Raw genomic sequence first — 288,358 nt, forward strand, 5'->3', positions numbered from 1 at the left:
CTATCCATGCATTACTGCTGCTTTTCCAAGTTGGACGGGTAGAGCAGGAAACGGAATGAGGGCTGGGAAAGGGCTTTGCTAAGTGTTGTGTCCTGCAAATGCCAGGTCCTCGTTCTCCCTCCCACACACATCACTGCTCTAGAACTTGTACAACCTGGGTGTAAAAGGTTCCTTCTTCCTGCTCCCCTCCAGGATTACGGCAGGTTGCTCAGAAAAATGGCCAACTGCCAAGGATAATGAAGACCTGGGGTGAAAGAGGAATATCTTTCCCTGAAGAGGATTCTGTATCCATCCCCACACCCACCTACCCCTAAGCAGAGACCCAGCTGGCTTTCATTAGCAGAGGAGCAGGTGAAGTGCTGTGCAGCAGTGCGAGAATCAGACAAGTTCAGCAGAGTGGCTCACATGCAGCAAGTGAGAGACCACGAAGCCATCTAAGGAGGGCTGGCCAAGCCACGGCCCAACCTTGAGGGAAGCCTACTACCTCCAGGCTAGCAACACTCCCTGAAGCCTCGTCTGGGGGAAACTCCTGGTAATCAGAACAGGCCACTGCAATCTGCCACTGCCCCCATCTCTGCTTAGCACCTGCACAGGGATACCTCCCTACACTTACACCCCAAACCTTGGCTGCCACCCTCCATGCCTCTCTTCCTTTTACCCAGTGAGCCAAAGCCTCACCAGACTTCCTTCAGAGTCTGGCTCAAATCTTTTAAGACATCCCCATCACCAACCTCAGGCCAGACAGAGAAAACTCAGAAAGCATTAGCTAAATGAAAACATATACCTCAATTTGTCATTGATATTCAAACAGAAAAACAAGCTTCAAATACAAAAGCTTCCTGTTAATACAGCCACACCTTAGCCTTCCAGTCTATCTTTCCAGTTTATTAAATAATCTTTTCCAATCGGTTTAAAAGAAAATAGCCCTATTTTAGGCCAGGATATCTGGTCTAAAACGACCTCAAGTCAGGTTGCAGCACAGGAATCTAGGCTCGACGTTTAAGCTCGTGGGCTCAGAAGATCCTGCGGCAGTGCGCCCTGGCTGGTGTGCCCTGGCTGGTGTGCAGGCCCCTCCCTCCGGCTCCATTCAGCCTTGCCCCGCTGCCTGCATACCTCCTTCCTGTCGCTCGACATGCTCCTCACCTTCATTCCCCGACTTCCCATCCACAGCGTGGTGTAGTGGAAAAAGGCTCTGGCACTGAACAGAACTGAGTTTCATTCTTGATTCTAGCACTTAACTCTGAGCCTCAGTTTTTTCATCTTTACAATAGGGATAATACCACCTCTGAGAAGGTTGTTTGAAAATTCAGAATGTCCAAGGGTCTGGCACACAGAAATACCAATTTAAGCATCCTTCTTCACTCTCTTTCCTTTCTTCCATTTCTGCTTCTTCCATCTACTGCTGCCCACAGCCCAAAAAGACCTAAACAGAAGGCTACTGTTAACTTAATTACCTGGGACATTCAGTTGACATATGAATGCAGAGACCATCCACCCAAACCACAAAAAAGGATCCAGGCAGGAGAAACTGAGACAAAGCAGAGAGAGCCTGGGCTCCCAGGCAGTGCTAAGAGAATGTCTTCACAGCACCCAGGCTAATCCCATTACCTCCTGCGGGCCATAAGCAGCAAAAAAAGATGACTCAGGACCATATATCTCCAGCTAGGATATGCTAATCAGACTCCTTGAAGCTGCCTAGGCAGATGGTGGCAAATACCACGTGACCCACCCACAGAGGCAGCAGTTTGTTTCGCGAAATGGCAAAGTTCTGTCAAGAAAAACCAATACCCTCCTTAGAAGGACAAAGTAATTAAGATGTTGACAACTGATTGGTCAAGGCAAAAAAAATAGGCCCTCCCTCAACCTTGGCTCAATGAGGCAGATTCCACCAAACAGCCACAGCTGAGGAATGAAGTAACTTCTGCCAGGACGTTATTCAAATATCTCTTGGATTTAAGAAAAGCCTCTTGACTATAATGCCTATCTATCTTATTTGCCTTTAAAGGTAATGCTCAGCCCTTGACAGTTTTTATAACCTTGGAGGATCACAGTACTCAATCTGTACCCCCACTTAGCTCATCTCCCAACAGACAAGGATGTATCTGCCGGCCGATCTTTCTTCAGAGGCTGCTGAAGTCACGAGACACACGCGAGCCAGAAATGGACAGTAAGGTGGAGACCCTCTATTCAATCCAACAGGGTCAATTTCACCATCTACCCATTTTTTCTTTTGCTGAAAAGCAACTTCCCAACTGTGTCTAGACAGACAGATAAATGGATAGATGGACAGAGACAGGCAGATGGATGGACAGACAGATATGTTTTTTCTAAGATTAACAGGCAGAAGGGAGGCCTCATGTGGTGATGAGTAGAGACTTTTTTCCCCAAAAGGTTGAAGCAAACTGGAAGAGAGAAGCTGCAGGAATGCTATTCAGAGAAACATCTGAGTCAACAGCCTTCTAAGCATGCACCCAGTCTCCCCTTTCTTTTCTGTGGTTTATAATCACTTGCTTTCTACCTGCCAAACGCTAGTGAGCTCTGAATGTTGGATTCCCAGGCTAGCTGTAATCAAACACCCTTTTTTCTTATTAATGCACTGGTAGGAAGCTTGCAATCAGCAGGTTGATGTTCTAAGCATGCTTAAATCTCAAAGCAAGTACTGACGAACCCCTGGCAGCAGACTGGCCAATGATTTAGCCACTACAGCAGACACGTGAGCATTTTCACTTAGCATGGACCTGCAGCGGCCTCCCCACACCAGTTCTCACCAAGTGTTTGCTTTGTGCTTCCTGTCTAACCCCCAGACCCCCAGATGCTGGGAGTCCTCTCCCAAAGCCTGGGAGCACTCCAAACCTGTCAGCACTAAGGAACCAATGCGGCCCCTGCTGAGCAGGCCACACACCTGCTTCTCACCTACCTGCCAGCACAGCCTTGCCTCCTTCACATACTTTCTGTTGCTTCAGCCAACCACGGCAAGAACAGCCAACATGTACTGGGTACTTACTATACACCAGGTACTATTCAAAGCAATTTAAGTGTATTAACTCATCTAATTCCTAAGCTCCACAGGAGTCTGCTGGAGGGAAAGAAATACCAAATTCCCACATGGTTTCTATTCCCTACTTCTAGCTGTGCTGTAAAGCTTACATAACCTAATTTGCATTATGGTGCTATTTTTAAAAATCTCCGAAGATCACTGCTTCAAGCATCAATGGAAGCTGTTAGCTCCTACCTAAAATGATAATGTGGGAAAGGATATCTATTCTTACAACTAACTCTACCTGAATTCTTGACTTAAAACAGTTTTTCTGGAAGATGCTATTAGGAAAGGAAGGAACTCATCCTTATGTAAGTACTAGCTCTGTGCTCTGTAAATAACTGCTAGAGAGAAACACGTCAATATTGAAACTCACCTCAGCAGTAGGTAGTTTCCTGGCTCTGCGGTTGTTATTCATTTACCACCCATCTCCCTTCCAGGTCTCCTGGTAACACTGAGAAGTCTATGGTCACTGGATGGCACGGTAACAGATGGTTACAGCATACGAGTGTGAATACAACAGAACCTTTCTTGTTCTGGATAACTTCACAGAGACCTCCAGCCCCAGCCCACCACCACCAAGGAGGCACTGGCTTGTGCTGAATGGGAGATATAGGAAGACCATTCACAGAGCAGGTGGTTTTCAGCTTTAACTGCTCTTAATGCCCCTGGTTTTTAGTGCTCTAGATTGCTAGAAATCTAATTGCTGGGGTGGGAGGGTCTCCTTAGATCATTCCCCTAACTCACTACTGAAGATTTACCTCCACTGCTGTTACTAATGAAATCTAAGAAACAGCGAAGTTATAATGAATGATTGTTATAAGGCTACAGTTCCCCTCATTTCTCATCAAAAAAACGTGGTCAGTGTTTAAATAAATTAACCACTTTGCTCTTTGCTATCCTATAAAAACTGCTTAAAAAGGACCGGGGTATTTGTTACTCATTTCATTCCGTTCACTTACTTGGATAGAGCTCCACGAACAAACCAGAGTTGGTTTCAGGCTGTCAAAACTGCCAGGGAAATATTTAAAATGAGTGAATTTCTAAATGATGCCCATTTCAGTGATGTCAGAGGGCCCATATTATTAAATAATTTATAAATAAACTATTAACTAATTATTTTTTCACATTGCTAATGCATTATTTGTCTCCCAACCTAGGATATTTATAATAGGCCCAATTCCAACAACTAGGAGACTCTCAAACTTAAAATGCTTCCACTAGGCAGAGCCTCTGTTTCGCTAGTACCCAGAGAAGGACCTGACACATCACAGGCACTCGGCTGTTTGATCAGCACTGAAATGTACTTGGTACGAGTCAGCTAGACCTCATACAACCTTTTACAGATGCCAAAGCCACATTCAACATACATACAGATTCTGTATGGGAAAAAAATTGTTCCAGCAACCTTCACAGTTAGTAATAAAAAGAAAACTGCTACTTAGAGACAAATATAAAACATAAAAATTCATTTTAATCTATATATATATAAAATACAGCCTTAGCATAGAACATCTAACACATATGAAATGCATTTATGGGATACACTAAACAAAGCAAATCCTTACTAAAATATTTGGCCTAACCCTCACATCTTCTAAATGAACTCCATGATGGTTGAATAAGGTGGGAAATAAATCATCTAGATACCTAACCTAGAAAAGACAGATGAATTGCCTTAAGTCTATTTGGTCTCTGCAGACTGGGTATTTACCATTCTGAGTCTTGCCAAAGCTGATTCTGCAAATAGTTACCTCAACTCAGTCAACTGTATATTTTTCCATAGTTACCTTAATATTTTTTTTCATTTTCTATTGCTTTTTTTTTTTATGGCTTCTTGCTGCTGTTGTATTAGGGCATACAACACAGATCAGAGATTTTCATTTCTCAGAGAAGTTTCTCTTCTTGAGAAATTAGCACTTTGATCCTCAGCTTGCGTAACAGCTATGTATAAATGGATCCTGCCAGTACCGTTACCAATCTTGCAGCTTATGAAATTCCAGTACTTTGGCCAAAAGAGTGCCCTGACATTAAAATCTTCTTAGGTGAACTCTTCCCACCACTGAATTCTTTTATTTAAACAAGTACGTGTGTGTAATTCACATATTTGTTATAAGTTTCTACACACATACACACACAACTCAGCAAAAGTGAAATGTCTCTCTTGAATGGAAAGTAATTACAAGGGTATTAAAACAAATGCTGAAAATAATTATTTTACATTTAGATCATAAAAATTTTGAAGGTAATCTGATGACATAAGACCTAAGAGATCAAATACATCATATATGATTGTCATATATGCATGTTATGTTCATTGATTTTTAATTATTTTTCTCTTTAATCAGAAAATAAAAGAGCTTACCTTTGTATACTGAGACCACAGCTTACAGTCACTATATCTCAGCCTATTTTATACAAGTGATATGGCTACGAAGGTCCGAGGAGAACGAGAATAAAGTGAGATAAACGTGCTGAAAACTGCTTAAAAGTATTAACCTGAAATACACAGAGGGTCCAACACCAGTTTTAAAAATACATTAACGAGGTATTCCCAGCTCTTCAATTAATAATGGTGACTGGCTGATTCATGATCTTCAAACATTCACCCAAATTTTAAAAAAAGAAAAAGCTAATACCAGCAAAATCTATCAGTGCTTTGTTCCCCAGGTTAACAATTTGAGAGAAACTGCAAAGGACTGGAGGACTCCTCGCTTCACCGCACCATGCACTGCCTCTAGTCAGCATGAGGTATGTTGGGAATCGAGTGGACCAATTACCTTGCACAAGAGATGGGGTGCTCCCGCAGCCTGGAGAAACGCGGGCTGCAGGCCACATCCCTGGCTGGATGCCAGCCCCCATACAAAGAATATGGCTTCAAGGAGGACCCCTATCTCTGAGAAATGATAATAGCACTAACTGACGCAGTCAGGAATGCAACTATTCAATTTATGTGCTAAAAAACTTTAAAAACTGTCAGAAGATAGCACAGCTCACACACGAATTCTAAGTTCTACGTTGGTCTGTAAACTCCCTGACAAGAGACTACACTAGGAGGGGTTAAGTACAGATATTGCTAGGTTTCCAAAGGAAAAGTTTTAAAACAGACACCGTGGCTTTGAATAAAGTATTGCTCTTCTTTAAAATGTTCAGTCATTGCTTTCCAAAAGAAGGTGTCAGTGGTGTATCTGAAAGCTGGAAAGCCTCAGGGGGTCACATTGCTCTTAAGACCAAGACATAGAAATTGCCATTTCAAGCCAGACAACCTGATGGTTCTAGAAGTCAGAGAAGAAATCTTGAGGGCCCAAGTGAATAATAAATGGTGCGACGCTCAGAGGCTGGCAATAGGGGCTGTCAATGAAAAAACCACCTACAGTGGAGAAAAGAGCAGAGAAGCAAAACTTTATGTTAATTTCACAGAATTTGGTGAAGCCAAAAGCTTCATTTATATTTCTCTGCTCTTTCAGCTGTAAGTGGAATTTTCATTACAAAATGGAAGGGTGGAAAGGGCAAAAGGGTGGGAGGGGGACACTTAATTCATTACAAAATTTAAACAGTTGAACTTGCATGGTTACCACTTCTAACAAAGGACTGACAGCTCAATTATTTTAAGTAAAGCAGAGAAATGTAAAAGTTTGCAGCAACTGGGCAGGTTTACAACATGGTTAGTAACTTTCAACAAACAACAAAATTAAAAAAAAAAAAAAACTTGGTAGAAACCATTTGAAATGACTGCCATCATGTTGGAAAACAGCACAGCTCCCTTTTCGCCATTATAGAGGGGTTGAGTTATGAAGCTGAGTCAGCTACATCAAAAGAATTTTCTAAAGAGAAATCTCCAGAGAGATTCCAACTTGGAATGCAAATTTGACGATCAATTTCAAATAACAATACAGCTGCAGCTGCCAATTAACAGTATTCCAAAACAAAGAGGACTATTGTAAATATTTAATTAATAAAAACTGGACACTATCAGCCATGCTTTTTCTTCTCAGTGATGGCTCTGTTTCATCCATAGGTCAGCAAAACGAATCAATGAAACATGAAAACTCCCAGCTGAAATGAGCCCTCTGGTTTATGTCTAACCACTAATGCACAGGATGAGAATGGTAAGTTCACAGCTATTGCTAGCAAGTGATAAGGTTTTATTAAAGTATCACCCACCACTAATAGAGACAAAAGGTCAAGGAGCAGATGAAACAAACCAACCACTGGGTAATAAATATACATCTGAGAAGTGACACTACCATTTGTTTTAAATTGCCCATTTCTCTCTCATTTAGTGGTCCCAAAGAAATCTGGTACATAGGTTTGCTGTATTTTGTGAAGCCCATTCTCACTGACAGGCATTGTGCAGCTCCGAAAAACAGAATTTAAGAGGAAAGAGGAAAGCTAATTCATACTAAAAATGGACATTTTTAAGACACAGCAACTTATAAATATCGACATGGGACCAGACTGTTGCTTTCATAGGGGTGAGTACCTTAATGAAACCATTACCTTCTAGTAACATCATAGGCTTTCCAAATAAGGTGAGAATGCAGGTGGAAGACTTAGGTCTGCACCCTTTACAGAACAGCACAATGTTACCAACTGATCATTTTCACCAGCTTAATCAGGTGTCTTAAAAATAAATGCTGACCCATGGCTGAAACCTGTCACTTTTCACAGCAGCACTCAACAAGAACTGGGACAATTGAAGAGCAAGTTTTTATGGGGACCCTGTTGCTGCTTTAGATTCTGATGTAATTGAAGAGGAAAAGAGACCCTTCAATAAATCCCAGAAAAACTGCTAATCTTCTAACTGCATGAAAAAAGCCAGAGAGTGAACACAGTATCTTACAGAGTGAAGAAGGCCACAAGAACAAGAGAGGGTGATTGATTGATTAATTTATTTTTTAAAACTTAGAAATTCGTAAACTAAAATAATCACATTCCTCCTTTCCCATCTCTGGGTAGTGCCGTCATTTTAATAAGCAGTGCTCGGAGAACAGAATATACCTTTATCATGGGGATGCCCTGTACAGCGGAGTACAAAGGGCTTACAAAGTAGACTGGCTCCAACTAACAATCGCTTTCGCTTTGTTTTAGCAGTTTGCTTACAAATGAATGGGTTTCTAGGGCTAAGTTATTATTAGTTTTCAATTCCTTGTAATTTGATACCAAAACATATCAAAAATAATAAGCTAAAACAATATTCAAACCCATATTTTATTGGCTTTAATTACACATTTCAATATTTACAAAGTTAAAGTTTAAATGAAAAGTCTCTATTGTATTAAAAAAAATAACTACAGCCCAAATTAAAGTGCCCTGGGGCAAATACATATGAATCAACTAAGAATCAGTGACTGCATCAGGAACCAGGCAGCACTCTGTGTTAACAACAAAGCAGTTTATTTGTGATCAGTGTTTGAGACTCTATACATCCTTCACAAATTTAATTTTACATAATCTGATATTCTTCTTAAAACTTAAACTTTGAACTGCTAGAACTGCTAGACTTATTTCCCTAGAACAGAAGGGCTGGTATAAGTTATTTTCCGGAAATGAGGTACCGTTTCACAGAACTAGTTTCTCTTTTTGTTTGTTTTCAAGTTTTAGAGAACTAAATTTGCATTTGTTAAAATCAAAAAGTAGGAAAGATGTTCTTTACAAATAATTTTGATCAAGTATGTGTCCAAAGAAAGCAGGATAAAAAGGCTTTTTCTCTAACATTCTGTATTGTACTGTATTGTTGTTCAATAGGAATTAGCTTCTGTCATTTGCTAAAAGAATGAGTAGTGGGGAACAGGATATGTTGGGAATTTCATAACGGGTAACAGAACCATTCTCTTGGGTAAACCTACAGAGAAAAGAAACGGAAAGGACTCCAAATAAGTTTAGTAATCCAATAAAAATTTCAGGTAAAAAAAAATCTTACCATAATTATCATTAACCTTTTCCAGATTAGTCAGTCAACATGTACCATTTTGGAAGAGGCCCACAAATCTCTCACAGATCTTCTAATTTGAAATTGCTCTTAATATTCTGACAATTAATATTTTCCACTCAAAACTAAGAGGGATAAGAAGCATAATATTCAGAAAGCTATTTTATTTGAGTGAGCTGCCATGAATTCTAAAGACCAAAAGCAATGCTATTAATATTCTAAAGTGACTCTAGAAATCCATATTGGTTCTCAATTTGGCACATCGCATATTACAGCAGAAACAGAGATTGTCCTGATTCAAAGCACAGCTTTCTGTGCAGGCCTCAGCTCCCCAGGGAGACAGATCCAACTGGAATTGTGATCAGGTATTTATCACCTTAATGGCTATTGCCAATATTGGCATGGCAAATCTGGAAAGATTAATTACTTTCTTAATTTTGTAATTAATGAGTTCTTGTGGCCTCACAAACTTCTGCATACTCAAGCATGATTTGAAATCAGCTCCTATTTCTATTCTAATGTTTAACCTATGAAGAAATCACAAAGCAGCAACAGCAGGTATTCAAGAGCACCAGATGATCAGAGGGAAATTACCTCACATGCAACAGCTTTACAAAGGCCAAAAGACATATTTACCTTACAGCCAAAATAAAGCATCGTTTTAGTAGGTTGGCATCACAATAACATTTAAAAACCAAATCTTTTATGTGAAAAATGGGGGCATCAAATTTCACCAGCTTTGGAAGTCAGTTATATGGCACATGGAAGTTTGGAGCCTTCTGAAGTGGGGGCTCAGAGGCCGCAGGGTGAAAGTACAATGTTAGAGGAAAGGGAGGAACAAGAGAAAAATTAAAAAGATTGAGGAAAAACATGAATGTAGCTTAGAGCCTATATATAAAAGTGTTTTAAAGGGAAAAATTAAGCTCTGGCAAAACTGTACTAAAGAATATGAGACTTACTATGTCTAAAAGAAAGATACAGACTTCAGAACCCGCCCTAGGAGGCAGATGCTGTGCTGCTCACACATTACAAGACATATTACAGTGAGCCTAATGAGTCAAAATGTATTTGGATAAACTGACCAGACCTAATTCACAGAAAGGATGAGGTGGTCAGGAAATGCAGAAGTTGGCTGAATGGTAAAAAGCAAATGGCCAAATCAAAGGGAGCTAGGGAGTTTGAATTTAGAAGAAATTCTGGGTGAAAGCATATTCTTGAATGAGTCCCCAGTTCCTAACCAACCCGTATCTAGAATATGGAGAATATGGGGAAGCCTCTAGCAAACCAGTGTGTCAGAGGAGACAGTAAGGTAAAGGATGAAACCCCAGACCCTGCCACTTTGCCTTAGAGAAAACTCACCCCAAATGTTTGACCCCTGCAGCTTCTCCACATCTTTCCAAGATAAAAATTGTCTATCTTAACAGGGAAAGTGGTCAAATTGTTACTTTCTACTTATCTCTACGGTTATGAAATCAGATGAAGCTTTGATTTAGCAGTGTCTTAAGGACCCATAATTTTTATCCAAACAAAAATGGAAAAGCTGATGCATGAAGAGAAAAAGCATAATGAAAGGTCTTCAGGCTCATGTAGAGGACTGATGCCACAAGTAGCAATACATTCAAGGTCTTTTCCTTCTGTGTACGTGCATGCCCAGCCTGGGGTCGCACCCACACATACACTCAGGTGTGCACACACACGCTCTCACACTTACACACACTCCGTCACACATGCACACACACTTGCTCTCTTCTTCTCTCCTTGACAAACGTCCTGCAGATGGCTGATTCTATACCATGTAGCACCTGAGTTAAGAAAAATGTCTAAGAGAGCATATCACTGACTCCAAACCTACTGCCTCCATTGCCACATAAACCTCATTCAAAAGTTATCCAAAGGGCCACTGAGGTTCATTTCTGCATTTGCTCTATTTTTTATTTTTGGAGGGAGAACAGACACTCTTATGATATTCCAACATGTACTACAGACTTTCTGCAGTAAGCACTTAAGTAACACTGCTGGTGATACCCCCTATCACCTCTCTAAGACCTGTTTACTCCACCTCTAAAGCAAAATTTATGGAAAAGGATGATGGCTACAAATTTGAAGTGAGCATTTCCTATCCCTAACTCAAATCACCCACAGTTCACACAGTTTCAAACCAGAAACTTAAATGTAGCTATACAACTGTCAGGCAGCCAAGCTAGAAACTGGGTATGGCCCTTCAGTAGCCTTTGAATGGAGTGTAAGTTGGCTGTAAGAAGAACTACTTAAAATATTTAATTTCAATATGGTCATAAACAGGCAATTAGAACAAGCAGTCCTTCAATCAGGCAAAGCAGAGAGAAGTGCAACTCCAACCAAACCAAGAACCACAAGGTTGTAGCATTTTCAGAGGGAATTTAAGTTGGGTCACTAGAATGAATAGGTCTGAGATCCTCCAATTCATTTAAAGAAACCCTAGATACAAATTGTGCTTTGGATTGCTGTGACAGAGTCACTAATAGGAGAATCAGTAAGATGGTGTACATACCATAGGCAGGGGCAGCTGTGCTGTAACCATATGGTGTTCCATAGCCTAGTGCAAAGAAGAAGAAAGCAGATCAGTCCAGGACAAAGGGCAACCGGCACTGGTTCCATTCACAGGTACCACCTGGCCTAGTGCCTTGGGCCCTAAGGACTTCCTCCAAATGTTGGAAGAATGAGAACCATTACCAGAATGGCCCTAGTCTACTGATCCCTCTATGCCTGCTTAGAGCGGGAGCTTTTACCATGGCCTCCAAGACTCTCCTGACCTACCAGAATATCCTCTACCTCTTTCTCACTACACTTCCCACAATGTATTATAATTAGCGACTTCTTGTCTGTGTTCCCTGCTAGAGTGGCAGAGACCAAGTCTTCTACATCTTTGCATCACCTGAACCTGGCAGAACGTCTGGCATATAGTAACCATTCACTAAATACGATTAGTTGAACAAAAGAATACTTAAAACCACTCAAATTACCAATTTCTCAAAGTTGGAATACAGAACTTTCCAAGTCTCTTTTCAGAAAGCAGTGACAGACAAGCTGAAGCCTCAACTGCCACTAAACTGCACATGGATCAGGTGTGAGCTTGAGGGCAAGGTCCATGTCTTGCTGATATCTGAATTCCTGGCCCCAGCACAGGGTCTCTCAGTAAATGTTGATGAAATTGACATTAACATCTGGTGCCTAAGAAAAAAGGCTCATATTGTCAATAAAAACAAGTACAAAGAATAGAAAAGTTTCTAGACCAATTAGTTCTGGCACTAGTTTCTTATATGTCCTTAGATATATAACTTCTGAGTTGCCATTTTCTCATCTGTAAAATGGGAAACCTTCCAAGCTACTTTATAGTAAGGGATTAGAAATAACATGTCAAGAGAAGCTACAATCTTTAATCTTTCAGTAAAACAACTTTAAAAAATATAAATACTAAATCACTTGGATAAGTCTCTAGAAAAATTTGTTTCTAAAACAGAACAAGGGCAAAAATCTACATGGGCCCTTCACACTGTACCCAGAACAAATCAAGCTTTTTTACATTACAACCTCTTCTTCCATAATCATTTCTGTTGTGCAGAATGATTTTTTTTCTCCTTCTCTATCTGACCAACTGCAACTCATCCTTTAGAACATAAACAAATATCACCTCCTCTGTGAAGTCTCCCAGGCTTGCTATTCACCCCTTTGCCCACTCCCATGTTACAGCTTGCATCAGATTGCATGGTGTTTACTCAAGTGTCTGTTCCTACCCCATCTGACCCCAAACATTCACAGGGGCAGAGCTAGGTCTTAGTCATCTTTGAATGCCCAGTTCCAAATCTCTTGTTTGAGACAAAACACTCAAATGTATGCTGAATAAGTGAACTGCTTTTAGGGACTTATTGAAACATTCCCTGAGAGATGAAAAATTTTCACTGTTTAGTCTATACTTAAGTCATATAGAACTGGGGGTAGTACAACTTTAGTCTTAGTCTTTAGTCTTAGTCTGAATCGTACTCTTTAGTGCTCACTAAATCGTATATTTCAAGAGGACAGAATGCAGATGAACTAAGCAGTAGGAACAGGAGATGGTATTAGAGGCCAAAGAGAAATTAATGCTTAAAAAATGAGGCTGTACATCAAATCTCTTCCAGGAAAAGGGAGCTGGCTGGCTAAGGCTACAGTTTCAAGGGCTTTTACCAAAACCTCCTTAAAGAGAAGTGAAACTACAAGCACTAAGCTGGCCACTGATCAGGCTACTGGGATTCTAATCCTGACTTCACCTATCACCAGCAAGGTGACTTTAAATTGTACCTGTTATTTAAACTCTCTGAGCCTCTCAATCTTCTGCACTAATTGAGTTGGCAGGAGTATGTAATTAAATAATATATGTAAAAATACTTATTACAGTCCCTGCTGCACAAAACATACTCCACAAATGGCATATAACCTCTTCATAATCTAAATTGACCTAATTTGAATCTTCTCTAGGCTATAAAAGAACTTCATTTTTAAAAGCTTCAGGAGACAGGCCTTTCACAGAGGTCAATATGATGACATAAGAGAGAAGCTACTATAGAGCAAAAGAGCCTGGCAATAAGCAGACATAAATGATTCTTTCACAATTACTGCCACTAGACAGTGACTGCTTACCACTCCAGCAGGAGGTAAATGTTCCAAGAGCAAGCAACCATAGACACAACCAGATGAAGCCCCAATAGAACACGTAATCAAAGGCAAGAAAGTTCATCTCAATAACTTCCTTATTATTGCTTAATGAAAGCTACTACCTTTAAATAACGCATTAAATGAGGCAAAAAATATTAAATTTTAGTAGAAATAGTGAGATGCACAAAGAACGTCTTCATTTTGGACACACAAACTGTATCAAACTATAACCTTTTTCCTCTCCCTCCAACACACTCATCTTTCAGTGTTCTCTGTCTCCTTAAATGGCACAACCATCTAATCCAGTTCCTCTAGCTAAAAATACTGGGAGATATCCTTGAAATCTCACTCTTTTTCATTCTCCATAGTAAATCCATCAATTTTGCTTCCAAAGTACTCATTCAATCCACTCACTTCCTGCCACCCATCTACTTCCCTACACCCACTGGAGACCCTCCACTGTCTCTTGCCTGGGCTACTAATTTACAAAAACCTTCTAACTTGTCTTTTCATGCCCACTTCTGTCCTTACAATCTACTCTTCACACTACAGAGAGTGATCTTTACAAAAAAAGTCTCATCTTGTCACTTCTCTCCTTAGAATCCTTCACAACTTCCCACTGCACTTAGGATTCTAAGCCCAAAATCCAAACCACAGCCTCCAGGACTGGGACTGAGCATCCAGCTTTAGCTCAAATCACTGCCCCTCTAGCCCCACCATCCCCCTCGCCCCCACAATGCTCTCCATACTACAGACATTTTGGCCTTCTTTTTTTTTTTTTTTTAATAATTTTTATTTATTTATTTATTTTTCCCCAAAACCCCAGTAGATAGCTGTATGTCATAGTTGCACATCTTTCTAGTTGCTGTATGTGGGACACAGTCTCAGCATGGCCGGAGAAGCAGTGCGTCGGTGCGCGCCCGGGATCCGAACCCAGGCCGCCAGCAGCGGAGCGCGCGCACTTAACCGCTAAGCCACGGGGCTGGCCCTTGGCCTTCTTCTAATTCTTCAAATGAGCCACGTTCCCTACTGCCAGCACCGCAGGGTCTCTGCACATGCTGTTCCCTCTGTGTGTGACACTCTTTCATCCAAGTCTTCTCTGAATTAACTCCTACTCATTCTTCAAAGCTCAGTTCAAGTGTTACTTCTTCAGGGACCCAACAGACTAGATCAGGTTTCTCTGTTACATCCTCTCATAGCATCATGTCCTTCTCCTTCATCGTAATCATCTCAGTTTATAATTGTAATTATTTGATTAGTAAGTCTCACCTTTAGACCACAAGCTGCATGAGAGCAAAATCCATGTCTGGTGTGTGCCAAAGCTTATCTGTGTGTGCCACTTGCTTATTTGAATAAGCAAGTATATTCTTTACATGACACATCTTTGAGCTATGCCCCTACTGGGATCAACTTGTAGAAGTATAATTCCAAAGCCACACCATCCACAGAACTTCCTGAATAGCCTATTCTAATTCTGTCTTAGGGGGAAAAAAAAAACAATCGAAGTGAACTTCTTAGGAGTGTTACATAAAAAATAATGACCGGATAGGACCCAATCCTTATGACAATTTCATCTTTTTTTTTTTTTTTTGTGAGGAAGATCAGCCCTGAGCTAACATCCGTGCTAATCCTCCTCTTTTTGCTGAGGAAGACCAGCTCTGAGCTAACATCTATTGCCAATCCTCCTCCTTTTTTTTCCCCCCCAAAGCCCCAGTAGATAGTTGTATGTCATAGCTGCACATCCTTCTAGTTGCTGTATGTGGGACGCGGCCTCAGCATGGCTGGACAAGCGGTGCTTCGGTGCATGCCCGGGATCCAAACTTGGGCCGCCAGTGGCAGAGCGCATGCACTTAACCGCTAAGCCACGGGGCCAGCCCATGACAATTTCATCTTGATCAAAAACTAAAAGCAGCTGGTTTACTTGTCAAGTTAAAAGTTCCATACTTTTGATATTGCGGAGAACTTAATTTGCAATGAGATAGCTGTCCAAAACAGAAAGCAGAGAGAGGGCATCTTTTCCCCTCTTCATCAAGCCATGTGGTGAAATGGAAAGAATACAAACTTTGGAACTGCAAGCACCTACATTCACATCTTTGCTCCACTGTTTACTAGGTGTCTCACACTGGGCTAGTTGCCTCATCTCCCTAAGCCTTAGTTTCCTCACCTGGAAAATGGAAATAATTTCTACTTGAGAAAACACTGTGAAAATTAGAAACAATTAAGTGAAATCACTTATACGAAAATATCTGGTGTATACTAAGTTCTGGATAAATACGTTCCTCTTTTTCTCTTTTTGTACTTCTCTAGCCTTTGTTGGCTTCCAAACATTGAGTTAGGAAATACTAATAATGCCAGGCTTCACCCCAATTAAGTAGCCTCTTATCAGCAGTTTTCCTCTCCTGTTATACCCAACGTGTCTTCCATGTCCCCACTGAATATACCCTGCTCAGATGTCCAAACTCCTGAATCTGTGGAATATCTTTTAGCTTCTTCATTGTCAAAATACATCCCCTCAAACAGGTGCAATATTCTCATCTGTCACCTCCCTCCAGGAAGCCGCTAGTCCCTCAGCAAATTCCAGGAGAAAACCTATGACATTCTGTCGATTCTCTTCAATTTCTGTGCATACCCATCTTATACCTGTGTTATGTTCCCAAAGACTGTGTATAACCCTGGAAAATAAAGGAGATGCTGTTCTTCAAACTCTGGCCCAGAGAAGGAGCAGACCTTGTATGAGTTGTACTATTACCTGGAGCTATGTAGCCAGGAGCAGCTGTGGCCCCAACAAAAGCTCCCCTTGTTAGAGTCCCTCTTCCTCTGCCTCGAACAGCTTGGACTGCTGCAGACACGGCTGTATTCACAACACCCTTTGCCTGTTAAAAGTAATACATTTTCATTACTGCAAGAAATAAGAATTATCATCCTATCATTTCTGAAATGTACAACCTCTGTGAGAAAGCTGAGCCTGTAGATGAGACAGTGAGTCGTCTATGACCTTGAACCTTCAATTTGTAAAATGAAAATGACACCTACATTACAGACTTGTTCTGGAGAATATGCTGGGCACATAAAAGTATGTAAATAATTTCACTTGAGGGTTACTCAGAAAGAGTTCATTTTCTACACACAAATTTCAGTAGTGAAATTACATCTAAAGTCATTTTAGGGCTAACTAAAGTAATTATAGACACTTGAGACCTAGGTGTAAAATCCTTTGAATTCTCTGCCCACAGACAAAAAATACTGCAACAACAAACTACTTGAAATCAACTGAGAACTTGAGTAGGGTTTAAAAAAAAAGGGACTAAGACAGGAAGACCAAACATTTGGATGCCAGTTCCTCCTTTAAGTAAGTGAGACCTCAGGAAGGTCATGTGATTTCTTTGAGCCTGTTTCTTCTGCTGTATGTGTAGGTATGTGTATGTACATATGTATCAATCATTAAATAAATTAATTCCAACTCTAAAGTCTCTTCTTGCTCTAAAATGCCACGGACTCTGGTAAAGTCACATAATCTCTCTCTAATGGGAGTCTCCTCACTAACTGTGAAATGAGGATAATGACACCCACTTTGTTTTCCTTATGTCAGAGTAGAAAGAGCAACTGAGAAAACAGACATAAAACTCTGAAAAGTAGAATAGATAAGTCAAGGACTAACAGCACACAGTGCTGCTAAAACATCCCTTTCCAAAACTGAAATTTTAAGAAAATCAAAAGAAATCTAGTTTTAAATTAAATGTTATACTTATTTTTTAATATAAAGGTGTAACAAAAACTCAATCTAGAAACTACCAAAATTCCCTACTTTAACCAAGTTGCAGGGAAGGAGTTGCAGAGCCTCAAAGCTCACTGTCTAACAGAGTCAAGAGTACCCCAAACAGCTTGATAGCCAAAGCATACACACACTTATCTCACAGTGAAAAGTCATCATCTTTTACTTCTCCTAGGTTAGCCTCTACCACTAGTATGACTGGGCAGAAGATAGTTTCAAGGCTGAATGTATCATGCAAAGGGAACAGCCATTTGTCTTTTTGGCTGAAAAAAATCCAACTTACACATCCAAAATAGACTGCTTCTTGGCTGTCAAGCACATTGAACACATGAGTTTTATAGCTTCTGGTATAGAAAATTTCTAAAAATGAGTGAACTTCAAGAAGATATCCTTTTTTTTTTTTTAACACAGCTCAGTCAAAAGTAGTCAGGAAGCAACAATCTGGCAGCAGCAGAGTGACTCCACACAAATTAAGCTCATGTCTACAAGAACCAAACTTCACTACCTAATAAGCATCCGTCCACAGGCTTTGTAAACACTAAAATTAACTGACCAAATATAAGATGTAACCCATGGGAAAAACACACCCAAAAAAACAAGGTAACAATTATCTTTCTACTAATTTAGAACATATTCTAGAAGATTTTACAAGAAGAAAATCCACTTATTCTCTCTCTACATGTCTTCCATTGTAATTTAAACACTTTATTTTTATTTAATCTCAGTAAAAGTTAATTTTCCTTGTTTATATTCTGAATCCTAAAATTTAAGCAATGTTGTTTATTATTTAAGAAGTTTAAATGAACACAAAACAAATTTCTAAGATGGATATAATATGCAATAGTAGAATGCCCATGGTCTTTGGAAGGAGAAGAACTTGGTTTTAAAGGGAACCTCTACCATCAATTAGCTGTGTCACTACACGCAGTATCTTAATTTCTTTGGGCCTCATTTCCTCATGTATAAAATGAGATCAATTCCACCCTCCTGTAATGGACTTAGCATATGTAAAAGAAACTCAACAAACTGTTTTAACACAGAATCTTAAATAATCTAAGATTCTTTCTATTAGTCTAAACATTTTTAATTGATTTGTTTCTATCATATAATATATTCAGACATTATTACACCACTACTCTCCATGAGGCAGAGAATGTGTCATATTTACTTATGTATCTCTTTTCCTTACAAACCATGCATATAGTATATGTCTAGAAAATATTTTTGAACGAATAAATGAATGGAAGGAAGAATCTCTTATCCAAAAGCATGTAATGAGGAAGCCATCTTTTTAAAATACTTTGCTACAATCCTGGGCCTTTAGCAGCACTCACATTCCCAATGTCAATAATGAACAGATGCAACAGAGGGTCAAGTTCTACTGTGCCACCTCCCAAAGAAAAACCCAAATGAATAATGCAAAAGTTCCAAACTGGAAAGGAAATGGAACAGCATCTGCAAACCCCTGATGAACGTAAGCCCCAAGTACGCTCCGCAGCTTCCCTAAAGTAAACACAAACGCTAACATCTCATTAAAGTCCAAATCCCTCAACATCTACCTCATCAAGAGTGACCTAAAGCCCCCAAATAATGCTAATGGTCTCTTTTTAATATATAAATGCTAACAGTCTCTTTTTAATATATAATTTGCCTAGAAAGACCACAGAACAGAGAACCACTGATCACATTCATATTATTCATTGACTAACCCAAAGAAAAGGTTGCCAAATCCAAGAAAAAAAAGTAATTTCAGAAAAAGTAACATGGCAGGAAAGGAAATTTAAAGACAGGAAAGGAAATTTAATTCTGGTAATATTTTTCAAAGGCATTGCAAAGGTTTAATACTTAACTCATACCTGAGGGATAATCTTCTTTTTCTTATTATTTGCTGCATTGGGTCCAGAAAACAGCTTCTCCAGGGCAGCTAAAGCTGCACTTGCCTTTGCCACTTTCTTATTTGGACCTGCACCTCTGAACTTCTGTCCATCTACTTCTACCTAAAATCAAGAACAACACTCTGCAATTATCCCATGCAGTTCCTCTATGTGGTTTTAACTTAAGTCAGTCATAACGGAGAAAATAGTGCCACAAGAAAAACTCAGTCTACAACTTTTTTTACAGGTAAGCTCAGGATATCCTATGTGTTTGAGGGGAAAAACAAGGCTGGCTTGTATCTAGGTACACACCTCCATTACAAAGCGCTTGTCATGGCTTCCACCAGTCTCGGAGATGAGTTCATACTTAAGACCTCTTCTTTTTTCATTGAGCTCCATTACAGGATTTTTGCCACTTGCTGTGAGGATAGGGCCCTGAGTTCTTACCTAAAAGGAGGTTCAATTAAGTAAGATTTTAGAGTATTAAATTTCTTATTAATACAATTATACTACATCTCTGTTGAAAAATAGGCTCAAAAATTGTACTTTAAAGCATTTAAGGGCCAGGATGCGTGATCATCTCTATATACAAATGACAAAATCTCTTTAAAGGTATGGAAACTCTACAAGCAGTAAAGTCATCTGGCCAGCCTACCTTTGAAGCAGAGCTGTCTCAACAGATCCATATTCAAGAACAATGTAGCCTTGCCATTACATGGCACTCTACGGTCTGATCTGTGGTGCTCATGTTCTAAGAATAATACTCTAAATAACTAACAAAGTGGATAGAACTAGAACAGCTGAAATTCACATGACACCTGAGCATTCACTGCTTTTCATCTTTAGGGTTAGGAAGAAATAACTCTCAATTTGGGAGATGGGAAGAAAACGTCCCTATACACCTCTCAGTCTCTCTAAAGAGATTTAAGGGCACCTAAGGTAAAAACAGCAGGCTACAGACTACAGATTCTGAAATTTTAAAATAACAATAAAAGCAGTCATTCTCTGCCCTCAAGGAGCTAGAATGTAGTGCAGGACACACACACACACACACACACACAATCACTGTAAAACAATGTATATTATAGAACAGATGTATGTTATGGAAACATAGCAGAGGGAATCGTTTTCTAGGGCAATCAGGATAGTTTTCCTGAAAGTGACATGGGAACCTGACCTTAAAAAGCAAGCAGTAGACCATCATAAGGAGGAAACAAAGGAGAAGGGCATTCTGGACAGAAGAAACAGTGATGCAAAGGCCCAAGAGAAGGAAAGAACATTTGTTTGGGAAATGGCAAGAAGTTCAGTCTGCCTGTATAAGGGAGTGAGGAGAAGAAGGTAGGACTTGATTAGAAACACCCTTGATGGAGATGAATCCGAATCATAGAGGACGAGGACTTTGTATGCCATGCAAATGAACTTTGACTTTATCATGGACAGTGAGGAGCCACTGAAAGACATTAATTTAGAAAAGTTCATGATTAGATTTGTGTTGTAGAACAATCACTCTAGGAGTGGTAAACAGAACTAACTTGAGGAAGGATAAGACTAGACATATGGAAGAGAAGCAATCCACGTGAAGAGTGTGCAGGCGCCAACGAAGAGAGGCTAGCACCAGAATGAAACAAAACACAAAACACTACAACAATAATTATGAGAAAAGACCCACAGATTGAGCACTTTTTGAGGTTAGAGATCATGTCTGTTATTCCACCACAGTAAGTGCTCAAGAAGTGCTGAAGAAATGAATGCCCAAAAGAATTATTATGTATATAAACCTAATGGACAAGAAGATTCTCTTAATAAAGTACTCTATGCTGATTTGATAAGTGGGTGATGCTGTAGAAGTCAAACATTGGACAATTTTTAAAGACAAGTTTAACAAACATTCCTGGGTCTTTTGCAATAAACATCACTTCTTGAAGAGTTTTATAATCTACAATTTAAAAATTTCAAGGCAAATTTCCAGTCTCTATCTTTGAAAGCTAATGAGTAATTTTTTTTTTTTTTTTTTTTTGGTGAGGAGATCAGCCCTGTGCTAACATCCGCCAATCCTCCTCTTTTTTTGCTGAGGAAGACGGCCCTGGGCTAACATCTGTGCCCATCTTCCTCCACTTTTATATGGGACGCCGCCACAGCATGGCTTGCCAAGCAGTGCGTTGGTGCGCGCCCGGGATCCGAACCAGCGAACCCCGGGCCGCCGCAGCGGAGCGCGCGCACTTAACCGCTTGCGCCACCGGGCCGGCCCCAACTAATGAGTAATTTTTGAAACTAGGTCTATGTTAACCACTCTCTGCTTTCCAAATCTGACATCTCTTTTATAAAAATGAGCCAAGACATAAAAATATTTGCATTTCTAATAAGTTACTAATATTTTAAATAAAGAATAGGGCTTTCTCCCCTCATCCTATTACTACATTATACAGATACAAAGCATAGATGTATTCACTACCAAAACCTCCCCATACTCATGTGGCTGCTATAAGCGCAGCCCACACTGCTCTCTCCTTTCATAATGCCCTTTGAACTTAACAGTCAGAGCCTCATAATTAATGAGCTGTTTCTTCTCTTAGTATTTATAACACTGCCAGCAGAACATGTTGCCCTGCCTGTGACTATCACTTGTGAATGACTGCTCCTCTTAAAAGCCAGATGCCATGTCTTCTGTCCTCCACAATATCACATGAAGAATCAGTCATGGCTTTCAAAGGCTTCAGTTCCCATCAATCCCCTCCACACTGGCCCACCTGGCACTTTTCTTTCTTTCTTTTTTTTTTTTTTATGGTGAGGAAGATTGGCCCCTGAGCTAACATCTGTGCCCATCTTCCACTATTTTGTATATGGGATGCCACCACAGCATGGCTTGATGAACCATGCATAGGTCTGTGCCTGGGATCTGAACCTGCAAACCCCAGGCTGCCAAAGCGGAGCGTGCAAAATTGACTACTATGCCACTGGGCAGCCCCTCACCTGGCATGTCTTAAACATGTACTTTCACAACTCCAGGTCATTATACCTCCTATTCCTTTAGCCCAGAATGCCTTCTTTCCACCTCTTCCCCACATAGCAAAATCCTACCCTCATCTAAAACCTAGCTCACATTTTATTCCCTTTGGTTTTACACGTGTGTAAGTTTCGTAATGACTTCCTCCCTGGAGCTTTTACACTATTATATTCATTTTGCAATCACGGTGCTTATCACATTACATTATAATTAGTTATAAACATGTCTTTTGCCCTTCTGGCTGAGGACATTCTGAGGCTCTGGACACAATTTCTGCAGCATTTAGCAGTAAGCAGGTAAAAAAAAGGGGTTTATAGACTGAAAAAATTATAGTCCACTAAGTCCTTAATAAATACTCATTCTCAAAAATGACAAAATTAGAAAAAAAAATGTTAATGTAAGCTGTTGCAGTTAAAGCTAATTTTCCCTATGTAGAGTGCAATAGACAAGGGCTCCACGAATTCCCAAATAGGCCGTGTATACTTAGTCCTTAGATTTTGTCCCATTCTACTGTCTGTGGCAATAAGATCATAGGCCAGGACTTACTCAGAGTCTGAGGAACATACTAGGTCAGGCTATGCCTTCCTCAGGGCTGGACCAACTCAATGACGACCCACTGTCCCCAAAAGCTTAGCACAACCTGCAAATAATCCTAAATTTCCTCCACTAGATCCTTCGGTTTTTCCCTCTTCAGTTATTAATACTCTTTGATACATTACAATTGTGAAATATTCGAAGCAACTTCCATGGCCAGTGAAAGGTAAATGCTAGTTAAATTAGGGTACATTCACATGGTTGTGCAGCATATAGTTATGTTTACAGATATTTTTAGAGTTAAGTGAAAAAAACAAGATGTAAAACTGCATGAAAGTATTATTGCCTTCATAAAAATACTCGTACAAAAAGGGCTAGATGGAAATAAACCAAAATAGTAATAATGCCTGCCTCTGGAATATACACATTTGTATATGCTTTTGATTTTCTTATTTATACTTTTCCATATCTCTCAAATTTTCTACAATGAACATACATTACTTTTTTCTAATGAAAAAAATACATAAGTATACCTCTAAGGTACTGGAGGTTTCAGTTGTAGAATTTCCAGTATTATTGCTTGAGTTTGAAGACACTGGTTCATTTTTGCCTTCATTATCTGATTTTTCATCAGAACTCATACATTCAATATCTGCATCAAAGCCTGTTGGATATCCCATTGCCTGCAATACCTGTACAAATGACATTAAGATTCAGTTTTACTCAAACACCAGAGACCACAGAGAACAGACGAAATATTGAGAACGACAGTTTCAAATCCACAATATGTGAATCCATGAAACAGCTTGGAGAAAGAGCAAGACGGTGCTAAATCTACAAATCCTTGGTGAAACAAGTTTTACCTACCAGGGTATCACCATGGAAAATGGGAAGAACTTCCTCAGAGTAACTAGGTTTAAATAAAGGATGACAGAAATGCAAACCTGACGTTGCTCCTGGTTCATTTAATTTGGAGGTGAGAAGTAAAGAAAATAAACAGCATAGCCAAGTTCAACCAGTGAGGTGAGGGGAGAAGTAAAACAGCACACTGTAAAAGTACACTGGACTGGGAAGGAAAAGACCTGGGGTCTCATCCTAGATTTCTCTTCTGGTCCTCAATCTGTAAAACAGGAAGACTGATTAGTTGACCTCTAAATTCCATGACTCATTCCGTTAGGTGAAATTAGCACAGAAAGGGAATCAAGAAGTTTTCTTTACCTTGGAATCAATCTGCCTGTTAACTATATCTGAAGCTTTCTACTATTGACCTCTTTGCTTTCAAGTTAAACTATAATTGAGACTTGAAAGAAGATATCCAGTCTCTAGGTTGACTCTCTATACTAAGTGAACCAGGAACAATTTCAGGTTTGTATTTCCATCCCTGCCTCTACAGGCCTGGTCACTTTACGGCATCCTCCAATGTTCGTTCTTTCCTCTTATATTTCTTTTTTTTTTTTGTGAGGAAGATTGGCCCTGAGCTAACATGTGTTGCCAATCTTCCTCTTCTTACTTGAGGAAGATTGGCCCTGAGCTAACATCTGTGCCAGTCTTCCTCTATTTTGTATGTGGGACGCTGCCACAGCATGGCTTGATGAGCAATGTACAGGTCTGCGCCCAGGATCCGAACCCGTGAACCCTGGGCCGCCCAAGTGGAGCACACGAACTTAACCACTACGCCATCAAGCCGGCCCCTCTTTTTTCTTATATTTCTATTCAATGCCTGGCATTTCTCATCTGTTTTAAAATAAAGTTTTCAGAACAGTGTGTGTGTGTTTGTGCACACACACATGCATGCATGCTTGCCTTTTAATACCTCCTTCCAGATTATACCAATATTTATAAGCGAGTATGTTCACTAGCATTTTTTTTGTGTGTGTGAGGAAGATCAGCCCTGCGCTAACATCTGCCAATCCTCCTCTTTTTTTGCTGAGGAAGACTGGCCCTGGGCTAATATCCGTGCCCATTTTCCTCCACTTTATATGGGACGCCGCCACAGCATGGCTTGCCAAGCGGTGCATTGGTGCGCGCCCAGGATCCGAACCGGCGAATCCCAGGCCGCCGCAGCGGAACGCATGCACTTAACCGCTTGCGCCACCAGGCCGGCCCCTCACTAGCATTTTTATAAGCCTCTTTCAAACGGTTGATACTGCACTGTCAGTTACTAATTTAAAAGTATATATCAGAAGATAAAGAGATAGGTTCCTAAAGATCCTTGTATTTGTTTCATCTTTTGACTAATGTTTTAAGTTGCTGGAATGTAAAAGCAACATCATGTTTCTTTACAATCCCAACTATACCTAATGGGTTTCTCAAAAAAACTGTTACGGTAGCCACACAAATGAGAAGCCAGACAGCCCAGCCCTTATAAACAAAGGCATCTTGTATAAAAGATTCTGACAATATAAATAAAACAGTATTACTCTAAACACAAAACGGGCATAAGTAGAACTCTTGTACCAAGAGAACTTGAAATCAATTCACCCAATTCATATGGAGAATCTGGCATTCTGTTGAACATTTCAAATCATAAATAAATTCCTTGTATTCGTTGGGAGTAAAGCCAAGAACCTTTTCTAACATCTTAAGTTCTAAGAGTACTCAGGTAGTAAAATTAACACTAAGTACACTAACATCATTTGGTTATATCCTTGTCAGTATTTTATAAAGAAAACACCTTCTCCATTGAGCCCTGCAAATATGCTCTCCCTGAGAAATCTCATCTCTGAGAGAATAGTTACCAGTGTGAAATTAACACCAGCTAACACAGGGTGCAAGTCAAAAGCCAACAGTCACAAATAAATTTGATTTGTTTATTCCAATAAAAACTGAAGACATGCAGCTTTTCCCAATTTAACACAGTTAAAATTGTCTAATGCAAATTATTTAACATTACTTCTCTCTGCCCTTCCTTTTCTCACATATAGGATTCATTTATTTACTTGTTATTGTAGCAACACATTTCAATACATTTATGAATAGTTTATATAACTGATGGATAATCTCAAGGGATACGGTATACTTGCAATACAGTACAACAAAAAATTTCAAATTAACTCATTTTCCTATGAACACGTAGTCTAAGATTATTAACTAGTATATGCTACAGAAGTTAAAAAAAAAAAAAAAAGTAAAGAGTTCTCAGACATCTGGAACCGAAGTTTGTTTGGAATCAATATGAAGGCCAAAAAACTGGTATACCAAAGACCACTGCATTTCAAGTGTCTGACAAATAAATAACTGAGCTGAAAAAAATCACAAGATGATTCCTGGAAACAAGGTGACTGGGAAATATCCAGTGTAACCAGGCCTTTTTTCTCCTAGAAGCAGGTGGAGGCTGAGAAAGATGTAATACCTTCAAAGACTAGGGGCCAAGAGTGAAAAGAAAACACACTCTACCCCATGGCTCTCCACTCAGAAGAAAGTCATATTCATGGCTTCTTATGATAGAGATGGCACCAAAAACCTTTGCAGAGAGCCTTCACTTCTTGTCCCCTTCTAGCTGATCTTTTCCCCACAGTGACTTAAGATTCTTTTCATGGAATACAGCTGATTATGTCCCTAAAGGTGTCCTTTGTGAGGGACTCTTAAGGATTGGAAGAGGAAAGGGAAGATTGGCCACTAATCTCTACTATTTTAGGGTGCCTGCTGTTGGGCAGCCAGGCTCCTGTGGCAGGAAATGATTTTTTGTTTTGTTTTGATTTGATTCTCTGCTGTGATTAGTCTTAACAGGTACAGACCCCTACCAAGCAACTGAGTAAGGAATGCAAGGATTCTTATCTAGTGGGACCTACTTTCATAAACACATGCTGGATATAAAACTCTCTTTCAAACTCATACAGAATCTGTAACATGAGTATAACCTTTACAGATGGCAATTTGGCAACATATGCCTGACATATAATAAGAACCCCAATATGTATTTAATGAATCAAAGGATCATTCCAATGTGCTTTCTTCTTGACCCAGTAATTCCATCTCTAGAATTCCATATCTTAAGGGATAATCAGACTGGCTCAAAAAGATGTAAAGCAATAAACTGGAAGCATCTAAATCTAAAAGGATTAGTTGCATTATGGTAGATTGATAATAATGAAATATTAAGCCATCACTAAAAATGAGAGCAATCTTTGTGACAACTATTTAAAAAACTCACATTTTTAGATGAACAAAGAAAACATGATCCTATTTAAGTATATATTTTGTATACACATTATGTAGGACCCACCATTCCTTATCTGAAACCCTTGGGGCCAAACTATTTTGAGAATTCATAATTTTTCAGAGTTTAGAAAGCTAATACAATATATTTACCATGTATTTTCCAAATTCCTAGTGGGTTCTCAGGTGCTATTCCATTTTGTGCAAAGAAACATATAAAATATTCACACTAAATGGAATAATAAAGACTAAAAAATAGCCCCACATCAACTCGGGTCAGATTTTCCCATCAAGTGAGTTTCTATCAAACCAAGGGAAATATTTTTCATTTTCAGTGCTTTTTGGATTTTGCAACTGCAGGTTAAAAAGAAAAAAAAAAGGCTTGAAAAAATACACACCAAAATGTCAATGTTTATTATGAGAACTAACAGCATCTAAATTTTGTCATATGCAAAATCTGCCACCCGACTAACTCCCTCAAGCTGTACTAAACTGACACTCGCTATGAGGCCACTAGCTTATATTAAAGGCCATTAAATGAAACAACCCACAAACTGTGTCACTGCATCCTAGATGCCTTTACAGGATATCACTGTTACTCCTTTTCATGAAGACTGGCCAAGGAGAATGCCCACCCGATCTTATACCACAACACCATGACTCTCATCATCGTCTGTCTGTTCTTATGACATAGACAGTGAATTGATAACTTCACAAGCTTTTTGTGTCAGATGCTAGAGAACTTAGATCTACCTTTGTGACTCATTTTCAGAATACATTACAGCTAAGTTACTGAACTGTATTTTTAGCCTTATTCCTGAATTCACTTGTTCCCTCATTCTTGGTTTTCTTTTTTTGCCTCATTTTAAACTCATACTACTACAACATACTTGAAGTACCTCTTTTGTAAACAAGACAGAACACAAATAATATATTATTTTATATTTTTACAGTTTAGTTATTATTTTTCTGCATTGTTCTTATTACTACCTGACATATAATTTATTCATTTGTCTATTTGTTGTCTGTCTCCCCATCCTATCCACGCTAGAACGCAAGCTCCAGGAGGAGACTTTGTTGTCTGTTCACTGCTGTATCCTTAGTATTTAGGATAATGTTTGCATCTATATTAATAATACTTGCAAAATGGAATGATCCTGAAGACAGACCAATTATGTCTTATGCCATACTGTTACATAACAGAACTTTTCTTAATGAAAACTGATCTTCAGTCTACATGATCTTTGATATTTTCGCATTTGTCTGCAAGAAGTCAAATGTACTCTTAGAGATTCCAATATTCAGGAATTTTCTGCAAACCTACATGCATTTGGTTGGTTCCATTCTGGACTTTATTCCCTACAGAAATATTCTGAAATACAGAAAAGGCACCATGCACAAAGATAATGATCACATTTATTTATAACAGAAAAAATCTGCAAACAGCAAAATATCCAATGATAGGGAAATGTTAAACAAACAGTAGTACAACCATATCATGTTAATCATACAGCCATTAAAATTATTTATGAAGATTTTAATAACATGCAAAAACACTGATGACAAGTTAAATGAAAAAAAATCAGAAGATAAAATTACATATACAATGTTAGCCCAATGTAAAAAAGTTAAACAAAAAAGATTCAAAGTAAATAAACCAACATACTATATATAAAGACCTGCCTCAGAGATACGCAATTGACATATTTTTTATTTCTTTACTTTTTTCTGTGTTTTCCAAATTCTGTATAATCAACACATATTATTTTACAACCAAAAAATAAAGAATTCTGTGATCAAGGGGTGACAAAAGTCTATATGCTATTGTCATGAAAATCTTGAAAAATTATATTAATTTACTATAGGAAAATAAGCATTATTTTATAAAAATAAAAATAATATTATATTATTTTTAATATTATAATATTATAAAATATTATATTTAATATTATAAAAAAATAAAAATAACACAGCACTGGTAAGTAAAATAAATACTGTACCTTCACTGCTACATGAAGTTTTGCTGTTTTCTTGGATGGTCCTGAGGCTTCATATGTTGTACCATCCACATCTACAGACATTGTGAAGACTGGGGCGTGGACAGGGCCAGACTGAGATAAGAGCTTATACTGAAGCCCAGGCCTGATCTGATTTAGCCTCATTAGCGCATTCATAAGGTCTATTGCTTTACTATCCAGAACTGTTAAAGAAAGAGGAATGAGATCAGAAATTAAGTGATTTTGCTTTAATTTATGCATTTGTAGGTTCCTAGTAACCACTATAAATTTACCACGTTTCAAAACACATATACAAATTAACTTCACTTCACAAGTAATTCTAAAATTACTTCTTAAATTATTATGCTAACATCATTGTAAAGGTAATATGCATTACTATATCTATACATTAATTTTATCAATATTAACATATCTTAAGCAATGAAGCTTGGAAACAAAAGAAAGTTATTCAATCACCAGTTTTTTCTCAGTTAAGATCTATTCTTTAAAATCTAATTCAAATCAATCAAATTCTTCCCTTTTAATTTTTATTTTCCTGTCTGAGACTATAAAGTCCTTTAAAGTCCTCAGTCCTTTCTAGCTCACATCTAAGAATAAAGATTTTACACACTTTTCCTTAAGTTTCGCTTCATCTTCTTATTGGGATCTTTATCATCCCCTAATCCATCTTCAAATGGCCTCTTCAGAGCTGAAGACCCAGCACCTAAAAAAATCACGAGAGATTCATTATCAGTTAAAACAATGATTCTACTTAGTTTAGCAAATGTATCCAATATGTTCAGGAAGGAAAAATCCTAGGAATCACAAGGAACATAGGATTGTTTCATTGATCATTTAAATTACCATATTTACAATCTTGTAATAGCAAAAATTTTAAAACTGAATCTTTATGAAACAATATTCCCCTTTTTATAAATATTTATTTTCCCATTTATTCATATATACATATACAAATATCTATGCATATATTCACATCTGTGTATGCACACACAGAAAAAAGTCTGGAAAGATATATATCAAAATGTTAAAGACAGTTATCTCTGGTAGTAGGATTTATTTTCACTTATGTCTTTTCAAATATTTCTATAATTTAACATTTATTACTTGTATAAATTTTTAAAGTCCACATGTTAAATCTTACGCTTTTGGAAATCTGAGTATCTCTCACACTACAAAATATTCTGTCTGCCTATTCAAATCGTATTTAAGATTTTATTTACAGTTCATCTTCTCGATGAAGTTGTCTTCAGCATTTCTCTCATCTCCACTTTCTAAAAGGATTTCCATGGTATTACAATTATAAAGTGTCACATGTGGTCTTGTGTCATTGCCTATTTCATATACAGAGATCTTGTATTTCCTTAGTGCTCTATGAAGTTCAAAGATAATTTCTCCTTGTCTTGTATCTTATAAACTATCTAACACAAGACTTAGAAACAATATATGGAACAAAACTATGCTATGGAACAAAAACTAACTGAACTGATACTATTCTTGGATAAAGCAGCTAGTTAATAACGCTGTCAGGCATAAGGCAGGAGCTTTGCTGTCCAAATAAAAAACAATCAGAGAGAAGCTCATCAACATGTCCAAGTACTTTAAAGAACTCTGTGTCTTCAACTTAAAGAAGGTGGTTGTTGGGTTTTTCCTAAAGGAAAGTTATACTCGAGAGATTCATGACGCAAGGTTTCGAGATACTTCCAGTGAAACCTTGTAATAATACTGACATTAACTACATATTCTCTGATTATCAAGACTTACTGTCCCTTAAGGTAAACATTCATTTCAGCATTTGCTTGAGTCAATACTTACCATTCAGGTCAATCAATCTTGATGTTCTCTTCAGAAGGCAATATCTACTTATATTTACTTAGTATTGCTTAGTATTATATTTCATTTGCATTACATAAAACTGTAAGTGTGCCACTCTCCCAGAATGTAGTCTTTAAGAGAGAAAAGTTAAAAAGCAACGATGTCTATTCCATCTCTCTCCCACTCATTAAGTTACATTAAAAGCTGCTCCCTGATTGCCTGGAAATCACAAGTGGGCTTAAACGCACAAATCTATTCTCTAAATCCTCCAGCTACATGAATAGAGTTCCAAGGATTAAGCTTCATTCTACCACCCCAGCCACTGGAAAAGACCTATAAAATCTGGGGCTAATCATAATAGTAACCTGGGGGGAAAAAATGGGCTTGCTTTATAAAAAGCAAGTCGCCTTCAACCTCAACAATATTCTAGAAATGAGAAGTGATCATCTGAGAGGCAACAATTTTAAAAAATAATATGTGAGTGTTTATCACATGCCTGGCACCGTTCTTAATACCTTACATGTATTAACTTAATCATCACAAGCACCCGATGAAGCCTGTACTTTTATCATCCTCATTATAATTTCATTCATGTATTCATTCAGCTACAAATATTAATTAAGCATTTTCTATGTGCAGGACAATTTTAGATGCTGGACATATATCAGAGAACAAAACAATGTCTCAAAGAGCTTACACATGGTGGTAGAAACTAATTATAACATGTCATATGGTCCTGGGCACAATGGAAAAAATAAGAGGCTTCAGGGGGAGGAGGTGTTGCTATTTTACATGTCATGCTCATCAGAAAGGTATCACTGATAAGTGACCTTTTGATGAAGACCTGAAGAAAGTAAAAGAGTGAGCTATTCAGCTATTTGAAGAAAGGACCCCAGACAGAAAACAGCAAGCACAAAGGTCTTAAGGCAGAAACATGCTAAGAAACAGCATAAAGGCCTGCGTGGCTCTAGTGGCATGAACCTCAACCCTAGCTGCTACTAATTCCCCAGAGGAACTTTTACAAAATATCAAAGTTCCACTTCCAATATGAGAAAGTAAGTAAATCAAAAAAGCCTTCCCGATGAGAGCAATGAGAAAAGCTGGACAAAATGTAGAATAAATATCTATTCCTGGAAAGTAAAGAATTATAGAATCAATATCTGGAAGATAAAGAAAACCCTGCACTGGGGGCCACATTTCCCTAGGGGCATCTTCCAAATCCAGAAGAAGCCACCCAGAAAACTGAACATAGTACTTTAACAGGCAACCCAGGTATCTGGGGTCAAAAACTGAAATTCAAGGACCACCAAGAAGGGAAGGCCTGATGAATCCCCCACATGGTGCGTTGGGCCTCTGAAATGCCTTACACGATAAGTAAGATGAAGCAGAAACAGTCTGGATCTCGCAAGGACTGGAGCCCAGCTTCAAATCATCTTAATCCCTGACTGTATTAAAATGATCCAGGATTGCCAATTCCACTAGCTATCTCCCAGAAACAAATATAAATCCTCCCTGGAGGAATATATCATTACTCAAGGCTTTAAATTCTCAACAATTTTTCATTTTAAGTCTCCAGCATTCATAATCACCAGGTACATGAGAAGACAATATACTGTGATCAAAAACCAAGAGAAGGAGCAGACAACAGAAACAGACCCAAAAGGGACCCAGATGATGGAGCTTTCAAAAACAAACTTTACTGGGCCAGCCCGGTGGCACAGTGATTGGGTTTGTGCACTCCACTTCAGCAGCCTGGGGTTCGCAGGTTTGGATGCCGGGTGCAGACCTACGTACCACTTATCAAGCCATGCTGTGGCAGGTATCCCACATATAAAAAGTAGAGGAAGATTGGCACAGATGTCAGCCCACGGCCAACCTTCCTCAGCAAAAAGAGGAGGAATGGCAACAGAGGTTAGCTCACGGCTGATCTTCCTCACCAAAAAAAACCACGTTATTAAAAAGAATGATTAGAATGCTCAAAAAAAAAAAAAAAAAAAAAGACAAGAAGAAGAATTTTTGGCAGAAAATCTGAAACAATAAAAGAGCCAAAATTCCAGAAATGAAAAATATAAATTAAAAACTAATAGACCTGCACAACAATCCACAATAGAGGGGAACTGACATACCTCTCTCAGTAATTAAGAGAACAAGTAAACAAAAAATATAGTACAGGTATATAAGATTTGAACAACACAATGAACAAATGTGACCTGACATGTAAACAACATTCTGACCACCAACTGCAGAATATACATACTTTTTCAGAGCACAAATCATTTACAAAAACTGACCATGTGCTGGGCCATACGTAACTCTCAAGAAAAATCAAAGGATGGAAATCATACAAGCATATTCACAGATCTCAGATCACAGAATAAATGAGAACTCAAAAATAAAGAGATAACTAGAAAATCCTCCTTTGTCTGGAAATTAAGCAATGATATCTAAATGGCTCATGTGTCAAAGAACTGATAACAAAGGAAACTAAAAAATAGTTTTAACTAAGTGATAATTAAAATACTAATGTCAAAAGAGTGTGTAATGCACATAAATCTGGGCTTAACGGAAAACTTATAATCTTCATAGTATATATGATAAAATAAGAGGCTAAAAAATATCAATAGGCTAAAAAAAAAATCAATAACGTATTCATCTATATCAAAAAGTTAAAAAAAGAACAGCAAATTAAACCCAAAGGTAGTAAGGAAGAAAAAGAAGGATAAAAGCAGAAATCAATGAAACAGAATATGAGCATACACCAGAAGATGATCAACAAAACCAAAAGTTGATTTTTTTGAAAATTCTAATAAAACTGATAAAGCTCTAGTGAGAGTGATCAGAAAAAAAAGGAGGTATGAAATGCATAAAAGAGGACATCACTACAGACACTGCAGACAATAAAAAGAGGATCTTATACACTACTTTATTTTTAAATTTAGATGAAGTGGACAAATTTCTATAAAAACACAATTTACCAGGGGCCGGCCCCGTGGCTTAGCGGTTAAGTGTCCGCGCTCCGCTACTGGCGGCCCGGGTTTGGATCCTGGGCATGCACCAACACACCGCTTGTCCAGCCATGCTGAGGTGGCGTCCCACATACAGCAACTAGAAGGACATACAACTATGACATACAACTATCTACTGGGGCTTTGGGGAGGAAAAGGGAAAAAAAGGAGGAGGATTGGCAATAGATGTTAGCTCAGGGCTGGTATTCCTCAGCAAAAAGAGGAGGATTGGCATGGATGTTAGCTCAGGGCTGATCTTCCTCACACACAAAAAAATTAATTAAAAAAAAAAAAAAACAAAACACAATTACCAAAATTCTTATAAGAAGATGATAGTCTTACGCCTATTAAGAAAATTAAATCCATAATTTAAAACCTTTCCACAAAGAAAACCGCATGCCCAAATGGCTTCCCGGATAAATTCTTACAAACATACAATGAAGAAATAACGTCAATTTTATACACGCTCTTCCAAGGAACAGAAAAAGAAGGGACATGTCCCAACTCACTTTATGAGGTCAGCATAACTTGACAAAACATTACAGCAAAGGAAAATTCCTGGTCGATCTAACATACAAAAATCTGTGTTTTTGTGACGTGCTCACAAAAATCTAAGCAAGATTGTTCATAGCAGCTTTATTTGTAAAAGCCTGGAAACAAACAAAATGATCTACAATAGGTACATGGTTAAACAAACTCTGGCTAATCCATGCCATGGAATACTACTCAGCAATAAAAACAAACTACTGACACATGCAACAACTTGGATGGGCCACAAGGGTATTTACACTAAGTGAGGGGGAAAAAAATCTCAGAAGCTCACATACTGTATAGCTCCATTTATATAAAATCCTTGAAGTGACAAAATTATAGAGATAGAGAAAAATTAGTGGTTTCCAGGGCTTAGGAATGGTTGAGGGGAGAATAATAGGTGTGACTGTAAAGAGGCAGCATGAGGGAGATCTTTGTGGTGATGGAATAATTCTCTATCATGATTTGAAGGGTGGTTACACAAATCTACACATGTGATAAAATGGCATAAAACATATACACACGTTGTATCAATGTCAGTTTCTTGGTTTTGATATTGTATTATAGTTACATAAGACGTAACCATTACGAGAAACTGGGTGAAGGGTACATGGAACCTCTCTGTACTATCTTTGCAAGTTCCTGGTAATCTATAATTATTTTAAAATAAAAAGTTAAGGAAAAAAAAAAAAGAACTGCTGCTTTGTTGAGAACAGACAACAGGGGAAAGGACAGAAGTAGGAAGACCAAATAGGGAAGTTATTGTAATAATCCAAGTGAGAGATGATGGCAGCTTAGGCCAGGATGGTAGAAGTGAAAGAAATAGCTAATTTCTGGACATATTTTGAAAGTAAAACAGACAGTATTTGCTGAAGGTTTGGATATGGGTGAAAGAAAGAAAGGATTCAAGGGTGAGGGTTTTTGGCCTGAGCACATAGACGGACAGAGTTTACGATGACTAGGATGGGATAACTACGGAAAGAGCAGATTAGAGGTAGAGTAAGGACAGGAACTTGGATTTTAGACGTTTTAAGTCTGAGATATCTGTTAGACATCGATGTGGAGACACTGAGGAGGCATCTGGACATCTAGGTCTATGGAATGGAGATATGAATTTGGGAATCTTCTGTAAACAGAAGGTATTTCAAGACAAGAAACTAGGTAAGATTTCCTAAAGAGTCAGTATAAATAAAGAGAAATGGTCTGAGGACTGCGCCCTGAGATACTTTAATATTCAGAAGTCAGGAGGATAGGGAAGAACAAACAAAGACAGGTGAAGAGAGGGCAGTGGGGGTAGAAGAACCAAGAAAAAGTAATGACCTAGAAGTCAAATGAAAAGTAGTATTCCATGTCAGAAAAAGTATGTGACAATACCCAAAGTCGTTGAGGATACAGTGCAATAGGAACTTTCATACACTGCTGGTGTGAGTGAAAACTGGAATGCAGAACCATTTACTAGATCATATACTAGCTTACAGTAACTTCTGGACATATACCCCAGGAGCCATGTATAAGAATGCTCATAGCGGGTCCTGCCCAGTGGCATAGCGGTTGGGTTTGCCCGCTCCACTTTAGCGGCCCGGGGTTCACAGGTTCACGTGCCGGGCGCAGACTTACGCACTGCTCATCAAGCCATGCTGTGGCGGCATCCCATATGCAAAATAGAGGAAGATGGGGACAGATGTTAGCTCAGGGCGAATCTTCCTCACAAAAAAAAAAAAAAAAAAAAAGAACGCTCATAGCAACATACTGGCTGGTTGCCAAAAAAAATGAACTCAAATGTCCTTCAAAAGTAGAATGAATAAGTTGTAGTAAATTCACAATGGATACCATATAACTATTAAAATGAACAAACTACAGCTATACACAGCAACATGAATGTATCCCAAACAATCCTGGACAGAAAGAAGCCAGTCACAAAAGACTGAACTCAGCACAATTCCCTTTCTATAAAGTTCTAGGCAATATCAAATTAAATTGTTTAGGAAAGCATACACAGGTGGGAAAGCTATAAAGAAAATCAAGTTGACGATTATCAAAAAGTCAGGAATGGCAGCTCACAGGGCAGGGAGGTGATATGGAGGGATAAATAGATGGCTTCTAAGAAGCTGGCAATGTTCTGTTTCTTAACCAGGGTGGTGTTTATATGGAATTTTTTAAATAGTACATTTTTTATACTATATATGTGTTATATCTCATAACAAAATAAACATGAAAGAAAAAGTGTTCATCTGTGTCAAATGTTGCTGAAAAGTTGGCTAAGATGAGGACTGAAGACTAACTGTTGAATGTAGTAACGTGGAGGTCATAAGAGAGACTGGTAGAGAGGTGAGGAAGAAAGCCTGATGGAATAAGTTTAAAAGAAAGTGAAGAAAAGGAGAAAGAAAGAATAGGTCACTCTTTCCAAAAGTACTGCTATAAAGGGGAGCAGAGAAATGGGACTGTGTTGGGAGAGATGTAGAATCAAGGGGGAGTTTGGTTTTGTCTTTCAAATGGGAGATATTACAGCAGGTTCCCCCTGCCCCCAAAGCCCCAGTAGATAGTTGTATGTCATAGCTGCACATCCTTCTAGTTGCTGCATGTGGGACGCGGCCCCAGCGCAGCAGAGAAGCGGTGCGTCGGTGCGCGCCCGGGGTCCGAACCCAGGCCGCCAGCAGCAGAGCGTGCGCACCTAACCGCTAAGCCAAGGGGCCGGCCCACAGCAGGTTTTTATGCTGATGAGAATGACTCAATAGAAAGGGAGTAATGATGCTGGTGAGAAAAGAGAGAATTGCTAGAATAATGTCCATTCGTAGGCAAAAAGGGATGTCAAAATAGAAAGGTTGGTCTTAGGAGGCCAGACAGTTTATCCATAGGCAAGGGAGGGAAAGCAAAGTGCATGAGTACTTTGAGCAAATATGTCATCAGGTGAGAGAGAGAGGGGTTGGAAGAGGAAATATGAAATGAGAGAAGATGTGAAACAGTTATCTAGGAAAATTAGAGAACTCTAGAACTTATAGGAGGATCGCCAGATAACACAAACAGTCTACTTAAGGTTAATGTCTGAGACTTACAGGGAAAACAGTCAAGATGACTGTGTATTTTTTCTCCAACGATGTTCAACAACCTGGCATAGGCACAGAGCTGGATTTCAACCAGAGTTAGAATTTTGCCAGAAAGAGAGGATCAGAGAAGTGACGGTATATGCTAGGGAGTGATCATAAGATGGACCAGGGAATATAAGCAGAGAAGGGACAAAGTGAGAACACGAGGAAGGTGAGCGACCATGAAAAGTTAATAAAATCAATGGTGAGGTTCAAGAATTGGAGTAGGGGTACGAGACAGAATGATAACAAGAAGCAATTAGAAAGTGGGATTCTTGAAAATGAGATTACAGAGAAGGTACGTAGGTACAGTTATTGAAGACAAGATGTAGGGTATGTCCACAGAATGGGTAACTGCGGTAAGGGAAAAGACAAAATATTTGTGGGAGAAGGAGTCATGGGATTAAGATGTCAGAGTTTCGAAGGAAAAAAATCATCTGAATGCATATTGAAATCACCAAGAATTACAATAATAAAGTCTAAATGCCAATGTCATGAAGCTAGGTGCTAAAAAAATGAAAGTATGAGAGAGAATGTAGTAAGGGCCTGGAGGCAATGGCCTTGGTTCCCTCGTCTTATAACCAAGGCAAAGAATGGCTAAGTGACTTGCCCAGGTCACGCAGCTAGTAACTGATAGGGCTCGAATGGAAACACCGACAGTCTGGTTCTATTTTAAGCTATAAACTGACAGACCAGCAGTTCCCATGAGATAAACCTTTAAAACTAAGAAAAAGAAATCTAAGTCACATAACAGTAGACATACTTTTACCATTTAGTAAAAGAAAAATTACAAAACCAAGAGCTAATATGAATTCAGTGATCAAAATAAAATTTTCCATTACTAATCATAAGAACTCCTATGTATATTTCAAATTTTTATTCAATCATTCAATTTACAGACAGTGCTTAATGTCACACAGCTATGTGAATCCCTTTCAACAATTCTTAGCTGCCACGTGAGCACCCTCTTGAAGAAAATGGCTTTCATTCCACAACTATTCATTGAGCATCGGTTTGTAATAGTGATATGGTAGGATCTGGAGGATTCCTTACCCCTGAAGAGTTTACAGTATAAGGCAGTGATTCTCAAACTTTAGTCTCAGGACCACTTTACCCTCTTAAAAAATTACTGAGCACCCAAAGAGCTTAGTTTTGTGGCTAATACCTATCAATATTTAGCATATTAGAAATTAAAACAAAAAATTTCCATATGAAAATATAAAAAACCATTCCATTAGCCATCAGAGTGATGATGTCATCATATGTCATATGTAGCCTCTGGAAAACTGTATACTCGTGAAAGAAAGAGTGGAAAAGGCGAAAAAAAAAAATGCCTTAGTATTATTATGAAACAGTTTTGATCTTGTGGACTCCCTGAAAAGTCTTTACACCCACTGGAATTCTGTTGTCTGAATAAACAGATTAGGCCATTGCATTATTTTTGTCATATAAAAATTATTAGCATAATATCAATTGTTGAGAGGTAGGTTGGGTCCCAGGTGAAGAACAACTGGTGTTAAACATCCACCTTCTAGCATAACAGGAGATGAAGGGGGAAAAAGAAATGGTTTTTTTGTGGCATAATAAGCAGAGTAAGTGGAGTCACGTTTAAGTATCTGCTGTATTCCAGACACTGAGTCAGGCATTTTAATCTGACAACAGCCAATGAAGTGGGGGTGATATCCCTACAGAGGAAGATGAACTAATTGCTCAAGGCCTAAAGCTAGTAAGGAGTGGGACTCTGACTGGAACCCAGGCCATACTGACCCCAAAGCCTGTACTCTTTCTGGGGAAACTCAAACCTGAGTTCAGAGAGACAAGCACAAATGGAAGATACTCCTGAATTTTCCAACATACTTTTCTCCTTCTCTAGATTTTTGTTTTCTCTTTTTTGATTACGTGAACACTTCCAAGCATGACAGACATCAAACTGATCAGTGACAGTGATAACGTCTCCTCCTAGCTTATGGCTTATCTCGTCTCCTTAGACCCGGGATTCTCAAAGTGTGGTCCCTAAGTCTACGCAGTAATAGAATGTGGGTCAACATAGCCAAATGAGTTCATCACTAATAAGAATAAATGATAGCAAGCTGATGTCATTGATGGGATATAAGAGAAGAAAGTCAGGAAGAAAAGCAATAAACTTTCTTATACATGGCTTAAATAAAACTAATTTTTTTAATTGAAGTATAACTGACATACAACATTATACTAATTTCAGATGTACAACACAATGATTCAATATTTGTATATATTGTGAAATGATCACCACAATAACTCTAGTTAACATTCAGATTTAAAAACAATTATTAAGTTCCCTCAGCTCTAACAAGAGATGCATCCCATGACCATGTCCACCACTGACCACGTCCAACCCCAATAAAAAAACTTTTACACTCACCTTCTTTATCAGTAACTGACCACGAATATTTCTGAAAAGGCTTACTAGATGGAAGGGGGTCCATCTCTAGCACTTTATAAATCTGGCCAAAGGCTGACAGTCTGAGTGCATGCTAAAGAACAAAAGATTACCTTTATTTAAATTTCAACAGCCATTCATAAAGCCCTTAGAACATTTAGCTAAAAAGACATCCATTAAATGCTAAATTTTCATGGCAAAAGTCCCTAAGAACAGGCAAGAGAAAAGTGTTTAAATAGAACAATTCAGAAAATAAAGCTATGATATTCCTCTACAAGATCACAGTGATAAGCCCATCTTCTACCTGTGCACTGTGGGTAATATCTTCCTTTTGCTGGATGGTCATATAGCTCAGAGCATCTGTAGGGTCTCGCTCACAAGGATCATGAAGACCAGGACCCCCTTTGGCAAAGGCAAACGAAAAACACAAGTACCATTTAGAACTGAGTTTAGAATACAGTAAACGAACACAAAAGAGAGAGAGAGAAAAGAACGGAGAGAAAAAGAAAAAAAAAACTGAGGAACTACATTAAAACTCTGCTCAATTAAATGGCGTAAAAAGGACACTCTCATTTTCTATATGTTAGCATTTAACGTCCTCATTTTACTGGAAGTCACTTGTATATCTAAGGTCAAAATTGGGTCTTACTCTGAGAATTTCAAAACAGCAAGATAAATTATCCCAAATCTTTAAATTACATATGAATTACATATGGAAAATAAGATCCAATTTAATTTTTCCAAATTAAACAACCGACTACAAACAGAATGAACTTTATACATTTTGACCAAACATTTGCATTTTCAAATTCAGAGCTGTAGGCAAAGCAAATCCACAGCAGACACAATATCTTATTAGTACCTTTTATGTTAGTATATATAAAACATAATTTACAATTATTGAAAGAGTTCTATAGCACTTTTCCAACATCCAAAACATTCTAGTTGCTAAAATTCCAAGCAAAACAACTCCTATGCATCATTTTCCCATGCAGAGGACAAATGTAATGCATATTTAGAAAAATAAACTCAAATGAGATATTTCTGATTCTTCTGCCTGCAGAGTTTGAAACCCTTACCAGGAAGTAGTATTCCAGATGCCAAACACTCCATTACTCGTCTCAAGGCCTCCCCAGCGCCCAAAGGTCTATTACAAGTACCTATAGACTTTTCACATATAAGCTCTAGTGGCTAGAAGATATTAAATTACAAATTAGTACATGCACCAAGTGTTAAAAGGATTCCAGTTAAATGTGACTTGACATTTCTATCTACAATGGAGGCCAAAAAGGTAAAAGTCAATTTAACATTTAAGGCCAATTAACTTTTCCCTCTTGATTATCAACTTTTATCCCAGCCAAAGTTTTTAAATCAACCATTTTTGAGAAAATATATTTAGGAAACATTTTGTTACAAAAATTTTATTTTCGGTTACCCTGAAAGGATCAGTTAAGAAACTGTGGTCATCTAATTGGTTTAACAAAGATTTAACAAGCCTTCATATAAGTTAGTAATAGCTAATAATGAATAAACGTTCAAACCCAGCCCACCTATCACCCACTTAAGCTAGGAAGTACTCAAACCACAATAAGACTTCATTTCAGACAGCCTGCCCCAAGCACTACAATTAAAATAAACGAAGGACTAAATCTCCACATTTAATAAACTAAAAACTCATGATTCTATATCAAAGTAATAATTGCTAGATTAATTTAAAATGACCCTCTACGGCTTTGTTTTATAATGTTCTTAATCGTGGTCTTGATTAGGTCAGGCATAATAATTTCCAAATTAAGTTCTGCCATATATATTATAAATTATGCCCATAATCAGACATAATTGTTCACCTAACTTTAATTACTAATATGAACTAATTTTTAACTGTCTACACTCAAAGAGAAAGAAAAAGAGGCTATGCCTTATATTGGCATATCAGGTAATTTTTATTTTAAATGGAAGTAGCACTGAAAGAGAATGTGCCAGTCAAGGAGGCTTTCATAGGCAGGAGGTGAACAGTGCTCAACCATAAGTGCAGAGGAAAGTGCAGGAAGACATTCACTTCTAACAGGTATAGAACCTTTTTGTCAGAAAAAATATCTCAGGCTCTGTAACATGAATATGATGAGGTAGGGGAGACAAGTTATATGCACAAAAAAGAATTCATAGAAAAAGATGCTTTTTTTTTCCCAGAACAAAAATATATAATACATACCCTAGCTGACTCAGAATATAGCCATTTTACAGTAACATGTAATTTCTATAGGATTTCCTCTGACTATAGCTTCAGAATTTGCTTTTAACCATATTTAAGTACTTACCCATCCTTTTAATGGTGCCCATGTGGGGACTCTGTTGCACAAATCACGCAGGATGCGGAGGACAATTACACAGGATTTTAATCCATTTGCCCTTGCCTAAAACGAACAAAATGATTCCCATATCCCTGTTGAAATCCATTCTTCATCTTAAGCACACTGATCATGGATAGTTCTTTCAAGTGAATACTAATTAGCCAGTCATTTGTCAGTTGTCAGGCAAACCAAAAAATCAAGTTATTAAAAGTAGTAAAACTGTGGTTTAGAAAGACAGATTTTAAATTAAAGGAACCCTATTAGTAAAATTGTTTTTATAGTCTCATGGCAACTCCATTTTGGCAACTATCTTAACTTTTAGCTTTTCTCACCCATGTTTGTATTTTATAAGTCATTGTTTGAAATTCAGAGTACTAAGCCAAAAAGGATTATATGATAATTAAACATCATTAACTATAGTAGAAGCTATACTAAATTTACCTAAATTAACTCATTTACTCCTATAATTCCCCTATAAGGTAGAGAGTACCCCCATTTTATACATTACACAGAAACCATTAAGTGGCAGGTATTCCAAATGAAACCTGCACAAGGCTACAGTAACAGTAAGATAATAATGAAGAGCCAACCTGAAACCACTTGGCATGTCGAAGAGACGCCAAGGCGTTCAGGCATTTCTGCCTGTCCAGTAAGTCCGGAGGATCTTTCATCGCAACCTTTTCTAATGGGAAAATGGGATAAAGAGAGACAGATACAATTTGACCAAGGGGTTTCTGTCAAATTAACCAAACAATAAAAATAAAAAGAGCTGCATCTGAGTGAACTAATAAGACTCCCAGAAGATGGCATAATTTGGCTTTGCTGCTTTTTTTTTTAATTACGTGCACTTTGATTACTTAAGTAGTCATCAGAACTGTTCTGTGCCCAAGTACAACAGGAGCACAAAGGCATTCATTCAGTAAACAGATCAATAACCACTGCTACACATAATCTGGGATCTTATTAAACATGTATATAACATCACAGGGCACAAAATAGGTACGTAGCACTTCTCCGTTAGGTGGGGTGCAAAGAGTGGAAATCTAAGACCAAGAGCAATAACAACTTTTCTTTACAGAAGGAATTTTAGTCACTAATCAATTCTTAAGGAAAATTGGAGCTCTTTTATGTAATCAATTTGAGATATACTAAGAATATAGTGAGTATGGCAATTTTATTTTTTTTACAACAAAATAGACTCATTAACAGAAACTACCTGACTGATGTGAACTCCTCAAGTATCACCTTGGAGATCTCTCATTATTTCTTTTCTAAACCAAAATTATTAAAACTACAAATTTGAAATACATTTCAAGTTTTATATACCTTTTTTTAAAAGGGCAGCAAAGAATACTATCTAATTACAGCTATTTAACTTGCTTTAACATTTTAAAGTTAGATTAGATGGTCCAAATCAGCAAAATTAAGAATTCAAATATGTGATTAATGACAAATATTCATATTTAATATGTCACATGATACTAAATCCAAGTTTAGACAGCCAACTGTATTTCCTCTAGGCTACTAGGAAGTGGGTTTTTAAACTTTTTGAAGACTTGGTGCATTATTTAAATACATATAACATACAAATGTTTCTTGGGGAATAACAAATGTTTCTTGGGGAATAATTCTTTGTTTGATTTAATTAAGTCAGATTCACCATTCTCTTTTAAGAACTCTCTTAGATGTAGGCGAGTCCACCAACACTTTTTCCTAGTATAATCATGACAGTCACAGACTTAGGTGTATGTTTGTGTGGGCGAATTGATACAGTGTAAACACTTTTTTTGTGTGTGTGTGAGGAAGATCAGCCCTGAGCTAACATCCATGCTAATCCTCCTCTTTTTGCTGAGGAAGACCGGCTCTGAGCTAACATCTATTGCCAATCCTCCTACTTTTTTTTCCCCAAAGCCCCAGTAGACAGTTGTATGTCATAGTTGCACATCCTTCTAGTTGCTGTATGTGGGACGCGGCCTCAGCATGGCCGGAGAAGCAGTGCGTAGGTACGTGCCCGGAATCTGAACCCGGGCCGCCAGTAGCGGAGCGCGAGCACTTAACTGCTAAGCCATGGGGCCAGCCCCTGTAAATACTTTTAAATGGGAAACAAGATCACTGATACTTTTTGGTTTCCTCAGTTATTACAAGATTCTATTATGGCAAATTTACTGTATATTCTAATTGATAGATTGCCATTAACTAAAACTGAAGGCATAATGCCCAACAGAAAACAAATCTATTAGAGAAAGAACTGTGGTTCTTTTTATTGGCTGCAACACTCTAAAGGCTGAAGTGCTACACACTTATTTTCTGACCAGGTGAGCTCCACAGCAGATATTTGCATCATTACACATTAACCTCTGCCAACAAATTCACAACACAGGGTCTCAGTTCATTATCCTCTTTTACTCATAAAACAGGAAGCCTTAAAAAGAATTACTGATGTGAATTTATTTATAAACATGAACAAATATACTATGGGTATTCACTTCATAGGTGATCTAGCTCCTGGACTTGCTTAATTCTGTCTTTGTAATGACATAAAACGTACAACTAACTCATTTGAATAGTTTACACCAAAATGTTTAACTGTGGTCAATACAAGCATCTGTGTAAAGCTCATGTATCAGATAAAACAAACTGCTGTAAATGAATGCTTAGAATCTCTTAAAAGTTAGACATGACAAAGGTTGACTGACTGCTAAGTAATGTAATCCTGAGAAAAGGTATGGACAGTACTTATTTTTTAAGACTCAATCTTTAAGAGTAAAGGCGAGCTAAGTTTTATTCTATCGTCTTACCACGTAGAAGTGTCAGGAAGACGGGGGCAATGGAAGAGAGGAGTGAAGCAGAGGAAATGTGGATAGGAAAAGACAAGGCAAACCAAAACTCTTTTTGAACTTTCTGGTACTCTCGTCCAGTGGTCAAAGCTTGTAAATAATATCTTACGCTCACTGTGACACAGTTATTTTTAAACGGGAACAATGGCAAAAATATTTAGATAAATTCTTTCATCCCCAAAGTCAGATTATAACAACAAACTCTTAGTAAAAAAACAATAGAGACATCAGCTTGCTACAGACAGTCAACATTTGGAGGCAGTAGTTTCTACTAGAAGGGGATGAAAGGGACAGGCAGTGAACAGAAGACTTGCACCGGGTTCCCTTTTACATCACCATCAGAATGGCCAGTTTCTTCATGCTCTGATAGTCAAAAAGTCAAAAGATCCAAAATGTTTTCAATATTCGTGAGGTGGGAAACAGCAAAGGAGATGTAATAATTCATCTCATTTTATCTACTCCAAAGTTTCTTATTTTAAAGCAATGTAAATTCATATGGCACTACAGTGCTACTTGTAAGCCCTGCTTGCCTGTTTCCTTTATATATTAATAATATACAGTTTTATATATTTCTATTCTTTAAGAAAAATAAATTACATAATGTGGCAATCACAGAACTGCTGCTGATAAAACACTGCTACTTCTCATAGCAGAACCTCAAGTTTAACATTTCTGTATGAACTTGAATGTAGGTGTTTCAATTTTGTGGGAAGCAAAGCTTTTCTGACAAAAAGGTATCTTGGAGTCTTTAAATAAAAAACAATGGAACTGTGAGCCATTTCATTTTTTCCTACAGTGAGCAGTAACACGGATAAGAAATAGCATGGGGCATGGGCTTGGGGAGTGACAAAAATGTCAAAAGCAAAGAAAAGCAGCTTTTAAAAATTTATTGCTCAGTAAAGTGGCATCAGGGCATGAAGGTACATAAAACATTCTGAACAATGGAAGCACTGGAAAAGAAATCTCTTATGCCTAACTTTGTTTATTTGGTTAGAGGTTAGATCAGTGACCAGAAACACACCGCAGTGCAGGAAATGTTGGTCAGTTTCTCTCAATCCCTTACATGCAAGCTAACTCTCTGCTGGTTAACAAAAACACCTGTCTGCAGGTGGGGCAAGGAAAAGCCAGAACATGACTGTGTTAAATAGGAGTTATATGGCTTGAACCCAGGCTCTTCAAAGGTAAAATAATTGAGCTGGGTTATCACGAAGGCCTTGACAGTCTGTATAGCTGAGCTACTGAGTTCATGCTGACAGACTTTTCTAGCTAGCCTGAAGATATCCTGGCAGCCCCTTCTCTCAATTCCTTGAGGCTTTGTGGAGAGCAGACATTATGCTTCAAGCCACTGTCCACGCAAAACATCAGGCCACAATAATGTTAACAGGTAAATGCAGCACTCAGGTAGAACAGAGAGAGCACTAGTTTCCTCATTTACAGTAGAAATGTCACTCAGTATGACTCCTTTTCAATGCTTCAGTAGGCAGTCAGCCCCTGAAAAGATAATGGCTAAAGGTTTGCACCAAATAGTGCAGGTCTAGCCAGTGGGAAAGGCAGGAAAATAAAGCCTGCAGCATCATTATAATCCCAGCTGTGATCTCTGGACTGTGAGAATCTAATGCCTTCCACCTAGCAGGACTCACATTAGTGAACTTCTGCCAAGATGCATTAGAAATTCACACTGGCACCAATACGTGTAGAGGGACTCTTGGGCAACTTCTCTGTGAACCCCTGAAAATCTACCCCAATACTGAGGACAGAGGTTTGTCTTAGCCTCAAGAGTCTCTGTAGTTTCCCTATCCACCTGGTTTTAAATTGCATTGTAAATATAATAATTAGCTGATTTATTACCCTCATAGCAAATATACTTCTGGTTTAAAATAATAAGCACCAAAAGAAGCTGAGAGGATGTGCTGCTCAGAACAACTAAATCAGCTAAAATGCTCCTACACTCATCCTAGACAATAATGGGAGAGTGGACAGCACAGTGGACTTAGAGGAGCTGGGTAAAATGTGGGACTTCCCTCATTTATAAAACAGAAATTATCTACCTCATAGGGCTGCTGTGAGGATTAAAATAAATCATATATGAGAAAGTACTTAAACATGGTAAGTTACAAAATACCCTAACAGAGCTCAATCTTCAATATATATTGCTTGAATTCTGAGATGCCCATGGTTAATGCCTGTTCTATTTAATCAGACAATATGCTGGCTATGAAAATTTATCTAACAGACTTTTTTTTTTTGACTGCCTATTATGTATTAGGTACCATTCCAGGTGTTAAGGATAAAGGAAAAGGGTAAAGAAAAAGAGACAACTGCCCTCAATGAATCATAAGCTATTTAATAAACCAGCTCATTAGTAGCACTGCAGCAAATACAGTATACTGATTCCAATAGTACACTTCAATGGGTGTTGAAGAGTTTAACTGTGTTTAGGTTCAGTTCTTTGGACCTATCATGACCTCACTGTGAACTTAAGGCAGTTTGAATAGATGAGTTTGCGCTGTGACTCTTTTTAGTAAGCCGAGTAACTACCATTACTTACTGAGCAACTACTTTGTGCTGGGTATTGTACAGGTCATATTATACAAATTCTCTCATTTAACCTCAAACAAACTTCTAAGGTATTTATTATTCATATTTTAAATATGAAGAAACCTGTCCAAGGTCACACAGCAATAGTAACTAATGGAGTGAAGAATCAAGCACTTGGCTGCCAGGCACCAAGGTCTCTGGTTTTTCTCCTATGTCTTCTTTAGCAGGAAGCAGGCAGTAATGGGGAATGGTTATTCTACAGGGCCTTCAAGTGAAGGGTTAGAATATGCAAAGAAGACTGACAGCACAGGAGGAATCTCACCTGTGAAATGGTAAACAATGCTAGAGAGATTTAGCATGTACTCTGGCCACTGAAAATGTAAACAGTGACTTGAAACAACTAGTTGGACAGATCCACTTATGCAGAGACAGCCGCGAGAGAGAAGTCTGAGGCTCTCACCTGCCCCAGTTCTCTGGTTCTGCCTGCTCTCAATCACACTTTTTCCCTTTTTCAGATTCTACCCAAACATATGGCAAGTGAAGAGTGGGAAGAGAAAGATGTGAGGTGTATATGCATTGTGAACAGTCTGTTTTGTGGGGAGAGAAGAAGCTGAGATTCTACAGGAAAATGTTTCCTCGAAAAAAGTTACGATGCATATTCTTTTAAACTTTGAGAAACAAAATAAGTGGAGGTTTCTAAAAAGGGATGTCTCAGTTTTAGAAATTTCTGGAACCCAAATGATCTTGTGCTTTCATCCCATGCAGCTGAAAAGAACTGCTTTAAGGGGGGAAGAGCTGTCTAGAGTGAGGAAACAAGTCCTGGAGAATTGTACAGCCCAGGTCTCAAATGCTCAGTTACGCTGGATGCTCAGATTTGCCCAGGAATACGCAAAACTGCTGGCGCAGATCAAAAAGCTGTCTTGGAGGGGCCGGCCGGGTGGCACAAGCAGTTAAGTGCGCGCGCTCCGCTGTGGCACCCCGGGGTTCGCCGGTTTGGATCCTGGGCACGCACCAACACACTGCTTGGCAAGCCATGCTGTGGCGGCGTCCCATATAAAGTAGAGGAAGATGGGCACGGATGTTAGCCCAGGGCCAGTCTTCCTTGGCAAAAAAAAAAAAAAAAAAAAAAAAGGAGGATTGGCAGATGTTAGCTCAGGGCTGATCTCCTCACAAAAAAAAAAAAAACTGTCTTTGACAAAGCCCAGTTTAGACAAAAGGAGCAAATTATAAAAGATAACAAGTGAGTCAACAGGGCTGGGAGGTTAAGGACAATAGCAAAGCAACTCTTTCTGCCACTCAAAAGGAGAGGAAGTACCATGTAAAATATTAGATCCAAGTTGATTCTTTCCCTTACTTGATCCCACACTATCATGTTAACATCAGCTGATGAGATTCAGCTCATAAAGAGGTCTTCGGATCCTTAAGTAACCCAAACACCTTGAACAGAGACTATGACTCTCCTACTTGACTACAAATTCCATTCTATAAAAACAAGTCTTCTAGAAAGGGTGCAATACACTAAGAATCAGTTTTCAGCTTCTCTGAACAGAAATTAAAATTATAAAGGCAACACACTAAGCTTAAGGGTATCACCGAAAACTATGACAAAATCCCACCTAAGTACACAAAGCCACAGGAAAAAAAGACGCCTGATATTCTGTTAATACTTGCAAAGAAGTAATGGAAGAGATGCCTACAGCTACAAGCAAACATATAATTAACCTAGTCTTTGGCAACTTCAGTCTTTTTCTCATCTCTCTATATTCAAATAATTTTTTAATAATATCTATGATTATAACTATACTTAGAAATGGTTGATTTTACACTAGAGGGTCAAGTAGAACACAGCTTACCAGAATTAACAGAATTATCTTGATACTTCAGAAATCATTTTATAGTTCTACAGTTAATGGTGAACTGTAAAGCTGTTAAAAAAATTAAGCCATTTAACATTGGTTCTGCAGAGGTGTTAGAGATTACTAAATACAGAAAAAGAAAAGTATAGGCATAAACCCAATTATGGATTGAATGCACTTTAATTTTAAAATATGACTCATAAATTTGTCTACTTTATATCTGCTGGATATGGTATAGCTGATTTTAGTTACCCCAAAAAACTTTTTTTAAAAGGAGTCTATCACTTTTACTTAAAGAGATCCTATGAGTCATGTCTGCCAAAACTCGAAGTTCTAACGTCAGTGGTAAATGTGTATTTTTCTACCTTTATCATCAACTTGAAATAAATTAAGAAACTGACCAATATTTCTTACTGCACTGGTATTTCAGGTAAGGGAGTAAGCAATGGGACTTGTTGAACATCTAGTGATGAAAAAAACAGCAACAGGGAGTCCTCGAGTCCCCACTGGACCAGATAGGCTGCACTGCCGCTAAACTGTCATGACAGAGAGGTGCCAGTTGGTCAAAGGTCTGACACAGGAGAAATATCACATGACAAGTTTGTAGGGACAGAACTGAGAGGCAGAAACAAGCTAACTTGACAGGATAAAAACAACAGGAAAAGAAGCCCAGCTCCACCATTACTTCTCAAAACTGAATAGATTTCTCACTCTACTTTTATAAGGATGACATTGCCATACAGGAATTCTTTTTAACTTCAGAAGAAAGTTAGTTTAAAGCACGATTCCCACATATATCATATTCAGAATGTTAACAGGATCACAAACCTAGAAAAAAATTTACTAAAGATTATTTACTAAAAAAAAAAAATCAATCCTTCAATTTATCTCTCTTATAATATAAAATACATTTACACATGGGCAATTAGGTAAAACATAAATCTTAGAAGGTTATATAGTTATTAGAAGTCAAGAGCAATGTGCAAATGAGTAATTTGAAACAAGTGAGTATATTTGAAAACAATACTGTTTTGGACCACATTTAATCCTAGAACCAGACCTAACAGCCAAACTACACAGAATAGATTGCCTGATACCAATAACAATGCAACACTAGAAAAAGTAAAACAGAACACCAAAATAGTATAAAAATGAAAGCAGAGTTAAGACTAAATGATAAGCATAGGTTTTTGAATTAATATATTTTATATCTTGAATGTATGTATTTTTGCAAAATAAAGTGATTATGTAGAAACAAAGCTGTTTAAAATACTATGAGTAGCATAAAACACATAAAGACGGTTACTTCTTAAGTCTATAAAGCATACTTAACATAGTATTCAAGAGAGATCTTACATGAACAAAACAAAAACATATATATACACGTGTACCTCCATCCTTCTTCTCCAATTCGTCCCTAATTAGAGGGGAAGTAAGTATCACCTTCAAAGTTAGCGTGGGTTCTTTTGTATTCCGAATTATAATAGATGCCTCATCTACACACTGTTCCACTTGATATTTCTCTTCTGTGAGTTTCTGAAAGTCACCAAGATTTCAAAAACACCCAATTAATTGGAGTATAATTTCAAAAAAAAAAAAAAGGAATGATTGCCCCTTAGTTTTCATATGTTATTAACTATTAGTATTACTGTGCCAAAAGAGTAAATAAAGTCTTTAACTAGTTCTTTAGTTTAGGGATAACATTCCTCTCTCCTCCCAACTTACCAGTAAACCCTTTTTCTCCATCCCTCAAAAGGCAACCCACAATGTCAACCATCTATATAATTATTAAGCAATATTTAAAACTATTCTTTCTATTATTTGAAAGTAAAATACCAACAGCATTATTATGTGATAAAGGGTTAATTACTGTTCTTGAAATTACTACAGAGAACTATTATAGAATAATAAATCGCTGAGAATAGCTCTCTAGACCAATACCTTTTTTGATAAGACATCCTAAACAGGAACTCCTACTTGCTGAGGATTTAAAAATATAAAATTATGTAGATTTTTATGTAAGATTATATAGATTTTTAAAGAGAAACAAGTAAGAAATAATGAAAAAGGATCTCTGCACAGTCACTCACCAACGAAAAAATTAGTGTAACAGGTAACTTCCCTTTTCTAACAACAGGTCTCAGAGATCATTCCAGAGAGGCCTATCATTATGGGACATCACAGGGAAACAAACGTTGCCTCTTTTAACATACAATTATATACACATAATTTAAGGGCCTTCCACAAAACAATCACCAATTAGAATCATATATTAAGTTATATTTAATATATTATTATACCTTAAATATATAGTTTAATAAGTTACACAGGGCCTTTCTTGGTGATGCAATTTTGTGTCTATTACCTAACATAAATAGCTGAATGGAAATACTACTGGGTCTCTACTCAACAATGTGCATTAAAAGAGCTCAAAGCCATTTACATAAAAATAGCATTTTATCATTAAACATTCCAAAAAAGATAGAAAACAGAAAACTCATTATCCTAATTTTGAATAGAAGAATCCAAGGAAGGGAAAGGTCACACAGTGACTGGAAAAACCAGAACCAGAATATAGAGAAAAAGCAGAAAACTGCTCACATTCATTTTGCCACTATAAGAACACTAAAGATGTCCATCACACAATGAGTCAAAGTAAATTTTTCAATTACGCATGCAGATCACCATAAAACACATCCAAAGTAATAAACATATGGCATGAGTTTGGGGCTAGACTAATTATAAGTGATTTCTCATTTTAGTCATCCTTCTCCTTCCTTGCTCAAGGAAGTTCTAAAATCACCCTAGAAAAGAGTACATAGAGAACAGGTATGGTACAACCTCAACTAATTAAGGTACTTAGATAATTGAAAGATTTGCTGTGGTAAGTGGTCAGGAAAAAGATTTTTAATTCATAAGAAAATAAGATCATATCATATTAGAGATTGGTCTTCCACACAAACACCAAGTAAACAAGCGGGAGGCAGAAAGTAAAGGTAGAAATCACACTTAAAATGATTTTCTGAAATATTATTAGTAATAATAATAATAATGTTTGTGTGCTTGTCTGTATATATGCTCATATATGTGTGTGTACATGTATACAATTTAATTTGAGATGGGTGTACAATTACATCCCCATTTTATTTGAGTACCTTTACCCAAATACCTATAGTAATGGATCTAACCACCACACAAAGCAGTTGGTCTCACTGCTGGATAACTCTATTGGCTATACTAAATTGAAATATGTTTCTCATAATGTCCACCATTGGTCTTAGAGTTCAGGCCTCTTTTATCTTCTCCAAGAAGCCCTACAAAGACCTAAAGATACTTGTGTCTTTTTTAGTCTTCTCTAGCCTAAAAAGCCACAGTCTATTCAAATTTGAAATGGTTTACACAGCCTGAACTCTCCCCTGGGTCCCTCCCTTGAATACTTCCTAGCTCGACAAGAACATTTTAAAACTGTGATGCCCAGAAATAAAGACCCTCACTCAGGAGAGAAAAAAATGCAGTTCACACAGTTGTGATCCACACAGAAGCAGCTCTATTAACGCAGACTGAAGCTTGGCCCAATCTCCTGTATCTTTAATACTGGAGAAATGTGATCGATTCTCAGAATAAGAACTTCGATTTATTATAGCACTGGTTCTCAACCCTTTTTCCACCCTGACACACCTGAGGAATATGACCACTCTCATAAGAAACAGGACTCACTAAAAGGAACAGAAAGGGGTATAAGATGGTTGAAAAAGCCTCTAATATGTCCAACCCTTTGATTATTATTTTATTATAGATTTAAGAGTGAAAATGTTCAACTATAATAAAAGCAGAAATACACATCAGATTTTAAAACAATATAAAAAATAATGGAAACAAGAGGAATTTTATTAACATTCTAATAACAAAAAGTATAGTTAGCCAGAAACCCGTTACTGAGCTTTCCGTTTCTTAAAAATTTACTGTACTCCATGTAGCTTACCACTTTCCCTCCCCAAATCACAAAAAGATTTAAAATAAATTTTTTAAAAGAAATAAATTTAACCCTATGAAAGACTAAAAACATTTCTTCATCAAAATTGAAAATGGAAAAGCCAAATATGTTTGTTCAGTCACTTAGAAAACCGTATGTTAAGATTTAAGGCAGAGGATAAAATAAAATAGTGCTCCAAAAATTAATATAGGGGAATGTGTCAACAAGTAACACAAATTTGAGCGTCAAGAATAGTAAATGAAAAAATCAGGAAGATGGTTTGGAAGATCAGCTGATGAATAGGAAAGAAAATGATCCAGTAACAAAGCTAATAAAAACAAATTTACAATTCATATTACTACTTGGCAGGGGGAGCCTTTTTAGAGGAAATACAAATAAAAGAAACCAATAAAAGAAAAGAGAGCATTCAACAACTCAAAGTTTGGACCTTGTCGGTTGATAACTATGTGATGTGGATATAAGGACTAACTAATTTGAAATCATCAAAAAGCTATAAACTAATTATACCACAGATAACACATTTGAAACTGAAAGAGGATCATAGCTTCCCCATTAGTGATGCAACTGGCCCTCGGAGCAGGCTGGCAGAGCAGGTCCTAGGGAGACCACAACCCCAGACTAACCAGTTGCCTTCAGCCCGGAGGATCTTTCAGCAGCATCCTCCAGGAAGCATGCTAACATTAAAATTTTCTAAAGGCATCCCAATGTGAAAAAGGTTTGGAAATAAGGAATTAATAGTGACTTTCCATTAACAGAATGAATGGGTGACTATTAAATTAACTGAGTCTTCAATTTTAAAAGTTATCATCTATGAAAGTCTCCAGTTGTCTAGGCTCTTTGATCTTTCAGTTGTTTTCTGCATTACACCATCCCTTCCAAGAGTTTTATAATGCTGAAAGACCTAGTCTAGAAAACATGAAGACTCGCAGCAAGACACACCTGAAAAACTTAAGACTGTACCTTAATAGCCATCTTAATTTGGTAAATATATCCTGAGTATTAATCACCAGAAGTTTACATGTAATGGATGAGTCACTGATGCAGAGAAGTGGTATTCCTTCTGTCTGTACCTACCCTTTACTATTACCAATTTCTTGCTATTGAATTCATCGAGATCACTATCTATTTTCACAAATTCTCCTAGAGGTGTAATTAAACTGTACTCACCTGAATCTGAATAGGAAGATTATCTTTGACTGTATTTAACAGGGTCTCTGTGGGTTTGTCTTTGCACATTAAAACCAGCTCCAAGTCCATATCATCTTTAATCAGCAAGCCTTTTGCAACCAGGCCAATCCTCATTACACCACACAATGTCCGACCACCTTGATCCCTAAAAATAAAAGTCTGAATGATTACTTTTACAACCTATTTCCCAAACTATAACTTGATCATCACTTGGCTTCCTGGATATCCATATGAATTGATAAGGGAGTATGCAAATCCAGATATCCAAAATTAAGTCTCAAATTTAAGGCTCATAAAGTATCTATCTTCCCCAAGGAATCAATAGAGAGCATATTTCAGACTATAGATCTTTTAATTCTTTATTATACGTCTTTATTGCTTAGGAAAATCCAAAAATATTGTATCCTCAAACATTTTTTCAAATTTTTTACAACTTCCTCCTATTACCTTCTTCTTAGTCATTAAAGAATTTGTGAGAAACATATACCACGTATACTGAGAAAGAGCACCAGGGGAGAAATATAAAAGACCTGGACTCCACACCTAGTGGTGCCTGCTGGCTCAGTATCCATAACTGTAAAACAGCTATCGGCTAGATGAGCCTTAGCTCATCCCTTCTAGCTGTACCATTCTAGGAATCCACAAAAGTTTATGGAGAAAGCAGAATAATGTGATAAAAGTAAAGAGCTAAGGAAAGAAGGAAGTGACCAAGATAATCTGCTAGTATATGCATTCCAAACCCAGTAGCAGCTGAAAGAACAAACAAAGAACATCAAATCATGAATGGTGCATAACAACAGTGTTAACGTCTATCCTTGTTTTTAACACTGTAAGTTTCTTATTGGTTCATTTCCCTTAACCACAAGTGAAAAATGTAACTAAGCTTAGCAGTCATTAAACAAGTAAGCAAGTGTTTGAGTACGAAAAACATACTAAAGGAAACCTAATCCCTCCTGCTCCTGAGACTCACACTGCAGTAAAGCAGTAACCTGCTTAAAAGGGGAAGAGAAAGGAACATCTGAGAACAAACTGCAAACCACAAATTCTCATTTAAACCTCACAACAAGCCTACATTTGAAAGACAAAGAATGTAAATCTCACAAAAGCTAATTAATTGTTCGAGTTCACAGAGAGAGTAAAATGGCAAAGCCTGGATTCAGACTCAAGTTGGTTTGACCGTTAACACTCAGGTTCTTTACATCATTATGGTTGTAAAGAACATCTTCCCAAGTTCAGAAGAAGGAGAGGTCAAAATCAGAGAGGTCAGGGCCGGCCCCGTGGCTTAGCGGTTAAGTGCACGTGCTCCGCCACTGGTGGCCCGGGTCCGGATCCTGGGCGCGCACCGAGGCACCGCTTCTCCGGCCATGCTGAGGCCACATCCCACATACAGCAACTAGAGGGATGTGCAACTATGACATACAACTGTCTACTGGGGCTTTGAGGAAAACAAAAAAAGTAGGAGGATTGGCAATAGATGTTAGCTCAGAGCCGGTCTTCCTCAGCAAAAAGAGGAGGATTAGCATGGATGTCAGCTCAGGGCTGATCTTCCTCACCAAAAAAAAAAAAAAAAAAAAAAGTCAGAGAGGTCAAGCAAGGCAACCTGAAAGTCTGACTTCAGCAGTCTTGATTTGGTTAGACAGAAAAGAGGTCATTCTAGGCAGAGGCAAAGAATCAGCAAAGTTGGGCAAAAGTCAGCAGAGTGGAGAATGAACAACTAGAGAAAAGAGAAAGGAAAGAAACAAATGGTGGCAGGGAAAACAAGACAAAAAGTTATAAATAATCCAGCCACTGGTTCAGTGCTTGGCACACCTTGGAGATTCAATAAACATTAAATCAATGAAAAACTATAAGGGTGGTACAAATATAGAAAGAAATAAAAAGGATTTTAAAGCAAATGACCCAAGTGTAGGGAATTATTTAATATTAAGAACCGAGTCAGTTCATCTTTGATTCTTTCTTCTTCTGTATCTCTGTCCTCTCATCTTCTCATTCGCCCAAATCTAACAGTAGTTTATGAATTCCTTCTCCATAATCACTCTCAAACCACTGCCTTCAAACTAGTTTCTTTTCAGGCTCTTATTACCTCTCATCTATTCTTCATTCAATAATCTCCTCTTCATTGGCATTACTGACTAACCTCTGCCATCTCCCATCTACTGTATACAATATACTGCAACCAGAATAATCTTACAAAAGCACCACATGGATGGCACTCTGTGTATTACTTTCCTGGTGTCCCACTGAACACTTAGACACTTAGCATAGTGGGAGGCAATTTAGGAGACAGCATGACTTCCTGGTTCGAATCCTCACTCTGCCACTTGCTGTGTGACTCTGGACAAATTACAAAGTACTTTACTCGTTCGAGCCTACTTTCTCACTTGTAAAAAAGGAATAATACCTTCCTCACAGAATGGTACTGAGAATATCATTTAATTTAATGTAAGTTATGAACTGAGCCCAGAGTCTGGGATATATTAACAGCTCAATAAATGACAGCTATTATTCCTTAAGCAGTCCCTATATGTTCTCACACCTAGATCTTTGCTGTGATTTTTTTTTTCCACTTTCACTGCCTGCCAAAACCCTACCCATCCTCTGAGCCTAGTGCAAATGCTACCTCCTTCATGAAGTTTTTTCTGATCCCCAGAACCAGCATATAATCTCTCCCTGCTCTATACTTTCACATTTTAGTCATGGAAAATTGAAGCAAAGACACTAAGAAAATTGGATCTGGAGTCCAACAGACTTGAATATGAATCCTGGCTCCACCACACACGCTCATTCAGTGACCTTCAGCGAATTAAAGTTTGTTAATGATTCTGAGTCACTCTATTTTCATAGGCAAATCTGAAGCAACAGAAATTTCATAAGTAAAATGGAGGTGGAGTTGGGCTAGGAGGACAGTAGGAGAGACTAGTAGGTTTGTTGTAAGGTAATCTGAAAAATAATCTGGTACAGTAATGGGCACTCAATATACGGTAGCTATTATTAACTAGCTCATATTATTAGCTCATTTACTAAATTCTATATCATAATTAAGATATGGTTTTATCCTGTAGAACTTAGTTTTATCATGTAGAAGACAGCACGACTAAGTAGAGAAACTAAGTCCTAATTCAGTCCTGAATTGGAATAATGAATTTGAATATAGGAGGTATTACAAAGCAAGCGACCCAAATACAGGGAATTACTTAAAATTAAGAACAGAGTCCTAATACTCCTAATAATACAACCAGTGGAACCTTGTGCAATTTATTTGACTTTTGAGCCAGTTGGTAAAAAGATAAATAAACGCACAGGTAAAAGCTGCCTGACAGTGCCTGGCATTAGAAGGTACTTAATAAATATAAGCTAGCCCTCACCTGTCTTTGTGCCCTTTGTAGGACTTAGCACATACATCAAGAGCACAATATGTGTCTCTTACCAGAACACAGCTCTGTTCTTGGAAGCTGTGTCTGCCTCGGGTTTATAAAATAAAGACACAATCATTCTGTACTCCTTGAGTTCCACTACAGGGGAAGAATCAGACAAGTGCTTAAGCTGGGACTGTACCACAAAATGGAAAGACTATGGAGACAACGAAGAGCATCCACACATAGAGCTATATTTAAAAATCCAAATGAAAGTGTGGAGCACATTATCTTCTAAAAACCTTTAAAGCACAGTGACCTGAGCCAGTTAAGCAAAAGTCTGCAGGAGTACTTTCCACAAGTCTGCCAGCCTTGAGAACAAACAACAGAAGATGTATTAAAAAGGTCTGAACCCCACTTAAAAATGGTTAAAATGGCAAATTTCATGTTAAATATATTTTACCACAATAAAAAAAAGTTTTAAAAGGGGTATGAACACAAATAAAATAAAAACAAACACGGAGTGCATGACTATTTAACTTGCACTGGGAGTGGGATATATAGAGCTAGATTACTGGATAATATTACTAATTAACATGAACCCCCAAATTTGACAGTATCTTTTCCAAGCTATCTTATGTGAGAAAAACTCAATTACCGCCAAGAACCTTCAAGCTGACAAATCTACAATACAATGTATATATTACCTGTAAATAGTTAACAAAGTCAAGGAATTATGTCCTTCAGCTGAAAACTAATACTGATTATCTTTCATCTGCAGATGAAAATGTTATGCTATCTTTCGGTGAAGAAAATCAATTTAGCAATACTTTCCTACTATTCTTTATCTACTTATCACATTGATTTAGAATTGACAGCTGCAGAAAAAATTCTGTAACCCCTATTCCCAATTTACAAGTTGTAGCCAAAGTAACGTCCTAATTCTACTAATACAGTACAGTCAAATGAGCTTCGTCTTTCAAAGTAAATCATATACTTATTCCAATCATAGTGACATTGCTCAAAACAGTAACTCTAAGCTTAGCATGGCATAAAAAGTTTCATGATCTGACTCCGGTTATCATTCAGCTTCATCTCACTAATCTCTTACTACTGTTGCAGCACTGAGAATACTCTGCTCTAACTGTTGAAGACTCTGGCTCCCATTAGGCCTTCATTCACTCCACAAATATCCAATGAGCATTTATTACATGCAAGACACTGCTGGATCCTGGGAATCAATAAAGTAGATACAGTAAAAAATACCTTTAGAATACATTTTCCTGCACTCTTTCTTCTACATCAGGATTTTAAAATACCTGACAAAAATGACATTTTATGATTTCCCCAGAGACCAAAAACACTACTATTTATTTCCAAATTTAGGAGGTTAAACCAACAAATAAAAAAGATGACGTATCATAACCTCCAAAAGAGAATATTTTAAAGGACTTGGTGCACTCTCAAAAGATATCCTGAACAGGTCCATCTTCTTTTTCTAGTCTAATCATTATTCCCTTTTGCTTTCCTTTCAAAATTAACTCAGAAAAATTCCACAAACATTTACTTCCCTGTTTACAGTCATATAAATGAGAAAACCCACAGAACATCATACTCCAAACAAAATCCAGTGGGATGGGACCCTGGGCTTTTCTGAGGACTATAGTAAAGTGCCACAAAGGTCAGGCCATACTCACTTGGAATAAGTGTCTACGGCCTCATCCTTCACTTCTGTCTCGCCCTCTGTTTTTGTGCCTTTATTTGTTTCATCCAGCCAATCTGAGACATGTTTAAGAGCACATTCAACAGTAGACACCATATTCTGAACAGCTTCAAGTTCCTCCGGAGATGGATAGATTGTTGAATGTTTCACCATAACATGGCGATCATCATTGGCAAAAGATCTAATAGATCTCTGTCAGAAGGAGAAAGAAAATAATTACTTCAATAAAAGAAATGTTACCTGAAAAGGATGACATACAAATATATTTATGTCAGGTCACAGCATTAATTGTTAAACCATTGTGAAATAGTTAAGGTTGAGAAAATAAAAAACTGCTCAGGAATAGGAAGTAAAACTCCATTCTATTGAACTCTACACCAGAAAATTAGAGATTTTTCATTCATGTTTTGGTAAGGGTCACCCAGTCACACTCCATATTACGTATATGCTACCTTTTAGCTGAATCTGTGTGTTTTGAACACCACTTCAAAAAAGGTCACCCATATCACCCATCATCTGTGAAAAACAGATACTTCCCAGCTTTGAGGCAGTATCTAGAAATGCATGATGGTGACTCATGATACCCAGTCACTACTTTCCAAACTGCTAGAGACTTTTACACATTGAAAAATTGAGATTTCATAATACAGTAATAATACAAAATACAAAGTTATGTGTGAACACTATAGAAAAACTATGGATCACATTAGAATGTTGTTTACTATTTGGCATCAAACTTTTGGTGTAAGGCTTTAGTTTTTAAAATAGATTAGTAGGAGACATTCCAGATTCCAGAATGCGGAAAATACACATTGCAAAAGAATCAACTTCCCAAACTAATTTACAAATGTATTACGTTCTCAATCAAAATCTCCTCAGGATAGATTTACTTAATACTCAACAAAAAACTAAACAAAAATAATTTTAAAGCTCACTTGGGGAAAAAAAAAATCAGTGAGTATCAAGAAATATTCTACTAAGAGGGATGGGTGGTACCATTATACTAAAACAAAATATCAAAAATTTAAAAAGCAATAATTAAAATGACATGCTGGCCCAGAAATCAGTAGAGCAGATTAGAGCCTAGAAATAGAATGAATTTCATGAAAATTTAATAGAGTAGATCCTTCACACTTATGAGTCACACATCCAAAAACCTTTGAATATTTCCAAATGTACAAATACCATGAAGACACTTGTACCAGTACACAACAAAATGAACAAGGACAACTTGGTGAGTTTCCATAAAGTACAAATAAAGTATTCCATTTAAAGGGTGGCTACAGTCTCTTTACTTACATGAAATTATGTACTAGTAGATGGTATTTTGTTTTAAAGTCTTTATCACAAAATAAAATATGTGCAATTCTTTTACCAGTCTTGTCTCTTTTGTTCAAAAATGAATGTTTAAAAATCATATTAATTTGGATTTTAGTAAATTAATACTACAGTATCATTGTCCCCTATAAAAGGAAGCAGAAAAAAGGTTAAATAGGGATTTTCTTTGTCATTTAGTTTTATGGTGAGTGACTAAGTGTCATGCGCCGAATAATGATGTTTCAGTTAACGAGGGACCACATAACAGTGGTCCCATAAGCCTAGGCGTGTAGTAGGCTATATCATCTAGGTGTGTAGTAGGCTATATCACCTAGGTTTATATAAGTACACTCTATGATGCAGACACAACAACAAAATCACCTAACGATGCACATCTCAGAAAGTATCCTTGTCGTTAAGAAACACATGACTGTACTCAGTTAGTCATGTGCCACATAACAAATGACATTTCAGTCAATGACTGGACCACATATACGACTGTGGTCCCATATGATTAGTACCATATAGCCTAGGTGTATAGTAGGCTATACCATCTAGGTTTGTTTAAGTACACTCTATGATGTCTGCACAACAAAATAGCCTTATAACACATTTCTCAGAACATATCCCTGTTAAGTAACATATAACTGTATTAAAAAATTAAATTAGAAGAACTATGCAGAAACAGAAAGTTCTCATTCAAATTTGAGATCTAAGGGAGAGCAAAAGGGGGTAGAGTGGCACATGCGTATGGTGATGGATGGCAACTAGACTTTTGGTGTTGAACACAACAGTCTACACAGAAATCAAAATATGATGTACACCTGAAATTTCTATAATATTATAAACCAATGTGACCTCGATCAAAATAAATAAATAAATAAATAAATAAATAAATAAATAAATAAATAAATAAATAAGCAAAGTCAAAAAAATCCCTGAGATCTAAGAAGCAAAGCAATAGAAGAAATTGGAAAACACCTACCAACCAATTAAACTACATAAAAAAATTTCTACACTAGAAAATCGAAGCTAAATTTAAAATGAATAAAATAGGAAAGGAATTTTCATCAAGTATGACAAATTAATATATATGAAGCATTTCTTTAAGTTGTAAGAACATCAAGACTATAATACATAAAGGAGTTGAAGAGGCAAATAATTCATATGGGAGGAAACACAAGTCACATTGTCGTTTTTTTACATCTCACCATAAAACTAAATAACAGAGAAAATCCCAAGTTAACATTTTTTCCCCGCCATCCAGAACTAAAATATTAGAATTTCTTCTCTAAAGAGCAAGTCAACTAAGTTATAATCCCCAGAACAAATTTTTTAGAAATCGAACACTTAAAGAAACATCATCAAACTTGCTAAACAACATATTTCAAACATACTGATGATTAATATTTTTGTGCTTTTTCTCCCACTTATAACATCTTTTTTAAGCTTTTTCTCACTTATACTTAGGAAAAAAATTCACACAACATCCTCCAGAACCAATAGGGGGAAAAAGTTCAGCACATTTTACCAATTAAAAAACTAAGCACCAGAGGTTATGACCTCATCTAATATTTCAAATTCAATTTAAGTATGAACTTTCCACAAAAAGCAAGGTTTCCTTGATATTCAGTTCCATGACCCCAATATACCCAACACTTGACCCTATTATTTTAAAAGCATGTGGAAAAAAGCTGGCCTTTTGAGTTAAATACGCACACATTTTATAAACTTCTACACCATTCATATCACTAATTAACAGATTGGTTCAGGATTTTTAATTTCCATAGGAAAAAACTGAAATTCGGGTAGTACAGAAAAATTACATAATTCCAAGCTCAAGTTCACCTTAGCCATCTGTATCAGTTTGCTAACGCCAGTTTTATTAGAAAATATTATTTATGAGTATTCTCTCCTTTGTATTTAATAATTTATGGCCTGCAGGCTCATGGGGCTCCATCTTGTGGTTTAAAGGGCTCGTAATAAATCTGAACTCATTTGCTTTGCTTCAATAGCAGAGTGCCATCTTCATCTGATACACTAGAACCAAAAATCAACACCATTGTTTTTCACCTGCCCTCATTGTTAACACTTCCAATTTTAAACTATTGGAATCTTTTTAACTAAATTAAGGAAACGTAAATAATAACCTACCATGGTTTTCTATGGTGTTTTAGTTTCTTTTTCCGATCCTTTCCCCTCTTTCTTGTTGTCTTCACTAGACACTGTTTTGTGTGGCAGTACCTCCTCATAAGCCTGAGTCCCCTGACAGCTCAGAGTAAATACCGTAAGGATGTTTGAAGACCTGTTCTCCAGAATACACCTGGCAAGAGAAAAAGAAAAATAACTTTTCAAAAATTCTTACTTATGATTAGCTTCATATCTGACTGTGGAACCCCTAAATATGTTATTGAATAAAAAGAAACAATCTCTATAGAGGAAAATTACCTCATTTCAAACAAAAAACTACTGTAACCTTTGAAGGCCTGGGCCCGAGAGCCTATGTGATATGGCGAGAAAAGTAACCCTCCTGGTAGACACAATGCAGCAGCCGACTGACTTGCACTCAGTGAGATAAATATATTAACAGACACAGATTCAATAGAAAATACCACCTGAAAAAATAATACTACCATTGTGGCAACAATGTTGCAATTAACCGTGAAATATTCCTTTGGAAATTGACATTAGTCAGACCTATTCGAAAAGTAGATAAGACACATGAAAATATAGCACCACAGCTGACTGTAACCATGAGGCTTTTCCATTTGATACTGCCATCAGACAACGTTTCTTCTTTAATCATTTTTAGGCCTAAAATTCAGAATGCTTTTTTGGCTCTGTTCTCCTAACTCCCAAGAGACCCTACATCCCCCTCAACCTATAGGTACTGTTGTTATGTCAGACTCCTGAATATTTACTAGATCCTGACTTCATTACCCATGGATGACTCTGGCCAGAATCCCACTGTATATTTCTGCCCAGAGGCCTAATCACTATTTTATTATACCTTTGTTCCACCTTTATGAGATTTTATTCCAGATAGGTAAAAGTAAACTCTTCTGAGCATTGATGAAATCCTTATATATTCTAAGTCCAGCTGTCAAAAAACAAAACAAAACAAAAAAACCAACTAGAGAGTGACCATCAAAATAGAGCATATGCAGGCCCAGCCTGGTGGCATGGCGGTTAAGATCCTACACTCCGCTTTGGCGGCCCGGGATTTGTGGGTTCGGATCCCGAGCATAGACAGAAGTACTGACTGTCAAGCCACGCTGCAGCGGCGTCCCATATAAAGCAGAGCAAGATGGGCACAGATGTTAGCCCAGGACCAATCCTCCTCAGCAAGAGAGAGGAGGATTGACAACAGATGTTAGCTCAGGGCTAATCTTCCTCAAAAAAAATAAATAAAATAGAACACATGCTTTAACTATGTGGATCAGGAATAATTTACATACCACCGAGTATATAAACTCACAAACAGCTTCCTTTAAATTAAATTTCCTTTAAATAAGGAAATCTCCTTATAAGACTACTGTCTATAACAGTTTCCTAATACTATCAGTTGCTATCCTAAAGAAAGAAAATCTTTTTTTGAACTTTTGGGACGAGGAAAGTTACAGGTGTGATATTTAACTCTCCCCAATACTGCAAATGAAAAAGCAGACCTATGATTCCAGTCAAATGATACTCAGCTGTGACCTACATGCAAAACTATTCATATCCTGTAACCAACTTCCCTGACTCTGATTTACAAAATCCACCTGAAATAAGCCAATGAAGCTCAATTTTAATCAATCATAAAAATGATTATGTAACTGAACTAATAAATGGAACTTATTTTGATTATTACAAATATCACATCAAGGTAAGGAAAGAACACACACATGCTGCAATTCATGGAGTCCTTTTATACAATAAAGTTAAGAAACAAACTAACACATGATCCCATGGTAAGAGACATCTCAAAGATCCTCTTGTCACTAAAATCATACCTCCCGTATAAAGATAGCACTACACAACTTTAGAGTCTAGGGAATTTTCCATTCCCAACCTTACTCCATTCTAGGGGATTCAATCATACAGTACTTAGCTGTGAATCCAGCAGCCAAGACAGATTGCTATGTGTTCAGTTAAGAACTGAAAACAAAATCCACAAACTTCTCTGTCAAAAGATAAAACCAATAAAACAACCATATTAAAAAAGTAGACTGAAAGCAGAGAAGTGGGAAGAACGTTAAGAAAAAGCTGATGTAGTGGGGAGATTGTGGATCACCAATATAAAAGTATAGCACTCGAGTCATTTGGCATAGAGAGTAACCAACCTACGCATACATCAAGAAGCTCTGGGAACTTCAAGGTATTATAGCATAATGCAATAATTCATGATAAAAGCAGTGTATCTCAGAATCATATTCTGTTGGTGCTGTAAAAGGAACTTAGAAATTATCTGGCCCAACTCCATTCACCCTTCAGTTTATAAATGAACTACAATCAGAGATATTAAGATCACACAACTAATCAGAGACAAGGCCAGGTCCAGAACCTAAATTGCAGTCCAATGCTTATTCCCTGCTGTATCCATCTGACTGAAAAAAAAAAAAAGATAAATTGTATTTGGCATACTTAAGCAGATAGGGAGAAACTACAACACATTCTTAAAGAATTTCTCTTTTTAAAAAATGGTTAACGTAGTGGATAAAATTCAGGCCTTGAAATAAAAACAACTCAACTTTGCCATTTAACAGCTATGTGACCTTAAAAAGCTAGATGACTGAGAAAATTCTTTGGGTCTCAGTTTCCTATATCTATAAAATGAGAAAATATTCCACTCCTAATTAATATTTAACATACATGGGGACCAGCCCAGTGGCTAGTGGTTAAGTACACGCACTCCGCTGCTGGTGGCCCGGGTTTGGATCCCGGGCGTGCACTGAAGCACCGTTTTGTCAGACCACGCTGTGGTGGTGTCCCATATAAAGTGGAGGAAGATAGGCACAGATGTTAGCCCAGGGCCAGTCTGCCTCAGCAAAAAGAGGAGGATTGGCATGGATGTTAGCTCAGGGCTGATCTTCCTCACATAAAAAAAAATAATAATAACATATATGGAACTCAGATTCTGTACCAGGCATTCTGTTCTAGGAGCTTTTCATACATTAATTCATTTAATCCTCACAACAATCTCAATTACTGTCTCCATTTAACACATAAGGAAACTAGAGCACAAAGAGGCAATATAACCTAACTAAAATCACAAAGCAAAAGTACACAGTAGAGCCAAGATTCAAACACAGACAATCTCTTTCAATAATATTTTCACTCTAAAGGCACTCACACTTACATTAGGGGATAAACTTTAACTGTTTCAAAAAATATGTCTATGTGAATCACGAAGGCTGTACAGCACACAGGCTTTGGAGTCAGACAGGCCTAGATTCAAGTACCAGCTTTCCCACTTCACTTCTCTGAGCCAGAGCTTTCTCATCTGTGCAATCCGGTGAACAGTAGCTACTTCAAACTAAATGAGACAGGTTAAAAAAATACCTAAAACCTATAAAAATCAGTTGCATTTCTGTACGCTAATAACGAACTAACAGAAAGAGAGCTCAAAATGATAATACTGTTTATAATTGCATCAAAAAGAATAAAATATCTAGGAATAAATCTCACCAAGGAAGTGAAAGACCTACACAATGAAAACTATCAGACATTATTGAAAGAAATCAATGACATAAAGAAATGGAAAGATATCCCATGCACATAGATTGGAAGAATAAACATAGTTAAAATGTCCATATTACCTAAAGCAATCTACAGATTCAACGCAATTCCAATCAGAATCCCAATGACATTCTTCACGGAAATAGAAAAAAGAATACTAAAATTCATTTGGGGCAACAAAAGACCCCGAATCGCTAAAGCAATCCTAAGAAAAAAAGAACAAAGCTGGAGGCATCACAATCCTTGACTTCAAAACATACTACAAAGCAATAGTAATCAAAACAGCATGGTACTGGTACAAAAACAGACACACAGATCAACGGAACAGAACTGAAAAGCCTAGAAATAAAACCACACATCTACGGACAGCTAATTTTTGACAAAAGAGCTAAGAACATACAATGGAGAAAAGCAAGTCTCTTCAATAAATGGTGTTGGGAAAACTGGACAGCCACATGCAAAAGAATGAAAAGTGCACCATCTGCTATCGCCATTCACAAAAATTAACTCAAAATGGATCAAAGACCTGAGGGTGAGACCTGAAACTATAAAACTCATAGAAGAAAATATAGGCAGCACACTATTTGACATTGGTCATAAAGGAATCTTTTCAGACGCCATGCATAGTCAGACTAGGGAAACTAAAGAAAAAATAAACAAGTGTGACTTCATCAGATTAAAGAGCTTCTGCAAGACAAATGAAACCAGGATCAACATGAATAGACAACCCACCAGCTGGGAGAGAATATTTGCAAAACAAACACCTGACAAGAGGTTAATCTCCATAACATATAAAGAACTCACACAACTGAACAACAAAAAAACAAACAACCCGATCAAAGAATGGGCAGAGGGAATGAACAGACGCTTCTCCAAAGAAGATATACAGATGTCCAACAGGCATATGAAAAGGTGTTCAACATCACTAATCATCAGGGAAATGCACATCAAAACAACACTAAGATATCACCTCACGCCTGTTAGAATGGAACCCAAGTGTCCCTCGACTGATGACTGGATCAAGAAAATGTGGTGTATATATATACACAATGGAATACTACCCAGCCATAAAAAAAGACAAAATTGTCCCATTTGCAACAACATGGATGGACCTGGAAGGTAATATTTTAAGTGAAATAAGCCAGAAAGAGAAAGACAAACACCGCATGATTTTACTCATATGTGGAATATAAACCAACACATGGTCAGAAAGAACTGTATTGTGGTTACCAGAGGGCAAAGTGGGGGGGAGGGTGGGCACAAAGGGTGAAGAGAGACATGTATATGGTGACTGACAAACGAAAATGTACAACCAAAATTTCACAATGTTATAAACTATTAAGACATCAATAAAAAAAAAAAATACCTGAAAGTTATCTGCCAAATAGTATACACTCAACAAATGGCCTGGGGGGAAAAAATACCCTCAAATATCAAATAAAACATTCTGTTTCTACATATGTGTACATTACTCTGAAAAACAAAGCTTAGAAAAATCTATCAGCTGTGCTCCTCTTATTAAGTAAGAGTAGCTTTATGCAGCAGGTGGAATGTATATGTACAGGTATGTGTGTATGTGTATCACTTTTTTTTATCTACCTCTGTTTTTTCAATTAATAGACACTATTTTTTTAGAGTAGTTTACATTTACAGAAAAACTGAATGGAAAGTAGAGAAAAACCCATATGCCCCTTCTCCCCACACACACACACACACACACACACACACACACACACAGTTTCCCCTATTATTAACATCTTGCATTAGTGTGGTAGGTTTGTTACAATTGATGGACCAATGTTAATAAAATATTAACTCAAGTCTACAGTTTACATTAGGGTTCATTCTTTGTGTTGTACATTCTGTGAGTTTTGACAAACGTATAATGATATGCATCCACCATTATAAAATGATACACAACAGTTTCACTGCCCTAAAAATCCCACACTCCACCTATTCAACTCTCCCTCTTCCAAATGTCAAATAGTTGAAATCATACACTACGTAGTCTTTTCAGATTGGCTTTTTTCACTTAGCAATATGCATTTAAGATTCCTCCACATCATTTCTTTTTATCACTGAATAATATTCCACTGTCTGGATGTACCACAGTTTATCCATTCACCTACTGAAGGACACCTTGGTTACTTCCAAGTTTTGGCAATTATAAATAAAGCTGCTATAAACATTTGTGTGCAGGTTTTTGTGTGGACATAAGTTTTCAATCCATCAGAGTAAATACCAAGGAGTACGATCATGGGATCAGAGGGTAAGATTATGTTTTGCTTTGTAAGAAACTTCCAGGCTGTCTTTCACCTAAAGTGGCTGTACCATTTTGCATTCCCACTAGCAACAAATGAGAGTTCTTGTTGCTCCACATCCTCACTAACATTTGGTGTTGTCTAAGTTTTGGACTTTAGCCATTCTAATAGGTGTGTAGTGGTATCTCACCACTGTTTGAATTTGAAATTCCCTGATGACATATGATGCCGAGTATCTTTTCATATGCTTCTTTGCCCTCCGTATATCTTCACTGGTGAGGTGTCTATTCAGTTCTTCTACCTATTTTTTAATTGGGTTGTCTGTTTTCTTGTTGCTTAGTTTTAAGCATTCTTTGCATATTTTGGATACCAGTCCTTTATCAGATATGTGTTTTGCAAAGATTTTCTCCCCATCTGTGGTTTGTCTTTTCATCCTCTTAACAGTGTCTTTCGTAGAGCATAAGTTTTAATTTTAATGAATTCCAACTTTTCCTTTCATGGACTGTACTTTTGGTGGTGGTGTATCTCTTTTTTAACTGAAGCTTTAAAGGTGAAAGGCTTTAAATGTCAGGCTACCCAGCCTGCAAAGCTAGGATTTTTGTGTGTGTGTGAGAGGAAGATAAGCCCTGAGCTAACATCTGATGCCAATGCTCCTCTTTTTGCCGAGGAAGATTGGCCCTGGGCTAACATCCGTGCCCATCTTCCTCTACTTTATGTGAGAAGCCGCCACAGCATTGCTTGACAAGCGGTGCATCGGTGCGCGCCTGGGATCCAAACCTGGGAACCCTCGGGCCGCCAAAGCAGAGCACGTGCACTTAACCGCTATGCCACCGGGCAGGCCCCAAAGCTAGGTTTTTGTATGTATGAATATTAGACCCTTTTCCTAGGAGCAACTTTCAAAACTGAAGAACAATTATGCTCTCTATATTCAACTGTAAAACTTAGTCAAATATTCAGGAATTTTTCTGAAATCCAAATAGGAGAAAATATTAAAAATTAAGGTAAAAAATTATTTAAATATACTTATTTTCTTGAAAAATTCCAAGTAATGTCTTGCAAACATTGTGACATAGAATCTAGGAAATTATTTACCCTCAAAATAGTAACTGAATAGAAAACTTTAAATTTTGTTAATACTAATGTATGCAACCTCTCGAAAAGAAGCTATGTAAAAATAAAACATCCAGGCTCTACTTCCCCATTATACATGAACAATCACATGGGTAAGATGGGTAAGATAAAATTAGAAAATGACACCTCACTGATACACCAAAAGGATCATTTTAAGATAAATTATGCGAGATTTATGAGTAAATACATACTAATTAACTGCTTATTCTATATCTGGTACTATGCTTGATAGTATAGGGGATACAAAGATGAATCAACTCAGAACACACTAAGAGAAGAGCAAATACACATAAATTCAGTACTTCCCCAAATCCCTTCAAATAAATTAAATTTTCTCTGTATGATGGCATTAAGTTTCTGTACAATACTAATATGAAAAGAATACTGAATTTCAGCATTTTCCTCTGGAAATTTCCTTTTTTATATATATAAAAAAGGCACAGAGGGGAAAGCTAAACTGAAAAACCTATAAATTACAAAAATCCAGCTATTCATCCCCACCCAAAAACACCTATAATGACAGAAAACCTCAATCCCACCATATCATTTGAAGCCTTGCAACACCGGGCTCAGGCCAGAAGGTCTCTTCTCAGTTAACAGTTTCAACAAGGGTGGCACGATGGCTGCAATCCTAACATAAAATGCACTTTTCGAGCCAGCTAAGTGGAACCAGACTGCTTTCTGAATACTTACAATCAGTGAGCAAAACGGAAAAGATGTTATCGAGTAACCAATCAAAAGAAGTGGTGAACAGGAAAACACATCTCCTCACTGAAATAAATGGACACTAGCCCTTCCCAATCCCTGACAGAACACTTGGGTGACAGAATTGTATCAGCCTGTTAGATGACTCATTTGGTGAAAGAACCAATAATTCACCTATAACATGCCAGACACTGTTCTAGGCACTTAGGATACATCAGTGAACAAAAGAGACAAAAATCCCTGCCCTTATGGTTTAAGTCCAGAGGGGGGAATACAACCGAAAAACAATAAAAGTAAAAATAAGCAAATTAAACAGTATGTTAGAAGGTGTGAAGTGCTATGGAAAAAAGAGAAAGCAGGTAAAAGTGCAAGTGCACGCAGGTACCATAGAGAGAGAGTGCAATTTTAAACAGGTGGTCAGTCTTCATTGAGAAAGTGACACCTGAGCAAAGACTTGATGGGGTGAGGGGGTTAGCCATGCAGATATCTATGGAATGAGCGTTCCTGGCAGGTGAAGGAAGAGTGTGCCTGGTTAGGCGGAGGAACAACAAGGAGACCAATGTGGTTGGATGGCAGGAGTAGGGTGAGTGGGGGAGAGAAGGGCAGCGAGGACAGAGGGGTGAGAGTGAGGGATCACATCATATAGGGCAAAGGTTGGCAAACTTGAAAGGACCAGATGATAAATACTTAAGGCTTTTAGAACCATAAGGTCTCTACTATTCAATTCTACCTTCGCAGAGCAAATATAGCCATAGACAATATGTGAACAAATGAGTGTGGCTGTGTTCCAATAAAACTTTATTTATGGGCACTGAAATTTCAATTTCATATAATGTTCATGTCATAAAATATCAATTTTTGATTTTGTTTTTTTGTTTTTTTTTTTTTTTTGGTGAGGAAGATTAGCCCTGAGCTAACATCTGTTGCCAATCCTCCTCTTTTTGCTGAGGAAGATTGGCCCTGGGCTAACATCTGTGCCCATTTTCCTCTACTTTATATGTGGGACACCTGCCACAGCATGGCTTGATAAGCCATGGGTGGGTCCAGACCCAGGATCTGAACTTGGGAACCCCGGGACGCCGAAGCAGAGTGTCTGAACCCAACCACTATGCCACTGGGCCGGCCCCAATTTTTTATTTTTTTAACCATTTAAAAATATAAAAACCATTCTTAGCCCACAGGTCATATAAAAACAAGTGGTGGGCTAAATTTGGTCCATAGCCCATAGTGTGTCAACTCCTAATACAGAGGTTCCTTCTAGTTACCTTAAGGACTGTGGCTTTTACTCTGAGTGAGAGGAGAAGTCCTTAGAGGGTTTTGGGCAGAGAAGTGACAATATCTGATCCATATTTTTAAAAGGTCACTATGATTGATATGTTGAGATACATAGTAGAGAGGGCAAGGGTAAAGGGAAGAAGACCACTTAGGAAATTTAGTGATCAAATTATGGATATATTCTGAAGGTAAAGATGACAGGACTTCCTAGCAGAATGGATGTGCAGTGTGAGCGAACTGGAGGCATCAGGATTGACTTCAAGGTTTCTGGCCTGAGCAATGGAGTTTAGGGAAGGTACAGGTAGAGCAGGTTTGGGGATTAAGATCAGGAATTCAGTTTTGGACATGTTGAATTTGAGATATTTATTAGATATCCAAATAGGCAACTGGATAAGAACCTATAGTTTAGAAGAGAGGTCTAGATTAGGACATAAATTTGGTACTTTTAAGCATATAGGTAGTATGTAAAGCCCCAAGATCACCAAGGGAGTAGTAGGTGTACTAGTGAACGGGAAAAGTAGAAGGAAAGAAGAGGCACAACTACAGTCAGAGACGGAGTGGCCTGAGAGGTAGCAGGAAAATTAAGACTGTGCTGTTCTGAAGCCAAGTAAAGAAAACTTATAAATGAGACAAGCTCTTTGAATTAAAAACAGGGATACGGGGACTGACTGGCCCAGTGGCGTAGCAGTTAAGTGTGCATGCTCCACTTTGGCAGCCCAAGGTTCGCAGGTTCGGATCCCAGGCACACACCGATGCACCACTTGTCAAGCCATGTTGTGGCGGCGTCCCATATAAAGTAGAGGAAGACAGGCAAATGTTAGCTCAGGGCCAATCTTCCTCAGCAAAAAGAGGAGGATTGGCATCGGATGTTAGCTCAGGGCTGATCTTCCTCACAAAAAAGAAAAAAACAAAACCAAAACAGGGATACCACATGAGAATGGAAATCCTGAGTTTTGGCCCTTGTTTTACTACTAAGGATAATTCAAAGATACCTATATTTGGAAGTCTTGTATACTACCGTGTAGAGTTTTGCCGTGTTTTACCATTTACAGGAATTTATTCTCTCTATCTATACACACTATTCTATCCCCACTTCAGCCCATCTTCGGGGAAAAAAACTTCACCTTAAGAACATCAGGCTCCCCCTTCAAAACCTTCAATGACTATTCATTACTTAAGCAACTGGCATTCCATTAAGATATTCTGTGTGGCACCAAGGTCTGCATAGTGCAACACTAATGTAATTCTTTCCCTGTCATTTCTCTCACCACTGCAGTTCCAGCCAAAACGGGAATGTCTCTTCCCTGGAACACCTTGCAATGTGCTACTGCTAAGTTAAACCTTTCCCTTACCTGCACTGCAGTCGCCAGTCCACCATGATTTGTCATTGTTCTATTTACCAAATGTCCATCTCAAATCTACCTCCCCGTGAAGCTTTACCTAATACTTGAGTTTAATATTATTTCTTCCTTCTTTGAGCCATCCAGCACTTTTTCAACTTCCTTTATGACATTTCTATTGCTCCGTTTTAGTTATTTTTATCATAAGCTCCTTAACGAAATGACTTCCCTTTACCTCCACAGCACCAAGGACAATGCCCTGCACTCAGGAGAGGCTCAATAAAAATCTGAATTTAACCCTAGATGTATCTTTCCTTAGAGAGTGCCATAACTGCAAAATTCAAGAAGGTTCCATCTCTTCCTACACATTTCCATGGCAGTCATCATCACAGTGACTTACAAGGAATTTCTGACTCTTCCTCTATAAGTACAAATTCCATTACTTATTTGACTTATTTCACCCATCTTGGATTAATCTCCCAAACCCCCTCCCACTCCTTCAGGACTTGACTACGTAGCTCACTGACACACTGACCCCACCTCCCCCCCGGCATAATTAGTAGTAATTTCAGTGACCACTTAGATGACTCTCCTAAAATTCTGGACTCTCCATTCCTTGTATTCCTTTCCTCCAATGTTCTCATCTTCGTTCCTACCTTAGACCCATCAGGGCCCATAATCCACTAATCTACCACCTTTCACAGTCTCTTACTCTTCTCAAGCCTTCCCTTCCACTCTTACCCAACTGAAATTACACAATCCATCATTTATCACTCACTCACACCAGCAATTCCCTTTGTTATCCTCTCCTGGCAAAACCACAACCCTGGTTAAATCCAACCCTCCTAGCCAAACCATACCAGTAATCCTGGAAAGTTGAATGTGGCTTGGGCGGGGGGGGGGGGGGGGGGGGGGGAGAATCACACAATTGTGCAAATTGATCTTTCTTCTAAATTCATGATCTAACCTCAAAAGGCCCAATAATCAATAGTTCTCAAACAGTGGTGATTCTGCAGCCCTGGGAGATTTGAAAATGTGAGATAGAGCTTTCTTGTTGTGACAATGACTAGGTGGGTAATCCTGGCATTTGGTACCCTGGGATGCTAAACATCCTGCAATGTCCAAGGAGCTCCACTGAAAAAACAAATATTCATTCACTTTCCCACTTTGCTAACGATTATTTCACATCTTCTCTTGTCTCTTCAAACATCTGTATCTGCTTCTCATATCCCACATTTGACTAGTCATCCTGCTTTCTATTTCAGGCAAAATACCAATTTTTCTACATCTTTTCCCATATATTTTTTCTTCCTTCCTTCCTGTTATTATGAACGAATTGTCCCTATTCCTACCTAATGGAAATCTCCCAACTCAAATCCTACTAGATCCCAGACCCTTCTGCCTACTTGGGGATATTACTCCAGCAATAACCCCCTCTCCTCTCTCTTGAATAACTTTCCTTGACCTCTTGCCTCCCCACGGCCCAATTCTCTGCCCCTTTTAGGGCATAATTCTTTGAGTTTACACTTTTGGTTTCCATTTCCTCTCCTCCCATTCTCTCTTAAACTCACACCAATCAGCCTCTCACCCCAATGCTCCACTGAACCAGCTCTTGTCAAGGTCCCCTAAGACTTTCGTGTTGGTAAATGCTGTGAAGAATTCTCAGTCCTCATCTTAGTCAATCTATCAGCAACAGGTGACACAGATGACCGCTCCCTACTTGAAACATTTTCGTTCCCTTGGCTTCCATCCAGTACACCATTTTCTTAGTTCTACTTCATAAATTACTCCACCATTTCTTTTCTTTCTTATCTCCACAACCTCTAAATGCTGGAGTGCCTCAGGACTAAGCCCTCACACTTAATCTCTTCACTATTTTACAGGCACTCCCTTGGCAATCTCATCCAGGCTTGAGGCTTTAAACACGATCAACACAGGACTCCCAAATTCATACTGCCCTGAGTTCCAGACTCACATTCAAATACATAATCAACATATCCACTTGGATGTCCAACAGACATCTTAATGTGTCCCAAATCAAATCTTGACCTCCTCCCCCCAAAAGACACAAAAACAAATTTTGCTCCTCCCAATCTTCCCTCTCTCAAGAGAAGGCAACTACCCCATTCCTCCAACAGTGCACGCCAAAAACGTGGGAGTCATCCTTGATACCTCTCTTCCTCTCACATCCCACATTTAATCCATCACCAAATCCTTCACCTTTACCTTGTTCTCTTGCTTCCCCACCTAGAGTTTATTCTCAGCAATAGCATCCAGAGCGTTCCCTTTAAAATTTAAATTAGGTCATGTCATTCCTCTGCTCAAAACCTTCCAGGGGCTTCTGGTCTCTGAGTAAACACCTTATAACGGCTTATAAATCCCTAATAATCTGATTCTCGTTAACTTATTGGCCTCATCCCCTATTGCTCCCCTCCTCACTCACTGTGTTCCATCCACACTGATATCCTTGCTATTTCTCAAACAAACAACTCACATCTCCCCCACCCCCAACCCCGCTGCCTTTACACTTGCTAGTTTACCCCAGACATCCACATGACTCCTCTTACTTCAGGTGTCTGCTCAAATGTCACCTGACATGAGCTCATCCCTCATCACCCTATGTAAAGCAGAAACTCCTCCTCTGGCACACCTCTAATCCTGTTCTATTTCTCTCCATAGTATTTACCATTGGCATATGATACCTTTACTTTGCTTACCCTTTGTTTTGTGCACCTAGAACAAGGCCTGGCACAAAGGAGAAACTCAAATGAATTTCTCAAAGTATTTTCTCATACAGCATCACATTCAATGCTCAAAACAGCTCTGAAAAGTAGAGAAAAATAGAATGGTATAAACTTCTTTTATAATCTTTTAAAACATGAAAGCACAGGGCCGAGTGAGTGGCGCAAGCAGTTAAGTGCGTGCACTCCGCTGTGGCGGCCCAGGGTCCGCCGGTTCGGATCCCGGGCACGTAACCAGACACAGCGTGGCAAGCCATGCTGTGGCGACATCCCATATAAAGTGGAGGAAGATGGGCATGGATGTTAGCCCAGGGCCAGTCTTCCTCAGCAAAAAGAGGAGGATTGGCAGATGTTAGCTCAGGGCTGATCTTCCTCACAAAAAAATAAAATAAAAATAAAACATGAAAGCACAAATATACAAAGAGGTTAAATGATTTGTCTATGATCACACACCAGCCAAGCTATCCCTAGAACTGGGGTCAGGTCTCTAGCATCTTTTCAATTCACATCACTGACTTCACGAGCAAATCAAAGAGCAGGAGTCTATTTAATTTTGCACAGTGATCTTTAAAAGCTCAACTTGAGATCTAGTCCTTTAAATCATGATCAAACATGAAGTAGCACCTGAACTGTACATGCCTCAGTAGCTATTTATTTTCTTCTCACTAAAAGGCTGTGATAGAGGTCATCAGACTATCTTTAGAATTTACAGATCTTGTGACAATTCTGATCAAAAGGAAAAAGGGGTAATGAATGTGCCAAGAAACAGTTAACAATTGTTTTCTGTCCTCCTGTGCCCACTGCAGCACACTTACCACTGAAGCTTAAACCAGCACCTTGGTAAACAAGCTGCAGTGTCTTTGGTTCTCAAAAGACTTTTGTTGCCATACTACAGAACAGAGCATGGCAAAGAAAACATATCTGGAAACAGAATGGACACAATCATTTCTCTTAATTAGGTTTGCAAAACGACCTCAGAACCTGCAACCTAGTTATAAACAGACAATAATGTTAAAAATCACCAATTTCAAAACAAATAGAAGTCATCTTGTTTTCACCTCGGCAAATAAACAACAGGTTTTTGACTACAAAAAATGCATAAATTCACCAAGTACTACATCAATACAGAAAATTATTCATATACAACAGTGCTAAAAATTAAGAAATATATTAGATCCTTCAGTAATATAACAATTTAATTTCTAAACCCTTGCCAACACTCATTCTCCTCTTTCTGGCATCCTCTGCCACAGTTGGAAACTGTGTATCTAGGTCAGAAAAGACAAGCAGCTTTTCAGAACAGCTCAATATCTTTGGCACAAGTGTTGATATCATAATTCAATCCTTTCACAAACTCCTTTTAAAATACACCCTGATGTAAATCGTAAGATTAGTACTGTACAGACAGTACAGTAGTCTGATATTTATGAAAAGCCATTGGAAAAAAATACTTAAATGCTAGATTTAGAAAACCAATAGAGGTAATGGACTAAAGAAAAATATGGGATAGGTAATACAATGTAATTAGTGTAAGAGCAACGGATTTAGGGTCAGAAGATTAGACTCCTAATTCCAGCTCTGCCAATAATGAGCTGGCCAATTTTGAACAAATCTTAACCTCTCTGAGCCTCAATTCCTTCATTTATAGAGTAAATGGTTTGGACTACACTTATATTACTTTTTAGGTACTGTATGTTTAAACATGATTCTATGATGAACCAGAAATCTACAAATACAATTTTATATGACACAGATTAAATTTATTCCTTAAAAGTATACATTTTTACAATGCAATCATATTTTAAATATTGTAGATAAAACTAAAAACCAGATAACTGGGGAAATCTGAACAATGAATATTTGATAACATTATGGAATTATTTCTAAGGTGATAATGGTATTGTGTGGGTTTCTTTTTGAGGGGAGGTGTTCATATATTTTAGGGATACCTACTAAAGTATTTACAGATAAAATTATACGAAAATCTGGGATTTTCTTTAAAATAATCTAGTTGAGGGGATGAGTAAGAGTGAAATAAGACTGGCTGTATGTTGATGATTATTGAAAATTGATGATGGGGGTTCTCTCTACTTGTCTATGTTTGAACATTTCCATAAGGTTTTTAAAGAAGAATAAATTTATCAAGAATCTAAACGACCAACTTTCAATTCATCTGTAGTAAAATGAGATTTTCATACGTCATATTTTCTTCAGGCACAACATGTCTGCTTTAGAGAATCAATTATTTAACTGTGCAAAACCAAAGCAGGTGAAATTAAAAAAGGATAAAACCATCTTGGGGAGCAATTTAGTAATAACTAATAGTCAAAGATGTGGATATCCTACAAGCAACCTATTTCTGGTTACATTATCTAGAAAAACTCCAACACATAAAGACAGATAACACCAATGTTCACTGCAGTACTCTTTATGATCACAAAATACCAGAAACCTATATGTCCATCAACAAAAGAACGAACACATAAATTGTGCGGTTAATGAACTACAGTGTTACATTTCATCATGTCTATATTTTGTGTGTGTGTGTGTGTGTATGTGTGCGTGAGGAAGACCAGCCCTGAGCTAACATCCATGCCAATCTTCCTCTTTTTGCTGAGGAAGACCAGCCCTCAGCTAACATCTATTGCCAATCCTCCTCCTTCTTTTTCCCCTTTTTCTCCCCAAAGCCCCAGTAGATAGTTGTATGTCATAGCTGCACATCCTTCTAGTTGCTGTATGTGGGACGCGGCCTCAGCATGGCCGGACAAACCGTGCGTCGGCGCGCGCCCGGGATCTGAACCCGGGGCGCCAGTAGTGGAGCGCGCGCACTTAACCGCTAAGCCACGGGGCCAGCCCCCTCATCATGTCTAAACTCAAAGCAATGTTAAATGAAAAAGCTAGTTATATTATTGTTATTATTATTCTCTGTGGCAGAATAATATGTACAAAGTGATGCCTTTTATATAAGCTTGAAAATGCATAAAATAATGTTATATAATCTATGGATACATACACACACTTTTTTTCAGTATAAAAACATTCAAGTTAATGCCAAACAAAAAATTCAGGAGTGGTTATTACTGGGAAAAGAAGGAAGAGAACAGGATCAGGAAGGGATACACACACAGTGCATATCTGAGCTACTATTTCGTAGGAAAATAATTTGAAGTAAATTTGGCAAAACGTTAGCATGTGAAAAAGCTGTGTGTGGTATATAGTTATTTATTATGTTCTATTTTATCCAAATGCCTGAAACAATTTATAAATTCAAAATATTTTTTAAATTATGTCCACATGTGTAAAATATTCAAAAACAAAAGGAACCTTAGCCCTCTTAAGCAGGAAACGACTTTAGCTCTGGTCTTAGCCTTTGGGGATTAGCAAATTTTTCAATTTAAACTAAATAGTGATATTGGATAGAAGATACAAGAAAGTTCCCTCACCAAAGAAGATTATAAAGTTGGTTTTTTTTAAGTGAAATGAAACATATTCCTACATAAAATCATCCAGGGGAATAACCAAAGACTTTCAAAGTATTAGAGTGTAGGCTAAAGTCACTGTCACTGTTAGGAAGGTCCCAAAGCACTACAGGAAGTAATACGGCTCAGAAACATTCTATTTTGTGGGGCTGGCCCTGTGGCGTAGCGGTTAAGTGCGCGCGCTCCGCTGCTGGCGGCCCAGGTTCGGATCCCGGGCACACATGGGCACACACCAACACACCACTTGTCAGGCCAGGCCATGCTGTGGTGGCCTCCCATATAAAGTGGAGGAAGATCAGCACGGATGTTAGCTCAGGGCTAGTCTTCCCTCAGCAAAAAGAGGAGGATTGGCATGGATGTTAGCTCAGGGCTGATCTTCCGCGTGCGCGCACACACACATTAAATTAAAAAAAAGAAACATTCTATTTTGGAATAAAAAGTCAAGTAATACTTTCATTAGGACAGATCTATGGAAAGCCCAAGATGTTTCTCCTAAGTCACTCTAACCTGGCAGATCTCAACTTCCAAGTTCTGTCTCCCCTGCACATTTTGCCAGGATTTGATTATAGGATTTGTTATGGGAAGGTCTAAAGTAGACTTTACTCTAGGGCAGAAGTCAGAAAACTTTTTCTCAAAGGGCCAAACAGTAAATATTGTAGGCTTGCCAGCCATACAGTCTCTGTGGCAACTACTGAACTTTGCCATTATTGGGTGAAAGCAGCCAAACAATACGTAAATGAATGGGCATGAATTTGTTTTAATAAAACTTGGATGTAGTTTGCCAATCCCTGCTTTACTTCATGTTCTTTCTAGTGTTTCACTCAGAAGCCTGGGGTGTCAATTAGGTCTCTCAAGTCTCCTGAGCCAGAGGTCCAATATCCCCCCAGCTGTACAACCTCTAGTATCTCTGTTCCATTCCCAACCCTGGGGCAGCCACTCTGACAAACCTTCCAGTCTTTCTCCCTCATGGGCAGCCCAACTCTTTGTCAAGAATTCACAAGGGACCCACAAACAAACATTTGGGAACCCCCCCTATATAGCTTCCTCTTCTCCAGCATCCTACCCTGAAGATTCTAGCCATTTTAGCTGTCCCAAGTTCTGAGCTCAGCACGGTTAGGCCACCATGCTCTGCTTGGACTCCAGCTCAGGAAATTGTTCTCAGGCAGGAAGCAGGAGCCAATCATGGGGCTCATTTCATGAATTTCAAGATCACAGCCCTCTTGCCCAAAGCCTAAAAGAGTTCCCTCATATATTTTGTCTAGTTTCATGGTTTTCTATGGCAAGACAGTTAGTCCAGAACCAGTTACTCCATCATAGCCGGAAGCAAAAGTCAAAGTCAATACACATTCTAGTTTCTACAATATATTAAGACCTCTGTTGGGGCAGAGCTAAATCTGAAGCTATGGTACAATCTAAAGGGCGTTAGGGTGAGAACAACTAGCCATTCATTCATTCATCCATTCATCTATCCATCCATCCAAAAAATACTTAATGTACCAGGAAAGTGCTGACTTTACGTCTCTGAGCCTCAGTATTAGCACAGCCTAAAGTAGGATTATAACCTGTCCTGCCAATCACACAGGTTTTAGGTAAGAATTAAAGTTAAAAAAATGCATATAAAAGCACTTGATAAAGCACTACACAAACACAAGTTATTTTTGTGATGGCAGCAATCATACCCTTATTAATAAAGCACAAGAAGTTCTCCATGTACACTTTCCAACAACACAAACAACATAGAAAAGGATGGTTGTGAAAGAGTACGGTGAGTGGGTGGATGGGTGTGTGTGCGCGCACACCGGCATGCATGTGTGCTCTGGAGGGGAGGGGATTCCAGAATTCAAATCTGCTAGAGAACAGAGTGCATATATAGAAAGTGACAGGAGATATGGGTATCTGCCATACAAATGCTGTTGATAAGCTGAATGAATATCAGAATTGCATTTAAGTGAAGTATTTTTGAAATTTAAAATCAGGGTACAGGAAAAAGTTTTGAAAATGTGTTATTACAGAATGCTTTAATACAAATTTCTTTAGGTTAAACTTTATTCCAACTATTTTAAAGTTCAACAATAAAAATACTTTCCAATATATAACATATACAAGTAACATCCTTTTAATATTTGTCTAAATGGACCACAAAGGTCATAATCATTTTCTCATCAAGAGTCACTATACAAGAGAAATTGAAATATATAAAAAGTCCAGAGAAAGGGTAAATCATTCAAGAAACATATAGGCTGGTGAGAGTTTAGGGAAAAACCATGCTAGTAGACCAGTGATTCCCTACTCAGGTACCTAAGCTTAAAGCACAAATGTGAATGTGGCTTTTACCAAAAGGCTTATTTTCTACTGGGGTTTGGGGATGAGCGATGAGTAGCTATATGCAGTGGTGTATTCCAAAATGCTTCCCATTCTGCTTTCATTTTCTTAAACTATCTTCTTCCTTCTCTGTTGTTCTACCACTGCAATCTCAGGCCTTTAAATAAATGTCAACTGTAATGTTAACAGATACTGGCATACAAAATGAGAAAAAGAAAAGCAAACGATTCCTTAAAGACACAAAAGTGTTGACTATAAAATAAAATATATTTGAGTATGTTAAAATCAAGAAGCTTCAGTCATCAAAAAACACCTTAAAGAAAGTAAAAAGAAATTACAAACTGAAAAGATCTTTGGAACACATACATCCAACAAAAGTATCAAAAATACATAAAGACAACTTAAAATCCAAAAGAAAAGCACAAACTCACGAGGTAAAAAAACAGAAAAAAGTCATGAAGAAGCATTTCACAGAAGAAAAAAAAAACACAAGGCCAATAAAAATGTAATACCATTTTATACCCATTCGTGTTGCAAAAATTAAAAAGTCTAACAACACCAAGTGTTGGAAAGGATATGGATTCATAAGGTCTTTTATAAATTGATGGTGGGAAAAAACGTTTGGCATAATTTTCATGAACTCAATAATCCCATACGTTATTACCCAAGAATTTTACTCCTAGGTATACATGAAGAGAAACTTACACATGTACAAGAGCCATGTTTCAGAATGTTCACAGCAAAACTGTTCACAATAGCAAAAACCTGGAAAACATGCAAAATGCCCATTCCAGGAGAACAAATAAACTATGGTACATTAATATAATGGATTATTATTCTGCAAAGTGAAAGATCTACAGTGACATGCAACAATATGGATAAATCTCAGCAATACAATATTAAGTAAAAATACTAAGTCCCAAATGATTACAAACCGAATATCTTTGTTGTAAAATTAAAACGAAATCAAAAAGATATACTTTCTTGAAGGGATGGAAAAAGATACTCCATGCAAATGGCAATGAAAAGAAAGCTGGGGTAGCAGTACTCGTATCAGACAAAATAGACTTTAAAACAAAAACTGTAAAAAGAGACAAAGAAGGGCATTACATAATGATCAAGGAAACAATCCAACAAGAGGATATAACACTTGTAAATATCTACACACCCAATGTAGGTGCACCTAAATATATAAAGCAATTATTAACAGACATAAAAACAGAAATAGACAGTAACACAATAATAGTAGGGGACTTTAACACTCCACTTACACCAACGGATAGATCATCCAAACAGAATATTAATAAGGAAACATTGGTCTTAAATGATACACTAGAACAGATGGACCTAGTAGATATACACAGAGCATTCCATCCAAAAACCAAAGAATACACGTTCTTTTCAAATGCACATGGAACATTCTCCAGGATTGATCACATATTAGGCCACAAAACAAGTCTCCATAAATTTAAGAAGATTGAAATTATACCAACCATCTTTTCTGACCACAACGGTATGAAACTAGAAATCAACTATAGGAAGAAAATCAGAAAAGCCACAAATACGTGGAAATTAAACAAAATGCTACTGAACAACGACTGGGTCAACGAAGAAATCAAAGAAGAAATCAAAAAATACCTGGAGACACATGAAAATGAAAATACGACATGCCAGAATTTATGGGATACAGCAAAAGCGGTTCTAAGAGGGAAGTTTATAGCAATACAGGCCTATCTCAACAAACAAGAAAAATCTCAAATAAACAATCTAACAATGCACCTAAAGGAACTGGAAAAAGAAGAACAAACCAAGCCCAAAATCAGTAGAAGAAGGGAAACAATAAAAATCAGAGCAGAAATAAATGAAATAGAGACCAAAAAAACAATAGAAAAAATTAATAAAACCAAGAGCTGGTTCTTTCAAAAGATCAACAAAACTGACAAACCTTTCGCTAGACTCACCAAGAAAAAAAGAGAGAAGGCACAAATAAGTAAAATCAGAAATGAAAGAGGAGAAATTACAACAGACACCTCAGAAATACAAAAGATTATAAGAGAATACTATGAAAAGCTATATGCCAACCAATTCGACAATCTGGAAGAAATGGATAAATTCTTAGAATCATACAACCTTCCAAAACTGGATCAAGAAGAAGTAGAGAATTTGAATAGACCAATCACCAGTAAGGAGATCGAAACAGTAATCACAAACCTCCCCAAAAATAAAAGTCCAGGACCAGATGGCTTCCCTGGTAAATTCTATCAAACATTCAAAGAAGACTTAATACCTATCCTTCTCAAACTCTTCCAAAAAATTGAGGAGGGGGGGAAGCTCCCTAACTCATTCTATGAAGACGACATTACCCTGATACCAAAACCAGACAAGGACAACACAAAAAAAAAGAAAACTACAGGCCAATATCACTGATGAACATCGATGCAAAAATCCTCAACAAAATACTAGCAAATCGCATACAACAATACATTAAAAAGATTATACACCGTGATCAAGTGGGATTTATTCCAGGTATGCAGGGATAGTTTAACATTCGCAAATCAATCAACGTGATACACCACATTAATAAAATGAAGAATAAAAATCACATGATCATCTCAATAGATGCAGAGAAAGCATTTGACAAGATACAGCATCCATTTATGATAAAAACTCTGAATAAAATGGGGATAGAAGGAAAGTACCTCAACATAATAAAGACCATATATGAGAAACCCACAGCTAATATCATCCTCAATGGTGAAAAACTGAAAGCTATCCCTCTAAGAACAGGAACCAGACAAGGATGCCCACTGTCACCACTCCTATTTAACATAGTACTGGAAGTCCTAGCCAGAGCAATCAGGCAAGAGAAAGAAATAAAAGGGATCCAAATTGGAAAGGAAGAAGTGAAACTGTCACTATTTGCAGATGACATGATTTTATATATAGAAAACTCTAAAGAATCCACCAGAAAACTTTTAGAAGTAATAAACGAATACGGTAAAGTTGCAGGATACAAAAACAACATACAAAAATCAGTTGCATTTCTATACACTAACAATGAAGTAGCAGAAAGAGAAATTAAGAATACCATCCCGTTTACAATTGCAACAAAAAGAATAAAACACCTAGGAATAAACTTAACCAAAGAGGTGAAAGAGCTGTACACGGAAAACTATAAAACACTGCTGAAAGAAATTGAAGAAGAGACAAAGAAATGGAAAGATATTCCGTGCTCTTGGATTGGAAGAATTAACATAGTTAAGATGTCCATACTTCCTAAAGCAATCTATAGATTCAATGCAATCCCTATCAAAGTTCCAACAACATTTTTCACAGAAATAGAACAAAGAATCCTAAAATTTATATGGAACAACAAAAGACCCCGAATAAGTAAAGGAATCCTGAGAAAAAAGAACAAAGCTGGAGGTATCACACTCCCTGATTTTAAAACATACTACAAAGCTATAGTAACCAAAACAGCATGGTATTGGCACAAAAGCAGACACACAGATCAATGGAATAGAATCAAAAGCCCAGAAATAAACCCACACATCTATGGACAGCTAATCTTTGACAAAGGAGCCAAGAACATACAATGAAGAAAAGAAAGTCTCTTCAACAAATGGTGTTGGGAAAACTGGACGGCCACATGCAAAAACATGAAAGTAGACCCTTACATTACACCATACACAAAAATTAACTCCAAATGGATTAAAGGCTTGAATGTAAGACCTGAAACTATGAAACTTCTAGAAGAAAACATAGGCAGTACGCTCTTCGACATCGGTCTTAGCAACATCTTTTCAAGCACCATGTCTGACCGGGCAAGAGAAACAATAGAAAAAATAAACAAATGGGACTACATCAAACTAAAAAGCTTCTGCACAACAAAGGAAACCATCAACAAAACGAAAAGACAACCTAACAATTGGGAGAAGATATTCGCAAACCATACATCTGATAAGGGCTTAATCTCCAAAATATACAAAGAACTCATGCATCTCAACAACAAAAAAACAACCCAATCAAAAAATGGGCAAAAGACCTGAACAGACATTTCTCCAAAGAAGATATACAGATGGCCAACAGACACATGAAAAGATGTTCAAAATCATTAATTATCAGGGAAATGCAAATCAAAACTACAATGAGATATCACCTCACGCCCATCAGAATGACTATAATTAACAAGACAGGAAACAACGTGTGTTGGAGAGGATGTGGAGAGAAGGGAACTCTCATACACTGCTGGTGGGAGTGCAAACTGATGCAGCCACTACGGAAAACAGCATGGAGGGCCGGCCCCGTGGCTTGGTGGTTAAGTGCACGCGCTCCGATGCTGGTGGCCCGGGTTCGGATCCCGGGCGCGCACCGAGGCACCACTTCTCCGTCCATCCTGAGGCCGAGTCCCACATACAGCAACTAGAAGGATGTGCAGCTATGACATACAACTATCTACTGGGGCTTTGGGGGGAAAAAATAAATAAATAAAATCTTTAAAAAAAAAACAGCATGGAGATTCCTCAAAAAATCAAGGATAGAACTACCATATGATCCACCTATTCCACTGCTGGGTATTTATCCAAAGAACTTGAAAACATCAATGCATAAAGATACATGCACCCCTGTGTTCATTGCAGCGTTATTCACAATAGCCAAGACTTGGAAGCAACCTAAGTGCCCATCAAGGGAGGAATGGATAAAGAAGATGTGGTATATATACACAATGGAATACTACTCAGCCATAAGAAACGATGAAATCCAGCCATTTGTGACAACATGGATGGACATTGAGGGTATTATGCAAAGTGAAATGAGTCAGAGGGAGAAGCTCAAATACCGTATGATTTCCTTCATTAAGTAGTAGATAATAACAACAATAAACAAACACATAGAGACAGAGATTGGATTGGTGGTTACCAGAGGGGAAGCGGGGAGGGAGGAAGACGAAAGGGATAATTCGGCACATGCTTGTGGTGATGGGTTGTAATTAGTATTTGGGTGGTGAACATGATGTAATCTATGCAGAAATAGAAGTATAATGATGTACACCTGAAATTTATATAATGTTATAAACCAATGTTACTGCAATAAACAAAAAATTTAAAAAAAAAAAGATACACTTTCTAAGAATCCATCAAGATGTGATAAAGCTATACAAAAACAGAAAGCAAGGGAATGATGAAGACAGAATTCAGGCTGTGAATTCTGTGGGAGGAAGGCATGGGGATAGGATGATGGGGGGAACCTATAAAGTCAGATGTAGGTTATCAAGGACCTATCTTTTGTTCTGGTGGTGGGTTCACAGGGCTTATTAAATTTTTAAAAATAAAATAAAAACAGGCTATACATGGGCCAATGACAGCATGTCATAAACAAGGATTATAGCTAATCCATTATCCAATTCTGTGCATATTATATCCAATTTTTTTAAAAGCTTCTTAGCCTACGTTAAATTTTTAACTAAACTGAGTTTTGGTCTTCCTGATTGGGGTATAATTTTTTTATGTAAGTCAAATTTACTCAACTGTAAACAGCTGTTATACTATTTTTCCAATGTGGATAACTTAAAAAATATGAATTGCTGATATAGTATCCTAAGTTATTACGTCTGAGTATAAGTCACATACTATGATTTGACTCATAGTATATTCAATACAACAATGTTCATAAAACTGCAATTTAAAAAGTATTCTTAGCTTGCTACATACTAGAAAGGGAACAAAAACTTCCATGATCCATAGAAAATATCCTTGCTTTTTACAAGATGACTTGTTTCTCGCCTAACCCTTAAAATATAGACACCAACTCAAAAGAGTCTAATGACACTTTCAAGTCAACCTCAGTATTTTTTCCAAACCTTCTGTTCAGAAAAAGGACAAGTAAAATGGAAAAATTCTTCCTTAATGCAGATTTTCTCAGTTATTATAAAATTTCAAATTAGGGTTTTCATAACAACTAACAACCACTTAATAAATAAATGCATATATATATATATATTTAACTCTTCAGGAAAAAAAATAAGACTATAAAAACAATTTGTTCTACTCTATTTCTGCTTTTGTAATTTCCAATTAACATGGTATTTATAGAACTATATATTCACCTACCTCTGACAGAAGCTCATGAGAAAAACAGTATATAAATAACTGGCAATACGCATGAAGAATGATCTTCATATGTAACAAGGGTCCCCTTGTTTGAATTTCCAGTGGGAAACAAACTTCAAACTTCTAAAAATGACGTTATTTATTTGCTAGAAAGCTTTAAATTGTCCAACCATCCAGGTAATACCAAGCCAAATGAAAAAAAAAGAGAGAGAGACAGACAGACAAAGGAGAAAGACCAAGCAACACAAGTAACGATGTGAAAAATGGACTCAGTTATTTCGTAAACTATTATTCGCCTGTCAAACACTCCCAGATCTCCTAGGTTTCCCAAGATAGAAACCCTCACATCACTATCAAGGATATTAGCCTCAAAGAAGCAGGATAAGAACATTAAACGCAATATAGAAATAGGAATATATCCTACCTGCATTATCATTAGGCAGATCAGACACCAATTAGTGAATAAACTTGCATCTTAATACACACTCCCCTACAACATTATACAAAGCAGTTCTTACAAAGCATTACACAAAGTAAATTCAGCATCACAGACAATCCTGTGGGGTTCAAAGTCTCACCACTTGATAAACGGAAAAACAGACAAATTAAATGACTCTTACAAGATCACACAACTAGTAAATCGAGCAACTAAATGCAAACTCAGGTCTGCTGATAGACTTCTATTCGCAGAAAACTACAGAAAAAAATAGAATGTAAGTCAGGAGACCAGGGCTAGAATGTTGGAATGGCTACTAACAGCCATAAAGGCCTTTCCCCTGGCCCTGTGGATTCTGCTTCCTGAAAAATAATACCTCCCACTCTCCGTGCCTCACAAGGCTACTGTTAGGATCAACTGACTAACAGTTGTGGAAGCATTTTGAAAAGTACAGTGTTACATAAACAGGAGAGATTAACCTTCCAACCTAATCAATGACAGTGAGTTCTGAACTCAAGGGACAGCAATAAAACACCATGAGCTTGTGATCAGTGTTTTTTCAGTCTGCAACAAATTCTGCAATTCAAGAAGAATCCTGACTAAATCCCAGTTATTCAGTGTGTGATTCATAAGTTCATTTATCAAAATTGATAATCTATCAAGAGAGGAGAACAGAATAAATTCTCTCTGCCTGAAAAGGCCTCCCCACCAATCTCTATCGGTAATGATGATGATGCCACAGTAATAATGGCAAGTCCTTGCTGTATGCCAAGCACTTGGCTAACCAATTTACACGTATTACTTCATTTAATCCTCAAAAACCCTCTGCGGGAGATGTGATTATATCAATTTCACAGAGGAAACAATAGTCTAGAGGAGTGAAGTAACTTTTCTGTGATCAAGCAGCTAGTCAGCAGCAAAGCCAGGATTCGAACCAGACCACCCGTCTACCAAGCTGGAGCTCTTCATGACTCGCTCTGCTATCAAGCATCTGCCAAAAAAGCCCACCCACCTCAAATGTTACCTCTCCAGGAAGCCTTCCTTCACCCCAAACCAAGTGTAAAACTAATTCTCCCTTCAAAGCACCATTTATTTCCTCTCTGGTGACACCTCTACCTACCTATCTTATTCGGTTATGAATGAACAAATATGAAAATCTATTATTATGAATCTTGACATACATATACATATATACGTATATATACATACACACACACACACAAGTACATATGTATAAAAGAGCAAGCATGTAACTTATCTGAGTCTTTGCTTCCTTCTCCCTGAGGAATCATCTACCTCAACAAGACTTGCTCTGAAACTAAACAAGAATGTCTTTAAAGTGCTTAACAGAGACATTAAGTCATTTGCCCAAAACCATAGGGTGAGTGACAGAGCCAAGACATGAATTCATGTTTATTTATGTTTAATAACCTATGTTAGTAAGTCAGCTGCCTGATTCCAAAGCCCAATGTTCCTGGTACTGTCTATGTAGCTCATCCAATCACTTAGCCTCTCAGATCTTAATTCTTAAGGGTGGAAGTAGGGTAGGGACCACAACCATGCCAATCCCATTTGGTATACACTCAACAATTATTTATTGTAAAAAAATTATAAAAACTCAATAAAACGGCCAGCCTAGTGGCATGGTGGTTAAGTCTGTGCACTCTGCTTCAGCGGCCCAGGGTTCGCGGGTTCGGATCCTGGGCACGGACCTACACACTACTTATCAAGCCATGCTCTGGCAGGCGTCCCACATATAAAATAGAGGAAGATGGGTACAGATGTTAGCTCAGGGCCAAACCTTCCTCAGCAAAAAAGAGGAAGGTTGGCAACGGATGTTAGCTCAGGGCTAATCTTCCTCACAAAAAGAAAAGAAAAAAAAAAACCTTAATAAACACATTGTTGATAATGTTCTAAACTTCTGTGAGACAGAAGGCCCTCAGCTTCCAAGTGAGATTCTGGACTTTTGTCTTCCCAGAGCACAAAGTTAGGTCTACTCCCATACCCAATAACAATGAGAGAAAGAAAGGATTTCTGAAATCTGATTTCCTACTTTTCTGCTGGAAATTAGATTCAAGCATGCTTACTTAGTAACCTAGTCTCAGAAATAAGAATAAGCAACTTGTCCAAGATTTGACCTTGTGGCGTAAATCTACAAGGTCCAATCTACAATTTGAACCCAAACCTGTTAGGTGCCAAAACCCATGGATCCCTACACTAGAGTGCCCTCAAGTAAAAGATATCTGCCTTATCTGCTTCATAATGTATTGTCAGTCAACTGAAAATTGAGCTAAGAGGTGAGGAACAAACAATCATCCAGTAACTTAGGCTTTCCATTCAGAATTATATATAGATACAAACAACCCAAAAGATGAAAGGAGCTTCAAGAATCAAAATTGTCATAATGAATAAGAGTTATACACAATCCTAAATGATGCTGTCAGGAGAAAATTTAAGTCACTGTTAGAAGTTAGCCTTTTTCAAAACAGTTATTCAAAATGATGGAGTAGAAGGATAAACTGACCATCTCTTAACAGGGTGGTTCAAGGTTAGGAAAGCAGACCAGGAAGAGAGAAAAAGTCTCTTATTCCAAGAATAACAGACTACATGCAAAGTTACTCCCTTGCCAATTTATAAGAAACACAAAGAATATGGAAAATAGGAAAAATGTGACAGTATTTACAGGAATTCTCTTTTTTAAAAAAAGTTGTCAATTAAAACAAAAAAGGTTCAAATCATTAGTAGTCAGACCACAGAATATCTGAAATACAATCTAAGAAACAGCATCATGTTTACTTCCTCTAAACTAACAGCATGTGCACTGAAAGGCAATTTCTCTAGTGAAATCATTCCATCTAATGCCTATCTACACGATTTTTAACACTCACTAGATAAAGTAAAACCTGATTTAAAATTACAATTAGCTACTTGTTAGGTTTTTGTCACTAAAGGCATCTGATTTAATGCTGAACTATTCTAACCTTAAAAGAAATATATAACTGGTGTCCATTCTTAAATTATTTCCTATTCTCCTTTATGACAATATCTGAAGACACTGGCATTTTAATATTGCAAATCCACACTGCATGTCCGACACGTTTGCTTTTCTATTTCTTAAAGATTAATGAGCCTTCACTTAAAGGTATTTCTAGTCTGTCAGTCCTGATGCTTCAATGGCTTTATACAATTTCCCTCGGAATAAAACTTTAAAAGTGAAGGCAGTTTTTAACTCTTTATACCTATGGCGGAAGCTTAGTTAGCATCCTCAGGTTGCACACAATTTCCTGAAGAGACCAAATTAAGCAGAGCCCAGAGATAATGTTTGTAAATTCAGCCACCAGCAATCCTCACAACAACACTAGGAGGTAAGTACTATTATTATTTTGAATTCACAAATGAGGAAACTGCGAGTTTGAAAAGTTAACTAACGTTACTCACACTTTAAGTGAGGAAGTGATAGAGCCCTAATTGAAATTTAGGTTAGAATATGGAGTCAAGCCAAGCTCTTAACCTCTAAGTAAACTTTCTGCTTTGATTGTATCACCCCACCCCCAAACAACTCTTCAAGGACTCCCTGCAACCTAAAGGATGGAGAATAAGAATTTATGGTTCTTCACAATGAGGCACCACCTCGCATACAATCTTATCTCCAACAACATTTATAAACTTCAGCTAGAGCCAAATCCACCTTGCTGCCATCTCCCAAATTCATCATTTAGCCCTCCATGCCTTTTTTCAAGTGATTCACCTTTGCCTGAAACAGCCTCTACAATCCCCACCCTCAAAAATTCTGTCTAGGGTTCAGACAAAGTTCTGCCTCCTTCACAGAACACTCTCTGACACCTCCAGCCAACTGTGAAATTCCCTTTGCATAAACTCAGGAATTACTGCAAGCTATCACCATTTTAGCAATTAATCATATATTGCCTCATACTGCAACCTGAATGTTTTTGGTATGCTTTTCTCCAAACTATAAACTGAGGGTCAGAATTATGTCTCAAAATCTGGTATCCACCTCAGTTCACAACACAGTGTTATACATGTAACAGGAGCTTGACACATACTGTTGAGTAGATGAATATGTGCTTTTATTTAGTGAGAGGCAGTAAGGCAAAGTGGGGAAAGTACAGGCACTGATGTCTGACAGACCTGGATTTTAACCTACCACTTGCTAGCTGTTTGACATTGGCGAGTTGTCCTGAGTTTCTATGCTCATCAGTACAAACAAATAAAACCTACATCTCACAGGGTTGTCATAAAATTTAAATGAGAGAAAAAAGACAGATTACCTTCGAAGGAGAGACAGATTGACAACTCTCAATATTTACAATGGAAGCTAGAAAACAGAGGAATGGTATCTTCAATGTGCTTAAAGAAAATAACTGCCAATACAGAATTCTATATCCAGGGAATTGATCCTTCAGGAACGAATGCAAATAAAGGCACTTTCAGAAAAACAAAAAGCAAGAGTTTGCCATCAGCAGATCTGTACTAAAAGAAATTGTAAAGGCTGTTCTTCAAGCAGAAAGAAAATTATCATAGATAAAAGAGCAGAGATCCAGATGGGAAAAGAGCAAACAAACTGATAAATGTATGGGTAAAGCCAAACGAATATTAACAGTTACAACACTATAAAAAATAACAATATTGACTTGTGGGGTTTAAATATATAGAATAAAGTATACAACTATAATTGCACATAAGTTGAGGTGAGGGTAACGGAAGGTAAAGTGTTCTAAGATGCATACGTTATCAAGACAAAGAGTAAGGTATCAACTAACAATAGACCAATAAGTCAAAGATGTATGACTGAATTTTCTCAGAAAACCACCAAAAGAACGGAAAAAGACTGTATAACTTCCAAAGTAACTGAGGGTAAAAAATGATTTATAAAAAATACCCCAGTCTCCTCACCTTTGTTTTTGTTTTGTATGTCAGTATCCCTTTTAGGAGTCCAGGTCAACTGCCTTATGGTATGCCCCACCTTATGATTTCTCTGATTATTTCCTCATTTTTGGCAATTATACAACCAGAGGTGATGTTATGGAGTTCTTAGTGAATCAAGTCAGGGAGTACCTGACGTCAGCTCCGCGCTCCTAATCACTTGGTTAAGGTGGTGAATGCCAGATCCCCACATTGTAAAATTATTTTCCCTTTTATTAGCAGTAAGTAATCTGTAATGTGATACTTGAAGACTGGGTAAATATCCTTCTCCCCAACAACTTAAAAATTTTAGCATCCACTAATGATCCCTGCCTGAACCAAATTATTATATTGGGGTATGCAAAAAGGTGATTTTTCTAATTAAATCATTCCTTTTACATTTATTTTCTCGCAATCTTATGCAAAAAAGAGCTCTATTTTTCTCTCTCTCCCCTTCTCCCTCTCCCTCTCCTTTTCTCTCCCTCCTTCCCCCTCTTTTAAATTACTTTAAAATTCACTGTCTATTACCATCATTCTTTGTCATGCTCAAGTTGTCTCAAATTCAGCCCATAGTAGCCTTTACAAGTGAGCTCTTGTGTCCTTTGGACATGAGCTGCTAGTCTTTGATAGCTCCCTTGCTTTCTGACACAAAGATGTCCCTGGCTCAGACAGCATTTTCCCTGCCCCACACCTGGTACCAGCCATTTCTCCCAGGTTCCTTTCAGTGGGAAATGGTATTGAAAACCCAATTATCTGGGCACTAGGTATGCTCAGCTGCTTCCAGGCCCTTTCACTGGATAGAGCAAGGAAATATATTTTTAAAATCATGAGTTCGGGGGGAGGGAGGAGGGTGAAAGGGATAATTCGGCATATGTGTGTGGTGATGGGTTGTAATTGGTATTTGAGTGGTGAACATGATGTAATCTATGCAGAAATAGAAGTATAATGATGTACACCTGAAATTTATACAATGTTATAAACCAATGTTACTGTAATAAAAAAAATTTTTTTTTAATTTAAAAAAAATCCTGAGTTCATATGGATATTTCCAACTCAGATTTAACACACAAGGTTTTCTCTTCTTGGTTTTATTTCTCTTCCATTAAAAATCTTTATTCATAACAACATTAATGTATATTTATTTATGTGCTATATTATAATTAACAAAAATTATCAAGAGAAGTTTAACATCTCTTTGTGGTATAAGCCTTCAGAGGAAAGAAGGTTCATGCCACTTTATAAATGGTTTCTTTTTGATTTCTGACACAAACAGAACAAAGGTTCTAGAGTAGAACAACAACAACAAAGCAGAAAAGAAGGTGGGTAAGCCACTCTGGAGACACTACAGTCAGTCAAAATTCCACATGCATTTACACTGGCAGAAGGTGAATATCTTTTCTTTCATAAATTATACTCTACAACATACATTTTAAAGTTCTGAAATCTGGGATTGCCACAGAATAAAATATGCAGACAATAAGAAAAAAATATATACTCACAGTTTTATATTGGTTCTAATCTTTACAAGATAGATGTGAGCTCCATTCATGAAGAAACTAAGAGATAAAACAGACCAAATAAACACCAACCCATGCCTTGTCTAATCTGTGCCCAATCATGGGCCCAAATCTTTTTTTGTAACTGTATCCTAAGAACTGGGCACACCTTTAAAGAAAAACAATTCTTTATTCACAGAACAAAATAGCTTTCATTAACTCTCTCCCAGTTCAGGAACTAAAAAGGGCTATCTACTACCTACAACAGAATCCAATCAGATTCCATCTGACTTGATTCAACCCTATCACCATTGTTTCCAATACACTATTCACTTCTAATTCCAGTCGGATCACTGAGTTCTCTCTCTCCCAAAAAAAAAGCCAAGATTATTCTGGCCTACAGACACATTCTTTATTCATTTTTTTCATGCAACTTTCACTGGCCATTTGCTATCTCTATCCTATATTCTGTACTTAATAGTAAGAGGATAGAGATAAATAAAACATGGAATCTCACATCAAACAGTTAATAATACAAAAGAGAGATACATGCAACTGATTAGGTAGAATCGAACAAGTATTATACTGGGGTACAAAGTCCTACTCAAAGAGCAAAGATAACAAAAAGATAGACGTAACCAACTAGAACTCACATGTACTGTTGATAGGGAGTATACAGTGGGAAAACTACTTTAGAAAACTTTTTGGCATTCTCTCCTAAAGCTGCACGTACAAGGAAGCCATTACCAATAATTCCACTCCATGTTACATACCCACAGAAATGTGTATATATGTAAACAAAAGACCTGTGCAAGAATGTTCACTTAGTTGCATTAGTCAAAAACTGGAAATAACCCATATGTCCACCAATAGTAGAATGAACAGTGTTATATTCATACAATGGAACAACATGAAATCAACTCATGCCATGCAAAAGAACATAGATGAAACTCACACATGTTGAAAGAAATCCTACACACAAAACATAACATATAGCTTTGATTATATAAAGTTTGAAAATAGGCAAAACTAGTCAAGATCAGGATAGTGGTTACCTAAGTGGGTAGTTTCTAGGAGTGGTGCATGAGAGGTTTCTGGGTTGCTGGTACTGTTTTATTTCTTCTTATGAGCACTGGTTAAAAGGATGAAGTCACCTCATGAAAATTCATCAAGCTGTATACACTTAACAATTTATGTACTTTATTTTATTATACTTCAATAAAAATTTACTTAAAAAAGACAGAGAAAGAGGTCAAGAGAGAAGTAAACTAGCATTTACATCCTACCAAGTAGGAAGCACCTAGTATGTTCTAGACACTGTATGGAAATTATTTTATCTAATCACAACCACCTTTGGAGGTAGATATTTGTGGTATACATGTGTCATTTCTTTTAACAGCCCCACATCTGAACCCCCTTTGCTACGTTTGGGGAATCCCCCACCTTATGAGGCAGAGCCCACCTCAAGAAGGTGATTCAAAAATGATGACTCAAAGAAGCTGGGTCCTCAGAGAATCCATTCTGGCAAGTGCTAGCAACACAGCAGCTTCATCCAGTTTCCACAGACAGAAGTTCTATTTACAGCGTCTAGCACTCCCTGACGGTGTCAGCAGTTCAAACTCTAGTGTCTGGGCCTAGGATAATGTTCCTGGGTAAAAAACTTCTAAGCCTGTCTCTCCAGCCCTCCAAGAGATTCTGTGAGCCACCTAATAACATCCTATTCATAAGTTTCCTTGCCAGAGTCAATTTCTTTTGCTTGGAACTAAGGGTCCTCCTGACTAATAACCCATTTGATAAATGTGAAAAAGACTCACTACTTTGAAAGACAGGCTGGCAGTTTTTTAAAAAGTTAACTTCACTTACCATACAGCCCAGCTATCCCATTCATAGGTATTTACCCAAGAGAAATGAAGACATATTTCCACCCTCAAAAAAAAGATTTTTATATATATATTATATTATATATCATATGTATGTGATACGATACATGAAAATGTTTATAGCAGCTTTACTCATAATAGCTAAAAACTAGACACAACCCAAAAAGCCATCAACTGGAGAATGAATAAACAAATTGTAGTCTATCCATACACTGGAATACTATTCAGCAATAAAAAGATATCAATTCCTGATACATGCATTAACATGTATGAATCTGAAAAGCACTGGACTACATAAAAGGCTTGACTCAACAGGAGTCATACTTAATGACTCCATGTATATGATATTCTGGAAAAAGCAAAACTATAGAGATAGAAATATCAGTGGTTGCCAGGAGTGGGAGGTGAAAGGAGGGAAATGTCTAACAAAGGAACCCAAGAGAACTTCTTCCAGTGATGGAAACATTTTATATCTTAATTGCGGTGGTGGTTACATGATTGAAAAAGTCTGTTAAAATTCATTTGTATATCTCAAAAGGGTGAATTTTACTATATGTAAATAAATTATACCTCAATAAAAATGACTAAAATAAAGACAAGAGTGGCCACAAATCTTGCTCAAGGCTATATACACAGTAAGAAAAAGATTCAAACTCAGGTCCTAATTCAAATGCCCACGCCTTAAATGATAAGGAGATTTTGCTCAAGGCACAGAGAGGGAAAGAAAATAGATTCCAAGCTGTTCTTTCCCCCCCAAAACTTAGCTTATTAAAATTTTTCAAGGCCTGCCTCAGACACCACCTCCCTCATATAGTCATCCATTTATTTGCTCATTCCACAAATATTTCTTCAATGGCTACTATGTGCCATCCACTGTTCTAAACTCTTAAGACACATGAGTGAACAAAACAAAAATCCCTGCCCTCATGCAGCTTCAGCCTAGCAGAGGGATTGGAAGGGACAACAATATATCATAAACATCATAAATAAGTCAATAATGCAGTCAATCAATGTTAAAGTCAAGTGCTATGCAAAAATAAAAAAGAACAGTGAGAAGAACCTACAGTATGGGAAATGCAAGATGCAGAATTAAAAATCAGAGAAGCTTAATTAACAAGATAAGTTTTGAGCAGATTTGAAAGAGGTGAAGAACATTTCAAGCAGCAAGAACAGCAAATGCAAAGGCCCTGAGTGTAAAGCACGCCTGGTCTGTTTGAAAAATAGCAAGGAGGCAAATGGAGCAAACCAGGGGGAATAACAGTAGATGAGGTCAGAGAAGTAATGGGGTCAGATGAAACAGGCCATTGTTTAGCTATTACTAAGTGAAATGGGGAGCCAATGCAGGGTTTGGGCAGAAAATTAATATGATCTAACCTATTCCTAAAGGATTATTCCAGCTATCATGTTGAGCTAGACTGCTGGAGGCAAAGGTACATACAGCAGGGGATCTGATTAGTAATCTTTTACAAAGACCAGGGTGAGAGATGATGATCAGACCAAGATGACAGCAACAGTGGAGGTGGTGAGAAGTGTTCCCACTCTGTGTATACTTTGAAGGTAAAGCCACAGGACTTCCTAGCAGATTGGATGTGAGAGGTGAAAAAGGAGGAGTGAAAGTTAACACCAAGGTTTTTGGCCTGAACAACTGGAGGATGGAATTGTCTTTATCAGAGATGGGGAGACCTGTGGGTGGAGCATATTATGATGAGAAGGAAAGGGGTCTGGTTCTAGACATGCTCCATTTATGATGTCTATTAGACATCCTGGTGACACTGTTGAGTAGGCAGTTGAATATATGGCTCTGAAGTACAAAAAAAGAGATCTCGGGTAGAGGTATCAACTTGGAAGCCAGTGTACAGACAATATTAAAAGATGTATAAGTACAGATAAGATCCTCAATGGGAACTCCAATTTTAAAAAGTAGAAAAGAGGAAACAACAAAGGAAACTGATAAGGATTGATCAGTAAAATGGGGTGGGGGATGGGGGAAAGGGACAAGCATGCGTGGTGTCCTGGAAGCCCAAAGTAAAAAAATGTGTACCAAGGAGGCATGAGTAATCAACTGTGTCAAATGCTGTTTATAGGTCAAACACAATGAGGCCTGAGAACTGACTTTGAATTTAGGTACTCTGATGTTACTGATAACCTTTGTCAAGGGCAGTTTCAGTTAAGAAGTCAGAAAAAAGCCTGACGAAAGTTGGCTTAAGAGAGAGAAATGGAGAAACTGGAACTCATACATTGTTGGTGGGGATGTAAAATGCAGTCCTTTTGGAAAACACTTTGCTAGTCCCTCAAATGTTAAAGAGAACATTATCATATGATCCAGCAACTCTACTCCTAGGTATGCACCCAAGAGAACAGAAAACATACATTCACACAAAAACCTGAATATGAAAGTTCACAGCAGTGTATTTCACAATAACCAAAAAGTGGAAACAACTCAAATGTCCATCAACTGATAGATGAACAAAATGTGGTACATATTCATACAATGGATATTATTCGGCCATAAAAAGGAATGAATGATATATGTTACAACATGGATGAACGTTGAAAACATTATGCTGGCATAATTAAGGACCTGCACATATTATATGATACCATTTACATGAAATGTCCAGAATAGGCATATCCATAGAGACAGAAAGTAAACTAGTGGTTGCCAGGGACGGGGGGACAGAGGGAACAGTGAGCCACTGCTAAAGGGTATGAGGTTTCTTATGGGAAGATGGAAACGTTCTGGAAGTAGAGTGGCAATGGATGCACAACTTTGTGAATATATTAAAAACCAGTGAATTGTACACTTAAAATAGTAAATTTTATGGTATATGAAGTATATCTCAATAAAAAAATAACAGAAGAAAGAGAATGGGAGGAAAGAAACTAGAAACAGTTAAACAGAGACAACTCTTTCTAGAAGTTTTGCTACAAAGCAAGGCAAATAACTGGGACAGAACCTGACAGTGAAAGTAGGGTCAAGAGAAAATATTTTGAAAGTGGGGAAAATAACATGTTTACATGCTGATGGACGATCCAATAGAAAGCAAAATAGTGATGCAGGAAAATTGGAGGGGGGATTCTTGGAGCAATATCCTTGAGCAGCTGAGAGCAAATGGTTTCTAGTATACAAGTGAAGGGGCTGTCTTTGATAGATGCACAGATAGTTTACCTATGGTAACGGGAGTGAGGGCAGAATGCATAAGTACAGAGTGCTTCAGTTTTCTTAGTGAAATAGAAAGCAAGGGTCATTGGTTGAATGAGAGAGGTGTTATGGGTTTAAAGAGAAAGGGGATGGTGTAAAAGAACTGTCTAGAAGAGTGATAGAGTAAATGGACTAGGTACATATGATTGCCTGGCAGCATTACAGACCCACTTGAGGTTCAAGGTCATGAATTTAAAAATAAGATCAGTCAGCATGGGTGTGGGAGTGTGTGTGTGCGCACATACGTGCAATGTGTTTTCCAACTTTGTTAAGATGCAAGGGTGCAAGTACAGAGTAGGAGAGTCAGATTTAATTGGGTCTGTAAACATTGCCAAGGGAATATGATCAAGCAAGAAGGGCATGGAGTTGAGAGTATATGCAGAGGAGTTTGTTTAATGACTGACTATGGAATTCAAGCTGGCTGAGAAAGGGAGTGAGAACATTAAGATGATAAAAGACAAGAAAAAGTGGTAGGATCAATGGGTCTGAGGTAGATGGCCTGACTGAGGTTCACGGAAAACAAGAGTACCAGAGGAGAAGAGTTCAAGGAACCTGAGGCCAGTCAAGTTGGAAGAATCATCTATGTGTAAGTCATCCCTAAATGCTCAAGCCTAAGAAATCATTCCAATTTCTGAACTAGCAAATGGATTCTTATAATTATCAAAAAATCTTGCATTCAACTGTCATTTATTATGCCCTCCCCAACTCCAACACTGGCATGCCGAGTGCAAGTCCCATCATTTTTATCTATTTATTTAGTAACTTACATAAATTTCCTAATATACTCCTGGGCATATTCCAGGTGCTAATAATACTTATTGATGGATACAGGACGCTGATGATTTATAAAGCCAAGCAGGGAGGGAATGGAAAGACAGACGAGTGAGCAATTACCCTTTCCATACCACATATATCAGAGACAATTCCTCCCCATTTACAGCTATCTGCCTTTAAGACTACATCACACACACAATTCATTTACCAATCATTGTCCTTCATATTTACATTCAAGACACTGCGGCTGATGAGCCAATTTTCTACGTTTGGCTGTAAAGACTATACACTATTAGTAACTGAAATTAGAGAGGACATAGCCATTTTATCAAAGGAAAACTTCTGTTTCAAAACGGTTTTAACTAAAACAGTTTATGTCTTCCACATACTTTTCTCCAAGAACACATGTGCATCATTACTTTTTTTTTTTTGGTGAGGAAGATCAGCCCTGAGCTAACATCCATGCTAATCCTCTTCTTTTTTTTGCTGAGGAAGACCGGCTCTGAGCTAACATCTACTGCCAATCCTCCTCCTTTTTTTCCCCAAAGCCCCAGTAGACAGTTATATGTCATAGTTGCACATCCTTCTAGTTGCTGTATGTGGGACGCCGCCTCAGCATGGCCAGAGAAGCGGTGCGTCGGTGCGCGCCCAGGATCCGAACCCAGGCCACCAGTAGCAGGGCGTGCACACTTAACCGCTAAGCCACAGGGCCGGCCCCCATCATTACTTTTTAACAAAAAGCATATTTTTTAAATTTCAGGTATTGATGGGGGGAAACCAGAAGGCATAAGAATTATGTCCAAAAATAAATAAATAAACCTATACTGACTTCTAAAGCAATTACAAAAGCCTTTTTGCACAACTCTACCTGTCAATCACAGAACGTAGGGGATAAGTGATCTTCCTATAACCTAGTGGGTTTCATCCTTGTGCATCAGAATAAGCACAGGGAGCTTTTTAAGCTAGATGTTGTGCCCTCACACCCCCAGAGACTGATTTAATTGGTCTGGGGTGGGATCTAGGTTATCAGTATTTTTTTAAACTCTCCAGAAGATTTGAATATATAGCGAAGTTTGAGAACTACAGACCTAATATAATCTTTTCATCTGTATCAGCAACCCATACTTCTCTCCTATACTTCAGAGTTCATATCCAACTGCCTTCTTTTTTTTTTTTTTTTTAAAGATTTTATTTATTTATTTTTTCCCCCCAAAGCCCCAGTAGATAGTTGTACGTCACAGCTGCACATCCTTCCAGTTGCTGTATGTGGGACGCGGCCTCAGCATGGCCGGAGAAGCGGTGCGTCGGTGGGCGCCCAGGATCTGAACCCCGGGCCGCCAGCAGCGGAGCGCGCGCACTTAACCGCCAAGCCACGGGGCCGGCCCATCCAACTGCCTTCTACAGATCTCCATCTGGAGGGTCACAGGGATACCCCAAATGCAAATGTCCAATCCTAAAGTCAGCATTTTTTTCCCCAAACGTATTTTCTCCCTGTGTTTCTTTTTGTTAACATTTTAGATTGTGAAATATAACTCACATACAGAAAAATGCATAAAACATATAAGCACAATTTAACAGTCCTAAAAAAAAAGTGCCCTTGTAATTATCAGCCAGATCAAGAAATATATCACTAACAGCACCTCAGTCTCCTATATTTCTTATCTTGGCTGGTATCCCAATTCATCTAGTCACCAAGGTCAGAAGATCAAAGGGCAGCATCTTACGATTTCTCCTTCTCCCCCTACATCCAATAAATCCCAGGTACTGAAGATTTTACTGCCTAAGTATCTTCTCTCTTCTTTTTCATTGCCATTTTCTTAGTCCAGGCTCTCAAGAGGATGAACTTGCCTCCAGCTCATGTAATCAAATGATTTCTTAAGGAAACAAATTTGATTGTCACCTACTCTTCCTGGCTTCACATATCTTAGCAAGATAAGATTCTCCATGAACCGGCCCTGAGCTCCCTGTCTCTGGCCTCTAACAAACCCGCCCCACTTTAAAAACTACACTACAGGGCCAGCCCCATGGCTTAGCGGTTAAGCGCGCAGGCTCCACTACTGGTGGCCGGGGTTCAGATCCTGGGCGCGCACCGAAGCACTGCTTCTCCAGCCATGCTGAGGCTGCGTCCCACATACAGCAACCAGAAGGATGTGCAACTATGACATACAACTATCTACTGGGGCTTTGGGGGCAAAAAAAAAAGGAGGAGGATTGGCAATAGACGTTAGCTCAGAACTGGTCTTCCTCAGCAAAAAAGAGGAGGATTAGCACGGATGTTAGCTCAGGGCTGATCTTCTTCACAAAAAAAAAAAAAAACCCTACACTACGAATGTACTAATGCTTACAATTACCTAAACACACTATGCCATTGCCTATCTTTCTACTGCTGCTCTTCTGTAGGGCGTATCCTTCCTTCCCACTACTGTACTTGAATTTATCTTTTAAAACCCAACTTAGCCACCAATTTCTCCAGGAAGCTGTTCCTGAGCCCTACTCCTTCCCTAAATAGTCATTCATTCCCCCTCTATGCTATTTCTGTACCCTGTTCTTGTCTATAGAATTATTTATCACACTTGTAGTTAGAAATCTTTTTCAGTGTCAGCGTCACTTACAAAAGCCCCATACTTGCTCTGGGAACCCCATACTTGCTCTGTCTCGTTTATCCCCACTACTTGACTCTATCCACAAAGGTAGGCTTCCAAAAGGAGTTATGTACTTCAAAACCCTGCCCTCAGCATAGCTGAACCAGGGCTAGGCCAATCAGATTCTACCTCCCAGGAATTTGGAATTGAAATTAAAATAGAAAATGGGTATCTCTGTGTGGCTGAGAACTATTAGGTTTAAAAGAAAGGCTGTGGAAACAGCCATATTCTACCATATATACTAAAAAGAGGAGAAAGCAGATCTTCAAAGAGAAAAGAATGAAGAGATGGGCGACTAAAACAGAGGTAAGAGGAGACAGCCCTTAGGCCTTCCAGTTCTTGGTTCCAGTCCTTCCTAAAGCTCCTCTGAATTCTTGCCCTTTAGTTCTGAAAGCAAGACCTGTATCTTTAGATACTGGTTTCTATTATTTGCGACTAAAAAGTCCAAATACAATAATGAATTTACTTTCTTACACATATCTCTCCTATTTATCCTATTAGCATCATGAAGGCAGAGGCTGTGTCTTCATCTCTCTGCCTGCGGACTAGCACAGATCCTGGAAAATCTCAGGTGTTCAATTAGTTCAATCCATGGCACACTTAAGAGTTGTGCATTTTTACATATGTAAATTTTAACTTAAAAGAAGCATAAACAAGCATTGAACTCCAGCTAATTATTTGCACACCAAAGTATTTAAAGGTAAACTGTAAGGATGTCTGCAACTTATTTTGAAATACATCAAAAATAAGACGGATTGACAGACAGTAGGATAGATATGTGACAAAAGAAATCAAAGAAAATGTTAATTGTTGAGCTAACTGTAGAATATACAGGTGTTCACTGCACAATTCTTTCAACTTTTTTGCATGCTTAAACTTTTTAAATAATAAAATGTTTAAAGAAAAATGTACAGGGGCCAGCCCAGTAGCTCAGTGGTTAAGTTCGCGAGCTCCACTTCCAAGGCCGAGGGTTCACAGGTTCAGATCCCGGGTGTAGACCTACACACCGCTTGTCAAGCCCTGCTGTGGCAGCGTTCCATACACAAAATAGAGGAAGACTGGCACAGATTTAGCTCAGGGCCAATCTTCCTCACCCAAACAAACAAACAAAAAAGTACAGCAATACATTTGCATTGACTTATACAGAAAAGGTCCATACACATACTCATATTAACTGTATTGCCCTCCGCCTTAAAATGAAAATTCAAAGGACTTCAATAGGTACCTAGGTGATTTCCTTTCACTGATTAGAAGTTTTTCAAAGTGTTTTGTCTGTCTTCCCAGGTCACATACTGTTTTATAGTGGCAGCAATGAGGTACAACTAAAATGTAAAACCAAATACTTCCAATTTCATGCCTCCTTTAAAACCGGTTTTAGAAAACATATTAAAGTTAGATAGGATAATTCAAATCATGTTTTCTATTATCAAGACCATTCATCAAGACAATTTTAACTTTCTCTTGACAAGACAGAAAAACACATTAGGAGAATTAGGAGATAAGAATCAAAGAATCAGAGACTGCTAAAAGTGGTCAAAAAGACTAATATAATATGATCCTTATTTCTCAAAGGGAAAACTAAGACCGAAAGAGGTGAAGCATCTTGCCCAAGGTCACCAAACAACTTTTTAGCAAGGCTCAGACTCAAACCCTGGACTCATGACTAAAAGTTCAGCACTCTCTCTATCTTTTGTAGTCGTAGATCCTTGTTTCTTTTTTTGAGGAATAATATTACAAGAAGTGCCTCATCTCAGCTTAAATATTTTATATATGCCCAACTGGTTTAATTTTTTTTGGACGAGGCATTCAGGTTATACATATAAGTGAATACAAGAATTACATTATGACCAAAATGACATACCTTCATTAAAACGCCCTGAAAGTGCTGTCCCATCATTTTTAGGCAAATAAAGAGGCACTGACAGAATTTTAGCAGTACACTTCCCTGCATTCCTTGTCTGTGGTAGAAGGCCAAAATTTTATATGTACTTTTCCAAAAAGTGAATAACTTAAAGCTACAGAAGTTGAAGGATAAACCTTTTTTTGTGTGTGTGGGAGGAGGACCAGCCCTGAGCTAACATCCAATGCCAATCCTCCTTTTTTTTTTTTCTGCTGAGGAAGACTGGCCCTGGGCTAACATCTGTGCCCATCTTCCTCTACTTTATATGGGACGCTGCCACAGCATGGCTCAACAAGCGTTGCGTCAGTGCGCGCCCGGGATCCGAACCAGCGAACCCCAGACCGCCATGGAGGAGTGCGCGCACTTAACCGCTTGCGCCACTGGGCCAGCCACTCATTTTCTTTTAATTCAGTCTATTTTTAAGTCTATTTTTTCATTCAGAGTGTATCTGCTAAAATAATGGATTACAGAAGATATGGATAACTGTATTTATTCTTGCAACAGCATTCAAAGAATGCTCGTCCATGTTGTATAAAGACTTCAATTAGGCTTCAGTGAATTTACGATGCAACACTTTATTTCTATTGATATCTTGCCAGAAAACTGAAAATCTAAGAAAAGATTGGATCACTTCAGCAAAATACAGTTATCTCAGAGAGCTATAGGTCACCGACCAGATGAAAAAAGAATGGTGTTTCTTCATCTGATCTTTGTCCCTTTCATAGCAAAACTAAAGCTGTAAGGAATGTCGAAAAGTATATGGTAAATAAATTTAAATCATGCTACTTCTATCTACTAAAATTCAGTTGTACTAAAGTCACCTCTTCTGAAATAATTTGGGAATAGAGAGCCAAACAAGATAGGGCGCCAAGAAAAATAATCAAAAATAAGTCAACCAGAATGAGCTTGCTGCCTTTGCTATATTAAAATGGGAATGTCTCCACCTTACTTCCTGATTAATAACCCATCTGTACAAATACTTAACATTCTGCCATAGTCCACAGCTTCCAATCCCTAAATCAGATTACCACAAATTCTGCCACTGAAAATGCACTTCACCAAGAACATTTCAACACTGATGAAATATTCAAAATACTAAAGAATGGCACCTTACCTCCCAGTGTGTCAGCAAGGTGAGGACTCTTGCAGCTGCTGTAAAGCAGAAAATGTTCTCAATTTCTTGAGTAGCATGTACTAAAATGGTTTTTACCACATAGTAAGTATGGCAAAATTATCTGTGAAATTACATAGATAAGCACTGTATTTCACAAGAAATACATTTTATTTACTAAGAGAAAATGTAACTGTGGCTATTATGTTATTTCTATTTTTTATTTCCTTTGCTCATTTTACACATCATTTTATCTAACAGAAGGCAAGGCTATAAAACGTAACTTCTAAAGAAAGTCAAATCTCTGTTGTCTGGTATTCCATTAACTGGCATATCTAAAGTATGATGTCATTTATGAACGTAACAATGACTATGAAGCAATGTAAGTTCTTGAAGTACTTTCTGAATCTTCAAAATAAGACCAAATCATGCCAGTAATTTGTCAGTATATTATACTGGACATCAGTAACATTATATTGGACACACTGTTAAAGATAGATGTAAGGGGGGCCGGCCCCGTGGCGTAGCGGTTAAGTGCGTGAGCTCTGCTGCTGGCGGCCCGGGTTAGGATCCTGGGCACGCACTGACACACCGCTTGTCAAGCCATGCTGTGGCGGCGTCCCATATAAAGTGGAGGAAGATGGGCACAGATGTTAGCCCAGGGCCAGTCTTCCTCAGCAAAAAGAGGAGGATTGGCATGGATGTTAGCTCAGGGCTGATCTTCCTCACACAAAAAAAAAGAAAGATGTAAGAGTAGTGATGACAGTAAGCATAAAAATTATTGGATAGAATTTTCTGGCCAAAAAAATAGTGTGTTATACAAACTGCACTGACCCTGAAGCCATGAGATCTGGACTTAAGTCCTAGTTCTGCAACTTCCTAGCTGGTTTCCTTCAATGTTTAGTCACCCAAGTCTCAGTTCTCTCACTTACAATGGGAATACCACTACTTGCTTTATCAACTTACCTCACAGGACTGTTATAAGAATGAAGAGTTGAATGTCTACAATCATACTTTGTAAACACAGCATTAGGCTGTTCTAGCATTCCTACTGAAATCTACAGCATTACAACTGTGGCAGAGACTGCTAACCATCCACCAAAATCCACCATCTGTTTCTTCCAAAGTAAGAGTTGTAGTTGGGATGAGGCCCTCCATCTTCACATTCTGTAGAACATTTCAACTCCGATGAAACACTCAAAATACTACAGAATGACACCTAACCTCCTAGTGTCAGCAAGGAAAAAGGACATTACATTTCCCAAATCCTCTGCAGCTAGATGAAGCAATGAGACTAAGCCCTCAGCAATGAAGTGAGCAGAAATTTTGTTGCAACTTTCACCTCACTTGCTTAAAAGAAAATCTCTTGCCCTTCCAATAAGAACAATCTTGGAAGCCACGTACTGAAGATGGTAGAATCCCCACCAGCCCTAATGTCTGAGGTTCTTAAATGCATAAATAAAGGAGAGCAACATGCTGATGTGGACATCTGCTCTGGACTATTATGCACCGTATGTTGGGGTTTTAGCCACTGTATTTCAGGGCTCTAATTCAGCAGCTAGGGTTACTGACTAACACAATAGACAAGCCCTAATATAAGGTGATGGGTGCAAATACAAAATCCTTAACAGGAACTTAACAAGCTTCCAATGTCCTCACACAAGGTTAACACGTAAGAGATAAAATAAAATTCCCAATATGACAGTTTCACAGAAAGACATTACCTGAGAAGACTGTAAAGCACAGTAGATAAAGAGAATAAGCCCTAAAATCAGACTGCTTGGGTTCGAATCCCTGCTCCACCACTTGCTAAGTGTGTAAGTTTGGGATAGGAAATTAACCTCTCTATCTCATGTAAAGTGGGAATAAATGCAGTACTCAACTCATTGAGTTGTGATGTTTAAATGAAAAAAAAAACCCCACTTAATAGAGTGCATGGCACAAGAGCACTCACTAAATGTTAGCTTTTATTAAAATTATAAAATTCATCATGATACTGCAAAATTTCATTGAGCTGATCAAGTCTCAATAAGGAAGGCTACTGGAATGCTATCAAAGATTCTCTATTGCCCAGTTGGAGGTACAAAATATTCTAGTAGATACGCAATTAAACCTCGATTCCCTTAAAGGCAAATTAAGAGCATCTAACTTTCAGTAACCAAGAAAGACAGCTGAATAAAAGAAGCATGACCTAGGGTCTGGCTATTTACAAACCACCACAGTCACCAAGAGAGAACAGTGCATTGTATTAAAACAACCCAATTTCAGCACAGGCTGTACAGGGACTCTGATGGCACTGTTTTCCAAAACAAAGAGAGTCATCCTAGCATCCCACACATGCAGATGAATTTATAAATAGTTGAGATCCAAATAATCTAAAAATGTAAAGAGAGACTACCCAAGGAAATTTCAGAAATTCAGCCTGCCTTTGTAACAATAAATCTTACAGCATAAGATAGAGAGAGCTTTGTTATTTATATACAAAAGAGAAAACTCATAACAGACATTAGACCTAGGTATATCATAAAAGCAATTCCATATTTTAAAAAAGGACACTCCAAAAATAAATTCTACATGATAATCCCACTTGGAGAGCAGGCACAAGTTCAATAAACTGTACAAGGAGAAAGGTAAATTCAACTATAACATTACAAAATTTCAGAATTAGAATCTTTAAATGTTACTAATGATTTCCTCAGCAGTGGCAGTAACATTTATGCTTTGCTACCCCTAAAAATAAACAATACATAACATAAAATATACAAAACAAAATAAAATAAAAGCCCTCTTACTATGGAATGCCTATTCTGCCCTCCCTGCCTATCCAAATCTTACTTTTTTCCTGGGCCACATTTAGTCTCACTGCCACAATGAGGCGCAATGAAGACGCCCACCCTCAACTCTTTATTTGTACCTGTACCACAGATTTAGGCTCCAGGGCACAGAATGCCTTGCATTCATATGAGTGTGACTTATCACAGAGAGCAAAACTCCTGAAGGGCAGGGACTGTCATCTCCCTTTATGCTCTTCTTACAGCAGGAGCAAAGTAATAATGATTATCACCTACAATGTACTGAATGCCTCTCGCACTGAGCTATGCACTATACATAAACAATTTTTAATGGAAAGTTATAAAATATTTGATAAATACAAATTACTAAATTGAACATTTGAATTTATGAAGGATGTTAATAAAATGAGTATCTGTGAACCAGCCAACCAACATGAGAACTAGTATATTACCAGTATAGCTAAAGCAATCCAGTCTTCATCTTCACAGCAGCCCTATGATGCAAGCAGGTATGCCCCAGGGGAATACAGCCTCAAAGTGACTCAACCAAGGTCACAAAGCTATGTGATAGAGCCCACATTCAAACCAGGTCTTCTTTTAGCCCATTTTCTTTCCACCATACCTTATTCTATTACCTGGACTTGCTCTTCTCCTCTGCCTACTTAAGTCCTACTTATTCTTCAAGCCCCAACTCCTCCAAGAAATCCTCTCCAACTACCATAACTTACACTTTATTATGCTTTTTTACTTCTCTTTTCATCAAAGTTCAATGAAAGCAAGGTCTACATTTTACACTTCTTTTGTTGTATCCCCAAATTGTAGTACTATGCTAGACCCAGAGTAGTTACTCAATTGTTTACTATATATATATATATATTTCTTGATGAAACCATTTCATTTTTACATATAAAAAATTCTAAATATTGTCTGCCCACCACACTCAAATCTAGGGATACTGCATTTTTTTAATGTTATCAAGTCTATGAATTCAAGGGGGCAAACTAAAAAGAGCCAGGCACCAATGGCTAAACCTTTTTACTTCTTCCAGATGTCATAATGTTCTAGTGCTCCAAGGCTCTGTCCTAGGCCTCCTTATCTTTCACATTTTCTTCTAAGTGGCCTATTCCAGTTTCGTGACTCTAAATAATGTCTATATACAGATCACCATACTATACATTTAATACTTGCCTCTACCTGGACTCGAGACTTCATTTATCCAATTGATGACTGACATCACTGAAAACAAACTAGCTAAAACAAGCCTACGAATTTTTTCCCCCAAAACCTTCTCCTCTCCCAAGTCTTACCCATCTCACCAAGATGGATGGTTAAACACCAATAACCATCCGCCAAGCTCTGAAAGGAAAAAATTCAGCCCTGACATACAGACTGGCAACATATTCTAGCAACTCTACCTCTAAAATATATCCTGAATCCTTTCCTAGCATCATCTTTCACCTGAACTGCAATAGCTTCTTTATTCATCTTCCTGCCTTTATTCTGGCCCTTAGGTACAATCTTTTCCCCATACAACAACTGAGTCATCGTTTGAAACGTCAAACCTCTTCACTCCCCTATTCATAATCTTGCAATGGCTTTTCATCAACCTCAGAATAAAAACCATTCTCCTCACCCTGGCTTACAAAGTCCCAGCTGATCTGGCCCCTGCCTCCCTCACAGAACTCATCTGTATCTACCTATATCTACATCCTCTTCCTCTCTCTCCCTCTTGCTTATTACACTCCAATCACTCTCTCCTCCTTTATAGTCCCTCCCACATACCAATTGTGTCCCTGCACTGCACTAGCTGTTCCCTCTGACTGTAACAGTCTTCTCCCTTTCTTCCTAAGGCTGACTCTTTCTTAACATTCAGATCTAACCATAAATGAGTTCTCTGATCATAAATGAGGCCTTCCCTGATCATCCAATCAAGTAGCCACCCCATCACTCTCCTATTTTAATATCAACCTATTTTAATTCTCTGCATAGCACTTAACTGGTATATTTCTTGATTATTTGTTTACCATTTCCCCACAGGAACCTAAGGTCAATGAGAGTAGGGACCTTGCCTGTCTTATCTACCACTGTGTTCTAGTGCCTAGAACAGTGCCTGGCCCACAACAGACACTTATAAGGCTGTTGAGTGAATTCATTTATGATTTCCATTTCAAAAATTGCTCTATTAATGGTGTTTTTTTAAGCATCAAAAGGTGGGGGGAGGGGACTTAAAAAGTTAACATTTTGCTAGTCATAAATAAATCCCTCTGTCCAATTTAAGTAGTTTGAATACTTTCTCTACAGAACTATGTCTCTCTAATCTCATTCCAATGTATTAAAATCCAACGGTAGAGGTGCACCATAGTAAAGCTGTCAATTCTCCCCAAATTTATTTACAGACTTAACAAAATTCCTATGAAGGTTTTTTTCTAGACACAAACTTATTCTAAAATTTATATGGAAAGGTACAAGACCTAGAATTGCTAAAAAAATTTTGAAAAAGAAGAATAAAAGGGGAGGAGTCACTCCACCCAATTCAAAGACTTATCATATATCTACAGTAATCAAGACTGCATGGTATTGGTAGAAGAATAGACACATAGATCAGTGGAACAGAATAGAGAACCTAGAAAGAGATCCATACAAACATGCCCAACTGAGTTTTGACAAATGTGCAAAAGCAATTCAATGGAGGAAGGACAGCCTTTTCAATAAATGATGCAGGAGGAATTAGACATCCATAGGCCAAAAAAAAGCAAAAGGAAGAACTTTGATCACACCATATACAAAAAACTAATTCAAAATGGATCACAAACTTAAATGTAAAACTATAAAAACTTTTAGGAAAAAGTCATATGCGAAAATCTTCAGGATACAGAGCTAGGTAGAGTTCTTAGACTTGACACCACAGCAAGATCCATAAAAGGAAAACCTGATAAATTTTTTTCCCCCCAAAGCCCCAGTAGGTAGTTACATGTCACAGCTGCACATCCTTCCAGCTGCTGTATGTGGGACGCGGCCTCAAAATGGCTGGAGAAGTGGTGCATTGGTGAGCGCCCAGGTTCCGAACCCGGGCCGCCAGCAGCAGAGTGCGCACACTTAACCGCTAAGCCACGGGGCCGGCCCAAACCTGATAAATTGAACCTCTTCAAAATTAAAAACTTTTGTTCTATGAAAGACCCAGTTAAGAAGATAAAAAAACAAGCTAAAGACTGGAATATGTGCAAACTACATATCCACTAAGAGACTTCTATCTAGAATATATAAAGAACTCTCAAAACTCAACAGTAAAAAAATAAGCAATCCAATTAGAAAATGGGCAAAAGACACGAACAAACATTTCATTGAAAAGGACACAGAGATGGCAAGCACAGGAAAAGATGTTCAATATCACTAGCCATCAGAGAAATACAAATTAAAACCACAGTGAGATATCACTACACATTGATCTGAATGGCTAAAATAAAAAATAAGTCATTACTGGTGGGAATGCAAAATAGTACAGCCACTTTGGAAAACCATTTGACAGTTTCTTACGAAGTTAAGCATAGTCTTAACCATACAACCCAGGAATCACGCTCCTAGGTATTTACCCAAATGAACTAAAAACCTATGTCCCCACAAATACCTGTACACAAATGTTTACAGCAGTTTTATTCATAATTTCCAAAAACTGGTAACTAACATGTCTTTCAACAGGTGCATAAATAAACAAACTGTGATACAGCCATACAGTGGAATATTATTCAGCAATTTAAAAAATGAGCTATCAAACCACCAAAAGACATGGAGGAACCTTAAACACATATTGCTAAGTGAAAGAAGATAATCTGAGAAGGCTACATATGTATGACTCCAATTATATGACATTCTGGAAAAGGCAAAACTATAGGGACAGGAAAAAGATTAGTGTTTGTCAGGGGTTGGGGGTAGGGGAGGGATGAATAGGTAAAGACAAAAAATTTTTTAGGGCAGTGAAACTATTATGTATGATACCATAATGGTGGATACATACACACTTGTCAAAACCCACAGAATGTACAATACAAAGAGTGAACCCTAATGTAAACTACGGACTTTAGTTAATAATAATGTAGCAATACCGGTCCATCAAGTTTTTTTTTTGGACTTGAGTAGTAATATTAGCACTATCATTTTTTTTTAATTGATGTCATAATAGTTTATAACATTGTGAGATTCCAGTTGTACATTATTATTTATCAGTCACCATATAAATGTGCCCCTTCACCCCTTCAGCCCATCAACTTTAACAAATTTACTGTACTAATACAAGATGTCAACAAAAGGGGAAAGCAATGAAGGAGGAGGGTATATATGGGAAATGTCTCTATTGTCTGCTCAATTTTCTTTCTTTCTTTCTTTATTTTTTTGGGAGGAGGACTAGCCCTGAGCTAACATCTGATGCCAATCCTCCCCTTTTTTCTTGAGGAAGATTGGCCCTGAGCTAACATCCGTGCCCATCTTCCTCTACTTTATATGGGACGCCGCCACAGCATAGCTTAACAAGCAGTGCATCAGTGCGTGCCTGGGATCCGAACCTGTGAGGCCCAGGCTGCCGAAGCGGAGCACATGCACTTAACCCCTGCGCCACCAGGCCGGCCCCTGATCAATTTTCTGTAAACCTATAACTGCTCTAAATAATAAAGTCTATTAATTTTTCTTAAAAAATAGTAATAACATCAAATGCTGGTGAAGATGTGGAGAAATTGAACCACTTGTACATTGCTGGTGGGGAATGTAAAATGCTACAGCCTCTCTGAAAAAGTATGGCAGTGTCTTACAAAACTAAAACTACATTTACCATACAACCCAACAATTGCACTCTTGGGCATTAATCCCAGAGAAATGAAAATTTATGACCACACAAAAAAGTCTGTATACAAATGTTCACATCAGCTTTGTTGGTAATAGCCAAAAATTGGAAACAATCCAAATGTCCTTCAACAGGTGATGATTAAACAAACTGTGACATACCTATCTACCATGGACTACTACTCAGCTATAAAAGGAACAAACTATTGATACATACAACAACTTGGATCAATCTCAATGAAATACGCTAAGTGGAAAAAGCCAATCTTAAAAGTTTATATACTGTATGATTCCATTTATATAACATTCTTGAAATGACAAAATTACACAGATGGATTATTGCTGAATATATCATTTCTTACAACAGCAAATGAACCTACAATATTTCAAAATAAGAACTTTTTTTAAGCTCTAAAGGTAAAGATATGTTTTCCAAAATCAAATATTTCCCCTTGGATGGGCTGACAAATGTCCCAGAGCAGTGGGTCTCGGCCTCAGATGCACATTAAGAATCACCTCTAAAAATCCTGATGCTTAGGCAGCATCCTAGACCAATTCAATGAGAATCCCTCAAGGCGAAACCCAGCCATCTGTATTTTTTACGGTCTCAGGTAATTCTAATGTGTAATCAAGATTGAGAAATGAGTATCCTCCAGAAATGAGTATCCTCCACAGCAAAAGAATCTTTTTAAAAGCAATCCGTATTAGCATGCCAAGATTATTAAGAGGTGTTAAGGATCTGACCATTAACAATTTGCTAAAATCTTAGCTACAAAAATCATTCCAGTGATAAATGGAAACTTCAACCCAAATCTCACCCACCTTCCAGAAACAAAAGACTCAAAGAATTAGCCCAAGAAAGACAACAGTTCATTATGGTATATTTTTAAATAACATCCCTACTTGGCAATGGAGTTAAAGTCAAAAGTTGAAGGCTAGGTTCATTTTTATCTGTGAAACTTCTATAAATATAAAAATGGAATTATTAATCTGGCTTTCCAAAATCTTTCTTTCTTTTTCTTTTTTTTTTTTTGTGAGGAGGACTAGCCCTGAGCTAACATCCGATGCCAATCCTCTCCCTTTTTTTTTTTTTTTTTACCTTGAAGGAGATTGGCTCTGAGCTAACATCCGTGCCCATCTTCCTCTACTTTACATGGGACGCTGCCACAGCATGGCTTACCAAACGGGTGCATCAGTGCACACCCGGGATCCGAACCTGAGAACCCCAGGCTGCCGAAGTGCAGCGCACGCACTTAACCACTTGCGCCATCGGCAGGCCCCCAAAAATCTTTCAACAAAAATGTTACCATATTCCATTTAGGATTTAACCTAAAATCAAAACGAAGGACTTAATCTCATGAGTTTCACAAATTTAGCTACCTACACGCAAACCATGAGAACAAGATACAGAACACGAAACATTTCAAATGAAGTGCTCTTTTCCACCTGCATGTGAAAAAGCTGCAGTGGCAGCATCACAAGAAACTGATTTAAAGCTAAATGTCACGCAGGAACACTAAACACACCCAAACAAACCCACATACCACATAATTCAACACATCCAGGCAACAGTGGCTAAGGAATGGAATAGTGTGGATACTGCAAGGATTTGGCAGACTGATGTAGAGAGATTCACATTTCCTTTGCCTTTAAGTGTGCCTGTTACATTACCAAAGTAGTTTTTGGTTTTAGGTTTGTTTGGAGGTTTACTAGGGGGGCCAAGGAGGGATTACAGTGCATAAATTATTAATTTAAAACAGATTCTCTGCTCAGGAAAATTAGGTAAAAAAATAAGAACAGTATAACATAACAGAATCCAACAGTTGTATATTGCTTAAAACAGTAAAGTGATCAGGTCATTTTTAAATATGTGTAATCTTTTTACAAGTTCAGAAGAACCACAAATTATGGAGCTACAAACCAAGAGCTATTCAAAGAAAATTGTAGCTTATAAAATATTGGCAGACTGCCAGCACAAATGAATTTTTTTTCCTCAAGCAAGCTTTCTAAGCCATGATACTCTTTCAAAAGTGACTATAACCATATTATTCAATCAAAGAGTAATGTATTGGACATTAAAAGTAAGTCAATTCTTGACCTAAAACAAGCTGTAAAAGCCCACAAACAAACTGTTCCTCATCGATATAGTAAAATGTCACCTTGGAAAAAGAGATCTGGAAAATTTTAATTCATTACTATTTTATCCTAACCTCATCAAGCAATTAAGTAATTAAATGCCTCAATAATAGTAATAAAAAAAAATAAGCTTTAGAATCCAAACACCAATTAACACATTTAAAGAGGGAGATAACCAACTCCTCTACCCCCAAAAAGCTGTCCTTTGAAAAACAGCAAAATCCCCACTACAATCCAAAAATATTTCCTTCGACTTCCTGCCCCTATAGAAAGGTAAAAAGACAACACTCTGGAGACAGACAAGGGTTCAAACTCCAGCTATACAATTTCTTAGCCACTAAGTACCTTGAGCAACTAATCATTCCACTTTTCTCACTTTCAAAATGAAAACATCATCACTCACCTCACAGTGAAACTGCTGTAAAGAGCTAAAGAGGCAATGCATATAAAGTACTTAGCACAGTGCCTGAAAGACAGTAATAAGCACTCCATAAATGGAGACCAAAATAGTTGAATTACTACATTCAACAAATGGAAAAGTCAGAATATTCAAGATATTGGGAAGTTGGATGTCTTACCTAACTGGTACATTAGAGATACCTCTGAGTTGAAAAACCTATAACAACAACAACAATAATAATATCTGCCGTGAGTGCCTTGTAGTGCCAGGCACTTTATAAATTTTTTTAAAATCTTTATAACAATCCAACCAGTGAAAAGCCAAGCATAAGGTGTACACAAGGTACTTCAGGAAGCATTAAAATATTTCTATGAAGTCTTGAGTGGAGATGTTTACTCTGTATATGCATATGTATATATTTTTCCCCAAAGAAAGGGATCTGAATATTATTCTATTTTGAGAGAATATATATATTCTAATATGAGCAAGTAACATATTACTCACATCTATGTGCTCTTGGCAGATTTTCTTAATCTTGTTTTCTCATGTATCAAAGAGTGATAACATTTTGATAGATGTTTGATAGATAACTAGCCCTACACACATCACGGTGAATTAGTTTTAAAAAGCCAAGTAAGAACCTGTATAAATACTGGAAACTGTATAATCCCACAAAAATAGGGTAATAATGTGAGAATAAAAATGTAAACTGCAACTTAATTTCACAAGCCTAGCTTAATTATTCTATATGAATTCTCCAGTCTAGCCTAATTGACGTAAGGACTATCTGAACAAGCACTACACTTTTCCCCGTAAGGACAATGGCCTCCTCTCTCCTTCACCTATTTAAAACTCATTCTACCCAGCACTATATGTCACAGTTGTTACAGGGAACACTGCATTAGCTATCTTCCCGCAAAATTATATTTCTTACCTCTCCAGCTAGAATATAAACCACTGAAGAGAAGGAATGCTTTTTCATAATGCATATCTTTAGTAGTACCTTAATACAATGTCTTGCCTATAAAAAGCACTCAAGTATTCAATGACCAATTTCGCTGCATTTCAAAATTAAGCCACTTTTTATTTTAAGGAAGACTAAGGCTTATACTACAATCCATTCCATTATAATTTCTAGATTATCCATTATTAAAGCTGCAGTCTGCAAACCTGGTCACTACCTTCGGTTTACCAATTTGTCTAACTCCACGGTTCTCTAACTGTGGTCCAGGGACCCCTGGAGGTCTTCAAGACCCTTTCAGGGGTCTACAAGGCCAAAAGTATTTTCACAGTAGTACTAACACATTGTGTGCTTTTTTAACTCTCATTCTCTTACCAGTGTAGTTTTCCAGAGGGTACATAATGTATGGAGACATTATATAATGAAATGTGTCACATGTGGAAGCTCAACATAATTCAGTGAACCAACATTTTCCAAACGACCAATGCATGATGTTATAAAATCATGTATGGATAAAACACCCACTCAAAATACAACAGACCAATGAATTTTAATGTAACAATATGAAAAGTTCACTGATCTGGTTTCAGATTCCATTAAGAAACTACCATTAGTCAAGTTTTGGTATAGTATCAAAGAAGAATATCCACAATTATCTGAAAAGGCTATTAAAACACTCCTCCCCTTTTCCAACTTCAAATCTGTGCGACGCCAAATCATCTTCTTTATACACTTCAACCAGAACAACACACAACAGACTAAATGCAGAAGCAGCTATCAGCACCCAGCTGTCTTCTATTAAGCTACACATAAATGAGATTGCAAAAATGTAGAGCAATGCCACTCTTCTCACTAAATTTTTTTGTTTGGAAAATAGTTATTTTTTCATTAAAAATATATCATTTGTGGGAAGTGGGGGAAATGGGTAGATGTTGTGTCAAAGGGTACAAAGTTGTAGTTATGTAGAATGAATAAGTCCAGAAATCTAATCTAAAGCATAATGACTATAGTTAATAATATTGTATTGCATATTGGAAATTTGCTGGGAGTAGATTTCAGGTGCTCTAACCCCCCCTCCAAAAAAAGTAACTATATGAAAGATGAATATGTTAATTAGCTTGACTGTAGTAATCATTTCACTAGGTACATGTATATATTTAAGGTGCACATCATGTTGTGCACCTTAAATATATCAATTTTTACTTAGAAAAAAGACACCAAACACTTTTAGAGTGAGTGAAAGAGAAAGAGAGAGAAAGCGTGTATTTAGAATTGCACAGAAATAGTTCTAGAAGGATATACTAAACTCTTGACCACAGGGGTTAGAGTGTTTATACGACAGGAATGAAATAATTTCATTTTTTACTTTGATTCTATATTATTTTAATTTGCATGTATTACTTTTGTAATGTGAAACAAAAATTTTAAGACGTAAAGTCTTAAAATATATGTTTATGCATATATATGTATATAATTTGTGTTAAAATACAATGGTTATTTTTTAATGAATTAATAAATATATAAATTTTTATCAGATATAATTTCTAATAATATAAATATCAACAGATATAACTCACATAAGCAAGAGATCTTTGGGGTCCTCAATAATTTTTAAGAGTGTAAAGGAGCCCTGAGTTTAAAAGTTTGAGAACTGCTGGCCTATCTAAATGTAGGTTGATTTTGGTGTTCCCCATACTAGGCCCATTTCACTTGGGAAATGCAGAAATTTCCCAGGAAGACACCAAGTCAACACTGTACAACTTGGAACAGTATTCACTAAGCTCTTGACGAACATCTTGCACTCATTTGCAGTAAGCAGTCCTCCTACAGTGAACAACTACTTAGATTTTCAGTGGAAGGATCTGGCAAAAACATCAACCATTCTCATTGATTCCCATTTCATAAAGAATAATCATTTAGCCATATGACCTGTTTTAAGTAATCAAGAAAAACTATACAACATGACAGACAGCACTTATTGAGCCTACAGCATATGCCAGGCTCTGTGCTTTACTTACATTACATCATAATCCTCACAACCCTGCAAACAAAGTATAACAGAGCTGGAAAGAGATTCGGATACAGCTGCTAAAGGTCACAGTTAATAAATGGTGGAATCAGGACTGTGTGACTCCAAAGTCCAGTGTTCTCTCCACTCTACAGGTTTACCTTCATGACACCAGACTAGAAATCAGACCTGTTGCTTACTCTGTGTCCTTGAGCAAGTCATAACTTCCCTCGGACAGTTTTCTCATCTACAAGATAAGAGGGTTAGTCTAGCTGATCTCCAAAGTCCCCTCTGGAGCTAATATTCTTGGATTATGATTCATCACAACTTCAACCCTACAGTTTTAGAGTAAAAGGCCTTGTGAACGCTTTTCTGAACAGAACAAGAGAAACGATCAAGTCATGGGGAAGTAATGAGTAAAATTAGTAGACTAGGATATAGCTTTTCATGCTTCAATAGCAACAATCATCATAAAATATACTATAAACACTAAGCAGGCATTGTGTACTTCTTGCATTCCAGGCAACCAGAGCTTCCTTCTTTGACATAAGCTTGGGCATTCGGCCAGCAGACATCTCTGAAGGTGGTAAGAACCTGTTAGCATGCAACACAGGAACACCTAACTGAAGGACTGCCATGGGGAGCAAATGCCTCATCATTAGCTTGTATAGGAAGCGCCATCTATTCTTTGAGGTAAATTATACAATAATCAATGGAGATATCTGCCAAGCATTTCTGAGAAAAGGAGGGCAAGCTGCAGGAAACAGTCAAAACTGACACATGACACTTCCACACAAAAAAAACCCACAAAAAATCCACGAAGAAATGTGTCGACTGCAGGACAGTATACACTGTTATAAGATGAGGTTTCACTGTATTTGCATTACGTTGATATTTGTCTAGGCTAACAAAATTTAGACTTCTTCCTACAATAGCTACAATCTGAACACAATTTAGTATGTGCCAGACACTGTGCTGAGCCCTTTAGAGACATCACCCTCTAATCCTACTCTGCAGAGATGTAAGGTATTATATTCATTTTAAATGGTGAAAGGTCTTACAGCTCATACGAGGCAGAGAAAGGATTTGAAAACCAATCTGACCAACTCCAAAGCCTGTACTCTTTACGACACATTTTTGCTGGTTCCAGAGAGAATGAAACCTCATCCCTAGGTCAAAACAGAAAAATAATGTGTCATACTTATGCCAAGTTACAAAGGTATTTTAAAAATTTTAAATAAAAGTTTTTAAAAGCTTTTTAAAATCCATTTATGGAAATACCTGTTTAGATATTAGCAAAAATCACTGTCAAAAATCTATACTTCTTTGGATAACTATCAATACACTTAAACTCAGGACATTTGAGATGGCTGCTGTTGCTATAGCTTATATTCTTTTTGTTTTTTTAAACATTCCCTTTATTATTTCTTTTTTTCGAGGAAGACTGGCCCTGCGCTAACATCTGTTGCCAATCTTCCTCTTTTTATTTTTTCTCCCCAAAGCCTCAGACATAGTTGTATATCACAGCTGTAGAGTTGTAGCTCTTCTATGTGGGACACTTGATGAGCAATGAGTAGGTCTGCATCCAGGATGCAAACTGGCAAACCCCAGGCCACCGAAGAGGAATGTGGGAACTCAACTGCTATGCCACTGGGCCAGCCCCCTAGCTTATATTCTTGTTATGCTCACAAAACCTAAAAAAATCTCTTTTGTCCAAAGTAGCCAGGAAGCTATCTTTTACACGATACCATCCTTTTTACCCAAAACCCACTATATTGATGCAAATTATTCCAGTGCCTATTACTCAGGAGAAGTCATGTCATTCAAAAGAGTAGAAAAGTGACAGCTTTACAAGGTGACTTACTAGCCACTTTCAGTGAAACAGCTGAAAATTGGCCTGCTAAAAGTTCTTTCAAACTTTAAAAAAGCTAAAATGAGTTTTTTTAAATAGAGGCAAAAGTGTAATTACAAAATCCTTCAACACACAATTTGAGTTACTCTTCATTGGAAGTGAACCACTACTTTTTAAAAATATCTTAAAATGGGGACTCAATCAAGTTCCAATACTATTAACACTAATCATTAACTACTCAAGCAAATCAACGTGTGATTTTAAAATCAAATCAAACAATGATTTCCTACAAGTAAATGGGAAGAAAATTTCTAAAAACAAATCTCAGAAGCTACAGTGCAATTTCTTCTAATTGTTTATAATAATGTCCATTAAAGAGTTCTAAAGATTCCAAAGGTTACTTCCTATTTTGCTTTTCCCCTACGGAATATGGATCACAACTGGTCAGGAGAAAAGTGCCTACTATTGCAGATACTACCAGGACCAGCAACCTCAAGTCCCTGTCCCTTACACACTGTCCTGCTAAAACAGTACTGAGTCTTCCATACAAGATGATCCCTTCCATTTGTTGCTTTTTGCCTGTCTATTCCCAGATTTAGTGAAGAGAATACCCAACTTTTGGAACCAAATAGACCAAGATTTGAATCCCAGGTCTACAACTTACCAGTTAAGTGATTCTGGACTTACTGAACAAGCCTTAGTTTTCTTATCTGACATATATAACAACCATTCTGAAAGGCTAGTGTGAAGATTAGAGATAATATGCATAATGCATGTCTGCTGTTAGTATTGCTAATCATTATGTGCCTGATACTTTCTTTTTTAATGTTGCCATTGTTTCTAAGTGTAATAGAGGCACTATTAAATAACATAAAGAGGATTCTCTTTATTTCTCACTGGCAAATCAGAAATGAGCGGCAAAGCACTAGGAGTGACCTCTAATACAAACCTGCTATTGTTGACCTTGTCATAGTAAAGATTTCTATTTTAATTGTTTAAAGATTTTTATTTTAATTGCTTAAGAAATATTCAAACTGCTTAATGGGTCAGGGGTTTTACTTTGGAGTGATGGAAATGTTTTGGAACTAAGTAGGATGGTGGTTGCTCAACATCGGGAACGTACTAAATGCCACGGAATTGTTTAGTTTAAAATAGTTAATCTAAAAAAAATAATTTTCAGAGGGAACATGGGAAAAAATACCCTAATTGTTCCTATAGAACATCATTGTGTGCCAGGAATGTGACCAGTTAAATTAAGTTTATTCAAGGTTTTCTGGTCCACGTTTCTAAAGAAACAGCTTGACTTGGCGGAAGGAGCCCAAGGCTGGAGGTCAAGAAATCCACCTCTCGCCCCAACTCCACCACTAGTTAGGTGTGTGACTTTGGACAAGTCCCTTAACCACTCTGGATATATCTTGAGTTCTACATCTGTCAAAGAACAAAGCAGGGCTAAAAGAATCTCACAGGTTGCTCACAAGATTAAGACATACTTTATGTTCCTGGCAAACCAATTACGTGAAATAAAATTACCTGGATAAAGAAATTTTTTCTAACTACTACATATGCTAAATCTGACCAACTAAAAGCCACCATACCTCCAGCGAGCTGAAAAATATAAGTTATCCTAAACAGGAAAATTTTCTCATTTCAGGGTAATTGGGTCCTATTGACTCCTATTTACTGGAAAACAAAAACAGACCCTATAATGACAGTGCCAAAATCATATTCACTGACATTATGATCCAATCACAAAGGAAAGGACTTAAATCAGAGATGACTAATGTGATAAGCTCAAAGTCACCATTCTAAACCAAGCTGGTGAACTGCAAGTTTTTTAACTAATAAAGCCAATAATGTCTTTTTATTCAACCATTAAAAAAATGCATTAAGTATAAAAATATAAATATCATGCATCATTGGATAGCCTATAAATAAAAATTATATACATTAACCAACAGTATTTTGCAAATAATTCTATTTCCCTATAAATAACCTTTGGGATAAAAACTGCTACAAGGCTCTGAAAAGGATATAAATCTAAAAGAACCTTATTCTGTTCTTGAATTTGCCTGGGATAGAAGCTAAATCCTCTGATAGCTTCTGGTATTTTGTTAAGTGTAGGTTGTTAAAGAAATGTTTTGGCAACTAACACCTTAACTACCATTAATTAGGGTAGAAGGCTTGTCTTCCTCCAATGTGCCTCTAAGTCCTAAGGGGAAAAAGAGGCATATGGCATGATCATGCAAAACCCTTTAACTCAAAATGATCTCAACAAAGTGATCAAGGTGACCGGTTGGGAACTCGCATCTGTTGTTTTCAAAGGAGTAAGACAGATACTGCTTAGACATCCAGAGCCAATGAAGCAGCAGTAAAGGAAAGCTCCAAGGATAACATTTAAGTTGTATCAAGCTGCTGAGAATACATGAAGTGCTTCACAACTTAGAACAACTTACCTAACAAACTTAGTGAAACAAATGGAGCCACTTACAAACCAAAAGAAAAGTTTGGATGCCTTATCAGAAGTTTCCCAAATCAACTATCCAGATTCAGACCTCAGTAATAGACACAGCAATTACTTACTGAATTACTTACTTCTCTTTCTGGCAGTTAGTCGTACCAAAACGAAGACATAAAGCCACAGATGCACATCCTTTCTAAAGAGATTCCTGATTTTCTTTTTCATCACCTGGATGTCACCACTACACTTGCAAACTCAACGTCAAAACTGAACTTGCCTCCTGATCCCACTTCTCCTGGGTTCTCCATTTCTCTTCGGGACACCCCAGCCTGCCATACACCAGGCTTGAGACCTTGTAGACTTGTCATTCAGCTCTCACATCCAGTTTCCAAGTTTCATTCATTCCAAGGCATCCTTTCTATACCTATTTCTATGACCTGAATCACTTTTTTCCTCAAACTATTACAACAGCATCTTAATCCGTGTATGCGTTTCAGCTTCTCTTTTCACATAAAGTTGTCAAATTCATAAAGATAGCCCTAATAATGTCATCCCTCCACTCCTGCTCAAAAACTTTTCACTGAAGTCTCACTGTCGACAGAATAAAGTTTGAATTCCTCATTCTTGCATTCAAGGCCTTCTATCAGTGGCTCCAACATTCCCCTCCAAACTCACACTTTACCAATTCCTTTCATATTCCCTTATCTTTTTAAGTGAACCACTTGTTCTTTCCCATAGAAATCTTGAGCATTCTTATTATGCTAATGCAATTCCTTCCATATAGAATTCTCTTCTCCATTTTCTCATAATCTAATCCTACTTGTTTTCTGTGGCTCATCACAGATATCACATACCACATGCTCTCTGAAGTCTCTGCCTTATTCTCCTTAGCTAGAAATAATTTCTTGCTCTTCTGAATTCCCAGGCCATTTTACCTCTTAAGTACTTACCTTTTTTAAAAATATATGTATATCATACCATCACCTCCCCTAACAGACTGTAAGCTCTTAAACGTCAAGGTCTATGTATACTTTATCTTTGTATCCCCCAATGCAACTAGCACAGTGTATAATAAGGACTCAAAATTATGATGAATAAACTAATAATAAAACCTATTAGCAGTCTTAAGAAAGGATACTCATTTAAAAAAAACACACAAATACATCATAAAGACCTCAAAGATGCATAGTATTCCACAGGTAAAACCAAAATTCCAACTAAAACACTACAACTATAGCATCCTTTACCAAGTAACACACTACAACTAATATAAGAATAATTCATTCAATAAATACTCAAGTGCCTGCTTAGTGCCAGGCAGTCTTCTAGGTGCTTAGAATCTACAGAATACAAAACCAACATTAATCCTTGCCTTCAAGGAGCTTACACCCTAGTGAAGGGAAAAAGGCAATAAGCAAAATATATTATGTTAAATGTTTAAGTGGTATGGAGAAAAAGAGGGTGGGAAACAGAGGCTAGGGAGGGTCAGATACAGAGAAGCTGCCATTTTAATAGGGTGGTAAGGGAACTGCCCGCTGGAAAAGGGAGATGTGCACAAAGACCTCAAGAAGATGGAGCATATATCTCCGACCACACATCTGAGAAACAGCATTCTAGGCAGAGCAAACAGGACCTGAGACAGAAATATGCCTGGTATGTTAAAGGAACAGCAAGAAAGCCTTTGTGGCCAGAATGGAGTAAGCAAAAAGAAAAGTAGGAGGAGAGACAGCCCCAGTGGCCTAGCAGTTAAAGTCCGGCATGCTCTGCCTCAGTGGCCCAGGTTTGGTTCCCAGGCACAGAACCACACCACTCATCTGTCAGGAGCCATGCTGTGACGACAGCTCACATAAAAGAACTAGAAGGACCTACAACTAGAATACACAACTATGTACTGGGGCTTTGGGGAGGGGAAAAAAAAAAGTAAGAGGAGATGAGGTCAGAGAAGGAAGAAGAACGGCTCCGAGCAAATAAGGCCTTGACAGGACTTGGCCTTTTACTCTGAGCAAGATGGGGAATCACCAGAGGGTTCTGACCAGAAGGAGACAAAATCTGACTTACCTTTTTAAAAGGATCATTCTTGCTACAGTATTGAGAACAGACTATAAGGGAGCAAGAACAAAAAAGGGCTACTGCAATAATTCAGAAGAGCTGATGTACATTTAAACCAGTAGAGGTGATGAAAAGTCATCAGAGTCTGGATACATTCTGAAGACAGAACTGGCAAGACTTCCTGATGGGTCAGATGTGGTATGTGAGAGAGACAGAGTCAAGGATGACTCCAAGTTTTGGCCTGAGCAACTGGAAAGATGGAAGAAGTTGCTATTTACTATAAGATGTGGAAGACTAAACAGGGGCAGAAGGAAGAGGAGGCAGGGTAAACATCAGGAATTTGGTTTGAGACAAGTTCAGCTTGAGATGCCGATAAATTATGTAAGGGGAGGCGTCAAAGTAGGCAGTAGGATATACAAGCCTGGAGTTTCAGAGAGAAAAATTTGGGAGTCATAGCACATACGTGGTATTTAAAGCCATGAGACTGGATGAAATCACCAAGGGAATGAATAAAGACCAGAGACCCCATGAGGCGGTCCAATATTAAGAAGTAGGAGTAATGAGGAATAACCAACAAAGGAGACTGAAAAGAAGCCAAGGAGATAGGAGGAAAATCAGCAGAGTGTGGTATCCTAGAAACCAGAGGAGAAAGTATTTCAAGGAAGAAGGCATCCACTGTACCAAATGCTGCTAGAAGATCAAGTAAGAATTAAACTTGATGGTTTCGACAAGAGCAGTTTCAGTAGAGTAATAGAGTTGAAAGTCTCATTAGAGTAGGTTCAGGAGAACTGAAGAAACAACGTTTTCAAGAAGTTGAGAAATTGGGTTGTAGCTAGAAAAGACAGTGTGGTCAAGAAAGGGTTGTTTAAAAAAAACAGATGAAATAACAGCATGTGTATGCTGACTGGAATGAGCCAGTAGACAGGAGAATAATAATGCTGCAGAAGAGGGGCATATGATTTCAACTGTAATAGAATTTCACTAGAAGAGTTAAATAGCCCAATAAAGAGAAATTCCACTAAGTTAGTGGGTAATAATTCCAAAGTACTATTACCCTTTGTGATACTCAACAAAGGAGAAGGGCAACCCATAATTCTAATTCACATGCCATAGGAGGCTCAGAAGAGCGGCTGCACCATTTACTGAGAACCTTCATGTTAGGCATTTTATATACTTCATTTAAGCTCAAAATAACTTCATGAGTATTATCTTCATGTTACAGATAAGGAACCAGAAGCTCAGAGAGAGCTAGTAATTTGATTAACGCACAAAGCTGGTGAGTGGTAGAGCTATGTTTCAAATCCAGCTCCTTCTGAGTAATAGATAAGGAATTATTGTTTAATTAGGGGGTTAAAATAGTTTTGTGGTTATGTTTTTTTTACATTATTATCTGTTAGTAATACATACTGAAGTATTTATGGATGAAAGTATATGATGTCTAAGATTTGCTGTAAATACTCCAGCAAAAACAACAACAAAAAGTAATAGTGAGTGAGGGATAGATGAAACAAGAGCACCAAAATGCTGGTAACTGTTGAAGCTACTTGATGGGTTCATGAAAGTTCACTGCACTGTTCTCTTTTATGTACATCTGAAAGTGCCATGATAAAAAATAAAAATCCAGGTCCTTCTGAGTCAAATTTTCTCATTACTTCAAAGCCTGCCCTTAATTTCTGCTCAGTCTTCCCTTCAAAAGAATGTTATGTGCTTCACAGCTTACAATTTTCTTATCTTCTTTAATCCTCACTATAACTCTGTAAATTAAGGGTTTTATTCCAATTTTATACATGAAGAGAGAGATCTACAACTATCAAATAGCAAGATCAGCCCTCCAAGCCAAGTCTCCTAGTGTCAAAAACATTCTTCTACTACCCAATAAAGCAATCAAGGCTGCACACGGGATCATCTCTGGGCATACCTATAAGGAGAGTCCACCCAAGTGCTAGCCCTTTTACTCAGAATCATAACTATTGCATAATCCTAGGACCCCGAGTTTCCGAGGAAGGACAAGCATTATTCCAGGCAGTCCTTGAAAAGACTTGTACTCAAGGGCTTAACTAAAAGAGGTAGGTTTCAAATTTGCCCAGCCATCAACCTTCCTTGCCAAATTCAGGAACTAACAGGAATTTGATATACAGCTTCTGAAAGGGTATTCTGAAAGCCTGCCAATCTCTGCTCTAGAGGCAACTCTTTGTGCCTCCATTTCTCCAAATGTAATACTCTGCTGTTCACCTACATTACGTAGCTATCATAGGGACTGAAGTCCAGCTATGTGAACCCTGAGCTCTAGAAATAAAGGACACTACTGAACAATAATACTGACCAATTTCAAAAGCCAATTTTGTATAATTCCACAACATTTACCATAAAGCTGGCAAATGAGAAAGCATCACAGTTAATACTTATTTTTAAGATATCATCTTTTTAAAAGCCTCATCAATAATATGGTTCATATCTGTTCTTCCATGCTAAACCTTGACATTATAAGCTTATGTACAGCTTGAAAAACAACTGAAAATATGCATACCAAGGGCTCCAGATGTTTATTCTCTCCAGCTGCTAACCTACATTATCAAAACTGCAACACCTTTCCTCTCTAGTTCACTAGCTTTGCTGACTAAAACTGAGTTGTCCAGAGTTACTTAAGTCAAGAACTACTCAGTATCCAACACTTCATTGGGTTAAAATGTTGGTTGCCCAAGCTGTACAAAAGCCTAATCACTGCATGATTAGATGCAATGTTTGAGGAGTTTCAGATTTACTTGCAATTATAAACATCATAAGAATGAACTTCCATCTTAACTTCTAGAAACAAACCACTTCTTTATCAGGTCACTACCTAGCTGTCTTAAAATGTACTGATTTTCAGTTAGGCTGACTGAACATAGGTAACCAAAGCTATAGACTCCATTTTCACATTAAGGGCCAATCTATCTAGGGAAGGATCTATTCTTTACTGAAAACAATATTATTGAGCCCTATTAAGAAATCTTAGGACTGGCACAAAACACCCCTTTGAGCCTAAAGTCAATGCATGTTTGCTGAATTAAATTGGCAAAACAGCTGAGCATATTAAAATAAATAAATAAATCTAGATTAGAGTCTTTCAGGACAATTACTATTTGCTTTATGTCAACAGTATTAATATGGTTAAATTCAAGTCATAAACAAAATGCTGATCTGCCCAATAGGATGTTGTGAAAAGCCCTGGCACCTGGAAAACTGCAAAGAACAGGAAATTCTGCAGGTGCAATGAAAAACTACATCTTATCCATGACCCAGAAACACCTCAGAATTTATTACACAACCTGCTGCAGAATTCTCACTTTTCAAATGGAAATGAACCAGGAAGTCACCCAATGCAAGGCTGTGATTTTATTATTGATATAATCAACTGTACCCTTTCGAGTTGTACTAAAGTTAAAAAGCAGATGTTCTACGCAGTGTTAGTTATATGAGAAGTTAAGAGAATTTGAATACCAAATACTAAAACTCAGCACTGCTTCATTCACTCAGCAACACACATATACGGACTGTCTTTTGTGAGACAGACACCATACTTCTCAAAAATGATGCACTTAAAGAACCCTTAGGACAAGAAATAACTCAAGTTGGGCATGAAAGTGACAAATCAGGCCATTTGGTCACCTCACTAATCAAAGCAATGCCTAAAAGTTAAAGCTCTGCATATCTTTCAAGGCTCAAACCATTTAAATATTTATATCACCATTAATCTGGCGTCATTACTTTATTCCTTTCTGTTTTAATTGACATATAAATTTAACTTACATCTCTCAATAAACACTTTTCTAAAATTAGACTGGATTATGAAGCCTCTCATAATTACCTGTCAGAAACAGTTTTTCTACAGCTGAACAAATTTTTTAAAAACAACCAATTTTCCAATAAAAGGATCTATGCAAAACAAACGAAAACAGAAGACGAGTAAGATGGGTAATAGTGTCCAAACACATTATATAAGCGAGTAAACTATTAAGGGTAGATCAGCTAGCACAGAAAGACTACTATCTGGGCTCAGTATTACCAAGATCAAGCAAATTAATGTCTAATAACGCAACACACTATTTACATTTTTGCAATGTCAATCATGACCAGCATCTAGAGGCTTTTTACAACCAAGAAACCAAACACAACATTAAAAAAGCATTTAAAAACCATTCCCCTCAAATAGAGTAAAACCTGTCAATGGGCTTGGAAATGTCAAATGGATGGCTAATTATTTGATAACTAAAACTTAAAAAACAAAAAAGTACTCAATAAATCTGAAAAAAAGAGGCTTAATGCCACAAGAAAGGACAGTTCTATTTTTCTGTTGAAGTCACTCAATCAATTTTCTACAAATACATAGGAAAATGTATTATATTTATTATTCCTGAGTTAAGAATTGAATTCACTGAGTGAGAGAAGTACCGTGTCTCTGGAAATGGATGCTTAGAAACAATCTTGGGCTATAGCTAGAACTCACAATGTTTCACACAAGCTTCTGCTCAGACTCAAGAATTCAAATCAGCACCAACACAGCTGCAGAAATGAGCTAGGAAAGATAAGTAGACAGTAGGGCAAAGAATGAACAAACTTCAATTTGAAAATATCTCTGATATTCACAGAAGTTTCATCTCTATCCAAGTTTCTCACTACAAATTAACCCAACTAATGTCAAATTCTTAAGTATTAATTATTATTTGACCAGGCTAAAAGGAAAAAAAAGAACTAAAGAAGTAACACCTATTCCCCATATTTACATAGTTCTAATCTTTCTGAAAGACTTAAACTTGTTTTATATAAACTATCTCAATTCTCATGGGAGGTAGATAAAGAGTCAGGTTTCTGGAGGAGAAACAAGCACAAAGGGATTAAGTATCTTGTCCAGCAAGTCACCAGTGAAAATAAAACCAGACCTAATTATTTAGCCTACAAAGTCTAAATAACCTGCTTTCCTTGGTTCATAAACTTAGGATAATATTTTCAAGTGCCTACAAATTATCCCAAACCATAGAACTTCATGGAACAATACATATAATCAGAACACTATGCCAGAATTGAGTATTCTGAACAAGAAAGTACTGCTTGCCCCAAATCAATAAAATGAACTAACACAACAGACTTAAAAAATACAAGCAGGGAACAATAGCCATATTGGAGAGAATTTTCAAAGGTCACTCTATTCATCTTATATCCTACTGCTCAAATTCTCTGCCAGGAGCCAAAGGGGTCACACACGCTCCCTATAATTATATTTGATACACATATCAAATCTCAAAATACTGCTAAGAGTTTCAATCAAAGGTAAATTATACTTCAAAAACCTTTCCCTCCAAAAAATAAAATGTTATAGCAATAACTTCAGAGCATTATTTTGCTGCCTTCATGATACACTTCAAATTTGGATTTTAAAAATGATTAGCTTCCAGTTTATTTTTTAAATATTTATATTTACAGATTCCGATTACTTAAAACGTAGTGTCCTGCTCAGTCCTCATTACGTTTAGGCAAGATTCCCACTTTCACTCAAACTTATTATTTGAACTTACAATGGCTGCATTAAGATACTTCCTAAATTGACAAAAGAAGAAAACTTTTCAGTGTAATCAACCCAGAAAGCTTCTCAATGTACCAAAGAGGACCTTTTATTTGAAATCATACTAGGTACCACATTACACACTACATGAAGCCCACAAAGTGATAACTGAAGTTATTTCTGCAACATGATGAAATAATTTATTTTTTTGCAAAATCTGACAAGACTGAATTTTCAACTGTCAAAAGGGAAATCGTTTTCCAAGATTCTAGAAAACCGTGCTTACTGAGGCAGTCTCAAAGCAGTTTCCTTAATCCTTCCAAATTCCAAAGAATCTAATGCAAGCCACAGAACACTGAATGAGACCTGCACTGAAATGTCTGTGCTCAAACCCCTAAAGGTTATTTCCTATGTGTTTGGCAAGCTGATGGCCATACGTCCACAGAACCCCAGAAGTCTTTCCTCAATAAAGCTAACACTACACTCCCCAACTCAAATCAAAATACCAGAAAATCCAAAAGCCTCCAACTAAATTTTATTTGAACTATTTGGGAGAAAAAGCCAATAACCCCGGATCAGTTATTTGCACCTTGAAAGAGAGTCAAAGAGCTCCATTCCTGCCACTTTTAGAAGCTGCATGTACATTACCTCTCTCTGCCTCCAGCATGGGCCTCAGATATTACATCACTCGATGCCTGAAAACTTCCCCATTACCCAGAAAGCACCAGGGTATCTGAGACACTGCACCAAGGTATCCCTTCCTCCCTCTCCGATACACAGCCCTCGAATGCTGCTGACGCTGGGCCCTGCTCTCTTGCAATATCTTCACAAAGACATCTGCCCTGCACCAGCTGCAATCCTATTTCGATTCACTCTTGGTGCACTCCTTATAACCCTGTGTGGTTCTCCTACCTCTCTGCCTGTCAGGCTAATGTGCCAGGACGATACCCCCACCACACACCTCCTCCAAACTTGGGAGTGTGTACTTAGCTCTCCCTAATCCCGTCCTCATTCCCTGGGTTCTGGACTAAAATCAGGCCTCATGATCTCTCTGATCCTAGAAGTATGAATTTTCAGATACGGTACAGGGCTTAATGTCCTCCATTTTCCACTAACATCATTCCAAGATCCACACATACCCCCACACACTCTCTCGTTCCTCTAAATCCCGAATTTAATCCCCTCCTTTAGCTTTTTTCCCAACTTCTGCACTCTGCCTTTTCTTATACCTTCAGTGACCTAAAAATTCTGGCCCCTTTAATCCCTCACGACTCAAAGTTTTCCAATCTCTCCCCACACTTCAGCACCCTGCTCCTTCCATACTCTTTTAAGCAACCTGTTTTCCTAACTCTCTCCAACCTGGATAGCCATTTCCTGCCCTAAATCTGGGCATCTTACTTCCCCCACCACCACCACCCCAATCCAGTATACAACCTATCCCTTTCTAGACAAAGATATGCCCACACACATCCCTACCTTGCCCTTCTCTTACCCCATTATAGGTACTATGCATTCTTCTATATCCTCTACCCAAAAAATATCCTGTTTTCCCTCCTTCCTTCCCTCTGTTCCCTGTCAACCCCATTCTCTCTACCAAACAAAATCTAGCGCCCCCAACCCATGCTTTCCTCCCTTCACATATTGTACTCCAGGCCTGGATACCTTCCCTTCCAACCTATCCTCTACTGCCTCCCTCTACTGATTTCCCTTCACTCAAGCATCACCCCCCTCTCTACTTCTCCCCAACTTTCCTCCACACTTCCTGTCCCAGAAACATTTCCTTCTGTCTGTCCCCACACCTCACCTGCCACTCCAAGAGCATTTCCTTCACCCCCTACGTTTGGCCCTCCACCTCACGCACACCACTCCACTTGTCCCCTCCAATGTCCCCCCAACCCCAAAGTTCCCTCTCTTGCTGCTCCCTCACTTTCCTATATACTTCCCCCAAGCACACCCTCCACTTCACTCACTTTTCTTGCTATCAGCTAAATGTCCTGCACACCTCCTGCCCAGACATTTTCTCCAACATCCTACCCCACTGTCCCCACTTCTCTCTCAAACCCCTCCTCAAACTCAAGCCCTGCTCCAGTCACCTTCCCCCTTCCGCCCTGTACTCATCTCCCCTGAGCACCAGAGACACCTGCCTCCTCCCCTCACATGCCCCGTCCCCTACGCTCCTGCTGGCCAGACACTGTCCTCACACTCCTCACAGGTCTCCTGAAGCCTCTGGGCCTACCCTCACACACACCTCCTGCCTGAGCACCCTCCATTTCCTTCTCCATCACTCGACAGACCCCTAGACACCCTCCTTCTCTCTCTCCATTTTCACGCTCACCCTGCCACGTTTCCCTCTACGCGGACACCTTCGTCCCCATTTCCCTTCACACTGGGCCGGTGGCCTTCCTCATATCTTCCCCTACTCCCTGCCCCTCTCACGCAGCCCCGACCGGGACATCCGCTTCTTCCATTTCTCCCTCGAGTCCCCAATCTTCTCCTTCCATTCCCATCACACTCGCCCCTGCCCTCCCCAAAGCCTCCCTCCCCCCCACAGACTGCCCCTCCCACATGCCTGAATGTCCTCCATCCCTCTCGCACTCGCCCTGGCCCTCGTGGGCCCCCCGAACCTGCCTGAAGGCCCTCACCCTCCATTGGGTCGGATCCCTCCACCCTTCATTCTCCCTCAAATCTGCCCATCTCCTCTGCCTGACCCCCCCGCCCCTGCCCCCACTGTCCTCCAACACCTGCCCCGAGCCCCGAGCCCTCCATGCTACCAGACCCCGGGCGCCCGGTCCCCCCACACTGCCCACGACCTCCCCTCGCCTGGGGCCGCGATCCGTCCCCCACGAAGGTGAGGAAGGCTGCCCGCTGCCCTTGCCCGAAGCGGCCGGGGCACCGCAGCGGCGGCGGCGGCCACGATGCCGGAGCCACGGGGGCCGGGATGGCTCCTGCTCTCCGCCCCGGCCCCCGCGGCCGCCGCCGCCGCCGCTGCTAAGGACGCACAACAAACAATGCGGGGCCCGGGCCGGCTCCGCCAACCGCCTCAACCGCCGCCCGCCCGGGACGGCCCGCCGCGCAGGCGCCTGCCCCGCCGCCGCAGCCTACCCGCGCCGCCGCGCTCTCCCCGCGCCCGGGCCCCGCTCCCGCTCCGCCGCCGCCGCCACCTCGTCCACCCGCGTCTCCGGCTCCTCAGCCCAGCGGCGGCGGCTGCGGCGGCTGCTGCCCTGGTGGCGCTCGCGGCTCCGATCTCCGCTTCGGCGGCGGCGGCGGCGGGCACGTGACGCCGCCGAGGGCGCCCATTGGCCGGGCCGGGGGGCGGGGCCCGCGGCTGCTGGGGAACGGAAAGCCCGCCCCCTCGCTCGCCGCGCGCCCCCTCCACGCGCGCTCTGCCGCACCTGAGAGCGCCGGCCAGCGCCCGCCGCCGCCGTGCCGCGGCGCCGCCTGCGCCAACTGCGCACCTGGGGGCGCGCAGGGAGCACACGCCGGCGGCGGCCGCATGCACCTGCGAGCGGACGCTTACGTAAACTGCGTCCCCGCCCTCCTCCCTGCGCCAGGCCCCCGCCCGCTGCAGCACCTGAGCCCCGCTGCGCTAGCGGCGTAACTGCTGCAGAAAGGGGACGAGCTGCGCAGGGAAGTGAGCGAAATGCACGGAAACTTCGTAGTTTACGAATCTGGGAGCGGCTCCGGGCCGCCGCGACGAGTTGACCTCCCCGGCCCCACGTGTGCGGGGTGCCCCGTAACCCCAGCGGCTACGCAAACGGAGTAGGCGCCGCAATGCCTCCCCAGGTGGCACTTGTTAAAAGGTTCGATCCCAGCCTTCGCCCCGCCTACATTTACCAGCTGTGTGACCTTGACCAAATTACAGAACCACTCTGATCCTCAGTTTCCTGATAGGGGAAACTGGGACAATAATTCCGATTTAGGAGCTGTTGGAGAGGTGGAAAAAGACAATAGGTGGTGAATTCTCCTAGCATATAGCAGGCACTGAACAAAAGTTGCGGTTTATTCAGCAACCACCTCTTCTTCTTCCACCCTAATGGACTTCCCTGCGGTTGAGTTGGGGCAAGGACCTCTCTGACCTCCTTACAGTTAGGTCAGACTTTGGCTAAACACCTACTCACCCAGCCGGTGCATGGGGAGGAAATGAAGGTTTGGTTTTTATTTTAGAGTCACTAGCCAGTACCTTCTTGGTACCCAGCATTCTGCCAGCCAGTTTGGCCCCTACTTAGTACCTACTGCATGCCAGGTGCTGTGCTGGGTGCTAGGATGCACAGGTGAATGAGACAGGTCCTTGCCCTAAAGCAATTCCCAGCCTTGGGCGGGAATGACCTGACCACCCAGTGCCAGGGCCTGGAGAGCTGGGAGTCCAGGAGGGATGTCTCACAACAGCCCCTTCTGGGCCCCTTCCCATCTTTCTAACATACCAGGCTCAAATATTTCAACAGCTCTGCTCCATTCACGGGATAAAGTGTAAACACTCTAACTCAATTTAAAAAGCTTTGGTGATCTGGTCTTAAGTTTCAAGACACACGCCTTTCCCTTTGTCCCTCCTTCAGGCCAACGTGACCCTCCAACCACGCTGAACTTCAGTGCTACTTATGAGCCTCCTGAGCCAGGGTGCTAGGCCCCAAATCCTTTTCTACACACCGTCCCCACCTCCGATCACCCACACATTTCTTTATCCTCACGAAAAACTCCCTGGTGTTCTTATCAGTCAGCTCAGAACATGTTCTCTCTGGAACTCCTTGGCTGCCTCAGACACATTGTCTAAACCATCTGCTTTGCACATAGACCGTTAAACCATGTATTCTTATGACACTAGATTGTAATTGTTTAGCTGTCTGCCACCTCCCTGGACTGTAAGCACCTTGAGGACAGGATCATGTCTCTACCTGAGTGGGTTGGGGAGGACCACACATGGATATGAGATGAAATCACTCAAGTTGGGTTTTGCAGGAAGAACATGAGTCTGCCAGGGGGAGAAGAGATGCTGCAGTGTGAAGGTCTGGGTTCAGCACACACTAGCTGTGTGACCTCGGAAAATCAGTCTCCCAAGTCTTAGTTTACTCAACTGTCAAGTGAGACTATAATATTGCACGCCTCCTAGGGTTGTTATAAGGATTCAATGAGCTCAGGTGCTCAGTATGGTGCCTGGCACTTGGTAAAATTTTTAATTTTTTTTTAAATAGAAGGACTGCATGGCATTAAACATTCAATAGTATCTCTTATTCCAATATCTTTATTGTGTTTATAACTCCAATCCTTCCTGACAAAAGCATGCAGATGATACAAAAGTAAAGAAAATAAAAATTTCAAGTGTGCCTCTCCCTTCCTGCCTCCCATTCCACTTCCTCTATCCCTAATCCCACCTCCCAAGGCAGATACTAAGTTTTTCATGACCTACAATGTATGTCCAGAGAAAGAAGAAAGTTGCAGAAAATTATATATCTATAATGCATATGTAATACTTGGATTCTGCACAGGAAAAGGTCAGAAAGGATTAAACACCAGTTACTACTGTTACGCCTGGAAAGTAGAATTGAATGTGGGGATGGGGGACTTTAAATACTTCCGCATCGTTTTAATTTTTTTAAGAATACATATACATATATGTAATACATTTTTTAAAATTTTATTGAGATATATTTACATATCATAAAATTCATGTATTTCAAGTGTACAAGTCAAGGATTTTTATTAACTTTACTGAGTTAATAAAGTGCAACATCAATATAAATCAGTTTTAGAACATTTTACATATTCCACATAAAATTCCTCGTACCCATTTACTGTTAATCCCTGTTTCCACCCCCAGCCACAGGCAGCCACTAATCTACTCTCTGTCTCTATATTTTTGCTTTTTCTGGGTATATTAGATATATTTTTTAAAAAAATCAAATAGATGTTTTAGGAAAAAAAATTAAAATATCACTCCTAATCCCACACAGTGATAGTAATCCCTAACATTTGTAACTATTGTTCCAACCTTTTTCTATGTACATAAATATATAAATTTTACAAAGTGAGATTATAGTATACCTTCAGTTTTGATCTTTTTACTTAACAATATAAAGTAAATACACCTCTTTTTGTGACACTGAATGCTCTTTTGCATAATGTTGTATCTTAAGAATCATTTAGTGAAACCAAGCCCTATGTTGAGTATTTGGGTCTTTTCCAGTATTTCCACTGTTATAAACAGGGGAAGGTAATAGATGTTGTAAAGTTCTAGAGCTCAGTGAGCTTTGAAATCACACCTAAATTCGAATACTAGCATTTTCCTGTTTCATCCATTCATTGCACAAATATTTATTGAGAACCTGCTATGTGCTAGTCCCTAGGGATACACAAGCAAGCAAACAGCTACAGGGTCTACCTTACTGGGGCTCGAGGCCAGTGGGAGAGAGACATACATTAATCAAATAATAACACTGAATGGCCCACAGAGAAGGGAGCAGCCAATGGGCGGTAGAGGGGAATGTCCTCAAAGGCTCTGAGAGGCAACCTTGAAGCATATCCTTGGCACAGGGCTGTGCCATACTTGTAAAAAGTGCCTAGTAAAGGGAGGTGGATTGGCTCCCCTGCATGAGCAGTGTGCAGCCCTTCACAGTTTCTGGTGCCTTCACACTCTTAGCTCAAAGACACCCAGCCAGGAAAGGGCACAGCTGAAATTGGACTCTGGTCTGACTCCTAGTCCAATGCTTTTGGTCCAAATGACACTGGGTCCCAAATGACACTGCCCTCTATAGCTGGTGCTCACCTTTGAGGAACCACATTGAGACAGAGGCGGAAAACACATACAGCAGCGCTATCCAATACAACAGACATTAGTCACATGTGGCTATTTAAATTTAAATTAACTAAAATTTAAAATTCACTTCCTCAGTTGCACTATGCACGTTTAAAGTGCTCCGTAGCTATGTGTGGCTAGTGACTACCATAGTGAATGGCACTGATATAAAACTGTTCCATTGTTGTGGAAAGTCCTATTGATCAGCGCTGACCTGGAAGAACAACAATAATATAGTAGTAGTAACAATAATATCTTACTTGTATATTATTTTCCAAAGCCTGCCCTGGGAGGTAGAGAGGTCAGTCTCATCTCCCTAGTCTTTATTTCCCTGCCCCTCCCCCCACCATAGGCCAGCTCTATAGAAAGAAGCTGAAGACAGAAAGGTGGCTAGTCAGGTGCTGTGGGTGAGAGATAGGACATAGGGGATGTGACATCCCTCAACTTCCTGCCATCATGTTTCTAAATCTACTTGCATCTCTAGCCATTCTATCCTCCTTCCCTCTTTCACAAAAACTAGCTCCTCTCAACAAAGGCCAGGTCCTTCCCCTGTGCCTGAACACCCTCCTTTCCTACCTTCTAAGGAACTTCACTCCTGAATTTGCCCCTCTCTGCTATGGTTAGCCTCTCCTTCTCTACTGGATTCTTTCCATTATTATCCAGTCTCTTCCATTCTTAAAAAAAAAGAAAGAAAGAAACAAGATGCCCAGGTGATCACATGCACCTTACAGTTTGAGAAGCATTGACCCCAAATCAACAGCTACAGATGCCAACTGGAGACTCAAATACTGTAGCAGAATTGCTAACATGATTTTCTAAAATGGTGAACTTGGTAGAGTGTGAACACAACAAGGTATAATCTTCATTCACTTTGCATAGTATTTGCCTCCTTGGAATATTAAAATCATGCTAGAATGTACTTTGCCTTTGTTTGAAAAATAGTTGTTAGGCTCAGATAATTATATACAGGACGTTCACCTACATAAATGTCCAGTGTGACATTCAAAAGTCATGTGATACTGTCCATGCATTGCAGGACATCTAGCATTCCTGGCTTCCCCCCGATAAATGCCATTATGGCTACCCAAACTCCACTGCAAATGTCTGAAGCCCCAAGTGAGAACGAGACTATGGCACTGGACTCGCATTCAACAGCCTGCTCAGGATCTCTGTCTAGATCTCTCACATGCTACTCAACTGTCCATAACTGCGCGATCTTTTCCCTAAATCCCAAACCCATTCCCCTTACCGTTCCCCATTTCACTTCCCATATTGAGGCTGTGGCAGCTACTGATATTGAATGATCAGTAGACTGAAGGTTTCACGTAGGCAGAATGTGTGTTTGATTCGTTCTCCTTGTATCTCTTAGAATGGGATCAGATACATATAGTGGGCACTTTTCCCCATTCCCAGCAAATTTTCCCACTCCCCTTCTTGGGTAACAAATCCCAAAGCAACTTGGAAGGTGAGGAATGGACAAGATGAGAGCAGGGATTCCTGATCAGGAAGCCCCCACTTCTTACAGAAATTCAGCTAATATCCCTGACACTCCTATCAGTCTAAGGTGCGTAACAGCCCAGAGCTACTGCTGGAACATTCCCACCACAGTTCTCTCACAGCAGAGGAGACTCAGACAGCTTCCCTTGAGGTCTGGGGATGAGGCCCAAAGTCATCAGCCTCGAGCATAAAATTTCTTTGAAGTTTCACATTTCATCTTTAAAATCCATGCAAATTGCACCTTTTATTCCCATGTTTATTTTAACGTGAAAATAATGTTTTTAATTACTTCCCTGTAGGAGAAAAGTTCAAAGCCTATTTTTCCAACTCTTCAAGTAGAAATTCACACTCCAGGGAGATGTTCCTTACGTATCCTGTGGCTCTGAGTATTTCCTGGCACACCACCACCTAGCCCTGGTGGTAATTATACTAACAGCCAACATTTATTAAGCACTTATTATATGCCAGGCAGTATATTAAGTACTTAACATGCATTATGTCTTTAATCCTCACAACAATCCTAAGGAGTAGGTACAATGTTCATATTAATTTATAGTTAAGGAGACTACGGCTCCGAGAACGTAAGTAACTTGCGCTACGTCACAGAGCTGATCAATTGAAGCTCTGGATTCAATTCGGTGCTCTCAATCACTGTGCTGTCCGCCCCAGTTTGAAAAGCAAGCTTCTAGACTTTTAGAACAAGAAAGCTTTCAGACAGCAGGAAGGCCCTGAGAAATCGCCCAGCCCCAGTATTTTGCAAACCAGGGAAAGTGCTGAGATGTCTGGATCTCTCTGGGTGCACACATTTGCAGGGTCCGCAAGTGCTAAGAGAAGTTTCTAAATGTGTGTCTTGGTTTCAATTACAATCTACAAATAATAATAATGTAAGCGTATTCTGGATCACTGGGACAGTCACCTTGTAAATGATTCCTGGCGCCCAAAATTTAGTGCTCATGTTGGTGCAAACTGATTGCCTAAAGTGACAAGTTTAACATTAAATGCAGATATCTTAGACTGGAGGTCAAATTTTCAAGCCAGCAAGAAACTGTTTCCTTAAAGAACAGTGATTCTCAGCTAGATATAATTTTGCCATCCCCCGGCTCCGCCACCCCAGGATATTTAGCAATGTCTGGAGACATTTTTAGTTGTAACAATTGGCCTCTAGTGGGTAGGGACCAGGGATGCTGCTAAACATCCTACAATACACAGGATAGCCCCTCATAACAAAGGATCATCCAGCCCGAAATGTCAGTAGTGCCAGAGTTGAAAAACCAAGCTTTAAAAGGGTTTCTATGGGAGAGAAAGGGAACAGAGCAGAGGGAAAGGATTAGAAGTGAGGCTTCTCTGAATGAGCCTTGTTAGATAGCTTTGACTTTGAAATCTTGTAAATGATTCATGTAAATATTTAAATCATTAAATCATATAAATTTTTAAATAATCACTAAAATGAAAAACAAACCTAACATGAACATAACTTTATATGAGGTTGATAACATGATGATACAGAAAAAAAGAATTACTCCAATTGACCTGAAAACAAAGTATTTTTGAGCATACATCTTCAATGAGATATAGTCTAAGGATAATGGGGAAAAAACAACAAAGAAATCTAAAATTTCTTTCAATAGTTTTATTGTTAGCAATGATATTAGTATCGCTATTTTAAAATATGTCTATTGGGGGATAAAACATATTAGTAATTACATCAATGTTGTTAGGATCCAAGATTTTCAGGACAAAAGAGATACAAATGTAATGTCAAAGAAGTTAAGTAAAAAAACTTATAATCTTAAATCTGAGTTGGGAATATCAGCATTACTGTTCAATTCTCTCTTGGAAATTTCATAAAAACTGGAGGCCTTTCTTTAAAAAAAAAAGAGTTAAGGATTTATTCTGGGCCGGCCCCGTGGCTTAGTGGTTAAGTGCTCGCGCTCCGCTGCTGGTGGTCCTAGTTCGGATCCCGGGCGCGTACCGATGCACTGCTTCTCCGGCCATGCTGAGGCCACGTCCCACATAACAGCAACTAGAAGGATGTGCAGCTATGACATACAACTATCTACTGGGGCTTTGGGGGGGAAAAATACATAAATAAAAAATTAAATTAAAAAAAAAGATTTATTCTGTCTTCCATTATGAACTATGTTTCAGGATAACCAACTATCCCTGGAAGATAAAGAAAAGTTCTCCTATACAGAAGAATTTCAGCTAATAAATCAGAAGCAATGCTAAAATTAGATCATCACCATTTTGCAAACCCTAATATTATACCTGATTTAGGCAACAGTCATCAATAAATGGTAAAACCTTTGAATGAAGGGTTGATAGGGAACTTTACAATGAAGAAATAAGGGTGTCACCACCTAAACCCACTGATAAATGTTAGCATCACTAAAAGGGAGATGAACACACATTCTGTGCCTCCTGATGAGATGTGTTCTAAAGTACACAGCACCTCTATTCTGGCCAAATAGTTTAACCTGAATCCAATGAAGCCTTTAAATAAAACTTATCATCTACAGAAAGTACAGGGGCTAGAGGTACAAGTAAATGACACCATAAGGAAGCAATCAGCCAAATTCAGAATGTGGAATCTTCTACAGGACAACCGACCCAATTATTTCAACAAGTAAATAGCACAAAAAGAAAGGGGGGTGGGGAGGAGGGACTGTTCTAGATTAAAAGTGACCTTAAGAGCTTTAAGAGCCAATTACAATGGTGGACCTCCTTTATGTCTCCATTTGACCAAACTACTAATAAAAAGATGTTTTTTAGACAATCATGGAAATTTGGATATGTACATATTAGATGCTATTAAGGAATTATTACTGATGTCGTTACGTGTCATAATGGCCTTGTAGTTATATAATAAAATCTTCCTTTTTAAAACTGCAAACTGAAGTATTTAGGGTAAGGTTGTGACATAAAATACATGTTGCATGGGACATACTTATCCTAAAAAATTCTTTATTTGTTACCACATTTAACTGAGTGTCCTGTATTTTCATTTGCTAAGTCTGGCAACCTTAATTTAGAGGTGAGATGAGATGATGTCATGTTCCAGTAAGAAAAAAAAAGAGGTGGGGCCATAAATTAAATAAAGCTTGGCAAAATGGAAATGATTGTTGAAACTAGATGAAGGGCACATGAAGGTTCACTGTACTCTCTACATCTGAGTATGTCTGGAAATTTTTATAATAAAAGTTTTTTAAATGGAAAAATTAATATATTACTCAGGTCTGAAAAACAATGATGTAGCCCAATTCCCTCATTTTCAGAGAAGAAAACTAAAGCCCAGAGAGGGGAAGTGACTTGCCTAAAGTTAGACAGCAACTGAGCAGCAGAGCTGGGACTCAACTCCAGGTCTCTTGACTCTCAAGATCCAGGCTGTTTCCATTTCCACAAAGTAGACAGACAGACAAATGCAGTGCCAGGTGTTTCAGACTGCAACCATGGGTGGTATAGCACAACTTTCCGAGACAGAGTGCTCAAGAGGAGGGGCAGGATGGGGAGAAATGAAATGATGTAAATAATAAGAATGGGTCCAGCTGTAACACCTATGGGAAACTTGCTGGAGTGGTATGTGGTCAGTCCTGGAACATTTCTGAGTATTGCTTCATCTTCCAAAAGGATAATAATATTTATCTCCAAGTTGTCATGAGCATTAAAATGAAAAATGCCTAGCGCAGTGCCTGGTGTTAGCAAAGATGGATGAAAAGAGATGATATTCTGATTAGCTATTGCTGTGTAACAAACTACCCTAAAACTTACTGGCTTAAAACAACAATTTACTATTACCTCTCATGGTCTTGTAGGTTGAGTGGGCTAAACTGGGCAGTTCTCACTTGGGGTCACTCATGCAGTTACACTCAGATGTCAGCTGGGGCTGGATTCATCCAAAGGCTCAACGAGGCTGAACATCCAAGATGGCGCACTCATGTACTTGGCAACTGTTGCTGGCTCTTGGCTGGGGAGCTCAGGTGAAATGTCCACTGGCCCACCTCTTCGTGTCTTGGGTTTCTCACAGCAATGGCTCTTAAAGACTAGTCTTAGGACAGGCCCAGCATCACTTACCCTATGTTCAGTTGTTCAAAGTACTCACAGGCTAGATCAGATTCAAGAGGGTGGATGAATAGACCCAATGAGGGGAGTGCCATGCATGTTCAGGAAGGGAAGGAATAGAGGGCCCATACAGGCAGGAGACAAGCTACACACATGGGTACAATGACACTTCTGAAGCATTTTCTCCTTGTTCATTGCACCGTTTAAATCCCTCTCAAAACCATCCCCTTCCCTCCATTCTTTCTGCCATTATCTTAGCCCACCTCTGAGAAAGTGGTGACCTCCTTTCCCCTTGTTCTGTATTGGATAATTGTTGCATACTCCTTGAGAGTTTTCCAGAAGACCAGATACCCAAGATAAAATAAGCGACTTAGTAAGGTGAAACTACTCACTGGCTCACTGAAACATTTAAAGGAAAGAATTGCCAGGTCCTCTGATTCTGCCACTGCTGGTCACTATGTTCCTTTCCAAAGCTCACTTCTTAAAAACAGGTCACAGAAATCGTCCTTGCTGAGTCCCAGCGAGTTTGGATTTCTTTAAAAATAGCTTGTTCTTCAAGTGCAAAAAATAACATCTGAGACGTTTGTTTAAGTGTGAAACACACCTTTGTCATGACTCAGTACAGGCTGAACGGAAGTTTATTAAACTTTCCAAAAAGAAAAATTTCCTCTTGAACTAAGAAAGCCTGACAGACGACAGCTTGAGAATGGGGAGGGGGGAGCGGTAAGAAGAAAAGAGACAGGCGGAGCGGTGAGAAAAAGTAAAAGGATCTTTCTCATCTCTGTGGCTTTCACATGCCGTTTTTTCCACCTTGAACGACCTTCCTCCTCTAGCCCGCCTGATAATGTTCTCCCCCTCCTTGAAGCCTGATTTAAATTTCACCTCTGTGAAGTCTTCTCTGACCCCTCCAGGCAGAGTTACTCACTCCCTCTTTGTTCTCAAAACACTTTGTACACGTCTTTATTATTAGCACCTTGTATTGAAGTTGTCAGTTTACAGGTCTGTCTCCCTTCTTCGACCATGAACTTCTCATCAGCAGGGACACAGGGTGAGTCATCTTCAAGCCCCTCTGCCTGGCGCCGGGGCCTGGCACAGACAGGGTGTTGGGAGAGGTTGTTGATAAGAGACGGTCTCGCTGGGAGGTGCTTTAAATCCTAAAGTGACTGCTTTCCTTCCTCGTTCTACTTTCCAAATGCCTCCTGACTCTCTCCTCACCCTGCTAATGCCAGATCTTTCAATCTACCTGCGTCTCAGCCCATATGCGCTGCCTTCACTCCGGATACAATGGAAGAACTGTCCTCGCTGTGCCCAAGGCCAGCTGCTCCCCATGTCCACCGGATCCCATGCCTTGTGTTCCTGCAATTGTCCCCATTTCTCCCACATCATTGATAATTGTCCCTTGCTAGTAAATTATTTCCACCAACATAACAAATACTCTGTACTTTTTCTCAACTAAAGACACACACACATACACACACAGCCTCATCTCTCTGCAATTATCCTATTCTCTCCTCAACCCACTCCACTCTGCTCCATTTAATCTTAAGATCACCAGTGGCTTCCCTGTTGCCAAATCTAAATGGTCAGTTCTTTCTCTGCCTCAGCTTACCTGCCTCCTCAGCAGCATTCAACAATATTGATCCTGCTATCTTCTGGAAACACTTGCTTCTTTTTTTGTTTTTGTGGTAAGGAAGATTAGCCCTGAGCTAACATCTGTTGCCAATCCTCCTCTTTTTGCTGAGGAAGATTGGCCCTGGGCTAACATCTGTGCCCATCTTCCTTTATGTTATATGTGGGATGCCTGCCACAGCATGGCTTGATGAGCGGTGCGTAGGTCTGTGTCCGGGATCTGAACCTTCGAACCCTGGGCTGCCGAAGTGGAGTGCGCGAACTTAACCACTACGCCACCGGGCCGGCCCCCTGGAAAACCCTTTCTTCCTGGGCTTCCTGGAGTCCAACCTCCTCCCCATCTTTCCACCTCACTGGCCACTCCTTCTCAGTCTCCTTGGCTGGATCCTCTCCCTCAACCCAACCTCTAAATGTTGGAGTGCCCCAGGGCCCAGTCTTCAGATCTCCCCACACTCAAACCCACTCCCTAAGTGTCCATCCAGCCTCAAAATTTGATAACACTCAGATTTCTATCTGAAGCCCCAACCTGGACTCCAGATGCAGTGGTTACTCAGCATCTTCACTTGGAGTCTAAAAGGCATCTCAAACTTAACATATCCAAAACCAAACTGGTGATTCTCCTCAACTCATCTGTTCCTTCCCCACGGTCCCCCACATCTCAGTAAAGGGTACCACAATTCACCCAGCTGTGGCTGCATGAGGGAGCACAGGTGAGACCTGCAGTAGAACTGCCCAGCCAATCCACAGAATCATGAGAAATAATAAATCACTGCTTTAAACCGCTAGATTTGGGGGCTGTTTTGTTACACAGCAACAGACAACTGATATAGTTGGGATGGTTGCAGTGGCCTCTGCTCTAGGTTTTCTTCCTTCAGTCTTACAAACTCCAGTTCTGCTCCACAGGTCACCAGAGTGGTCGTTCTAACTTGAACTCACACTGGATTAAAAATTTTGCTAAAAGTCTTCAGTAGCTCCCCATCTTACAGGATAACATTGAGCCTCTGTGTTGTAGGGTATGAAACCCTGCGTGATCCAGCCCCTGCAGACCTCTTCAATCTCATCTCCAAATACAATGGCACCTTGCTGGGGGGAGCAGTTCTCAGGCTCTCTGTGCATCAGAATTACTTGGGGAGCTTTGAAAAATTCCAGTGCTCTGGCTCCTCCCCCAGAGACTCTGATTTAATTGGTCTGAAACGGGACCCAGGCAACAGTATTTTTTAAAAGCTCCCAAGGGGATGCTAATGCGTAGTCAGGGTTGAGAACCATTGAGCTAGAGGATCTAAAAGTGTATTTTAAAATTGCTGATCTTGCCTTCAAGGAAATTCAAAAGCTTCAAGGAAAGATTAAATTATGCTCGGTGCCCTTTTAGCATTAAGTAAGCGATATTGTGTTCTAAGTTTTGGGAAACTGGTAATAGACTCTATGAGAACATTCTTTAATTATTTGAAACATTAAATTATCAATACTTTATTTCCTCAGTTCTAAGACACACTCTTTTCATATTTGAATGTTTCTGAAATCAGGCTCCAACTTATCATTAAATGTGTACATTTAATGTTACTTTATTTCATGAAAAAACAGTAATTAGACTCAAGGTGTGTCTTATTGCCAGTGGTGATTACAATCAAAGAAACATCTTTCCAGGACACAGTAGTGTGTGTGTGCAAAGTGCTATAGGGTCTTTGATCCCAATTGATTCTCCCACCAACCTGGTGAGGCGAAGCTCTTTAACTTCATTTTATGTATGGTAACTGCTATGATTCATTGAGCATTTACCTTGGGCCAGAGACTGTTCTAAGCACTTTGCAAATACTATCTGATTTAAGCCCCATGGCAACCCAAATTGTGACTGCCTTTTATGCATGGGGAAGCTGAGGGCTGGAGATATTAAGTAAGATGCCCAGGATCACACAACTGGGAGGCTTGGGGAACGTGGACTATAGTCCACAGGACTCAGAGCATGCCACAGGGTTTTCAAGAGATGGTCCTCCTTGCTTAATTTCTCAGAATAAAGTGCATATGCTTTAACACGGCATTCAAGGCCTTTTACAGTCCGTCCCAAACCTATACTGCAATGGTAATGAAAAATCCAGAGCTCCCAGGTAGAAAACAGTCATCAGCTGAGAAGAATCCCAGTTATTAAGGGCCTACTATGTGCCAAGCACTTTGCACATATTATCTCTGATCCTCCTAACAAGGAGGGGTATTTGCAGGAGGCCTGGGTTGGTTTTGCTGCTAAGCCCCCCTCCTCTTTCTCTGGATTCTCCTTTGAGTATCACCTCTGCCCCATAGCTTGAAGTCTTAATGGGGCTGTCAATCAAGATGCCCCACCCTCCCCTGGCCAAGGAGTAGGTGAGTGACCCTAGCTAGGCCCATTACACTCTCTAGGGATCTGAACCTTGAACAGAGCCATGCACGGTCAGAAAAAGTGGGTCAAGTTGAATCATCCCAGCAACAAGGCCCTGTCAATAATAATAATAATAACAACATTTATTGAGAGTTTAGAGTGCAAGTCACTGTGATAAGTGTTGTACAGATATTAATTCATTTAATCCTCACAACAATCCTATAAAGTAGGCCCTGATGCACTCCCTGTCTAGCAGATGAGCAAACCAAGGCAACAAGCAAGGCCACGCAGCCTTGATGGGCAGAGCGAGATTCAAACCCAGATGGCCCGACTCTGGGACCACATTCTTCACCAGAAATTCCGTAGCTTCTCAGTTATACTCCTCTTTAGATTCTGTCCCTTGGGCCTTTTCTTTCTGAGCCTGGTTCTATGTCCTTACCTCTAAATCAGTCATCTACACCGCAGCTTTCCAGTAAATTCCCCTTTTACTCATGAGCTGGAGTAGGTGTCTGTTGCCTGTGACTAAGAAACCCTAACTAATTAAAGTATCATTATTCCTGCTCGCAGGTGAGGAGTCTGAAGCTCTGGGAGGGTTTAGGAACTAAAATCACCAGCCAGTATAGCAGTGATGATAACAGTAATAGTAGCTAGCATTTATTTGAATATTTAGCATTTAATGAGTACTTCCTACAAGGCCGGCTCTGTGCTAGGGGATTTACATAAATTATCTCATTTAAACTTCACAACAAACTGATAATATCAAGCTATGGTTTTTATTGAGATATAATTCACATACATACCACAAAATTCATTCTTTTAGAGCCCACAATTCAGTGGTTTTTAGTATATTCACAAAGTTGTGTACCCATCACCACTATCTACTTCGAGAACATTTTCATCACCCCAAAAGAAGCCTTATACCCATTAGCAGTCATTCTTCATTCTTCCTAGCAACCACTAATCTACTTTCTGTCTCTATCTGTCTATTCTGCAATGACATTTGCCTATGGATTTGCCTATACTGGAAATGAATCATACAATATGGATTTTTTTGTGACTGGCTTCTTTCATCCAGCATAAAGTTTCCAAGGTTCATCCATGGTGTAGCACATCTTAGTATTTCACTCCCTTTTATTGCTGAATAATAGTGCATTGCATGGATATACTGCATTTTGTTTATCCATTCATCAGCTGTTGGATATTTGGGCTGTTTCCACTTTTTAGCTATTATGAATAATGCTAATATGAACATTTGTGTACAAGTTCTTGTGTGGACATCTGTTATCATTTCCCTTGGGTAAACACCTAGGAGTGGAATTGCTGGGTCATATGGTAATTCTATGTTTAACCTTTTGAGGAACTGGGTAGGCCATTATTATCCTTACGTTATAGATAAGGAAATGATGCCCGGAGAGGTTAGGTTGCTCAGAGCCACACAGCTAAAAAGTGGTGGCTGGGCTTTGAGTCTGGTCTGGCTGCCACAAGAAGAGATATCACTGCTCTCCCTGAGGAAAGCAACCTTTGTTCTAAAAACTATCACTAACAGTGTGTAATTTTCCAGAAATTTTGACACCAGAGGAATTTAATGCTACTTCAATTCTTAGCAAACACATTTTCATCATCACTGTGGTCATAGTCGTCGTCATCATCATTATTAGCTACCATTTGTGAGTGTCTACTATGTCTCTGGTATTTTATATACTATTTGTTTTAAACTTTAAAACAGGGAAGGCTACAGAGAAACTACAAGGAACAAAGGAATATTCTGCATAATTTAGCCTTTGATCTCTGCCACCCCCAATCCTCCCTTGCTCTCCCTCCAGCTGCCAAGCTGTTTCCCCAAGCTGTAGGGGTTTTGGGGTCAGACAGACCCCAGGTTTGTGTCCTGCTCTGCCACTTGGGCAAGCAATGTAACCTCTCTGAGCCGCAGTGTCCTCATATGTAAAATGAGGACAATAATAGCAACTATCTTATAGAATGATTGTGAGGTTGCATGAGTTAGCACAGTAAGAGATCAACAAATGCTAGTTTTCTGTTTGTTTTTATTGAGAAAGATTCGCCCTGAGCCAACATCTGCGCCAATCTTCCTCTGTTTTGTATGTGGGTTGCTGCCAAAGTATGGCTGATGAGTGGTGTAGATCCACGCCCAGGATCCAAACCCACGAAACCAGGTTGCCAAAGTTGAGCATGCGAACTTAACCACTATGCCATGGGGCTGGCCCCAGCAAGTGCTAGTTTTAACAAGAGCTCGTAAAAACCCTCTAAAACCCCTCTCCCACACACATTTTACAGAAATTTGATATAGCTTGTCCAGGCCCTAAAGCTAGAGGTGGCAAAGATCATGCTTTCTCAACTTTGCTGTTTGTTATTGGTCCATCCCTTGCTCTCCCCACTCTATCCGTGGACCACTCAGACAACAGGGATTTCTCCATCCTGCTCTCCTTACGAAAGCTAAGTGCAACATTTAGGGTCCCTATTGATTCCCTGCTCTCACCCCCTTCTCCCAACATCAGACTGTCTGTGTCTCCCAGGGCATCTCCTCCCCCAGGACCTCTGGCTGCAGCTTCAACTTCTCAGTTCCTGGCGGCTAGGCATGCTCCAGGAAGACAGCTGGTGGAGTGAAAGAGCATGGGCTTTGCAGTCCTGAGTTCATATCCTAGCTCCATCACTTAGACAAACGGCTTAATTTCCCCGATCCTCAGCTTCTTCAAACCTCAAATGGGAACAACTGTTATACTTTGCAGGATTGCTGCAAAGATTTGAGAAAGTATGTAAAGCATCTGGTACAGGTGCCTGGTGCACCATAGGTGCTCAATAAATGCTCGTCACCCTTCTGTAGCTCTGTTCCCTTCATGAGGTGGCAAAGAGAGGCTGAGGCTTCTGGAAGACAAAGCTCAAAGATGGAGTCCAAAGGGCTGGGGAAACAGCTTGGCAGCTGGAGGGAGAGCAAGGGAGGATTGGGGGTGGCAGAGATCAAAGGCTAAATTATGCAGAATATTCCTTTGTTCCTTGTAGTTTGCACTTGCCTTGGTGCCTCCTGGGACATGAGGAGAGGCAAACTCACACCATATGCACACAGATACACAAAAGCACACGTGCAAACATGCACACAAACCCAGATGCACACAAAATATACCTTACCACACCACACCCAAACACACACATGGTCGTGGGCACTTATGTATGCTCACAAGTGCGTGTGTATATACTCCAAACACATACTCATCTCTGTGCTCAGGCAGTCGTTCAAAGGCTCAAGTGCCCTTGAACGTGTGTCAACGCCCAACCATGTGGGTTCATGCAAGCACATTTGCATGCACAGGCACATGTTCACAACCACAAGCATGCACACGTGTGCGCACACTCTCTTTTCAAATCCACAACCCTAAATAGAAGCATAAGCTGCAACATATGTGACTCCTTGTCGTTAGGAAAGAGGAGGCTTTAGAAAGACAGCTTTGCAAAATAATGTAGAGATGCTGGCAGGGGTCCCAAGCGCTGCAGAGGAGCTTGAAGGCATGCGGGTTGTCCCGAGGCTAGGTGAAAGAGGACAGGGGAGAAGATGGGTCTCTTAGTGAAAGGAGACAGCCCCTGAAGCCACCCACCAGCAACAAGAATCCAATTTAACCAAAAGTTTATACCAGAGGCTCCCAGACTTATTGATCACCATGGCTATTCACAACCAAATAAGGCTCAATATGAACTCTTAGCACTCTCAATAGGTCAGGCACTGTTCTCAACTCTGTACATGGATTAACTCACTTAATCCTCAGTGATAATAGTCCTCAACAATAATGAGATAGTTATTATTATCATTCTCAATTTTCAGACTGGAGACAGTGAGGGAGAATATCTACCCTCTCCAAATGATGGGGCACCCAGATTCTGGCTTGACCTCCAACTTCTAAGTACCTCTCTGGACTTATTCAGATGCCATCTCCAGACTTTCTGTTGGCCAGCCCCCTCCTCACTCCTGGAGTTTCTGCTGCTCCTTACTTGATCTGTGACCAAGGGCCATTGCCTTCTGTCCACAGGCTGAACCACCTCTGCCCTTGCTCGTTCATTCATTCATCATCATGCAAGACAGGAATCCTTTACTCCCACTCATAGTATATACTAAAGAAGGCTAATGTGGTTTGGGGGGCTGGAGGTGGGGATAGGAGAAGTTCAAGACTTGTCTCACTGGGGAAGTCACTTTTTTTTTAACAGCTTTGTTGAAGTATAATTAATACGTGGTAAACAGCACATATATTGAAAATGTACAATTTGGTGCGTTTTGGTATATATACATACCCATAAACCACCACCACAATCAAGATAATAAACATAACCATCATCTCCAAAAGTAGGAAGTGACTTTGAAGATGAAACCTGAAGCAGAGGTTGCCCAGGTGATGGGGGAGTGGGAAGGGAAGAATATTCCAGAGAGAAGGATCCCTCCAGCTAAGGTTCTATGGAAAGAAAAAGCAAGTTTCAGCTGAGGAACCAGAACAAGCTCTGAATTTTTGGAGTGCAGTGTTGGGGAGCAGGGTGGGGGTGGGGGTGGCAGAGAAGAGGGGGAGGGAGCAGTTCCAAGGGGACAGATTACAGCAAGCCTGCACTGGGCTGGTGCTTATGATCTAGGTCTGTCAGCCTCCCCATCCTGCACAGGTCAGGCTGGTCCCCTGGATGAAGGCAAACGGGAAGTGTTTTTCCCATGGACCACAGCAGGGCTCTCATCCAGGGAGGCTCTTGTAGCCTGTTTCTGGAGGCTAACCCTGCAGAACCCACAGTAGCGCTCACTCTTAGCTCTGAGCTCTAAGCTGCCCATTAACTGGTGGGTTTTTAAATTTTTAATCTGTATTTCAAAATCTGTAAAGATTTTTTAAGTTGGTTTTGAAATTATTATTTTGAAGATATTTAAAATTAACCATAATCCCACCTAACCAGTTATGACCAATATTAGCATTTAGGTGTATATTCTTCCAGACCCTTTTCCATACCTAATAATTATATATATACGCACACACATAAAATTTGTGGGGTTTTTTTTGTGTGTGTGTGAGGAAGATCAGCCCTGAGCTAACATCCCCGCCAATCCTCCTCTTTTTGCTGAGGAAGACTGGCCCTGGTGCCATGGATGGTGCTGACATCCATGCCCATCTTCCTCCACTTTATATGGGACGCTGCCACAGCATGGCTTGACAAGCGGTGCATCAGTGCACGCCCGGGATCCGAACCTGCAAACCCTGGGCCACTGAAGCGGTGCGCCACCGGGCCGGCCCTAAAATTTGTGTTTTTTTAAGGGATCACCAAGGGCAGGTTTTTATCCATATTTTAAAATTTAACAATATATTATACACTTGTTTCCACATCCATCGATATAGTTCTATAACATTATTTCAAATAACTCTCTACTACTATATTAAAAAAAAAAAAGTGCTGTGATAGGCTTTCTTGCTCATACATCTATATACAAGTCCTTAATTATTTCCTTAAGATGGCCAAGGAGTACAATTACACATCTTTAAAATCAACTTTATTGAGAAATTACACATTTTTAAGGATTCTGATATATATTGCCAAGTTGCTCTTCACAAAGCCTGAACTAAATTATACTCAAATTTGCAGGGTTTCTCTTGCCACACTGTTGCCAAAACATGTTATGCACTAGCAGGTTTTTCTTCTAAAGTTGGTCGGTTAAAATATAGCATCACATTTGCTATTTGCAAATAGCAAATGCTAATTTGCATTTTTAATAACTAGCTAGGTTGAGCATTTTCCATGTTCATTAGTCATTTGTATCATTTCTACTTTCATTGATTTCCTTTGCCTTTTTTAACATAAAAAATAATTTCATTGCTTTTTCTAATTATTAAAGCATTATATAATTCGGCACATGTGTGTGGTGATGAGTTGTAATTAGTGTTTGGGTGGTGAACATGATGTAATCTATGGAGAAATAGAAGTATAATGATATACACCTGAAATTTATACAATGTTATAAACCAGCGTTACTGCAATAAACAAAAAATTAAAAAAAAAAAGAGTTGTCGGAATATAGGAAATTAAGACAAAATATATTAAGTAACATGTTTTAAACTTGGTTCCACTAAATATTGCATGCTTAATGAATCCTCTTGGATATGATATTTGCAATGTCTTCCTTTAATTTAATTCTTCTAAGGATAAAGAACATTCTTTCCGCCTGTATGTAATACGTACATGCTCATCTCCTAATAAATGCTTGCATTGTCTGTAAAAAAAAAAAAAATAAATAAAGCATTATATTCTCACTGCAGAAAATTTAGAGAATAATAAATATAAAGAAGAAATAAAATTTAGTCAGATACCCACAGTTAACCATATTGTGAATTTTTTTCCAGATAGAGAGGGTTAAAAACAGATCACATATTTAGAAAACCAAAATAGGATCATGCTCTATATTGCTTTATACACTGCTTTAAAATGTATTATACAGCAGGAATTTTCCTATGCTATTAGGTATTGTTTTAAAAACATGATTTTAATATGTGCAAAAATGTAGTTACACCATCATTTACTTATAATTGCCCTAATTTAGACATTTAGGTCCTTCCAATTTCTTGCTTTCATAAACAACAGAATAGTAAACATCTTTATCCTCAAGTTTTTTTCATTTTTTATTATTATCTGTAGCATAAATTCCTGCAGGCAAAATTTGTAGATAAAAAGACAAAGAATTTTTTAAGGTTTTTCCATACCTATTGTCAGACTCTGTTCCAATGGACACTGCCATTACCATATAAAAAAGTACAGTTTCTTGACACTCTTGCCAAACTAGGTATCACAATATTAGGCGAAATAAGGCGTCTTATTGTTATTTTCGGTTTTGTTTCTTTGATTACAAACGAGCCTGAGAAATGCATTGATCATGTGTCTTATTTTTCCAATCCGACAGGCGGTGATGGCGGCTGGAGGAAGTGTGTTCTCTGTGCTTGGCGTCTTCCTCCACGACTTGTCATAGAGCTAGGCACTATGTTTTTAAACCATGTTTGTTGTTTAATTAGAATTTAAAATAATTTTAGTAATATTAATAGCTTTAGTTAAAAATCTATTAGTCTTTTTTGCCTCCAGCTTTGCCCTCCTGTGGGTCACTCTCCAAATATCACCAGAGTGATCTTTCTAAAACACACATCTGATTGTGTCACCCCTCTGCCTAAAACCTTCAATGGCTCACTATCACCTTTAGGATAAAGTCCAAGCTCGGTGGCCTGACATTTGAGATCCTTCGTGGTATTACCTCAACCTTCCTTTCCAGCCTCATCTCCTAAGGATCCCCCAGACCTCACCTCCCTGACCCCACAACTAATCTCTTAGCTACACCAGACCCTTATTTGCTATTTCCCATTCAAATGTAGGGCCTTTACCCACACTGTTCCCCTTGCCTGGAATCCCTTCGCCCTTCTTCACCTGCCAAAGCCTTCCTGAGCCTTTGAGATCCCGCTTAATGTCCACTTTCCTGATTTCCCAAAGAGAACTTTGGTCCCATCGCTGTGCCCCCATAACACAATGTCCACACCTTGGCGTCAGTTTGTTTGCGTGAGTTCCCAGTTCCTCCACTATACTCTGCCTCCTTAGGGGCAGGAACTTAGTGCTCACATCTACCGCCCCAGCGCCTAGACTCGTGCAGGCAGAGAGTTAGGTCTTCATACATGCTTGTTGTTGGAGAACCGTGTCTCTCGGGTAATTTAATATTTGATTATAGAGCGCACACTCTTACATAAAAGCTGTCATTGAAGATGTATAAATTAAAACACACAACTTCTCATCAAAATGTCTCCCAGGAACAGCTGGGTCAGAGCAGTTGGCTAGCTGCTAAGGTGTTTAATAAAACCCCAGTTAATTAATAAGAAAAAGATTCCTTTGTGGTTTGCTTCACAGTGGAGGACAGCCAGAAGCTCATACTGGAGACAGATCCCGGCTTCGCTTCAGGTTTCCTTCAGAACTTTCAGAGTTAAGAGAGTTACGGGGAGATAGTGCTGTTTCTGACCCAGAACGGGCTACTGAAGGGCTCCCCTAATCCCCCCGAGTCTGGCATGCCCAGCCCTCCACACACTCTTGTAGGGATGCTGAGAGAATACATTAATTGGTGTAATATCCTTGGAGAAAAATTTGACAGTATGACAATGTCTCACTACTTTGACCTCACATCACACCAGAAGGAACCTAAACTATAGAAATAACAGCTCAAGTTTGTAAGGATACACATATGAGGATGAGTTGTTAACTGCGTCATTTGGGGAAAGAATAAGCATTATGCTGCATCTAGTCATAGAATCCAAGCAGATGTTAAAAAGAATAAGGTAGGGGCCGGCCCTGTGGCTTGGCGGTTAAGTGGACGCGCTCTGCTACTGGTAGCCCGGGTTGGGATTCCGGGCGCGCACTGACGTACCGCCTTTCCGGCCATGCTGAGGCCGCGTCCCACATACAGCAACTAGAAGGATGTGCAACTATGACATACAACTATCTACTGGGGGGCTTTGGGGGAAAAAAAAGGAGGAGGATTGGCAACGGATGTTAGCTCAGAGACGGTCTTCCTCAGCAAAAAAAAGAGGAGGATTAGCACGGATGTTAGCTCGGGGCTGATCTTCCTCACACACACACACAAAAAAGAATAAGGTAGATCTGTATGTTATGAGAAGACAGTGAAATCCTGTATAGGATTCCATTTTGCAAAACAACAACAACAACAAATTATATACATGGATGTATACACACTCATAGAGTTTGTAAAGGTATGAGAAAAGATCTAGCAGGATACACACCGAACCTCTGGGAGAGAAGTGTTTGGGAGATGAAGGAGTACCTTCACTTTTTACCATCAAAGCTGTGGGTTGTTTCAGTTTTTACCAGCGTATATTAATTTTGTAGTTAAAGGGAAGATAAACAAAGCCAGCTTCCAATTATCTTTTCAACCTTGACTCACAGGACTTCCTTATTCCAGGGATAATCGAGTTAGAATAACCACTAACAATGTAAATTGTGTCTTTTTAAGCATATCACACGCACTGTATGTTTTGATTGTCACAACAAACCCATGATAGATACCATTATTATCACCTCCATTTTACGTCTCAGGAAACTTGGATTCATGAGTTCTGGTCTTGAATTTATCGAATTCACGAAGAAAAAAAATCACACCCAACATTAGAGGAAACACTAGAAATAGTAAATCGGCCCAAGCCTTCTGGGGAGCAATTTAATAATACATATTAAAATTCTTTAAAATCTACATCTTTTTATCCTAGCAATTCCTTTTTTAGAAATTTATCCCAAAGACATAATTAAGGATGTGCAGAGTTTCAGCCACAAGGATGTTCATTTAGAAGATGCTTATGATATTGAAAAATTGGAAACCACTTAAATATCCAAGAATAGAAAATTACCTAAATAATTATGTTCCATTCGTATGAGAGAATACTGTAAAGTCATTAAATAGTGGTGAAGAAGAATATTGAATGACAGGGAATACAGTTCATGATGCATTTTATTTATTTTTTTTAATTTTATTTATTTATTTTTTTCCCCCAAAGCCCCAGTAGATAGTTGTATGTCATAGTTGCGCATCCTTCTAGTTGCTGTATGTGGGACGTGGCCTCAGCATGGCCGGACAAGCAGTGCGTCGGTGCGCGCCCGGGATCCGAACCCGGCCGCCAGCAGCAGAGCGCGCGCACCTAACCGCTAAGCCATGGGGCCGGCCCCATGATGCATTTTAAAAAATAGGTCACAAACAATGTGCATTACATGAATCCATTTTTGCTTTAAAAAAATGAAAGAAAAAAGAGCATATGTAATATATACGAATAGAAAAAAAGTGGAAGAAAACACACCAAGATGTCAGTACCAGTTACCTCTGTGGAGTGAGACTACCAGAGATTTTTTTCATTGCCTCCTTTTCTTAATTGTATTTTCACAATTCCCCTCTGCAAAGTGTCTTATAATGAAAGTATATCACTCTAAATAAGACAAAATTGTATTAATTTTTTAAAGAAGACTCATCTCCTTGCTCTTCCCCTTGAAGCAACTTTTGTGGTCCTGTCTTTGTGCCTTCCTCCCTCCCAGATCCCTGCCCTCTCCATTCCCCTCAAATCCTGCTCCTTCTGCAAGGCCACCTCCTCCAGGAAGCTGGCCATGATCTCTGCAGTCTTCTGGGACAGAATTGTCATGTGACACTTGCTGCCAAAGAATGCTGGGACGTGGCTCATCAGCCCAAGAAGCTTAAGGTATCTACAAAGTGGCTGCTCAGTCTCTGGTCTTTCAAATAGATCTGGCTGCCTACACCGCAGGTATCTGGGGGCCTAGAAGCCTAGCAGCCCTCAAAGCCCCTGCATCTGGCTCTCACTCGGGGGCTCTCCCACTTGACCCGTCTCACTCTGTTCTTCACGCTCAGCTCACGAATCCCTCAGCTTTGTCTCGAAGCTCCCAGCAGCACCCTCTGGGCTCGCCGTGTTCTGACCACTGCTCTGCACTCTGGAACACCTTCTGGTTGCATTGATGCTCTGGGTAACAATCAAGGCCACCTTCCCTCGGGTCCTCAAGCCCTTCACCAATCAACCGCACAAAGTCGGGGGATGATAACAGCTATAGCTCTCATGTACTAACCACCTACTATGTGCTAGGCCCTCTGCAAGGTGCTTTACAAGCCAATCTCCTTTAATCTGCATAATAATCATAACCATAGCCGCCCTGTACTGAGTCTTTACTCAGCTCTTTACATGCACTCCCATTCTCCAGACTATGAAAAAGAGGCTGAGAGCGGTAAGATGAGTCCCCAAAGGTCCCAGACCTTATAAGGAAGGGGTGGTGCCTCATCTCAAACCAATCTTTGTCTCAGTGCCAACTTGATGCTTACCTGGTACCCTATGCTGCTCCTACAGCCACCCTATGGGGTAGGTGTGAGAGATGAGAAAACTGAGTTTCAGCAAGGTTAAGTCACGGTTCAAGGTCATTTCAGCTGAGCATCAGAGGGGCCTGGGAGCTCGGCTGTGGGCAGACGCTGGCCTGCGTGAAGCTCTGGATGAATAGGAGGCAGAGTCTGGTGTGGGTGAGGAATGGGGCTGCGGTCCCCCCGAGGAAGGCAGAGATCCAAGGCTGGGCTCAGGACCTGGCAGGAGAAGTGAAAGCTGGGAAAGGAAGCTTCTCAGGGCTCCCCTCGACCCCAGAAACACCACCTACCTGTCTGGAACAGCACAGCCGTCCCTGGATCATACCTGCCACTGCTCCCCTTGGGCTTGGGCTCAGGACCATGCGGGGCCGTGTCTGCTGAGAGGGGCAGAGGTGGGCAGCTCGGATAAGCTAAGGCTGTCACTATTCACTTGCAAGACCATGAGCTGCCATGAGCAGGGGCAAAGCCTCATGCCACCTCTCATCCATTGGGGGCATAACAAAAAATCCAGGTGATGGATCCTGGGTGCATGGTGAATCTGGGCCCCATAGTTCTTGGCTCAGGTCCTGGCTCTGCCACTAGCTTTCTCTGGGACTTTGGGCATATCGCTTTCCCTCCTGGTGCTGTAACAGCCCCCCTTGGGGCTGTGGAATGATGGCGTGGGGAAAAGTGTTTTGAGAACTGGAGTCAAGAATAGCTGATGCAGCCGTTCTGGAAAACTGTCTGGCAGTTCCTCAAAAAGTTAATCACAGAGTTACATCTGACCCAGCCATTGTACTCTGAGGTATAGACCCCAAGGAAATGAAAACGTAAGCCCGCACAAAAACTTGTACATGAATGTTCATAGCAGCCTTACTCCTAATAGCCCAAAAGTGGAAATAATCCAAATGTCCATCAGCTGATGAATGAACAAACAAAATATCCTTACAATGGTAGAATATTATTCAGCCATAAAAAAGAATCAAGTCCTGCTACATGCTACAACATGGGTGAACCTTGAAAACATTATGTTAAGTGAAAAAAGCCAGGCATAAAAGGCCACATATCGTATGATTCCATTTATACGAAATATCCAGATAAGCAAATCCATAGAGACAGACAGTGGATTAAGGCTTGCCTAGAGCAGGGGAAGGTGAGGAGAGTGACTGCTAACGGATACACATCTTTTGGGGTGATGAAAATATTCTGGAAATAGTGGTGATGGGTGCACAACCTTGTGAATATACTAAAAACCCCTGAATTGCACACTGTAGAAGAGAGAACTTTATGGTATGAGAATTAAAAAAAAAGATAGCTAGCATTTACTTGGTGCTTACTCCTACAAGCTCTGTGCTGAGCTCTTCCTGTGTATTACCTTATTCAATCCTCACAACCACCCTGTAAGGGAAGAGGTCTCATTGTCTCTATTTTGCAGATGAGGAAACTGAGGCAGAGAGAGGTTTAATAACCCTCCCGAGGTTGCACGGCTACGGTGCTCTGCACATGCCAGATGGACTGCAAGCGCCTCCTCTGAGACCCCACGGTACTTTTTATGACCTTTCCGTGTGACCAGTCTCACTGTCCCTCTCCCCTACTAGGCCATGGGGACTGGAGAGCAGATGTCTTACCCACTGACTCCCAGCTCGAGGCCTGGCTCACAGACATTTATTGAATGGACGGAGAATTGTGCTATCTTTGCCCTCGGCTGGTTTGCAGAGAAATCGACTTTTCACAAAAGCACAGCATCCACTGTGAAATGTTAAGGCTGCCAGATGCCGCTTCACACTCACCCTGAGGTTGCTGAGACGCGAGGCAAGAACCACCTCAAATTGAGACAAAATGCATTTGTGGTTTTGGAGGAAAGTCGTTAGTCGTTAGAAGACAAAGTCTGTCTTCCAAGGCCAAGGTTGCTCCAATTTCCTTTACTTAAAGTAGAAAGAAGACAACCTCTGCCCCGAGGAGTCTGGGCGGGCGTGCAGGAAGGAGCGTTTTTGCTGAGTATCCACCACGAACTGCAGAGGAGCGCAGAGGGGAGACGGTGGGAGCCAAAGCAAACATTCTGAAGTCCGAGATAATGGGAGAAGGTGGGAGGAATGGGAATAGGTTTGGAGGCCAAGCAGGAAACAGGTCTGAAAGGAAGGGTGGGAAGGCAGGAAGCTTCCCACTCTTTTGGGAAAAGATGGCCCTCCCGAGTTTTAGGGGAGGTCCCGGAGGAGCCGGGGCTGGCTGAGACAGAATTGAGCTGGAGTCAGCTGGGTCCAGCCCACGTGACTCCAACGGCCTCCTCTTGGGCCTCCCTGACTCCAGCCTCACGACCTCCCTGTCATCCTGCATTTGAGCCCTAGGGATCCTTCTAACACAGAGATTGTCCCATCAACTCCACTGCTCAAAATGCTTCCATGCCTCCCCACTGCTTGTAGTTTAGAGAACCTTCCAGATGAGGCATTCCAGGTTTCTGTGTCCACACACTGGCCCTTCCATGTCCATTCACTTTTCATTCCCCCGCATCTCCGTGACATCACCCTGGGATTTAACGCACCAAACTTCTCTCTCTTCCCTAAATGAACTCTGTCTTTTGCGTTTTTTATATTTTCTCTCTTTCACAGGTACGTCTTGCCTCCTCAAAGGGTTCCTTGAGGGACTATTTTCTCCACTTCTGAGTCTCCCTCAGTGTCTAGCCCAGGGCTGGCTATGGACCGAATGCTCGGTAACTGCCAGAAGAGCTAATCAAGCAGCCAGAACGGTAGATAACAGAGGATTCTGGACAATTAATCTGTCTGGTCAGCTCTTACGCAGCTTGATGACTTAGGTGGCTTCCCCAGGAAGCAGGCTCTGAGAAAAGGATTGGGGTTCAGCTGGCACATTTGGGAGGTGAGCACCAACATAAGGTGCTTTTTTGAGCGGGTACCATTCCAAGCAATGAGGACTCCATCCCTCTGGGGACTTCTGGGAAGCGGAATGAAACACCTCTTAGAGTGGTTCCTCTCCGAGGGGCAAGGAAGCTGGGGCATTTGCCTGCCATCTCCCATTCGTCTGGGTTGAGGGCGGTTCCCGGGTGTTTACTCCTGGGCACCTGTGGCCTGCTCCTGGAGTCACAGCTGCTTGCAGCAGGACCCTACGGGCAGGATCCAGACAAGCGGGTGGGGATGGGTGGGGCAGCGTGGGGGCTGCCAAGCTTGTCAGTCTTCATCTCCTAATGTGGGCCCTACTCTCCCAGCCGCTGTGCCTTTGCTTGTGCTGTTCCCATCCCTGGACTGCCCTCCTCCAGGCCTCTTCTCCACCAGTGGGTGAACTCCTATGCCTCCTTTGTGGCCCAGCCAAATGGGCTTTCTCTGGGAGGCTTCTCCTGACAACCCCCAGAGGAGTCAGCGCCTCTCTCCTACCGGCTCCTGCAGCACCCGCCCTCTCTTATCACTCTGTGCAATAGCTCCCACGGCCCGACCCTCTTTTATCACTGTGTAACAGCCTGTGGTCTCGTCTCCCTGCCCCTCCGGACTGGGAGCTCCTCAAGGACGGGGTCTCCATCTGGTTCGTCTGTGTCCATAGCACCCAGCAGAAAGAAGGTGTCCAGTGAGTGAATCATTGAATAAATAAGCAACAATAATATCAAATATTTATTGAGTGCTTACTATGTGCTAGACTCAGATCTAAATTGTTTACTTGTGAGGACTTATTTAATCTACACAGCCACCTACGAGGGAGGTGCTATTACCATCGCCAACTTACAGAGGAGGCATCCAGAAGACTCGTGGAACTTGCCCAAGGCCCCATAGCTCTAGGTGTCCAAGTGAGAAATGATGGAGAGGACCGTCCCCAGTCCCTCAGGAGCTCCACCACAAGCCAGACGAGGGCTGGAGACCGTCAGCTGGCCCAGGGCTCCTTGAAGCTGCCTTGGGCTGGGAAAAGGTCTGTTGGGAAGATGGTGAAAAGTGGGTCTGCAGAGAGGGGCCTGGAGCCTGCCCAGCTGAGAGCCAGTAAACCTGATCAGGGCTTGATAAGCAAGTTTCAGAGGAGCTGGACGTGGGGTCCTTTGAGGAGCAACCGGGTCGGGGTGTGAGGGGTGTCAGGCCACATGATCACCCAGAGGGCAGTAGTGACAGCAGACTCTCTCCCAGCCACAGCCCCTTACAGGTTTCTAAGCTGTTTCTTATCCATGATCTCGTATGCTCCTTGCCTTGCCCCGAGGACACCGGAAGGTATGGCTTGGAGGGGTCTGTCCAAGGTCACAACCAGAGCTGGGACTTCAAATTCTGTGTGTCTGACCCCGAGGGCAACAGTCTTTCCATTGTCTCCCAGTTCTCAGTCCTGTAAAGATGGAGCTTGTGGAGCAGACCTTGCTTTCCTTGAGGGTTAGGGGGAGAGTAGGGGAACGAGAGCCAACATTAAGTCGGGCTCTCAGTATGTACCAGAAAATTCTCATTCCATCCTCGTCAGAAAAGGATCAGTACTCCCTTTCAAAGTTGAAGAAACTGAGACCCAGAGAGGTTAAGCAACTCAGCCAGAGACACACAGCAAGCAATTGGAGAGCTAGGATGGGTCCCCAGTTTGATCAGGCCCTAAAGCATAAAGTCTAGCAGGTAGATAGGAGAAGAGGGATTGGAGGGATTGTAAATTAGGTTTTGCCAAGTTGGATTTGACAACTGCCCTGCTTACCTACAATCGACTGATCTATATGCAGTTCATACCCAGAGATCCTTCACATCACAGGAGACAGGCTGCCCGAGAGACCTGTGACTCAGACAATTCGCCAGCAGCAGGCGTGAGGCATCCAGTCAAGGTCGTAAGAGGAGGACGCCCTTTGCTCCCGTGTCCAGAGCAGCTGAACGGACTGGCCACAAACATAGTGGTCCCTCAGGGTGGTGCCTGAAGAGATGCTCAGGCTCTGTGCAGCTCCTCTAGGGGTTAGGGATGGGCAGAGATGCGCGGAGGCATCTCAGAGGACAAGAAATGATTTTGTTAGCTGCCGAAATCCCGACTGTTCCATGAAACTTTATTTGGCCTCTGGGGAAAGAACTAACTGTGATCCAACAAGGGCAAAAGCATAGATGAAGAGGAAAAAAACCTCGTCTCTTAAAATTCGAAGTCTTGAAGGTGCTTTCCGGAGATTGCACTGAGATAAATTCAAAGGTAAAAGAGACATCCGTTCAGAAAGGATGAACGTTTTGTGGGAAGTACAGGGCAGGTTTACGGAAGATGTTTTTCTAAGCATAAGAGTAAGCTTGCAGTGACTGTTTAAGTTAGCTTTTAAGGAGAGCTGGAATTCTCCTTATTATATTAGATAGGGTTGGAACTAACAAGGAATCCCCCATGTAATTAGAGTGGAATACACAAAACAAATACCAAAGATATTTAAAAATTAAAGGCCAAAGGTTACCATTGGTTTTTGTCTTTGCAGAGTTTTCCAAACACACTCACTTCCATTATATCCCATGATCTGCAGAACTCTCATGTGGCAGAAGAGAGGCCGGCATTACACTTTTTATTTTTTAAAAAACTGCCTTTCTGAGATAGAATTCACATACCACACATTTCACCCATTTAAAGTGTACAATTCATTGGTTTTTAGTATATTCATAGAGTTGTGCAACCATCACCACTATCTAATTTCAGAACATTTTCGAAAATAAACCCTGTTCCCATTAGCAGTCATTTCAAATTCCTTTTTTCCCCTGGCCCCTGGCAACCACTAATCTACTTTCTGTTTCTATGGATTTACCTATTCTAGACATTTCATACAAACGGAATCACACAATATGTGGTGTTATGGACTGAATCGTGTCCCCCCCCCAAGTTTATATGTTGAAGTCTTAACCCTCAGTCCCTCTGAATGTGACTTTATTTGGAAATAAGGTCATTGCAGATGTAATTAGTAAGATGAAGGTCATTAGGGAGGGCTCTAATCCAATATGACTGGTGTCTTTATAAAAAGGGGGAATTTGAACACAGGGAGAACACTCTGAGAAGATGAAGGCAGAGATTGAGATGATGCTTCTACAAGCCGAGGAACGCCAAAGACTGCCAGCAAACCACCAGAAGCTAGGTGAGAGTCATAGAACAGATTCTCTCTCGCAGCTCTCAGAAGAAAGCAACATTACTGATACCTTGATCTTGGACTTCTAGCCTCCAGAACTGTGAGACAATAGATTTCTGTTATTTAAGCCACCCAGTCTGTGCTACTTTTTTATGGCAGCCTAGCAAACTAATATACATGGTCTTTTGTGACTAGCTTCTTTCACTTAGCATAATGTTTTCAAGGTTCATCCATGTTGTAGCATGGATCAGTACTTCATTCCTTTTCATGAGCGAACAATATTCTATTGTATGAATTCTATTGTATGGATATATCACATTTTATTTATCCAATCATTGGTTGACGGATATTTGGGTTTCATTTGCTATTATGAAAAATGCTCCTATAAACATTCATGTACAAGTTTTTGTATGGACATATGTTTTCACTTCTCTTGGGTCTATACCTATATTTCTGTTTTACAGGTATGGAAACTGAGGCCCCACAAAGTGAATTGCCCCAAGTTACCAGCTAGAATGTGGAAGAACTGTCCCTCTAACCTAAATCTGTTTGATTTCAAATTCAGAGGTCTTTCAACTATATTAGGCTACACACACTCACACTCATGCAAATTCATTCACACAGACAGACATGGCACCTGCACAACAAATTTGAGCCCACTGCTTTACCCAGTGGGCTCAACTTGCTCAACTTGCAGAAGTTGAGCAAAAGCAATCAAACAGAAGTGGTATGTTGCTGAGGGAGATAAATGAGACTCCTAAAGAATAAATAAGTCAGAACATTGATTTGAATATTACCGAGGGATAGACCAAAAACATTTAAGGGGGTATAAAAAGGTTAGTGGAGAGCAAATGGCCCAAACTTGGCCTTCAGTAGTGTGCACACAACTTCTATTGATCGCGACGAGGTTTCTGAAAGCGAATGCATTTTACCAGAAGAATAGTACGCAAGTCAGGGATATTTCTGTGAAGAGAGCCGCATTTGAAATCTGTATAGGGCTCTGCTCTAACCATCCAGTTACTCACTGAGGGCAGAGAAGCTTACATAAGCAAAGTTGCTTATGATCGGGTGTTAGTGTAGAAGATTCTATTTCACTGTTTCTGTGAGTGAGCAGGATCAGAGCTATTCTGAGCGGCCTCAAAGGAAAAGCGCCAGAGATCATAAACAAAGAAGTCAAGCGTGTCCAGTGGCCATATCAAATGTGACATTTGTGAAGAATGTGTGAACATGGTATCTTTCAAGCTGCTGATTCTTTTAAAAAAATAGAAAATACTCCTTCCCAGCAACAATAGCATTCACTACAGTAAAACCTAACATGAGGCAAAGTAATTCAGGACATAAAGAAAAAAGTAGCATTTATAGAAGTGCGAGATTCAGCCATTCATTTAAAAAATATTTATTTTTGACGCTCTGTGCCTGTCATTCTGTCCCCACTGTTTTCATTCTGTCCCTTGCTTCATTTTTTTCTCACTTTCTTATTGCTCCCTAAACAGATATTATAAGTGTATTATTTACTTGCTTATTGCCTGTGATGGTTAATTTTATGTGTCCACTTGACTGGGCCACAAGGTGCTTAGACATTTGGTCAAACATTATTCTGGGAGTGTCTGTGAGAGTGTTTTTGGATGAGATTAACATTTGAATCAATAGACTGAGTAAAGCAGATTGCTCTCCATAACATGGGTGGCCCTCATCCAGTCAATTAAAGAGCTGAGTAGAATAAAAAGACTGAGGAAGAGGGAACTTGGGCTTCCTGGCTGCATGAGATGAGATGACAGGTTTTTTTCCTGCCTTCAGACTAGATCTCACACCATCGGCTCCCCTGGTTCTCAGGCCTTTGGACTCAGACTGGAACCTAATTCACTGGTTCTCCTGGGTCTCTAGCTTGCCAACTGCAGATCTTGGGACTTCTCAGCCTCAATAATCACATGAGCCAATTCCTTATCATAAATCTATAGATATATAGATATAAATACAACTTATTGGTTCTGTTTCTCTGGAGAAACATCCTTCACATATTGGCCCATCTCAATCACTAGTCCTCTAATTGTCTTCCACCTAGCATCCCAGGTCCTTCTCCTGGCTCCATCCCTTACCTCCTGTGCATTGAGACATCCTTGTCTCTTTGTGCCATTGATGGTTGTCCCACTTCAAACTAGACAAACATCTAGAACTATGTAAGGCCAAGTGTGTGAGGAATATGGCTGCTGTCTGGAGCCTCAGCTGTTAGGCACCAATGTTCTTGGCTACCGAGTCCAGCACACATTGAGCCCAAGTCCCCTGTCCCTTTAGATACCACAAGGCGGGGAGGGGTTAGCTCTGATTTGGGTTAATCCAACAGTTAATGATGCATATTGATAATGGTAATGTTGGCTAACCTTTATTACCCAGTTCTTACCATGGGCCTGCACTGTGCTCAGCACTTACACAAACACTCTCTGTTAACCTTTACAACAATCTCATGATGGAAGTATTGTTATCGTTGCCATTTTACTGATGAGGAAATTGCTGTTGAGAGGACAAGTCACTTGCTCAAGGACACACAGCATGCAAACACTGGAATATAAACCCTGGATTATCTGAGGCAGAATCTAAATGCTAAATTGGTATATAGTGCCTCCCTGTGCTTCTGAGATGAATTAGGTGCAGTCTTGCACTCCACTCCCAGGTATCAAAATCTATATTAGTTTCCTATTGCTGCTATAACAAGTTAACACAAATTTATTATATTACAGTCCTGAAGGTCAGAAGTCCCCAAGGATCTTACTAGGCTAAAATGAAGAGGTCAACAGGGTTGCATCCTTTCTGGACGCTCTGGAGGAGAATCCATTTTCTCACCTTCTCCAACTTCCAGAGGCTGCCTGTACTCTTCGGCTCATGGCCCCTTCCTCCATCTTCAAAGCCAGCAATGGCCAGTGGAGTCTTTCTCACATTGTATCACCCTGACCTTCTCTTTGGCCTCCTTCATCCTGTTATAACACTCTCTGTGATTACATTGGGCACATTCAGATAATCCAGGATAATCTCTCTATTTTAGAGTCACTTGATTAGCAAATTTAATTCCATCTGCAACCTTAATTCTCCTCTGCCATGTAACCTAACATATTCACGTGTTCCATTAATATCTTTGGAGACCATTATTCTGCCTACCACGGGGAGCTCAGGGTCTGGGTAGGATGACAGGCATGGAAACAGATCCTTCAAGCTGAGGGGACCCTTAGGAGAAGGAGGATGTGCTGAGTTCCCATGGCCTGAAGTCAAAGCTACTCTAGTTAATAATATCTGTCACCTGCTTTTCTCCTGGACTCCTGCATCAGCTTATTCATTAAACAGTCCGCTCAGGGACAACCTACAATTCCTGTGTCTTAGAGTTTTGTCTTCTCTCTCCCCTTGGTTGATATCCAGGATGTAAGTGATTTTGGTTGTTGCCTCATCTGTTGGTGATGGACATGGGGGAAGGACCCTGGGGATGGCATTTGTGTCAGAGACAGAGATGTCTATAAAGCCTGGGTTCTTTCATGTTTGTGAGTGGGGTGTCTCAAGATCCCAAAAACTCTGATGTTTTGAGATAGGAAGACAAATCTCAGGATAAACAGCTCCGAGTTCAGGACAAGGATATAGTGGAACGCTGACAGATGCTGTCTGTCACTAGATATTGTCACAATTTGGGGAGGGGGCTGAATTTTGGGGAAGAGGGATTATGAGCAGTTGGAATGGAGAAGTTCTACTTTTTGTCCTGTTTTTAATAATCTTTCTAGGATGACCATTTTGGATCTAAACCACAGAAGTGCTAAGACTCTGCAACCATATGGGTCTCTTTTTCATTCAGCTCACCCTGGGACCAAAAAGGGCCAAAACTACCAAATGGGGCTCCAGGTTCTCATAACCCTTTTGAGAAATGTGATAAGTGATGTGAGACATGCTACAATATGGATGAACCCTGAAAACATTATTGTAAGTGAAAGAAGCCGGTCACACAAGTCACAAAAGGCCACGCATCTATATGATGCCATTTATATGAAATCTCCAGAATAGGCAAATCTATAGAGACAAAAAGTAGACTAATGATTTCCAGAGGCTGGAGGAGTTGAGGGGAAACGATGAGTGACTGCTAATGGGTACAGGGTTTCTTTATGGAGTGACGAAAATATTCTGAAATTAGATAGTGGTGATGGTTGCACAACTCTGAATATACCAGTGAATTGTACACTTCAGAGGGGTGAATTTTGTGATATATGAATTATATCTCAATAACACTGTTGCTTTAAAAAATGTGATAAGTGTAAAAGATGTCTGGGGACACAGATGAGGTCTTTTTGTCAAGTCTGGGCTTTGGGAAAGACTCTCCAGAGGATACCGTGCTATAGCCATGGTTGGGAGATGAGTAAACGTCAAATGATGGACGATGAGAAGGGATTCCAGGGAGAGGAACAACATGAATAAAGACACAGAGGCGTGAATTAGCATAGCATCCCCAGAGCTCCCCTCCCAGGCCCAGTCTGTCTGGATCCAAGGCTTGATATATGACTGGTAGATAGATGAATGGATGGACGGATTAATGGAAAGATGAATGGATGAATGGATGAACAGATAGATGAATGGATGGACAGATGAGTGGACAAATGGATGGACGGACAGATGGATGGATGGTGGAGGGATGGAAGGATGTAGTGGCAACACAGGCACGCATAATCCAATTAACTTATCCAACATTTATCTCAGTCTTTACGGAACACTTTCTGGATGTTTGGGTCATGGTAGGAATGTAGGGAATGTCAAAGAAGAAAGACACAGTATGCCCCTTAGAGAAGGGAATGTCAAAGAAAAAAGACACAGTATTCCCCTCAGGGAGTTTATAGTCTACATGGAGAGACAGTCCCAAGTGCAGAGCAAAGGGGTCATTTGTGTAGCCACATTACCCTTGCTGTGAGGGGGCTTCCAATGAGAGAGACCAATGTTACACTTAGGGGATGAGCAGAGAAGGAGGAACCAGAGGAGGAGGCAGAGCCAGAGAGGCAGGACAGGAAGCAACACGGAGTAGCCTCACCTATTAGCTTTGCAAGGAGAAAAGAAGCCATGGAACAGGCTCTCGGGACACCCACAAGGCAGCGTGCTGTTCAGGGAAGAGCCCCAGCCTGGGACTTAGGAGACCTGGGTGCTGGTCCTCTTTCTGCTTTTGAATTCCTGTGCAGCCATGCACTAGTCACTAACTGTCTCTGGACTCCACTTCCTCATCTATATATTGATGAATGTGAGCTAGACAGCTTCAAAGGCCCTTTGATGACGCTGAGTTGGTGGAGTCTTGGGACTTCAGCAAAACAAGGGCAGACACCGTTTGAAGTTCATCCCAGGCAGTGTGGTAGAGGGAAGAACATGATTCCTGGAGTTAGATGACCCTGGATTCTCATCCAGCTGCACCCCTCACTAGACGCAATGTCTTGGGCAAGTGCCTTAACTTCCCAAGTCTAATTCCCCTCATTTGCAAAATAAGGTTATTAATGCTTATCTCACAGAGTTGCTATGAAGATTGAAATAAATAAAACATATGTAGTGTTTCTAGAGCACTCGACATATGTCAACTTAAAAAAAGGTGAATTCCTGTCCCCTGATTTTATTTCTCTCTGTTTAGTGCACACATTTTAGGTCTTAGTCTATGTCACCTTCCCTTTTCCTCTGAGAAGCTGCAGCACCAGGGTTGAGCTGCAGCAGCCATATTAATACTACATGACCCTGTTCCCTTGGCCATAGCTGATTGGGCCAGAGGGGGTCACCTGACACAAACTGGGCCAATCAGATTGAATTTATAATTGGGACAGAGATGCCAGCCAGACTCTGCTGAGTGCTTAAGTCAGCAAGCAAGGCATTTGAGAGTCAAGTTTGCTTGAGGAAAGAAAGGAAAGGAGGGAGGGAGAGGACGAGGGAGAATGGGAAGGAGGGAGGAAAATGGGAGGTAGGAAGGAAGGAAGAAAGGTAGGAAGGAAAGAAGATAAGAAGGAAGGGAGGGAAGCAGGGAGAGAGGGAGGAAGGGAGGGAAGCAAGGAAGGAAACAAGGAAGGAAGGAGGAAAGGAAGGATGCCTTCATTGTGCCTTGACTTAATTTGGTCAGGTACTAACCGAGACATTGGTCCCCTCTCCTGAGACATATCCCTGAACTGTCCAGGCTGAAGGCAGGTGACATTCTGACTGATGTCACCACATCACAGCAGGGTCCTTCCTGTAGCCTGAGCCTGACAGGAACCCCTCTGGGGAAGAGAGAGTTCAGGGGCAGACAAGAGGATGGACCCTGCTGAGATGTGCTGACATTGGTCAGGAGTTGCCCCCTCCTGCTGGGCCAGGGATTAAATGGGGGGTCTGTGGTTGCATTAAGGAATAGAGATAACTCAGGTGGCTCCTGTTTAGGGTTCCTATTGAGGATACCCGTGAGAATTAGGAAGAAAGGAATCTAAGCCTCCTGACTACATTCTGTGGAGACAGGAATGGTGTTCAGGGTCAGGAACACCCTTCAGGGTCCAGTGCTGTTCTAGTGTCCAGGCTATGGGGTGCCATCTGCCATAGATGTTCTGTGCTCTGGGGCCCCTCCATTGGCTTCTTCGTCTCAGCCCTCCCTCCTTCCCCTGCCTACTAACGTCTCTCTTATACCTTCCTCCCACCTCCTGGCTGCTGCTGCCACTTCTTATTTATTCTTGGCTTCTGCTTACTGCCTTATCTCTGTGTCTCTTGGCTTCTGCCCTTGCATAAACAGAGCCTGCCTCTCTCCAGAGGCTCACTCTCAAACCCCGAGAGAGAGGCAGTGTTGGCTCAGTGGGTCACTGTTATCCTTGCTGTAACCACTCTCCTGCCATGTGCCTCCAAGGCTGCTAGCCAACCCACGGGGTACCTGCCTTTGTGTCAGGTGCACACCTTAATTCAGTGTGAGGGGGGTGGGTCACACAGTAGCTTTATTCTAGAAGGGGCTCCTGGCGTGGCAGCTCTCAGAGCCTAAGATGTCTTCCTCCAGCATAGATGGAGAAGGGGCAAATGAAATTGTGGCGGTGGATGTGCTTTGAAAAGCATATTGGGCTGTGCTGGCACAAAATATTAATTATTGATAACATTAACAAGGCCATTATGTCACTATTCGTGGAAGTTTTGCTTCCTTGGAACTTGTTGGCCGAAGGCAGTGGCTATCAATGGCAGTAGTCTTTGATTCCCAAACCCTCTCCAGGGAGGTTGCTGGAACACCCAGCCTCCCTCCGCCTCCTTCCCTTAGTGCCGCTTCATCTAGAATCCTCCTTCCCTGCTTCACCGCTGTTGCTCTGGCTGCTCAGGGCTCTCCCCGCGAGGCTCACAGATCTACTCTAGGCTCCCCAAGGGTTTCCAGGTGCTTTCACTTTAGAGATACTTCCACTGGGAACTGGGAACATTCAACGGGCTGGGGAACCAGCTTCCGCTTCTTTTCAGCTCTGCCCACAGGGAGTTGAGGGGAGGGGAGTGTGGCTGTCTACAAACCCCTATTCTACATATTCCATGAAGAGAAGGCCTCTTCCTCTGTCAAGATCCCTAATTCCGGAGAAGGGACCATGACTGTCTCAGCTTGGGTCAGAGATCCGTACCTGGACAATCAGCTACAGCCAAGGACCGTGTTGTACAAACATGGCTACCAGGAGCCTACCTCTGTAGACAGAGAGTGGGCAATGGGGAAGAGGAGTCATCAAGAGCCAAGCAGACACCACTAATGGTGCCAACTATGGGTCCTTCACACCAAGGAAGCTGGCACACGGCAGAGTGCTGTGCTGTGCCACCAGATCTCTCCCAACGCTTGGGCCAGTGACCCAGGCTGGCGTCCAGTCACCCTGACTCTCTGCTACCATGTGGCGCGTCCTGCCCACCTCGGGGCCTCGGAGACAGCCTTTCCTCTCTCCTCTTCTCCATTTGAGCATTTTCCTTTATGCCCCAGGGCGGGACTCTCTGGCCCAAAATTCCCTTCACTTGTTTTGGAATCCAAGGGATGAGGGGTGGGGAGAGGGCCAGCTTATCAGACTGTTGGGCTTGGCATCCCAGAGATCCCAGTCTGATGCGCAGCTTAGGCCTCTCTTCTCCTGCCTCCTGATATATATTTTTTTCTTTTCTCTTTTGGTAATAGCTGTGGTGAGATATAATTCACATACCATATAATTCACTCATTTAAAATACACAATTCAATGTTTTTAGTGTATTCACAACGATGCAACCACCACTACAAGCCACTCTTTATTTTCCCCCAAACTCCCTAGCTGTAGGCAACCTCTAGTCTACCTTCTGTCTCTATATATTTGCCTATTCTGGACATTTAATATAATGGAATCATACAATACATGGTCTTTTGTGACTGGCTTCTTTCACTGAAGAAGATTTTTAAGGTTCATCCATGTTGTAGAATGTATCAGTACTTTTTTCCCTTTTATGGTGGAATAACATTCCGTTGTATGGATATACCACATTTTATTAATGCATTCATCAGTTGATGGACATTTGGATTGTTTCTACCTTTTGGCAATTATGAATAATGCTGCTATGAAGATTCATGTAGAAGTTTTTGTGTGGACGTATGTTTTCATTTCTCTTGGGTATATAGCTAGAAGTGGAATTGCTGGGTCATATAGTAGTTCTATGTTCAACTTTTTGAGGACCTGCCAGACTTTTGCAAAGTGCCTGCACCATTTTACATTCCCACCAGTGGTGTATGAAGGCTCCAAGTTCTCCAAATCCTTGGCAACACTTGTGACTATTTGTCTTCTTGACTCTAGCCCTGAGAAGTTCTTATTGCCCATCCTCGAAGGGCCAGCTCAGAGGCCACCTCTTCCACGATCTCTTCCTTACTCGCTGGCTTCTCTCCTTGGAGCTCCCCCACCTCCTCATAATGATTCTATGTGTAATGGGGCACTTATAACTCAAATGATGCCATGGGAGACTTCATGCTGGGGCCAGAGTCAGAACCAGTTCCCCTCTGGTATGTGGTATGATTTGAAAAGAGATTAAAGAAAGTCAAGCAAAACCACCTCTCCAGAAGCTAGCGTCACAGGTGAAAGTTTCCATCAGAGCTGCTCCTCTGGGGCAAGGGGCTGGCCCTCAGCTTATTCAGGGCTTGGTTGGTTTGTAAAACAGAAATTCACTTAACTCTATGTTAGAGATGTTTTTTGGGGGTGGGAGGCAGGTTGGTGTTTGGCATTCATTCCCCATTATTCTGAAAACAACACTCTTTTTTAAACCATTCTTCATCCTCTTAGTCTAGTGGTTTAGGTGGGCCTGATCTCAATCCTCAGATCCAGAGGTACGTAATGGCCCACTGTTCGACCAGTCACAATGAATGGTTCAGGGTGGTCACATGACCCAACCTGGGCTGATGATAATCCTCCCTGGGACCTTTTCTAGATGAGCCAATGAGTCAGAAGAAACACTGGTCTACAGAGGGGAAATAAAAGCAGATATGCAGAGAAAACGCAGAAAAGGGAGACTGTGTGGCCTCAGAAAGAGAGAGAGAGAGGTTGACAAATGGAGTCAGAGGCAGCCTTTCCATTCCTGTGATTTCTGGTTATACTTCTGCAGTGGATCCCATGACATTTCCCCTTGTTATACAATATACCCCACTTTTTGTTAAAATTCTCTATTTGTCAGGATTCATTCCATTTTACACGACAGAAGCTCAAATCAAATTGGCTTAAACAAGAAAAAGGGGATTTCTGGGCTCACATAATTGGAAAACTCAAGGGCTGAAACCAGGTATGGTGGGATTTACGACTTCGAATGACATCACCAAGAAGCTGCCCTTTCCTTTGTGTTGGCTTCATCCTTAGGTAGGTTTTCCCATGAGGTAGAAAAGATGGCCCAGCAACTCCAGGCTGTGTAGAAACCCCTGAAAGACAGCACCTCTTTGCCAATAGTTCACTAAAGTCGGGGGCTGGTTCCCATTAGGCCCAGGATCTGCCCCTGCTGGTCGCAGCTGTTTATTTTCACCGCAGTGGGATGGGGGTAGGGAGGTGGGGAGAGAGATGAAGGAGGGGCAGACGGTTAGTTTAGTATCTCCCAATCTGGGGTCATAGTTAGGCCCATTCACATGTGATGGTGCCCTTCACAACCTCAACTGAGTGCCTTCGAAGGAGGGTCCCTCCTGTTCCAAGAATGCTCCTTTCTGTGCCTCAGCCCTTCTGGGTCTTGAATACGCAAAGATGGGCAGGATTTGGGATGGAGCCCGAGAAGGACGAATTGTTCTACCCAGGAGAGGAAGAAGAATTTGGAGGCATAAATAATAATATAATAACAATAGCTAATGTTATTAACAATCTACTAAGTGCTTCCCACGGATTGCTATATGAAATCCTCACCACCAATCCTATTTCAACGTTTATTATCCTCATTTACAGATGAAATTGAGGTTCAGAGAGGTTAAGTAACTCTCCTGTGATCACACAGCTGATAAGATGCAGAGCCAGGCTCACAGAGCCAGGCCACCTAGGAGAAGAACTCTTGAATTTAACTACCGCACTATTTCGCCTCTTAAGGAAGAGAGATGTAAAAGAGCAGATGAAGAAAAGAGCCAGGATGAGGCTGGGGAGCTGTGTGAGGTAAGGGCCCCATGAAAACTTTCCAGGGATGGGTTGACCAAGGAACTTTTTTTTTTTTTTGAAGATTTTATTTATTTATTTTCCCCCCCAAAGCCCCAGTAGATAGTTGTATGTCACAGCTGTACATCCTTCTAGTTGATGCATGTGGGACGCGGCCTCAGCATGGCTGGAGAAGCGGTGCATCGGTGTGCGCCTGGGATCTGAACCGGGGCCGCCAGAAGCGAGCGCGCACTTAACCGCTAAGCCACAGGGCCGGCCCCCAAGGAACTTTTAAGAACAGGATTGTCTAACGTGCGTGTGAAGTTGTTTTCATTGTAGCACTTGAAACCATCCCTCTGACTTCCCTAAATCTCCCTCTGCCTGCCCTACACACAAATACCTCTGTGGTGGGTTTCTGGTTAAAATAGCGGAAGGTGCGGGCTGCATTCCACGTCTCAGTCAGAGCCGAGTAAAAACAAAACAGCAGGCCTGGGTCAGCGGCTCAACCCAGACACTAAACGAATTTAGCAGAAGGCACAGCTCTGATCCAGAGGGGAGTGTGAAAAAGCAAACCATTCCAGAACCCTCCAAAGTATTGGGGATATCTTTGCATTTCCACAGGGTGTGGAATACGGATTTGACCAGATGTTTTTGAAATCATGAGGGATGGGAGGCCCCAGCTGACAAATGGGTTACATATGGATGGCAAACTGAGGCTTGGAGAGGCTCCATGCTCTGAAAATATCAGCTCCCCCTCTGCATTCCCATGCCTCCAGCCTTGGGCTGTGGTTTGAAGATTAAGACTCTAGTTTACGTTTGGCCTGGGGTGGGCTGATGACATACATGAGAGAGAGACCAGGGAGGGGCTTGCAGTCCTTGGGTCTCAGTCTCTGACCCAGAGCATAAACCCTCCTGTCAGAACTGGACGTGAGGACAGACGCAGACGAACTTCTAAGGGGAAGTGGGCTGGCTTTGCTTCCTTGGGTGGGAAGGGTCCCAGGGCTTGGCACGTGGCTACGTCTGCAGATGGGCCTCAACTGGCTCCTGCTATAAGGAGAGGAGAAGAGAGGGGCAGGGAGCCAGGCAGAACTTGGCGAGGGACTCGAGAGAGCTAATGAGACCAGGCTGGTAAATTCTGATGAGGAGAAGGTCTGGAACGCTGGGCCTGGGTGGGCCGGCAGGGCCGGCCTGAGGGGGCTGCCTCAGAGGCGGCCCTGAACAGCTGCCAAAGCCGAGGAGGGGGATGGCAGGAAGCAGGGAGGTAAACTTGTCCCGCTGCCCACCTGGGCAGACTCAGGCCACTAGGTTTCCCAGAGCAGCTGAGAGATGCATCTTGTCAGCTGACGGAGGGGGGTCTGGCCCAGAGGATGGGCAGGATCTGGCCGCTGCAGGCTCTTAGGCGAGTTCCTGAAGCTTTTCCTCCCTCTCCTAAATGTCAGCTTCTCCAAGGCTCCCTTCTCCTCACTGCCTCTTCTCACCTTTTCTGCTTCCCCTCCAAGGCTTGTACCATCCCCCCTGCCCTGATCACTCCCAAATCGCCATCTCCCGAGAGCCCCTGACCTAGTATCCATCACCCCCTGGATTGCCACAGACCTCTTAGATTCAGATGCCCCCATCTGCACCCCTTTCTGCAGCCTGAGCCGTGGGGAGCTAGGGAAGCAAGTCTCCTTTCTTTACCCTTCTCCTTGTCTTACCCCCCAAAGAGAGAGCTAGACCTCGGAGTCAGACCCCCGCCATGTTTACCAGTGGGTGGGCGCTGGGAGGAATTGATCCCACACTTGCTGAGAGATGCCACCTCCTCTTCCTTTTCCATCGAATCCGTGCTCTCCCTCTGCTGCCTTCCACCCATGCTGCTGAAATGGCGGGCTAAGCGCGGGCCAGACGCTTGCTTCTACTGGCTCCTTCCCCTCTGGAAGCTCATTGGCACGACCTCACCACATCAGGCCTGTCCCACTTGGCCCACTTAAGGTGCTGGGATCCTGAGATCTGGGTTTGGCCCCGGAGGGAGAGGACTCCTTGGGCCTCAAGACGACCGAGGGAGGGCTCGGCATTGGGTTGGGGGCAGAAGCCCCACCAACAGCACAGTGACGGGTGTTTCCCGTGGATGTGGCTCCTCCAGATCTTGCGGGGAGGGGTGGGTGGAGAGACTTGTCCTTATTTCTAAACATCCGTTTCCATCCTTACTTCCAAACATCTTCCCCCCTTCAAATCTGATCTCCTTTTTGTGTTCCCTTTGTAAACATCTTATGAAGGACTTCTAGCTCACCGAGTCACAATCATGCCACGGTTTTATTTTTCTAGTAATGGCTACCAGTTGGCCTCTGTGCACCACCCCCACCAGTTGGGAGTTATGCACCTTTGACGGTACCTTGGTCCAGTTTCTAACGCTCAGACGCTTTTGGTTATAAAAGCAGTCTCATTCTGGGTAAGACCCGGTGGTTTTAAAACTCAGGCTCAGATTTGACTCCAAACTTTCTTCTTCCTCCACAAGGTAAGTTAAGCTGGGAGCTCTAGGGGCTTGAAGTGTGGGTGTAAGAGTGTGTGTGTGTGCGCGTGTGTGTGTGTGCATGCTTTGGGGAGTGCTGGGGAAGGCAGGGTGGTCTCTCTGTCACTCTCTTACACACACACACACACACACACACACACACACATCCCTTCTCTGAGCTCACTCTGGGGCTGGGGTTCAGGGAAAAGGAGGGAAACGGCTGTCCCTTTAGTGACCCCTGGCCAGGCTGTCATTCCTCTTGTGAATCACAGCTGTGGTGGACTTAGCTCAAGCCAGAAGGTCTGGTGGTAGAAGGTAGAGGCTCCCGAAGGACCCACTGACCACGGACTCCATTCCCAGCCCCTCCTCCAGGCACTGGTGTTTCCCGCCCCCCCAGACAAAGCTACACCTTCCAGGTACCCCTCAGCTGACACCTCTGCCACACTCCTCCAGCGCTGAGACTCGGGCCCCAGGTTGAGGGGGAGCCAGCGAGCCTGCAGCCTCCAACCCCTTTGACCCCCACAGCCTCTGCTCCACTCAACCTCTGTGCCTCCCAGGAACTGGAACCCAAAGGACCTTACCCTGACACTGTGCCACCATGTCCCCCTCTCATGGCCCTGGGGCAGGTGGCAGCCCATGGCTAAGCAGACATCCAACTAGGGAATGACATATCAGTCTCCCCTTCTTGCAGTCACCCCTCAAACTTTACAAGCAGTTCTCTCGGGCTCCCATTTCTCAGCTTTGTAGAGGGAACCACCGCAGGCCTTTCCCCTCCTCTGCAGAGTCCTGAGGGGTGGGGAAGCCATTTTTGTGATTGTTCGTTCCCTCAAAAGGCGAATTTCTCTAGGCTCTGACGCTCTCCCTGGTAAAACCCACCAAACCTGTTGAGCCTCTTTCCCCTGGGGCACGAGGCTCCGGGTGGCCCTCTCTGTGGTGATCCTGCACTGAGTGGTGACCTCTGTGACAAAGATTCCTATCAGGACCTCCCACCGCGCTGTTACACCTGCCAGCCAACTGCATCTTTCCAGGAACCCAGAAGCCCAGAGTCGTCCTAGCCGCTCCTGCTTCTTTCCCCTGCCCCACAACATCTCCTGGGTCATCAGACCCACTTCTCTGCTCCCCGTTCAGTCGGGCCCCATCCTTTCTCACTGGGCATTGGCACTCCCCTCACTGGTTTCCTTGCCCAGTTCCTTCCAGCAATGGCAGCAACCTTCCTAAAACTCATAAAACTTTAGTCTTAGTTATAGTCCTCCCCCTAACATCCTCTGATGGCTCCCTAATACCTAAAGAATATTCTAGTTCCTTATTTCTGCATTCTAGGCCTCTCAATTTGAACCCCAGACTCATCTCCAGCTAAGTACACACTTACACCCACTGCTTAGCCCTCCATGGCAAATGGGTTTCATCCACTTTGCAGCTGACAACTGGTAGTGACTGTCCCCCAGCACTGTGTTGAGGGCTGTGAGGTGAATCAGTGGGAAGGAGAGTGCTGGGATCAATTAGTGATGCCTGCCATGGGCCCAGGGGTAGCAGAGATGCAAGGTTTTTGCCACCCTGTTCTAGGTGTACCAAACTGTCCATCTTTTCCCACCTGGAGTCCACCCTGGACTCTCCTTCCACCCGGGACTCTCCTTCCACCCCTTCTCTGTGGCCCACATACTGGATAATTGCCACCATAAACTCTCCACTCGTCCTCAAACTTGCCACACCCTTGCATGCTGTTACCTCGCCAAGACGGGGTAGTTGTCAAGTCTCTCCTGCCTTTTCCATCCTTCTATTTAACTAGGGTTGACCTTGCATCTTAGTTTGCCCGGGTTCACACTGTGGTCCCAGCATTAATGTTAATAGCACCCCTTTCACTTTCATACATGTCCCAGTTTGCACTATGAATCATCTGCACTCACCCTGACTCTAGTGCATACGATGCTACAGGCACTGGCATCATTTTTCAGTCTGTCTTGCCAGGGCCCAGCCCAGTATCTGGCACAGATAGGGATCTTGGAGTGGAGAGGAATTGAACTGGCGGGAAGAAAGAGAGAAAGCAGACGGAAGGGTGAGATGTGGGGAGACCCGGTGTCGAGTGGCGTTTGAGTGTGGGCCCCTGGGATCCAAGCGGAACGGTCAATACCAGCATCAGAGAAGAAGCCAGGCTTCCAGTCAGCCCAGCCGTTCTGGTCTCCGAGGGGAGGGGCCGTGATGGAGACAGCCGTGGTGGGAGACTATAAAAAAAACTGACGAGGAAGGCCCAGATTCTGCTAGCACACCGGTGTCATCGGAAAGGAAGAGATCTAAAAATACAGCTGAGAGACAAAGAGGAAGTGGGCACAGCCAGGGGGTGGCTGAGGTGCAGCCATTGGCGTGTGCTGCCTGCTCCCCTTTGTGCTGGCCCAGAGGGGGTCCTGGTGAGGGCACTGGAGCCAAGGGTCTTCACATTGACAACGCTCCCTGCTGGGAATGTTCCTCCTTCCCTGGACTCCTCCCCCATCGAACTCCTCTTCTGTAAGGTCTCAGCTTAAAGGACACTTCTAGAAAGCCATCTCTGACTCGTCAACCTGGATAGATCAGTTCTGATCTCTCCTTCACAGCTCTGTCACTAGATCATTAATTATGTGATCATCTACCTAACCTCGATTGACCTCCTCACATGACTTTGATCAGAGAGGCTGAGAGCAGGGGCTAGAAATCAGGCACCTGGGTTCAAATTCTGGCTCCACGCTTTTCACAGGCTGTGTGACCTTGGGTATGTATTTGTATCTCTCTGTGCCTCATCTGTAAAATCTTTCCTCACCTATAAAATGGAGACAGTACTGGCAGCCACCTCACTGGGTCGTGTGAGGGTAGGGTGCTTTGAAGCACGTCGAGTGTTTAGAACCATCTGTGACCCATCATGTCTCCTTATTATTAGTGTTCAATACTGTACTATTCTTTCCTCATCTTGTAGCACCTGCAAAGGGCCTGGCCGGTTCAATAAACTATTGTTGAATGAACACATTTTTATTTATGTCCCACCTGGTTCCAAAGACAGACTTGAGGCCACAAGACAACGTATGTCATTGAGAGTATTGCAAATTTTAAAGCACGCCTAAAACGTTGTTATTTCTCGTTGACAGCCCCGGTCTCTCCCAGTGGACAGCCATCCCTCCTAATGATAGTCTACTATGAACTAGCACGCACCTGCTGGTCTGGTGGCCCCCTGCCTCTCAGAGGGTCTCTGGTTACAAGAAAGTTCTGTGTCCCATGGAACTGAACTGAAACGTGCCTCAGGTAACTTCTGGCCACTGGTCCAGATCTGCCCTTGAGCCCTCAGCCCCTCCACTCAGGAATACCTCCAAGAGACCTGAGGACGAGGAAGCCCTGGACAGAAGTACGAGTGGGGAGTGGGAGTGCGGGCTGGGGCAGATGTCCACCTGGGTGCCTGGGGAGGTGCCCTGGGCTGGCTGCCTGTCGCTGCCCAGGCCTCTGAGGGAAAGTTGGGGGTGTGAGAACAACGGAGCGTGTTTTAGTTAAACCCTCGCTCTTGGTGGAGTCCCAGGGAGCCTGAATAATTGACAGTGTGGTCAGCAGCTGACCGCTCACTTCTAAGCATGGTGGAAATAAATCTGGTCAACATTTACTGCCCTGGCCCCTGGAGGCCTAAGGGTCAGAGGTGAGGAACACTGCCCCATCCTAAGTCCTAATCAAGCAGTGTGACCAAGTCAGATGGACCCACGTATGCGCTCAGTTCTGCCTTTCTCCATGCTTGTTTCCTTCTCTCTTCCATGGAGCTGGGAATCCACTCCTCACAGGCAGATAGACTGGGACAGTGCTGTGTAAATCAGAATGAGGATGCAAACAGCGAGCAGGAGGGGGAAGGGGATGAGTCTGATTTGGGATGTGTTTGAGTCTGCGCGCAGCACAGTGCAGCCTGGAGGAGAAGGTCTAGCCACTGGATAATTGGGCCTGGAGCTAACGGGAGGTGGAAATTTGGGACTCCCCAGCTCTAAGTGGTCCCTGCAGCCACAAGGGTGGATGAGGCTGTCCAGGGAGAGTGTAGAGCAAGGGGAGGACCCAGCACAGACACTAGGAGGCCACTGACATTGAAGGAATGGCTATGGGCCCAGGAAGAGGAGACCGTGAGAAGGACAGAGGAGCTGTCGGCGAAGAACAGCATGGGTCAAGGTCAGAACATGGAAAGCTGCCCAGAGGTCATGGAGGATCCGGACTGAAAAGGATCTGTCTGCTGGACCTAGCCACAGAGGGCTTATCAGGGACCCCTGTGAGGGCAGTTGTAGGAGAATTCTGGTGGGATGGGGGGGGAGAACCTGATTTTCCTATTAGCAGGGTCTCTAGAAGCAGGGACATGAGAGAAGCTGAAGGGCACCCACACATTCACGGACAGGGATGACATCCTGGATGAAGTTCTGGCATTATTAGGAACACTTAGGATTTAGATCTAGGTCAGCCACTACTCGTAAAAGTCCTCATTTTTAGTCTGATAGTTAAGCCATTTTCCACCTAGTGCCTGCTGTCTTTTCGAGCCTCCTCCCCCACAATGGTCATCCAGAAAACTCCTATTCACCCTTCAAATCCTACTTCGAATATCGCCTCCCACCCCAGGCAGTTCCTGACACCTCCCCAGGTAGAGTTAATCACTCTCTCTGCATCTTATACATTCTTTCTTCTTTTGCATGTGTTTGTACATTCATTCATTCATTCACAGATGTTGACTGTACACCTACTATGTGCCAGGCTCTGTGCAGACTCTGGGGATTCAGTGGGAATAAAACAGACAGTGACGAACTCCATTTCCAACTAGCTGAGACAAAAAGGTGGGAACTCCAGGAAGCAATCAGTAACCACATGGCCTGGGGGCAGGGCCACAGCTGGACCAGGGCTAGGATGCATTACCTCCTTCCCCTCTCCCCTCCCCTCTCCTCTCCCTCCCTCTTCTCCCCTCTCTTCTCTTCGCTTTTCTCTCTTCCTCTCCTCTCCTCTCCTCTCCTCTCCTCTCCTCTCCTCTCCTCTCCTCTCCTCTCCTCTCCTCTCCTCTCTTCTCTCTATCTCTCTGTCTCTCTCCCTTCAGCTTACCTCTCCTACTCAAATTGGCTTCCCCTACTTTGTGGAAAACATGACTGCTCGCAGCTCCAGAGTCCTCATCAGGAGAGTATAACTGGTTCCCCCAGTTCCAGTTTAAACAAGAAAACTGCAGAAAAGGACCTGGTTGGCCTGAGTTCAGTCAGGAGCCCACCCCTCCTGAACCAATGAGCTGTAGCTGGAGAATGAGGTCGTGTGACACCATGGCAACTCCTGCTGGGACCTCCTACTTCTGTAGAGTGGGGAGAGGAGCTGGCCCCCAAAAAGAAGTAGGGATCTCTTTCCAGAAGGAACAGTTGGGGGAGGATGGGTTGGCCCTCAAACCAGTAGGGGTCTCGTAAGACAAAGGGCCCCACGTGGTGGATGAAGGCTTCCTTGCACCACCAGCCAGAGCTACAGCCCAGAGGGATCCTCACCTTTTTGGTCCCCTGGGCCCCTCTGGCATCGAGTGAAAATGAATGATCTCTTCTCAGAATAATGGTTTTAAATGCATAAAGTAAAATACATAGGCTTACAATGAAAACCAATTATGTTGGTGGGCCCGCAGCCCTCCCGAGGACTTTAAATGTTGGAGTGTGAAAAGATAGGTTAATTAGAGATTTCCTCTGAAATCTCCTAGAGGAGAGAGATGGGGACCTCGGTCTTTCCCTTGAGGGTGGCAGTTGTTAGGCCTGTCTGGGGTCTGGGATGGCCCTGGTGAAGCTGGCAGCAAAGGAGATCCCGGAGGGAGGGAGCTGTGACTCAGTTGCAGCACCGGCTGCATTCCTCAGGACTCTTGGCTGCTGTTGGTAAGACTTACTGGTTAACCTAGAGCAGTTGTTTGGAAAAGTATCAGGTGACGCAGACAGTTGACAGGGGGACTGGAGAAACAGGCTTGACGGGAAACCAGAGAGTTAAGGCCCAGCCAAGGTGCCACACTGGAGGCTGCCACCTGCCAGCGGGTCACTGTGGCTCCTGCTGGCACGTCTGCCCTGGAGATGACGTGCCGCGCACCACGAGATGACATTCTGCTGCAGCAGCCTTTAAGGGTCAGAGCCGGTGCCTCTGCATTACTCTCAAGGTTCAAAGTCCCAGGAGGGTGTGTCTAATTGGCCACACTTTAGGGCACATGTCCCTTCTAGTTTCTGGGAGTGCAGAATATCTGCCCCAGTCAGCTTCTGCGGTGGGAGGTGGGGGGGGTCTTTTCTCTGTCTTAGGATCTCCCAAACAGATACTGGTCAACCAAAGTGGCAAATGTCTGCTATGGCTGGTTCTGAGGTGTGTGTGTGTGCATGTGTGCATGTGTGTGTGGGAGCTAGGGCCTTGCAAGAAATGAACCAGGCCATCCAGGTTCTTCTCTGCACCCCTTTAGAAGCAAGGACAGCTGACTCCCTTTGGATTGAGTTAGCAAGGACCCTCGGAGTCTTGGACTTACCGTGAGGTAGGGTCTCTAGAGAGAAGTGAATTGACTTCCAGTGATCAATGGGAGGGGCCCCAATCTAACCTCAAGCTAGAGATGTCAGCTACCTGCTGTTCTCCCTCCCCCAGTAGACTGGGAGCTCCATGAGGGCAGGTCTCCTATCCCGGTCATCTCTGCTCGTGTAGCTTCCACCCCAGAGCCTGACACCAAGACCTGGCCAGCTCCTCACCAACCTGTCTCTTCTTCCTCCCAGGCACACAGCCAGGCTACATTTCCCAACCTCCCCGGCAGTTAGGTATGGAATGTGACTTACAACTGGGTGACGGAACGCCGACAGAAGTGACATGGGCCACTTCCAGGCCTGGCCCATAAAACCTCCATAAAGATCCATAAAAACCTGCAATCTTCCAAATTATTCCCTCATCCAGCTGGGAGCAGATGAATCTGAGACCCTATGGGAGGGTGTAGCCACAAGAAGGAGGGAGCCTGGGCCCCTGAATCACCGCATGGAAGGTCCAGCCACCAACCAGGAACACCTGCCACATGAGCAAGAAAGAATCTCCATTGGGCCACGGGACCGGGGGTGTGTTACAGCAGCTGGGGCTCGCTAATACCCTCAGAAAATGGTTGCTGAACCAAGTCGTTCTGTGATCCTGGACAAAGCACTGCCCTGTCCTGGGGGTATTCCTTGACTGTGTGAGGAATCTGGACTGGGGGAAGCTCCGGGGACCCCTCCTTCTGGGGGAAAGGAGGATTTTAGCTGCGCGCGCGCGCACACACACACACACACACACACACACTCGTGCACTAGGGGCTGTTTCTCTAAGGACAGGTCCTGGAATGCCTTTCTGGATACTGTTTCTCCCAAGCACCCAAATGAGGACGGCATTCCGGAACTTGTTTCTAACAGATGTCAGTATAACAAAAACACACGCTACAGACCAATAAAAATGTGATGGCCAACTCCAGTGATAAAATGTGTTTGTTTATATGTATTTTTATAGCTTCCTTGATAATAAAAGGAATTGCGTTCTATTCGGATGCTTTTGTATGTCAGCGTGCAGCGCTTCCGCACCCCTTTCCCTGCACAGACAGCACGGTGGGGAGAGAGGAAGTGGCAGCTTTTGTTCTTATTACCTCGTGATCCTGTGGGACTAAACACCATCCTTGTTACTGTTTTCCTCAACTCCTGCGGGGCCGGTGGGAGGAGGAGTGCAGCGGGGAAGGGAGGAACAGCAGAAGTTGTCAGATGATTTCTTCCCAGGCTCCCACGAGAGTCCCTCTTCCCTTTCTTATGGGGAGAGTGGTACCAGCAGGCTGCAGTCCTGGGCTGGGACTCAGTCATGCAGGCCCTTGGATTGTAACAATGCTCACACTTGTGCACCAGGCACTGTTCTCAACGCTTCGCATAGACTAACTTGTTTGTACCTTATGATAACCTTTTAGGAGCCCCCATTTTACAGATAGGGAAATCGGGGTACAGAGAGGTTGAGAACTTGCTCAAGGTCACACAGCCAGGGAGTAGGCAAGTTGGTGTCCTCACCTAGCCAGCTTCAGCTCCAGAGCCACCTCTCTAGGTTGGGAGAAAGATTTTGATCCCTATCCCAAAAGCCACCAGAAGCAAAGGAAAGGAGTAGCAAAGAGAACACAGACTCTAAAGCAGTGGCTCTCCACTGGGGGTGATTTTTGCCCCCTAGGGGACATTTGGCAATGTCTGGTGACGTCTTTGGTTGTCACAAGTGGGGAAGACGTACTACTGGCATCTAGAGAGTAGAGGCCAAGGAATCTGCTTAACATCCTACAGCGCAGAGGACAGGCCCACAACAAAGAACTATCCAGCCCAAAATGTCAATAGCACCAAGGCTGAGAAACCCTGCTCTGAAGTCAGACAGGCCTGCAACCTCTGCCACTTCCTAGCCGTGTGACCCTGGGTAGCTGACTTCCCCTCTCTGAACCTCCGTGTCTTTAGGAGAACATTGGACAGGGTAATAATGAGACAGAGCCTGACACAAAGGCAGTGTTCAGTAAAAGCCAACTATTGTTGTTTTCCTCTCATTCTTCCCCATCTCTCACCCCACCACAGGCCCTGTCACATTTCTTGACCAAGAAACAGAACGGGAACCGCACAGTGAGCCCAGGAGAGTTATGAGTTGATATTCCCCTGCCAGCTCCTGGCTGTGCCGATGTCTTCGGCTCCTCTAATTACTTATTTAAAGGCTATCGATTCCTTGGCTGCTGCCGGGAGGCCTCGTGGAATTGCATGTCTCGCAAATAGCAGGAGCTCCTCGGCCTCGCGATCAGGGGGCCGCAGCCTGACATAACCAGGCAAGGGGTTATTTTCGCCCGGGATGCTTGTGAAATATTCATGTGCTGATTTAAATACGGAGGAAGTCGGAGCTGGAAAGGGCCGGAGAGATCATATCAGCAAAGCTTGCCTTCATCCAGAAAGGGATGACGCTGGATGCGGTGGGTAGGCAGCTGGGCAGAGACGGAGACTGACGCATGCAGGGTCAACACAGACACCAAGGCCTTGGGCTCAATGTGTGACCTTGGGGGGGTCACCTGCCCATTCTGAGCCTTTGACTCTCCATCTGTAATGAGATAAAGGGGGTTGTGAGGCTGAAATGAAACGGATATATAAGAATAAACTTAGCACATAGTAGGCCTGAAAAATTTAATTGCATTTGAAGTCAGCAAGCCTGTCTCAGCCTTAATTTCCTCCTCTAGGAATATCCTAGGGTTGTTATAGTTATATGAGATGACAGACGTGATCACTTTATACCAGGCCAGAGACACAGTGACGGCTGACAAATGGTTAGTGTGTTTAACGAGCCTGTATGAGTGTCCAGGTGCTGTGCTATGTTCTTATCAGGCAATAGCTCTCTGAATCTCCCAACAACTGTGGTGAAAAGTATCATTATATGAGTCTCAGTGGCGTGCTGATAAATTGACTGTTGGGGGTGGGTGGAGTCTTGATCCACAACGTTTGCCAATTTCCTTGTCGTAAATTCTCCCGCTATGGCCGATTTCAAGTTACTGACATAACACAGCTAACACGGACTTGTCAAGAGTTGTACACACCACTGGATCCCTATTTACAGATGAGGAAACTGAGGCTCAGAGAGGCTGAGTGACTTGGCCCGGGTCACACATGATGATGGGCCAGAACTAGGACAGGCCCACACCTTTCTCCCGGTCCAGTGTGCTTCTCATCAGGTACTTAGGCCAGCGTTGGGAACATGCTTGTCCTCCTCTCCCACCTGAAACTTGGCTCAAGGAAGGCAATGGAACCACGCTTTACGGATCACCGACTCTAGGCTGGGCCCTGTGTCAGGTAATCGTATCTGACATTTTCTTACCGATTGCTCCCAACCACAGAATTTCTGTGAGGCAGAAATTCTGATTGCCAATTAACCAAGGAGGAGACTGAAACTCAGAGGGCTGAAGTGACTGGCCCAAGGCTGCAGAGCTGGGACATAGTAGAATTGGGATTCAGACTCAAGTTTCCAATGGCTCCAATGCCCACATACCTCCCTCTCCACCATCCAGCCAGGCCCTCACCCTGGACCACCAGCCCACAGCCTGCCCGATCCCTGGAGGGCTTCCTGTGGAAACCACACAGGCCTTCATAGATCCACTAGTTTCAATAACCCAGCCCCTTTCTCTGTCTCAGTGATGTATATTTGAACCAACTAGGATTTTTAAAAAATCAGTCACCAGGCCCCACATCAGATCATTTGAATCAGAATCTTGGGGGAGGGGGAGTGAGGCTCAAGAAGCTCTGGTGTTTAAAAGCTTTCCAGGGGATCCTGATGTGCAGATAGTTCTGGGAACCACTGCCTTGTTTCTTTGTTACCCTTGGTGATCCTCAGACAAGGCAGTTGCTGATGGGAAAACGTCAGACCCTACAGAAGGACCCCAAGTGCTAATATTCCCATGGACCTCGAAGAAGCCAAGAATGTGTTGGGGTGGCATTGTTTCCGGCGTCTGAAATGGACACACATCAGCTTCAGCCTCTTCCTAAATTAGTCCCCTTGCCAGAGAACTGACCCACAGGAGCTGAGGGTGCTGGACGACCACAGAGGGCAGACTCCCTTCTCCTGTGCCTCGGTAGCCTCTGTCCTGCTCAGGTATTCATTTACTCACCACATGCTTAGGAGCTGCCTACTGGGGGCCAAATCCTGGGCTGGGTGCTGGGGATATGACTGTGAACAAGGGACACGGTACCAGCCCTGAAGGAGTGTATGGACCCATGCATGCAACTAGGTGAAGAAAACTTGCATTCACCACAATTCCTGGGAAGAGACTGGCTTTGTTCAGAAAAATGAGTTATCCTGCAGGAGGCAGGAGGGAAAATGTTGATGTCTTTCTTCTGCAAAGGAAGGAGAGGAAGAGAAGAAGGTGGGGCAGGAGGGAGAGAGCCCGGGATGAGCTCTGAGGGCAGGGAGACCGCACGGGAGCGGGGCTTCTGACAGCGTGGCTGCCATGTGGACCCTCCTTTGCCTGTGAAATCTACAGCAAAGTGTGCGTGCTCGTGCCTGGTTTGCGTGAGGGGCTCAAAGAGGAGATGAGTTTTACCTTGGAGTCAACACCACGCAGCCAGAGACAAGAGGGAGACAGGGCTGTGAAAAAGAGGTCTATGGGTTTGCAGAAACTCCAGGGGTGGAGGGCTCTAGCTGGATCCAGAAGGCCCCAGCTGCTACGTGGGTTACATGGAAGGCAAATACGAGAAGGCACATGAAGGAGAAGTGTGTGGCATTACGGAGCACAATGGGGCTCCCAAAATAGTTTGGGGAGGGGGAGATCACAGTCATCATGGATTGAGCTGTTCTTATGTGCCAGATTTTGTGCCATGCATGCCATACACATCACGTCTTTGAATCCTCACCAGCTTTTTACAAGGTAGTGACTATTGTTATGCTCATTTTATAGTTGAGGAAATGGAGGCTCAGGGAGGTGATGTGACTTGCCTAAAGATGGTAGGTCACAGAGCCAGGATTTGAATCCAGGTCTTTGTCATTCGAAATCCCGTGCTCATAACCCCTATCCTATAGAAGCTGCCTCACTTTCTATTTTTCTCTTATTAGAAGGCCCGCAGGCCTGTGGATAGGAGAAGGGATAGAATTTGCATGCACACCGGGCCATCCAATGACATACACGCATTATCAGCCCATATTACGGCTGAGGGACTCTGGGCTCAGAGAAGAAGGGAACTTGTGCAAGGTCATAGAGGAGAATGTAGCAGAGCTGGGACTGGAACCCAGGAACTTCACAGCCCCAGGGCCTTTGCACTGCTCCTCAGCTGTTTGAAGGCAGTGGCCTCCACCTGCCCTCAGCGCTGAACCTCTGCTACTCTGTCAACATGGGGGCAGCAGGCACTCCGGGCTGGGTCCAGGGCAAGGTCATCAGGCAGCCCAGTAGCTCGGAGAGGCCACCGGCAGAGAAATCTTTAAATGGTGTCAGGTTCATTGCCTTTGTGGTAGAAAAATGAAAAAAGGCCAGGCACCAATGCGAGGAAGATGGGTCAATTCCTGCTTAACTCATCCCATTTGGCTGAGTCAGCAATGCAGCGTAGCCTCCCGGGCCTCAGAACAGAATCGCAGGAATCTGCAGCTACGCTGGAATTTCTCTGCACCGGCTGGCATAGGCGGTGGCCAGAGCAGAGGGGAGACGGGCTGCTGTTTTGATCCTCCGGGTCCAGCTTCTTTTTCTACCCACTCCCACCCTGCTTCTCGCCCCAGTCTTTGAAAGGCCACTTGTCTCAGACTTGCACAGCACCTCGACGGTCTAGAAAGCCCTGACACAGAGCTCTCTGGTCTCCAAAGTGATTTATAACTTTGAGGTGCTTTTCTGATTATGAAAAGCTAATCTACAAAAGCCTCCTTAACGCAGCGACATTTACAAAACGCTTTGCAAGTCACAACGCGTTTTACAGCGTGCAAGCTCCTCTGCGGCCAAAAAATGCTTGCCTCTCTGGAGAGGACTTTACAGTTTACAAACCCTGGTCACACCCCTCACGTCCTCTGAACCGCAGAATAGCTCCATGGTGAAGGCTAATAATAATATCTGTCACTTGTAAGGCACTTAGAAGGGGCCAGGCACTCTTAGGACGCTTGACGTATGTTAACACATTTTATTGGCACAATAACCCTGTGAGGTTGGTATTGTTATCATCTCCATTTACAGATAAGGTTGTCGAGGCACAGCGAGGTACAGCGTCTTGCCCAAGATCACAAGGCTGTTAAGCAGCAGAGCCTGGATTCGAGGCACTGATGTTTGAGGGGATGAAGGCAGGTGTGGGGCCCATTTTTCAGATGAGGGAAATAGAAGCCCAGCGCTGCCCTGCTCACTGCGTGACCTCAGACTGGTCTCGGCACATCTCCTGGCCTCCCTTTTCCTCCTCTGCAAAATCAGAGGGATAAGCCCTGCCCTACCCTCTTCCTGGCTCTGAACGAATGTGAGGTATGGAGATGACAATGGTCACTGGAGGAGGGCCAAGCCTGAGCCCCTGCCTTGACCTTGCTCCCTGTGCCAAGGTCATTGTGTGGCAGTCTTGCCTCGGTTTCCCCCTCTGCGGCTTGGCTCTGCTCTGTACAGAGGTCACCTGGAGGCCTCTCCTGAGACCTCCTGTCTCACACACAGGACGAGGGCGAGGAGGGTGACGGGGGTAGAGTGGAGCAGGAAATTTCTCTGAGGGCCTGATACAGGGAAAGGAGCTGCAGAGAGGAGAGTGGGATCCCCTTGAGAAACTCTAGTGAGAGCCTAGAAAAAAATCACATAGTCCAGCCCCCCAACCCACTGCACAGATGGGGAAACTGAGGCCCAGAGTTGGGGGACTCATTTACAGTCATGCTGAGACTTGGATGCAGAGGTGGGACTAGGATTTTTTCCTAGGCTCTTCCCATGGCCCATGCTGGGAATCTGGCCTTTGATCTAACAAGGCCTCAGACCATTTGTTCATTCATTCAACCACTCGGTCAGCCAGTCATTCAACAAACGTTTCCCGAGTACCCATTATGTGCCAGACCCTGGAGATAATAATGATGGATACAATCATGATCCCAGCTCTCATCAAGTTTACAGTCTATCGCTGTGCTGTCCAATGCAGTGGCCACACACGCCTGTTGGACACCTGAAGTGTGACTAGCCCAAATTGAGATGTATTGTAAGTATAAAAGACAGACTGGATTTTGAAGACTTAGTATTAAAAAAAAGTAAAACATCTCAGTAACTTCTTATCTTGATTACATGTAGAAATGATATTTGGGGTATATCGGGTTAAATAAAACATTAAAATTAACTTCAGCTGCTTCCTTTTTTAAAAAGTGGCGACTAGAAAATTAAAATTAAAAATTACGTAAGTGGCTCATGTTACGTTTCCATCGGGCAGCGCTGGTCTACAGGGAAGGTCTGAAGATGAACGAATAATCCCACTGGCAGCCTTACCTGTGTGCCTCACAGCGGTCCAGGCGCAAACAGGCTCAGACACCCGCAGAAAGCTGACCCTTATTTCCAGTTCTTCCCAGTTGGTTCCCAGTCAGTCTCCTTTGCAGGGGCCCCGAGTCCCTTCTGGCTTTCTTCCTCCTCCATTTTCTTTCCTTGTCCCCGCAGAGCCCCAAGGCCAGCACCCTTTCAGGCCTCCCGACCTCCAGCACCTCCAAGGCCATGTCACACCGTGCTGCCATCACCCCAGCCCCGCCCATTCATCAGAGAGGAGCATCCACAGGACAGGCACCTTCTTCCGCTCTCACGGGCCCTCCCAGGCGGCCGGGCACTGGAGGGCACCACCTCTGTGGCCGCACGACCCGCAACCGGCCCTGGTTCCGCCCTCACCGGCTGTGGCCCACCACCCCAATGACCCCCGTGACTACAATTGAGCTTCAGGCCTGGCAGGGAAAGCACGGGAGGATCTGACCAGTGGAGGAGGCCAGGGAATCTTCCCTGAGGATGTGGCACTTGAGCTGAGGCCCCAGTGTAGGTAGATGTAACTCAAGGGGAACAGCATGCCCAGCAAAGGGAACAGTAGGTACAGAAGCCAGATCACAGGGCCTTGAAGGCCTCACTGAATTTGGTCTTTATCTGGAGGGCACTGGGGAGCCATGGAAGGCGTGTCAGTAGGGGAATGCCTGGAAGCCTGAAGCTCTCTCTGGCCCTGGATGAGGCTTGAGGGAAGCAGAGCCTGAAGCCAGCTCTGTCTTCTTCGGAGAGCTGGCCCACGGCAGGGCTTGCTGGAATCCCAGTTCCACTGCCTTCTTGCTGTGTGATCCTGGCCAGATGACCTACCTCTCTGCACTTCAGTTCCCTTATCTGTGAACCTGGATGACAGCAGTGATTCTCTGAGAGGGTTTTTGTGAAGACTCCGAGACATACGGCTTGTAAAGCGCTTGGCACAGAGTAGGTCCACAAACAGTTGTCTCCTTTCCCTTTCCCTTCCCTGAGTCCCCACCCCACCTGTCAAACACCGAGCCGCTCCTCAGGCAGCAGGAAGCAGGATGGGAGGAAGGTTTCCGCAGCCGTCAGAGTATTTATAGCTGTGTTCTGTCAGCCCGCTGTTTTTCGGTTGCATATATATTTTTACATTCTCCTCCGTCACACATGGTTTCTCGGTGTGGCTGAGACACGGCGGGGGAGGGTGAACGCAGAGGGTGGCAGCCGTAGGAGGTGGGGACAGATGGCCCAGGACAGCACCTAGGGACCTGCGGACCCAGCCCTGGTCATTTCTCTCCCAGCTCAGAAACCACCCATGGCTCCCCCTTGCCCTCTGCACCGAGTCCAGACTCCTTCGCTGCGGCGTGAGGAGACCCTTGCGTCCGCCATGGCGGCATCTCTTGCCACTTGCTCTCTTTGTGCCACCCATCTGAGCAGGCGAGAGTGAGCTGGACTCAGCTCTGCTGCTCACCAGCTGCGTGACCTCGAGCGAGTCCCTTTACCTCTCTGAGCCAACGTCTCCTTGCTGTGAAATGGGGGCAATACGTCTAGCGTCCTGGAGCTCCTGTAAGGATTAAATGTAAATGTGCCTGAGCGTGGATAAATAGCAGCTATTATGGAATGGGCTCCAAGCTCGTGCCTCCAGGCCTTTGCATGGGCTGTCCCCTGTTCCAGGAATTCTCTCCTACTCCCCTCCCCAGTCTCCACTTAGAGAAGTCCTGCAGGGCCCGCCTCTTCAGAAGCCTCCAGGCCTTGTGCTCCCGTGCAGGGCACCCCATCTTCTCCTGGAGGGGACCATGAGAGTTCTTTGTCCTCTAGAGGTAGACTGCACCCTGCTTGCTTATAAAAATAGCCCGCACCCTCCCAGTGCAAAACCTTCCCATGGACCCATTCTATCCTCGCCCCGGCCCCCTGGGCATGGGTACCGTGTCCCTCTTCTACAGATGAGGACGGCATTCAGGAAGGGAAGCGACTCATCCAGGATCTCCTCCAACCCAGGACTTCAGACTTGAGGCCCTGTGGTTTTCGCTCTAAGCGGTTGTGAGCATCTCCGCTCCCCCGTGCCGGGCAGAGCGCCTTCAGAATAAACGGTTGGTCCAAATAGCTCTCCCTGGGGGTCTCGGGTCTCATCTCCCAGTCTTGGAGCCCACCCAGGCCCTCTCTGGCCTCTGACCTTCTTTCCCCCGGCGTGACAGCCCAGGCCCTGGGGCTGGCCACTCACCCCCAGCTCTGGCGGAGGGAAGTGGGGCAGGGCTGGGCGGGGGGGGGGGCACTGTTGCTAAGCAACAGCCTGGCAGAGAATTCAACCTTCCCTGAGAGGAGAGAAAAGGGGCCTTCTCCTGGGAGCTGGAGCTGGAGCTGGAACAAGTGGTAATGGCTCCACCTCTTCTCCACTCTGCCAAGACGGCATCTCACCTTCGCCCCCTCTGCCCCTCCTTCAGTACCTCACTATTTACTCACCTTTTCTCTCATTCATTCTTTCATCATTACTCATGCCCACTTACTCATCAGATAGTTCCTTAATGTGTTTATTTACTTGCTGCCTGCTGAACCATGGCTTCACCACTTACTAGCCAGGCCTCAGTTTCCCTGCCTGTGAAATGGGGTTAACAGTAGCACCAACCTCATACAGTTGTGATGCCGTGGCACATGGTGGGCACTTTAGGAGTGCCTGCTTTTATGATGATGATTTTATTCGCAATATTTCCTAAGCACCAATTCTGTGCCTGGTGTCATGTGGTGACAGAGGTAGATCAACTCTCAGTTTGGTGGAAGAAACAGACGAGACCACAGGTGGAGCCAGCATGGGCCGGGATTTCCTCACACCTTCCTGGGCACAATAGGGGTGTGTTAAGAACAGGGGCTGGGCTACATCCTGATCCTTTACTTGCTGACTCTGTGCTCTTGGGTGACAGATTTCACCTCTCCTGACCTCGGTTTCTCTGTCCGTAAAATGGGACCGAGCAGGAAGGATCCCACTGGATCCAGTAAGGCTGAAAGGAGATCATGCGTGACCCTCGCTGGGCACACGGTCAGCTTTAACAACGGCAGCAATTATTGTCACTGGGGTATGGCGGGAGTCGAGCTCCCCAGGGTGCTATGAAATCCCCGGGGACCGGGATTCAGTGTCTCCTCCCTTTTCTCTCCTTGTTCCACCTTCCTGGGTCTGCCTCCTGTTTCCTACCTCCACACGTATGCTCATGCCATGCCTCCTGAAATAACCTCTCTTGTGTCTCCTGAAACTCTGATACAGTTCTTGGAGGCTTCAGGCCCCAGCTGGGATGGTTCACACAGCGAGTCTCAGGGGAGATGTTCAAAAGACCCCCATTCGCCACCTACCTCCTGACGGTCCTCCTGCTGCAGCCGAGCCCCCAGGACTCCATCTACTGGAGGGGCCGGGTGGCCTGGCTGCAGCCTCACCAAGCCAGCTGGCTCAGCTGGGGCATTATTCACGCTCTTCTCTCAACTTCTGTCCCCTGAGGCCAAGCCGACGGGGCTGTCTCAGCAGGTTTCCTGCCTGTCGGCTCCCTGGGGCCCAGAAAACTCTCCCAAGGGAGACGGGCCTTGCTATACCCACTCACAACACCCTGGGCTGCTTCTTCCCAGCACTTAGCACAATGGTGATGCATTCAGTTTTTGCAGGTATGTTTGTTTCATATGTGGCTCCTCTGCCAGCCTATATGCGCCATAAGGGTGGGCTCTGCCCGCTGGGCCCCCAGCACCCAGCCCAGACCTGGTACCTAAAGGATGCTCAGTGCACAGCTGTGGATGTGTGGACGCAGGGATGAACGGATAGACGGATGTGTGGACGGACGTACTGATAGACGCGTGGATGGATGGGAGAATCAACAGTGTGGAACGGGCGGGGGAAAGTGGCTGCCTAACCCCTTGGGCTGCTAAAATAAAATACCATAGACTCGTGGCTTGCAAACAACAGAAATTTATTTCTCACAGTTCTGGAGTCTGGGAAGTCCAAGGTCAAGATGCTGGCAGATTCGGTGTCTGGTGAGAGCCTGCTTCCTGGCCCACAGACAGCCATCTGTTTGCTATAACCTCACATGGCAGAAGGGGCCAGGGGTCTCTCTAAAGCCTCTTTTATAGGGGCACTAATCCCACGCATGAGGGCTCCACTCTTATGACCTCATCACCCGCCACCCGCCATGGGCCCCACCTCGTAACACCACCACATTGGGGGTTAGGTTTCAACATAGGAATTTGGGGGGAACACAAACATTCAGTCTGTTAGCAGTGGCCCTCTTTCTTCCACGTACATGAACAGAGGACGGGAGACCAAGAGTCAGGAATTCTCGAGGTGAGTCCCAGGTCTGCAAGCCTGGGCAAGTGGTGTCCCCTCTCTGGGCCTCAGTTTCCCCATCTGTGCCATGCCTGTAATAATAGTGCCTACCTCAACGAGATGGGTGTGGGAATCAAATAATACGAGTTGGGGGGCCCTGAGATGAACAGCGGCCTGCCTGAAGTTGGGGCTGGGTCTTAGTTACAGACACGTGGACCACCCACCACTCCCTTCCCGACTCCTCTGCTGCCCTAGGCAGGCTCAGGGACCTGGTGAACTGCTAGTTCAGGTGACTCAGGGGGCCTGGAAGCCCCTTAGGGGCCACTCTTTGGGAGACCAGCCTCCAGTTGAGCCTAGATCCCACAGAAGCACAGAATGGTCCAGGCTTTTTTTGTTTTGTTTTGTTTTTTGCTTGAGGAAGATTGGCCCTGAGCTAACATCTGTGCCCATCTTCCTCTATTTTGTATGTGGGACGCCCCCACAGCATGGCTTGTTGAGCGGTGTGTAGGTCTGCACCAGGGATCTGAACCCACGAACCCCAGGCTGCTGAAGCAGCGTACACAGACTTAACCACTATGCCACTGGGCTAGCCCTGGTCCAGGCTTTGAATGCTGGTTCTGCCACGGCTGAGGCACAAGGCAAGTGGTTTCCCCCTTTGAGCCTCGGCTTCCTCATCTGTAAGATGGGTGACAACAGCCCCCTGAGGTTGTTCTGAGGAGGCGGCAGGGCCATGAAGTGGACCCCACGGCACCCAGGACACACTTCCTGCTAGAGGAGTGGCAGCTATTGTGATTATTCTTATCATTCTGGGTTCAGATTTTCGTTCTTCCACAAAGAAGACCTTGTTCCATTTTTTTGAAAAAGACCTCTCTGTGAAGCGAGATTCTGTGACTCTGACCTGGGCTGACGGGGCTGCCAGTCAGTCTTCTCCAGAGAGGTTCACTCTGGCCCTGTTCTCAGTCTAAGCCAGACTCCAACCCCCTTCTACCTGCCACTTACTATCCCTTAGTTCTGTCTGAAGTGGTCCTCTGCTTTCCACGGGATGCTCAGGCTCCGTCTGGGACCAGGATCAGGGTTCAGTCTGGGACTAGGATCGGGGGTCAGTCTATGGTTAGAGTCAGGGCTCAGTCTGGGACCAGGTTCAGGGCTCAGTCTGGGACCAGGATCAGAGCTTGGACCGGGACAGAATGTGGGCTCAGCCTGTGAGCAACACTGAGTATTGGTGACTTGGACTGAGTCTCACTTAATGCTGGGAACTGGCTCTGTCTGTGACAAGTACCTCAGACTGGGTTCCCGGAAACAGACCTGCGAGGGAGGATGACAGGCAGGTTTATTGGGGCATGCCCTCAGAAGACACACCTGGCAGGAAGTAGGAAGGTGGGACTGGGCAGAGGGAGAAGCTGACCCACAATGAGGCTGCAACAGAGGCCCCTGCAGGGTCCCTGGAGCTGTGACGGTCCTTCAGAGTTGTCCCAGTGGAGGCAAGGAGGCTGGGCCTTTGTAGCTCTCCATCAGTCAGGCACCGGCCGCCGGCTGCACCTGGCAGGGGGCATAACCCAGCGACCCATCAGTGGTTGATGTTCCCAGCAGCTGGGATGAGTAATTGGCCCTGAAGGGGGCTCTGGAGCGCCCAGTATTCCTTACAAGCAGCCCAGGGCTCTGGCCCAGACCAGGGTTTCAGCCAGATACTGAGAGTAGAAGATGAGATGTGGAGACTGGACGCCCCCAGGACTGGATCTTTGCCCCCAGCTTCCAGCACAGGGCCTAGCTGGGCAGCACAAGCCTCAGAGCACAAATGGCGGAAGAAGAGAAAGTGTGAAGTGGGGCCCTCAGCCCTACTGTGTGCGCCAGCTGGTCAGCCTCCTCCAGAGACTCAGAGAGGGTAGGCCACCTGCCTGAGGTCACACAGCTGCTCAGGGCAGAGGCAGGACTGGAACCCAGGACCAGCTGAGTCCAGAGCTTATGTTCTCTGACAACAGCAGCCTGTGAGCTTATTAGAAAGCAAAGGCTGGCAATGGGAGGAGGAAAGCCCCTCCTAGTTCCTAGAGCAGGGCCGCAGGGCCCGCCACCTCTGGCCACCTCTGGCTGGCCTACCAGGACCCACGCCCAGGGGAGGGAGTGGCATCTTGTGGGTAGGCGGCCCTTCTTAGGCAGTGAGGCCCAGCCTGTGGTGTGCAGGTCGCACAATGTGAATAATTTATTTGCAACCAAGTCTGGGAATTAGAAACCGTTACTGGATGATTTATTTAACAGGGGCTGCTGCTGAGGAGTGGGGAGGAGGACTTTGAGCTACACGAGGGAAGTGCATGTCTTGTAGACGGATTTAGAGAGGCCGACAGACCTGGGTTCCAATTCCAGCTCTACCTCCTACCAGCTGTGTGACCTTGAATAAGTGACTGGACCTCTCTGTGCCCCAGTTTCCTCGGCTGTAAAACAGGGATAATAATAGAGTTGTTAGAGGGATTAAATGAGCCACAATTTGCAGACCACTTAGAATCATGCCTGGCTCATTGTAGGTGCTCAGTAAGTGTTTGCTGAATGAATAAATAAAAGCTTATAAATAATAATAAGAACTGACTTAATTGAGCATCTGCTTTGCGGCAGGCCTCGTGCCAAGAACTTTACATGCACTATCCCACAGCACTCATATAAAGTGGGTATTATTATTACACCTACATTACAGATGAGAAAGGAGAAGCTCAGAGAGGTTAAGCAACCTGTTCGAGCTCACACAGCCAGTCCTGGAAAAGCAGAGATTTGAACCCAGCCAGCCTCCCTGACTCCAGGGCCTGCACACTTAGCCACACTCCCATATAACGGACCTGGCACACAGCTGGGGCCTAATAAACGTCTGACTCTTATTTTACTAACACTTTCCCTTTCCCCCCACATCCACCATTGAAATGATTCTAATAAAAAACCAAACAGGTGGTCAGAGAGATCATGATCCCTATTTCTCAGAGGAGGAAACTGAGGCTCAGAGAAGGACACGCATTGCTCAATGTCCCACAGCCCCAGATGGAACCCAGGTCTCTCTGAAGCCTTGTAGCCATTGTCACAATGTGTAAGGTAGTAGCTCAGCTCCGGGTGCGTCTGCTCACCCCTAGACTGCGCTCCTGGGGGGCAGAGGGTATGTCTTTGTTTTGCCTGATTCACAAAAGGTCCTTATTAAATATCAGAGAAAGGAAGGGAAGGAGGGAGGAAGGGAGGAAGGAAGGAAGGAAGGAATCCTAAACCTACACAGTAGAAGAGCTCTCTCCTTCCAACCTTACATTGCCTCTGCCCACACCTGCTGAACACACCCCCTCACACGCTGCTGTGGGGTGAGGAGAGTGTGGGGCCAGCTGGGGCTGGGTCCTGGGGCAGCTCCTGGCCCCTCTGAGCTGCCTGGGCACATGCTGTGGATCAGCCGCGGCTCCTCCAACAGCGCATGGTATCCCTGGCCTCCCAGAGGAGGAGGCACCTCGCCTGTCTCAGAGTCCCAGCCCCTTGCAGAGGCACGGCAGGGTCACCAGGACACTCCACATTGACCTTGTGTCAGCACGGCCTGGGTGTGAGCGAGGGGACACAGCTGTTTAGCCCGGAGGGTCGGCCTGTGGGCCTCCCAGGGCTGTGAGGATGCTGTATGTGTGTGTCTGTGAGTGTGTAGGAGTCTGCGTGGCTGTGGATGTGTGAATGGTGTGTCCGTGGATGTGTATTGAGGGGTATTTTCTTTTTTTTTATGAGGAAGGTCAGCCCTGAGCTAACATCTGCAAATCCTTCTCTTTTTGCTGAGGAAGATTGGCCCTGGGCTAACATCTTTGACCATCTTCCTTTGCTTTATATGGATTCCGCCACAGCGTGGCCTGACAAGTGGTGTGTCAGTGCGTGCCCAGGATCCGAACCTGCGAACCCCGGGCCGTTGCAGCAGAGCGCGTGCACTTAACCGCTGCGCCATCAGGCTGGCCCCCTACTGAGGGGTATTTTTGAATCTTGTGTCTATCTGTAGATATTTGCATGTGTATGTGTGTGTTCCGTGTAGAGGTCTCTGTATATGTGAGTATTTAGATTTGGGGTGATCAGATGTGTATGTGAGCACCTGCGTGTGTGAATATGAATGTGTTTGTGGATGCATTTGGGTGTCTGGGAGTGTTGTGTGGAGTCTGCACACTGCTGTCCAGGCAAGCGTGTGTCTGCGTGAGGGAGTATGTGAGTTTGTGGAATCTTGTATGTTACAGGTGTTCACGCTTCTGAATTTGGAGAGCGTTTCCTGTACGGTGTGTGTGTGTGTTTGTGCCGTGTGCTTGGGAGTCAGAAGTCTTTATTCTAGTTCCAACTTTGCCACACGACCCTGGGGTCGTCCCCATGCCGTCTAGGCCTCAGTTTCCCCATGTGGGCAGTGAGAGTACGTTGTTCAAATGGCCCTCAGATCCGGGGTTCCCAGGCCAGTGGGAGGCAGCTTGGCATGCACCTGCTGGTCCTGCCGGCGTGTTCCGTTACAGATTATTAAAATCCTGTTAGCATCATTTGGGGCTTGGATTCATTCTTTCCATCAGATTTGAAAGGAAACGGATTTCCTGTTTCAGTATTTCCATTTGGTATTCATTTTTTGTTTTCATAAACATTTAAAAGATTGTGCCATTTAGACTCAAGCAGAGAGGCCAATCACTTTTCCAAAAATTGTAATTCTGCCCCTCCCCCTCTGTAGCTGGAGCCATCCTTCGCAAGTGCCAAGCTGTCCTGGCACTGCCCCGCAGGCCTGCCAGGCTGCCCCCTGCTCTCGGCGGCCTCCAGACTCCCTAATGGCGCCCCCAATCTCTCTGGCCGCCTCTGGGCCACCTCCCTGCCCCCTGTACTCTGGCCATGCTGCTCTCTGCCCCATTCCTTGAACCTGCCAGCCTCTCCCGGCCTCCAGGCCTTGGTCCACAGACGCCCTCTCTGCCTGGAATGCTATCTCCCAGCCACTGGGGTCCCAGGTGATGTGGGTTGGTGGCTCACAGGAACCTCCTCCCACCCCAGGGTTTTGTAGGAAGGGTCAGAGGCGTTGGAAAGGTTGCTTGCACTCTTCTAGTTCATGAGCCCCTCCAACTTGGGGAGTCTGGTCCACTCCCATCCCCAACTGGGGGCGGCAGTGCTGGCTGGGGTTGAGGTCGCCTCTGACAGTGGTGTGACCTTGGGTGGGCTGCTCTCCTTATCCCCATGGGAGTAAGCAGCGGGGGGCAGTGCTGGGTGAGACAGGGACATGCTGTCAGTACTTCTTGCCTGCAGTTCCCCTGCCTTGAAAAGGTCCCCCCACCTGCAAACCCGGTGGCAGGAGGATGAGGTGGCCCGAGACTGTGAGCCATTAGACTTGGCCAGGCCCTGGCAGGACCCCCAGACCCCCCTCCGAGTGGTGGGGGGGTCTGGTCCCCCTGGGAGAGGGGGTGGAGGCTGGAGGCGGGCGGCTGGAGGTAGAGGGGAGCCTGGCCTATCCTGGAGCTCCCTCTAGTGTCTCCAGAGGGACCTGCAGTTTGTCCTTCAGCCTGGGGAGGACTGGGTTTGTCCGGGGCCACCCTCCCCAAGCCGTCTCGCCAGCCCCCTCTCTCTACCCTCATCCCTGCAGGTTCACCAAGCTGGGATGCTGGGGTACATGCTGGCCTTCTCCCTCTTTCTCAGCCCCAGCAGATACCAAGTTCTGTTGTTTCTGCCGCTCAAATGCCCACCCTCACCCCTGCTCTCACCCCCGCCCCTGCTCCCGCCCCCGCCCCTGTCCTAATTCAGAGCTTGAGACCTTTCCCTGGATTGTCCCTGCTCTTGCCCTTCTGCAGCGCATCGTCGCACTCCTCCCTGAGGAACTCTGCCACATCAAACCTGACAGAGCATGTCGTTCCCCTGCTTTAACCCCTTCGATGGCTCCCCAGTGCCCCCAGGACAAAGCCCAGCCTCCCGGCACCTTACAAGCTCTGCACGAGCTGCCCTCTGACGCGCCCTCTTCTTCTCTCCTCACGGCCTCTCCACATGCTGACCCCAGGCGACACTCACCTGTCCGGGTTCCCCAAGGCGCGATGGCGTGTCGCCCTCTCTCACACCTGACCTCTGCCCAGGCGGGCTCTTCAGCCAGGTGTGCCTTCTGCCATCTACCTGGAAAACTCTATTCACACTCCAAGGTCGTGTCTCCCCTGGGAAACTGCCGGCGGCAGCTGGCCTCTCAGTCCCTGGGGCTCCCAGCAGGCTCTGAGCAAGTGCCTCCAGCACTGTCCGTGTGTCTGTCCCTCCGCCAGCTGTGGGCTCCCCCAGGGCGAGGGCTGAACGGTCCTCGTTTGCTTATGAATCACCTGCACGTGCCCTGCCTTCCGATGGTGCAGACGTCTACACTGGCGACTAGAATGGGGCTGGGGTTGTGGAGGGAAGCCCAGGGGGCTGTGGGAGCACAGAAGAGGCCCCCCCAAGCCTGGGGTGACCAGGGCTTCTCCCAGGAGGTGAGGGCAGAAGTGGGTTTCAAAGGATCAGCGAGGTGTCAGCTAAGCTCAACCAGGTGGGGGTGGGGTGGGGAGGTGGCGGTGGGGGGGGGGCTCTCCAGGGAGCAGACCCAGGGGCAAAGACACAGCCGTGCGTGTGTGTGTGCGTGTGTGTGCGTGCGTGCGTGCGTGTGTGTGTGTGTGTCTGGGGGGTCGGGGAGAGGGTGGGGCCGAGGGTACGGGTCTGCATCTGTGGGGAGGTAAGCAGGGAGCTGGATTATGAGGACTCCGGGCATCAGGCTCAGGAGTTTGGACGTGGCCTGAGGGTCACTGGGAGTCAACAGGCAAGAGGGACAGTTTGGGATTTGGAAAAGTCCCTCTGGCAGTTGGTGTAGAATGCAGGGGCCTCCTGGGCGCTGTTTTGGGAATTCGTGGGGGTGCTTTCAATGTTCATGGTGACTGGGGGGCACCGATGGCATCGAGTGGGTGGGCCCAGGACTGTGGGCCCCCTGCCATGTGCAGGACAGTGCACACCACGAAGAATGTCCCCTGTGCCCTTTGATTTTGAATGTCCTGCCAGACATTCATGCAGAGGAAAAACATCTGTTCGTCAGTGTCTGTGCCAAGAGCCCACGTCTGGCTGGCATATAAACACACAGCATTCTTGCGTGATGCTCTGAATTTTAACACACATGAAGTTGCCAGAAATACAACTTCCATGTAAATTGGAGGAAGATCGCTCTTTATCTTGTTCAGAACCTTATCCAGAGTTGCACCATCTTGGAAAATTACATACTTAATGTCAACGTGCCTTGTGGTATCTGAGATGCCGACACGACACTCTCCGTACTGATCTGCATTTGTGGCTGTCGCATTCAGGGGGGTTCTGCGTAGAGGAGCGAGCTTCTCATTATTTTATGACGTCTTCTAGCGCAGGCAATAAGAGTAGTTACAACTTGAAATACATATCATCTAAAATTTAAGCCACACTCATTTAGCTTTTAACATGTGCCAGGCACTGTTCTAAATGCTTCATGAATAACTTACTCATTAATCCTCATAACAATTCTACCCAGTAAAGTGCTGCATGGAAAAAAATCCCTTTTTTACTGGGGAGCTAACTGAGGCACAGAGAAGTTAAGTGACTTACCCAAGGTCACACAGCTGGGAAGCAGAGAAGCCAGGATTCGAACCAGTGTCTGTGCACTTCACCAGCAGCCCACAATGGCTCACTCTGTATTTGTTAGGGTAGTGGGATGGTTTTCTTTTGGGAATTACACGCATATGTATGTCATTTCACTTCAGGATAATAAAGAGTGGTACAGGATCATTGTTATCAAGGAGGAGGGTTAAGAACCACGGGTGGAGAGCTCCTAAGAGAGCTGGGCTGGTCAGGAAGCCTGGATGTGCTCGTGCTCACCCAGGGAGGGACGTGTGAGAGGGGCAGGGGGCTGGGAGCAGACCCCGATGCATCCCAACATTTTGGGAGGAAAGAGCAAGGAAGAGCAGCCTGGAAGGTGGGAGGGAAGCCAGGGGAGAGGGTTCCAAGAAGAAGGGAGTGAGGAAGGCCTTTGAGAGACCCGGTGAGGTCAGGGCTGAAGGTGGCCCCACACTGGGCCACAGAGGGAACAGCGGTACCTGAGCAGGGAGAGCTGAGGTGACAGAGGGGCCCCCCTGGAGCTGTAGGCAGAAGTGCCCCAGTGCAGGGAGAAGGAGGAGGAAGAAATACCCGGGCCTCCCTCTCTCCTCCTGCCCTCCGTCTCCTGCCGTGCCTCCCCTGGCCCACCCTTACCAGGAGCCAGAGAGAAGGGAGCCGTGAGGAAATCCACAGGGGTCAGCAGGGCAGAGAGCGGGGAGGATGGATCTGGGTGGGGAGTGCCCACAGAATAACCAACCCGGCCCCTGAGAAGGGAGATGCAGGACCCTGGTGGGGGAACCCAGGGCAGAGGTCACTTTGGAAGGGTCTGGAGGCGTCCCTCCTGGTGATCTCCTCACCATCACCTCCCCTAACCAGGCCCTGGCGGCAGCAGGCCACTCCTCGAAGTACCCTGAGGCAGACACTATTATTATCCCAATTTACAGACGGGGAAACTGAGGTTCAGAAAAGTAAAAACACACCAACACAATCTTGCCTAAGGGCACGGGGCAGAATCAGGATTCAAGCCAACACTGAGGCCACCCAACCACTAAGCTTTACTGCCACGTCTACCTAAGGCCCCGGGGGGTGTACCTACCCCAAGACTGGGTGCCCTTGACCAGGGAGAAGGCAGCAAATAATTCCAGAGCTGAGTGGAGCACAGTTAGTCAACCTAGAGTCAGAGATTCCAGGAGTGGAAAGCGCTGGCGTCAGAGAGACCCGAGTTCGAATCCCACCCCTGCACTGACTAGCTGTGGGACCCTGAGCAGCGAGTCTCACTTGTCTGAGCCTCAGTGTCCTCATCTGTAAAATGGGGTCAATATTGACCTCGCAGGTTGTTAAGGGAGTAAAATGAGGTTATGTTGGTTTCCTTTCCCCTCCAGGTCGGGAGAATGAGGGAAATGGATTCTCCTAACGGACCAACTCGTCAGAGGGGCTGGCCCGCTCTTACCGTCTCTTCTCCAGATCCGGACCAGGGAGTGCGCCGGGATGGTCGCCCCGTCCAACCTCAGTCCTGCCTGCCGCCCCGTGACCCCCAGCCCCCTCCTTCCCGCTCACGGCGCTCCCTCTGCCGGTGCTGTTGGGTTCCTGCATCCGTCCCGTCCTCATGGGCTCGCCGCGGCGGCCTCCAGACCTCGCAGGGCACTCCCAGGTCTGTCCACAAGGTGGCGCTTGGCGGCTGCAAGACAGGGGCTGGGGGCGGGGCTTGGATGGGAGCCCGGACGGCGCCCTTCTGACCTCCAGGCTCGGAGTAACAGCGTGGGTGTTTGTGTCTGTGTATCCGGATACCCGGGGGACTGTGGGAGCCTTGGCCTCCCCCTGTCCCCACGCCCCTGGGGCTGCTTGGATCTCTCGGGAATCTCTGAAAAGTAAAATAAAAACTCACAGCCACTTCAGCTCATTAAAGCCTTCCATGGCAGGAACTGTTATTACTCCCATTTTACAGATGAGGAAACTGAGGCCCAGAGAAGGCAGTCACTAGCCCGTGGTAGAGCTGGGCTCAAACCCGGACCTATTTAGCTGTGGGCCTATGTTTTTCCCACAGGGTCAAGAGGGGCTTCCACGTGGCGGGGGTGGGGGTGGGGCGGCGGCCAAGGGCAGCTCCTGGTGTATGTGAGAGGCAGGGAATTAAAGGTGACCTGGGAGTGCTAAGGTCCCAGAAACCAAGGAGCAAAGGACCAACCCCTGCCGCCTCCCTCCCCCATACACACACCTCAGGGAACAAGCCTCCAGGGTGGAGATGGGCAGGGATGTGGACAAGGGGTCCACCCAGGTCCTTCAGGTCCTTCTCTGAGCACTTACCCGGGTTGGAGGGCCAGCATGGCCACCAGCCACCCACGCCCCAAGTGATGGCCACTGCTCCCTTCCCTGAACTCCACGGACCGTTGCCCATCCCTCTAGGACAGCCTGGCACTCCTTCAATGGCTGCTCAGGTCTGTCTCCAGACTGTGCCCTCTGGGGGCTGGGACACATCCCAGAGCCCAGCACAGGGCTGGGTGCCCTGCATCTGTGGTCACTGAATTAGGCCAAATGGAGATGCTCTGGCAGGGCCAGTGGTTCGCTTCAGGAAGTCCCTTCAGCAAGGGGATTCCCCCTCCCCTGGCGCTGAGGGTAGTGGAAGAGTGGGATTTTTGACGTTGTAGTGCCTTTGAGATGACCTGGGTCCAGGTACCCTGAAGAACTCCTCCTCTCCACCCAAACAACATCCCCCTCTCCAGCCTGGAGCAAGCAAACATCAAGTGCAGCAGGAGACTATAAGGTTAGACAACAAGAAGGACTTCCCAGCAGGGGCGATGGAAAGCTTGCTCAGTTAGCGCTGCCCTTCAGTAGAATGGGCCACCTTGGAATGCAGTGAGGTGTCTGGAGTTGCAAACAGCAGAGGCAAAGATCTAGGCCAAAGGGGAGAAAAGGAAGAGCTTGGGTCTGGCTGGTGATGGGGTAGTGAGTGTGGAGACACGGGCCTTACCTGAGGGCCATAGTGGGAGGGGCTGTGTGTGGCAGCCTGGGGCCAGGGAGTGAAGGGGGGTGGGATCCAGAGACATTGAGAAGGAAGAGCCGCCAGGAGCTGGTGGTTGACTGAATGTTGAGGGGGGTGTTGGGCTGCTGGGGGGGCGGTGCCTGGCTCAGGTGGGGAGCACCGGGGAGGATCAAGCTGAGGGGAAGGGCCTGGGGCTCCTGAGCAGAGGGGAGGCCTGGGAGGCTGCTGGGCACTCAGGCCTGGGCTGGGGAGGGAGGCCCGGGCTGAGAGGAGATGGGGGGGGGTGTCCAGCAGGGTGGGATCACCGAGGACTTGGGAGTAGCTGGCATCATCAGTGAGAAGAACAGCCCCACAGAACAGAAATTTCTCCGAAGAGGCTGAGGCAGCACGACCTGAGAGGTGGGAGGAGAGCAGGGTGGGGGTGGGGAGTCAGGACAGAGAGAGTGGTGGGCACCGAGACAAGGTCGGACAAGGTCAGACCACAGGGGACCCTGAGGCCTGTCTGGAGCCCTGGGGCTGGGGGAGATGGGGTGGGCCGGACCCCTTGTCTAGAGTCCATCCTGGGGGTGGAGCAGCCTGGAGGGCCTGGGTGGGAGGAGGCAGGAGGGGAGGGGAGGGGAGGGGGGGGGGAGGGAGGGCCGGGCCTCTGTCCACGGCATTAGTGCTGGTTGGAGGGAGAGGGGGGTGCGGAGCCAGCCCGCCGCCCGTTCCCACAGCCGCCAGCGGAGCGTGCTGCCATGGCGCTGGCCAGGCCCGGGACCCGGGACCTCAGGCCTCCGGCCCCTCTCTTGCTGCTGCCGCTGCTCTGGGCCCCTGCCCTCGCCCTCCTGGCCGGTGAGTTGGGGCACAAGACTTGGGGGGGCCTGGGGCAGAGTCTGTCCCCCAAAGCAGACACCCCAGGCCCTGGGGCTGTCCTCGTGGGCTGGGGCGCAGGCCCGAGTTGTGAGGTGCGAGGGTGCGCTGCTGCGGGCCCCTGGAACTCGTGTGGAGGGAGTGTGTCCTGGGACTTGGGGGCTGTTGCGTGTCGAGGGGGGCTTTGTGAAGGGGACCGTGGGCCGGCGGTGATTCGGATCATGGGGTGGGCTGTGTGATTGGGAGGGGTGTTGCGTACGGAAAGGGAGGGGGCTGGGGCTGGGGAGGCCTGAGTTTGGGGAGCTGCAGGTAGCATGCGCCTCGCCCCAGAGTCTGTTGTGAGTCCCGTGCTGGTTGTGGGTGCAGCTGTGGTGAGTTCAAGTTGTGAGGTGGGATGAGCTGTCCCAGGCGAGCCGGGAGTTGTCTGCGACATTCTGAGTGGGGTGGGCTGTGTCCTAGCGCAGGGTCTGGGGTAGAAGTCGTCGGGGGGGTGAACTGGGTCTTTCCTCTTGACATGGGGGCCCGGGGTGGGGCAGCAGACCCCAGCCCAGTGGAGTAGGGTGGAAAGGGGCAGGAGGGGGAAGAAGACCGCGGAGAGCCAGGCGTCTGCCCGCATCCCCTCCATGTGCATGTTAGCCCTGCCTGCACTGGGGGGCTGGGGTGCTCTGGGGTCCCCAGGGGGTGGCCGGGCACTTGGGAACTTGTGTGTCCACCGCTGTCCACTCCCTGGCGTCCCCAGATTGAGCTGAAGGGCTTTCTGAAGTCAGACCCTGTTCGCCAAGCGGTTTTTGCTTTTGTCCAAGTGGATTCACGTGTGCATGGGGCCTGGAATTCTTCCTGGGGGGTCTAGGGGACGCTTTGTCCTGGTCACTATAGCTACGGGGGCGAGGCCTGGGAAGTCTCCCGCCCCCAGGCCACTGCTGGAGGAGGGAGCCAGCAGGGCGGGTGGCCTGGGTTCCACTGCGGCCCGGGGAGCCCCCACCCCCGCAGACCCCCAGGGGGTGGGGTCAAGTCCCCCCTGGGCCCCTACCTGAGGCCCCCCTCCGGCTTCTCACAGGGCCTGGCTCACAAAGTCTTCGTCTCCCTCTCCTCTTCGCAGGGCCGTGGGGAGGACGAGGACCCCGTTTTGCAGTGGAGGAAACTGAGGCTCAGAGAGGGATGGGGGCTTGTAAGCTGGGCTCTCAAGGCAAATCTGGAGCTCTAGGGGCCTGCTCTCTGCTCTCTGCACACGAGGGGCATGAAATCCTGGTTTGCGGTGTCTGTCCCCTGCCCCACCATGCACACACCTATACATGTGTGTGCACACACAAATCACACAAATGCACACCTGCACACAAAAATCACACATGTGCATGCATGCACACACATACACGCACACCGCACACTGGTGTGGCACACACAAGGGCACACACCACATGAACAGGTGTCCACAGGCACGTGTAGATCGACCACACGTGCACTTGCACACACACACCTAAGTGTACATGCACTGCACCTGCACACACCAACATACGGGTGTTGACACGTGTGCATCCACGCTCCACCGTACGTTCACGTGAACCTTGAGGCAGGGTGATCACAAAGTCGATCGATGCTACAGAAGGGAGCAGACACTGATATACACACACATACCCACACAAGCCTGCTGGGGTTCCCAGGGGATGCCCTTCCCTCTGTGATTTCTGCACAGGGTGCCCCCTCCCTGGGGATCCCAGAAAGCTAGGGTGGGGGCCCTGTGGGCGTGAGCATTTCTGGATGCCAGTACCTAAGGCCTGACTGCCCAGAGGTTAGGGGCTGGGGACTGTGTCACTTGAAAAGCAGTTTCCATCCAGAGGGGATGGGGGTCCTGGAGGCCCTGGGCCCCAGGCCCACTCCTGCCTGGCCCCAAGCTGGGCCCCTCCATCCTGGGCCCGCCCTGCCACAAAGGCCCGCTGGTTGCTAGGAGAGGACCAGGCATCTTGGAGTACAATGGGGCACGATGGGCTCTCTTGTCCCTCCCCCATCCCGCACCCCCGGGGAGCCCGGCTGACAAAGGGGCAGTCCAGTCCCCAAGTCTCGCCTCTCCTCCAACAAGAGCTGGGGAGGGGGCTGCGGGACAGAGGCAGGGATGGAGGGGCAGCCACGCACATGCTCCCCAACGTCGGGATGTGCTGGATAGTCAGTGTCTGCCCCAAGTAAAGATTTGTTGATGAATGAATAGATAATACCATCAGTCACTGTGGCACCACGCTACTGGACTAATATGCTGGAGTTTAATTCTCACAACAGACCTGTGAGGTCGGCTCTGATACCCCCAGTGTACAGAGGAGGAAATTGAGGCCCAGAGAGGGTCAGTAACTTGCACAGAGTCACAGAGCTAGTGCATGGCAGGGCCAGGATTTCACAGCTGACTCTGGTCCCAGCCTTTGTAAAGTCGCATCTCTTCTCTGTGCCTCCGTCAGAAGGGGACAAACCGGGTAACTCTGAGGCCATAACAAGAATTCAATGAGAAAAGGCAGTGCTTCTCCAGCTTAGGTTTCACGGAGAATCCCCAGTTTCAAAGGGAATTAGAGCCGGGAGCCGGGAGCCTGCTACTAGTTAAGAGTGCAAGAGCCAACAGCCGGGATCTCCACCTGCTCTGTCCCACCCTCACTCTGGGAAGCGCCTCTGGGGCTCCAGCGCCCTGAGACCAGGGTTTGGAAACACCGGGAATGCCAGTGCCAGGCACAGGGCAGGCGGTGAATCTGTGACAGCTATTGTTGCCATTACTGTTATCAAAATGATGCCTTTTAACATGAGGGGGTCAACATTTGTAAGAGTATTCCAAACTGTCCTGCCCTGTGGGGGTAACTCGAACCCTTTGCAGAAGGCTCTGAGGCAGCGTTTGTAAACTGCTGTTGTGTCCTACCACACTGTTATGCAGTCCTACCCTTGGGCTCTCATGATATGAGATGAACAGTTTTTTTCCCTTAAGCTAGAAGCTCCCACATCTTATGAGATCTTGGGTCACTTCTTAGAAATATTCGTTTTTTTTTTTTTATAATTTTATTTATTTATTTTTTTCCCCCCAAAGCCCCAGTAGATAGTTGTATGTCATAGCTGCACATCCTTCTAGTTGCTGTATGTGGGACGCGGCCTCAGCATGGCTGGAGAAGCGGTGCGTCTGTGCACGCCGGGGATCCGAACCTGGGCCGCCAGCAGCGGAGCGCGGGCACTTAACCGCTAAGCCATGGGGCTGGCCCAGAAATATTCTCTCCTCCTGCTTTTGTCAAGACAAGGAGCTTCCTGAAATCCACCCTCCACAGACACTTCTCATCAGTTGTTGGCTGTTATCAGCAGGGCGTTACAAGTGCATGTAAAGTAGGAGTTACTACGGACTGCACCGAGTGAGGCCTGAAGCACAGGGGTATTGCTAACAGCCGGTTCTGGATAGACGGAAGATTGCCCGCTCTGCCCAGGCTGACACTGGAACCTCCATTCCTGTGCAAGCCCTTAGAGATGCTTTCCAGGGCCTGGTGAGGCTGGGCTGGGATGCACTGAAATGACAATACATGCGTGGCAACTGAAAGTTTGCAAAGCAGGAATTTCACGTGCGTTGGGAGATGGGGACCTCTCAGAAGTCTGGAGACGATCTGCTTCATAGTTTTGAGGGATGTCCCAGGCAAGTTAGCAACGTCTCTGAGTTAGGAAAACGAAAGTTTTCTTAACAGCACCCACCTCTTCCGGTTTGAATCCAATATAATAACGCATAACAAAAGTAAGATGTGTAGCACAGCCCCGAGCGCATAGTATGCACTCAGTAAACTGTTGCTGGTATGTTGTTATAATCCGTCCTTTCCACGCAGAAAATTCCCTTCCGGGCGGCGGGCTCTGAGCCTTCCCAAGGCAGGGCTGCAGGTCGAAGGCGAGGAGAGGGTATCGGTTAATCCCTCCCCTGCCAGGTCGGCCCAGGCAGCCTGAGAGGTCAGGAGGGATTTGTAAAGATAAGCACAGGCCCCTCGTCGCCCTGGCAACAGGCCACGCCCCTCTGGCTTGGCCCCCGGACGGCCCCTCCTCTGCCCCGCCGCCCTCACCTCTCTGCCTCCCAGCCCTGGGCTGGCCTGGCCTCCTGCGCTGGCTCCTGGAAGACAGAGAACCCGAGGTCAGCGGTTCCCATGCCTCAAGGTGCAAAGGAGTCCCCAGGGAGCATGTTGCAATGCAGGTTCACGGGCCTCACGCCCCACATGGTTCTGAACCTCTAGGTCTGGAGTGGGGCCCAGGAATCCGAATTCTTAATACAGGCCTGGGATGGTTCTGGAAACCCCTGAGAGGAGGCTCTGGAGTGGGGAGACCTGGGTTTGTGTTCCAGCCCTTCACGGGCTGTGGGACTGTGAGGTCGCTTCATCTCTGAGTCTCACTTTCCTCAACTGTGAAAAAGGAATGTCAGCGCTATCCACCTCAAAAGGTAAAGATGAAGATCGAGATTACACAGGACAGATGGCTGTTCCTCACGTGCATGCTTCACGCGCTTCTGCATGCCTCCCAGGACAGGCAGCTCCCTCCCTCTGGCCTGGCTCTCACTGGACGAACTCGTTCCACGCGGCTGGACTCTGTCTCCTGGGGCCCACCTGCTCCCATGGTGATGAAGCATCTTCCCTGGTTCCCCCAGGCACTGTCTCCCCAACTTGATCCCGTCTGCTCCGAAATGGAGGGCTCTGAACTGGGGGCAAAGCTTCTTATTGGGGTGTGTGTTGGGGGGGGGGTGTCCCTTGGGCCACACAGGTGAGGGGAGGTGCCTTGTTGGGATTAAATGAAGGGCCTGCTGGCACAGGACCCAGCAGCCAGGGCCCATGACAGTGGGAGCTATGATTACTGTGCTCCTCCCGAGCACTGGAGGGACCCCGATCATAAGGTCGTAGCTCCTCACTGAGGGCTCCCTGGGTGCCAGGGCTTCACTCCTCACAACACCCCACGAGGTGGGCACTGTTTGAACCCCATAAACTGGGTCTCTCTGGTGCCCAAACCTGTGTCCTTTCCTGAGGGAGCTCTATCCACTCGCACCCCCAACAGACCATCTTCCCACCCCTATCAGAGCATCTTCCCACCCCCAGCAGACCTTCTTCCCACCTCCATCAGAGCATCTTCCCACCCCCAGCAGACCTTCTTCCCACCTCCATCAGAGCATCTTCCCACCCCCAGCAGACCTTCTTCCCACCTCCATCAGAGCATCTTCCCACCCCCAGCAGACCTTCTTCCCACCTCCATCAGAGCATCTTCCCACCCCCACTAGACCTTCTTCCCACCCCCACTAGACCATCTTCCCACCTCCATCAGAGCATCTTCTCACCCCCAGCAGACCTTCTTCCCACCTCCATTAGAACATCTTCCCACCCCCAGCAGACCATCTTCTCACTCCCACCAGACCATCTTCCCATCACCATCAGACCATCTAGCCCTGCAGGACTGGGCTCTAAACTGCTCAGCCACAGCGGTCCTGGGTGGGAAAAAGAAAGACGAGTTGCCCCTAAGCCCCTCAGAGAGGCCCAGATGCCCCCTGCCTTCACCCATATAACCAGGCTTGGGGGAGGGGGTTAGAGATGGATGCCTCAGATGGAGAGAGGAACTGTGGGCAGAGAGGGTCTGTGGGCCCCAGAGCCCTAGAAGGTCATCTTGGCCTGACAGTGATTCAGACCCTCTGCCCTTCTTGCTGCATGCCTGGCCCTGGGTGGGCGCTAGGGCCCTCGGTCTGGGAATCTTGGGAATATGAGCCCATGTTGAGCTGGCCCAGGTGCTGTGGGTGCTCGAGGGTAGGGCTGACAGCTGCGGTCTCTCCCTGGGTCCATCGGTTGGTATCTCTGTCTCCGAGTCCCCCATCCTGCCTGGCCTTCTCTGGGAAGGGTGGGGGGTCGGCCAGTGAACAGCCCTGCCTGGTGGAATGTGGATGACGCCTGAGAGGCTGCTGAACCTTATCTGGGGGTCTTCCCAGGGTAGGGGAGGTGCTGGGCGTGGGCCTGGTTAGTGTCTCAATGACAACCTGGTTGGGGGAGGGGCGCCTCCCAGAGCCCCAGGTGGGTGGTGCCTCCTGCAGGCTGGCGGATCCCCTCCCCCATCTTACTGAGTTCCTACAAGTGGGCACTTGACTGCCTTACCTGAAGCTTTGAATCCTTCCACACTCTATGAGGCAAGTACTGTTACCATCCCTTTCCCGCACTGGGAAACGGAGGCTCAGCAGGAGAACTGACTTGCCCAAGGTCTCATAGCTAGTAACTGTCCGAGCTGGGTTGAAACCCAGGGCTGCTTTACGTCAAAGCATGACCCTGATAAGCTCTCAGGAAGGGAGGGAGGTGGCTTTCTCGGTGGCTGGGCGTCCAAATCAGTAGGTGACCCTCTCACAGAGGGAGCTCGGCGTGGCGGAGGCATCACAGTGGCTGGAGCCAGAAGTTCAGTCACCCGGTCGCAATCCCTGCCCTGTACCCTGTGATGGCGGCCAGGTGGCCGGGCGGGCCACTCAGGCATTCACTGATGGGGGATACAATAAGGGCTAGGGATCCTCTGAGAAGTTCCCAGGCCAGCGGGACAGGCGGGGAGGGAAGGAGGTGTGGGGGAGAGGGGCTGAGCGCTCGGCCCCTGCCTTTGAAGTCCTCCAAGTCCTCCGTCTCCAGTTTCACGCGGGGATAGAGTTACCAGACCCCCAGCGGGAGAGGTGGAGGGCGGAGAGGGAGGAGCCTCGATCCTGGGCCTCCAGGGAGGGAGTGGGCCGAAGACTGGGAGACCCAGAGGAGACCTCCTCCCCGGGTGGGGCTGAAACATGCAGACAGACCTTGAAGGCTGTCCCAGCGCTAACTTGCTGTGTGACCTCAGGCAAGACCTCAAGTCTCTTTCTTGAGCTCCATGTGCCCTCTTGTAAAATGGGCATGACAGCGCCTGCCTCAAGGGGGCGCTGCAGGGGTGCGATGAGGCAGTGGGGCACACAGCCTCCCTCCAACACTAACCCTCACAGGGTTAGCGCGTGTCTGCTCGCTAAGCCTGCCCGGGAGCCAGGCAGAGCATCCCGGGTCCTGTTGTCTGCTATGGAGGCGCTCCAGAAACCATTCCCAGTTCCCGGTGTAGATGTGTGCAGCCTGTTGGGACCTGGCTTGTAGAGCCCCTGGCCCACCCTCCCTTCTCCTGAGTTTGGACAGACCCCTGCTGCTTTGGGGCTGGGGGTCTGGGGTGGGCCTGAGAGTGGGGAGGGGAGTGTCCTGGTAGCCCCTACCCACCCCACCCAGCCAGTTTCCTCTCTCTACAGGAACGGTGCCTCCGGAGACCCTGAGCACCTGTGCCTCAGACCCATGTGCTCCAGGGACCCAGTGCCAGGTGACGGAGAGTGGTGGCTACACCTGTGAGCCCACGGAGCCCCAGGGCTGTGCCACCCAGCCATGCCACCACGGCGCTCTGTGTGTGCCCCAGGGTCCAGATCCTAACGGCTTCCGCTGCTACTGCGTGCCCGGGTTCCAGGGCCCCCGCTGCGAGCTGGACATCGATGAGTGCGCGTCCCGGCCCTGCCACCACGGGGCCACATGCCGCAACCTGGCCGATCGCTACGAGTGCCACTGCCCCCTCGGCTATGCAGGTAATGGCCCTGGCTGTCCCTGGTCTGTAAAGTGGATACCATCAGTGGCTCAAAGTGTAAAATCACAAATTCAGCTTTGACTTGAGCATTGAGAGCGCCCCAAGCACCCTGCCCGCTCTGGATGAGAGTATGAGTGTGTGAGCAGTGGCACAGTGCCCAGCACGTAACAGGCACTGGACAAATGTTGCTTCAGTCCCTTCTAGAGTTCAGTTTGGTACTGGAGGTGGAGACACCCCTCGGGCATCTCTGGTGGGACTGCAGTGCAGACACGCCTGGCTTGGCTTTAATGAGGACACATCCAGACAGTATTTCTAGCATCTACTCACTCAAGACCTGTGTCAGGCTGTAGTGTTGACACTGTTTGGCTCATCTGATGGTTCTGGAATATGAACACCCCTGGGATGGTTCAGCTTGTAATGTGGACCCCTCCCCTCTGGGTAGCCCCCAAAGCTCCAGCAAAGAGACACTGGTGGTCGTGTTCAAATTGGAATGGAGATGCACCCCAGGGACCTCTGCTGTGTCAAGTGGGATAAGGTGTATGACTAGCACTGAGGAAACGCTAGCTCCTCCTCCAGAGTATGGCCCTGTCCCGTCCAGGTTCCAAGGCAAGAGCATCCTGGAGCGACAGCCTGGAAGTGGGGAAGGAGGGCACAGTTGGGGACAGGTCTGGGAGCGAGGCTAGGTCTAGGGCAGTAGAGACACTCCGAGTTCTCCTTCAACCCTGAATTCAGACAATCTCTCTGAGGGCAGGGGGCAGTTTGAGGTCACCTCAGAGCAAGGGGTACAGACTGGGGTGCTGGGTTCCAGGAGAGGGGACTTACAGTGAAGAGAAGGATCTCAATCCCAGATGAAAATGGACTTTGGAAGCAGGTTCCATGTATCTTGCTCATCATCTGAGTCTCGGGGTCTGGATATACCAGCTGTGTGTGTGTGAGTGAGGTCACGTAAAGGGCCTCTGTGTGTCTGCCAGTATCTGCCGGTGTCTGGGCTCCCTGAATGCATTTGTGCAAAATGATGTATGTGAGTGCCAGCAGGTGTGTGTGCGCCCAGATGTGTTGTGCTTGGATGCTTCGGGTAACGCTTTCTGGGTGAGATGTGGATGTGAGTGGGAGCAGTGTCTGCTGTGACTCATTTCTCTCCTCCTCCTTCTGTCCCGAGCCAGGCGGGGGAGTCTGGGATTCCAGGCGGCCCGGGCCTGGCTCCCCCTGGCACAGAGGGTGGGAGTGGGCTGGGGCGGGAGGAGTGAGGGGTCACAGGAAGGAGGGGCCCTGTTTTGTGCTCACTGAGCCGGGAAGGGGGGAAGGTTCCAGCTGGAGCCAGCTGTGCCCCTGGCCCCCCATGACCAATCCCACTTAGGGGCCTGGGGCAGGGCCTCTGGAGTGGACAGTGACATGTGGGCTCCATGATGAGCTCGGGCAGTACATTTCCAACCTCTGAGACTCTCCATCTCCCTTCATGTCTGCAGCCCCCTCTCGGAGGGCTGCCCAACTGTCTCAGTTTTGCCCATGACGGAGGGGGTTCCCAGGACAGGGGACTTTCAGTTTTAAAAGATAGTGCAGGGAAAACCAGCAGGAGTTGGTTACTCTATTGCAGCATCCCGGCACGGGGTATGTCCCTCCTCCCTGGGGCCCCTCCTCACACCCTCTTCATAGCCAGCAGAGTGAGCCTTCTTTTTTTTTTGTGAGGAAGATCAGCCCTGAGCTAACATCCATGCTAATCCTCCTCTTTTTGCTGAGGAAGACTGGCCCTGAGCTAACATCCGTCACCAATCCTCCTCCTTTATCCCCCAAAGCCCCAGCAGATAGTTGTATGTCATATCTTTCTAATTGCTGTATGTGGGACGAGGCCTCAGCATGGCCCGAGAAGTGGGTCGTTAGTGTGCGCCCCGGATCCGAACCCGGGCTGCTAGCAGCGGAGCTCGGGCACTTAACCCCTAAGCCACAGGGCCGGCCCAAGAGTGAGCCTTCTAAAATGTAGATAGGACTATGTAACTCAGCTGCTTAGAGCTTTTAGGATAAGCTCCGATTGTGATCCCGGGTCCCCTGGCACTCCCACCCCTGCCTCACCTCCTCCAGGCTCCCCTTTGCTCCTGACTCTCCCTGCCCCCAGCTGGTCTTCACCAACAGTCTCTCTGGAGAGACCTCCAGTCTCTTTGGAATCCAACTGCTGGCACTGCTCCCATCCTAGACTAGTGAATGCCCCCTCATCCTTCAAAAGGCTCTTCTTCCAAGAAGCCTTCCCTGACTCCCAATTCCCCAGGCCAAGACCCTGGCTCGTGCTTTCACAGGATCCAGTACGTTCCCATTGTTGAGCTTATCAAAATTAAAAACCAGTCGTCATTTATGTAATATTGACCTAATCCTCGTCTCCCGGGCTAGGCCGCTGTGATCTCAAAGGGGCAGGGACGTCTGTCTTGTCTCTACCCCATTACACTGGTGGCGCAAGAAACAACTGCTCTGGATGAATGGACCAACAGATGCTCTCTTCGGATCCTCACGTTCTGCTCCTTGTAACTGTCCGGAGCCGGTTTCAGGTCGGCCTGGCCCGGCCACTTTCGCCCTCCCTCTGGGGGTCCATCTGTGTGTGTGTGTCTCCCGCCCTGTCCAGGCGTGACCTGTGAGGCGGAGGTGGACGAGTGCGCTTCGGCGCCCTGCCTGCACGGGGGCTCGTGCCTGGACGGCGTGGGCTCTTACCGCTGCGTGTGTGCGGCGGGCTACGGGGGCGCCAGCTGCCAGCTGGACCTGGACGAGTGCCAGAGCCAGCCGTGCGCGCACGGGGGCGTGTGTCACGACCTGGTCAACGGGTGAGCGGGCGGCCGGGTGCCCTAAGGCCGGGGGGCTGGGCGGTAGGCCGGGGGACGTGGTGGAGGCAAGTGGGCTGGAGCGTCGGGCGCGCGCTCAGCTCCGGCCGCGCGCCCCGCTCCAGGTTCCGGTGCGACTGCACGGACACGGGCTACGAGGGCGCGCGCTGCGAGCAGGAGGTGCTGGAGTGCGCGTCGGAGCCCTGCGCCCACAACGCCTCCTGCCTCGATGGCCTTGCGAGCTTCCGCTGCCTCTGCTGGCCAGGTGCGTGTGTGCGTGCGCGAGGGCGCGTGCGCGCTCCCCAGGGGCGCAGCCTCGGGTTGGCGGGGCACGGCCTTGTGGGGCGGGGCCGGTGTGCGTCTGTGCGCACGCGCCCTCAGTGGACCAGGCTGAGGGTGTGCGGGTGACTGCAGTTTCTCTGAGCCTCAGTTTCCCGATCTGCAAAATAGGGCCAATCATAGCACCTGCTCCTAGGGTTGTTGCGAGTAGGGTAAAGATGTAATGCCTATGAAGCCTTGGCACAGGGCCTGGCACGTCAGAGTGCTCAGCGGTACCACTAATAATAGTTATATGATGCGGATGAAGGCTGTCATGGTCATTTCCCGCTCCTCCACCGTGTGTCCCTCCCTTACTGTTGGTGACCGTGTTCCGAGCTGTCGTCCCAGCCGTCCCTGGCGGAAGTAGAGGGTGCTGCCAAGTAACCCCATGTGACCCGAGGCCCACATGTGTGTGTCCCCAGGCTACAGCGGCGAGCAGTGCGAGGTTGATGAGGACGAGTGTGCGGCGGACCCCTGCCAGCACGGGGGCCAGTGCCTGCAGCGCTCAGATCCGGCCCTCTACGGGGGCGACCAGGCCACCTTCCCGGGCGCCTTCAGCTTCCGCCACGCTGCCGGCTTCCTGTGCCGCTGCCCCCCGGGCTTTGAGGGTGAGCCCCCTTCCTCCTTTCCTGGGAAGCGGGTCCACCAGCATTCAGACGCATGGGGAGGGATACCGGGGCAGGCTCAAGGGCGGACCCTGCCGTGCATCTTGTGCCATGCTGCGTGAGTCAGCGCCTCTCTCTGGACCTCAGTCTCCCTAGCTGTGAAATGGCCTTCCTGCTCCCGTCTGGCTCTGAGAGTGCAGGTGGGAACCACAGCTGGCTCTCTTGCAGGGGACGACTGTGGCGTGGATGTGGACGAGTGTGCCTCAAGGCCGTGCTTCAATGGAGGCCGCTGCCAGGACCTGCCCAATGGCTTCCAGTGCCACTGTCCAGATGGCTACACAGGTGCCTGGGGTGGGGTGGGCAATCGGACAGGGCAAAATCAGAGTTGGTGGGCCTGGGGTGGGAAGGTTCCTCTGGCTGATGTGTGGAGGTTGGATGGATGGGGGACAAGGAGCTCAGGGAGGAAGTGGGTGCAGTGGCCCAGGTGACAGCTAAGAGGGGCTGAGCTGGGACTTGGGTTCTGGAGGTGGGAGTGCATGGAGGTAACTGGGTTGAGAAACATTTAGGAGGGACACTCTGCAGGTCCTGGGGTTATTCCAGGTGTGAGGAGGGGTTAGGGATGCTGGCTGATGTTCTACCCTGGGTGACATTGGGTGGAGGACGGGGAGTTCAGCCTTGTCCATACTGAATCTGAGTCTCCCCATGGCGGGGAGGCTGGGTGGGGGCTGGTAGTGCAGGGTCTGGGACCCAGGTGGGGGGTCTGGGCTGGAGGCAGAGATTGGGGGTTGGGAGTGTAATCCTGGCAGCTGGGGCCGTGGGTGGCGGAGGCTTTCCAGGAGAATGTGGAGTGATGGGCAGAGAGAACCCTAGACACCTGACATCAAAGGGCTGGGCACAGCCGGGGCCCCTGCTGGGAGGAGGACAGAGGCAGTTCGGCCACGATGGAGGAGGTGAAAGGGGGGCGTTACAGATAGAAAGGTGAGCTTGACTTTTGGGGAGCTGGGGCCTGTTGGGCAGGAGTTGGGGGTGCAGAAGGCCTCTCTCTGCCTTGGGTACAGCGGATGCACAGACACACAGACACCTTTCCACACGGACACTGGTGAACCCAAGGAACTCACACCCTCAGTGACCCTGCCCGCTCTGGAATGTGCGCGTCTCTTCCCCCACACCAGCCCACATTCCTGTTCAGGCGGGCACACCGCCTCCTCCCCCTGGCGGGCTTCCTGGGCACAGGCTCCCCTGCCCAGGGGAAGGACCACCATCACCCCTTCCACCCCACTCACCCAAAGACACGGGGGCTCAGTGTCCCCACGCCAGGTGGCCAACACTCCTGGGGGCCCTGGAAACCCATCTTCTGCCCCCTTGGGCCAAGATCCTGAGTCCTGCCCTGGGAGCAGTGGCCTCGGGGGCGCCTGGCACACAGTGGGCCACCACAGCGCGCCCAGCCTCTGAACAGCATTCTCTGTGCATTTCATCTTCTTCTTACCACAGCCCCATGAGGTAGGGGGTCTAAGTCCCCATTTTACTGAGGAGGTGTCATCGCCTGGGTTCACCAGCGTCAGCGGGAGCCCAGCTCCTCCCCAAGCCGAGCTCAGCTGACGGGTGACAGGGAGGTCAGGGACCGGGAGGGGTGACTCCGGCTGTGGGGCTGGGCTCCTTGCCGCCGTCCACACTCATCCTCCCTTCGGGTTGTGCTGGGCGTGGGGGAGGCCAGTCCCTGGCATTCCTGAGCCAGCTCTGAAGGAGGCTGCCGGGCCAGGCGGGGAGCTCTGCTCCCCAGCCTTGGCGCCCGCCCACCGCTCTCGGCCTGTCTGTGGGAAATGCAATGGGGCTGCGGGCTCTGTGGACCTTCCTTGGGGGCCTGTGGCTCCTGGCAGGTATGCAGGGCTGGGGCCTCGGGCAGGGGGAGGTGGGGCTGGCTGTCCCCGGAAGGAAGCTGTGGTGTTTGTGGGCTGACTGGGGCCAGGATTCAAATCCTGATGGCTTCTCTGGGCCTGCGTTTCTCCAGGTGGGATATGGGAGCAGGGCTGGCTTTGGTTGTTTGTGGAGGCTCTGGTTGAGCTGGGGTTGGGCTGTGGCCTCTTGACCCAAGCTGGGCCCAGAGCAGCTGGTGTGGGAGCTCCTAGGGGGGAGGGGGAGGTGGCCCCTTCACAATCAGCATTGGGGGCCTAGGGCAGAGGGACTCAGGGGTTAGAGCCTAGGGGCTACTTGAGTGCCACAGATGCATACACCCTCCTCCATTGCATCATTCTGTCCGTAAAAGCCCTGCCAGGCTCTTTGCTGGGCACCAAGGACATACTCGGGTCCCTGGAGATCTCAGTTGAGTACTTTCAATACAGGGTCCCGGGGAGCTGTGCCTGGGAGTGGACAAGTTGTGGGGAGTGACACAGTAGCTTGGGATTGGGAGTCAGAGAAATCCTTCTAGGGGACTGGCCCTTTGAATTTGGGCTTTGCAGGATGAAAAGAAGTTTGAAAGGCAGGGTAAGGGAGGATGAGGCATTCCAAACAGAGGGAACAGTATGAGCGCAGCCCCAGACGCAGGACTTGCCAGGAAATGCTTGGAGGAACAGGCAGTTCAAGGTTTGAAGGGAGCCGGGTTGAGACTTGAGCACCTGGTAGGGCCCAGCCCATGCGGGATCTCGAATGCAGGGTGAGTGAGTGGACCTTAAGCAACAGAGGAACTGGGCCAGGTGATGCTTTAGAAGTAGATCTCTGGCTACTTGTGGAGATGGATGTACAGGGGTTTCTGAAGGCATGCGAAGTAGAGCCCCACTAGACTGTGGCCCGGAGAGCTGATGGGGCAGGAGAGGTGGGTGGGAGAAAAGAGGGGATTGGAGGGTGTTTAGGGGATTGAATCCACAGGGCATAGAGACTCACCAGATATGGTAAAGGAAGGGGTAACTTGGATTCCAGCCTCTGAAGTCTTCAGGGGACCATGAGAAATCCTTTGGTAACTGGTTTGGTTGATAGGTACTGAGATCCCCGTCCAAAGAGGCATGGAAATTCTAGGTTGAGACTGTGTTTCTGGCCTTGGGTGCTGAGTCTTGGCCTGGTCTTTCCCGAAGGCCTGACATGTCAGGAAGATGTGGACGAATGCCTGTCGGAGCCCTGCCTCCATGGTGGGACCTGCGATGACACCGTGGCGGGCTACATCTGCTGGTGCCCGGAGGCCTGGGGTGGGCATGACTGTTCTGTGCAGCTCACTGGCTGCCAGAACCACACTTGCCCGCCGGCTGCCACCTGCATCCCCACCTTCGAGTCTGGGGTCCACAGTTACACCTGCCACTGCCCACCTGGTACCCATGGACCTTTCTGTGGCCAGAATACCACCTTCTCCGTGGTGGCTGGGAGCTCTCTGCGGGCCTCAGTGCCAGCTGGTGGCCCCCTAGGGCTGGCACTGAGGTTTCGCACCACGCTACCGGCTGGTGCCTTGGCCACCCGCACTGACACCCAGGACAGCTTGGAGCTCATGCTGGCGGGGGCCACGCTTCAGGCCACACTCTGGAGTCACGGCAACACTGTGCTTGTCCTGAGGCTGCTGGACCTGGCCCTCAATGACGGCCACTGGCACCGAGTGGAGGTGACGCTCCGCCTAGGGGTCCTGGAGCTGCGGCTCTGGCACGAGAGCTGCCCTGCCCGGCTCTGTGTGGCCTCCAGTCCTGTGGCCCCGGCTCCTACAGCTTCCGTGGCCCCGACGCCTGTCGGGCTCCGCTCTGCCCAGCTGGGTGGCGCGGCCTTTGCAGGCTGCCTCCAGGACGTGCACGTGGACGGGCACCTCCTGCTGCCTGAGGATCTCGGCGAGAACATCCTTCTGGGCTGCGAGCGCCGTGAGCAGTGTCAGCCTCCGCCTTGTGCCCACGGAGGGACCTGCGTGGACCTGTGGACTCACTTCCATTGCGACTGTCCCCGGCCTTATAGTGGTCCCACATGCGCTGATGGTGAGAACGAGCCAGGGGGCCCCAGGGCAGAGGCTGTGCCTTCCCCCCAGGTCCAGGGACTCACACCCGCACCCTCTCCCCCGCAGAGGTTCCTGCTGCCACCTTTGGCTTGGGGGGCACCCTGAGCTCTGCCTCCTTCTTGCTCGACCAGCTGCCAGGCCCCAACCTCACTGTGTCCTTCCTCCTGCGCACTCGGGAACCTGCTGGCCTGCTGCTCCAACTTGCCAACGACTCAGCTGCTGGCCTGACCGTGTTCCTGAGCGAGGGCCAGATCTGGGCTGAGGCGCTGGGCAATCCTGCTCTGGTGCTGCCCGGGCGCTGGGATGACGGGCTCCGCCACCTGGTGACGCTCAGCTTCGGCCCTGACCAGCTGCAGGGCTTGGGGCAGCAGGTGCACGTGGGTGGGAGGCTCCTCCCTGCTGACGCCCAGCCCTGGGGTGGGCCCTTCCGAGGCTGCCTCCAGGACCTGCGACTCAATGGCCTCCACCTCCCCTTCTTTCCGCTGCCACTGGGGAACTCAAGCCAGCCGGGTGAGCTGGGCAGCAGGCAGTCCTGGAACCTCACCATGGGCTGCGTCTCCGAGGACACGTGCAGTGTGAGTGCCGGGGAAAAGGGGCCGGTCCTTTTCCCAGGGTCTACCCCGCGTCTCTCGGGGTTAGCGTGTTCTGCTGGCGAGGACAGTGCCAGGAGGGGAAGCGCCTGCCCGGGGCCCCACTGCTGGAGGTGGCAGGGCAGGACTCACAGTCACCTCCTCTCCGGCCCAGCTGCTCTTGCCCTCTGCTGGTCCCGGTACCTCCTCCCCAGTCCTGGTCTGAGACGGACACCCTGACCCAGGCACAGGGCTGCCCAAGCCTTTCTGCAGGAGCTGCTTGGGGGACCGGGACACCCAGGGGTTCGTGAACAGAGCACTAGTCTGGCTCTGAACTCTAGCTCCTCTGTGTACTGGCTGGGTGACTCAGGCAAGTGGCTATGCCTCTCTGAGCCTCAGTTTCCTCATCTGTAGTGGGGAGAGGTGACTTCCTCTCTGTGTGTGAGGAGGTAACCTATCGCTCAGTGAAGAACCGCTGCACTGATGGTTGTGGTGGCTGCTGCTGGCCCCAGGCCTGAGCCAGTGCCTGCCCTGATTCTTCCCGCAGCCTGACCCCTGTCTCAATGGTGGGACTTGCCTAGTCACCTGGAATGACTTCCATTGCACCTGTCCTGCCAATGTCACGGGGCCCACGTGTGCCCAGCAGCTGTGGTGTCCTGGTCAGCCCTGCCTCCCGCCTGCCACCTGCGAGGAGGTCCCGGATGGCTTTGTGTGTGAGTGTGTGCCCTGGGCAGCCCACATACTGGGTGCTGGACACCCAAACTGGGTTAGATCCCACGTCTACCCTCAGGGCTCAGAGACAGTGGACCAGGATGCCAACAGCCCAGCCCAGTGTGGTTGGGCCATTGCATTCAGAGGGGACAGGCTTTCTGGAGGAAGAGAGCATTCACTAGGTTTTCAAGGGTAAATAAGACTCTGATCTGGCATTAGGGAAGGGCATTTCAGGGAGGGACAATAGCATGTGCAAAGGCCCTGAGGTTTATAAGAACTGAAACACAAGTACAGGTATTGGGGTGGAGAGGTTGCCAGGGGCCTTGAATGCTGGGCCAGGCGGAGCAGGACTTTTCCCCAAGGGCAGTGGGGAGCCACGGGAGGGTTTTAAGCAAGAGAAAGATACGATCAGCATTTTTAAAAGATGACTGCATTTTATTAAAATGTGTGATCAGCATTAAAAAAAATGAATTTAAAAAAGATGACTGCAGTGAAGACTGAGCCTCGGTGATAAGACAGGGCAACTTCACTGAGGAGGGGAGGGGGCAAATTTTTCCAGGGGTTTGTATTGCCTGGTCTGTGACCTGGAGAGTAGGATGGCACGGTAGGGTAGGGTCTCCCCAGCAGAGGTCCAGAGCTGGTTCTCGGGAGGTAGGGAAGCGAAGCGGCGGCAGTGGGGGCTGCAGATCCTGGGATTAGATGATAGGCGTGTGTGTGCTCCCACTCTGGATGGCCCGGGGGGAGTGGGGGCAGCGGATGGCGTCACCCGCTGGCTGGGGCCAGGGGTGGGTGCCGGGAGGGCATCCCCGACGCTCCCTCTCCCTGCAGGTGTGGCCGAGGCCACGTTCCGCGAGGGACCCCCGGCCGCATTCAGCGGGCACAACGCGTCGTCGGGGCGCTCGCTCGGCGGCCTCTCGGTCGCCTTCCGCACGCGGGACCGCGAGGCCGGGCTGCTGCGCGCGTCCGCGGGCGTCCCCGCCGCCGTCTGGCTGGCCGTGCGCAACGGCTCGCTGGTGGCCGGCGTGCGCAGCGGCCGCGGCCTGCCCGGGGCAGTGCTGCCCGCGCCCGGGCCGCGCGTGGCCGACGGCGCCTGGCACCGCGTGCGCCTGGCCATGGAGCGCCCGGCGGCCGCCGCGTCACGCTGGCTGCTGTGGCTGGACGGCGCGGCGACGCCCCTGGCGCTGCGCGGCCTGGCCGGGGACCTGGCCTTCCTGCGTGGCCCGGCCGCCGCGCGCGTCCTGCTGGGCGAGAACTTCACGGGCTGCTTGGGCCGCGTGGCGCTCGGCGGCCTCCCGCTGCCCCTGGCGCGCCCCCGGCCCGGCGCGGCCCCCGGCGCCCGGGAGCACTTCCTGGCCTGGCCCGGAGCGCCCGCCCCGCGCCTCGGCTGCCGCGGCGCGCCGGTGTGTGTCCCCTCGCCCTGCCTGCACGGCGGCGCCTGCCGCGACCTCTTCGACGCCTTCGCCTGCGCCTGCAGCCCGGGCTGGGAGGGCCCGCGCTGCGACGCCCGCGCCGACCCGTGTCGCTCGGCGCCCTGCGTCCCCGGCCGCTGCCACGCGCGCCCCGACGGCCGCTTCGAGTGCCGCTGCCCGCCTGGCTTCGCGGGCCCGCGCTGCAGGTGCGCGCGGGGGTGCGGACTGGGCCCCGGGGCGCGGGCGCCGAGAGGCGGACTGGAGAGGAGGACCCCTGGGGCGGTGGTGGGCACAGAAGGCCGAGAGCCTGGCTGCGGATGCACTGGTTCTGTGGGCCAGCCGCCTCTGCGCCCTTATCTGTGAAATGGGAACGACGGTCCCCTAGGGTTGCCAGATATAGTACAGGACACCAGACAAATCTGAGTTTGAGATAAACAACGCTCCCGTCTGGGGGTGTGGGCTGGGGGAGCCCAAGACAGGTCCGGGCAGAACACCTGGAGGCTTTCCTGCCTCCGGCCCACCGCTGATGTTGGCCCCAGTGTCCCGGGAGGGCGGCGGGACAGAGTGATGGTTCCCCTGCTCAGTCTGGCTCGGACTCCCCACCCGCTTTGGGCCCAGCTTGTGGAGAGTCCTGACTCTCCCCTCTCCGCGCAAGGAATGTCACGCCCAAGTGTTCTCTTTAGGGGCCTGCTTCTGCTCTGAGGAGCGTCCTTAGGTTTCAGCTTCTCAGAGGACTCCGCCAGGGGAAAGGTCCCACAGGGGTCTGGGGATTTGTTGTGGGTGGAGCAGCAGTGACTGCCCTCTGTCCTGTCCCTTCCACCTCAGACACCACTTTCATGACGGATAGCATGACGGTCTGTGAGAGGGGAGCTTTAGTTCCACAGATGACAATGCAGGGGCTCAGGTGGCCTGTGATCAGGAGATGGTCCAGGTCGCACGTGTCCTGCCCGCAGCCCAGCCTCTGTGCTTCTCCCCAGGTCTGTCCTGCCAGAGGGGTGCGGCCTGAACTCCACCTGCCTCAGTGGTGGCCCGTGTGAGGGGGGGCCCCGGGGGACCAACTGCAGCTGCCAGCAGGGCTTTGCTGGCCACAGGTGGGTTTGCGGCCAGGGGCCTGGGAGGTGGGCGGGTGAATGTGGAGAGCTGGGCGGAGTGGGCCCCTGCACCCCCTCCAGCCAGGGCAGGTGAAGTGGGGTGTGGATCCTTGCTCTCCTTCCCAGCCCTCACTGTCGTCACCGTGCCAGGCAGTCTGTCTGTTGCTTGAGGTCTTTTCTTCTGGGGCTTCCAGGGCCACCCTGTGTTGGGCAGTCACCTGCGGGAGGTAGTTGCCTGGGGGTATTTCTTGGAGCCCCATTCTCAGCCCACCCGTGTCAGGACCACCTGGGGAGATTGTAAAAGTGCAGGTTCTGGGCGCACCCCAGGCTGATGGAGTCAGTATCCCCGGGCGGCAGCCTTTACACAGGCTCCCCTGTCATGGAGCGACAGTCGTTCTTGGTCATGAATGCCGGGGCGATGGCGGGCGGGGGTGCTGGAGATCACATTCAGCCTCAGTCACCTGGCAGGGCCTAGCCAGGCAGGGACGGTGCGTGCGGACAGTGCGTGGATGAGGTCTGATGGCTGTGGGAGTTGAGGAGCTGGAGCAGCTGGGGCACGGGAGGGAGCAGCTTCCTGAGCCCCGCCCTCCTCCCTGCCTCACAGGTGTCGGATGCCCTGTGAAGCCAACCCCTGCTTGAATGGGGGCACCTGCCGGGCCTCTGGTGGGGTGTATGAATGTCTCTGCAACGCAAGGTTCTCAGGCCAGTTCTGCGAAGTGGTGGTGAGTGCTGCCCGCGGCGTGGAGTCCCTATTTTGGACTTTGGTGAGATGATGATGTTGGGGGGTGTGTACAGCACCCGTGGAGCTGTTACTGCACCAGCTCTGTCGTGGGGTGGGGAGCAGCGGGGGAGGGAGACGCAGGTCCCTTCCACTCCCCCCACGCAGGAGGCGTTGTCACTCTAGGGAGAGCCTGCAGGGCCCCCACCATCCCCATGGGCAGTGACAGTGGGAACAGTTGGGCTCTGCCAAGTCCCATCTGGGACCAGGATTCAGGGCCCACAGGATCCTGGAATTCTGGGATTTAGGTTGGTGAACTGAAGAGCCTGTAACCTCCAGTGGTTTCTGAGTCAGGATTCTAGAGTAGGAAGATTTGAGGAGCCCAGGATTCTGAGCCAGAGCAGGCTCAGCCGCCGTGAAGGCTGCCCCTGGCCCCAGGGAGGCTCAGCTGAGGAGGGGCCCGGATGGATGGGGGCCGGAGGCCGCTTGAGCCTCCCTCCTGCCTCCTCCCCGCAGTGGGCAGTGAGCCCACAGTGGGTGCCAGCGAGGGATGCGGGCAGGGACTGGGGAGGAGCCTGGATCTCCACAGGCTTTTGGCAGCTGGGTCATAAACCCGCACATTCCCTCTGCTTCTGGGGAATGTTTCCTTTCAAGTTGAACTTTTACAGCCTCTGGCTCCGGGCCCCCCAGCCCTCCTCCCAGGGGGAGGAAATGGCTTTACGGCTCCTCCAGAAGTGCTCGGGGTGGAGGCTGGTGAGGGCCCTCTCAGGGCTGGGATGAACTTCTCTACAGCCTTGGGGCCCTTCTCCAAGGCTCGGTGCTGGGACTTGGGACCTAGGTCCCAGTGCACTGAGAGGTCTCATGGGACAGAGGGAGGGCCGGTGAGTCCAAGACCCTGTGGCTCTGGAATCCTGGAATTCTGTGATTCTGGGACTTCAGAATTCCAGGCGTGTGGAATCTTTTCTGGGGGCATCCTGGGAGTCTGTGGAGACACAGAGGAGATTTGGTGGTCCACCTAAAGCCTGGTCTGAGTCTCCCAAAGCGGGCAGGCCCTGGTGGATTCTGAGCTCGCCATCAGCCACGTCAGCCGGCCCTTGCTCCTGCCCGGGCCACCTGGCCGGGGAGCCTCTCCTATGGCTGCCTGAGACGCCTCCCACTGTGGGGATAAGCATCTTCTCCACAGACACTCGAAAACACCAGAGCACTCTGTGGGATGGGGGACGGATCAAGTCCCCATTGCCTCAGATTGGATGAGTTTATTGTGAGGACGGGTAGGCTGAGCAGGGAGGCCAGGTTGCGGGGCTGGGCACTGAGGTCCACCTTGGCCAGCGAAGGAAGGCCTCCCACTGGACTTGGAGAAGGAGGGTGGGGTGGGCATGGGGTGGCGTTGGGGGCAGACGGAGGAGATGCTAGTCTCGGTTTGCCACCCGCTAGTCATGCGTCAGGGAATCTGGGCAAAGCCTGCGTTCTCTCACCTAATACCGACTGTCTGCTGTGCAGACAGTGCTCTGGGCACCGGGATACACTGGGAACAGAATAAACCAGACTCCTGTCCTCACGGGAGCGCAGGACTGTTATCACTCCCGCTCCATCTGATCGTTGTAACGTTATGTGAAACCAAGTGCTTGGCTCATACTAGGTGTTCAGTAAATGTGCTTTCTGTTTTTCTAGCCAGAGCCCCCGGGGTGGTTCAGGAATCCCCTGCAGGGGCTCTGACAGCTGGCTCCTTGGCACCTGCGTGCATCCCCTTGGGGCCAGGTCTCTCACCACCGCCCCGGGAAGCCTGTTCCCAGCTCTGATGTTCTCCGAGCCGGTTCTTGTGCCCCCTTTTCTCCTCCCCGGTCTTAGCCCTCACTGTTGCGTCTCTTGCAGAAGGGCCTGCCGCTGCCGCTGCCGTTCCCGCTGCTGGAGGTGGCCGTGCCTGCAGCTTGCGCCTGCCTTCTCCTCCTTCTCTTGGGCCTCCTCTCAGGGATCCTGGCGGCCAGAAAGCGCCGCCAGTCAGAGGGCACCTACAGCCCGAGCCAGCAGGAGGTGGCCGGGGCCCGGCTGGAGATGGACAGTGTCCTCAAGGTGCCGCCCGAGGAGAGACTCATCTAGGCCTGTGGCTGCTGGCTCCGGCACCCACGAGGTCCGGAACGGTTCCTCCTGGAAGACCCAGGAGGCCGCTTCTAGGAGCCTGCGGGGAAGGCTTGCCCCTTCCCGGCCTTGGGGAGCTGCTGCAGAGCCCGGGATACCCACTGCGGAAGCGACCCCTTGGCTGGCAGCCCCATCGTGGACTGAGGAAAAGGGGGCACTCAGGGAAGCAGAGAGGGGCCGGCGAGGTCGTGGACTTCACCGTTGGACCCGCTTGGTCTTGCCTGCCGTGCAGGGGAGGGGCGTACGTGGGTGTGTTCAGGAGTGTGTGTGTGTGTGTGTGTGTGGATCTGGGGAGTGTTGATCTGCAGATACCAGTGTGAGTGTTCTGGATGGGGCTCATGGGCGTGTCCGAGTCTTTGCTGTGTGTGAGCCTGACGGTCTAGTGGGCGCTGGTGATCCCACAGAGGGGGCAGCTGGGCCATGGGGACCGCCTCACAGCCCTGGGGCAGGGGCAGCCCCAGGTCACTCGTTCTCCAGGAGGCCAGGCCAGGGCTTGCCCAAGGACCAAAGCCCCAGCTCCTGAATCTGCCTCGAGGCAGCTGGAAATCACGGGGAGGCGGTTAGCCAGAGGCTGTGTGGGCTCCTGGCTTCCAGAACAAATGCTCCTTCAGGCTGATCTGTCTCTGCCCTGTGCCGGAGCCAGGCGCGTGCGGAACGCGGGCCACGTCCAGGGCAGACCTGCAGGAGCAGGGGACGGGCTGCCCTGAGCTGTCCACCTTGCCGTGGGGCGTCTGGGCTCCGTGCGGCCTTCCTCCTCTGGGCCGTCACTTGTGGAGTGGGGAAGGCAGCCTGCCTGCCTCACAGGGCTGTCGTGAGGAGCAGCAGCGATGGTAATGGGAAGGAACTCTGGAAGCTGCTAAACTACGGTCCGCTGTGAGGGGCTTCCAGGTCGTCCTTTGAGGTGTCGGGAAGGGTTGTCTCCCCAGCCAGTGTTGAGGGAAAGAGCGGGGAAGGGGTCTCCCTGAGGGGCAGCTAGGTCAGCGGGCGATGAGGATGAAGGAGCAACCCCCTCCCCCCCACTTCTGGTTCTCCAGCTCCACCAGCGCCAGCGCCCTCCTCTCACAGCTGCCTGGTGAGGCCATTCCTTCAACTGCAGACCAGTCCCCTCTCTAATGGCTGTTGGGAGGATCTGGGGAGAGGACTCGTAGGAAGCCCTCTTTGTTTGCTGAGCACCTGTGCTCAGCAAACTCTGGCACCACCTCTTTGTGTTGGGGCTGGTCCTGTAGACAGACAGGTGCAGGGGAAGAATTGCTGCTTTACTTCCAGTCCTTTCCCTGATGATGCCATCACACTGGGCTCTCTGATCCCAGAGGGGCACCCGCATGAGGGCCTGGCCTCTGAGCTTCACAGGGTCCCTTTGTCCCTAACCTGCAGATGTGCCCTTTGGTCCTTCCTGTTTCCCAGGCCAGCACCTCCCGTGCCAAGGCCAGGAGACCCCTTTCCACTTTCAGATTGGAGGTTGACTTACCCAGCTCCCCTCGGGGGTCTCAGCCAGCTTCCAGAGGCACAGGAGTCAAGCCAGGTGGAGCCATGTGGCGAGGGGGGCTGAGACTGGGATAGGAAGGGCCCTAAACACTGCGTTAAGGGGCTTGCTTGGTCCTTATCCCGTAGGAGGTGGGACCACCTTCCCCCCCAACCTTCTCCATGACTCCTGGGGAAGGGGGGAAGCATCTGGTACCAACAGCTTAGCCACAGCTGGTGCCTTGGTTAGTTTATTGTCAGGAATTTGGCAAAACTTTCTTGCAAACTCCTAAGACATTTTATGTGGAACCCCGAAATGTAAAAGCGGGGCTGCTCTTTTTTGGGGAGCCCTATGTTGTCCTCTCTTGTCCTAAAGGTTCTGGGCACCTGGCATTTTCAAGAGCAGCCTGGGGCGGGGAGCATACGGCCAGATGATGGGCGATGGGGGTGACTGGGTGTGTTTAACGCCCCCTCTGGGTGCTTGGTCCAGATCTCCCTTCCCAACACAAACGTCCAACAGGGGTGCAGGTTCCAAAGCTCTGCCCTTGCTAATGAGAGATCTGTGGGGGTGAATTTCTGGGTGTCCCCTCGAACTTGTTCTTTCCTGGAGCCTGGGTGCGCTCAACATCATCGGTGACCCACAGCCCTGCTCCGTGGACCTGGCAGGCCTGTGCACGCCTGTGAGCAGCTCACGCCCCATGCACTGCTGGTGAGGGGCAGAGGCTGGGCTTGGGAGTGGGTCAGGGGTCAAATCCTTTCCTGATCGCTCTGAGCCCCGGCCTCCACCTCTACAGAAGGGGCTGCTGAAGATGACTGAGACCCCCTCCCCCCAGAGCTTCCTCAGGACACAGGGATACCAGCCTTCTCCCCAAGAAGATTTTATTGAATGCACACACAAAATTCATCCTTGGGTTTGCAAATTCAGTCCAGCAAGTGAAGAGACAGCAGTGCTCACGTAAATGTGGAGTGCTCGCCACCAGCCCCCAGCACAGCGAGGGAGACCATGGTGTGGACTCTGTTTTCCTGGGGCCGCCTGGTGCCTCTTGTCTCATACTCTGCCCCCCAGGTGGGCTGCCCCGGCCCTGATGGGGCTTGGGGGTTTGCCCAGGGTGGGTGCATCTGGAATCTGACAAAACACCTGGGTGTCCTAGAGGTGGCCACATGGCCCAGACATGACATGGCTCCCACCCACCACCCCCAGCAGCCAGAGACACTGTGCAGATTTAAAGAGAAGACTTGCCCGAGGGGCTGTGATTGACTTAGGAGGGGGCTGCGTGCTGGGCCAGCAGCTCTTCACACCCCACGTCAGGGCAGACCTTGGGCCAACCCTGCAGGCCTCACTGACCCACAGTGGGGGTGGCCTCCCAGCCCCTCAGACACTGACAAAGCTCCCTGGGGTGATGGGGGCCTCCAGGGACCCCCCCTTGCCCTGTCAGACACCTCTGAGGCTGTGTGTCTGACCATTCACAAATAGGAAATGAGAAATCAGGTCAAAATGCTCACAATTTCCTGCATGTCTCAGATGGTTGTTTTCTTAAATGGTTGGGCCATTTTTTAACTTGGTTTATTGAAACTAGTCAATTTCAAGATTCATCAAATCAATAAAGTAAAAAGGAAAAGAAAGATAAAAGAAACAATAACAAAACATTTCCATTTAGCTTTGGTGACGTTGGCCTCAGGAATTTCTATGCTGGCAGCATCTGAGGTGGGCGGGGAGGGGCGGCTCCTAGCCCTCCTCCTGTCTGCAGGCTGCCAGAAGCCACGTTTGTCCACTCCCCCGGGGCCTGGAGAAGGCACTCAGTGCCCCTGCCCGTTCCTGACCCAGAGAGCCCGGGCAGCTGGGATTCCTGCATCAGTCTGGGTGTTAAGCTTGGCCTTCCAGTTGGAATCTGGGCACCTGCTTCTCGGCTCTGTCCCTGCAGTCCATGCAATGAAAGCCTGAGCCCCATCTGACAGTAACACGAGAGACCAGGAGAACCCGTAGGGACCAGAGTGAGAGCCCTGGACAGATGACGGCCTGACTCTTCGTCCTGATGCACTCACATTTACCTGTTGCTATTTTTTCGTCTGCAAATCAGAGCTGCTGGTGCTCCCAGTACCCCTGCAGAGCTGATGGGCTGGGTTTGGCTATCATGAGGGATCTGAAGGATCCCTCAGCCCCCAAATACCTGTCAAGCCAGAAACAACTGCAGTTTGGGCTTGTGGTGAAGACTCACTAAAGAATGAGTGTGCATATTGCAGGAGAGGGTGTGGAAATGCCCGCCAGGGGGTCCTCCAGCTGGGAAGGGGCTCCTTACTTCAAACTCCAAACCACGTGTGTCTCGTACAAACGAGCTCACACCAAGGGTACCACTGACACCTGTGCCCGTCGAGGTTGGGTGTGCAGGGCCGAGCCGTGCTGGGACAGAACAGGGCTCGAGAGATGCCTGAGGAGCCTTGGGGCTCCTGGTGGGAGGTTTCCAGAGGGAAGGGGGGCAGGACGTGGTCTGGGGCATCATTGGCCCAGCTGACCTCTTTAGTGCAAAACCCAACCAGCGTGCTGGGGAGGAGTGGTGGCGGGGTGGCACGGGCGCCCGGGAACTGGGTGGATTCCCAAACCAGAACTGGCACCACTCTCCAGCGGCCAGACCTCAGAGATGGGCAGTGTGGAGGGCAGGAGGGGCAGCAGAGGGGGTCCCATCCCTTTCCACCAGCAGAACCTGGGCAGAAACAGAGCGGCAGGGGCGGCAGGGCCAGCTCGCCTCGGAGCCCAGCGCCTGGCTCACTCGAAGGTCTCCCACTGCTTCCTGAGCTGCTCCACTGAGCCGGCGGCCGCGGCTGGGGCCGGGCTCACGTCGTGCTTGGTTTGCTGTAACAAATCCTCAAAGGGGTCTCTGGTCTCTCGAAGAGCAGAGGGCTGCAGTGCTGGCTCCAGGCCCTGGGGGAGCCTGGGAGGAAGGAGTGGGTGGTCTCCAGGCCTCAGGGCCAGCCCCTGCTTGGCCTCGGCAGCCCTGGCACTTGAGCGGGCCAGGGGCAACGTTCGGATCCTCGAAGGGGCGACTGCTGGGGGGCCCAGGGGCTGCAGGGGGCTGGTGTGGGCACCCATGGGCATCTGGCCAAAGAGGTTGGGCATGGAGAAGGCAGAAAGGTTCGGGTGAGACCTCTGTGGGGCAAAGAAGCCAGAACCGGACAGTAGGAGGCTGGGGGCAAAAGCTGGCCGCAGGGAAGCAGGAGGGGCCCCGAAAGGCCCAGTTGGTGTGGAGACCAGGGACATGGCGGGCAGTGCTGCTGGCATGGACGGGACAAAGGGATTGAGTGATGGCTGTGGAAACGGGGTGGGGGACCCTGCGGGGGGAAAGCTGAACTGGGGGATGAATGGGGTGGCTGCATTTGGGGCTGTAGGGCCTGGTGGAGGGGTGCTGCCTGACCAGGCTGTGTTAAGTGGGTCCAGGAGGGCCAGCAGGGCGTCACCGCCCGTGCCCGCAGCCTCTGGGGCCAGGTTGAGCGGCTGGAGCAGTTCGGTGGGGCCTTGTGGGGCAGCACTGGGGAGGAGCCCGGGGAACGGGGCTGCGCTCCGGGCAGCTCGCCTTTCCCGCTCGGCCTGCAGCCGCTCTGAGGAGAAGTCGCCGAGGGCGGCGCCAGCAGCCTGGAGCTTGGCTGGGCGGGCGGTGGGGGGCGGGGGCACGATGCCCAGCTCTGGGGTCTTCCTGCCCTGGGGCCGGGGAATGGTGATGCTGCCCAGAGTGGGGGTGGGCGCTTCCTCCTTGTCGCTGGGGTTCGGGATGCTGTCCCGGTTCTGGGGCCTGCGGGGCAGGGCCAGGGAGTTCCCGAGCAGGGCTGAGGGCTTTTCAGGTGGCGTGACCAGGGGCTTGCTGGGGATGGCCATGTCATCCTGGCCCAGGCTCCAGAGCTTGTTGTACGGGTGGGCGAGCTTCAAGGCCACTGGCACCCCGCGGCTCCTCTCACTCCTGCCCAGGTCCAGCCTCTGTTGGAGGGAACGAGGGAGGCAGTGACCATGGGCTGACCTGGGACAGGCTGGACGGCAGCACGTGCCATTCCCACGACCCCTCCGTGTGCTGGGCCAGCACCGGAGTCCAGCGCCTGGCTCACTGGGGTCTGCGCTCCCAGGCGTGTGGCTAATTAGCCCCCTGGGACTCAGAGCAGTTAGGGGCTCAGCCCACATCACCAGCAGAGAGCCCAGGTCTGTCGGACTCCAACACAAGCTTTTCTCACTGTGTAGCACAAGGGGATTCCAGAGCAAGCCTTGTGCTTTTATGCCAGTGGCTGCCAAGTAGTTTTAGGAAAATGACTCCATCTCCTGACCCTCTACTGGCCCGGCACGTGTTACTTTTCATAGCGCGTGGGCACTTTCAATCACCGGAGCCCAAGCGGGCAAGTGAGGCTCGGGAGGGGCGAAGGCACACTGGCTGGGAGGAAGCAGGACCAGGCTCTGCACTCACAAGCTACACGACCCGTCACTTCCCTTCTCCAGCCCGAGCTTCCTCAGCCGCGTGGGAACAGTAATTCCCCACAGGGGACACACGTGAATCACTGGATACGTGGGAGTTTTGTGAATTCCACAGTGTGACCAGTGACTGCGGACTCAGCAGCCTCACTTGCACGTGAGGAAACTGAGGCACAAAGAGGGGGTATGATAGATTGGAAGTCACAATGGAAGATCAGTGGTCACACACGAATAATCCAGAACCCAGGAATTTTGATCCAAAGGCTCTCCAAGGAGGCTTGGTGGGGATGGGAGCAATCCCAGTTCCATCAGGGGTCCAAGCCCTACCTAGGGGTCAGGCTGGGAGTCCTGGAGAGAGTGGCCTGGAGCACTGGCCCACCTCTGTCTGATGCACAAACAGAAGTGGGGGGCAGATTTCCATCAGGCTCTAGCATCTTCCCCAGTGATCACTGTGAGGGTGGTCTGGCCGCCGGCCCGCCTGGCGGGGTTTACAGTCAGACCGACCCTGAGCATTGGCTGAGGATCTTGCAAAAGTCGCTGTTTCTCCCTTGGTCTCCTTTGCTGTCATGTGGGGGACCTGCTTCTGTGTGGAAAGCACCAGCCCCCAGCAGATGCCTGCCCCCGCCCCTGTCATACCTGATAGTCAAAGGTCCCTGGCTGCTCCCTCAGGTCTTTGGGGGTCCGAAGGTCCTCTAAGCTCTTGGCCTGGCCCAGTGGCTGCAGTGGGACCTCCATGTCCAGGGTGCTGAAGACGTCCTCCAGGAGGTCGATGCTGGCAGCCCGGTCAGGTGGAGCTGGGGCAGGGCCTGTGGGCTCCCGGGCTCGCTGCTCTGGGCTGTCCACCTCATCGCCTTCTGCACTGTCGGACTCCTTGAGGGTCCGGTACGGCTGCGGCCTGGGAGGAGGCAGAGCAGGCTGGATTCTCCCACCCAGAGCCTCCCCTGGAGGAGCCAGCAGCCCCCACCCCTGAGAACGTCCAGGCCTTGAGGAGAGCCTCTGGGAGCCTTGGGGACAGGAGAGTGTCCTGGGTCCCCATGAGTGCAGGAATCTGGTTAGCAGCACTCTGACGGACCTGGGGCTGAATCCGGGTTCTGCTGTGGGACCTTGGGCAAGTCACTTTGGATCTAACTTGCACTGGGGGGGGCCACTTAGTTCCCCCCAAAACACATGACCCATCCTATAACTGGCTAGTGGGCTAGTTGGCTCACAAGCCATTCAGACAAGGTCTGAGAAACGGGACATGTTTGGAAAGGGACTAGGCAGGCAGACTCATTCCTGAGCCACTGTCTGCGCTCCCACCCCTCTGTGGCAGTCGGGTCCTGGGAAGTGAGCTGGGGAAACTCTTGCCAGGGCAGCTGCCCAACGCGCCCTGGGATCCTCAGGGGGGCCTATCTGGTTCTCAGCCTGTGCTCCCCTCGGTTCCAGCTCTGGCCATGCCATCTCTTGCTGTGGGACCTTGGGCAAGTCACTTAACCTGTCTGAGCCTCAGCCGCTCCCCCATTCCGGACTGCACCTCCCCAGCAGGTGGTGGTGGAGACTGTGTGACAGCAGGCACGCAGAGGCTGTTAACAGCGTTCTGTGCCTTTGTGCATTGAAACCTTGCAGTGACCCAGGCGTAGGTGACAAAGGGTCCTCTTACTTTCACTTCTCACAAGCCTGAGCCCCAGGGCACCACTGGGCGTGTGGAGAATGGTGCCTGGATACACCCTGAGCTCTAGGGGAGCTGAGCTCTAGGGGAGCCCGGGCCAGAGCACCGCCCCGCCTCCTCTAACCCCCAGGCTGGGGCTGGTGGCGGCTGCTGGTCAGGCAGCAACTGCCCGGGCTCAGGTAAGGTGGGGGAAGGACGCCACCTGCTGGTCCCGAAGGTCCACCCGCAGGAACTGGGACGGGACTGACAGCAGAGGGAGAGGCCTCATCCTACTGGCAGGGACTCCATCAGCCTGTGGTATCTTGCTGCAGCAACACGAGTAGCCCATGAAGTAGGACTCATACCCTCACTTTATAGATGAGGAAACTGAAGCTCAGGGAGGCTAAGTAACTCACTCTATGTCACATAGCACCTGGCAAGCGTTGGAAATGGAAGGCAAGTATGAGAGACTTCAAAAGCCCCTCACTCTAATTAAGTCATCTGACCAGGGAATTAAAGCCCCTTTAACCAAGTTTGAACACAATGAAGGAGACAAAGAAAAGTCAGTGTGCTTCTTACACTTAAGGAAATAGTGTTCATCAAAAGGAGCCCATTTTGTTTAGAGTTAAGATGGGCCCCTTCCTTTTTAAACACACACAGAAGCCTATACTTCTCGTAGGTCATGGCTAAGGGAGTGAGCATTACCCACTATTTAAATAATGAGGCATCAATTAATTCAAAAAGAGTGTGGCCTGCTGGACTCTGCGGTGGGGCCTCTCTGCGTGTCCCCCAGGCAGAGTGCCTTCACCTGGAAGGTGAGTTTAGGCTGATACATGGATAAACATTTCCTATTCCAGTGATTCTGTCTTTATTTTAATTAATAGTAGAAATAAGAACTGATACATTTAGGCTATGATATCAGAGATGTTATTACTTAGGACAAGGCTAATTTCTAAAGGTTTTAAAAGAAGAATTTGAGAGAAGAAGATTCAATGTTCAGAAAAGGCTGCATGTGAAGCCTGGGCAACACCGACTCAGGCCACCACTTTGTAAGTGGACATCAGGAAGGAATCGACTTGCCCGTGGTCACAGGTGAGCTGGTGGCAGCAAGGCCGGAAGCCTCCTACCCGTGGGGGCAGTGGCAGGAGCAGAGCTGTTGAGCTTATCAGGAGCCCCAAGGAACCCTCGGGTCAGGCCACAGGCTCGGGACTGGGAACAGGGAGGCAGTGGAGGGGACCGTGAGGGGGCTGGAGGGGAGGAATCCCTCTTCTGTAACACGGCTGTAACAGTCCACTCCCCGGAGGGTTGTGTGGGCCCTGCGGGGGTTCAGCCAAGGGCAGTTCCCTTCCCTTAAAGGCTCCCGTTAAAAACCTACACAACCTCGTCAACAAAGAAGCACAGACAACAGCTGTCCCTTTGCTCTGTCCCAGCTCTGAAAAACTTGTGGGTGGAGAGGCAAGAAGCAGCAGAGAAAGAGGAGCTACCACCTCCTCATGTTGGGGGTGGCGGGATTGTGGGTGAACTTTCTTTTTCTTTATTGCAATTTATAATTAGAATGAGGCTTAGGCTATAAATAATAATGATAAAAATTATCTTAAAGTCAGGCAGATGAGTAAAACATTTGGCTATGCCAGCATTAATATACACATTTCATATCAATAAAGTTTTTTTTTTGTGTGTGAGGAAGATCAGGCCCGAGCTAATATCTGATGCCAATCATCCTCATTTTTCTGAAGAAGACTGGCCCTGAGCTAACATCCATGCCCATCTTCCTCCACTTTATATGGGACACCGCCACAGCATGGCTTGACAAGCGGTGCATCAGTGAGCACCTGGGATCCGAACCTGTGAATCCAGGGCCGCCAGAGCAGAGTGTGAGAACTTAACCTCTATGCCACCTGGCCGGCCCTAAAGTTTTTTTTTAAACTTAAAACCTGACCCTCCATCTCCATGGCTTTCCTAGATATGCTGAGATAAAGGATTCAGGAGTCAAGAACCAGGCTAACTGTAGCCACCAATTCCATTAATAATCAAGTGCATTTTCCCCACATAAGGAATGAGAACTGATGTTCCTGCCTCACACCTTCAGAGCCCTGTCACTCCTGTCACCTCACTCCATCGTCACAGCCCCTGTGGGCTGGCAGAATGAAGGCCCTGAGAGGAGGACACAGAGGTGGCCTTCATCCTGCAAGCTGGCTCTGGGGCACTGGAGGCAGCAGCTGCAGACACCCCTCCCCACACACAAGTGCAAGCAGCACTGGCCACCCCCCTCCCCGCCAAGCGGCACAGGAGAGTCACCAAGCTGAGCTCAGGGAAGCGGAAGAAGGAAGGAGAGACCATTCAAAGGGAGCGGAGAAGAAAAAGCTTTCAGTGAAGCCAGAGCTCGGGCCCTCTTCCCGCTGGCATTCATCGTCAGACGAGTCTTCGGAGAGGAAGACCGCATAGTGTCGCAAGGGCTTTACCAGGCTGGGGCAGAGGAAGACAAGAGAGGAGAGAATAGTTAGGAGGCATCCTCAGGACTCCACACGGCAGGGTGGGAAGGAGGCCCCTGGGCTCCGCGCCTGGCCCTGGCCTCCCTCTGCCTGCCTGGAGTGGAGGCTCCCTGGAGAAGGCCACAGGCTACGGGAAGCCTGACGGGCCCCAAGGTGAGGAAGCTGGTCCCAAACGGAAAAGAAACTGTGGGTTTGCTACACATGTCAAGACCCTTAAACACGTGATCCCGTCATCTAGGACCCAGTAATTCCACTTCCATTTAGATAACCCTAAACATAGCAAAGAATTATGCACAAAGATGTTCATCACTGCCATGTTTATAATACTAACACACGCAACAACCTAAATTTCCAGCATTAGGAATCTGGTGAAGGGAATTATGGTACAGTTGGCTGAATATCACCCTCCCATTAACTGCAATGTTTATAAAGAAAAATCTAAAACTCAGGATGCAGAAGGGCAATTACACGGCATTTACTCTCATCTACAAATGGAAAAATGCATAGAAAAAAGACTGGAAAGGTATGTGCCTAAATGTCAACACAAGCTGGCAGGGTTAAGGGTGATTTTTCTCTCCTGCCTCTTTTTGTTTTTCTGCATCCTCTACATTTTCTACAACGTGCATATCTGCTTCAATAATCAGGAAAAAATAAAACATAAAACAGTTCAAGGAGACAGTGAGCCGGTGGAAGAACACTCGCGAGAAGGCCCTTTTCTGATTGGCGGCTGCTCCCTGGCGTCTCCCTCAGATGCCTCTTCAGACCGTCTTTTTCATCTGCGATGTGGAAATTAAATATTCATTGTTATAAAAAATACAGCTCCCTTGTCAGCCACCTGTGAGCTCTGCCTCTATAAACGCAAACACGTACACAGCCCAGAGAAACTCCACGCCCGGCTCCTGTGAATTATACACTGACCAGGGCCCGCGAAAGGTGCGTGCTCGGAAAGGGCTAGAAGGGCAGACCTCGGTTCAAATCCCGGCCCCACGGCTGCTGCTCAGGCACGCAGGCTGGGGAGCGGGCGGTCCACGCCTCTGCCCTGTACCGGGCTGGGCATGCGCTGAGGATCCCCAGGGCGTGATGGTGCAGTTTGGGGAGTGGGTGGGGCAGGAGACATAGAGTGCCTGAGGGGGGCTATCTCTTCCCCCCAAGCCAGAGAGTCTCCTTCCTTTGCTTTATATGATGCAATTCCTTTCAGATTTTACTTCAGGAAAGGGCAACCTGTCTGAAAACAGTGCATGGGAACCACAGCTGGAGAGTAAGGGAGGGACAGCAGCTGTCCCTGGGGGACTGGGAGAGTGGACTGTGACTAGCCTCTGCTACGATCCGCCATTGCTGGTGCTAAGCCGGTTGTTACCCAAGAATGTGCTTTTTTTTGTGTGTGTGTGAGGAAGATTGGCCCTGAGCTAAAGTCCGTGCCCATCTTCCTTCACTTTGTATGTGGGACGCCACCACAGCATGGCTTGATGAGTGATGTGTAGGTCTGCGCCCGGGATCTGAACCCACAAACCCTGGGCCACTGAAGTGGAGCGCGTGAACCTAACCACTATGCCACCGGGCTGGCCCCAAGAACATGCCATTCTTTTAAAAGTAGAACCAGAGCTGTCTCCCAGAGCTGTGGAGCTCCCCAGCATTTCCACGCATCATCCCTAGAAGTTAGCCAGGCAAAGAGTTCTGTCTTTGTACCCAAGTGGAGGTCGAGGCTCAGAGAGGGAAGCCACATGCCCAGAGTCACACACAGGGCGCAGCACTCCTCTCCTCTCCCAGGCCGCCTTGTTGGGTGTTAGGGACGAGATAGACCTCGGCCCTTCCTGGACTAGAGAGAGCATCAGCCTCAGAGAGGCATTTTCCTCCGGGCTCAGAGAGGACAGGAAGATCTGATTTGCAGAAATGTGCCGGGCCAGCCTCGGGACAAGGCTGCCCAGCTCCTGCCACTTCCACCAGGACATAAAATAAGGCAGCAGAAGGGCCACTCTCCACAGAGCCACTGGAGTCCTGTTCCGAATCACAAAGCCCACCTCGTCACTCTCCTGCTTAACACCTGCAAACCTGCTCTGAATCGTGATTTCCCGGCAGTCGGCTGTGTGGCGAGTAAATCTACCGAGGAAAGCATTAGGAATAATAACGTTCGGACATTTGCAGAATGATTTACTTGTCCGTTTTAAAGTTGGGAGGCCCACTCTTACTTGCCAGCACTGGACTGTTCTCCTGAGCAGGGAAGGGGTGAAGGGTGGGCGGGTGCCGGGCCTCAGGCTCCACTCTGGGGAGCCTGTTGAATGTGCCAGGTGGGTGGGTGAGGGCTGCAGAGCGGCAGTGCCAAGTCCGTGCCCCCAGCAGGGCACACACCGTGCCGTACGCCTGGCCCTGGCTACCTCTCAGGCCGCCGTCTGCCTGGTGCACTGACCGCTCTTCAGTTTTGACGACTCGGCTCAGACGGCACTCCCAGGAAGCCTTCCTGGAGTTCTCAGCCGGAGTTTTCCCTACATGGCGTTGGCTTCTCCCGGGCTGTGTGTTTAGCACTTTATCCGTACCATTTAACCTCTTGAATTCTATTTCTGAGCTAGGCTCCTCAAGGGCAGGGGTCTGGCTCATTCTTCTTTCTCCCCACCTGGGGCACAGCATTAGCACAACGGAAGTTTGTTGATTGAATGAATGGAAACCAGCGTGTTGGGGAGAGAAGGCACGCCCCCATCCCATTTCACCCATCTTCCTGGAGCCCCACCACGGCACATTTCCCTTTCATCAGCTTGTGGCTGCAGTATAAAAGTGTCCCCTCTCTGAGTTTCCCACCTGTCCTCTGAGAGGCTGAGACCTGTAGAATGGGACCATGCTTGGGGTGAGGGTGTTAGGTATATAGGGGTAGGCGGGAGTCATGGAAAAATGTTTAAAATAATATCCACAAGTAGGCACGTGCCAGGGGCTTTACCTAGGTTATTTCTACCCTTCCCAACAGCTTAGCAGGAGGATGTCACTGTACTGATTTTATAGAGGGTGACACTGGCATTAGTCCATCCACCTGTCCATCTGTCAACACACCCAACCAAGAGGCACTTCCTGAGTGCTTGCTGTGAGCAGACCCAGTGCTAGCTGAGTGCTGGGAGTCACTGGTGAAGAAGAGAGATGTGACCAAGTGACCAGCCAGGATGTGACGAGCAGGGATTCCAGCCCAGGGCCCTCACTTTCCTGTCGGCTGGGCTGGTGGCTTTCCTGTCAGCGGGGCTCCTCTGGCTTTGACAAGAAAGCAGAGACCACAGCCTGGCACATTAGCCAAATGCCACTAAACCTGCCAGGAATGTCTGGATTCACAGAAGAGCAAAGAGCCTTTGTGCCGGACTGGACTTTGGCTTCATCAAATCAGGCTGCTGCAGTTCACACTGCTGTCAAAATCCATTGCCTCCCACACTGGCGTGATCACGGAGGGGGTGGGGTGCGAGGGAGGGGGAGAGAGGGAGCCTCGATTTCCAGCTCGCAAACCACCTTCCCTCTCCAGCCCACCCTCCTGGCCAGGCCAGGCTGGTTGGGCAGTGGCTTCAACAACAGGCCCAGGGTGTCCCCTAAACACACCAGCTGTCTCTCGAGAGTGATGGACACCCAGGCGAGAAACTTGCCATGTGGTTTGGTCAGATCAGAGTTTTTCCAGGGCCAGGCTTTGGGCCACATGGATGATGATGATGACACTAGCAGTACTTACAAGTGTTGGGTTAAATGCTGTCCATATAATTTCTTGTTAATTCCTTATCACATCCTCATTTTGCAGATAAAGAAGCCAAGGCTCAGAGAGGGGGAGTCACATGCCTAGTGTCACACAGCAGCTAAAGGCAGAGCCGGGAATCTGGATTTGCCTGACTCTAAACCACTTTGCAATCCTGCCTCTTCAGTTTTGTGGATCTGAAACAATGAAATAAAGGGTAGGGTGTTTCCCCTTCCACTTTTAATAAAAGGTGAGATTTCAAAATAAACTTATTTAAATTCAGCTACTCATGTTCTCCCATGAAACATACAGTCAGATATTTGTCAGAGATAAAGGATGAACTGTCAAAAACGTCCAGGTTTAAATTTTTTATTAGCTTAAGGCAGAATATGAAAAAAAAAAAAAAAAGTGTACCTCTTCCCTCATTAACCCAATTCAACTACTACCCTGCAGTCTGCCGCCCGCCACTTGCCTGGATTTGATTATACACAAAGAGCTGTCTGTGAAAAGGCAGGTCGTGGCGAACTTGGCTACCCAGCGAGGGCTGCCGGAATCTTGGCGAGAGAGACAGGCCCGCTGTCCATCCCTGTTCAGACCCCATCATCTCCCACGGCTGCTCCCGCCTCTACCCACCTCGTCTCGGTGCGGAGTTCCCATGCAGATGACTTCCCGAGCCCCTTCTAATGTTTGGTTTAACGTGTCGCTGCTTAGCACGCGCGTGTGACAGTGGTGACAGGCGCGGCTGTTCCTTTTTAAATACCATGTCAGACACACGGCGTCAGGAAGCGGGGACGTGCTCTGTGGCTCTCTGCCGTGCCGGGATCGCACGGGCTTATTTTTTAATGAGGAAGGTCTGCATCTTGAGGGTTTTTTTCATGTGTCACATCGCGTGGACAAATCAGCAGCACGTCACGCTGGCCCAAAATGAAATGCTGACAAATGTAGATATTTCAAATTTAATTGACATTTAAATGTACTTGAGATAGAGAAGGGAAACAATCAGCAAGGACTTGGTCTCCGGAGGTAACGAGGATCATTTACTCTAGCACAAAGGATCCTCACTTTGTAAGTGTCTTGGCTGTTCCTGTGTTCCTTGATGACGAGGCTCCTGTGGGGCCAATGAGCAGGGACAGGCCCCAGGACGAGGCCTGTCCTACCCGCCCAGTGGATGTCAGTCTGTCCAGTCTTCCCCTATCCTCCACTTCCCAGCCAGATGACCTTGGGAAAATCATTTCCTCCCCGAACCTCAATTTCTTATCTGCAAAATGGGGATTCTACAGCCCTCTTGATGCTCTTATCACAAAAGCTGAATGAAAATATTTGCAAAGGCTTTACATAGTGCCTAGTGCATATTCAATTACTAGCCATAGGCCACATTCACCTGCCAACAAATAGATGTGGGGCATTTGCATCCCGTGCAGGGTCTTTCTAGGTGTTCAAGGACAAATAAGGCGTGTTTGCCTTTGAAGACCTTCCCAGTCAAGGTTGCTGGTCCCCAGCTGGACAAATCACAGCACATCAGAATCATCTGAGAACCTCTGCCTGGAGGTTCTGCCATGCCTTCCCTCCATCACTACGACACAGGGCCAACGCTCTAGACCACACCTTAGCATGTGCCTAGGTTACAAACATAGAAAAAGGCTCTGGGGGCCGGACCGGTGGTGCAAGCGGTTAAGTGCGTGCGCTCTGCTGCGGCAGCCTGGGGTTCGCCGGTTCGGATCCTGGGCGCGCACTGATGCCCTGCTTGGCAAGCCATGCTGTGGCGGCGTCCCATATAAAGTGGAGGAAGATGGGCATGGATGTTAGCCCAGGGCCAGTCTTCCTCAGCAAAAAAAAAAAAAAAAAAAAAGAGGAAGACTGGCAGATGTTAGCACAGGGCTGATCTCCTCACAAAAAAAAAAAAAAAAAAGAAAAAGGCTTTGAAGCAAGTCAGGGGGGTCTCTGGGGAAACAAGCTTGGGGCAGGACCCACAGAGGAAGCTCCGGAACTGTACCGTTGACCGGGGTAAGGGCTAGGGCTGTTCTCAGGGAGGAAGAACTGGAGACAGATATGGGAACCTGCTGGACACTGGGTCTCTGTACTCAATTGTACGTGACTGTCTCCTTAAGACAATAAGGAGAGAGCCACGGCTGTACTGAGTCATGATCACCTCCGAGAGGATGACTTCCTGTCAGGTGAATTGGTCTCATGAAGATTGCTGAGTGTGAGACCAGGTCCTTCTCACACTAGTGGGGACTTGCTCTGCCCCGGGTGCTGGGGGTGTACCTGGCCCAGCGCAGGTCATTCCACCTTTTAGAGCCCTGGCCGCCTCCTGGTCAAACAAACGTGCTCACCAAAGCCTTCACTGTGAAGACTGTGGAGACGGGGGAGGTTAACAAGATGGCACACGTGAACGTGCTGGGAACAAAACAGGCACTTGAGAAATGGTGACATGGCATCTGGAATAGGGAGAGGGCCCTGTTGAGATGGCAAAGCCTTTCAGAGGTTACTGAAATCAGTAATGTCTTGAGAACGGAGCACCTTTTCCTAGGGCCTCCTAAAGGCCCGGTTTTTCAGCTGGAACTAGTTTCCCCTATTGTAGCAGCTCCCTGGAAAGGTCCTTCCCTCCAAGAGGCAGCAGAAGTGGTTGGAGACGAGAGGGCTTGTGTTTTCCCGGGCTGCTGCACATCCCTGGGGGCTCCTTGGCAGTTCCTGCTTTTCCAGTCTGGGCTCAGGCTCCACGTCTGGCTTGGCTTTGTCTCCAAGGCCCAGAACCCACTGTTGGAGAGGGGAGGGGGGCCTGAGTCAGGTCAGCAGCCTCTCGCCTTGCTAATTGGGTCTGTGACCTTCTGCTTGGGTGTTTGGACTCCAGCTGCTCAGGTAGCAGGTCCTGGCGGCCTGCCAGGGGGTAGGACCCAGCCAGCTGCCCCTCCCCTGGGCCAGGGCTCAGCTGGCATCTTGGAGACTTGCTCCTGGGGCTGATCGCAGTTTCTGGCTCTTAGAGGGCCGGGGCAGCACAGGTGCCGGTAGCTTCACGGTCACATCCTCATTACACCTGGCACACAGTAGGTGCTCTTTACACACCTGTGGTTGTTAACTGACACCCTCCCCCATCTCCAGGGTGCTGGGCTGCAAGCTTCACCCTCCTGCAGTGATTCCTTTGTTATTCATTCAGTGACATCCCTGAACAGAGGCCTGGGTGAGGCTCTGGTCCAGGAGCCGAGGAGTCAAAGCTGAGGAACACACAGCCCTGCCCTGGAGGAGCTCAGAGTCCTGGAGTGTGCGTGTGTATTTGTTGTGTGTGTACCTGTTTGTGTGCGCACCTGTGTGTGAAGTAGAGAGAAACTACAACATGGTAGTTCAGTGCTACATCAGGGGAAGCCCAAGGGATGGTGGGTGTGGGAAGCGGGGTGCGCAGTTCGTCAGCAGGCATCACGGGGGGAGTCCGATGGCTGAGGCTGCAGCAGCTGCCGCAGGAGGGGAGACTCGCATGCCCCGCTAACTTAGGACGTTAGTGTGGCTCCTGGGGGCAGTATCTCAAATGGTGTTCCTTGGGATGTTAATAGGCATCATGTTAAAAGAAAAAAAGATGGTCAAGAGACTTGCCCAGGGTCTCGGGTCGGCAGCTGGTGGGCCAGGATGCTGCCCCAGGTCTGTCCATGCCGAAGTCTTGCCCACGCACAGGCCACCACTCATGCAACAGGTTACCGCCCACACCCCCGGGGCAGCCCTGGGTCCGTCTAGGAGGGAGAAGGGCTCCACCCTGTTGTGATCCACCGTCCAGAGGCCGTGCTGAGCCCAGGCCTTGAGGAGACTGGGAGTGGAGCAGCATGCCAGCTTCTGCCAGAGCACGTGTGCAACTGGCCCGAAGAGATAATTGCAAGTGTTCTGAGACCTGGTCTTTGGGAAGAGCTCTCACTAAACGCTTCTGGCAGCTTCCTCTGATCTTGTTTTAATCTTCTGGGGCTTTGGGTGCTGGGGTCACGCAGTGCGATTCAGATGATCAGACTCTCCAATTCCTAAGCAGTGTCGGCTGGCCGTTTGCACAGACCGTCCACATAGCCAGCAGAACCTGTGGAATTTCTCCTTGGCGAGGAGGATTTCTAACGCCGGCCACACGTTCCTCTCGGTCCCCCAGACCCTTATTCCCAGGGAGTCCACAGCTCCGGCGGGAGTGTGGTGGTACAATTCTATCAGAAAGTCGTTTAGGAATACACAGCAGAAATCTCCCCACATGACCACTTAAGTGTACGGGCTTTGGCGTTAGGGAGACATGTTTGAAACTCAGTTCTGGCACTAACTAGCTGTGTGACCAAGAGCAGTGACAACCTCTCGGGGTCTCAGCTACTTCTTTTATAAAATAGATCTAATGATACCCCCCCACCCCGATTTCTCGTGAGGATTAAATGAAACGATGGATGTAAAGTGCTTATCACGCAGTTCTCGGTTAATGGTAGTTGTTAATCATTCCATTTCTTATAATGACATAAAACGAGAAGAAGCTTGGAGAACAAAGACGTTTACTCTGGCATTTTTCGTATTAGTGAAAACCTGGAACAATCTACAGGTCTAATATGAGGGGCGTGGTTAGGTATACCACGCACATACGCACAATGGGATCTTCTATAGTTACAAACACCGGGGGTTACAAGGACATGGGGCAAGTCCATATGATGGGACATTGCAAGGAACCTGCAGCTCTGCAAAATACATATAGGAAAAAGACAGGAGGGAAATCTGTAGAAATGTTAATTAGTTGGCTTCAGAATGAACTTTCCTTTTGTTCCTAACTTCTTGATTGTCTATAAGGCTACTGGGTTATTTTTACAAACAAACAAACAAAATTATTTGAAAAGAGCAGATTTTGCACGGATCTGCCCAGAGAAGTGAGCAGGGCATTTTAATGGCTCGTGAGCCCCTGGTGGCTGAATCTGGACCATTCTTACGTAGCACAATGAAACTTCAAATAACCAGCCTGCAGCCAGTTAAGACTCTTGCACGACTGGAGGGTCAAGGTGTGCAGTCGAAAGAGCTCGGGCTCTGCAGCTGGTCAGGACTGAGTGCATCTCAGATCCACGCCAACCGCAAGCCCCTTCACCATTAAGACTCAGAAGACAGCCCTGCCCTTCTGGGTTGGTGTGCAGATTAAACAAGGTAGAGGCTGCATGTAACTATCTCCTTCCATACTCTCAGCAACTCTGTGAGGGCTACTGCCCCTGGCCCCCACTGCAGGGAACGAATGACGGGCAGCCTGGCAGAGACAGGCACCTGGGGACCAGCAAGCCACTCCCTGCTTTTGGCTTCTCTGCATGCTGTGCGTGGTTTGGAGGGGTGGGGAGTACTGAGCACAGTACTGCCTGTTAGAGCTTGCTATAGGCTCTCTCGAAGCATCAAGTTTGATGGGAAACTCCCCTATAAGTGGCAAGCCAAAAGGAAAATAAGTTGGGACCTAAGAGCTGTGCACACTCCAGCCGAGACAACCAAGGTCCATCTTTAACAGGTGGGGAGCTCTGGACCTCACCGTGTCCACTGCAGCCGCCATTGTCTTTACTACTCAGAGTAGCTCATAATCATAATTAGGTTCTTAACAAGAAGCCTGGATGGTGCAGAAGAAAGGAGGAGGCCTCTGTCACTAGACAGTTGATCCCACCATTTTCTAGCCCTGAGACTTTGGGCAAGTTACTGAACATCCCTCTTTGAGCCTCAGTTTCTCCATCTGTTAAATGGGTAAGCCACCACCTACCCTTCACAATCTTAAGGGATGTTCAGTAAATGTTATTTTTCTTTCCTTTTCCAGGTGGAAACACCAATGGCACCAGTGGACACTGCTTCTTTGGCAGGAAGAGGACTGAACAGCTACGGTTCCCAACTCCAGCCTCCAGGGAACCAGAGAGGATGGGTGGCGTGCTAGGCAGGTCATCTCAGGGCACGGAGCTGTCTCTCTGCGCAAAGCCAGACTAACAGTGGGCCCCCATGGGCAGCAGAGTATAACAGAGAATGAAATCAAGCAGCATTTGCAGTCCTGGCCCTGCCACTTTCCAACTGGATGGCCCTAGAACACGGGTCAAATATGTTTTCTGGGCCTGAGTTCCCATTCTGTGGAAGGGGAAACGAATACCAGCCTAAGAGGGCCTAGAACACAAGAGGTGCTCGATTGTACTTGCTGCCGACTGGCCTCTGATCCCTCCTAACCCCAACTCTTACCCTAGGGAACCCTCAGGGTATATTCCATCAGCCCTGTTCTGAATAACAACGGAAGTAGCTGATACTTCCTGAGGAGAAACAGTCACTGAATATGAATTAGCTGATGTTAACTGAAAAACAGAGGGAAGGTTTTCTCCAGAAATCTTTCTGAAGTATTCTTCCAACTGTCATCAAATGGCTTTAAGGGGCTAGGACTCCTATGTTTGATTCAGGAAGAAAGTTTGATACAGAAGAATTTTCATTTTGGGAAAATGCAAGTCAACAAAAGAGTCAGCACGGGGATTCTCTTTAAAAGACTCCTTTTTAAAATCCTAGGGAGCTCACACCCAGTGGGTTTTCAAAGATATTTGCTGAATGAATGGATTCATGAATGGACAGATGGACATCAGCCAGAAAGGAAGAAACGGACTTCAATGGATGGACTGGCCAGAGAGCTGGCGGCCAATGCCACCGGGCCTGATGAATTCCACACGCTGAGCTGCTGCAGGAGGCCATGGAGACCGTCTTATTCTTAATCAGCTCCATCTTGCTATTCACAAAGTAAACTATTTAATGTGCTGTTTGGAAGGGAGAGTTGGGGCAAGAAGTCAGGACTGAATCCCTCCCTCAACTTTAAAGATCCTGTATCTCTTTCGGCTGCCCAAATCCTCTAAGTTTCCCAAGGGAGACAAAGATCTGTGATTCAAGAAAATCCAGGCCAGATTAAAGCGCCAGGCACCGAGTCCGTGTGCCCAACATGGAACTACCCGCAACCAAGGCCCATTAGGATCTGGCTCCTGCCTGCCGGCTTGTCTCCTTGTGTCTCCCAACACAATGCTGACAGATTGGTGGAGCTGGTTTCTTTCCCCCCAAGAACAATATTTTATGAGTCTGTTTTATTAAAATATTTTCCACTGGATGCTTCCTGTGTTTCAAGAAGTTGGTCTTGCCAGCTGGAGCTGATGACAGTTGAGAAAAACATATCCAAGTGCTGTTGTGACATGGCATTTGGAAGTGCAGGAGCACGCCTAGGGGGGTGGGCAGGCAGCAAGGGGAGAGACGCAGGAAAACACTCGGGTTGCACCAGAAATGTCACTGGCATTATGGGAGGACAGCCCCTCCCCCCCCACTTTTAAAAAATGTGAACAGGAACTCTTGGAATGATGTCCCCGAATGTACCTCTGTATTTCCTGGTGGGCTAGAGCCACTGTGGTGTACGGTCACAGAGAACCCGTCATTTATTTTCTATCACTGCCAGTCTGCCAATCCATCAAACTAGCCCCCATGCTCCCACTGGTTCATTTCAACCCCAAATGTTTCCTGAACAGAAATCTAAAACAAGTCATATTGCTGAAAGAGATGAAAAGTGATACTGATACAGTTCTGGTAACAACCAGGGTGATGGCTTACCAGACACTGGCCCTCTGGCACACACGAGAGAGGCATCCCCCATCCCTGAGCTGGAAAAGCAACAGTGTAAGTGTGACACGAAGTCCGACCTCCATGTGAGAACTTGGCCACAAAACGGGTAATGCTGCTCTGCAGTGTAGGGAGTTGCTGGTCTGAGGTGTTTTTGTGCAATGCTGATATTCTGGGTTCGCATTTCAGTACCTACAGGCCTGTGACCCTGTATCCCAGGACAGTGTCTAAAAGACTTAGCTCAGTTTTAAAGAGGTGGCTTTAAAGAAAAGGGACGAATTTCATCCCCCTAAGGAGAAATCTTCAGGGTCTGAGGAACTCTGAAGCCATGCCGCATTTTCTCCACAAGGGGGCAATCACAATCCATGCCAGCCACGGCCAGGGAGCTATTCCTCAGTATTCCCACCGTCCTATTGCGCAGAGCAAAAGTTAAACCAACACTGAACTTCAGGATTTCTCTCTTCCAAATTGTGCATGACCAAGAATCTCCCAAGACACACCCACCTCCACCTACTCTCTGTCTCCCATAGCTTTCTGGGCAAGATCTGCGGACTGCTCGGTAGGCTAGTTCTAGGACCGCACAGCAGTCTCAAGCAACACCATACCGTAAACCAGGGAATCCGGGAAGAGCTGAAGCATGTCACAGCCTGGGGGAGGCCACAGCTTGACATTTCGGAATCATTTCTTCCTTTTGGCTCCTTTTCTGGCTAGGACCTGCCATCTCCCTTAACTTCTTTCATCAAGAATTTTTCTGAGTAGGGCAGACGTGAGGAACTTTCCTCTCTTCACCCAACGGTCCCTGGGGCAATATTTTTGATTTCCCTAACAACCCTAGATCTTTTCAAGGCATCACAGGAAACTGCGTATAGCTGCTGAGTTGTCTGGGCAGAGACCAAGGGCTGTGTGCTTGGGGACAAAGGGAAGCACTGCATCCCTCTGGTGCAAGCAGTACTACCTTCTCCAGATGGTTCTGGAGTCGGGGCTGTGTGCAGCTGTAAGCCTCCCCCACTCAGGCGGCTCAGCCTCTGGCCACTGCGCATGCACCTGCTTCATCATTTACCTCCTCTATCCAACATCTAACCAGCAAGTGACTCTAAGCCAGCTCCTATGCTAGAGACCAGGCGTAACACCCAGCACCTGCCCTGAGGAGCTCTGGGCCTGAGGGGAGGCAGAGACGCAAAGCCATAACACAATAAATGCTACCGCACAGGGGAGCAAAGGTGCTGGTAGGGGTGGGGCAACAGGGAGGGACAGTCGTGTGTATAAATCTGGGCTCTAGGGACCTCGAGCCCCAGGCCTAGGAAGGTGGTGGCCCTCATTAAATGGGTCATCTCCTTGACCACGTTCCTAACTCTCTCCTGCTGACCCTACATCTTCAGCATAAGGAAAGGCCTGGAACCTTCTTCTGAGCCTGTCCAAGTACCCTTTGGGTGTCACCACTCAAAACCCAGCCCAGGTGCCCAGCTCCCTGGCCTCTCGGGCCTCCCTGTGGTGTGACAACTGCTAGCAGAAGCGGACACTGAAGATCAAGCCCTGCTCCTCACTGACCTCTTTGTGAAACACCTGCTGGGGGCCCCAGGGAAGCTTTTCAAAGGCCAGGCTGCAGCGTGGGCTCCATAAAGCACTGGCCCCGCTGGGTTCTCGCAGACGGAGGGGAGGGGAGTAATGGGGTACTCACTGCTCAGGGCTCGAGACGGATGTTCTCCGGCCTTCTACTGTGATGTTGCTCTTCGGTCTCTTAACAACATGTGGACGGGGAGGGCGCACCTAGAATGGGCACAGGGGAAAATCCCCAAGAAGGAGTGAGTTGGAAAAGCCATACAGGAACATTCTGAAGATTCAGATGAGTGGCCCCAAAACAAATGTTGAGAGATTTTCATGGTACATGCTCAAAGTCCTTGCTTCTCATGGAAACATCACCAATGAATTTGCAGTAGACACATGAACCGGAATTGTGTGGCCTACTCCGATGGGAAAGGTTCTCCCACAGAGCTTGGCTTCCTCAGCTGCAAGTAGGGGCTAATTCCCCCTGCCTCCTCGCAGGGCTGCCGCGAGGGTTCAATGAGGCACTGTCTACACAGGACCTGGAACAAAGAGGCCCTCATTAATGCTAAGTCCTGCTCACCCTCTTCTGGAACCCAGAAACTGGTTTGGTAGAACAAAAAGGTTTCACTCACTTTGTTTTTAGGGTACACATGCTCATTTTGTTCTTTTTACAACTGAATTACTAGATGCTTATTTTCCTCTCTAAATGGGAGGGGGAAGAAAGCAAATAATAGCATTAGGGAGCGCCAATCACAACCTCCTTTCTGCTGCCCAGGGTGTCCCTGTGCAGTCCTCCTGAGTGGATGCCGTACACCCCATGTGGCTGCGCTCTCACTGCACAGACCCCGCTCGAGGGTCGGCGGTGGGCGTATTTGACAGTGAAGTGTATAGTTTCCTAATCCATAACTGGGCTGCAGCAACAGGATAGATTTTTTTCTGATCTGCCACCTCTGAAAGCCAAGACGAGGGCCCATAGAAAAAAGATACCCTCTTTCCCACCAGCACCGGTGACTGGAGTTAGGCTGAGAATTTCTAGATGCTCTTAGAAGGATACTCATTTGGTCCAATCAACATTACATGGCTTTAAATTTGGCACCATCATCTCTGAACATTTCCAATGCCAGAGAGGGACTGGAGAGAGCTGAGCTAACAAAGTCTATCTGTGAATTTCATTGCCAATAAAAACGACTGAGTATCCCAGGGCAGGGGGGCATGCTCCCTCTCTGCAGATGAGGGACCAAGATAGGAAATGGCAGAATTGCTGAGGTTCGCGGACAAGACAGGGGAGGAGAGCATCCACTTGCTCCTTTTTCTGCCCACCTCCCCCTGTACATCCCACCCCCAACAATTTGTGGGCGACACAGCACAGCGGCTTAGGAACACAGATTACAGAAGTTGGCTGCACAGAAGACAAGTCTTTAAAGAGTCTCATCAAGGCTTCAGGTCTTGGCACATCTGATCTAACCAAAGTTTCTCCTGTGGAGTGGCCAGTCTGATCTCAGCCTTGTTTGGCAAACCAGAGATGTGGTAAAAGCCAAACGCGTTCCACCAAACTTGCTGTCGTCTTCCATGGGGTTACCGCGAAGGTCCAATGAGACGGCGCAGGGAAAGTGCCAGCACGGGGTCTGGCACACAGTGGGGGCTCAATAAATGCTCACCCTGCTTCTCTGTGACCTTATCAATAACAAAAGGAAGATGAAGGTGGGAGTGTCTCTGAATTAGAAGATGCGAGTTATGATGACCTTACCCTGGCCCAGCATCCTGCTCAGTGCCTGGTATTACAGTGGTCGCTCAGCAAGATTTTGAGAAAGAAATGAATGTTGCTGCTTCGAATCTCAGAAGTGCATAATGATGTTGCTATTATTATCACTGTTATTAGAACAGTGCCTGCCACAAAGCACACATCCAGTCACCATTTGTGAATACACGAATGAGTACATTCCCACCCATTCTAACTCTGAACTGGTTTCCCCGACCACAGTCAGACTCCTCTCGCAGCTGGTAAACAGGATCACCTGGTTGGAATGCCCCCCAGATTTTCACCACAAAGGCGGGAGCGCAGTTGGGGCTGCGCAGCACTTCTGCCCTGGCCCAGGGCTCGTGGGGTAGGGGCTTCAGGAAAGGTCAGACATTAAGGCCTGTCAGCCTGTCCTGCACACGGCTGCTCCTTGCCACAATAAAGGCCGGTTAGGAATGCGAACTTGTGGCTGAAATGGGGGGATTAAGTTTGTGGCAACTTCAACGGAACTTGCAACGTGGTGAAACATGGGGAAAAAGAACAACAGAGCTAATTAGACGAGCTGAGCTGTCAGAGCGCCGCTGAATGGCTCAGCGCCAACAAACAAAAGGAATGGGCTGGCAATCAGCGGGATCGATGGAGAAGACTGCTTCATTAGGGATGATAAAACAGACAGAGCAGAGAGAGGGGGCGGGGGGGGGGGCAGGGAGGCAGCGAGGGTGGGGGAGGGAGAGGAAGCACAACAGACCTGGAGACAGTCACCCGCACAGCTGTATACAGACACACCCAGAGTCACACACACCTGACTCTGTGGACAAAGCCAGACACAAAATTACACTCACAAACAACCACCCAGAGACACGCACAGAGGCCTCAAGACGCCGACACACACACAGTCTCACAAATACATACTCACAGAGGCACGCACAGGAGGCAAAGGCCGTGCACGAATCCCTCTCTCTCTCTCTCTCTCACACACACACACACACACACACACACAGCCTCAGATGTGCAGCTAGAGCCACAACAAGGCACAGACACGCAGAGACAAAATGGTTTAATTAAGCCCGAATCACAAGACAATGCAGACAACTGGCCCGTCATATTTCAGCGATCACATCCGTCTTTCTGGGGGTGCTTAGGAAGGGTGGTGGCTGCGGATGAGGGGAGAAACCACAGGCACACAACAACAGCCACCGGCCCCACCAGTGTTAGGATCCCAGCAGCGCCAGGGGAGAAAATGCTAAACAGAGATTTTGAGCTCTGTTCAACGGGGACTTGAGGGGAAAGTTGGGAAACCAGCCAATTCCCCACTGGATTTAAAACCTGAGAAATCTAAGTCGGCAGGGTTAAATGTGTATTGAATACAAAAGACCAAGTACATTTGATTTTAATGGTGAGCAAGAAATAATAAATACAGAGCTTATAAAGTGCTTCCCATGCAGCCCACCACAGCCTGCCTCCCCCTGCCCACCCCGCCCCACTCCCCTTAGTCCACCAGACACTGGCAAGGCTTTCTTCTGTTCCTTCCTTTTTCTTCTTTTTAAAAAGAAAATCTAAATCCTCTGGTAACATCTGAACTCCAGCCACAGGTGCCAGGCTACAATACTCCTTCCAGAAAGGCTGAATGGCGAGCCCCCATGCTCCCGCCACCCTTGGCCAACGGCCGCTCTTCTGTCGAGAACATTTGCAGCTAAGTAACCTGGCAAAGCCTGGATGGGGGCCAGTGGCTCCTGACATGGGAGCTTGTCCCATCATCCTCTTTGAGGCCTGTGAGGGGTTCCATACCCCATGTCTCTCAGGTTCACCCCTAGTACGCGCGGGGCCCGTTGGAAGTGCTTGCACGAGTGTACTTGGAGTGAACAGACCCTGAGGCGTGGGGGACCACAGGCCAAGGAAACACAAACCTTCTAGGACTCCCAAATTAGGCCCATAGTGACCTGGCTTGGCAGAAGGTGTTTGGGCTGGCAGAAGTGGGGTATATGTGCCCACTTCATGCCAGAGACTGTGCTAGGCACTATACATCTATGACCTTATTACCCTCACCAGGTAGGTGTTGCCAAAACCATTTGACAGATGATGAAACCAAGGCTCAGAGAAGGTAAGCGTCTTGTCCAAGGTCCCACAGCCAGGAATTAGCCAAGCTGTGATTCAAGCCAGGGCAGGCCTCTCTAACTTCCAAGCCCAGGAGAACTGGTTCTGCTAGGCACCCTGCCTCTTCAGTGCGCCATAACCCAAGGGCGGCCCTGAGTGCTGGGCTAGTCGCCTCCTGCACCAGTGCAGCGGCAGGGGCTGCTGCTACTTTGGCGTCTCCCAGGCCAACGTCTGCCTTCCCAAGTCCTCAGTTGCAGGGGATGTGGCTCCCCGCCCCCCATCTGCACAAGTTCCCACACTGGTGAGACAACAGGGAGTCCATGGAGCTGTCTCCAATACCTGAGTTTTTCCAAAGGGAGCAATCTGGCCCCAGATCATGTTTTCCAAGAGATTCCCTGCCTGCCTTGGATCTTAGGTCTCTGCAGAGAATTCTGAGAGCCGCCCACTGGGTGCCTTTGGCTTAAGGAGAGGCTGCTTGGTGAAGAGCAAGGAGAGGCAGTGCAGAGAGGCAGGCCTGGGCTTAGGAGGCCAGCTTGGCCTCTTATCTCCGTGGTCTCGGCGGCAAACTGGGGACACAGCATCTGCCTCCTCTGGCTGTTATAAGGACAAATGAGAACATAATATACAAGTGCCCAGCACAGTCCTAGGCGCATAGAAAGTGCTCGATAAGTGTTAATTCTCTTCACCTCTGTATCCCTGACAGGATCTAATCCTGCCCTAGAGATTCCATAGGAAGCCCTGGCAGCTGCTGATTAATTATTTTTTTTTTCAACTGAAGGCTCTGCCCCAGTACTTGGTACTAAGACGGACTCCATGGAAATGGAGATGGAGGGTCCAGGGAGCTTGGGATGCTGGAAAGACCTTGGAGTCTAGAGTCTGGTGACCCCACATGCAGTTGAGGGACTTGGGATAAGTTACTGAGCATCAGTTTTCTCATCTCTAAAATGGGTGGAGATGATGCCTACTTCACAGAGTTACTATGAGGCTCAAGGGGATGATGTGCCTAAGAATGATCTGCTGACTATAAAAATCCTAGGCAAATGATGGTTATTAAGAAACTGGGTCATTCCTTAGAAGTTGGAAGGTTTAAAAACCTGTTAAGAAGAATAAGAACAGCTACTGTGTGCCAGGTGCTCTATAATGTTGCCCACGTGCCTCTACAGAAACCCTCCGCGATGAGGGTAGATGAGACAGTCGTGAGGCTCAGGGAGCTTCAGGACTTGTGCAAAGTCACACAACTTTGGTGTTCAAGCCCAACTCTGTCCATTCCCCAAATCCATGTAATCACTCTACCGAAACCCTCACTAGATCACTTAAGGATTGACCCAGAAGGGGCTTCCTGTCCCCCAAAGCAGTTTCTTTTTGCTGTTTGTGCCTTCCTTCCAATGACGGTGAGCAGAGACATTGCAGCCCCTAGACAGCTGTGCTGATCAGCGTTTGGGCTAATCACGGTTTGACTGGGGTACGGAATGGGTCCGTCACACGTGGCTGGAACTACAGACTCACGACTGCCATAGGGGGAGGCATCTAAATCCTCCCAACCTCCACCCCAGCCTCTAACTCCCACACGTGGTGGGCAGGGAAGGGAAAGAGTGCCACAGAACTTTCTAACATCCACACACAGAGCAGCCACCCAATCGATGCTGAGTGTGTGCATCGAGGATTAAAATCAGACACGGTTCAGGCTGGCGATCTGCACCCCTTGGCCGCCACACCTTTCACAGGGTGGATCTGGACAGTGCATTGGACAGGGCAGGAGGGGGTTAGGATATGAGTCGCAGCCGGGTGGGAACCTGACCCCTTGTGCTTGGCTGCAGGAGCTGTGGCTGCTTGGAACAAGAGACAGAGAAACTCTTCTCTTGGTCAACAGCCCTCACCAAATGGTCCTGACAAGTTTCCCAGTTTAAAGGAACCTGCTCAAGTTGTGATGTCTCAGCACGACCAGTCTGAGCTTACAAGGAAAACAACTTCACCGATGTTGAACACAGGACCCACACACCTGATGTTTTCCCATGGCATTTCTCTTTAAGAAACATGGATGTGTCTCTGTCCCTTGCCCACCCCGTTCCCAGGTGGTGGTGGGTTTATCACATCTCCTCCTGCTTTTCTGCCCTTCCTTGGCACCTCTCACTGGGAGAGGAGGAGTCCCAGTCTCCCTCTGAGCCTGCTCATATTTTCTGGGCATAGCCTCCGCCCTCAGGAGGGGACATCAGATGCATTTCCAAACCAAGATCTGGTGGGAACGAGGCCCCTGCTGCCCAACTTTTGCTTCCTGTGTGAGGAAGAGGTGGTTGGAGCAGGGCTTTAAAGCTCATCGGCCCAAACTGGGGGATTTGCTCAAATGATGCACACACAGCAAACACACCACACAGTGGCCCCGGCTACCTACATCTCTGACTGTACGTCGCAGAACTGACTCAGAAAAAGGGGAAAGAAGCCCAGAAAATGCAAGTTCGGGTTCATGCCACGCAGAGAGGGAAGCTGAAAAAACCCAATTCCCGGTTTTCTTTTGCAAGGCAGTTGAGTTCAAACTCCCGAGGTTTAGTCAGGCAGGGAGGACGCTCAGGCAGTGTTAGGTGGGGAGGGCGGAACCACTGGCTACTCACGGGCCTGGAGCGCTGTATCTTGGGAGGCGCCGGGCGGGTGGGACGGAGTCTTTGTGGCTGCATTAAAGTGAAACTTAAAACATCAGTACACACGGAGAAGGTTCGATGCATTTCCACACACAGCTCGAGAGCAAGCAGCCAGTCACCCAAGCCAGACCTGAGGGCTGTCCTCGACGCCTCCCTCACGCCCACGGACAACTGTCACCGGGTCTTGCACATTCCCTTTCTGAGGGCTGCCCCTCTGCTAATTTTTTCGTTCTAGCCTTGCCTCTGGCCTGGATCACTGTAATCATCTCTCAACAGAGCCCCTGCCTGGACCTCTTCCAGCCATTCTCCACACAGGTCAAGGGGATCTTCTAAAATGCAATGTGACCCTGCCACACCCCAGCTGCAAGACCTCTGCTGTCCCCTCTGCCCCCTCCTTGATTACATGTTGAAATGAAAATATTTTGGCTATTTGGGTTAAATATATCATTAAAATTAATTTCATCTGTTTCTTCGTACTTTTTTAATGCAGTTACTAAAACATTGAGAATTCCATGCGTCTCTCATGTGTGGCTCCCGTTATGTTTCTCTTGGACAGTGCTTCCGAGCTTTACTTGGTTGGAGGGATCCTTCATGTATCAAACCTCCCATACAACTCATTCTCTGAACCCGGCTCCTGGAGGGTAGGGGCCGTGTCTTGGCATCCCTGGATCCCTGGTACCCAGCACAGGGCCTGTCAGAGTGGTCTGAGGGGAAAGTTGGTGGAGAGACTCAGTGGAGAACTGGGATCCCTCATGGCACATTGAGAGCACGTCTGGATGGAAATACACTGCAGCTTCCAAATCCTATGCCATTAGCTGGGAGTGTGGGCCAACCTATGCTTGGTGCCCCTTCTTCAGGTGGAGGCTATCTGAGGGGTGGGGATGCCACCCAATGAGACGAGCATGGCCGCCCACCGAGCCCTGTTTTTTCCCCTGCATGGCTTATGGGAAACGTGTGGGGCAAAGGGGAACGGAGTCCCCCAGCTCACACTGCTCATTAGGAGGTAAGTGAAAGGACAGGGAGGGGAGTCCCTCCACGGGTGCATAGGCTGCTGCCCCATCAGACGCCCCACTCTCACACACATCCCCTCTTTCCCCACGACCTCTCTGCTTCCCTCATGCTCGGCCATTCTACTTTCGGGTGACCGCCTTCTCCAGCCCCACAGCCCTCACTGCTTATCACTTCTGACCTGGGCCCTTTCCATCCCTGCCAGCTGGGGTGGCAGTGTGGTAGAGCACTCAGGAGGCAGCCTCTGGGGTCAGAAGGTCTCGGACTGAACCCCAGCCCCACACTCACTCTCTGGGTTCCTATGGGCCTGCGATTTAACCATCCGAGCCTTACTTTCCTTATCTGTAGATGCAGGTAACAGCACTACCCGCCCGAGGGAGCTGTTAGGAAGATTCAAAATGATGGTCTCCTAGATCTTCGCACGGTGCTGCCAGGAGACATTAGCAACGATCACCATTAGCAGGTTTCTCTGCCTCCAGCCTCTCCCCCTCCCAATCCATCTTCAACACTTGTTCCAGAGTGGACTCAAAAAAATACATGCCCAATCACGTCACTTGCCAGCTTAAATCATCTCTGTGGAAGGCCAGCATCCCCTAAGGTGTCTTCTGAGAAACACCATCCTGGGAGATGTGTTGCACGAAGGGAAAAAAGGCAGTTCCCCAGCCAGACAAGTCTGCGAAGTGCTGTCTGCTGTCTGGCTCCTCTTGGAGGTTCACAGTGCTGGGGAGCACAGTAAAGGCCGCCACGGCTCGCAATAAAAACCCCACCCTAGGGCCGGCCCCGTGGCTTAGCGGTTAAGTGCGAGCGCTCCACTACTGGCGGCCTTGGGTTCGGATCCTGCGCGCGCACCGACGCACCGCTTCTCTGGCCATGCTGAGGCGGCGTCCCACATACAGCAACTAGAAGGATGTGCAACTATGACATACAACTATCTACTGGGGCTTTGGGGAAAAAAAAAGGAGGAGGATTGGCAATAGATGTTAGTTCAGAGCCAGTCTTCCTCAGCAAAAAGAGGAGGATTAGCATGGACGTTAGCTCAGGGCTGATCTTCCTCACACACACACACACACACACACACAAAAACCCCACCCTAAACAAGCAAAACCCTATTAACTCTGCTTTTCTCACAAGTCCTGTTTCTCAAATGTATTTGAACACAGACTCACTTTCCCCATAAGACCCTGGGAAATGCCACTTGTTTGTTCAAAGCTCTCCAGATTCTGGGACCTCTCAACACACCTCTGCAGTCTCATCTCTGGCACACCCCCGCCCCTGCTGGCTCCCCCAGCCCTGCTCGCCCACTTGCTCTCCCTGAAAGCCTCACGCGTTCCTGCGCCTCCATGCTGGGCCCTTCGCCTGAAGTACGCTTCCATTTCCTTGTGTCTCACTCTCGGTGCCTTTCATTCATCGTTTGCTGCCTGGCTCAAGCACCGCCTCCCCCAGGAGGCCCTCCCTGCCCTTCCCTGAGCAGTGTGGGTCAGGTGCTCTGCCCCCACCTTGTATTCACAGCACACAGGCTGTCTCATTTCTCTATTTCTCCTGGGGTCTCGTGTGGTACCAGGTACACAGCAGATGCTCAGCAAATGATTTTCGGCTGAAACTTCCCAGCACGTGTTGAAACTCAACAAATGTTCGTTCTCCAGATTCTGTAATTAATTTATTCTCCTTCGATTGTCATCAGAAGTGCTGGTTCTTTTGCAATTGAATTTGTAAGTGGTGGTAGGAAAGCAGCCTCTTGACCACACTGACCCTAGAAGCTAGCAGAGTAAACCAGGGGGGTTGTAAGATACCAAGAGAGGGTAACGTGGTACAAACGTCCTGAGTGAGACCACGAGGGCCCCACTGCAGGGATGTGGGTGTACTCTAGCACTGCCTGCAGGGCCAGGTGCATGGTGGACACAGGCTCTGCTTCCTGGGGGAAGAGGAGTGGGGCTGCTAGGCCCTGGTGGTTGCAGTTTCCCAGCATGCTGGAGTGGGAGGACAGCTAGGGATGCAGGTTGGGGAGAGCTGAGTACTCGGGACAATTAGAACAGGCCACAGGGGGTGAGTGATGGTGATTTGGGCAGGAAGAGGGGGTGAAGAGAGAAGCCAGGAAAGGATGAACACAACACACCATTTTCCAGAACGTGGCCCCAGTGCTCAGGAAGCTGAATCTGGGACTAATTGAATGTGGGGACTACGACAGTGTGAGGTGGGGCTCGAGGAGACTGCAGAGCTGGCCAGGGCTCAGTGAGAGCCGTTTAAGTCACTTACAGGGGCCAGGAGCCTCCTCATCCCCAACACTCCCTAAGGGCAGAGACCTGCTCTCATTCTCCGCACCCCCAGCCCACAGACGCATGAGCTTGTTCATCTCTTCCCCCAGCCTTAGTGGCAGGGACACTCGTCCTTCCATGGACAAGGAAAGACTAGAGAGAGGTAAAGTGATCCACTCAAGGCCCCCAGCTGGCGATGGGGAGCACTGGGAGCAGACCTCAGGCCTCTTGACTGCGAATCCAGTGCTCTTCCCACCGCTGGAGGAGGAGGAAGAGACAAAACCAGAAGAGCCTTAAGGCAGAAGGAACAGAGAGGTCCCAGCACCTCTGCGCAGAAATCACATTATATGTGATCCTCCACTCCCTGGCTACACTGACTGCTGTTTCTTAAGTGAGTTCAAAAAGGCTGGGCCTTTGGCAATCTTTTGCTAAGAAGAGTTCCCTTCAACAGTTCATCTGGAACTTCCTGAGCTGGGCTGTGGCAGGAGGGATGGTAGGGCTGGAGGTTTCGACGACCAACATAAGCACCTGCCTTCCTGAAGGTCATGTCCAGTTGGGGAAGCAGATTCTCTCTCAAAGAGTGTGTATTTATGAAACAACTGCTTGGGGTCAAGTCCTGGGAATTCAGGGGAATAAGACACAGTCCTTGTCCAGAAGGAATGTATGGTCTATTGGGATTTGACCTACATCACAGAAGACCTTTCTTAGACTACAAAGAGTGTTTGGGCTAAAGCCCCAAGAAATACACTTTGTGTTAGAAAGACTTGGGTTCACGGCTTGGCTCTGCCATTTTCTAGCTGAGTTCAATGTTGGCTCTGCCACTTGGGTGAGTTACTTAATTTCAGTCTCAGGCAACTCTTCTGTAAAACGGAAATAACTCCCAAGTCACAGCACTGGTGTGAGGACGCTACGAGAGTGCGATCACAGCTCTGGTGGAGGCTCTGGTCCGGCAGCCTGAAGATGAAATGGGACCACCCAATCCTGTCCTCCTGGTGGACCCACAAGTCCTCCCAGAAAAGTCCTGTGGACGTGAGGACCTTGGTTTTCCAAGACAGTGTGCTGCCAGCAAGACACTGTTGAAGGAGCCTGGATTTTAATAAAAATCTCTTCCATTTATGACACGTTTTCCTTTCAAAGCATTTCCACTTCTCTTATTTCCTTTGAGCCTTACATCCCATGGTGAGGCAAATTAGAGGAGGATTATTTTCTTGCTATACAGGAAACATGAGGCCCAGAGAGGTTAAGGGACTAGTATGAGGTCACACAGCTAGTAGCAGGAACTAAAATAAGTATTCTTAGTCCATTGTGTTAACCTTGTCAACTCAAATTTCCAAAGTCATCTGGAATCCTTTCTGATATGTTTTTTCTAATCCTTGTCCCTTCTGAAGTTGGAATCTGTTGTTAAAGATCTGTGTCTTAGAGAAAAGGCCGGCAAGAGAATGACCTCTTTCCCCTCCTTCCTTATTTGAGCATCTCTTTCCAGTGCTTTCCAAAGAAGCCACGTGATTCATTTTTTCATTCAGTTAACCAATAGTGGGGTATAATCTGTACAGGCACAGGGATACGTCACTGAACAAGCCATGGTCCTGCCTTCAAACGGCTCCCACTCTGATGGAGGGGGTTATAACGCAGGGAGACAGAGGAGGACCGAGGTCTAGGGAGGTACCAAGGAGGGGCTCTTCTACCAGATGGGAGTGGTAAGAATTCAGGTCCGTGGTAAAGGGGAACCACAGAGGTCCAACAAGACTAGAGTGAGGGTGAATATGAGGACAGGGCAGGCTGTGACTTTGGAGGGGATGGCGGGGGTCACATAACATAGGGCCTTGAATGTCAGGCTAAGAAGTGTGGATTTTCTCCTGAGCACAGTGGGAGGGATTTAGGCAGGGAGGGACATAGCAGAAGCCTTGGTGGAGAAGACGGATGGGAAGAGGATGGGTGGGTTTCTAAGGACAGACACTCCTCTCCAGCCACAGGGGCCTGCCCAGGCCTCCATGTTGTCAGCTCACTACCCTGGGGCCTCGTGATTGCTGGGAGATGTGAACACAAGAGGGTAAGCCCGAAAGTGTGATTGACACGGAGGTCCCAGAGAAGACAGGAACTCTTTGGCCTTTGCCGGTCTCAGCCTGGCCCTTGGCGTTTACATCTGTCAGCCCTGGGGGCCAGGTGAGTATGCTCATTGGATGTGAACCCACATTTCCGAGGACAGCATCTGATTTGCAGTTAATTTGTTGATGCAGCAAAGCACATTGTTTCCAAAAGGTCAGGAGGGGAAGCCGTGCTGGAATATCAACTTAATTACCTGGGCGGCATGGATGAACAGGTGCCCTGCACGGGGCTGCAAGGTGGAAAATGCTCCAATGCCAGGTGCTGACTTGGGGCAGAGAACACACTGTGTGCATGGGGGCTGGGGGGGACTGGGGGGCTGCAGAGGGCTGGTGGTGGGGGGCAGCTTGCACGATGGGCAGAGCCAAAGCACCTGCCTGCCTGCTGTATTCCTGGCACCTAACCAGCTCACTTGCTAGCCCAGGGAATCCTCATGCGGGGAACAAGCGTTGTTACCCCATTTCACAGATGAGGAGAGGCAAAGATTTGCCCACGTCACACAGAGCAATGGATGACAGGCCTTCAGAAGAGGGTCAAAGAGCTCGTCTCAAGTTAATTGTGGGCTGGGGCAGGGATCCTGTGATGTATGTGGGAGGGGGCTGGCTGTTTAGGAACCAATACATGGATTTACTCAGTCCCCATGGAGGGCACACCTTAGATTATTCCTTCACCATCCCTTGGAGGTCAGAATCAGCATTCCTATGTCACTGCTGGGAAGGTAGGGTCAGGGAGAGGGGAAAAGGCGCTACCTAAGGCCATACAGAAGGTGAAATGGCGGAGTCAGTGGGGAGATAGGCCAGACCCCACTAGGGACCGTGGTGTGGGGGAGGAGGTGAAAGAACAGACGCCGGAGGCCACAGGAACCAAGCAGTTCTGCTGACGGCCAAGGGCCGTGCGTGCAAAGCTTGAGGTGGGGAGGCAACCTGCCTGGGGAGGCAGCCAGGGCCCCCGCAGCTCCCTTTTCCGAGAGTCGGAGAAGGCGGGTGTGCTTGATGGCAGCTGGAGGCATGAGAGAGCCGGCCTCCGAGGCCGGCCCAGGGAGGTCTCAGATCCTTGCGTCTGAATGGTGTTCTGAAGTGTCCCTTTCCCATCAGAATCCTGTCTAGCCCACATGGAGGAGGCCCTGGCGTCCCCGAAGAGGAGGCTGGATTTATGCTAGGGACTTCTCTGTCCCGGAGATGTGCCCAACCAGATATGCTGCCAGGAATAGAGAAGGTGCAAGAAAAAATTCACAATTAAACTCTGTCGCTGTTTAACGAGGAAAGAGTTCACCTGGTTAATTTTCCTGGCTAGTAGCCACATCAATGCTCTGACCTGTGCATGAAACGGCCCTAGCTGGGAGAGGAAGACAAAGCTTTCTGTGGCTTTACAAAGGGCCTCTGGGCTGAGAGCAAGGCTCCTCTACTCCTCGGGACTGGAAAGCTGCTATTATGCAAGGTATGGAAATAAAAGAGGGCTTCTTTTGATATGTCTCCAAAAAGGAGTGTATTGAAGCTATATTTGTGCAGAGTGTCTCCTTTGAAACGCCCAACCAGCTCTCTCGGGCACAGCTCTCGCCTGTCCCCCTACTCCTGTCATTATCTCCAATCCTCTTGCCCACCCTCGACCGAGCTGGTCCTGCTTGCTGGGGAGGATCAAATGCTTGCCTCTGCTTCAGAGTTTCAGCAAGGACAGCGGGAGAAGACTGGGCACTGGTGTCCTACAGCACTGGCTCTGTCCAACACCATTGGGCAGGGCCCTGGGACCCCAGGGGGGATTCTGGGATCCTCGGGGCCCTGATGCATCTGCAGAGGTAACTCTAAGCTCCAGGCTATAACCTTGGAGGGATGCTCCTTGCAAGATGCTGCACAGGATGGACTTCCACATCATAGGTGAGGAAGAAGTTTCCATCCTGCCCACAGAGTGACAAAGAGGTGCTCCTTCATGGGAAAGGGAGGCTGCGAGGGGCCCTCATCTTGGAGCACCCTCAATGGGCCAGGTGTTACTCAGAACATCCATCAGTCCTGAAACACCGGATAGAGGCTCTATCATGATCCCCACTCTACAGAGTGAAGGGGAAACTGAAGCCTCTCGCTCAAATTCACACCACATAGTCAGGAGGCCCGGGGGCTGGCGTCTGGTCTCTGGTTGTTGCCGTCCTGAGGCACCGTCTGAGAGGGGGTGGTCAGGACTGAAGGTGGCCCTTGAGAAAGGCCGCAGCACCTGCTGTCAGGTCAGTGGGCCATCATCTCTGGAGAGGGTGTGCTTAGGATTCAGTCGCCTCACCAAGTCACCTTGTGAGGCCGTTCTCTCAGGCTGGGCCCGGGCCCTTTCTTTGCAGGGAGCGAGTGCTGAGCTGAAAGACGTCTCAGCCCGGTCCTGAAGAGCAGCGCATTCTTTCCAATGTTGACAGGAGTAGTATTTTGTAGTGGTGCTGGTTAATTTGTAGTGGCATTTGTGGTTTGAAGCCTTGTCAAGATCCCTGATTACTTCCCGTGCAAGGAGCTCGGCTGATGGGGAAGTTCACATGCTGAACAAAAGCAGCAAGGCAGCTGTGAGGGAAGGCTGCGAGGGGGCCGGGTGACCCCGGCCGCTTTGGGGGACAGAGGCGGGAGAGGGAGGAGGGCCAGCAGTGGGATGGGGGAGGGGAGCCTTTTGTTTTTAGTCAGGTGCAGCTGCTCCGTCTGAATAGGTGGCATCCCATTGGTGGCTGGCGGTGGGGCACCAGATGCGGCCGGTGGCTGGGCAGGGGGCTCTGCTGCCGCGTGCCATTCTCTGCCCAGACAGAAGGAGGAGGCTGTGCTTCACTGTTACCTACACCAGGGTAGCCATCTGGGATGCCATCGAGGGTGCCTGGATGACATTCCCAGGAGGTGGGGGATACGAGGAGGGGCTTCCAGATGTTGGGAGAGATAATACCCCTCTGATACCAGCAGAGGCTACTGTTTTTGGCACTTGCTATGTGCCAGGCCCTGTGCTAGGAGCTCTACATGTAAGGTCTCTAGTGATCTCAACAACCCTGCAGAGAAGGTAGAATCCCCATTTGGCAGATGAAGAAACTGAGGCCACATGGCTCAGTGACTTGCCCAGGCCAGGCCTCACAGCTAACAGGTGGCAGAGCCAGGATCCAAATTCAGGGATGTCTGCCCCGAAGAAGCCCACGCTCCTTCCATCAGACCCGATACATAAACAGCAGAAGGAAGATGCTGAAACTTATCCCCTCGAGTCTGAGGATGCTTTCCTCTGCCCAGGGAGTTCTCCCCTGCTATCCTCTCAGCTTTCTGTCCTTCTAAGTTCTTTCTGACCACACAGAAAGGCTCATCTTTGCAGCTGCCTGCATTTCACCAGGCCCGTGTCCTGACTTGGTGAGAGTTTGCTCATTGTGTTTAAGGGCTAAGGCCAGCTCAGCAAAACCAAGGCTAATTTATCATCTCTGGAATGATGTCCACCCCAAGCAGTACACCACTAGGAAGTTAAAATAAAAATCTTCTCCTGATTTTGCTGTTGTACAGATAGGATCTTATAGCATCCTCTGGAAAGGGAGTCTGGTGATTCTGACAGCACCCCCACCTCCAAGGTCCACCTGCAGCCCGGGGAGCTGGTCGTGTCCTTGTAGAAAGTCCTCGGCAGGCCATTCAAGACCCTGCCCCTGCCCCCACCAGCCTCACGTCCCACTCCACCATAAGCAGCCGCTTTTCTCCAGCCCTACAGAGACCCGACCCTGCCCTGCCCTGCCCCTCACATGCCACTGCCCTTTATAATGCATGTGCTCGTCCTCTGTGCCCTTCCTGCACTTTAACTATCTGTGGATTCTGCTCATCCCTCAAGCCTCTCTTCCTTCCCTGGAAGCTGTCCCTCACTTCCTGGCTCAATAGAGATGGGCCTCTTTCTTCTGTCCCTCCCCTAAAGACGGTAGGCTCCTCTAGGGTGGGGCTGTGTCTAGTTCACATCTGGACCCCAGGCCCTGGGTATAAGGCTTGGCATGTGGTGAGTGCAAAGCAAATGCTTGCCCAAGACTGTGGAACTAGCATCAGATCATCAGTAAGGCCATTGCCCAGCATCTGACTAATCTAGACCAACTAGTCATTGTCCCCTCACTAGAGTTGCTCTGTCCACAATGCTGACAACATTTCTGGCATGCTTCTGATCAGGAAAAACTCCCAACCTAGACGTATCCTGGCCTAGCAGGTTGAGCCCCAGGGCCATCCCAAAAAGCAAGAGATTTTTTGAGTGGAATGCAAGTGGGAAGCAGTAGGAAGCTGAGATGTGAATATCCCAAAATTTCTGTGTGTCTGTTAAAGAAAGACAGTCAGGTTCACTAGACAGAGGGGTTTTTTTCTTCCCTTGGAACAAATGGATGGAGAACCTGGTTTTAAAATTCCTGGACCCTGGAATACATTTCTATCTGTGTCAAAGTCTACCCCTCCACCGCCACAGCAGAGTTTAAAATCCTAGCTAATAGGTTAACAACTGTTTTTCTTCAGCTTCAAATGAAGAATATCAGAAGGCTGGGGGAATATGCAGCTCTCCAATTTGTACGGACTGCACACAGCTCCCTGCAATGTGTGTTTGACAGGACTGACATTTTGTACCGCTGTGAGATGGGAAAACGTGTGACATTTTTATTCATGGTGGCGTACGCCCTTGTAATGATCAGCTCTGGTCGATGTGCTTACCGCAGCAGCCCCAGAGCCCTCGGAGAACAAACAGGAACCCAAGGTGCCAGCAGTTCGACTGCCTTATTAAACACCGCCAGGATCCTAACGAAGACCAACTGCTGGAAAATCTCACTGTCAAATCCTCAAGGACATTGTCAGCGCACAGCTAACTGCATATATTTTTCATTTAAAATACTGAAATCCAGCATTGTGCCATTACAACCGAGGGGAGGGGCACCCACTCCAGCGGCCATTCTGTCAGCTGCTGCTTCGGAGCTCCAGATGCTACGGCCAGATGCCCAGTGGGGTTCAGAGCTCAAAAACAGGCGGCAGAGACAGGAAACTGACTTTCCGAAAACACAGCCCTTCCTTCAGGGTGAAAGGCTGAAAGTTACAAGGCTCTGGTAAGATCACTTGGAAAGTCAACCCACTGGTTCCCTTCGTAAGCCAAAGCGAATCTGAATCTGCATAATTAGAAAATCCATTTCCCCCCAGCCAGCTATCTTCCTGTAGGTACAACCCATTACATCCTGCAACTTGGTGCTAATCAGCCTTCTGCTTAGCGGCAGACCTCAAAACATCTGTAGGAACACACGGCCGCGGTAGGTTTCACACCTTGGCAGAAAAGCTGTGTGTCAGGGTGCCCACCTGCAATCTCACCACTTGCCTCAATTCAGATGCCTCAAGGTCAGCGGGCAGGAGGACCCCCTCCCTTTGGCGGTCATTTCTAATGCCGATGCACACTGATGGACAGAAGCCAATCACTTGGCAGACTCTCGGATCTTTTTGGGGTTATTATGCTAGGTGATTTGGTTATGGCTGCACATACTAACATACTGATATATTTATTTTGTAAATATGTATTATTTATACAGTACCTCTATTTCCATACTCCAGCCCTGATGCACCAAGACACTCTGCTATTTATTTATGGAGTCCTTGGCATAACAGGCCTAACAAGACGCCTGTGTGTGGTTCCTGCAGGTTTGCAACAAACTGTAAGTGGTTGGCTAAACAACTGGATGTTCTCCATCCATCACGAATAGAGGCTTGCATTTTAAGGGGCTGCCCATAAAGGTGGTTTAGCATAATACTGTACATCATCCTTGGCGGAAATGACCTGGGACGCTGAAGAGCTGGCAATCCAGAGAGTAGGAGCCATAACATTCCACACCGTGGAATGGGGGAGACGGGTAGAGTAAGCCATGGTTACCCTGGTTACAGGACCCAGAGAGTGTAAAGAAGGCGACAGTAGACAGCCCTGGGGCAAAAGCAGGACCAAGAGGGTAAAGGTTGCTGTACCCTATTTCCTCCAAGCAGGTCATTCTGTTCCTCAGCAAATCCTTTTGCTCTGGGCCAGAGGGAGGTGTCCATTGGCCCCACACACCCCCAGAGACACTCTCTTCATCATGGGCTGCACCTCAACTCTCATCGGAGCTTGTCGGCTGGAGGAAGAGAAATGCAGCCTGTGTCCAGCCTTGTGCCATTCTAAGGTGAACTTCAATAGCTCCCATGGAGGGCATCCAGTGGACCAGCAAGTTCTGTCTGTTTGGTCTCCTAGATCTCTCTCAAATCTTCCCCTCATCTTCACCCCCATAAGCACTGTCCCAGGTCAGCCTCCCACTAGCTCTTGCTAATGATGTTAGCAGCGTCATTAGCGGTCTCCCTGCCTTGCCTACTTCCACCCCTTCCCACAATGGCCCAGCCTAAGTGTTCCGAGATGCCATTCCCCCAAATATAATCTCTCACTGGCTCCTCGACGCCCACAAGATATGATTCAAGCTCCCCCAAGGCCTGGCCCCTGCCTACCTCTGCAGGTAGCTGGCCCTCACCAGCTGCCTCCTGGCCACTTGCTTCCTCACACTAGCCCTGCTCTTCTCTCAAGAGTCAGACTCTCCCATCCTTTGCAGATGTCATTCTCTTCACCTGGAATGCCCTCCTCCTCTGGCTCCACTGATATACAAGTCATCTTTCAAGACCTATAGACATGCCACCTCCTCTGAGAAGCCTGCCCTGGTTCCCCCAGACATCCTTAGGGGCCCTCGCCAGCCAGTACACCTATGTCCCTTAGCATTTCTCTTTCCATATGGCTTGTAAACTCTCTCTCCCAGACAATGAGTGCCATGAAGGCAGGACACACATCTCATTCCTCTGTGACCCTGAGGCCTTGGGCAGGGCTTGGCATCTGACATGCCTCATTATATGTCGAATAAGTGAAAGGAGGAATTAATGAGGGCACAAAAGAATAACTCAGAGTTCTGCCCAGCAAAAAACTCCAAAGCTCCAGAATTTTTAATTACAAAGATAGAGGGCAGCAGGAGAAGAATAATTCTTAGCTGGTCATAATGGTTTGGGCAATGGAAGGTGTTTGGTAGACAGCCCTGGGGCAAAAGCTTCCCTCTTTCCCTCCCTGTCTCTGTACAGGTGGGCACACCTCGAGGGTCACTGTCTCCAGGCCTTCTGCTGACTGCTTCACTCCACCTGGCCTCTCAAGTCACCATCTTGCCAAGGCTTGACCTGCTGCCCCTCTGGACACATTCCCTGGCAACCTCTCCAGAAAGTATAAACAGGGCTCTACCTAGAAGGGGTTCAGGACTGGTGCATCCCAGGGAGGGCTATTACCATGGGACCATATGGCTGATGGGCAGCAACGCCTCAGAAAGTCACTTTAAATGCTTCCAGCCAATGTTAATCCCCCATCACACTTTGCATTTTAAGTGAGATATAATCAACAATCTCTTGGGAGAAGTTCCTTTTATATATTCTCTTTTTGTACTTTTATTACATTTTAAAATTCTTTGCAGCATAAACGAGATGCGATACAATATTCCAGAAGACATGGGACTAAGCAGACTGATAATAAAACTAGCCAGGCAAAAACAACGACCTAAATTAGGGACACGGTCAGTGCAAGCTCAGATCAAGTGTGCAGGAGGCTGGCATGCGGCCTTTGCTGCCAGGGAGCTGCTGTCACCGTCAACTGTCCCTGGGTCAGGGGAGCTGGGCAGTAAGGCAGAGAAGCCAGGGCTTTGAATCTGAGTCCATCCCACCAGCAAGGGCACCAGGGTAGGGCCTACTCCTGTATCAGCTGGGGAGGACGATGTGAAGAAAGGCAAGCACCTGCTGAGCACACTGCCCGGCCCCCAGCAGGCATTCAGAAGGGCAGCCTCACTGCTGCTCTTACCCCTGTGCTGAGGAATCCGGGGCTCTGTTAGCTTTATTCTGGAGAGAAGGGAAAGCCCCAAACACAGGCAGCAGCCAGAAGCGTTAGCCAGGAGTGAGGGAGAAGCAGAACAAAGTGACCTTGACCTCCGTGGCCATCCTAAGCTACACTGCTGGATTCTAAACACGCCCTAAACCATTGGCAACTACCACCAGATGCCTCAGGATCCAGATGGAACTGAAGAAGAGGGCTTGATGAGAGGGGTAGAGCGAGGGGAGAGTTCTGGCAGGTTCCAGGTTCTGGTATCAGATATACCTGGTTTGGAATTCTTGCTCTGCCACTAACTGTGTGACCTTGGGTAAGTTGTTTAACCTCCCTGAGCATTAGCTTTCTGGTGATAATAATAACTGCATTGATCTTATAAGGTCGTTGAGAAGATTAAGTGAGATGATGCTTTTGGAAGGGCCTGGTTCACACACAGTAGGTCCACATTATAATGAAATGGTTTCATTATAATGAAAACCAACCCAATCCCTCCTTATACTGTCATCTCTTGGTTAGTCCTTGTCATCCCTTCCCTCTGGGCACAGCCAGGTTAATAATTTCCCTAGTCCACAGATGGGCTTAGGGATTGATGGGGGACAATGCACAGGCAGCTCCTGGCACAGCACCCCTGTGGCCACGGGGTGGGGACTCCCTGCACAGCCGCGGACACTGAGCTCAGTCTCCCCGAGGATCTGGCTTGTGAGATATAATTTATTTTCAATATTTTATGTTTTACTTCCTCTTCCCCACTGTGATAAACTCCCCACCTTTGGCACAGAGAATTCTAATCTGAGAAAATGCCTCCTCTGGTCTCGCTGAATCAGATTTCCTGCTCTTGTCCTGCTGGGCTTAATATCTCCCTGGCAGGGAGCTGGATTCCGAGTGGCTCCAGCACAGACCTTAAAAGAAATGCTGTTTTTAGGCTCTGGTCAGTCCTCTGGCAAAGAGGCCCCGCTGTCACACTGCTGAATGTGGACAGACTCGGGGGACGCAGGAGGCCTGCCACTCATGCACGGCAGCACATGCAGGGGTTCTAAAGTGAACACAAGCCCTGCAGAACAACAGCCAACCTTTTTTGGTTTCTCCTGCTCTTCTGAACTACCTGGCTGCTCAAGGGCACAGGGGGCGCAGGGAGCTGCCCTCACCGCTCCCTATGATCACTGCCTTTCGTGTATTCACTCACTCACTCACACTCGGGCATTCCCCACTCACTGGGAAACTACTCTGTGCCAGGCCCGTGAGGGTGCCAAGGTCACAGGTTGAGGCCGACACTGTCCCTGTCCAGGGACAGCATGTCAGGTGGGGGGACAGTGCTGGCCCAGAGCAGGGAGGGGAGGGCTCTGCTGGGAGAAGTCAGGGAGGGCTTGTGGGGGAAGGGGTACTTGAGGTGGGCCTGAAGGGTTGATGGGCTTTTGTCAGGTGGAATAGAAGAGGAAGGACATTCCTGGTAGTGGAGACGGTAGGAGCTCCTTCATCTCTGGGTTCCTCCAGCACCTGGACATGGGTCTGGCCTGGAGTAGATGCCCATGAAGGGCTGTGAATGAATGAATACAAAGTTGTGTGTTGGGGACTACAGAAGAGGAAGGAACTCTGTCCAAGGTGGGGGGCACTTAGCAGAGTCTTGCAAGGTGAGGAAGAATTGGCCAGAAGCAGAGGTTGGTAGGTACCTCCAGCCCAGAAGGCCCAGCTGTGGGCAGGGAGGCTTGGGAGGGGGTGACTTCTGGCTGGGCCCTGAAGGCTGGGGAAGTTCTCCTGATCATCAGGAAGTCTGTGACTGGAGAGGGCATCCTGGAGAGGGACCCACATTCTGGAGGGCCAAAGGCCCTGCCTGTCTCAGTACTTGCTAGTGTTTTCTGATGCCCCTTGTGCCTCACAGGTCACAGGAGGAGGGTGACATGCAGCCCCAGGGATATGAAGGATGTACAGGAGCAGTGGGGCTGATGCCCTGGTGGAACTGGGGTAGGGCAGGTTTGGGGAAGGCCAAGGATGGCCTAAGAGATTGCAGTGAGTGAAACTCATGAAACAGGAATGACTTAGAAGCAGATACTGGGGGCTTCCAGAACAAAGGTGGTGCTAGAAAACACAAGTGTGGCTAAGCTCCCCATGGAGTGCAGAGCCAGGGGAGGTAGGCTAGAGTGGGGGAGGGGCTCTGTCTAAGGGAAGGAGGATCAAACACAAAGCTCAAGACCAAAGAGTGAAGCCCAGCTCAGCCTTCCCACCCTGCTGGACCCTGCAAGTTCATCCATCCACCAGGCTCCCTGTGGCTGCCCAATTTACATTTCTCTTTGTGCATTTTAGTGGGGCCTTTTTGGAGGCTATACCTGGGGCAAAAGGAGTGATTTAAAAGCCAAGAATTCTCTACTGCAACCAGCCAGAGGAAGCAGTGGGGATCATGTGGGCCAGGAGCCAGGAATTCCAGGGATTAACATGAAGTCAGCTGCCACCCCATTCTAGAACAGGCTGGAACAGCTGCTGTGCTTGGTCTCTCAGGTTCAGAACCTTCACCAGGTATCTGATTCACAGCCTGAAGAAGGCTACTCCCACCCTTCCTAGGAAAATGAGCTCTCTGCCTAGTCCTTGAAGCAGATGAAGAGCAAAGGTGTTAATTAAACATTGCATCTATTTTGCAGCAATCTCCATCAAGTCAGCAGTGATGAGATGACACGCACCTCCTGAGCAAGCTGGTGGGGAACCACCCTGAGGACCAAACTAGTTGGAGTTTAAAACAAATGAGGGGCAGTGATGTCAGCATCATGGTGGAGTGAGTGGTTCCCTTTGTCTCTCCCCTCTAAATTACAACCAAACAGATATCCACTGACCAACAGAAGATTCCCTACACAGCACAACAGAATGTCTAAGAGATCCAGGTAGCTATACATCTGAAGATGAGTGGACTGGACCCCCGGGAAGCAGTGGAACTTGGGGAGCATCCTCATCCCCCTCCCCAGCAGCAGCGATCCAGGGCGTGGATCCTGAGGCAGCAGACCTTGCGACTGTGAGTGGAAGTGAGAGGTGCCCGGCCCTGTGTGTGTGAATGCCTGTGGGGCGGTGGTGGTGGCACAGTGGTGGCCCCACCCCATGATGGTTGATGGAGCAGTGGCAGCGGCCCGATCAGCACAACGGCGAGCAGATGAGGCGGGAGTACGCAGCTCCCAGTGGCAGCACCCCGACACCAACTCCACCAGCAGCAGGGGCTGCATACAAGTCCCTGGGTCCCCGCCACTGACAGCAACACCTGTGAACTCAGCACCCCTGCCAGAGGCACAACCAGCATCCCAAGACAACCCAGGAACCACAGCACAGCACATGTGGTGTATAGGACAGCAGCATCTGAGCCCACTAAGAGCCAGTGGAGGAACATGAGACCCAGGTGACCAGAACTAAAGTAACCAAAGCCATATCCAAATAAGAAAAGGTGATTACTACCACAAATGCCCTGGCAGAGGATCAATTCATCAAACACTATGAAGAACTACAGGAACACGGCAGAACTGAAGGAAAATGACAATTCTCCAGAAACCAAACCTGAAGTCACAAAAGATTACAATCTAACTGACAGAGAATTCAAAATTGCTGTCATAAAGAAACACAGTGAGTTACAAGAAAAGTCAGAAAGACAGTTCAATGAGCTCAGGAATAAAATTAATGAACAGAAAGACTACTTCACTAAAGAGACTGACGCTCTAGAAAAAAACTAAACAGAAATTCTCAATATGAAGAACATAAATAATGAGATAAAAAAATGTAGAAAGCATTAAAAATAGAGTAGACCTTATGGAAGAGAGAATTAGTGAGTTGGGCGATAGAAACAGAAATGCTTCAGGTGGAGAAGAGAGAACTAAGATTTAAAAAAAAATGAAGAAATTCTTTGAGAAATATCCAACTCAATTAGGAAAAGAAACATAAAGATTATAGGTATCCCAGAGGGAGAGAAGAGGGAGAAAGAAGCAGAGAAGCTTATTCAAAGAAATAATAGCTGAGAACTTCTCAAACCTGGGAAAGGAACTGGACGTGCAAGTACAAGAAGCTAAGAGAACTCTTAATTACATCAATCCAAAAAGACCTTCTCCAAGGCATATAATATTAAAACTGTCAAAAGTCAATGACAAAGAAAAAATATTAAGGGCAGCAAGAAAGAAGAAAATAACCTACAAAAATCCCATCAGACTTTCAGCGGATTTCTCAGTAGGAAACTTACAGGCTAGGAGAGAGTGGAATGATATATTCAAAATCCTGAAACACAAAAATTTGCAGCCAAGAATACTCTATCCAGCGAAATTATCCTTCAGATATGAAGGAGAGATAAAAGCTTTCCCAGACAAACAAAAGCTGAGGGAGTTCATTGCCACTAGACCTGCCTTACTTACAAGAAATATTGAAGGGAGGCCTCCCACCTGAAACAAAAAGGAAAAGGTTTACAAAGCTTTGAGCAAGCAGATAGACAGACAAAATCAGAAAATTGCAGCTCTATATCAGACTACGTTAGCAAACACTTAGTTATAACATAAAGGATAAAGGGAAAGACAGCATAAAAAATAACTATAAACACTCCAATGTGGTCATAAACTCACAACACAAAAAAGAATAATCTGTGACAACAAAAACATAGAAGGGGAAGAGGAAAAGGATGGAAACTGCATAGGCTAACAGAGATCACAGGCTATCAGAAAAAGGACTATCTCATCTATGAGATCTTTTATATAAACCTCATGGTAACCACAAAACAAAAAATCAGAGCAGAGTCACAAATCATAAATAAAGAGAAAACCGAGAAAACCATCACACTGAAATGGCATACAGAAATACAAGGAAAAAGAAACAATGAAAATATAGAACAACTGGAAAACAAAAGATAAAATGGCAGTATTAAGCCCTCATATATCAATAACACTCTAAATGTAAATGGATTGAATTCACCAATCAAAAGGCACAGAGTGGGGCCAGCCTGGTGGCGTAGCAGTTAAGTTCTCGTGTTCTGCTTTGGTGGCCCGTGGTTCGCTGGTTCGGATCCTGGGTGTTGACTTACTGCTCATCAAGCCATGCTGAGGTGGCATTCCACATAGAAGAACTAGAAGGACCCACAACTAGGATATACAACTATGTACTGGGGCTTTGGGGAGAAAAAAAGAAAAGAGGAAGATTGGCAACAGATGTTAGCTCAGGGCCAATCTTCCTCAAACAAACAAAAAAAGACATAGAGTGGCTGGATGGATAAAAAACAAGACCCAACAATATGCTGCCTCCAAGAAACACATCTCAGCTCTAAAGACAAACATAGGCTCAGAGTGAAGGGATGGAAGATGATACTCCAAGCAAAAAGCAAGCAAAAGAAAGCGAGTGTAGCCATTCTTATATCAGACAAAACAGATTTCAAGATTAAAAAGATAATGAGAGACAAAGATGGGCATTACATAATGATAAAAGGGACATTCCATCAAGAAGACAGAACACTTATTAATATATATGCATCTAACACAGGAGCACCAAAGTATATAAAGCAACTATTAAGAGAACTAAAGAGAGAAAAGGACAGCAACACAATAATAGTAGGGGACCTTAACACCCCACTTACATCAATAGGTAGATCATCCAGTCAGAAAGTCAACAATGAAACAGTGACCTTAAATGAAACACTAGACCATATGGACTTAATAGATGTATATAGAACATTCCATCCAAAACCAGCAGAATACACATTCTTCTCAAGTGCACATGGAACATTCTCAAAGACAGACTATACATTGGGAAACAAGGCAAGCCTCAATAAATTTAAGAAGACTGAAATCCCATCAAGCACCTTTTCCAACCACAAAGCTATGAAACTAGAGATCAACTACACGAAAAAAGTTGGGAAAGTCATGAATATGTGGAGGCTAAACAACATGCTACTGAACAACTAATGGATCAATGAAGAAATCAAAAGAGAAGCCAATACCTGGAGACAAGTGAAAATGAAAACACAACATACCAAAACTTATGGGATGCAGCAAAAGTGGTACCAAGAGGGAAATTTATAGCAATACAGGCCTACCTCATGAAACAAGAAAAACCTCAAACAAGCTTACCCTATAACTAAAAGAACTAGAAAAAGAACAAACAAAGCCCAAGTCAGTATAAGGAAGGAAATAATAAAAATCGGAGTAGAAATAAACAAAATAGAGACTAAGAAAACAAGAGAAAGGATTAATGAAACTAAGAGCTGGTTCTTTGAGAAGATAAACAAAATTGACAAACCCTTAGCCAGACTCACTAGAAAAAAGGAGAAGACTTGAATAAACAAAATCAGAAATGAAAGAGGAGAAATTAAAATGGACACCACAGAAATACAAAGGATTATAAGAAAATATTATGAAAAGCTATATGTCAACAAACTTCATAATCTAGAAGAAATGGATGAATTCTTAGACTCATACAACCTGCCAAAACTGAATCAAGATGAAATAGAGAATCTGAACAGAGCAATCACAATCAAAGAGATTGCAACAGTAATCAAAAACCTTCCAAAAAACAAAAGTCTAGGACTAGACAGCTTCTCTGGTGAATTCTACCAAACATTCAAAGAAGATTTAATTCCTACCCTTCTCAAATTATTAAAAAATATTGAAGAGGATGGGATGCTTCCTAACTCATTCTACAAGGCCAACATTACCCTGATACCAAAACCAGATGAAGACAACACAAAAAGGGAAAATTATAGGCCAATATTGCTCGCCAATGAATATAGATGCAAAAATCCTCAACAAAATATTAGCAAATTGAATACAACAATACATTACAAGGATCATACACTATCATCAAGTGGGATTTATTCCAGGGATGCAGGGATGGTTCAACATCTGCAAATCAATCAATGTGATACACCACATTAACAAAATGAGGAATAAAAATCACATGATCATCTCAATAGATGCAGAGAAAGCATTTGACAAGATCCAACATCCATTTATGATTAAAAACTTTCAATAAAATGGGTATAAAAGGAAAGTACTTCAACATAATAAAGGCCATGTATGACAAACCCACAGCCAACATCATACTTAACGATGAAAAACTGAAAGCTATTCCTCTGAGAGCAGGAACAAGACAAGGGTATGCACTCTCACCACTCCTAGTCAACATGGTACTGGAAGTTTTAGCCAGAGTCTTTTCTTTTCTTTAGGCAAGACAAAGAAATAAAAAGGATCCAAATTGGAAAGGAAGAAGTAAAACTCTCACTGTTTGCAAATGACATGATTCTACATATAGAAAACCCTAAAGAACCCACCAGAAAACTATTAGATATAATCAACAACTATAGCAAAGTTGCAGGGTACAAAATCAACTTACAAAAATCACTTGCATTTCTATACACTAACAACGAAGTAGCAAAAAGAAAAGTCAAGAATACAATCCTATTTACAATCGCAACAAAGAGAATAAAATACCCAGGAATAATTTAACCAAGGAGGTGAAAGACCTATACACTGAAAACTATAAAACATTATTGAAAGAAATCGAAGAAGACATAAAGAAATGGAACGATATTCCACGCTCATGGACTGGAAGAATAGTTAAAATGTCCATTCTACCCAAAACAATCTACAGATTCAATGCAATCCCAATCAGAATCCCAATGACATTCTTCATGGAAATAGTACAAAGAATCCTACAATCTATATGGAACAACAAAAGACCCCAAATAGCCAAAGCAATCCTGAGAAAAAAGAACAAAGCTGCAGGTAACACACTCCCTGTCTTCAAAATATACTTCAAAGCTATAGTAATAGAACAGCACGGTATTGACAGAAAAACAGACACACAGATCAATGGAACAGAACTGAAATAAAAACCATACATCTATGGAAGCTAATTTTCAACAAAGGAGCCAAGAGCATACAATGGAGAAAGGAAAGTTTCTTCAATAAAAGGTGTTGGGAAAACTGGACAGCCATGTGCAAAAAGAATGAAAGTAGACAATTATCTTACACCATAAACAAAAATTAACTCAAAATGGATTAAAGACTTGAATGTAAGACCGGAAACCATAAAACTCCCAGAAGAAAACATAGGTGGTACACTCTTTGACATTGGTCTTAGCAGTATCTTTTCAAATACCATGTCTACTCAGGCAAGGAAAACAAAAGAAAAAATAAACAAATGAGACTACATCAGACTAAAAAGCCTCTGCAAGGCAAAGGAAACCATTAACAAAATGAAAAGACAGCCCATCAACTGGGAGAAAATATTTGCAAATCACATATCCGACAAGGGATTAATTTCCAAAATATATAAAGAACTCATACAACTCAACAAAAAAATGAACAACCTGATCCAAAAATGGGCAGAGGATATGAACAGACATTTTTCCAAAGAAGATATACAGATGGCCAACAGGCACATGAAAAGATGTTCAATGCCACTAATTATTAGGGAAGTGCAAATCAAACCTACAATGAAATACTACCTCACACCTGTCAGAATGACTATTATCAAAAAGACAAGAAATAACAAATGTTGGAGAGGATGTGGAGAGAAGGAAACTCTTGTACACTGCTGGTGGGAATGCAAACTGGTGCAGCCACTATGGAAAATAGTATGGAGATTTATCAAAAAATTAAAAATAGAAATACCATATAATCTAGCTGTCCCACTACTGGGTATTTATCCAAAAAACATGAAATCAACAATTCAAAGAGATTTATGCACCCCTATGTTCATCACAGCATTATTCACTATAGCCAAGATGTAGAAGCAACCCAAGTGCCCATCGACTGATGAACGGATAAAGATGTGGTATATGTGTGTGTGTGTGTATATATACATATACACACACAATGGAATACTACTCAGCCATAAAAAAGACAAAATTGTGCCATTTGTGACAACATGGATGGACCTTGAGGGTATTATGCTAAGTGAAATAAGTCAGACAGAGAAAGACAAACACTATATGATTTCACTCATATGTGGAAGATAAACAAACATATGGATAAGGAGAACAGATTAGTGGTTACCAGAGGAGAACGAGTTGGGGGGAAGGACGAAAGGGATCAAGGAGCACATATGTATGGTGACAGATAAAAAACAGACTATCGGTGGTGAGCACGATACGGTCTATACAGAAACTGATATATGATAATGTACACCTGAAACTTACACAATGTTATAAGCCAGTATGACCTCAATGAAAAACAACAACAAAGTGAAAAGGGGACTTTGATATGCCCCATGACATGATCATGCAACACAGATCTGGGCCTTTAAAAACTACCAGATGGACTTGGTCCATCAGGATTAAGTTGAGCCACCCACTACAGGACTGTGGGCTCCCTGAAGTCAGGACCGTGTCATTGTGAGTCCTGTTTTCACAGGTGTGGCACAAAGTAGGTATCAGTGATTATTTCCTGAACAAGTGACCTTGGTTCTTGGCTTTGTCTTTTTCCACTCCTGGGCCCTGAATGGGCCACACTCCATTGCCTAGAAGCTATCACAGGCAACTGTGCCCATCCCTATAACCTGTGACCCCTACCTCCTTGCCATGCACTGACCTGCTATTGCTCTTCTGTCTCCTATCTGGTGCCCTGGTTGATCTCTACCTTGACTCTCAGCCTTGCACACTCTTTTGGTTTCAAGATTCCCACAGCTCTGGGTGTGAACCCTTCTCTGCCATCAGACAAGACGACAAGAGACTGGGACAATGCCTCCTGTTTGGCCTCTGTGCACATTTATTAATTGGATCTGTTTGCCCCTCTTTTGATAAAAGCCCCCTGATTTCCTTTCCAGGAACTACCTCTTCACCCCTTAGGTATGTGTTTCACATGAGGCCCTACCAGTGGCACCCAGAAAACCCTTGGCCACAATGATTGCTTCTGAGATAGGTGTATGGTCAAAGGTGGTTCAGTGAGTGAATCCCATGCCTTGTGTGGAAATTACTAGGAAGTGACACTCACTTTCTGGCTGTTCTTGCACCTGGAAGGATGTGGTCTGGAGCTGCTGAAGTCATCTTGCCGTCAGGAAGGGAAAGCCTGCCTGAGAATGGCACCAGCAGAGGAGGCAAAGCCAAGAAATGCAGCAAAACACTGGGTTTGATTGACATGATTTGATATCTGGATCAAGCCATAGCTGAAGCTAGTGTTAGCCAATAATTTCTCTTTTGGTTTTATGTCTCTTATAACCCAAAGAACCCTAACTGATATAGATTCACAGTATGGGCCCTGCCCCTGATCTTTGGGGCTGGACTGGCTCCTGACACCCCCAATACTAACTCTTGCACATGCCCAGTTTTTATCCTGCATTCTACTCCCTCACACACACCAGGAAAGCACCCAGCATGCCTTTGGTGTACAGAGTCTACACCAGATGCAGGATACCAGCTGACCTGTCTTGGTGCCAACTTAGGCCCATTAAGAAAGGCCCATTAAACATTAAGGAAAGCCTGGGATCTGGAAGGAAACCAGGAACAAGGCCTTCCTTGTGGTCCAACATCCTGGGATCCCGGACCATCAGCCCAGGCTGCTGCACTGGCCCCATCACTACAAACCCAGCAGGAAACTGCCAAGTTCTCAGCACAGAGCTGGGGTATGAACTTGAGCTCTAGTAATAAACAACACGGCTTTGAATCCTGACTGTTGCTTCTGAGCTGTAAACCTTGGCTAAGTCTCTGAGCCTGTCTCCTCCTCTTTAAGAGGAGATAATACCTAAAACTCAGCTGGGTGGCTGAAAAGATTAAGTGGGCTCACCTGTAGGAATCGCCTAGCATGGTACCTGGAGTTGGAACACAGACTCATTTCTCCAGGTCTCGGCGTGGTGCCTGGTGTGTGGTGAGCAATTTGTCCTCAGACCCCTCCCACTGCTCTTCAAGCATCCCGATGCCTAGCACATAAGAGGCGCTCAAACTGTTGTTAAAGTGCTCCAGTCCTAGGAGGAGGGGGGTTGATCTCGGCCCCTGGCCCTTCTGCAGCCATCCTTAACTTGTGCTGAATGGAGATCAGGTGGTATAGTTTAGAAAGCAAACTGCGGTTGGGAGCCTGGATTTTCACTTGGCTGCTGACATTTCTCAGCCCTTCCGTGGCACATCGAGATTTACCCTCAGTGCTGAGCTTCCTGTGACGAGAGGAATACTATCTGAGAAGGCAACACCATGTGCTTAATCAGAAATCTCCTGAATTTTCAACTCAATCCTTTCGAATTTCCAGAATCTGATTTCTTTTTTTTGATTGGCAAGTCTTTCCTTCTGAAATCCAGCATGTCTGCTCAGAGGAGCAAACCCTGGCCTTGTTAACCTTCCATCAGAAAGCTGTCTCTGGGCTAGCCTAGGCTATGACAAAGCAAGGCCACATGGAAAGACAGGCCCAGTCAGCCACCCTCACCAGACAGACCTGACAAACCCACTACCAATTAGGGACCATGCTGCTTTTGGTAATGGCAGTGAATGAGTCACAATAACTTTGGACAGGCACCCACCAGGACTGAAGGCAGAACCACCTTACAGTCAGCCTGTGCAGCTGGCACAAAGGCTGGATCAGAGCAGGAGGAGCTGGAGGAAATGGAGCAGGGAGACTGTCACAACAGTGCCCACTTTCTCACACAAAGATATGGCTGAAACAGCAGAAAAGGGGTGCTGGCACAGGGCGAAATATGATTTGGAAACAACAGAGTTTGAAAGAGCAGCGTGTAGAGAGCTCTGCCTTGTGGACTGTGAAAACACGGCTGATGAGTTAGGCCAAGAAAATGACTTTGGACTGCAGACCACGATGCTCACTTGCTCACCACACCTGGTGCCCCAACCTGTCCCACGGCCCCTTCTGCTCACTGTCAGAGTCAGACTTGGGTGCCATCATCTGCTGTTTCCAGCGCCATCTCCTGGCCATACCACCAGCACCTCTCCCTCTGCTGGAGGATGCTAGCCCTCCTGGGTTTAGTGTTGACTTTCCCACCCAGAGCTGTAGGGATGCAGATCAGTTACAAGTGTGTGCATGCAGGAGGGCTGCCACTGAGGAGGTGTGTTCTGAGGGCCACGATGATGGTCAAGTACTGGCCGGCTGGGAGGCTACATCAGTGGGTGACTGACAGCTGGCTCCATTTTTCCCCACTGCAGAAAGAGACTGATATTTACCGAGGGCCTATGTGCTAGTACTTAGCTAGACAGATGACATCTCACTTAAGTCTTACAATGATCTATGACGTGGGTATTATTATCCCCAGTCTAAAGACGAGGAAGCTGAATTCCCTAAGGTAGGTAACTTACTGAAGTTCACCAGTTACTTAGTGACAGAGCTGAAATTTAAGTACAGAGCTGCCCAGTTCTAAAATCTGTGCTTTGTCCTCTCTACCACATTGCCTCCAGCAACTGATCAGCATTTGCCTTTTCAGCAGTTAAATTCTTTGGGGGAATGGGGGCTGTATTTGCTTTCTCTCTCTGTGAATGGATGTTATATATGTGTGTGTCTGCGCGCGCGCGCGTGTGTGTGTGTAATTTTTTGGCCAAACCATTTGAAAGCAAGTTTCAGACATCATGGTACTTCACCCCTAAGTACTCCAGTGTGCACCTCCTGGGAATAAAGATAAGCCCCTACCAACCAAGATATTAACAATAATTCTATCATATCACCTAACATCCCAGCCCATCTTCAAATCTTCCAATGTTCCCAAGAATGTCTTTAAAGCTCGTTTTTTTTTTTTTAATTATCCAAGTTAAGTTCATAATTTGCATTGGGTTATGCAGCTTAGTCTCTTTTATAGATAAAACTTTTGCTTTATTTGATATAATTCAAGGGATGCTGGGCCTTTCCTTCCCTTGACTGCTGTCTCTCTGCCTCTTCCTCCTCCCCTCTCTTCCTGGGGCGTATATGACTAGACCTTAGGAGCTCATGAAAATACAAAACAAAATGAAACAAGATCTAAATTCTTATAATACAAAGCTGTTTCTACTTGGAAACAAAACCCTTATTTATGGAAAGTGATTTGGAAGTAGTTTTTGACCACTAACAGAATATTCATTTTTCTTCTTCAAATTAACAGAACTATAAGCATAGGAAATGAAATAAAACCAAATAACTTTCTGGATACACAGCAAATACTTAAACAATAATCAACCAATTACCAATCAATTTGCAAGTCCACATCAATAATAAAACCCCAAGATGTTTAATGACTGCCAGGTCAGTGCCAGGCCCGGTGGTGGACTTTCCAGAGGCTCATATTCTCATGGAGGAAGACAAGTATTAAAGAATTATACGGCTGTGTGAGACACACCGCATGTGCCAAGTTCTGGGGCCGCAGAAAGACAGGAGCAACCAACTCTTCTTAGGGGAGTTGGGAGCATTCACAAAAAGGACCTGCTCTGAGGGCGGACAGGCAGATCATGAAGGGCCTCATGTGCCACAGCAAGGGTGCAGGTGGAATCTTCAGGGGAGGCTAGGAGCAGGGAGGTGACATGGCCACTCATGCATGCTTCAAATGGATCCTGCAAGGCCAGGTGGGGAATACAGTGGGGGTGAGCCAGAAGACTGGAACAGTCCAGGCGAGCAATAATGCAGCCTGAACCAAAGCTGTGATGGAGATGACGGAGAGGAGAGGGACTGCGCAGTGTCCAGGAGGTGGAAGGGAGAGGCTCTGAGGAGGTGGGGAGTGGACCCAGGCTTCTGGATGGACGGCGGTGCCGTCTGCCGAGGTGGGAGACAGAGGAGGAGGAGTGAGTTTGGCAAAGAGTGTCATTCAGACTGCAGGCCTGTGGTTTGAGGTGTCTGGGGAACATGGGAATATCTGTTGGAGGTGGTTGGGAAGCAATGGCTGAATTGAAGGGAATCGTGTGTGACTTCCAAGCTCAATGGGGCAGAAGGGGTTTCTCAGGGCACTCAGAGCCAAGGGTGCTGAGAAGGCATTCACTCGCTGGGCAGCTTTTCCAGCCCAGGGCGAGAGTGGCACTGAATGACCTGGCTCATGCTTGTAAACCCAGAACTTTCCATATGCACAGACAAGGAGTCAACCACAGTCCAAGAGCTACTGTAGGGATGTAACCAAACCACTCTGTCCCAGGCCTCTGGAAGCCACAGTAGTGTTTAGTTTGGGCTTTGGTTTAACTGGGTTTTCAAACTTTACATTAAAGTTCTTTAGAAACCTTTGCTCAACTGAGAGAATAGAAGCACCTTTCAATGCACGCTTTTTGTAATCTATCAGATTGGAAGGTAGGCAATTACTTTGTTTGCAGGATCAATCAATTGGGGGGAACACAACGAAGAGGCCCCTGGAGTGGGTTTGTCATGATGTTCTCAGGGGAGCCTCATCCTCCCACCTCCTGAGAAGGCCCAGTCTCTGGCCAAGGCCCACAGCATTGGCAGCACGCATCCAGGACTAGTATCCAGTGCCACTGGGCTCCTATGGCCAGTCCAGTTCCCCTAGCCAGAGAGGGAGAGCTGTGGAGTATGGATTAGCTACTAATTCAAGCAAATGTCTTCCAAGCCTGTTTCCTTGTTTGTACAATGGGTATGATGCTTCTTCCTTACCAGCTGATGGTAAAGATTCAATGAAATGTGCACATATGTGAAAGCACCTACTGGCCTGTCCATCTTACTAAATGCAGGGAGCAGAGCAGTTTCCACGGGGTGCTGCTTCTGCTGATTTCTCAGAAGGGGAAGTAGTCAAGGCAAGGTGTTCTGGCTGAGGGGTGCCCAAGACCTGCTGGGGAGGACAGTGCCTCCTCACTCCTTTCACAGCCACAGAAAGGAGGGAATGTCCATTATCCACCCCAGGAGAGAAAACCACGGGGGAATTCTCAGCTGCTCTCTGCGCCCTCTCGCTTGTTCCCGCCCAGAGGAGGAGTCCTCCTCTCGGATTTGAGAGAAGGAAGTGAGCATGCTCCATGTTCCGTGTGCCCTCCCAGTTCCCTCCTGCAAAGCCCAGCTGGGTGCTGCCTGCAACTGTCCACTTCTCCTGTGTGGAATAGCTCGGTCTTTGAGGTGAAGTTTTAGCGAGCCCATTTGGCCTCAGGTCTAAAGCAATATTCTCCTTTTAGCTTTATCAGTAAAAAAGCTGGCTTTTTAAAAAAAATCTCATTTGACTGTCTCTTGAGCCTTGTTTTTTGATTCTGAACTTGGGAGGGAGAAAAAAGAGTTATTTAAAGCCTTTCTAAACCTAAACATTTTTCAAGGTAGGACTCGGCATTCTCAAGTTATTTGAGATTTTTGAACTCTTTAAAGAAACCGTACCTAAGGACGCAGAGGCTAACTAAAAATCCACTGATTTGCTCTTGTCTGGAACTGCCAACGTGGCTCCTGATGAGCTCTGAGTGGCCTTACATGTCTGCTGCAGAAAACAAATTAACTGTTAGTGAGTTCAGTTTGCTGACAAAATATCTTGTAACTATAGGGTCCAACTTGGGGCCTGGGTCCTGGGAGTGAAGAAGTTGCCTCTGTGGGGCCCTCAGAACAGCCTGAGCTCACCTCTCTCACTGTTCTGATCCCTCTGGGTTGGAATGTCCATTTGCTGGTCTGTCTCCCTCATTACACCCCACAAGAACTTACTTTTTTTTTTTTTTTTACGCATGGTAGGTCTCAATACACGATGAAAGATGCATAACTGAACGGAGGAATGGTCAAAGCCTCAAAGGAGGAAGCTCCAGCGAGGCGGAGAAAAGAGAGCACCTCCTCTCCCCTGGCAGAGGCTGCTCTGCCCTCAGCACTAAGCGCCCCCGTCTGAGGGCTCTGCAAAGACCTCTGCCGCTGGGCAGGCTCCCTGCCACCCTGCCACATGTCTCCATGGAGCTCCCCTGGCTGGTAACATGGGCACTAGCTTTGCAAGGTGGAGTGATTAATGTAATAACAATCTCAACAGTTTCTGTCCTCACTGGAAAGCTAAGTGTTCTTAAAGAATGAAACCCGCAGAAATGCAAACTCAAGGCAAGGACCTTTCTGAGGTTAGCCTGCATTACCTGGCTAGTTAAAATTATTTTGCCAGGACACATTAGCTTTAACAGACACATCAAAACAGCTGAAGTCTCTGCTCGGTGAGGGAGCTGGAGTGGGCACTGGAGTCGGACTGTCCCGGGTCTCCATGCTGGTGATATGGCCCTGGGCAGGTCCCTTCAGGTGCCTGAGCTCCAGCTCTGGGTCCATAAAATGTGACCAATGATCCCTTCCTCAAAAGGCTATGGTGGAGATGCATGTTTTCCAAAAGGAGAACGTACACCACTGGGGCTACATGAGGGGTTTAGGAGACACATAGATGGATACCTAAAAATTTCTTTTGATATGCCTTAGGAAAAAATTGGACTAGTACATCAAACCTCTGATTTTAACAATGTCATCACTTAAGATGAGGCTAAAGTTGGTACGGATGTCAGGTCTGAGTCTGTTGAAAGGAAAATATCAAGTAAAAAAATAGTACAGATGGTAGGAGAGTGTGGCAACACTTTTTGAAATGGAACTCAAAAGACTGTTCTTTGAGAATATAAAGTCCCTAAAACTCACGTCTGCCAGCAGTAGGTGCTCTAGAAACGCTACCTATTACAGTCAATGACCCATCAAACCAGGCGCCTGGGGAAGGACTGGAGGACAGCCTAGCACGGGGGCGAAGCTGGAAAGAGTTAAAAGAAAGGGGTCTTCGGTTTCCCTGGCCCATCCCCCCTGCAGCTAATCTGTCACCTA

General features: G+C 45.3%; 3 protein-coding genes across 11 annotated transcripts in view; 1 reads left to right on the forward strand and 2 right to left on the reverse strand.

The window, feature by feature from the left end:
- Window positions 1–754: 754 nt before the first annotated feature.
- On the reverse strand, window positions 755–134,691 carry STRBP (spermatid perinuclear RNA binding protein). Of its 6 annotated transcripts, none has more exons than XR_009215919.1 (19): window positions 134,584–134,680; window positions 63,162–63,330; window positions 59,665–59,882; window positions 54,594–54,759; window positions 50,824–50,968; window positions 42,792–42,883; window positions 42,169–42,264; window positions 40,930–41,041; window positions 40,155–40,252; window positions 39,833–39,944; window positions 29,611–29,703; window positions 28,983–29,182; window positions 23,358–23,516; window positions 19,599–19,733; window positions 19,269–19,409; window positions 16,390–16,513; window positions 11,500–11,544; window positions 5,403–5,536; window positions 755–4,048 (listed from the first exon to the last, which is right to left on the reverse strand). XR_009215919.1 is itself a non-coding variant. In XM_058523998.1 (18 exons), exons 2-18 carry the CDS (start codon window positions 63,162–63,164, stop codon window positions 5,532–5,534), a joined length of 1,944 nt encoding a protein of 647 aa, XP_058379981.1. In that variant the 5' UTR covers window positions 63,165–63,330; window positions 134,584–134,680; the 3' UTR covers window positions 755–5,531. The 6 variants fall into 6 exon arrangements, 4 of the variants coding, with proteins under 4 accessions (XP_058379981.1, XP_058379980.1, XP_058379978.1 ...); XR_009215920.1 differs by having other exon boundaries at window positions 755–3,491; window positions 4,000–5,536; XM_058523998.1 differs by having other exon boundaries at window positions 755–5,536.
- Window positions 134,692–207,208: 72,517 nt separating this feature from the next.
- On the forward strand, window positions 207,209–232,183 carry CRB2 (crumbs cell polarity complex component 2). The gene is made up of 13 exons (XM_058523999.1): window positions 207,209–207,319; window positions 214,584–214,907; window positions 217,515–217,710; window positions 217,833–217,972; window positions 218,448–218,633; window positions 218,859–218,972; window positions 221,696–222,568; window positions 222,655–223,163; window positions 223,705–223,870; window positions 224,697–225,483; window positions 226,255–226,368; window positions 226,973–227,090; window positions 228,959–232,183. The coding sequence occupies exons 1-13, from the start codon at window positions 207,223–207,225 to the stop codon at window positions 229,181–229,183; spliced, it is 3,849 nt and encodes a 1,282-aa protein (XP_058379982.1). The 5' UTR covers window positions 207,209–207,222; the 3' UTR covers window positions 229,184–232,183.
- A 47-nt stretch (window positions 232,184–232,230) lies between these two features.
- DENND1A (DENN domain containing 1A) overlaps window positions 232,231–288,358 on the reverse strand; it is a 502,861-nt gene continuing 446,733 nt past the window's right edge. For all 4 annotated transcript variants that reach the window (XM_058524001.1, XM_058524002.1, XM_058524003.1 and 1 more), the window contains 3 exons: window positions 252,197–252,285; window positions 235,764–236,022; window positions 232,231–234,647 (listed from right to left, as the gene is read on the reverse strand). In XM_058524001.1, the coding sequence (XP_058379984.1) occupies window positions 233,445–234,647; window positions 235,764–236,022; window positions 252,197–252,285 (1,551 nt within the window). In that variant the 3' untranslated portion in view covers window positions 232,231–233,444. The remainder of the gene's footprint in view (window positions 234,648–235,763; window positions 236,023–252,196; window positions 252,286–288,358) is intronic.

The sequence above is a fragment of the Diceros bicornis genome, chromosome 28 (assembly GCF_020826845.1).
Source record: "Diceros bicornis minor isolate mBicDic1 chromosome 28, mDicBic1.mat.cur, whole genome shotgun sequence".
Classification (NCBI taxonomy): Eukaryota; Metazoa; Chordata; class Mammalia; order Perissodactyla; family Rhinocerotidae; genus Diceros; species Diceros bicornis.

Excerpts from the sequence above, each read along its gene's own strand:
- CRB2 (XM_058523999.1), top strand. The coding sequence starts at position 207,223 with ATGGCGCTGGCCAGGCCCGGGACCCGGGACCTCAGGCCTCCGGCCCCT. Across the intron at positions 217,973-218,447 it reads CCGCTGCCTCTGCTGGCCAG|GCTACAGCGGCGAGCAGTGC; the intron begins GTGCGTGTGTGC and ends GTGTGTCCCCAG. Across the intron at positions 223,871-224,696 it reads GGTCCCGGATGGCTTTGTGT|GTGTGGCCGAGGCCACGTTC; the intron begins GTGAGTGTGTGC and ends CTCTCCCTGCAG.
- STRBP (XM_058523995.1), bottom strand. Across the intron at positions 39,945-40,154 it reads ATATTACCCACAGTGCACAG|CATGCACTCAGACTGTCAGC; the intron begins GTAGAAGATGGG and ends TTTGTTCTTTAG. Across the intron at positions 19,410-19,598 it reads ACAAGCGCTTTGTAATGGAG|GTAGAAGTAGATGGACAGAA; the intron begins GTGTGTACCTAG and ends TCTTGATTTTAG.